General features: G+C 37.7%; 7 protein-coding genes across 11 annotated transcripts in view; 4 read left to right on the forward strand and 3 right to left on the reverse strand.

Annotated features, from left to right (window-relative positions):
• The first annotated feature begins 4,515 nt into the window (after positions 1-4,515).
• Positions 4,516-66,318, forward strand: EIF2AK2 (eukaryotic translation initiation factor 2 alpha kinase 2). Its single transcript, XM_070932510.1, has 17 exons — positions 4,516-4,835; positions 5,133-5,266; positions 7,066-7,195; positions 8,271-8,391; positions 18,009-18,193; positions 19,496-19,622; positions 22,201-22,286; positions 38,764-38,863; positions 40,841-40,875; positions 41,001-41,072; positions 44,136-44,255; positions 45,384-45,530; positions 48,200-48,398; positions 58,791-58,916; positions 64,347-64,445; positions 65,469-65,531; positions 65,633-66,318. The coding sequence occupies exons 3-17, from the start codon at positions 7,074-7,076 to the stop codon at positions 65,738-65,740; spliced, it is 1,710 nt and encodes a 569-aa protein (XP_070788611.1). The 5' UTR covers positions 4,516-4,835; positions 5,133-5,266; positions 7,066-7,073; the 3' UTR covers positions 65,741-66,318.
• Positions 66,319-68,919: 2,601 nt separating this feature from the next.
• GPATCH11 (G-patch domain containing 11) lies at positions 68,920-77,088 on the reverse strand. 2 transcript variants are annotated; one of them, XM_070932508.1, is made up of 9 exons: positions 77,009-77,088; positions 76,308-76,392; positions 74,690-74,916; positions 73,814-73,855; positions 73,609-73,729; positions 73,091-73,181; positions 70,926-71,033; positions 69,724-69,805; positions 68,920-69,233 (listed from the first exon to the last, which is right to left on the reverse strand). In XM_070932508.1, exons 2-9 carry the CDS (start codon positions 76,355-76,357, stop codon positions 69,178-69,180), a joined length of 777 nt encoding a protein of 258 aa, XP_070788609.1. In that variant the 5' UTR covers positions 76,358-76,392; positions 77,009-77,088; the 3' UTR covers positions 68,920-69,177. The 2 variants fall into 2 exon arrangements, with proteins under 2 accessions (XP_070788609.1, XP_070788610.1); XM_070932509.1 differs by lacking the exon at positions 77,009-77,088 and adding an exon at positions 76,899-77,002.
• Positions 77,089-79,883: 2,795 nt separating this feature from the next.
• HEATR5B (HEAT repeat containing 5B) lies at positions 79,884-124,679 on the forward strand. 2 transcript variants are annotated; one of them, XM_070932511.1, is made up of 35 exons: positions 79,884-80,009; positions 81,514-81,725; positions 82,334-82,442; positions 83,416-83,565; positions 84,103-84,274; positions 84,825-84,982; positions 85,854-86,103; positions 86,685-86,840; positions 87,769-88,019; positions 88,797-88,908; positions 89,451-89,603; positions 90,858-90,957; positions 91,412-91,521; positions 91,934-92,097; positions 94,572-94,747; positions 95,898-96,003; positions 96,395-96,585; positions 97,830-97,989; positions 98,959-99,148; positions 101,470-101,639; positions 102,682-102,826; positions 104,049-104,288; positions 105,671-105,922; positions 107,730-107,911; positions 109,094-109,162; positions 109,584-109,763; positions 113,927-114,167; positions 115,723-115,980; positions 116,669-116,796; positions 117,854-117,998; positions 119,027-119,296; positions 121,174-121,398; positions 121,979-122,130; positions 123,034-123,247; positions 124,202-124,679. In XM_070932511.1, the coding sequence occupies exons 1-35, from the start codon at positions 79,884-79,886 to the stop codon at positions 124,504-124,506; spliced, it is 6,222 nt and encodes a 2,073-aa protein (XP_070788612.1). In that variant the 3' UTR covers positions 124,507-124,679. The 2 variants fall into 2 exon arrangements, with proteins under 2 accessions (XP_070788612.1, XP_070788613.1); XM_070932512.1 differs by having other exon boundaries at positions 104,109-104,288; positions 121,174-121,384; positions 121,962-122,130.
• A 5,322-nt stretch (positions 124,680-130,001) lies between these two features.
• STRN (striatin) lies at positions 130,002-174,135 on the forward strand. Of its 3 annotated transcripts, XM_070932513.1 has the most exons (19): positions 130,002-130,401; positions 137,972-138,075; positions 141,009-141,082; positions 142,975-143,053; positions 143,689-143,856; positions 148,191-148,326; positions 149,870-150,005; positions 154,424-154,534; positions 158,323-158,409; positions 158,924-159,067; positions 164,608-164,744; positions 165,490-165,665; positions 166,672-166,719; positions 167,266-167,387; positions 167,867-168,034; positions 169,314-169,454; positions 170,973-171,080; positions 172,063-172,149; positions 172,231-174,135. In XM_070932513.1, exons 1-19 carry the CDS (start codon positions 130,114-130,116, stop codon positions 172,398-172,400), a joined length of 2,484 nt encoding a protein of 827 aa, XP_070788614.1. In that variant the 5' UTR covers positions 130,002-130,113; the 3' UTR covers positions 172,401-174,135. The 3 variants fall into 3 exon arrangements, with proteins under 3 accessions (XP_070788614.1, XP_070788615.1, XP_070788616.1); XM_070932514.1 differs by lacking the exon at positions 158,323-158,409; XM_070932515.1 differs by lacking the exons at positions 154,424-154,534; positions 158,323-158,409.
• Positions 174,136-180,395: 6,260 nt separating this feature from the next.
• Positions 180,396-212,996, reverse strand: VIT (vitrin). Its single transcript, XM_070950281.1, has 15 exons — positions 212,963-212,996; positions 212,273-212,338; positions 209,647-209,803; positions 208,370-208,503; positions 203,897-203,971; positions 199,000-199,221; positions 196,379-196,435; positions 195,850-195,888; positions 194,904-194,951; positions 189,304-189,366; positions 187,688-187,835; positions 186,113-186,216; positions 184,795-185,021; positions 181,269-181,782; positions 180,396-180,574 (listed from the first exon to the last, which is right to left on the reverse strand). The coding sequence occupies exons 1-15, from the start codon at positions 212,994-212,996 to the stop codon at positions 180,396-180,398; spliced, it is 2,067 nt and encodes a 688-aa protein (XP_070806382.1).
• A 32,130-nt stretch (positions 212,997-245,126) lies between these two features.
• On the reverse strand, positions 245,127-259,720 carry LOC139321549 (visual pigment-like receptor peropsin). Its single transcript, XM_070950294.1, has 6 exons — positions 259,600-259,720; positions 257,474-257,679; positions 250,713-250,812; positions 247,424-247,528; positions 246,694-246,917; positions 245,127-245,570 (listed from the first exon to the last, which is right to left on the reverse strand). Exons 1-6 carry the CDS (start codon positions 259,718-259,720, stop codon positions 245,127-245,129), a joined length of 1,200 nt encoding a protein of 399 aa, XP_070806395.1.
• An 8,159-nt stretch (positions 259,721-267,879) lies between these two features.
• The window catches only part of LOC139321559 (microtubule cross-linking factor 3-like), a 23,868-nt gene continuing 3,389 nt past the window's right edge, over positions 267,880-288,358 (forward strand). Inside the window, exons 1-5 of the mRNA XM_070950306.1 lie at positions 267,880-268,113; positions 269,290-269,514; positions 271,723-271,881; positions 287,238-287,306; positions 288,165-288,358. The exon at positions 288,165-288,358 is cut by the window's right edge and continues 982 nt beyond it. Coding sequence (XP_070806407.1) covers positions 267,880-268,113; positions 269,290-269,514; positions 271,723-271,881; positions 287,238-287,306; positions 288,165-288,358 — 881 coding nt within the window. The remainder of the gene's footprint in view (positions 268,114-269,289; positions 269,515-271,722; positions 271,882-287,237; positions 287,307-288,164) is intronic.

Raw genomic sequence — 288,358 nt, forward strand, 5'->3', positions numbered from 1 at the left:
TTGTCATATCTAATCCTGCTAAAAGTCAGAGATTCAACATCTTATCTTGCTGATATCTTCATTTGGCAGAAATATTGTAGAAGAAAGTAGTAAGTATTCTGCTATTCTAGGTCTAATCCTTACCAAGAGAGGATTGGTTGAAGAAGATACACCTTGGGAAGAAGTATTCATAATATCCTTTAATTCATTATATCCAGAAGAGAAACAGCTCAGAAGAGTCAACCCTGCATACAAGACTTCAGAAGAGAAGATCCGAATGAATTCCATTGAAGGATACACTGGATTTAATCCTTAATGGGAAAAGGATCTAGGAAGGATAGAAAAATCTATGATATGAAATATTGAAGGGACAGATGGTCATAATAAAATAAGCATGCCCAATTGAGCAGAGAGAAAGGATACTAATTTAACATCAGATGATTATATTTAAATACAGGTGACTAAATGATGAAAATGTTTCATGTTTTTAATTTGTAATGGCTTTTGTGGTTTTGTTTTTGGTAATTTTGGCTGTATTCATTTTTTAAAAATATTTTATGCTGCCTTTTTCATATACAGTTCAAAGCAGCAAATATTTCTTTCCTTCTCCTATTTTCCCCACAACAACAACCTTGTGAGGTGACTTGGACTGAGAGAGAGAGAGAGAGTGACTCAGTCACCCAGCTATTTTTTCATACCTAGGAACTCATTCTCCTGGTTGTTAGGCCATCACTTTAATCACCTCACCATACCATACCATACCATACCACACCACACCACACCAAACTTTCTCTCTGTCACCAAATAATAAATAAATAACACTATTCATTTTTTTGCTTCTGCTGTAAAGATATAAATATGTTCAGAACCAGCAAGTAACTTTTTTTGAGCTTCCCCTAGCAAATATACTAATATACTAATAATATTGACTTTCCATTCAAGATTTCTGCAAAGATTTCTGGGTAATATCTGCAGCATGTTTTGTATGCTTGAAATAATTATTATAACATCTCCTTTCACTAAGACAGTTATCAGTCCCAGACCGCTCATTCATTATCAGAAAATTGAATGAGAATTTCATTCACAGCAATGGGTGGAGTCATAGGCCATTTTTCAATCACAGATTTAAGCACTACGCAACCATCTTATCAGAATAAAGCCGTGCCAACCTAATATTGGCTTCCCATCACCAATCTCCTTCCTGCCTTCTTAGATTCCAAGCTAGGTCATGTTAACCTGATTTCAAGTATATTAGTTTTACTCGCTTCAGCACATCACCAACTGATGCAAAGCATCTCCCCATGTAAAATCGAGGTCAAGCAGCGCATATGGGGTGATTCCTAGCATTGTTATACAACTCTATCAATTTGAAAATTTCACTAGGACCACTCTAGGCAAGTTGCCTACACTTTAATTTATAATGGTTTTTCTGGTTTTGTTTTTAGTAATTTTGTGTCTTTTATTTTTACTCAAGAGACACGTATGGGAGATAGGTGGCTATATTCGTTTTTTAAAAAAGATTTTATCCTGGCTTCCCATCACCAATCTCCTTCCCGCCTTCTTAGATTCCAAGCTAAGTCATGTTAACCTGATTTCAGGTATATTCGTTTTAGGTCTCCAATGGCATTAATGCCAACTCCCTTCAGCAGATCACCAACTGATGCAAAGAATCTCCCCATATATAATCGAGGTCAAGCAGCGCATATGGGGTGATTCCTAGCATTGTTATACAACTCTATCAATTTGGAAATTTCACTAGGAGCACTCTAGGCAGGTTGCCTATACTTTTGTCCCACATGCCATTTGCACATCTCACCAAAAACAAAACAAAAAAATTCTAAAGTTTTAAAATAAAGTAAAATGAGGAAATAAATGGAAAGATGTTCCATAAAATTAAACATTACCTACAAAAATTGCTAAATTCAGCTAAGCAGTACCAACACTTCCTTTTCTAATTTGGGTAATTATAACAGGATACACAGAAAAATGACAGCAGAAATAGACTCCCATGACTGCGGAGTTACCTAGCTCTTATATGGATGGATGATTGAAAATGATTGAAATTGATTAGCAACCTTGACACTTCCTTCATTATTTCAGGAAGAAAGTGACCCAAATTGATACAGGGAAACAGAGAATCAACTGTGCCCAGTTCAACAGGTATAATTATTTTCATGATGTTACAATGAAAAAGCAGGAATGCTTTTGGTATTGAATAAAGATGGATAAAATATGGAATTCTGCTCTCCTATTCTGTACCTCATTGAAAACTCAATAATGAGTTAAAAAATAGGGACCAGCAACAGATATGAAAGGAACTCAAGAACTATTACATGGATGGAAGATCAAATACTGAAAAAGAAAGTGCTTCCTTCACCTTGATACATGAAGCATGTATACATCTTTTATACCTCACCCGTCACCATACCTTCAATAGGTCACTTGTCTTATTTTCCAGTATAACAGATGGCAAAGAATTATCCATTGATCTTTGTCTTCAGAGTAGATGAATTGTCTGATTGTTTTTTATTGTTGTTCAATCGCTAAATCATGTCTGACTCTTTGTGACCCATGGACCATTGCATTCCTCTCCCCTCTTCCACTGTCTCCCGGAGTTTGCCCAAACTCATGTTTGCTGTGTCAAAGACACTGTCTAACCATCTTGTTCTTATCCTTTTGTCTTCAATCTTTCCCAACATCAGGGTCTTTTACAATGAATTATCTCTTCTCATTAGGTGGCCAAAATACTTGAGCTTCAGCTTCACTATCTGTCTTTCAAAAGAACAGTCAGGGTTGATTTCCTTCAAGGATTGGCTGAATTGATCTCCTTGTAGTCTAAGGGACTTTCAAGAATTTTCTCCACCATCACAATTTGAAAGCATCAATTCTTGGCACTCAACTTTCCTTAGCATCCAACTCTCACAGCCATGCATTACTACTGGGAAAACCATAGTTTTGACTATATGGACCTCTGATGGAAAGGTGATGTCTTTGCTTCTTAATATGCTGTCTACGTTTGTCATAGCTTTCCACCCAAGAAGCAAGCGTCTTTTAATTTCATGGCTGCAGTCACCATTCACAGTGACCTTGGAGCCAAGAAAATAAAATCTATCTCAGTTTCCATTTCTTCCTCTTCTATTTGGCAGGAAGTGATGAGACCAGACACCATGATCTTAGCTTTTTTTTAAATGCTGAGTTTCAGCCGAACTTTTGCACTTTCCTCTTTCACCCTCATAAATAGGCTCTTTAATTCCTCCTCACTTTCTGCCAGAGTGATATCATCTGCTTAACTGAGGTTAATATTTCTCCCAGAAATCTTAATTCTGGCTTGTGATTCATCCATCCTGGTATTTTCTATGATGTATTCTGCACATACAGTAAGTTAAATAAACAGGGTAACAATATTCAGCTTTGCGTTGTCTGATTATGTGTCATCAAATCAATATCAACTCTTAGCGCCAGATAGATTTTCTCCATGATGATCTGTCCCTAACCTGATCTTTCAGGTACAAGCACTTTATTCTTCTATATTGTAAGTGAGGTGGGGTGGCTGTTAAACACTCAACTGAGTGGAAAGGTGGAGATGGGGACAAATGAAGCATTCAGGTAATTCTTTCACCAATAAGCACAGATGGGCTGTTTTCTGTGACTTGTAGACCTGCAAACATATCCCCATGCTCATGTTCTAGAGTCCTGATGTCAGAATAGAACTGAAAACAGATCCTTTTCAGGGCTGTTTTCAATTGGACTCAAGAGGGAAAGGGAGATATCTCGAAATGAGCATTTTCCATCAAATTATTTCTTTTCAAGACAGAAATAATTAACAGCATTCCTCTGTGATCCAGATGTGTGAATGAATTCTTCTAGCCTTTGCTTAACAGGGATTTCCAGACACTGGCCTTCTCCGGGATCTCTCCCAGCAAGAAGCCAACTACCTTGGAGCTGCTATTGAAGGAATTCCTCCTCAGCTCGGAAAGAATGTATTTTTCTATGTTGTTTCTCTGTGTCATATAATATATGTGGGTATATGCATAATTATGTATATATGTATGTATTCATTCATTCGTGTTTAGGTAGTGTATATTGGAGGTGGTGACCCTTTGAGAACTGTATGCAACGAAATTTCATTTTAAAGAATGCCGATTACTGTACATTCAATAGTTATTCTAAGTTCTCTTGTCCTCGGTTTTTTGTTTTTTTGTAATTTCGGGCCAGAGGCCAAACTGCTGCCCACGTGGTCATTCGGTTTACCCATCTCGCTGAATTTCATCCAAATTTAGGAAGCAGGAGTGTCTTTTTTTTCTTCCTCCTGCTGAAGTCCAAGCACATCCTTTATCTTATCTAGGGACCACAGCTTCCTACCGGCTCCTACCCTCTCACAACCATCTCTGCGTGATATCGTTCGCCGTCATATTATCAAAACTGGCAGGTTTTCCCAGCCTCTGGGGGTCGGACCCACCGCAGCGTCTCCCAAGCAGAGCCTTTCTCGTGGTCGAGCAGCTTCCTTTACTTCATTCCCGCGAAGAGCGGGAAACATTGGCATTTCAGACACGCTATTTCCTACCTCTTCCTACCCCCGGCCCCCGGGAGCCGGCAGCAGGGAGAGCCTTGACCTTGGCTACGAGCTGGGCGGTGCACTTTCCCTCATGGTACAATTTTACTTTCGATTTCCTCGGCGAGTTTGCCTGATTTCCCCGAGATTTCGGGTGGGGGCGGATTAGCCACGCGAGCCTCCGGAGAAACGAAAGTGGAAAGCGTAAGTGCTTCTCCTCAGCTCCGCTCTGCTGGAGGAGAAAGGTGACAGGGCTTATTCCCGGGGAAAAATTGTTAGTTCCACAGAGCTTCTGCTTGCTTCGGTGAGTATTCAAGCGGCGGGAGACGGGGGGCGGGAGAATAGGCTTCTCGCCATTGCTGGGGACCCGTAGGAGTCCTCAAATTCAGGAACGCCAAAGGGCCTCCTTGTCTTGAAGGTGCCGTCGGCTCTGTGTATATGGAAAGTAGGGGGAGGCGAAGGGCGCACTGACATAAATTAAGGCTTTTTCTAAATGAAATAGGTTTACTAAATGAAATCGGCTCAGTCGAGGTTCGGTTCAAGCGTTCTTGAGGAAGCACTCCCCGCACCCACCCAACAGGTTTTCCCTGCGAAATTCCAGGTTTCTTCCCGGAGCTGCGCTTGATTCCGTTCAAGCAAAGGCTTGGAAAATCATCGGGTAACTGGTTGGAGAATTCTGGGAGTTGAAGCCCACAAGTCTTAAAGCTGCCAAGTTTGGGGACCCCTGGATTAGAGGTATGGCACTTTCATTTGGATTCCTGCACCCCGTACAGCGGCCATCCTCCACCTGTTATGGACGTCGACTCCCAGCAGCCCAAGGGAGGCTAGGAATTGAAGTCCACACATTGAAAAGTTGCCAAGATTGAAAAACGGGGCTGTATGTAGAGGATTGGTCGATGCTGATTTCAATTCTAGGTTTGTGAGGCAGGTGAAGTATTATTTAGCAACTTATAAACGGCACATAATTGTGTAACTGAATTTTGCAGGATTTTTTTTTTTTTTTTTTTTTGCCTATATCCAAAATACAGTTGTGGTTAGAAACCAAGCCGCTTAAGCTATAGCAAATCTTGAGTGCAAAGTCTGATATTTGGATTTTGAAGATGGCCTTCATTTTGGGTCTGAACTATGTGATAATATAGTAAATTGCAGGTAGAAACCAGGCATGATGATGAATAAGAGTGGCAGGCTAACAAACAATTTAACTTGTTTTTTTTTTTTTTACTGTTTATTGTACTATGCACAGAGGGCCACTGTTGGTAGAGATGTTCCTGCTGTCCCTGGACATCCCAACTCTAATGTGTGGTCCTCTAGCTTAGTTTGACATGACAAATCAAAGTACATCATGCTGCAATCCTGTGCATGCTTTGGTATCATTTTTTACTGAATTTGCAACCTGTATTTGAGTGTCAAAATATAGATTTACAGTATATGTCATTGACTGTCAGTGGTTTTCCTTTCTTTGAGGAAGGTTCCAATTGGTCTTGGTAATAGGGCAAGAGATTAAATTACCTTTCCTTGTGAGGTTCTTGAGATTTCAATGAACATAATAAAAACCATGCTATGGTGGATCAGATTCCTTGCTTATCTAGTCTAGTCTGTTCTCACAATGGCCATCTGCACAAGGAATTCCATAGTCTTCTTGAAGATGGCCTTCAGAGACAATCACACTGCAATCAAGCAGGGTGGATTTGATTAAAATCGAGTTGATTTAAATCACAATTTAAATCATGATTTAAATCACTAGTAAAAAGGCTTGATTTAAATCAACTCGATTTAAATCATAATTTTTAAAGAGCAACTGTCATCTCTGCTACTCCTTTGACCCATTGTTGACTCACCGATAGTCCCAGTGTTGCAGAATATACAGCCTCATGCTACATAACTAAGCTCCATTTCATCCTGAATAAACTAAATTATTTATGTATCTTAAATAGAAAACTATCTTACGATAGATTTTTACCCCCAAAGTTTTTTATTAAAATAAATTCAATAAAAATAAAAAAAATCCAATTTAATTAAAAAAAATCCAATTTAAATAAAAAAAATCTGATTTTTTTGATTTTTTTAAAAAAATCATTGATTTTTATCCACCCTGCAGTCAAGGTAGCCACTGATTGCAATAAATTTCCTGAATTGGTTCAACAGTTTTTGAAGCCAACCAAGTTTGTAGCCAGGTCTCCCTAAACTTCTATGTGAGGCTACTGACTGATCTGTCTCTAGATTGGGAGGCTTTAGGTGTCTGGTTTGGGAAGAACAGGATCAGAATTAACCCTAGTGAAACTGAGTGAATGTAGATTTGTAGGTCATCAATTTATTGTATTGGGAAGTCCTATTTATTGTCACTGGAGTGTTAGATACCTCTTGCAACATAATATACATGGGGCTACTCTTAAAGAGTATTCAGAATCTGCAGGTGGTACAGAATATGGCTGTGTAGGTGATTATGAAAAGGTTGGGAAATATTAAGAACAGTGTCATTGCTATGTTTAGGGAGTTGCAAGTAAATATGCCTATTGTGATTTTTTTTCTTTTAGGTTATAACATGGCTGACAACCATCCTGACCCACATACATTCATGAACAAACTTAATCAACATTGTCAGAAGAAAGGTTTAAAATTGGAGTACAAAGACATTGCTATCACAGGCCCAGCTCATGATCGTGTGTAAGTTGATGAATATCCAGAGATCATAAAAGGGATAATAGAGCAGTCTGGGTTTTTTATGTGGGGATAATGGCATTATTGGGCCTGGGAAAAGGAGTAATTGTGTCAGTTTAGAAACCACTGTTACAGAAGTTGTATACCCTGTCCTTGTTTACTGGCTGCAGTCTGTTCCATCAATTTTGTCATTAAGCTAAATGATTACTAAGCAAACTGTGTGCCCCCCCCCCCAACAAAACCACAGAGAGTGAGTGAGAGAGAGTGTTGTTACGAAGATGATTGGTTGCTGCTGTCTGATTCAGATTAAGGTTATTTTAGACAGTGTCCTGGGTTGGACTTGTTTTCTCCCCTTCCTTTTTTGCATCTTTCCACGGCAGAGAGTGCTTAAAAAGCTATTTCTTCCTGGACTCCTTTTCTCCACAGAGCAGCATGTCCCTAAAAAGTGCTGACCATAAGTTAAGGAGCTGGGTTCTGTGACCTTAATGAGTTGATAAGAACCCTCTGGCAGGCTGGCCTCTCCTACCTGAAACTGACCAAATCTTAATCAGTTTCATACTGAAAGCTTTTGCTATCAGGCATTTAAAATTTGGTCCTAGATGTAGGTGTTGGTCAGAAAATGATGATGATGATATTATTATTATTATTATTATTATTATTATTATTATTATTATTATTATTATTATTGCTGTCTGTTTGCAAACGGTTGCTAACCGAGCTGGTGATTAAACGAGAAGTGGTTCTATCCCTGTTCTTTGTGCCCAGCATTTAGCTAGAAGGATGGTTTCAAGATAGAGACAGGAATGGAAATGTAGTTCAGAGAAAATAGTCTTCTCATATCAGAATCCCCTACTGGAATTTGGGAACCTGAGATTTCATTAAAACAGCCCTTCCCCACTTGGATGATTTGAGGGAAAAAAGGAAACAAATGATCTGGTCTTCCAAGACTATCCTGTTGTTAACTTTTTTTCCTGATGATGGAGAAAATGGGAGTTATAATTGTGCAATGGAGTGTATTTTGCAGACGATGCATCTCTCCTCCCACTTCACAATATTTTATAAATTACTTTCTTCACTGTAGATTCACTGTAGCAGTTGTCATTGGCAAGGTCCAATATGAATCTGCCATTGGTAAAACCAAGAAACAAGCAAAGGCTCAGGCAGCTGTATTAGCCTGGAATACCATACAAAAGCAAAAAGAGGTAAGTGGAGGAGTGCCTACAGACCAAGATTCCCCAACTTTTCTGGCTTTGCGGACTGGCAGGGAGGAATGGAATGGTTCATGCAAGTGGCCAGCAAGCACACACACGCAGCTCCATTTGCGCAAGCAGCATGCACAATCACCTGCTGCTCGCGTAAACGGAATGTGTGCCCATGCTCACCCACTGCGCGTGTGTGTGCTTGCCAGCCATTTCCACGGCCCAGTTGCAAACCCCTCATGGCCCACTAGTGGGCTGCGGCTCACAGCTTGAGGACCCCTGATCTAGACAGCAGGTTTGAGCAACCAGGCTCATATTTTCACTAAGAAAGGATAGTTTGGGGCTCCTCTCAGTAGAGAGCAGGATCAACTTGTGTTCTAATCTGCCCTCTGCATATATTTCTGTTTGTCATGGAAAAGGAAGCAAGCATAGCATTGCTTTGGCAGCATTCTTCACTTAACAAATTGTCAGGGCATTTATTAATCCCATGTTTGGCTCTGGGACTAATTACCCTGGTTTAGAGGAGGAGATGAATTGAGGCTTATTCCAAGTTGCAATATTCTGAAAAGAAACGCGAAGGAAGGTTCTAATAAAACTCATTTATTTGTTATACAGAAAATAAAACACCTCACTAACTAAGAAAAGTAAATTGTTACATTTTGGCAAGTAATTCGGGCCGGCTATCTCTTAGCCGGACCTTGCTGGAAAGAGAACAAAGGAAAGAGAAGTGAGAAGCAAGTGAAGGAATGTGGGTGGATACGGAAACACGTAGCTTACTGATAAGAAGTTGGCAAAGCTACGGAGAGTCTGACAGTCCAGAAATAATGAGCTCAGCTGGTAAATAAAATAACGCAGTGACATTCCCCTTCTTTGCCAGTTGAGCGAATATCAGTACATCATCAAATAAGGCACATCTTCTCACGCAGATACTCGTGTTGAGCTGCTGGAAGTGGTTTGTTGAGCATATCAGCAATTTGATCATGTGTAGATACATATTGCATTTTGACAAAACCTTTTTTCACTAAATGTTTTATGTTTTGATAACGGATGTCAATGTGTCTGGACCTAGAACCTGTAAAATGAGATTCAGAAATATAAACCACCGATTCATTGTCTTCCATCACGGTGATCGGTCGGATCGGGTGTGTCCAGATATCTGTGACTAAAGCATCAAACCAAGTTAGAGAATTACATGCATCTGAAACACAAGCATATTCAGCTTCAGTAGATGAACAAGAAACAAAATTCTGTTTACGTACTTGCCAATAAACAGGACATCCATTTAAGAACATCATATAACCTGAAGTACTTTTGCGTGATTTCTTATCACTTGCCCAATCAGAATCTGCATAACAACATAATTCTGCATAATCAGTATGTGTTGGTTCTAACAATAACTTCAAATGTTTGGTGTATTTTAGGTATCTCAATAATTTCTTAACACATGTCCAATGAAACTGTTTTGCCTTACCTACGTGTCGAGATAAGAGATTAACACTAAGTGCAATGTCAGGTCTGGTCCAACTACTAATGTATAACAGTGACCCAATGACTGAACGATAAAGTGTTTGATCCTGTTTGCATGGGTGTCTTTGTTGTGTTAGCATCTTTCATGTTGCAATGATGCAAAATTTGTTCAATTTTATCTTCTTGTGAAAGACTGAACCCCTTCTGTGTCTTTTCAATCTGAACACCTAAATAAGTGCTAATGTGACCTAATGATTTCAATGTGAAGTATCTCTGCAAAGCTTTGGCAAAAATTTCACTCATTTGCTTATTTGGACCAATATAAACAATATCATCAACATAAACAAGAACTATCTCATATGCATTGTTAGATCTTTTTGTGAACACGCACTCATCAGTTTCGGACTTAATAAAGCCCATTGAGTTTAGCTTGTCAGTAAGACATAAATACCACATTAAACCAGATTGTTTCAGACCATAGAGACTTTTGTTTAGGAACCAGGTATCCCTTTCTTGCTGTCGGAATCCTGGAGGACTTCTCACATAGATCTCTTCGTCTAGGTCTGCATGTAGATAAGCCGTGTCAACATCAAACTGGAAAACTTCTAAACCAAGGATAGTTGCAGTTGCTAAAGCAATTTTTACACTCTCAGTTCGAACTGTCGGTGAGTAAGTATTTGTGTAGTCCTCAGGATAATGTTGAGCGAAACCCTGAGCTACAAGTCTGGCCTTGTACAATGACTCACCATTTGGTTTCTTTTTGATTCTGTAGACCCATCGAGTGCCAATGACCTTTTTGTTTGCTGGAGATTTTGCAGGTGTAAATACTTTTAAGTTTCTTTAGACTGTCCATTTCAACCTGCATTGCATCATACCATTTGTCTTGCTCTGAATCAGGGAGCTGCTTGATTTGTGTGAAATTATCAGGTGGAAGTGTAACATTGCAAATCAAAGGCAAGGGTGCTTTTGTCAGTTGCCAAGAATATCGTTGTGGAGGGATCCCTTTTGTGACCCTCTTGGAACGTCTCGGAACAACTGTCCAGTCTTCTTCGTCCTCGTCCTCACTTTCGTCGCTAGCGTCAGCATCCGCGGCTTGCGAAGACGGAACATCGGGTTGAGAAGAATCAGTGGAATTTTGATCATCAATCTGCGTGGCATCAGCAGTATCATCTCTGGGAAAATAAACTCCAGGATCATTGGAATGAATCCTGGACCAGTCAATATCTTCCTCAAAATTAGCAGATTGGGAAATCACAATTACATGTTTAGAGTCAATAAATTTGCTCCATTTTGAATTATCATCAATACCCATAAATCTCAGTCTCTTTGCTGCTGGACTTCCTTTTCTTCTTTGAGCTAAGGGAATGTTCACCATAGCATATGAACCAAAAATATGGATGTTTTTAAGATCGGGCTTGTAGCCATACAACATGAAGAAAGGAGTCTGATTTGTTACACTGCTCCAAGTACGGTTGACAATGTAATTTGCGTACTTGATAGCTTCACCCCAGTATATCTTACCAAGGTTGGCGTCTTCTAGGAGACAACGCATCATGGTTTGCAGTACCCCTTGTCTTCGTTCTGTGACTCCATTGTGAGCCGGTGTGTAAGGGGCCGAAGTCTGATGAATAATTCCATTCTTACGCATCCAGTCCTGGAAACGCTGAGACATGAATTCGGCACCACGATCACTCTGGATTCTGGCGATGCGAACTTGGTGTTGGGTAGAAACAAGGGTTGCAAAGTCTTTAAAGATCTGAAAGGTCTCTGATTTTTCTTTCATAGGATATACATATCCATATCTAGAGTAATTATCAACAATTGTTAGAAAATATTTTCTACCACCAAATGATGGCAGGAATGGACCAACTATGTCAATGTGAACCAAATCAAAAATGCGTGTTGACAGGCGTGTAGCGCGTTTGGGAATGGCTGCTGCTTTGGATTTGGCCTTCTTGCATACAGCGCAATCCAAAAACACCTTACACCCCTTTAGATCCAAACCTTTTGCGAATTCCGGCATCTTCCTAAGAACACGGAAACTGGCATGCCCCAATCTTCTATGCCATTTGTGGATACACCTGGAATGCAAAGGTTTACCAGTTAGTGAATTCTCAACATTAACATTTTTATGAGGAACCTCAGGCTTGCTCTGAGCAACCTGTTTACCAATTCTATTTTTGTTGGCTTTAGGAGCCTTTGGAATAGCAACAGGATCTCTCTCTGGAGCATCTCTCTCTGGGCCTGTGCTCTGCCTTTTTGGAGTTTGCATACTTGCCTGTGTTTGTTTTTTAGGCTTTGGCTTTAAGTAATAAACACCACCAATTAATATGGTTTCAGCAACAATATCTCCATCTTTAACTATGTAACTTGCTTTTTCAAGGTGGTGAACTTGGAACTTTAACATTCTAGACAAGTGACACTGACTAAGCAAATTACTGGTTGCTGTTGGTATGTAATAAACATCAGGAATGAATGCATCGAGCTCTTCAACATAAACAGTTCCTTTTCCTTTGACCTGACAAGGATGATTGGAGAAAGAATAAAGTTCACGTAGTTCTGGTTCAGGCTCATGCATCTCTGTGAAGAGTTCCTTTCTGTAGGTAACATGCAATGCTGCACCACTGTCCAAAGTCCACAGGAGTCGTCTGTCATACTCTGGTTGAGGTTGTGGATCATTGGTTAAAGCCAATGTGGCGAGTGAAGTTTGTGGATCACGTCGGGGACCACGACGACCTTGTCTTCCGCCTCTGCCTCTGCCTCTGGAATCTGTTCCTCTGGGCTGGTATGTGACGGGAGCTGGAACTCATTGGGGACAATCCCGGGTGGCATGTCCCACACGATTGCAGGTGTTGCATCTTGGCATCCTTGGAGCGTAGGTCCTTCCTCGGAAGGGGCGTCTAGCTGGAGCTTTTGATGATGGTGGTCCTCTCAAGTGTGGCGTGGCCAACATGAATGCCTCTTCTTCAATTAAAAGTCTACAGACATTGTCCACTGTGCGTTGAGCAATTGGGACTTGGTTAATTTTTGTAACAGCATCTTTCCATTCATAATTCAAAGAGTTAATAATGATGCTGATCATTTGAATATCTTCAATGTTATGGCCTCTTTCTCTCAATTCTGTTCTCAGACCTTTCAGTTTGGTCAAATGTCCTCCAATTTGTTCACCAGGTTTCAATTTTGAACCGTGGAGTTCAGACATGAGTAAACATGAAGATTCAATTGAGATAGGCCTGTAGCAATTTTCCAATTCAGCCCAAATTTGTCGGGCTGTTGTATTTGGTGGAAAAGTGACCTGCAGTTCAGTATCCATGGACATCAATAATGTTGTGCGAGCCCTTATCTCTAAATCTCTTATTGCAAAGTCCCATGGTTGAGCAGGTGGGTTAAATACCATACAGTGACTGCCTTCTCTAAAAAGCAATAGTGTAATCTCACTGACCCAGGCTTTGTAATTGTGTCCTGACATTTTTAGTTTTGACTCACCAGTTAGTGGAGAGACAGAAAATGCCTGGTAAGGAGCCTGCACTTGGTATGCTGGCTGTGCTGGCAGGAATGCCTGTGGTATTTGCTGTGCTTGTTGTGGACCTAAAAAAGGTCTTGGTTGTGCCATTGGAGGTGGGCCAGGAGGTGGCCCTATTTGCACTTGTGGCTGGGGCACATATGCAGGCATTTGTAGCTGCTGTGGCTGATGCACTGGAATCTGCTGTATTCCAGTTGCCATTTGTGCTTGATCTGCAATATTGGCATGACCTGCTGGAGATGCAGTCATTTGCCTTTGCTTCATTAAGTTTAATTGTGTTCCATCTAAAAGGACACCAACACCACCAGGGGGTGTTTGAGTTTGGGCCTGTGGAAACACTTGTGGCATTTCAGCTTCCTGTAGTAAATTGCTTTTGCCAGCAGATGGTGCTGCACCTTTAGCTTCGGGCAGCTTTGCATACGAGGCATTGTATGCTTTAGAGTAGGAGTGGTTATGTAAGACATGTGTAACTTGATCAGGGAGACTTTCATGTGACGTATGCAGTGCTCTTTGCCTTAATTGGCCTGACACAGGATCCACCAGGGGGAGTGTCTTTGGCTCTGAGCAAGAAGACAATATGGCGCTTTTTGAAAAATTTAAGTTATCTCCCTTATCTTGCTCAAGCATAGATATAGCCATTTTTGCCTGGGATAGCTGCTGTTCATAGAGTTTTATACGGTCACGAAAAGCTTTCATGGCCAGCTCATCCAGGGTGAGCTTAGAGCTTCGAGGAGAATAATGAATTGTTTCTCTCTCTGCGTGGGAGGAATTTTGCTCAGCAGTGTGCTTTGGCCTTGCATCGAGCGTTACAAATTCAGAAGGTTCTGGGAAGACTTTTTCAGAGCTTGGAAGATCAGAAGAAAATGTTACTGACCTCAGTCGTAAATCATCATCTTCAAAAACAGCTTCTGTCTTATCTGTCTCCATTTCTGTTCCCACGGCTTTTTCTTGTTCCAGGCGTGTGGCTGTAGTAAGGGGCTGGAAATCTGGAAACCTCCTTTCTGCCACCTTCTCAGCAAAATACATTTTGTATTTGTTTTACTTCTGTTTCGGCATCTTAGCAATATAATTAGCGTACCTCAGTAGCTAAAAACTAATTGCCTATGCGCTCTTATCAGAAATAACAAAAACAAGGAAAAAGCCATAAATCAAACCATCCTCTGCTACCAGAATGTCAGGGCATTTATTAATCCCATGTTTGGCTCTGGGACTAATTACCCTGGTTTAGAGGAGGAGATGAATCGAGGCTTATTCCAAGTTGCAATATTCTGAAAAGAAACGCGAAGGAAGGTTCTAATAAAACTCATTTATTTGTTATAAAGAAAATAAAACACCTCACTAACTAAGAAAAGTAAATTGTTACATTTTGGCAAGTAATTCGGGCCGGCTATCTCTTAGCCGGACCTTGCTGGAAAGAGAACAAAGGAAAGAGAAGTGAGAAGCAAGTGAAGGAATGTGGGTGGATACGGAAACACGTAGCTTACTGATAAGAAGTTGGCAAAGCTACGGAGAGTCTGACAGTCCAGAAATAATGAGCTCAGCTGGTAAATAAATAACGCAGTGACACAAATAGCTTTTCCAAAATTGACTGGTCATAAGCCATTCAGTAAAATGTTTGTTAAATAAAAAAGTATGCCAGTATCATCATGTCACATTATGTTCGAACATCAAAAACAACAGCAGCAGCAACGACAACAAAATCATCAGTTACTTCCTTTCCTAACAACTGAGAGTTGCTGGAGTCAGGCAGCATATAAATTTAAAAAAATATTATTATGATTCATCGCACAGTCAGCCATATGTTCAGACTGGATTTGGCATTTTTGTCTTCCTATCGAGTCCTTTCAAAGGACCTGGGATAGTCAGATAAGGATGTTTGATGGTGTTACAGATATCATCACAGGATGTCAGCTGTTCCAAGTAAAGCTGCCTTTTGCAGTTGATTGATGGTGAATTTGTCAATGCCAGTGGTGTTCAAGTGATGCTCCAGTGGTTTTGGGATTGCACCCAAGGCTCCTGTTACTGTTGACACTACCTTTACTTTCTTTTTCCACAGTCCTTCTATTTCTATTTTCTGGTCTTTGTATTTTGTTATCTTCTCAAGTTCTTTCTCCTCTATTCTGCTGTACCCAGATACTGCCATGTCCACTATCCAGACTTTTTTTGTCTTTCAACAGTTGTTAAGTCTGGGGTGTTATGTGGTAGGTACCTTTCTGTTTGAATTCTAAAGTCCCAGAGCAATTTACTTTCTTCACTTTATATGACTTTCTCTATTTTACGGTCCCACCAGTTCTTGCTTGCAGGCAAATGATATTTCTTGTAGATCTTCAGATGCAACATTGTTCCTACTTTATAATGTCATTGTTTGTAGTCAGTCTATGTGATCTTCTTGCAGCATATAATATAACAATAAAATATTATTGTTGTTGTTGTTATAGTTATGGTTGTTTGCACACTCAGCCAGATGTTTAGACTAGAGCTGAGATAGGCAGATGTATTATTTGTACATTTCTGCTCTGTGTGACCAAGTGGGAAAATAAAATCCTCCCTTCATGTCAGCCTCATTAAGTAAACCAGACCAGGAAATAATTTTCTTGGGAAGGCTAAAACTACCTTTATTGAGTTTAGCTATAATAATGGAATATTGCAAGGCAAATTATACTGAACCTCCCCCCTCTCCCCCTTATACTCCAGTGAATCATGAGGTCGACTGTCTGAGTCACTCTTAAATGTTATTTCATTTTTGTAGATGTAATATTTCAACCCGTTTTGGCATTGGCATCCTTCAGTCTCAAGAGACTATGGTATCGTGCTCTGGAAAGAGGTCCTAAAACAGCATCTAGTGTGACTAAAAAGGCCAATTTGAGAGTGGCAATCCCTTCCACACTGAGGGCAGATACATTCTGTCCCCTGCCCAGCCCCCAGATTTCGCTGGTTCCGGGACTGCCTTTTTGCCTCAGCCTGCCGAACAAGTGTCTCTTCGAATTGGAGAAGGCCATGCTGCATCTTTAACCTCCAAGCTGAACGATCAGAAGTCAAGGTTTCCCAGTTGTTAATGTCCATTCCCAGGGCCTTTAGGTTCCTCTTGCAGATATCCTTATATCGCAGCTATGGTCTCCCTCTGAGGCGCTTTCCCTGCACTAATTCTTCATACTGGAGATCTTTCGGAATCCGACCATCAGCCATTCTCATGACATGCCCCAGCTAGTGTAGACGTCGCTGTTTCAATAGTATATACGTGCTAGAAATTCCAGCATGTTCCAAGACTGCGCTATTTGGAACTTTGTCCTGCCAGGTGATGGCAAGAATTCGTCGGAGACAGCGCATATGAAAGGTGTTCAACTTTCTCTCCTGCCGTGCGTAGAGGATCCAAGACTCACTGCAGTACAAGATTGTGCTCAGGACACAGGCGTTTTGCTTTGTTAACATTTCTTGCACATGTCTATCAAGGTCCTTTTCCTCACACTCTATTATGCTTTCAAATCTAGTCTAAAATCTAAAATTATGGCATAAGTTAGGTTTAAAGGGTATAGATTTTCAAACTCGGATTGATTAAAATAATTAAGATTAAGACAACATGGTGAGCTTTTTAAATATGTTCTTGCCTATCATGGCCATAAAGAGTGATTAGAATTATTTTTCCTTTACTGTAGAGGTTGCAGTCAAATTTGGAGAATGGCAACAGCCAAAGCGAGTAGGGTTTGTCTAGATTTGGGAGAGGATTATAAATTTTCCTTTTAAAATGCTGTTTAAACTTATTTTAGGAATTAATTTAGTTTTCATGTTTCCTACTTCAGATTGGAAGGCAATTGCCAATTCTCAGAGCTTTAGAACAGGTCTCCATGAGGGTTGAAGGCCATGAATTGACCATCTTTGCCGTAAAGTCAAATTAGGCATTCCCCAGTCAGTCTGTGCTGAGGAAAGGAATGTCCTTTCAGTGATTAACTCCAGGTAGCTGATTCTAGGAAGGGTACCTACAGGGGAAGAGGTGCTACCTTTTATGCCATATTTCCTCTGTAAACTCTTCCCCTCTTTTCACAGTGTGAGGGTTTTTCAACTTCTGCTAGGTGCTACTGTCAGGGGCACAGGACCTTATGTAGAAACTCTCTCAGCAAGTTGTTTTTTCTCTGTAAAGCAAGATTTTTCAAGGTTGCACAAAAACATCTTCGAGTTACTTCAAACTAACATATTTATTATGCCATAAGCTAACTTGATCACAATTCCATTTCCACCTTAGGCCTATGGGATATACGTGGAATTATTCCCCCCCCCTCCCAGTCCAAAGCTTTCTACAACCCACAAATATTTTACATAGTCTTGGGGTCATAAAGTAGATCTGCCCTTCTTTTCTCTCTCTCTCTCTCTCTCTCTCTCTCTCTCTCTCTCTCTCTCTCTCTCTCTCTCTCTCTCTCTCTCTCTCTCTCTTTTTGCTGTCAGTATATATTTGTGATCCATTGTACATTTTGCTAAATCAGAACAATACTTTTGCCAAAAATACTGCAATTTATGTTACTATCTCTCTTTATAAGAGATAATAGATGAAGTGCAAGTTATCTGTTCTTTGCGGAGGAATTCCAAGAACAATTTCACTCTCCTCAAGCAGATTTACTTACACTTATTTTTTTTGTAGGGAGAACCAGATTCATGTGAGCAGCACAAGGAGTCAACGTTATCCCTGCTTTCTCTAAGTGTTCCTGAATATACATCTTCAAATTCAATTAACTATGTTTCCTTGCTTAATGAGTATGCATTAAAGAACAAAGTGCATGTTCAGTATAACTTGGTATCTAAAACTGGATTGGAACATAAACCAATGTGAGTTACTGATAATATTTTATCTTGGGGAATAGGGTTGCATTTTTTTAAAAAAATATTCTCTTGAGATATGTAGGTGTTACTGAATTTTATTCATAGGAGACTGGTTCATGCATTGCAATGAGCCATAGTTTTATTTGACAGTGGTTTCTTGAATAATGATTGGATTTATGCACCATGCTTAATCATAAGTCATGGTTTATAAGTCACAGTAGCTTTATTTACATATCACACTAAACCCAAATTAAACCTCTTTGCACAGAGAATGTGTGAAACAGCAGATGATGATGTTGCAAACAAACAAATGCAAGTTTAGGCTGCAACCACAGGAATATAGCTATCAGATTTATGTAACAATATATATATAATATATTGTTACACATTTTAACAAGCATTGTTTAAGCTTACAAGATAAGCAGAATCATACCGTCATAGAATGTAAAGGTTAATTAATTCATTTTGCAATGACCTTGTAATTTTTAACTTTATAACTGTGATAAGAAAAAATTAAGGCATTCATGTATGAATCTCTTTTGAGACTTGTGAAAACTGTAATTTGCAGTGTAATGACAGTTAAAATATAGGTAAGCTGAACTACCAAAAAAGAAAAAGAAAAAAAAGAAAAGAATGTAAAGGTTGGAAGAGATTTAGTCCAATTCCTGCCTGGAATGGGGATCCACTGATAGGACATCCCTAGTAGAGAACAACCTGTACTCTGTTTAAATATTGCCTGTGAAAGAGAGTTCACTGTCTCCTGAAACAATATATTCTGTGGAAGGAAACCTTTTCTTGATGTCCACCTGAAATCTATTTCTTTATAAGTCAAATGGATTATTTCCTCTGTAACAATTTTGAACAATTCCCCTGTCTTATTTTACAGCCAATGCAGTCTAGCAAAAACAGAATAAAAAATAAAAAAAATAAAAAAGAAACAGTGATATTTTAAGGTTTTAAGATTGATATATGTGGTACTGAAAAGTTTGTGAACTTGCTCATTTATTTACATAGGAAATATATACTGCTATATAGCTATGTATAAATAAATTGTGTATTTTAAAAGGTTGATTACACAACTTTGAAGCACTTTAGGTACATAAGCTCAAAAGTAAATCTGACTGCCTTGAACTGGGCTTATTTTCAGATATATGTATAAAATTGCAGCTTTTATTTTCAGTATGCTTTTATATCAGCAGTAGGCTCCTTTGATTTACTGAAAGTTACTTCTAAATAGATAGGAACTGGTCAGCAGCCTTCTTTTACAACATTGAACATCATTTTTTTTTCTCCTTTTATATCTTCTAGCTTTTCTTATGAGTGTCGGATTGGTGATATAGTAGTTGGTGTTGGAAGAGGAAATAAAGCTCAAGCAGCCAAATTTGAAGCAGCCAAACTAGCATATGAAAAGTTGACTAGCTCATCAACTTTCAGAGTATGTAAACTGAAATGTACCATATAGTCCCTGTCATGTTTTGGATAAAAGAAATCAGGTTGCTCTCTTAAGTTTTGTTTTCCTGTTCCATGGAATGGAATTGTTAACATGTTGCATTATGGTACAGTCTTTTGATATACACAAAGAAAACCTTCAAAAGGTTTGACTGTTACTGTTTTCATTATAAAAGGTGATATAAAACTTGTAACTAAGCCAATGGTCCCTAAGCTATGCAGCTTGGTGGTCCAACTGAGGTGGAGAAGAACTGGTATGCTGAGTGGTGTGCTAGCATGTGTGCAGCCTGACTCATATGAGTAGCAGGCTGGCGTGCATGTGCACATAGCTCAACTTGTCACAAGTTGAGATGTATGCACTTGTGTGTGCGCGCACCAGCCAGCTATTCACGAGAGTAGAGTTGCACATGCACGCACCGGCCCACTGATCACACAGCCTGTTTGCAAATAAGCAATGGCCTGGTAGTGGGCTACGATCCAGAGGTTGGGGACCTCTGATCTAAGCAATTTATTATTGTTGCATTCATTGTAATTTCTCCAGAGTAGAATTTGTATGACCATAGTTACTCATGCCTGAATATCTTCTTGACAGATCATTAACATGGGTTGATTGGAAAACTATATGCAGTACTTGTTCATAATGTTTTATCAGATATTTCACTTGTTCTGAATCACAATCATGAAATCAGGGCACCATTTTGAATACTGTGATTCTGTGTCTACTTGGAATTCAGTCTCATTCTTTTTGATTGTGCTTGCTCTCAAACAAATATGAATAGCTTTATAGCCTGATATTGCTTCATTATGAAAGTGGTTGGAATACAGTTTTCCATTGTTTCCTATTAAATCCTCCTCCTCCTCCCCCCCCCCCCTTATTGGATGTTCCTAAGTGCAAACCTGGATGAATTTAGACTGCTTATTAACAGTTATTTAGTTATAGCTGTGATCTTGTAATTTCCCCTTTTCTTGGTACATCACACTGCATGTTACTATAGGTAGTCCTCTATGTAAAATCATAATTGAGTACAGCATTATGGTCATAAGTTGTTGCAATCATAAGTCGAAGAGTCATGTTTTTGACACTTTTTTTAGTGGTTGTTAAATGAATACTCCAATTGTCAAGCAAATCCATTTACCCAATGGGTGTTGTTGTTGTTTTTTGCTGGAAAAACTGAAATAATCAAAGGCAAACCTGGCAAAGATAATCCTCCCACTTGGAATGTTGCAGTGTACTGTAAATGGGGTTAATCTTAAGCAGCATTTGGAAGCTACAATTGGTCCAGACCCCTATGGTGGTGGCACATGTAACACCAATTTTACCTGAGTTGCACTGGCTGCTGCTTTGCTTCTAGATGCAAGTCAAGGTGTTGGTTATCACCTTTAAAGCCCTTTATGGCATGGGTCATAAGAATATCTGCTGAACCATCTTTCCCCAATGGGATTGACCTGTCCCATTTGTGCTGGTAGAAGGGCCCTACAGCGGATCCCATCAGCCAAAGAATTTCAGCTGGTGGGATCCAGGAGAAGAGCCTTTTCTACTATGACTCCTGCCCTTTGGAACATCTTGCCATAGGAGGTAAGAACTTCCCTCTTTCTTTTAGCCTTCAGGAAAGTCCTTAAAATTTGGCTATGCCGGCTGGCAAGGGGTCCTAATAGCAATAGCAATAGCAATAGCAATAGCAATAGCAATAGCAATAGCAATAGCAATAGACTTATATACCACTTTCCAGTGCTTTCCAGTACTCTCTAAGATGTTTACAGAGTTAGCACATTTCCCCCAACAATTTGGGTCCTCATTTTACTCACATTGGAAGGATGGAAGGCTGAGTCAACCTTGAGCCTGTTGAGATTTGAACTGCAAAATTGCAGGCAGCCGGCAGGCAGCAGAGGTAGCCTGCAGTACTGTAATCTAACCACTGCACCACCATGGCTCTTCTTCTAAAGACGTAGCTGCTTAATGGAGGTGGTTGATAGACTAACAGAGAAGACAATCCACTTCTCTTCTCCAAACCCTTGTTTTTCAGGTTGTTTTATTTTTTGTGATTTTAATACATTTTATATTTACAGTATAATAGTTATATGTTGTTTTATCTTGATGCTGCTGCTCAGAGTTGCCTGAACCACTACATGGGTGGCAAATAAATTAGATGATAGATAGATAGATAGATAGATAGATTAGATTAGATTAGATTAGATTAGATTAGATTAGATTGATTAGATTAGATTAGATTAGATTAGATTAGATTAGATTAGATAAAAATGGATGAGAATTGTACATGTGACCATGGGACACTGCAAATAGCCATGAACATGAACTGGATGCCAGCATTCAAAATGCGATTCCATGATTATGGGTATGTGCATATGTGGTCAAATTGGACCGTAAATAGTTTTGGTGGGGGGTGGGGGGTCTGTCATAATTTCAAATGGTTGTTAAGCAACCACTCATAAACCGAGGTTTACCCATATATGTTTAAAACTCCCAGGTATAAAATAAATGATTTTTCTTACATTGTTATCTTTTGCTGAATAAATCTTTTGTTTTGGAATTACTATTTTTCTAGGCAGAACAATCTGCTAACTCTGCCAGTGATTCTTCAGATACGACATTTAGTAGTAGCCAAGAACTATCGAGTGAAGCATCTGGAATGTAAGATTATACTGAATTATTTTTTTAAAAATACTGTTTAAATAAATTGATATAAAGAACATAATATCGCATAATGAACACCAATTAGGAGAGGTATAGTAATCAGTATGAAAGGCCTTTCCATAATTTTATTCTGATTGTGGAATTTATATGTAGCTCCTTTTATGTCTTTCAGGTTAATAGGCTGGATATCTTTAGCTGAATCGCTTACTGACAGAGTGTCTGTCTGGTTTATGTCTTCACCCTTTTGTATATACTTGTGGTGCGATGATTTATTTATTGGTTCGATTTATATGCCGCCCTTCTCTGGAGACTCAGGGCGGCTTACAATGCGTTAAGCAATAGCCTTCATACTTTTGTATATACCTGCTTAGTAGGGCTTTCGGCCCCCCCAAGCGGTGTTTTTTTTAATACAAAGTCATTTTATTGCCCCCACAATCTGGGTCCTCATTTTACCTACCTCGGAAGGATGGAAGGCTGAGTCAACCTTGAGCCTGGTGGGATTTGAACTCGCAGTAATTGCAGGCAGCTGGCAGCTAAGTACTACTTAACAGCACTTTAGTCTGCTGCACCACCAAGGCTCCTATGATGTGTGTTTGAGAGGAGTAGAGCTTATGACATTATGCTGCTTTCATCATTATTGCTTCCGTGATGCCCCTATTGGATTAGAGTTTAAGAGAATCTTGACAATATCTTCTTCCCATTCTAGCTGTTCTGTTTTCTTTTCTTTATCTTATCTGTGAGGAAATCAAAAAAATTAAGGGAAACCCCTCCCACCAACTTTAATTATGGGTAGTCCTCAATTTACAGTCACAACTGAGTCCAAAATTTCCATTGCTAAGAAAGACAGTTGCTAAGTGAGTTTTGCCCCATTTTACGACTTTTCTTGCTATAGTTGTTATGTGAATCACAACAGTTGTTAAGTTACTAACACGGTTGTTAAGTGAATCTGGCTTCCCCATTGACTTTGCTTATCAGAAGGTCACAAAAGTTGATCGCTTGACTTCCCAAGACACTGCAACCATTATAAATACATGTCAGTTGCCAAGGATCCAAGTTTTGATCATGTGACCATGGGGATGCTGCAATGGTCATAAGTGTGAAAAAGAGTCATAAGCCACGTTTTTCAGTGCTGTTGTAACTTTGACTACCTGTAATACAGCTAGGAGTCAATATTTTGGAATCAACTTATGTAGGTTAGAGAGAAGCAAGTTTAAGTGACTACTTGCATGCCCTGGCTGATCAGAAGTTCTTAATTAACTAGGCTTCTAAGACAATTGGAGAAACTAGAGTAAAAATATAGGATGAATGCATTGAAAAAGAACACAATACTACTTGACCTTTTAGTAAAGTTCATATAAATGAAAGTATCATTTACGGTGATGATAGAATGAGTGTCCAGTCATGGTGCTAACTGTTGCTTTCAGAGCAACATTCAGTGCAATATCAAGGAATATAGAGCCAAGGCCATAAAGTAATTCAGTGTGATTCTCCAAGGAAATAGACGAGAATTCCACAACCAGAGGGAAAAAACCCCCAAATTTTTGAGATTCCTGCAACATAAGACAAACTACTTTCATGAACTGCTGACCAAACATTATTTTTGCGTCCATGTGGTTACTAGTAGTCATTCTTGACTTAAATAAGTTTTAAATATAACTGTATAAGTAAAAGATGTAGATCATCTGGAAGATGTAGAGCTTCACAACACTCATTGGCAGGTATCTATTTATCTGAAATAAAAAATGTATCATATTAAAGTTACGTACATAAATATAAATACATACCTAGATTCTAGTTTTGTCCTAATGGAAGTATTCTCAAAGTGTTTCTGAGCCATTAAAGTAGATTTATAGTAGTTATGGACAAGACAAAAATAGAATAAAGTCTAGCAGCAAAGCAAAGTCAGTTTTTTAAGGTGCTAAGTTTTGCTTCAATGTTTCTTCAGACATTTGTTTCTGTCTTTGTTTATCCAGAAGGCCAGTTTGTTTTCTATTATTTTCTTCTACAATAAAAATTGTACAAATGGAATCTATCACTACCTACTCCACAATGAGTTAATTCCTGGATAGTAAGTTCTGGCTAAAAATGTAGTAATAATCTAAAGCTTCAGAGTGTAAAATTATATTTCAGTTACAAATCAATGGATATTAGTATCGGTGGATATTGATATCAATAAATCAGACTAGGATTTTTCAGCATTCCAGGCAATATGCAAAGTAAGCAATATTTCAATGGCAATTTAAAAATAGATAAATTCAGATGACTCTAGAAAAGTCTCCATTTATGTTACCCTGACTCTCATCAGTACCATCATTCCAGACATTCTTCTAACTAAACTAAACCAGTGGTACCTGAACACACTTGTAAGTGGATTATAAACTTCCTAACAGACAGGAAGCAGCAGGTGAAGCTAAGCAGAATCACATCGGATACCTATACAATTAGCACAGGGCCCCCCCAAGGAGGTGTGCTCTCTCCACTTCTCTCTATATACCAATGACTGCATCTCAACCATCCATCTGTTAAACTACTGAAGTTTGCAGATGATACAACAGTGATTGGTCTCATTTGAGACAATGATGAATCCTCATACAGACGGGAGGCTGAACAACTAACCTCGTGGTGCGACTGGAACATTCTCCATTGAGAGTGGAGACAGCAGCCAGCGTGGGTAGTGCCCATCCAATCAGCTTGAAGGACTGAGTCTGCCAATTATTCTTAGTCCCGCCCTTGTTGCCGGGCAGACCAGCTTTTGACTCAGTCCTTCAGCGCTGGCTGGTGTGTGGGACTTCTCTCTAGTTTAAACTCTCTTTTGTCTCTTTCGTGTTGGTTTTTTCTCGGATTTTTTGACTTGGACTGTTTCACTGTGCTCTAGTATTCCGATTTGGACATTGATTGATTTCTCCGGCTGACTTGGACCGTCCTTACGTCGAATTTGTGAGTTGCCATAGACCTCCATTTAACGCCGGTTTCCCCTGGCTTTGCCAGGGGCGTGGGGACTCCTTGCCCTCGTTTCTACCAAGGGAGGGCTTATGGTCGTGAGATCTTCGAGGGACATTCTCCCCTGTGGTTTTTCTTTTCTCCCTCTTAGTTTGGCCGCCCTCGCCCCTTTCATTCTCGGCAGTTTGGCGGGCGATCCGTAGCGGCCGCCATTTTGGACTCTGATTTCCCGCCGTTTGGGAGAGCGATAATTCAGCGGCCTGCAAACTTCTCTAGCAATTCTGCCGGCTGAGGCATTTTCCACCCCAGAACGCCTCTCTTGCGGCCGCTTTCCATGATTGATCTAATTTGAATTGAAGCGTGGCGGGCTGAGCAGTTCTCCTGAGGAGCCTCGCGCCCCCGCCCCTGCTCTACTGTGGCCGGCAACTGCGGCCTCTTAAACTGCCTCGTAATCGAGCTAACGCAGGTTAATTAGAACGCTAGCTGCTTGCTTGCAGCAGAGGAGCTTTGCGCCCCCCCTCCCTCCTTCAACGCTGCAAGGGCCCGGGTCAGGAGGATTATCTAGCTGTGCCAGTGGAGCTTCACGCCCCCTTCCTCTGTTGAAGCTATTATTTGGTTTTTACTCTGACTATCATTTAACGTTAGTGGAGCTTCGCGCCCCCACACTTGTTCTCGCTTTACAACGGTCACAAGATTGTGGCCTAAATTGCTTAACTGTTTGATTGATTGATTACCTTCTCCTCAGCACGTTTCAAAAGGTCTTCCCACCACGCCTTTCAGTTTGTGGAGTTGTTACCAGAGCTGTGGAGTCGGGAGATAAATGTTCCGACTCCGACTCCGACTCCTCAGTTTTTTGTACTTCCGACTCCGACTCCGACTCCGACTCCCCGACTCCGACTCCTCTGTATTAATATGCGAATGTATTTTATACATTCCTTGAAGGAAAGAAAGGCAACATACATGTCATTACCACAGGACTACTGGCTGGGAAGCCAACAGTCTACTGTATTGAACAGTTTAAGCAAAAGACAAACACAATGAAAACAACAAAGTTTTATTAATTTTTTTTTATTAATTTAATTAATCAAGTTGCTGGATAGTAGCAGCAGGCATAAACATCAGGAACAGGAACTTTACCAGTTCAAAAATACAAACCACATTATTTGGTTGTTTTAGAACAAAAACAAAGCTTTATCTATATGAACCAAAAACAAAATCTGTAAAACCTAGAAATGGTTTATATTAATCTTGAAATGTAGTTATAGGCTTAGCAAATGCAAATCAATTCAATGTAGAGTTCTAAGGAAGAGAATTGCCTCTGCCAGATCCTCTTTCATAGAGGCTCTTAAGTCAGACTTTATTATTTTTAGGGCTGAAAATAATCTTTCGACACTGACTTGGGTGGGTGGCATTGCAGTAACTATTCTGGCCACATCACTAACGATCTCTGGATAAACAAGGATGGCTTCTTCAACAGTAAGTTTTGATGAGCGATCATACTTTTCAACTTCTTTTAGTGCTTTATAAAACTCCTGTTGGAATTTTTTTATTTGGACATTTACTGGTTCTGTAACGCTTATGCGACGTCGCTTTCCTTTAGCAACTTCCATTTTGTCTAAGAAGGAATCAAAGTCTAATTCTTCGTTTGAAGAAGATGATTCTGAGTTACCACTATTGCTTAAAAGAACTCCATCCTCCTGTGGAGGTATTTCAGGTCGTAATCCCTTCATGCGAACTGCTACATCATAGAGGGCCTTTTTCCCAGTAGCAATCTGTTTACTGTTCAATAAAAGTCGGCTCATTGGGTCGACATAAATAGCCGCTAACAAGATTTCATTTTCCAGCAAAAGACTCTCTCTTTTCATCATTGAAGATGCAATGCCCTCAGCTATTAACCCTCCATTTTTGTTCAGGCGATATAACAGGCTCTTCCATTCCAAGAGGAATTTACCCGGGGTTAGATCATCACATTGCAACCTCTTGGTGACAGTGAAGGGGTGAGAAAGAAGGTTCTCCAGCTCTTTTGTTTGTGTCCACTGGCTTGCAGTTAATGCAAGATTTTCATTGTCCATTTCTTCTATGAAGTCTTTAAGTTCAAGCAAACGCTTCACCATTAAATAAGTGCTTCCCCAGCGAGTTGTTTGATCCAAAATGGCTCCTTTTCCTGCACGTCTTTTCAAAATTGCATCTGTTTTTGGGGCCCTGGCTGCAACAGTTACTTGCCGTAATTTGCCAATTAATGTAGCTGCATGGCGATCTTTTAATCCATCTCTTATGGCAAGTTGCAGTGTATGAACAGCACATCGCATATGATGAATAGTAGCAAGCTTCAATGCTTCTTCAACAAAGTTGTCTAAAAAAATGTCAGCATTCTCTTCAGTTTCTAAACTTTCTCTAATACTTGCAGAGCTGTCTTCCTCTAAGTCTAATATCTGTTTGATACCTTCTTCATCTGCCTTCATCTTCTCAATTGTGCTCAACATGTTAGAAGCGTTATCTGTCACAACACATAAAATCTGTTCCTTTTTAATTTCAAAATCTTCTAGAACACCCTCCACTAACTTCTGAAGGTAATCACTGGTGTGATGTGCCTGAGTGTCCTTTACTCCGAGGGTCCGTGTTATTGTTTTGTTATTTTCATCCACAAATCTAACATTAATAGCGAAATAATTGACTCTGTGACGTGTGCATGCATCCATTTTAAGGAAGACAAAACGTCCTTTCATAACTTTCTGTAGTTCTTCCTTTTTACATTTGGCCTCCTCAATTATAAGTTTCCTTATACTTTCTCTTTCCAGAGAAACACCAAGTTTTTTTGCCATTTCTCCATTTAGGCCTAAAAAGGCTGTCTGTGAAAAGAAGGATAGTGGTACACTATTCTTTACTACCATTTCAATAATGTGGTGTTTGAATTTTTCTGGTGTCATCCTTATGGTAACTTTGTCAGATATAAAGAATTTTCTTATTTGTGATTGTTCTCCAGTAGATTTCTGAACGTTTTTTGTCACAGAAGTAGATGCAATGTTTTCATTGCTATCTTTCTCATTCACGGCTTCTAACACTTTGGGATGAAAACGCTGTAAGTGTCTTTTCAAATTTGATGCTCTTGTAGGTGCATTTTTATCAGGCCCACTGAAACTGCTAATTTTTGCATCACATTGTTTTTCACCATCATCATCTTTTCTAATACATTGGCACACGTAATGTTTTCCATCACTTGATAATGCAAAGTGCTCATAAACAGTAGACTTTGTTGTGTTTGTTGTTAGCAGTCTTTTTGCCATTGTTTAGGATGCCTCTTTCCCTAAAATATAAAATATGTTATACTAACTGGCATATAATTAGATTTTTAATATCAACATACACAGTCTTGTAAGTTGTACGTACATGGCTTTATACAAACAAATAAGCTATATATCCCAGCACTAAACCTAGACATGATTTGTCCTATACAATATAAACACTTACAGTTGAATCCAAGAAGCTGTTCCACCAAGTTCTTCTAAGCCAGTGGTTCTCAACCTTCCTAATGCCGCGACCCTTTAATACAGTTCCTCATGTTGTGGTGACCCCCAACCAGGGGTGGGTTCTAAATTTTTTTACTACCGGTTCTGTGGGCGTGGCTTATTTTGTGAGCATGGCTTGGAGGTTATGTGACTGGGTGGGTGTGGCTAGCTGGTCATGTGACCGGGTGGCCATGGCTATGTGTATAGAGGGCTGAAAAAAGTCATTTCTGACAGGTCCTCGCACTTTTGACTGGTCCTCACACTTATGACCATCCTCACATTTATGCCCGTGCAGCATTTTTAACAACCATGTCACTCATTTCACAACTGCTTCTCTTCACCATGGTGACAAGATAGGGCAAAAACGTAAAATGTGAGGACAGTCGTAAGTTCGAGGACTGGTCAAAAGGGAGAGGACCAGTCAGAAATAACTTTTTCAGCCCTCTGAGTAGTCCATATACATAAAAGGATACAGCAATAGAGAGGGATGAAGGAAGGGAAGGGAAATTAGAGTAGGAGTGAGGGTAAGAGAGGGAGGAAGAGAGGAGGAGAAGGAGAAAGGAAGAGGAAGTAGGGAGGAGAAGAAGAGGGTGAGGAAGAGAAAGTAAGAAGGAAAGAAAAGAGAGAGGTGGTAGGTTTGAGGAGAAAGATTGCTGTACAATAAAAAAGATGAAAGGGAAGAAAGCCAACCCCAAACAAATATAAAGATATTAAGATAAAGAATGAATTGTTAAACTTTAAAGAATAAAAGAGAACAAATATGAATAAATAACAATAATTAGAAACACACATACAAACATACAATGTATTTTCTTTGAACAGAGTATTTGGCCGGTTCATAAATTTAAACAGTGTTTAGTCATTTCAATTAAATTTACAATTTCTATATTTCCTTTTTGCCATATTTATTCCTCATCTATTTTTGTAAAAAACCAATATTACCCTTCATCCTCATCTCTAATCTTAATCAAATTCAATTTTTCCCTTCTATTCTATATTATACCCCTTCCCATTGTCATCTATTTTTATATCCATCCTCACATTGGTTAATTATGTAATATTACAGTTGTTTAATATGAATTCAACATTTTAATATAAATCAATTAGTTATATAACTACCTTTTTTGTATATTAATCAATATGAACATGAATATTCCAATTATTTCCATGCAATCCAATTTCTTACAAATCAATTAATTATATTTACCAATAATAATAAACCAAATAATTTCCCCCATATATTCCTCCAAACCACAACTTAAACCATTTCTGCTTTCAACACAATATACAATTAATAGTATCTCAATTATTACAATTCCCTAGTTAAATAGAGCTTTTTTTCTTTTGTGTTTTAAAATCTCCTTTTTTCCCTAAATTTCCCGTTGTTTGCACCTACCTTTTTTGGTGAGGAAAAAGAAAAGAAATCTGCCTGCCTAATTTTCTAACATGCAAAACCAACAGCCTGCTTTACTTTCTCTTTCGTTTTTCAGTATAGCTAGGGGGGGCAAAATCTGCAGTCTTTCCAAGCAAGCAAAAGAGCACTGAGCAAAACAGCTCAGAGCAAATCAGCTGGGGGTCGGGAGCCGATCTAATCAAGGGCTAATTAGCCTATGCTGAAGCTCCGTGGGCCAATAAAATTACAAAAAAACCACCGAACCATTTGTTAAATTGCTGGGTCGCCCGCCCCTCGCCCACCACTATTTATTGGCAATAAATAGTGGTGCGGAGGGGCGGGGCAAGCCAGCAATTTAACAAACGGTTGGGCTGCACCACTGGCTCTAGGGCGGCCCTTTGAAGCCCCGTGGCAAGAATTTAAACAGTTTTTTTTCCTCTAGCCATCGGAGGCAGCAATAGATTGGGAGTGGGCGGGGTAAACGAACGGCCAGCGATCCAACAGAGCAGAGAGTGAGGGTGAGTGAAGGCATGGGGGGGGGCAGAGAGGGCTTTGGCGACTCCTGTGAAATGGCCGTTCGACCCCCAAAGGGGTCGCGACCCCCAGGTTGAGAACCGCTGTTCTAAGCTCTTCTAGCAGAGAGAGGTAGTTGGGCAGAAGCTGCTGCCTTCTCCTTTTTGTGTGCTGATCTGCTGCTGAAGATAGGGCAGTGGGAGGATCCAGGAAGGGGCATTTATTATAAAACATGATTTCCCTAGTAGAATCCCATAGTCATGTTTAAAGTTTAAGCTAACAATCAGAGTTTACAAGTTTTTATAGCCTTAGCTGAATGACAGCAGTTTTTCCAATGGTTTACAGCTTCAGTCTTGAACTATTGACCCTCCATTCCCTTCACTTATGCAAGTGTCTCTAGTCCTGCAAAAAACATATTTACTTAATCCCTTATCAGTGAGAGGCTAGGTTACCCATGGGCGCTGCGTTCCCTGTAACAGCAGAACACAACACTATGGAAAGTATAAGTATTGCCACTCCTAATTGTGCGTTGCGTGCCTTATAGTGAAGCACATGAAAAGCATGCTTCTTCACGGTCACTTAACGTGTTCATTTTGCGGTTACGTGAGGCACTGCATGCATTGGTCTTTATTCTTACAGTAGAGAAGTCATTAATTATAACTTTTTGTGAATTGGGACATTTAAACTTGCTTTTTTTAAAATTCCAATCTAAATTTAGTAGGAGTCGGAGTCGGAGTCGGTGCATTGTTTGCCGACTCCGACTCCGACTCCAGGTACCCAAAATTTCCTCCGACTCCGACTCCTCGACTCCGACTCCGACTCCACAGCACTGGTTGTTACGCTCCCATCTTAATTGGTTTGACCTTTAGTTTATAATTATTCAGTGACAGTTTATTCAAGGCTACTTCACGTGGAGTTCCTCTCGCTCCCCTTTATTTGCTCTGAGTCCATTCATTGAGGCACAGTCTGGTGTGTGTGGGGTTTTATATCTAACCTTGGCCCCATGCCTAAGGCCCTTGCAAAGTCTAAGCACGGCCGGAAGGCCAGTGCACGTGAAGTTGGCCAATCAGACTCCATGTCTGTTACCCAGCAATCTGTCATGGAAGATTCCAGGTCTTCTCAACCCTCACGTTCTCATCACAAGTCTTCCTCTCGGGACTTGACATCCTCCTCTTCCAAAGCGGAAAAACGTAGAGACAAAGTTTTGACCAGATTATGCGATTTTCATTTCATTTCATTTTCATTTTATTAAATTTATATACCGCCCTACTCCCGAAGGACTCAGGGCGGTGAACAGCCATAAAATAAAACATATAGATACAAAATTTAAAATAGAGATAAAACTAATTAAATAAATTTGGCTGAGACATTTTAAAACCCCAATAAATTAAAACCAAATTTAAAATTCCATTTAAAAAGAGGAAAAGTTTAGGTCAGGCCAGCTTGATGGAATAAAAACGTCTTAAGCGCGCGACGGAAGGTACGCAGATCCGGAATCCTCCGTATCTCCGGGGGGAGCTCGTTCCAGATCGTAGGTGCCCCCACAGAGAAGGCTCTCCCCCTGGGGGCCGCCAGTCGACATTGTTTGGCCGACGGCACCCGGAGGAGCCCCTCTCTATGGGAGCGTACTGGTCGGTGGGAGGCTATTGGTGGCAGCAGGCGGTCCCGTAAATAGCCAGGTCCTAAGCCATGGAGCGCTCTGAAGGTGATAACCAAGACCTTGAAGCGGACTCGGAAGACCACCGGGAGCCAGTGCAGCTCGCACAGGAGAGGCGTTACATGGGAGCGCCACGTCGCTCCCATCACCACCCGCGCGGCCGCACTCTGCGCCAGTTGGAGCCTCCGAGTGCTCCTCAAGGGGAGCCCCATGTAGAGAGCGTTACAATAGTCCAGACGGGAGGTGACGAGGGCATGAGTGACCGTGCGTAACGAGTCCCGATCCAGAAAGGGACGCAACTGGCGAATCAGGCGGACCTGATGAAAAATCCTCCCGGTCACGGCCGTCAAGTGCTCTTCTAAAGACAGCCGTGAATCCAGGAGGACACCCAAGTTGCGAACCCTCTCCGTGGGGGCCAATGCTTCGCCCCCAATAGTCAGCGATGGCACCAGCTGACTTTATCGGGACGTCGGAAACCTCAGCCACTCGGTCTTGGATGGGTTGAGCCTGAGCCTGTTTCTCCCCATCCAGATCCGTACGGCCTCCAGGCACCGGGACATCACTTCAAGGGCATCGTTGGGGTGGTCTGGGGTGGAGATGTACAGCTGGGTGTCGTCAGCGTACTGATGGTACTCCACCCCGAAACCACGGATGATCTCGCCCAGCGGCTTCACATAAATGTTGAACAGAAGGGGCGAGAGGACCGATCCTTGTGGCACCCCACATATAAGGGGCCTCGGGGTCGACCTCTGCCCCCCTGTCAACACAGACTGCGACCGGTCGGAGAGAAAGGAGGAGAACCACCGTAATACGGTGCCTCCCACCCCCAACTCTTCCAACCGGTGCAGCATGATACCATGGTCGATGGTATCAAAAGCCGCTGAGAGATCTAATAGGACCAGGACAGAGGAACAACCTCTGTCCCGAGCCCTCCAGAGATCATCCACCAACGCGACCAATGCCGTTTCCGTGCTGTACCCAGGCCTGAAACCCGACTGGAACGGATCTAGATGCGATAAGGCATGCGCTCAGTTAACTCCCTCCACTGTTCAACCACCTGATCCTTCTGATTCTCTCCCTGCTGCCGTACCCCATTCGCCTACTCCTGATCAGCTATCGTTGCAGGATTGTCCAGTAACTATTTCCGATGACAATTTGTGGGGTCCTAGCTCAGTTTCTCATCAACCGGCCCCTGATCCAGCACCAGTACAGGCGGCTCCTTCTACTGATCCTGTGCCTGCCCGCTCTTTGGACTCTATCGTGCCTCCAGATCAACTACAGTAGATGATCGAGATGGCGGTTCAAAGGTCCTTGGCCGTCCGTTCGGGCTATTCTAGTCGACATGGATCGGTGAGAGAGGCTTCTCCTTATTTAGTGGGCCGCAGCGATGAAGGATGCTCTCATTCAGTTCGGTCCGCCTCTCCTACTTCTTCTCACTACAGTCATCCTTCTGCCTTGATTGATGAGGAAGCTCCTGATTCTGACCTATCGGAGGATGAGAACCTTCCCCCTGACCAGCCGGCTTTCACAGGTCTTTTTCCTCAAGCCTTATTCAAATCATTGCTCTTCAAAGCTGTTAACACAGCCCGTTTATCCTCTCCAAACGCTGATCCGGCTCCCCCTTCGTCTTCCTCTGGATCTTTGGACCCAATGTTCGCGGAACCAGCTAGACCCATAACATCCGTTCCTACACCTCCCCTCTTCCTGGATGTAGTGAAACGACAGTGGGAATCCCCGGCTTCTGCTCCCCTCCCTTCCTCAAATGACAAAAGGAACTTTCAGGTATCCTCGGATCTGGAGGCTCTTCTTCAACTTCCTTCGGTGGATGCTCCAGTTGCAGCTCTTCTTCCTAACTCTAATGTTCCGGGCGATCCTGATGAGGGTCTTCAGCCCGATGAACGCAGATCAGATCAGGTTCTTCAAAAGGCCTTTCAGAGCTCTTCCTGGGCGATTAAAGCAACCACTACGGCTACCTTCTTCAATCGGACAACTTTGCTTTGGTTGCGTCAGTTACAAGAAAAGCTAACCCCCGGAGATGCTCGTATCAGACAAGACCTGAATAAAATTGTGGCTGCTGTCCAATTTTCAGCCGACTCTACTCTGAATGCTGCCAAGTTCTCTGCAAAATCCTTGGCTTCGGCAGTCACAGCTCGTCGTTTGCTGTATCTCCGTCACTGGCAGGCGGATGCCAGGCACAAGTGGCGATTGGCTTCGGTTCCCTTCAAGGGCACGAAGCTTTTCGGGGATGCTTTAGACCCTTTCCTCACAGAAACCAGGGACAAAAAGAAGGTGCTAGCAGCTGTTTTCCGGAGAGGAGCGCCCCGTTTCTCGCCTTACCCTCCTCGTTCCTTTTCCTGAGGTGCAGATGGGGGGTCCCCCTCCTTTTCTTCCTTTCCCTCATTCAGGAGAGATGGACCTTTCAGCAGACAGTGGGGTTCATCTGATAGGTCATTCAGAGGGCGTCCCTTTAACCTCAGGCGGCCCTTTCGAGGGGGAGGAGGTCGCTTCGCCCGTCGCCGTCGCTGATTGCCCTTTGGACCCTCCCATTGGCGGTAGATTGGGTCTCTTTGCCGCTGTTTGGGAGGAATCCACCTCGGACAAGTGGGTCCACGCCACATTAAAATCTGGGTTGGCCATTGAATTTATTGCCTCCCCTCACTCCTTTGTCTGCTGTCCGATATCTCGTAATCCCGTTAGGAGGTCCCTTATGGATTCATCGGTTCAGCACCTCCTGATTATTAGGGCAATTCAACCTGTGCCTCCTGGTCAGGAGGGTTTGGGATTCTATTCAAGAGTGTTTCTTGTTCCTAAGTCTTTGGGGGGGTAGCGTCCTATTCTGGACCTCAAACGTTTAAACAGATACGTTGTGTACCGAAGGTTTAAAATGCAGTCATTGAAGTCTATTCTCGACGGTGTTCGGAGGGGCGATCTCCTCTCTTCTATTGACCTTACTGAGGCCTACCTTCATATTCCTATCCTCCCGTCTCATAGACGGTTTTTGAGGTTTTGTTATAGCGGGGCTCACTACCAGTATAGGGCCCTCCCATTTGGCCTTTCTTCTGCCCCTCGCACCTTTACGAAGGTGCTGGCTGCTTTGGCGGCTCGGCTCCAGCTTCGTTCAGTCCGCCTCTTGTGTTATTTAGATGATATCCTGCTATTGTCCCCTTCTGTGCATCAGGCTGCCATAAATATTTGGCTGACGGTTGAGACGCTAGCGGCTCACAGCTTCTCCGTTAATTTGGAGAAGAGTCATCTCTCCCCCTCCACTAGATTAGTACACTTGGGTGCCCTGATTGACACCCTCCAAGGCAAAGTTTTTCTTTCTCCCGATAGGCAGACTAGTCTGAGAAGGTTAATTTCCCAGGTTGAGGGGAGTCGGGTTGTTTCCCCCTATGTCTTGTCTCAACTCTTGGGTAAGATGATATCTGCGATAGCTATTGTTCCCTGGGCTCAGCTTCATGCCAGGGAACTCCAATGGTTTCTCTTGCCCTTACAGAAGGCTGGCAGAGGCACCTCACTCAAGCTGATTCCGCTCCCTCCTGCGGTACGAAGATCCCTCCGGTGGTGGCGCTCCCCCGCTCTCTCGGCGGGTTGCTTCTTCCTCGAACCCTCAAGGGTAGTGGTGACGACAGATGCCAGTCTCCTGGGCTGGGGAGCTCATTGCCAAGGTCATCTGGCTCAAGGGACTTGGACACCCTCGGAAGCTCGACATCCCATCAATTGGCTGGAACTGAAGGCTGTCCTTCTAGCTCTAAAGTCATTCCGCCATCTGGTCTCCTGAGCCCACGTCCTTGTCCTCACGGACAACGTTGCCGCAAAGGCTCATTTGAACAAACTGGGAGGCACCAGATCGAAGTCTCTTCTGACCCTGGCAGTCGCGTTGGGCATCTGGGCGGAGCACCACCTGTGTTCCCTGCGGGCGGAGCACATCTCCGGGGTACAGAATGTTCAAGCGGACTGGTTGAGTCGCCGGCGGATAGACAATGCGGAATGGCGTCTCCTCCCGCTCCTCTTCCAGGAACTGTCTCTTCGCTTCGGCCGTCCTGTGATCGACCTGTTCGCGACTCACGAGAACTCTCAACTCCCGCTGTTCTTCTCGCGATACCCTCATCCTCGAGCGGCCGGCGTTGACGCTCTTCGAACTCCTTGGCCGTCGGGCCTTCTGTACGCATTTCCCCCGACGGCCCTCCTTCCCAAGGTCATCCGCAAGATTATATCCGAGCGAGCGGAAGTGATCCTTGTGGCACCGCATTGGCCTCGGAGGCCATGGTTTGCGGACCTCGTGTCCCTATCGGTGACCCCATCGTGGCGCATTCCTCTCTCGGACGATATCCTCTCACAAGGCGCCCTGAAACATCCAGACCCGGCCTGGCTCAATCTAACCGCCTGGAGATTGAGCGGTGCACTTTGAGGGAGGTTCAAATTCCAGCAGATGTTGTGCATACCTTACTATCATCCCGACGTCCTTCTACGGAACGCATCTACTCTGCCACCTGGCGGAGTTTCTGCAACTGGTGTAACCAAGTCGGTGTCATGCCTCTACAACCGTCTATTATTCATATTCTGATGTTTTTGCAGAAAGGCCTTTCCCAAGGTCTCTCTCCTAACACTCTCCGCCAGCACGTTGCAGCTTTATCTTCAGTACTTACCTGCGGCTCATTGTCTTCTCTAGCTCAACACCCTTTGATCCGCCGTTTCCTTCGGGGAGCTAAGAACTTGTGTCCTCCCGTTCTACATCGATATCCTACCTGGGATCTTCCTCTCGTCTTACAGTCTCTTACGGGTCCTCCATACGAGCCGCTTCGAACTACCAGTCTCAGACTTCTCACCTGCAAGGTTGCCTTCTTGGTGGCCATTACTTCGGCTCGTCGTATATCTGAACTCGCCGCCTTGTCCACCCGTCCGGACCTTTGTGTTTTCCACGCAGACCGAGTGGTACTCCGTTTGGATCCGACATTCGTGCCGAAGATTAACTCAGTTTTTCACCGTGCCCAGGAGCTTGTCCTGCCTAATTTCTGTCCCCGGCCTTCTCATCCTCGGGAACGTCATTGGCATGCCCTTGATGTCCGGCGGGCACTGCGGATCTACCTGAAGAGGACGGCCCCTTTCCGTCGCTCGGAGTCGCTCTTCGTCTCCTTCTTACCTACCTCTCAGGGCAGTAAGGTCTCGTCTTCAACCATTGGTTGATGGATTCGCCAGACTATTGCCACGGCCTATGATGTCAGAACCCTTCCGCGTCCTTCAGGATTGACAGCTCATTCCACCCGCAGCGCAGCTACGACGGCAGCTTGGGCAACGCAGGCGACTTTGCTGGAGATTTGCAGGGCGGCCACGTGGACTTCTCCTAGTCCTTTCATCCGACACTACAAACTCGACCAGTTTGCGTCGGCCGAAGCGTCGTTTGGTCGCCGAGTTCTGCAGAGAGTGATTGCCGGAGAGGACAATGTGGTCCAGCATGATCCCGCCCTGACATCGGGACAGTGAACTTGGGTATGTCCCACGCTGGCTGCTGTCTCCACTCTCAATGGAGAAGGATCGTTGGTCTTACCTGATACGTTCCTTCTCGTTGAGTGGAGACAGCAGCCAGACCCTCCCCTTTTTTCTTCATGCTGGACTCGTCATGATTTTCTGTCCTTTTCTGTCTTTGGCTTCTCCTCTGTCCCACACACCGAGTCTGTCTTCCAGTCTTCGCCAAAAGCTGGTCTGCCCGGCAACAAGGGCGGGACTAAGAATAATTGGCAGACTCAGTCCTTCAAGCTGATTGGATGGGCACTACCCACGCTGGCTGCTGTCTCCACTCAACGAGAAGGAACGTATCAGGTAAGACCAACGATCCATCTGGAACTGAACACACTCAACGCCATAGAAATGGTAGTAGACTTAAGGAGAAACCCTCCCATACTACCACTTCTTACAATACTAGACAACACAGTATCAACAGTAGAGACCTTCAAATTTCTAGGTTCTATCATATCTATCTATCAACCTATTTAGAAGAAGATGGGACAAGGAACACCAGTATTACTCTCTTAGCCCTTAAAGTCAATTTTCAGGAGTCAACATTTATTTGAAGGCACAAAAATAATGAATGAATGAACAAACGAATGAATGAATGAATGAATGAATGAACGAACGAATGATCTGGAACAGCCTACATAATCTGCATTTTAATTTGGATGGATCATAAACTATGTAGAATTGTACAACTAAATTTACAAGAAACATGAATCTTGTTTTTTATTTTGTGCATACTTTAGTAGTAATATAAAGATTTAGCTCAAGAATAGATGTCACTGTGAGTTGTTTGCTTGAGTTTCATCAAAATGTAGGTGTAGAAAAGCATATATGTGGCAAACTTAATGGCAATAAAATGCAATCATGGTAAACTGTGAAGACTGTTTTAGTTTTATGTAGATAGTTGTTAAGTCAGATTGTAATTAAGCTGTTTTTTTAAAAATTCTGTAGCAGTACAGATTTGGATTCCGAACTGAAGAAGACATCTGACACATTTACTCAACATACCGATGCCATTCAGCTAAATGAAACTTCGTCTACTCAGAACCCTGTAAATAGAACTTTAAAATATTTTTCAATTTATTCTTTTATTGCTTTTAAAATAATGGCTCAAAATGGGAAAGATTCCACAAAACTAAAAATGCATAGATTGTCAAAGGAAAAAAAAAACATATAGAAAGTGCTTTAAAAAGAAAAGATATAACAAAGGAAAAAGAAAAAATGTATCATTTTAGCAGTAAATAGTTACAGTTCTATATATAGTTATTTAATTCAATTATTACTCAAGTACATATTTGTTCTAATGCATTTATATAACTATCATTTTTAACCTGTTATATTTTGTTTAAATATCCCATATTTGTCCGTACAAGTCTACGTCTATAGGCTATCCATTTATGAGCGGCAAATTAATCTGACCCTCAATCTATTGAATGAAAAGGACTGTGCATTTTTCTTTCAAATGCTGCAATATCAGTCTTTTAGTCATAAAAAGAGAATAGAGCATAGAGAACTCATTTACATTATTTGTTTATCAAATTCCAAATATTAGGTATTTAGTCCAAAGAATCTTATCATTTAATAATTGTAGCTTTTTGTTGCACACTTATATTTATATAATCCAGTGCTTTCTGCCAAAACTTAATTTTAAGTGTAAGACATTCTAAAATCACATGTTTTAAAGAAGCATTATAGGTTGTCCTTGACCTTCAATCACAATGGGGACCAGAAAATTTGTTGTTAATCTGTGCAATCATTATACGAGACATCATGTGATCGTGATTTGCAGCCAGCTTCCCCGTTGACTTTGCTTGTTGGAAGCTGGCTGCAAGATCGCAAATTTCAATCATGTGACCATGGGATGCTGCAGCCATTATAAATGCAAGCCAGTTGCCAAGCATCTTGATTGTGATCACATGACTACAAGGATGGAGGGATGGTTGTAAGTGCAAGGACCAGTCATAAGTCACGTTTTGCAGTGTTGTCATAATTTCAAACAGTTGCTAAACAAATGGTCGTAAGTGGAGAACTACCTGTATCCTTATTGTATCTCTAACAAAATGGTGTTATTGACAGTTCTCTATGCAATGTAATGGAGTCCAATAACTTCTAAATATTATTTTTTATTGTATAAGTTGTAATTTGAGGTCCACTGATATTCTTTCTATAGATGAGAAAACATTTGTATGGAGGTTCATATACAGTATAGGCAATATATGAACCTCTAAAGCAGGGGTCACCAACCTTTCGGAACTCAAGGACCACTAAATTCATAATTTTAAATCCCATGGACCACTAATATGATTTTTTTAAAAAAAAGATAAATAGTATTTAGTACAATATACAAAATGCAAATAATTTTTCTGTGGACCACCAAAATTTTCTTGTGGACCACCAGTGGTCCATGGACCACCGGTTGGTGATTGCTGCTCTAAAGAGTATTTTTAAATTTATCTTTACTTTGTGTTTCATAAGCAGTGTATATTTGTTATGAAGTTTGATATGTTGATTTGGCTATAAGGTTATATTGTCTAGAATCATGAATAAACAGAAGCAACTACATTTAATTCATTATTTAATGTGTCTGTATACTTTAGCACTCACTTTCTAGGGCACTTCAAAATCAGCTGGCCACACAGAATGGAAGCAGCTAAAAGTAACTGGAAGTACAGTTGGGAAGTTTAGTTCTTGTCCTTATTGATGAGTTCTAGGGAGAAAACGTAGAAAATCTTGGAAGTCTTTCTTATCCTTCTCATCCCCTCTTTCTGTATTGGAGATTGAGGAACACTAAAAGAAGCTTCCTTTAAATTAGCCAATGTACTGATTGGTTAGTTTAAATATAGGCAATCAGATTCCAATTCAAGTTCCTGATTCAGAAATGGGAAATCGCTTGCAGAGCTCCTGATTTTAACCTTCACAGTGGTCTATCCTTCCATTGTAATTTTGTTCAAACCTTTAAACTTCATCATTTAGCTTCAAGGTAGAATAACTATATAATACTTGTTTCTTTACCTCCATTTTGCTTTAGGTCAGTCCACCCAGTCAATCTATGAAACCTAAAAGGTATGTGCTGTCTTTTGAAATGGAATTATTAACTGTACAATAAACATATTAAATCAATAGTATTTATATACAATTGTGTATACCATTCATGTATATCAATGTATTTCATTTCATTATTTTCTAAGAAAAGAAACACCCTTGGCTCCAATATTTTCAAAACTGTGTACAAGAACAAGTAAATTCACCAAAAATGACAGGTAACAAACTACTTCAATTCTTGGAATAAGAATTATCTTTCTTAATTTGATGTTGGGTTAATAGGAAATCTAATAATTGAATATAGATTGATATCTGATTCAGGTTTATTTGAAAAGCTATTTGTCACATATCCACAGTAGCTAAATAAAAGGATCTGGATCCTGGTGGTTAGAAAATAAGTGACAAACTATCTCTTGCTTTGTATGGCACAAGATAGTTTTTGCATGATTTTTTAAAAATAAATTTGCTATTTCCTTTCTTGAGTCCTTAAAACATTTGCTTATCCTTTTCTTGCATGTTTTGTTAGAATACTGTTGGGGATACTGATCACAAGAAATCTTTTTAATTTGGCTTCTTGACTTGTTTGGAATGAGGAAACTATTTTAGTTTTTGAGGTATTTGGGAAATAAAGAGGTTGGTTATTTGTTTTAATACAATCATATAATAATAATAATAATAATAATAATAATAATAATAATAATAATAATAATAATAATAATAATAATAATAGATTTAATACAACTCACTATGATATCCTGGATTATTTTCCTGTGGTGGGATTGTTTTACATACCCACTGATTCTCAGGTAGCCTTGGACAGTGATGTTAGAGGACTACTGTTCCTTCCATAAATCTTTGGTTTGCAAGACACCCTCATACTGTTGTATGGTAATGCATGCTTGATAGAGGTGATCATGCAAAGACTTATGCTGTCACAGTTTGGATGCTATGCACCCATCAAAGCTGAAATCACTCTCTATGGTCAGAAATTTGAGAAAGGGGCTTATATCAAATCAACATTTTTTAAAATTGGAATATAATTGCTTGAGTTCATTACATGCATGCAAATACACAGTCTCCAACTTCCATTATTAAGATGGCCAGGCAAAATATAAAATGATGAGAAGATGTGAGGTATTGACAGAAGAGAATATTTGTAGCTCAGCCAAACAAACAGTAAACAACAGCCCAATCAAAGAACCATCAAGACTACTCCTACTAGCACTGACAGGGCAAGCCACAAGCACATAAAATGAGAGCAAACCCCATTCCCTGCTAGCAGTGATGATGTTACATAGTTTGGTAATGAAACATCTGTAAGAAAACAGCCAAGCTTAAATAGCACCAAGGACCCCACAGATGTGAGGTATTTGGTCAACAACAGTAGATCTTCTAGATACTCTTTGTAGCACTTCTTGTTTTATACAATAAGAGCCGAGGTGGCGCAGTGGTTAGAGTGCAGTACTGCAGCTACTTCAGTTGACTGCTAGTTCAGCAGATCAGCGGATCAAATCTCACCGGCTCAAGGTTGACTCAGCCTTCCATCCTTCCAAGTGGGTAAAATGAGGACCCAGATTGTTGGGGGCAATATGCTATTTAGTATATTGTCTTTGGTGTAAGCTGCCCAGAGTCCTCAGAGAGTGGGCGGCATAGAAATATGACTAATAAATAAATAAATAAAATCTCTTTGTTCTCAAACATTCATTTTGATCTCATAAATGTCAGGATGACAGTAGCTATCTGGCTGTTTTCAATTTTCAAATGCTGGAATAGAAGTGATAAGATACCTGCTTATCAGAATCTCATCCAGACAAATACTTTTTGATAATGAACTGTTCAGCATCCCCCATTTTGTGCATTTCTAAGTGGTAGCTAAAAATGTATCTTTATCAAATATAGTCTTGGCACAGTTTTAAATAAATACCAAGTGATGTTGCCCTGCTCTTTCCTTTGGGAGATAATGAATTTTTGCTTGGGGTCAGCAATTGAATGAATAAAAATTGTAACTAATTCTTCCCTTTTCCTCAAATTGCTGACTTGTCCAAGGGAGGCAAAGTTTTCTGCTGAGCCTTCCACTTCACAGGTGGAATTTCAAGAGATGAGAATAAATATTTTGAAGGGGAAACGTTTATCATGCTGCCTCTTTTTATTTCTCAGGTGCACCAACTTGCAGATGATAGAAATACTAACACTGTTTAATGTTAATAGTGTTATTTCTGGAAAACAGATCTGATGGCAGCCCCCCAAATTTGTTTTTGTTCCAGTGATACTTTTAATGCGGCCACCATAGATTTCTGAAGAGTAGTTTTGAATTCAGTTGAGCTATGGCGAACAGAAGATCTGCAAATATATTCTATCTACACCAAATAGATTTGCTGTTTCCCTTAATTCTTAAGATAAATTCAGAGCTGCTGTCTGATTTGGAACTGCTTTGTGACAATAAAATGATATTAGTGGACAACATAAATTTAATCTGGTTGGGCTACTTCCACAGCTGTACCAGTTCAGGAAACCATCCATCATTGGGTGATGATCCTATACTTACATCCTTAGGAGTAGGCACCAATGAATTCTGAGTGTAGGCTTACTATGTTACTTAAGTGCAGATGGAACTACCAAAATACTAATAGATTAGATTCTCTTTGAAAAGCATCCAGAAGATACAAGTGATTGGCATATTTTTTAAAATGCTGACATTGTTCTAAAAGGATATAGCCAAAGCCCTGGCCCCTTTGAAAGACTTTTGTTGTTGTCGTTGTCCCTGCATGCCTGTTTAGGCACAGCCTTTTTGCCTATAAACACACCAGAAGTGTTTTTTGTCTAGGCACTTTGAAGTTGGCATGATGAGCCTTCCAGAGGACATTACTGTTTTAATGCTTCAAAGAAGGGTATTTTGCTCAACCCATTAAGCTCCCTTTCCCTTTGCATAGTTAATTATTTGTATTCTTTTTTTATATACATTCCTCAAAATTGAATTCTGGAATAGTCTAGTTGGGCACTTTCAAGATGGGAAGGCAGGGATATATGAATATTAGATGAGAAGTTTGGAAACAAGACATTGAAGTGTCTTGGTAAGGATGAAGGTGACCATTTTTTCTGCTTGGTTATTGATCTGTGCAGCAGGATTGTATATATTTATATTATAAAGATGTTAATGCTAATAAAATTTATTTAAAATTTATTTAAAATTTAATGCTATAAAAATGTTAATGCTTTTGGTATAAGTATTTTAAAACGTTTTGCTACATGGCTTTCTAAGATTTTAATTGTTTTAAAAACAGATTTCTTGCAGACTTTTATGATATAGACAGAATTGCTTCAGGTGGTTTTGGAAATGTTTTCAAGGCAAAGAATATAATTGATAAGAGAGTATGTGCTATCAAACGCGTCCGACTTTTAGGGTAAGTTATGCTGTGCTTCCTTTTATTTTTTATAAGTGCAAACTGGTAGTCAGGTGCTGGGATCGCAATATGTGACCATGGGAATGCTGCATTGATTGTGTGCTCAAGGACCCATTGTGAGTCAGTGCCATCATAACTTCTAACAGTTGTTAATGAATGGTTATTAAATAAGGACTATCTGAATATGTCATACTTGAGTTTCATCACACATGCAGGACTGCTCCTGAACAGAGAAGTTCTAACAGGTTTTGAAACACCTATTTTGGTGGAATCTGAATGACTTATGCAGCATTTTGAATAAGTCTCTCAAATCACTTATTCAAGAGACTTTCAGATTTATGTATAGAAGACTGAATTAATATGGTATTGAGAATCAGTTGTACAATAAGGACAGATGTTAGTCCTATATCATTTTCCTGTGCTTTGAAAATACTTAGGTATCTAAATCATGACCTGTCTGTCTACAGATAATGAAAAACTGCATTTGCCACCAATAAAGTTTAAAAATGGTAACAGAAATATTTTATTTTTCTTTCTTGTGCTTTGTCTATGAGGGACAAAGGTAAAAAGTAGAGTTACAGGGAGATTTCTGTGTGACTTGATTTTGTTATCTGAACTAGAAAAGCAGACAAGAATAGATTAGGGATGTCTTCTTTGTCTAATATATGAATTTTTATATGCTATTTTTATTAAGTCTAATTTTTACATTAGAACAGGGGTGTCAAACTCGCATCGTCACAGCGTCATCACATGACGTATCATGACTTTTTCCCCTTCGCTAAACTGGGCGTGAGTGTGGCCAGTGAGTGACGCATCCAGCCCACGGAATGGAGTTTGACACCTCTGCATTAGAACATTTCCTATGTTAATAGTAAAACCTAGGTGCATCGTTAATTTTTCAGATTTTCCTTTTTAATGATTTCATTATCTGTACTATAACTTCTGTCACATGTTTGCAGAATTCCAAATCAGGCTCCTGTTCCTTTTTATAGAAAAACTTGTATGTTAATTAGTCTTGTAAACAGCTGCTTTTGGAAATAATTCTGCAGTGTAGGCTTTTGGACCAATTGTTAGCAACAAGGAGTTTTATTGTTGCTGTTATTATGATTGTTGTTTTGACCCAACTAGCAAAAGCAAAAAAGATAATGGAGAAAGAGAAAAAAGAGAAGCAGAAGCACTGGCAAAATTGGATCACCTGCACCCGCATATTATTCGATATTATGGTTGTTGGAGTGGAAAAGACATTTTCCAGTGTCCTGATACCAGTGTGATCAGGTAATTTCATCATTACATAATGTTTAATTTTTTTTAATGAAAACATTTTGTGTATCTGTTTTGTTTGTGCTTAGGTATAGTGGTAGGATTCAGCCAGTTTGCACCACTTCGGGAAAACTGGTTATTAAATTTCTGAGCAGTTTGGTGAACTGGTTGTTGGAAGAAATCATTAGGGCAGAGAACTGGTTGTTAAATTAGTTGAATCCCACCACTGCTTAGGTAGCTTGAGTGGGCATATTCCACTCAATTTATTCCATTCAGACTTATATCTTACAGTCTTAAATGCATTCAACTTATATTGAACATAAATAGGCAGAAAGTGTCTTTCCTTTTATTACAAAGCAGGCTGAAATAAAAAACTTGGCATGGAGCAATATCACAGAGTCAAATTGTTAACATTTCCATATCAGGGTTTATGTTAAAGCACCTATTCTTTATTCTTTATTGGCCAAGTGTGATTGGACACACAAGGGATTTGTCTTTGGTGCATATGCTCAGTGTACATAAAGAAAAGAAAAAATAAAATATATTCATCAAGAATCATAAGGTACAACACTTAGTGATAGCCATAGGATACTAATAAGCAATCAAATCATACTAGGAAACAATAAAACAATATAAATTGTAAAGTTACAAGCAACATGATTATAGCCATAAGTGGGAAGAGATAGGTACTAGGAACGATGAGAATAATAATAATAGTAGTAATACAATCTTAGTAAATAATTTGACCGTGTTGTGGGAATTAGTTGTTTAGCAGAATGATGACATTCGGGGAAAAACTGTTCTTGTGTCTGGTATGTGTCTTGTTCTGGTATGCAGTGCTCTATAGCGTCGTTTTGAGGATGGGAGTTGAAACAATTTATGTCCAGGATGTGAGGGGTCTGTAAATATTTTCACAGCCCTCTTTTTGACTCATGCAGTATACAGGTCCTCAATGGAAGGGAGGTTGGTAGCAATTGTTTTTTTTTTTTTTTTTTTTGCAGTTCTAATTATCTGTTGAAGTCTGTGTCTGTCTTGTTGGGTTGCAGAGCCACACCAGACAGTTATAGAGGTGCAGATGATAGACTCAATAATTCCTCTATAGAACTGAATCAGTAGCTCTTTGGGCAATTTGAGCTTTCTGAGTTGGCGCAGAAAGAACATTCTTCGTTGTGCTTTTTTGATGATGTTTTTGATGTTAGGTGTACATTTTAAGTCTTGAGTTATGATAGAACTTAGAAACTTGAAGGACTCTATTGTTGATACTGTGTTGTCTATTATTGTAAGAGGTGGTAGTATAGGAGGTTTTCTCCTAAAATCTACCATCATTTCTACAGTTTTTAGTGTATTTAGTTCCAGATTGTTCTGGTTGCACCACAAAGCTAGTTGTTCAACTTCCCATCTGTATGGAGATTCATCATTGACTCAAAAGAGACCAATCACTGTTGTATCATCTGCAAACTTCAGTACTTTAACAGAGGGATCTTTTGAGATGCAGTCATTGGTATGTTTACGTTTGTTAAAGCACTTCAACTCAACAAGCCTGTAAGATTGATTGATTGATTGGTTGGTTGATTGATTTGTTTATTTATTTATGTTTATTTATTTATGTTTATTTATTTATGTTTATTTGTTTATTTTTGACAAGCATGTATTAGATAACAGATATTAGTATAAACATATGAATTATGAATACATGAGATGGATACAAATAAAAGGGAACATTTAGACAGAGACGGTAGGCCCACTGGTGCGCTTATGCATGCCCCTTAAAGATCTCTTAGGAATGGGGTGAGGTCAACAGTAGACAGTCTAAGGGTAAAGTTTTGGGGGTTTAGGGAAGAAACCACAGAGTCAGGCAGTGCATTCTAGGCATTAACAACTCTGTTACTGAAGTCGTATTTTCTGCAATCAAGTTTGGCGCGGTTTACCATAAGTTTGTATCTATTATGTGCTCGTGTATTGTTGTGGTTGAAGCTGAAGTATTCATTGACAGGTAGGACATTGTAGCAGATAATTTTATGTACTACGCTAAGGTCGGACTGAAGACGGTGAAGTTCTAAGCTGTCTAAGTGATTAAGTAACTAAGTTCTAATTATAATATAATTATAATGATTATATATATAATATAATACAATTAGTAACTAAGTAACTAAATAACTAAGTTTTAAGAGATGGTTATTCTTATAAGAATAGAGTAATAATACATTAGAGCATTAATACAAACAAACAATAACCATTTATTGACTAAATCCTCATATTCTGGCACCAGGCCCACTCAAATTATTATATCTCCTAGGACCTTGCCAAAGTTCTGGAAGGCTCCAAGAATAGGAACCATTTTGGCTTTGGAGGTGCAGCTGCCCCATCAGGAGTGCCTGCATTTATTTAGCCTTTAAGAGCAAATAATTTTATTGTATATTTTCTGTATGTGAGTCAGTAAATTTTGATCTAAATTAAATTGGGCTTTCTGTCATCCTTTGGCATTAGTATAGAAACTGGCTTTTCCTGATAGTTCAGAACTTTACTTGAAACATGGTTAGTTATATCATGGAGTTCTCAGCTGTATTTGAACCACATAAATAAACAAAATGGTTTGATCCATGCAAACAATGTCAGTAAAGCAATTGGGAGGGATATAGTTTTAATAGTCTTTAATAGTCTTTTTTGTCTTAAATTCTTAACAGCTCAGAGCAATATGACTGCCTCTTCATTCATATGGAATTATGTGAAAAAGGAAATCTATCGGATTGGATAGAAAGAAAAGGTCTTTCTGTCTACAATAAAAAAGATTCTTGTAAAGAAGATTCTATAATTCTATTTCAGCAAATAGTGGAAGGAGTGGAGTATATCCATTCTAAGGGTTTAATTCATAGAGATCTTAAGGTACGTAATGTCAACAATTCAAAATATCAGGTCTTGCCATGTGAACAATATTCTTATGGGAATTTTTGAAAATCCTTTTGTAAAATATTACAGTGTGTATTACAGAAATAAAACTAGGTATACAATATTAAGAATTTTGACTGAATTATATAGGCTCCTTATTTTCTGTAAAACACTCATTATCCAGAATGAAATGTGACTTTCTTCCTTTGTGTAAAATATCAGACCTGGCCATAAAACTACAGTATTTTCCCTGAAATTCAGTCCTGCATTCCGTCCTGGATAACAGCACAAGTCTCAGAACTTAATAGTCTAGAATTTAAACTCTAGATCGTTTGCTTTATTGCAGAGAGGAAAGAAGCCATGTGTACAGTATGTAGAAGATCTCAGTGATGTAAAATTTAGAAATTAAGCCCTAGATTTAGGTTTAGATTTTGGTGAGAGCTGGTGCAATGTAATTATTATAATATTGGAGTGTGACCTAGGGAGGGTCTAGTCCAGGGGTCGGCAATCTTAAAAACTCAAAGAGCCATTTGGACCCGTTTCCCACAGAAAAGAAAACACCGGGAGCCACAAAAACCTTTTGACATCTAAAATGAAGATAACACTGTATATATCATTTTTTACCTTTATGTTATGTATAAAAAAACTTATTTATCCATGGTTGGCCTATTGGGGGTCGAAAATCTCAATAAATTGTGTGCCGGCAGGTGTCACACATTGGTGGTTGTGACGCATATTTTGAGCGACAAGGGAGCCGCAGCAGAGGGATGAAGGAGCCACATGCAGCTCCAGAGCCATGGGTTGCTGACCCCTGGTCTAGTCTATCCCACAATTAGGGAAAACTGCCTTGGGTCAGATACTCTTTCTCAACCCAATCTACTTCATGGGTAGTTGAGGGGACAAAATAGGAACAGTGCTATATATGCTGCATTGAGTTTCTGAATGAAAGACAGGGATATCAGTCATCTCAGGATTTATATCTAGTTACATGTATTTTAGTTTTATAAATGAATATGTAGAAAAAAATGAGTGAATCATAACCCTTTCCTTCACCCTGTTTAATTTCTGCATTATATCAAGGTTTACTCAGATTGTTACTTGAACTAGAAAGTTCAGAGCCAGAGATTCAGAGTTCCTATAAGCAATTTTTGCACAGATATTAGACGAACCCTTAATGAAGAAGACACCAGCTAAATTTATTGTTTTATTTATTGTTTTAATTTTTTATATGGTATTTTCATTGAATGGTATTTTCTTTCTTTTTCTTTTTTATTTAATTTTATTGAATAGACAAAAATATTACAATTCAACCTTTTCGGTTTGGCAACGTGTAGTCATACTATATGCTTATAAATATGGTAGCTAATCGGTTATATAGATGATTTACAGTTAAGACGTAAGATATTTATGAAATTAATATATTGTAAGTTATAATATAATAGTACATAAGTTAAGTTAATAATTAAGCATTGTCCCCCTTAGTAGTTAGCTTTTGCATTTATTTCCCAACCACCTATACCACAAATCCCATACCGTATAAAACTCAGAATCTTCCTTCTCATTTAGTACATGTGTTAATCTACACATTTCTGAGCATTCCAATATTTTGTTAACTATGTGCTCCTCAGTTGGACAGTTCTCAGTTCTCCTTCCAATATTGTGCATAAGAGATTCTCGCAGCTGTGACGATGTGGACAATTAGATATTTCTTCTTCTTCCCATATGCTCGTTTCAGAACTCCCAGGAGATAGATTTCTGGTATAAAGGCAATATCCTCCTCTATTATTTCTTGGATCCATTTTTGTATCAATTTCGAGAATTTCCTCGCTTCAGGACACGTCCTCCACATATGGTAGAAAATACCTTGCCAATGACCGCATTTCCAACACTTAGGGTTTGCGTTTGGGTATATCTTTGCAATCCTAGATGGTGCTAGATGCCACCTATACAGCATTTTATACTGATTCTCCTTGTAAATTACCGCTCTTGTCAGCTTCAGATTATTATTCCACACTTCTTCCCAATCATCTAGGTTTATTTTTGATCCGATGTTTCTCCCCCAAGCAATCATCTGGTCCTTGAGTATTTCCCCCTCTCTATCATATTCAAGCAGGTATGAATATAATTTAGCTAATAATTTGTTCTCACCACCCATCCATATCTTATCGAAGCTATTTGTTCCCATTTCTATGCCATCTTCCTGCTTGTCCTTCCTATATCGGGATTGAATTTGTAAGTAAGGCCACCAATCGATATGAATCCCTTGCTCCTTTAAGGTCTCATTTGTTTTAAGATTGCTGCTACTGTCTAGAATATCTTGATAAGTATACATTTTTTCCTTGCTTAGCGTGTTTGGATGGATCATTGCCTCCATTATGGAGGTCCATTTTGGGATTTTTGTGTAATGTATACGCCTAATTTCTTTCCATGTCTTCATTAACACGTCTCTAATTTTATGTCGATGGAAATAAACCCCTGCCCCTTTTTCTTTATCCCAAAGATAGGCGTGCCAGCCTTTTTGCAAATCGTGCCCTTCCAATTGTAAGATTCTTTTATTTCCTAGTGTGGCCCAATCTCGTAGCCACACTAGGTTAGCTGGGTTAGCTAGGTTAGCTAGGTTAGCTCCCACACTGGGAGCCCGAATCCACCTCTATTCCTTTTTTCTTGCAGTGTTCGGAATGCAATCCTTGGCTTTTTCCCTCCCCAAATAAATTTCCTGACTATCTTGTTTAATTCTACAAAATATTTTTTCCCTACATTGACAGGCGTAGTTTGGAATAAATATATCAATTTGGGGAGAATACTCATTTTGACGGTGGTTATCCTGCCCAACAGTGAGATTTGTAACTTCCCCCATCATTCCAAATCTTGCTTAATTTTTGCCAATAGTGGTGTATAGTTGTCCTCTTTCAGGGTTGAGCATCTAGCCGTAATCCAAATCCCTAAATACTTTATCTTTTTAACTATTTGGATGCCCAAATTTTCTTCTAAGATTTTCTGATCTCCTACTGTAATATTTTTTGTTAACATTTTGGTTTTGGTCTTATTTAATTTAAATCTAGATAGCCTCCCATACTCATCTATCTCTTCCAATACTCTTTTCCCGGTTATTAGCGGCTCTTCCATAATCACTACCACATCATCGGCAAACGCTTGAATTTTGAATTTTTCTTTCCTTATTTCCAATCCTCGAATCTCATTATTCTGCCTAATTTTCCTTAACAACACCTCCAAAGCCAGTATGAATAAGAGTGGTGAGAGCGGGCAACCCTGTCTTACTCCTTTACCAATCTGGAGTGTTTTAGTCATATCTCCATTGAGTATAATATTTGCTCTCTGCTTGTCGTCAATTGTGCTTATCACATTCTCAAAGTGCTCCCCAAAGTTCATCCTTTTGATTTGCTGGGTCATGAATCTCCAATTTAAGTTGCCGAAGGCCTTCTGAGCATCAAGGAAGGCCAATGCCACTTGCTTCTCAGAGTGTATCTCATAATACTCCAAAACGTCTATCACCACCCTCGTATTACTTCTAATCTGTCGTCCTGGGAGGAATCCATTTTGATCGGGATGGATCCAATTACTCAATATTGTCTTCATCCTACCCGCAAGTATACCCATGAATATTTTATAATCTGTGTTAAGTAGGGAAATCGGTCTATAGTTTTTTATTTGTTTCGGGTCAGAACCTTCTTTTTCTACCAATGTGATGAATGCCTCCCTCCACGAGTCTGGAATCATAGAACTTCGCAAGGCCTCATTACATATTACCAATAGTTTCGATACAAGTATTTCTTCCAGTTCTTGGTTTTTGTATAATTCTCCTGGGAGACCGTCAGGGCCAGGTGATTTATTGTTTTTTAATTTTGATATTATGCCCTTTAATTCCTCCATTGTGATCTCTCTATTGAGCATTTCTCTTTCTTCCTCCATTATCTGTGGGAGGTTCTCGTTTGCCAGGTATTGCTTGATATTATCCATTGGGGTTTCCTCCTCTCTATACAGGGTCTCATAATATTGTCTGGCAAATTCGAGTTTCTCCTCCTCTTTATCTAACATCTTTCCTTCTGAATCCTCCAAACAATCTATAATCCCCTTTTCCTTCTCCTTTTTTAATTTATATGACAGCCACCTCCCTGTCTTGTTTGCATTCTCAAAATAATACTGTTTAGATTGTTTAATTTTATTTGCCAATTCTTCCTGTTCCAGTAGATTTAATTTATGTCTTATTATCATCCATTTTTCTTTTTTAGCCTCATCACTCGGATCTTGTTGTAGTCTCTTTTCTGCTTCTCCTAACTGAGCTGTCAAATCTTTCTGTGCCTTCCTTTTTTCCTTATTGCTGTAAATATTATACGATATTACTAGCCCTCTAAAGTAGGCTTTCATTGTATCCCAGACACATGCTTGAGAGATCTCTTGGCTCTCGTTTTCCAGGAAGAACGATTTTAGGTCTCCCTGGAGTTTTTTAGTAAATTCTTTATCTCTGAGAATATGGGTGTTTAATCTCCATCTCTTCTGTTTGGCCCTATTTAAACTCTTCCACCTTATCTCTAATGGGCTGTGGTCCGCCCATACATTTGGAGTAATTTCTACTGAATGAATATCCAACCCCAGACTCCTACTGACCCAGATCATGTCAATCCTTGACCAGGATTTCTGAGGATTGGAGTAACAGGTAAATTGCTTTTCATTTGGGTGTAATACTCGCCATATGTCTACTAGGTTGTGCTCGTCAACCAAATCAAAAAAAGTTTTTGGAAGCTTATCCCTCTTGTTTTTTTTCTCTATTCCACTCCTATAATCTTTTTCCGGATTTACTACCCCATTAAAATCCCCAACTATACAGACGTTCCTATAATCCATTTCGCTTATTTTGTGGCCCAATTTCTTATAAAATTCTCCTAGGTTTTTATTTGGCGCATAAAAAGCGACAACTAGGATTGGGGTACTTCCTCTCCTAATTTCAATCGCCAGCAACCTCCCTTTATTATCTGAATATTTGAATTCAGCAGTAATCCCTTTTTTTACATATAATGCTACACCCTTTTTTTTCTTCTCCACTAGGGAGGTAAAGGTCTTACCAAATCTCTCAAATTCTAAATATTTCTTCTCTTCTCTTTTTATATGCACTTCTTGGAGACATATTATTTCTGCATTATGTTTTATTAATTTTGAAAATATATGTTTCCTTTTCCTACCATTATTTAAACCATTAACATTAACAGACAGTAACTTCCAACCCTCCATCTCTCTATAAGACCTGTCTAGTTTTTATTTGCTCGAACGGCTCTTTGTGGTCTTTGTCTCTTTCCTTTGGTTTCTTTAATTTCCTTCTCTTCTATCTCCTGTTCCTCTGGTGTTCCTTCTTTGGATTTCCTTTGTTGCACGCTAACTGACTCCTGAGAGGCTACATCGAGTTCATCTTTACTGCTATAATCTTCCTCTGCATCCCTCAGCTGATCTAAAAGTTCTTGCACGGAGACTAGGCTGTCTATTTTAATTCTTTTCCCCTGCCAAGTGATCAGCATCCCCTCAAGATCCATCTGAAGGGGATATTCCTCTTATTTAACTGTATAGCCAGAAACCTGTAGTCTCTTCTCAGTTCTCAAACTCTCTTCGGGACTTGTTTCAGTACTATCACCTCTTTACCTTTATAAGTTACAGGGTCATCTCTTACTAAATTATATAGTAGATCTTTCACCTTCTTCTGGGCAAATCTAACATAGACTTCTCTAGGGAGCTTATTCCTCCTAGCGTAGTTAGTTTGGACCCTATAGACTTCGTCCAACTCTCTTATAACATCATCCTTGTCCTGTTGCAATATCCCAGCTATTAGATTTACCATGACCTGTACCAAATCCTCATCTTTGTCTTCCACTACGTTTTGAAAACGCAGAAAGAAGGCTGCCCAGTCCATCTCGAGCTGAATTATGAAGTCCTCCAGCTCTCTATTTTGTGCCGATAGCTTCTGGTCCATAGAATCAAGATTTCTTTCATTCTGCTTCACCCTAGTCTCAACCTTCTTTATCTTTTGCTCATTATTATAGATGGACTCTTGGATCTCACTCATTTTCTGATCAATAGAATGGATGTCTGATTTCAATTCTACATGGTTGTTTGTTATTTTTTCTTGCAGTAGGAGCATGGTTTCTTGTATCGTTGATAGGGTCGTTTGCATTGCTTGCATAGTTGGTAACATTGTTGATTTTTCTATTTTTGTTAACCCTTCAGCAGATTTTTGCAACACTGGAGAGGACATTGTCATTGCAGGGTTGGACGATGTTTTCTTTCCTGCCTTGAATATTGCCGATGAGATGCTTGTCATCTCTTTTAAAACTCTCTTCTGATTTCTCAAAATCTCCTCAATATTCCTCCAAATTATCATCCACTATTCTCTCTCTAACAGCAAAAAATTTCTAATTCATCCAATTATAAAACCACCTAATCTGTAAATCAACAGGTACAATTCATTCAGTTATTATATCAATATTAGTATATAAACTATTTTACGGTTCAATACAGTTCAAAAAATAGGTTAGGTATATATATATATATATATATATATATATATATATATATATATATATATATATATATACACATATACACATATACACATACACATACACATACACATACACATACACATACACATACATATACATATATATATATATATATATATATATATATATATATATATATGTATATGTATATATATATATGTAAATAGATCAAAAGCTATTAGACTATAGAGAAGGAATATATAAGTCCACTCAGAAAGGGTTGAAAAGGATTATTTAAAGTAGTTAATGTCTGTATAGATAGATAAATAGAGGGGTTCTTATGGATTAATTAATAAGTAATTGTTTAGATAGTAATCTAGAAGTTCATTATAATTACTAAGTTGTTGCCACAGTTAAACGTTCAAACCGCTTCTCTTGTATAGTGCAGCACTTCAATTCATTAGGAAGGGATCTCAAGCAGTTCCAAAATTTTCTGACAGCCAAGTCTTAATAATCGGAAATACAATTCCGAATTGCACAGTTCAAAATGTTACCACTCGATCCTTTCTGCTGTCAGTCATCCAAGTCTGGTTATGGCTGCGCTTCCGTTTTCTCTCCTCAAGAAGAAAGGAAAAACAGGAACAAAGTATCCATAGTTTGTTATCTAATACTTCCGTAAATTCCTGCACTCGCAATTCAATCCAGTTCAGTTATATCCACATTCGCTGCCAATTTCAGAAAAGGTGCCAACAACTTTTGGCTGCGCCGTCCCTTGCCTCAGCAATCTCAGCAGTCTCTGCTTCTCCTCGCAGCTTCGCCGGCAATCCACACTTTCCCAATCTGCTCTGTCACTTTCACTCGCCACCTTCCGTCTCACCGTGAGCTCTTTCACCCGGCTCCACTCGCTGCTTCTTTGAGATCAATCGTCACGGTTACCAGGGGTTGTAGCTGGGTCTTCTTTTCACGTTGGCCGCCCGATCTCCTCGCTTCCTCGTCGTTGCTGGCTAACACGGCTTCGGGTCCACCATTAAACAGCGGACGCACCTGTGCCAGTTTGACAGAGGCATCTGTTCGAGCGGAGAGCGCTTGCTCCTCGCTTTTCCGCTCTTCAGATCGCCTCTATTGTCCGAGACGCTCTCTGGGCCGTCTCGCCCCTTGGGGTTCCCAGGACACAGGAGAAAAGACAGTGCCGTGGAGCAGAGATCGCTCCTACAGCACCCTGCCGCTGCGATTCACCAGCCGGAAGTCCTGAATGGTATTTTCATTCAATGAATAAGTCCTCTAGAGTTACGTCGGCAAGATGGGTAGTATAGAAGTTAAACAACCAAACAAAGCTGTAGATTAGGAGTGACTAATCTTGGTACCTTTTAATACTTGTAGATTTCAACTGGAATTCTGGGAGTTGAAGTCCATAGTTCTTATTTGCCTTGTTGGCAAGAAACCATTTTGATCCTGATGTACAATGTCTCTAACTTTCCTTCTCACAAAACTTACATGTACCTCCCGGGGTAATTTGTTTTGTCGAGCATAATTAGTGTGGACTCTGTACACTTCGTCCAGCTCATTTATTATTTCATCCTTCTCTCTTTGGAGGGCCTCTGCTATCATCCACCATTACTAACGTTAGGTCCTCCTGTCTTCCGCCACATTTTGAAAGCGTAAAAAGAATGCAGCTCTTTCCATCTCCAATTGTGCCACATTGTTTTCTAATTCTTTATTTAGTCCCATCATTTTTAAATCTAAGGATTCTATTCTTTCTTCTGTCATTTCTGTTTTCTTTTCTATTGCTATTATCTTTTGGTCATTTCTTTTAATCATTTCTTGTATCGAGTTCATCTTTTCGTTTATCTTCTGGATGTCGCTTTTAACCTCTCTCTTGACCTCGTCCATGTCCCTCCTGGTTTCTTCATGGTTCCTAGTCATGCATTCTTGCATTTTAACCATAGTTTCTTGTATTGTCATAAGTGTGGCCTGCATTGTTGGCATACTTAATGCAGTGGGCTGTTTCTCTGATGAAAACATTCCCTCTAAAGTCTTTTGTGTCACTGGGGAAGCCGATGGTCCTGCTAGTATTGATGCGGTTTTCTTCCCTGTTTTCACCGTCGTTGTGGTGGTACTAGTCATCTCTTTGAGTATTTTGTATTGTTCCACCAAAATTTTATCTACCTTCTCCCAAATCACCATCCAATTTCTATATAGCTTCCTTCTTTTCCTTCCTTTCTTATCCTCCTACTATACCCTCCTACTATTTTACACTACTGAGTTAATTTCTAATTATTCTTTTAACCAATTCAATTCAATTCATTAATATCTTAATATCTTAAAAAATTCCTCCCAAAATCCACATTCCTATCTATTAATCAATCAATTAACTTATCTATTTACTTTAAACAATTAATTATTACTATATAATAATCAAATTATAAAAAAAGAGAGAAAGAGAAAAAACCACTTAGTTTAGGATGACAGATTAAACTCTTAGAAATAGTCAATACTTAATTATAAAACAGTTAATAATTACCACAGTTAATTATATGTATGGAGTTGAAATAGATTTAAATATTTCTAAAATATACTTTTAGGTTGTATATAAATGTTTATATAAATAATAGTTTACTTTATAATAAATAGATATAAATATAAATGTCTAGAACAATAAATATATAGGTATGTCCAAAAGGAAAGTGCAAAGGATGTATTATCAAAAGTTCTATAAGTCCCAATTTTATATACTTTTAAAAATGTCCAGTGTGTTCCACTGTAATCTTTTCCTTACGTTTCTACTTCTACTTTCCATTCCAAAATAGAGTCATTCAATATAGCGATCTCCAATCTGCACAGTCACTCGTCAGCATTTTCTTTTTGCCAATCCACCTCTTTTTTTCCGTTGGGGCTGCTAAATTGGGGATAAAGTTAATGTCCAATTCACTTCTCAGTCCAGCTATCTAGGTCCACCTCTCTGCACGTTCAATATTCTTGTATTTTAACATTTCAGTCCTTTACTATTTCTCCGCTGGTCTGAAGTTCGTCCTCTTCCATTTTACTCTTTTTATTTGCCGCCCATTTACGCTCTGAGCCTTTCTCTTACTCGCTGCCCCTCCGAAAATCACTTTCTCCCCTTCGGCTTTCCACTGAGATAAAAAGAAGTTTAAAGTGTTCTTACTCTGCTCACACCGCTTTTCTCCGCACTGTACTCACTCTTCTGCTTCCCGTTGGTCTCGCTCGGGCCTGAGTCAGCTGCACTGGCTGGCTTCTTCTAAGCTTGAACTGAGGGTCCTTCTTGGTGTGGCTGGAGATCGCACCTCTCCTCGCCTCCTCCGAAGATTCCCCTCCTTATTATCGGTTCCTCCAGGACTAATCTTCGCCCGAAAAGGCACCAAAAACTTAGAAATTCGGCACTGAGAACAGAGCGCTTCTTTTCCCGTGCCGCCTCAACCCTACATCACCGCCGGAAGTCGGGATAAATATCGAAGTCCATAGTTCTTAAAGTTCCTAAGGTTAGACACCCCTGTTCTAAAATTTAGTCTTTATATATAAAACACTCCCAAGACTCAAATCCTATGCCTCTTTCTCTCATTCTCCTATTTTAGGGAGTAAAAACTTCCATTTCTCAAAATAGGTTTTTACATGTATTTTCTTAAGAAAATAAATCTGGTCACATATCCTTTGTTTCTGACTTTGTCAGCTTTTCCTTTTCCTATCTGGTACAGGCAGTCCTGATTATTTGCAGGTTCAGTATTTGCCAATTCATTTATTTGCAAAAAATGTGTTTGTAATCCCAGAATCTGTGCACAAATTGACTTCTGCTGTCCTAGGGAAAAAAATTGTTCTTTGTATGTCTAAATATAACATGTTTTCTCACTGTAATTTTTTTCTTTTACAGCCTCTAAATATACTTTTTTATAGTGAAAAACACATAAAAATAGGTGATTTTGGGTTGGTAACAGATGTAAATGTCGGACAAAAGACAACGAACACGGGAACAGTGAATTACATGGCACCTGAGCAGGTAATTATTGTGAATAATTATTTTGGTGTATGCACTGAAAATCCTTTTGAAATGCATTTGCTTATTTCTGTTGGATATACAGGTAGTCCTTGATTTATGGCCACAACTGAGCCCAAAATTTCTGTTGCTAAGAAGGTAGTTAAGTAAGTTTTGCCCCACTTTATGACCTTTTGCCACAGTCATTAAGCAAATAACTGCAATTAACTGAATCATACAGTCATTAAGCGAACCTGGCTTCCCCCATTGACTTTGTTTGTTAGTGGCTGAATAGGAAGGTTACTAATGGTGATTTATTTATTTATTTATTTATTTATTTATTTATTTATTTATTTATTTTATTAAATTTCTATACCGCCCTACTCCCGAAGGACTCAGGGCGGTGCACAGCCATGAGATAAAACACATAGATATACAAAATTTAAAATAGAATAAAATGAATTAAATAAATTTGGCTGAATAAATACCCATAATTTAAGATACCCATATTTTAAAATACATTAAAAATTTAGAATTTACACTTAAAAGGGAGAAGATTTAGGCGAGGCCAGCTTGATGAAATAAAAGCGTCTTCAACTCGCGGCGGAAGGTGCGCAGATCCGGAATCCTCCGTATCTCTGGGGGGAGCTCATTCCAGATCGTCGGTGCCCCCACAGAGAAGGCTCTCCCCCTAGGGGCCGACAGCCGACATTGTTTGGCCGACGGCACCTGGAGGAGCCCCTCTCTGTGGGAGCGTACTGGTCGGTGGGAGGCTGTTGATGGTAGTAGGCGGTCCCGTAAGTAACCAGGTCCCAAGCCATGGAGCGCTTTAAAGGTGGTAACCAAAACCTTGAAGCGCACCCGGAAGACCACCGGGAGCCAGTGCAGCTCGCGCAGGAGAGGTGTTACATGGGAGCTCCATGTTGCTCCCATAACCACCCGCGCAGCCGCACTCTGCGCCAGTTGGAGCCTCCGGGTGCACCTCAAGGGGAGCCCCATGTAGAGAGCATTACAATAGTCCAGACGAGAGGTGACGAGGGCATGAGTGACTGTGCGTAACGAGTCCCGATCTAGAAAGGGAGGCAACTGGCGAATCAGGCGAACCTGATGAAAAATCCTCCCGGTCACGGCCGTCAAGTGCTCTTCTAAAGACAGCCGTGAGTCCAGGAGGACGCCCAAGTTACGAGCCCTTTCCGTGGGGGCCAATGATTCGCCCCCAATAGCCAGCAATGGCGCCAGCTGACTATATCGGGACGTCGGAAACCACAACCACTCGGTCTTGGATGGGTTGAGCCTGAGCCCGTTTCTCCCCATCCAGATCCGTACGGCCTCCAGGCACTGGGACATCACTTCAAGGGCATCGTTGGGGTGGTCCGGGGTGGAGATGTACAGCTGGGTGTCATCAGCGTACAGATGGTACTTCACCCCGAAACCATGGATGATCTCGCCCAGCGGCTTTACATAAATGTTGAACAGAAGGGGCGAGAGAACCGATCCCTGTGGCACCCCACATATAAGGGGCCTTGGGGTCGATCTCTGCCCCCCTGTCAACACAGACTGCGACCGGTCAGAGAGAAAGGAGGAGAACCACCGTAAAACGGTGCCTCCCACCCCCAACCCTTCCAGCCGGTGCAGCATGATACCATGGTCGATGGTATCAAAAGCCGCTGAGAGGTCTAACAGGACCAGGACAGAGGAACAACCCCTGTCCCGAGCCCTCCAGAGATCATCAACCAACGCGACCAATGCCGTTTCCGTGCTGTACCCAGGCCTGAAGCCCGACTGGAACGGATCTAGATATGACGCTTCCTCCAGGTACTGGAGTAGCTGTCGCGCAACCACACTCTCAACAACCTTCGCAACGAAGCAAAGGTTGGAGACTGGTCTGGATGATAATTAGCCAATACTGCCGGGTCCAGGGAAGGCTTCTTGAGGAGAGGCCTTACCACCGCCTCTTTCAAGGCAGCGGGAAAGACACCCTCACCCAACGAAGCATTTATAATCCCCTGGAGCCAGCCTCGCGTCACCTCCCGGGAAGCCAGCACTAACCAGGAGGGACATGGGTCCAACAAACATGTGGTCGCGTTCAATCTACCCAGAATCCTGTCCACGTCATCTGGGGTCACAGGATCAAACTCATCCCAGATAACAGTCTCAAGACCTGTCTCCGTCACCCTCGCTGGATCTATCCCGTCAGAGTCCAGACCTGCCCGAATCTGAGTGATTTTGTCATACAGATACTGAACAAAATCCTCGGCTCTTCCCTCCAAGGGGTCCTCCCGCGCTTCCTGGTGGAGCAGGGAACGGGTCACCCTAAACAGGGTGGCCGGGCGATTATCTGATGAGGCAATAAGAGCAGTAAAATGAGTACATTTTGCTGCTTTTATCACCACTAGGTAACTCCTAATATGAGATCTTACCAGTGTTCGGTCAGATTCAGAAAGACTAGCCCTCCAACAGCTCTCTAGGCGTCTTTTCCGGCGCTTCATCTCCCTCAGCTCCTCGGTGAACCAAGGAGCCAGGCGAGATCGGCGCCGGGTCAGAGGCCGCAAAGGCACGACTCGATCCAGGGCTCCAGCAGCCGCCCTATCCCAGACGGCCACTAGGTCCCCAGATGAGGCGTGAGCCAGAACCTCCGGGATTGGCCCAAGCTCCATCTGGAACCTATCAGGTTCCATCAGGCGCGTGGGGCGGTACCATCTTACCGGTTCCGCCTCCCTGCGGCGGGGTGCTGCGGTTCGAAGGTCAAGGCGAAGGAGCGAGTGATCTGACCATGACAAGGGCTCGATGACTATATCCCCTATCTCGAGATCACTCAACCACTGTCCAGAGACAAAAACCAAGTCCGGTGTGTTTCCCCCAGTGTGCGTAGGGCCATGAATTAGTTGGGTCAGGTCCATGGCCGTCATGGAAGCCATGAACTCCCGAGCCACCTCAGACGCCTCACCCACGGATGGCAGGTTGAAATCCCCCATGACCATAAGTCTGGGGGTATCAACCGCCACCGCGGCAATAACGTTGAGTAGCTCGGGCAGGGCTGCCGCCACGTGGCAGGGAGCCAGGTACGTGATCAGCAAACCCATCTGAACCCCGTGGCCCCACTTTACAAGGAGGGACTCACAACCAGCTGTCTGAGGTACAGTGGTCTCCCTCGGCTTAAGGCCTTCTTTAATAATAACCGCTACTCCCCCGCCCCTCCCCTGTGACCTTGGCTGATGGAATGCGTGGAAACCTGGTGGGCACATTTCTACCAGAGGGACCCCTCCCTCTGGGCCCAACCAGGTCTCCGTAATACCCGCCAGGTCCGCTCCCCCCTCGTAAACAAGATCACAGATGAGGGGGGCTTTATTTACTACAGACCTGGTGTTGCACAACATCAGACGAAGACTGATCACATGTCCCGGGATAGTGTAACTCTCATAAATACATGCCAGTTTCCAATTGCCTGAATTATTTTCTATTTTATTTTTTTCCAAAGATAAAATATTAAAAAAAATGACAAAAACAACAAAAGACCAAAATTACAAACACAAATAATAATAATAAAATAATAAAATAATAATAATAATAATAATAATAATAATAATAATAATAATAATAATGATGATGATGATGATGATGATGATGATGATGATGATGTACATAACATGCATAAATCCAACATTAAATATACTTCATCCACCGTGGTTGAAAGTTGACAGATATTTATAAATAAATCCCCTCCGCTCGATTTGTGGGTCTACAAATAATTGTAAAATTTCACATCTATAATTGCAATATTTATTATACTTGACATCACAATTCTTTGAAAGATACCTCAAATGTAGAAAGTTGAAGTCTATCAACCAAATAGACCTAATATCTGTTAACTTAAAAAAACAAACTAGTAACTAATAGCCCACAAAAAATAAGTTGATCTTAAAAGTCTCCATTAACAGACTGTTATTTTATTAAACTTGCAGAAACACCATGGGCTGTTTCCATGCTCTTATAAAGTCCAAAATATTGTCTGTAAACTGGGGTTCCCAACCTGTGTGGTGCGGCCAACTAGTGGGCCGTGAGCAGTTTGCAACTGGGCTGCAGAAACTGCCAGTGAGTGTGCTTATGTGCATGCACATCCTCACTTTCATATTAATAGGTTTTTGCACATTTTCTGATATGCCTCCATTTCTTAGGTAAAACTTTTTCTCCATCAAATCCGTTAGGTATTAATCTCATCTACATATTTAACTTCTCTCTTGTATGTGTACTCATGACATTTTTCCGTTGGTTTAATCCAATTGCAGATTCTTCAAATCTTTGATCAATTTTAATCCAAGTCCCTGAATTTTAACCATAAGGATACTACAATGGTTGTTAAGTGTGAAAAATGATCACAAATAATTTTTAGTGCCATTGTAACTTTGAACTGTCATTAAATTAATGGTTGTAAATTGAGGACTATTTGTATAGTTTTCCATTTGTAAATTTATTTATTTATTTTTATTTATTAGTCTCATTTCTATGCCGCCCAAATCCCTAGGGACTCTGGGCAGCTTACAGCAAAGAAAAACAATGCGAACACTATCCCGTAAATTAAAAAAAAAAACATTAAAAACTCATACACTCCATTTCATGGCTGGGTCTCGCAGATCACCACAGTGAGATCAACGGCCCCGGGCCTGCCAGAAAAGCCAGGTCTTCACTGCTTTCCGGAAGGCCAATAGGGTGGGGGTGGTCCGGACCTCAGGAGGTAATTCGTTCCAGAGAGCTGGGGCAGCGACAGAGAAGGCCCTCCCCCGTGGGCCTGCCAGCCGACATTGTTTAGCTGACAGGACCCGGAGGAGACCAACTCTGTGGGATCTTACCGGTCGCTGGGAGCTATGCGGTAGAAGGCGGTCTCGAAGATAACCTGGCTCTGAGCCATGTAGGCTTTAAAGGTAATAACCAACACCTTAAATTGAGTCCGGAGTCCAATAGGGAACCAGTGCAGCTTGCGGAGAATTGGTGTAATGTGGGTGTATCTAGGTGCACCCACAGTAGCTCACGCGGCTGCATTCTGGACCAACTGTAGTCTCCGAACACTTTTCAAGGGTAGCCCTATGTAGAGCGCGTTGCAATAATCCAGCTGTGAGGTGACAAGGGCCTCAATTCTCTCTACTGTGCCATAATTTGAAGTCAGACTCTTATAAATTGATAAACAAAGCATCTACATCCCCTCCCCCCTCAAAAAAGCACTAAATTGTTCCATTTCATCTAAGAGAAAATTGTCTGGAACTTTTCCAAATAAATAACCTTATGCTAAAAATTAACTTTTATTGTGTTATTATTTATTCTCATGCATTTTTCTTCAACAGCATAAGATTGCCTACAATTCTTTTGCTTCTAGGGACTCTAAAAAGCTGATGGAAGGTTGCATACATCTTGTTTTTACATTTGAAGTACCTAATATGCTTGTATTATGTTGTCCATTAGGAAGGAAGCAGTTATGGCAAGAAAGTAGATATCTTTCCATTAGGATTAATTTTGTATGAAATGCTTTCCCCATTTTTCACTCGTGCTGAGAAATATCAGGTAAATAATCCACTTCTTTTCTTACATCTGCCTGCATGTATTTCTGAATAAAGATAGGAAAAACGTGTTCGAGCTGCTTTTCAGACTGATTTATTGAATGTAATGTAATGTTAGAAAAACTAATTAAAATAGTTAACTCAAAAAAAGTATACATTAACAAGCTGAGCAAAAGGAGAAAAGCCATCTGTTCATTATATTCACTAATGGAACGCCTTGGTTTAAGTCTCACAGCAAATATATGGGGAGAAAGATTATTGTTGAAAGAAAAGTAATAAAGTTCTCAACTTTCACTTTCATCTGCTGATTAAAGGCCATAAGGGGTGGCTACTACTATTATTGGCTACTATGTACAGTACATATTGTAGATAATAAGAGTTCTGAAGTAGGCTTTTGGATTATTAACATTTTGTTATGAAATTAGGCAAAATTGTACATATCTGGCATCAAGTATTTGAGTTGGGAAGTTCCATGGGTGACTGTTAATTCATGTATCAATGAAGACTTTGTAACCTTTTACAGGCAGTATATAGGTCTATGGATTGGAACTAGGCCTACTTCATATATATATATTATTTGTAATATACATATTGCTGTTTTATATGCTTATGAATACAAGCATAAGTGTGCATTCCTATGCTACGGCACCAAATAGTCTTCCTGCATGCACACATTTTTAGTCTTATTTTCACTGGTTCTGAGGAGAGATGTTTTTTCGTGAACCGGAGGGGGTGGGGCGCGGTTTTGTTTGCTGACTGCATCCCGCAGATGGGGTTTTGGTTGTTTGTGCTATCCCGTTTCTGGCATGCCATGGACTGGTGCTGGTCCATGGACCAGCGGCTGGGGACCCGTTCTAGAAAGCATCTTATAAAAGCATATACTCCTAGCTGTTTTTTAATGTGGGATTTTTCTGTTGCTAGATTGGTAAGCTACTTTTGGGAGAGCTGGTAGATTTATGAAATTTAGCACACAAATCCTTTAAAGTAGAGCTGTGTACTTTAATTTAAATATACTCTGATTTTTCAGGAATGGCCCAATATTAAAGAAGGCAAATTTCCAACAAAATTCACCGAGGAGTTTTCAGAAGAGGTATACTGATGTAAAACATCTTTTTAAAATCTTTAATCTATTTTTCTTAATCCATGTTCATTTCTTAATTTTTATATTAATATCCTCCTCTTCATTTACAGACTCATCTAATTAAGAAACTGCTTTCCAAAGAGCCAGCTCAAAGACCATCAGCAGCTGTTATTTTAAACAACTTAAAAGGCCAGCCTCCTAGAGTACACACTCGTTAGTGGATTTGTCAAAGCACAGATTTTTGGTTCATGTTTCTTTTGCTTTTCCTGATGCCTGAAATCAGTGTGAATAGAGATTGGGTCATCATTTAAGTGTGAAGGATTGGGTTTGCTTCTTATTCCTTGCTATATTTGGGATCTCCTGAGAAGTCAAAGAATGTAAAGAACTTCAGTGAAATGGGAAGATCTAATGGAAATGGAAAAAGTGCCTTTTATGAACTTTGCAAGAACTTTGCAAGATCTCATCCTGTGTGCAAACACACAATAGCAATTTGATGTATCTGGATTTTTTTTTTTTTTACAAAGAGTTTTAATGTGCCATTCCAATACTGTTGTTATTCCATTAAGTTTAATATTGACTAGGGAAGTTAATACTATTCTTCTAACTCATGGAACTACTTGTAATCAAGTGTTAGTTGCTATCTTTTGCTTTGTGAAAAATAGTACTATGTGATTAATCTGCAGTTTTATGACAGAGTATTTACTTCCTTTACAGATTTTTTGAATCTTTGCAAATGAATGCTATTGGAGCTTCATATAGATACTACAGTACTGATTTATAAAAAGGTTATAGATGATATGGTTTGGTTTCTTTTGCAGAACTGTAGATATAAATCCATAAATCAACCGTTTAACTTGCAATGCATACATGGGCAACTGTTTTGGAAGTACAAGACAATGCATTTAATTACACTTAGCTTTCATTTACCTTAAAATCGAGAACTTCAGTATTGCAAGAGCAATGCATCTAACAGTGCTTATATTTATGTTGTTTCTATAAACAGATTTATAGAATATATTCTAATATGCTATCTTGCATTTGTGTTTTGATAGCTTAAGAGATGTGGTGGTGATGTGGTTAGAATGCAGTACTGCAGGCTACTTCTGTTGACTGCTGGCTGCCTGCAATTTGGCAGATCAAATCTTACCAGGCTCAAGGCTTACTCAGCCTTCCAACCTTCCGAGGTGGGTAAAATGAGGACCCAGATTGTTGGGGGCAATAGGCTGACTCTAAACGGCTTAGAGAGGGCTGTAAAAGCACTGTGAAGCGGTATATAAGTCTAAGTACTATTGCTATTAAACCAAGTATATCCAACCTGCAGGCACACGTAGACCTGGGTAGCTAGTACTGTAGCCCCAGAAGATAAATAATAAAACTTATAAAAAACAAATGACATTTGCTATTTATATACATTAATTATATTTTTATATGCAGCCCAAGACAATTTGTCTGCACTCAATATAGTCCCAGGCAAGTCAAGATTGCCATTCATGTTCTAAATCATTTAATGTATTAATCAATTAAACAAACCAATATAAAACACAACAGTGAGGATACAGTCAAAGGTTGAAAAAAATATGATGATAAAATGAAGTAAAACTTTAAAAAAAGGGGGGACAAACATTAATGGAATCCAGATATACAACTATCTCAGTCCTATCATATGTCATCTAGCGTATATATTGCTTTTGTCTTCTCATTTCTACAATATAAAGAAATGTTAAAAATGAACAATATACCGTATTTTCCGGCTTATAAAACAACTTTTTAACACATGAAAATCTTAAAAGTCGGGGGTCGTCTTATACGCTGGGTGTCGTTCTCCTGTAACCAGGCAGACCAGCCTGAAAGGCTCTGTTGAGCCTTAAATGGCTCTGACGAGCCAAGCTTTGACCATCAGGCAACTCAGCTGGGATCGCAGGAGCCATTTAAAAGGAAAAAACTTTTTTTCTTTTACATGGCTCTGGCGATCCAAGCTCTGGCGATCCCAGCTGAATTGCCTGCTAATCAGGCAACTCAGCTGGGATCGCCAGAGCCATGTCAAAGGAAAAAAGTTTTCCCCCTCCAGCTTGCTTACCTTAGCTGCTAGTCACAACACTTGCCTTGCTTCGCTTGCCTGAATCCATTCCATCAGCAAGCAACTCCCTGCCTGCAATCAAGCAGGCAGGGAGTTGTGGACTTCAACTCCCAGAATTCCTCAGCCAGCAAAGCAAAGCTGGCTGAGGAATTCTGGGAGTTGCAGTCTACAAGTCTTAAAGTTGCCAAGGTTGGAGACCTCTGTTCTATTGGGTAAGTTTTTTTCCCCTTTGGGAGCTTTAAAAAAAATAGTTAATTGGGTTTTTTTTTAGTTCTTTTTTAGACCTAGACATTTAAAGTTTAGGAAGTTTTAAATTGAGCTTTCATATAAAAATAAAAATAAAATAAAATAATATTTGTGCAGCTTTCTGAGATTTAGTGTGTTTCTGTAGTGTTTCACTCTAACTATACAAACACAAAATCTCACAAAGCTGTATGTGGAATTTTGTGTGTGTAAAGTGTGAAAGTTGGGTTTTTGTGGCTGTGTGAGGTTCCTGCTTGTTGCAGGGGCCATTTTGGATCTAGCACAGCTGCTTTTACATTGTGGGTGAGCCAGTTGTGTTGTGTGTGTGTAAAGTTTTTTTGGGGGGATTTTTGTGGCTGTGTGAGGTTCCTGCTTGTTGCAGGGGCCATTTTGGGTCTAGCACAGCTGCTTTTACATTGTGGGTGAGCCAGTTTTTATTTGGTGTGTGTTGGAAGAGGGGTAGTCTTATACGGCGAGTATAGCTCAAACCCTATATTTTAACAGGAAAAGTCGGGGGTCGTCTTATACGCCCGGTCGTCTTATACCCTGGAAAATACGGTATCTCCTGAATTCACTTCTTCAGTATTGTTTTTGGTCCAGTATAAATTGTGTAATTTATCTAGTGTGTGCAAATTCTTTGGAAAAAGAAAAGCTAGAGCATTTCTGAACTCAACCCCAGATTCTGCATGTGGTGGGTTAGAGGATCTTTGACAGATTGGTTGTAAAAAAAAAATAAAGCTTTTGGAAAATTTTGTTTCGAGCTTGGTTTTTTTTTATAGAAATTATATTTGCTATGAGTTTTTAAAATGTATGAAAGTGAATGAAGTATTAATTTTAAGAAAGATACGCTATCTGTTTTATTTTTAAGAACAGGGTGGAGGTATGCTAAAACATTAGTTTTAAATAGAAAAAAAACCAGACTTTTAGGCTTATACTTGGATAAGGTAAAGAAGAAATCCTATGTTCAAAGTGTTATTGTGAACTTAAAGAGAATGATCTTCGAACAGCTAAATTCATTGTTTTAGGGTTTCTTGAAACTTTTACTTTGCTGAAATCAAAGCATGCATTTATCCAATCTAGTCAATTATGTTAAATTTTAATTTTGTTTTTCAGAAGTAAACATAGGATTAAAAAATAATAATAAATAACTTGGAAAAATAACAAATTAGTTCCTATTCCAAAGAATTTTTAAATAAGAAAACCCATTTTATACCTAAACATAGAGTATTGAGAAACAACCAATTTGCTCAATGAAAATTATAGAACAGCATAGTTCACAGCTCTGCTCTTCATTGAAATTACAGAATTTTGCTATTGTTTTGAATTTTTATAGATTTATTCGTGATCTATATATGTGCTCCCAGGGCAATTTGAAGATAGATCTTCTTGATCTGCAAAATAAAAACAAAACAAAAACAAATTTGCAGAATTTATAAGCAAACATGCATCCAGTACTAGATTACAAGTTTGAAATGGAAAATTTTGTTTCAAACTCAAAGCAAATGGCGCATCTGAAATGTTGTGGGTTGCTGTATTCTGAATTTTATTTCAAGCACTGAATACTCTAAATGGGCAGTTCCGAGCTTGTTTCTTCTTTAAGTTGGCAAGTTTTATTCCAAGGTCAGAACAGCACACCTAGGTTTATTCTAACCTCAGAACAAAACTCTTAGGCGATTGTCAGTGTGACTGGCCATTTTTTGATATAAAAGATCCATGACTATAATAAAACAATCTGAACAACAAAACTTTCAAGGAAAACCCTATAAAATAAGTAATAAAAAAGCAATGCAATCAAAATAGATTATGAACAAATAAGCAAAATTCCACCGAATTTGAATTGTTGTTTGATATTTTTTAAAATAAAAAACGATTTAGGTTTACCTTGGTAGGCTGTTCCGCACCAGATGCAATAGAGATACTCCTCTCTTAAATAAGTTGTTAAACTGATTAACTTTTCTGATTCCTGAAAAAGCACCAATAAATGTATCTTTAAATGCCATTGAATAGATCAAACAATCTGTGAAAGACATGTGTAGTTATTGATTTGGCATTGAAAAAGAAGCTTCAGCTTCTTTTGCTGCTCCTATTAAATGACTGTTTTAGAACTCTTAAGGTCTCTTGTTACTTCCTCATTATTTCTTCTTACTACTAAAAGTAAAACTGAAGTGGCTTTTATGCATCTTATTTATTGGTACATAAAACCATGCATGAAAGAATTGATCAATGAGGTCACTAAAAGTCAATAGATTTGATGGCACTTCATCAAAACATACATCATATATAATTTATATGCTATCAAGTCATTTTTGACTCCTAGTGACCACATAGATTTTCCCTCATAATGATCTATCCCAAACCTGGTCTTTCAGGTTTCTCAATGTGCCCCCATTGCCTGTAACTAAATCCATCCACCTTGCTGTTGGCCTTCCTCTTCTTTCCTTCCACCTTTCCCAGCATTAGAGCCTTTTCCAGAGAAGTAGGCCTTCATATAATCCCTGAAATAGAATCATTTGAGCTTGGTTCTTTATGGCTTGAGTGAGAACGCCAGCCTGATTTGTTCCACGATCGATTTGTTTCTTTTCTTGGCTATTCATAGTATTCTCAGGAGTCTTCTCCAACACCAAAGTTTAAAAGCGTAAATACCCTATACTATTTCTGAAATACCAGAGCTTACACTATTGTGACTCAGGAAACAGGACTACCAGCAGCAAAATGGGACACAGTTATAGTGGCAAAGGGTACACTGTGGGAAAATCTGAAGAACCAGGTTAGGGATAAACCATTATGAAGAAAATCTATCTATGTGGTCTCTAAGAGCAGAAACTGGCTTCATGGCACATCATAGATCGATCAATGTATATTGTGCAGATGCACACATACATGGATGCACTCAAGCTAAACCAAAGTCGATCAAGTGTGATGAGAACGCATGCATTTTGTTCAATATTTATAATTACTGGCAGTAAATATTTATATTCATGTCTCACCTAGTTTGGGGATCACTATGAAGCATCGTAATATAAAGAATTACCAGCCAGTCCACCAAAGACAATTGCTAAAACAATATCTGAACATGTACTTACATTGAGTTCATCTTCCTTCTCCTCCTCATCCTCTTCTTCTTCCTCATCTTTGTTTTCTTCAGTCTTTGGATTTAACCAGTACCAAACCTCTTTGGGGACTTCAAGGCCCTTAAATAAAAACATGGCAATAATTCATACTCTACACTAGGGGTGTCAAACTGGCGGCCTGCAGGCCGGATGGTTCATGCATAGGCCATGCCCACCCAGCTCCGTGAATGGGAAAATCGTGAAACATCACGTGATGGCAACATAAGCCACAAGTTTGACACCCATGCTCTACATTAGATTTTTTTTAGCTGCTGTAACCTTTGCCCAAATGGCAAAAAACTTATATTAAACACAAAGAGAAATTTTAAGAGACACTGCATATTAATAAAGCTCTCGATTTCTTAGACGTCATGACCTATTTTATATTATCGATCAGATTATTCTTTTGAAATGGACTTTTTGGTAATGAGGTGAGTTCTGCTTACATAGTATCACTGTGGCAGGTCTGCTTAGCCCCACAGTGTTTAAACTGTAGGGGATGTAGAATTCCATCCACAATGCTTTTTCACATATATATGAAACTGCTGGGTAAAGTAATTCAGAGATCTGAGGCAAACCTAACCATGTGAGGTCTACCTTACATCTTCATATATCAATTTCAATTTTAGATTACTATATAGGCTTACAACCATTCATTTAGTAATTATTCAAAGCTTGGCACTGAAGAAAATGACTTATCCTTGCAGCCAGTCCTTACACTTACAACTGTTGCAGCATCTCCGTGGTCATGTGATCAAAATTCAATTGCTGGGAAATCTGCAGGTATTTACAATGGTTGCAGTGTCCTCAGATCATTGAATTGCCATTTGCGACCTTTCCAGTTGGCTTCTGACAAGCCAAGTCAATGGGGGAAATTGGATTTGCTTAATTTTTTTTTATTTTTATTTTTATTTATTTTTATATGCCGCCCTTCTCCAGAGACTCAGGGCGGCTTACAATGCGTTAAGCAATAGCCTTCATACTTTTGTATATTTTATACAAAGTCAGCTTATTGCCCACACAAACCGGGTCCTCATTTTACCCACCTTAGAAAGGATGGAAGGCTGAGTCGACCTTGAGCCTGGTGAGAATTGAACTCGCAGTAATTGCAGGCAGCTGGATGTTAAATGCTGCCTTAGTAGGAGGCATTAGCTTCCTATGCCACTCAGGCTTAATGACTGTGTGATTCACTTAATGGCCATGGCAAAAAAAAGTCATAAAATCAGGGGTATCTCATTTAATGACCACTTTGCTTAGCTACAAGAGTTCCAATCCCAATTAAGATTGCAAGTTGAGGACTACCTGTAAGTCCAATGAAGGCTGTTCTACAAGCTTCAGTTGCTGCAAGTTGTCACTTCTCCTTAAGTAATGTGTAAGGCTGGAGTCACGTTACATTCAGTCTCTACAATCTATACGAGCTGCCAGTTACTATTTATACTTCAAAAAGATTACTTGACACCCAAATATTTGCTGGAAAATTATTTCATATATGCAGTAGCCAGGACTATAAATCTTGCTTGCAGAGCCACTGATGCCTCTAGCACAATAGTTAATTTCAGCTTGAGTTTGGGGGTTAAGATGTCTTTCCTATGGAACCCCCTAATGTTTGCTTTTCATTTAGATGTTTGAATGACATACAGTATTGTTCCTAATATTCTGTATTGGATTCTCATTCTACAAACTGCTTCATTATTTTTATAGAAAGGGTTGTATATACACTCAATTAATAGTAATAAACAATAGAAATAAAAATGCAGTCCAAAGCACTACAACACAGGTTATAGATTTGATATTTTGAACATATTACATTGCAGTACTAAAAAAAACTTTCAAAAAGTTGGCCTTGTTGGTAGGAATCTTGTGAACAGCCTCCTGCTTGCTAACCTACAATTCTAGGCCAATCATTTGTATAAATCTAAAAGACTTTTTTTTAATTAAAAAAAACCCAACTCATGGATGTACCAAATGTATCTACACCGATACATATTTACAATAAGGTTGTAAAATGTTTCCATAGTTTGTTGAACTCCACTATCTATTTGGAAGGCTAAAGTAGATAGATCAAGGCAGGGCATAAACTCTGATTTCCTAAGCCTCTACCGGCCAAAATCATAAATAAAGGTTTTAATTAAACTTACTTTCTGTGTATCTAATTGTTGGCAGGCTTTCTGACTTTTCTCGAGGTCCCGTTTTACTTGCAGTTGCTCCTGCTTGGTCTTCAATCTCATTCTTAATAAGACAATGACAAAACCACAATCAGTAAAAGACTGTATTTTTATAAGAACATTTTTCCTGTTCCGGATATTAATAAACTCAATGTATGAGCTAAACAGAGTAGCTTCATCCTTAATATTGTGTTTTAAGACAGGAAAGAATCTGAGATCCTCCAGGAATAGCTGGAAGTCCCAGCATCTTTCCATAATGATCATGTTGGGTGGAGCTGCTGAGTGCTAAATTAGGCATACAGCAATCAGCATTAATTCTATAAAATTCCAGCGAGATTTTATCCAGCTTTATCTCATAGTGCCAGGATTTACACCAGGAACCTTCAACACACAAAATACATGCTGCCCAGGTGAAATACAGCTCTTGCCTAATTATGGCATTAGCAGTTAAGAGAAACTGTGAGAGGAATAACATAAATGGAGAACACTACTTGAAGAGGTCAGTTGTCTGCTTTTCCACTTGTTTTGTCACATGCATTTTTTTCCTGTAGTTTTCCAGCTTTTCCTCAGCTTTTCGTTTTTGTAATTCTTCATGGCCAAGCCCGCTTCTTCCTGTCCCAAACACAAGCAGTTGTTTGACAGATTGAGCAATGCCATGTTTAAATGAAAGAAAAAAAGGTCAGATATTTCACAAACCTGTGGTAATATTCAGAGGAATGGGCTCAACTATCCCCTTTCCTGCAGAAGGAAAAAAATATATTTGCTTTTAGTAAAATAACAAAATAACAAGCTTCATCGTGCTTGCTATCTTTTATCTTTACCTTTTACCTTTTTTATTTTATTGTAATATCTTTGATTGCTGTGAGTGCACAGTCATTGAGAACTGGCTGGTATACAAGTTTAAAATATTAATAAGAATAGTATTTACTGTATTCCCTCCTATATGTATATTTTTTAATTTCTTAGATTTATACCCCGTTTTGTCTTCTATGAGCTCAACAATCTGTTCAATTGAAGCAGGTTATTGTATTGTATTCCCTCCTATATGTATATTTTTTAATTTCTTAGATTTATACCCCGTTTTGTCTTCTATGAGCTCAACAATCTATTCAATTGAAGCAGGTTAGCCTGCAAGACCATACTGGTTCTCTGGTCTTAAGGAACTCAGAAAGATACTCCACTCCTTTGAAATATTCCCAAGTCAGTCGCTTCATGAATTCTATTTTTTTTCTCCAATGTATTAAAAGACAATGGCATAAATTAGAAGATTGGCTTAGAATTGGAAAGAACTCAAGGCTCAAATCCCAACTCAGACAAAAAATTAATCTAGCAACTTCTGGAGTAGTCTAATTTATTTCATTGGGTTGTTGAAAAAGTAAAATTGGGAGCAAAGAGAGAGAACAAATGTGTTATGTTGAAGAAATGTAATAAGTAAATTGCTAGATGTCTCTGGCTCCCTTTTCCATTATTGTGCCAGCTTCAGATTTTGTACCAGCACAACTAGTTATGGGGTAGTAAAACCTGATTCATTAGCATAGTCACAGTTCAAAAATTGGATGTGGAAAAACTCACCACTTTTGCCAAGAGGCTGGCCACTTTTGTACCCCATCTTCTGGAGCATAGCAAAGCCTTTATTTTCATTCCCCAAAGCAATATTTAAAACCATTTCACGTTGCTCTTTTTCTTGTTCCTTGATGCTCTTTTGCCTACTTTTCTGGTTAGCTTCCTTTACTTTTTCCTCTTTTTTAAAAGTTTCCTTCACACGTCTCAACATTGGCATTCCTGGCCTGATGTCCTGGCTAAACAAAACAAATTTTAAAAAGTTACCTAAGTACAAGATGCTGTCCCAAAAAATAATTATCCTGCTTTTAGTATGTTTATAGTTATTTAAAACTTTCGGGGAGTTAGGGTTAGGATTACATAGGGCTGGAAAAGACCTTACAAGTCTTCTAGTTCTATCCCCTGCCCAAGGCAGGGGATCTTTATTCCATTCTGGACAAATGGTTGTCCAGTCTTTTCTTAAAAACCCCCAGCAACAAACCACCCACAACTCCAGAAGGCAAGCTGTTCCATTGACTAATTGTTCTCACTGTTAAGAAATTTCTCCTTAGCTCCAGATTAGGTCTCCCTCTGACAAGCTTCCATTCATTTTAAATCGATCCATTCTTCCTGATGACAGCTCTTCAAATATTGGAAGATAGCTATCATGTCACCTCCTAAACTTTCTTTTCATTAGGCTACAAATGAAGAGTAGCCTTACTTAGTACCCTTAGCCGTTCCTCATTGGAAATCTATATCCCATTTCAAGAAAAAACAACAACCCTGAAGTATTCAGCTAATGGTTGGAGACTTCAAAATGGAGTATAGAGTTCATACAGTGATATAGCAGCTTCCCTGGATTTACAAATTATGTAGCCTATTTTGTTTTGGGAAATCTCTAACTTTTGTAGATGTTCATACTGAATAATAGATTAACATACTTTAAGGATTATTTAGTATACATACATGCTGAATAATGAATTATATTAAAGGTAAAGGTTTCCCTCGCACGTATGTGCTAGTTATTCCCGACTCTAGGGGGTGGTGATTCTAGGGGGTGGTGCTCAAAGCCGAAAGGCCAGCGCTGTCCGAAGACGTCTCCGTGGTCATGTGGCCGGCATGACTAAATGCCAAAGGCGCACAGAACACTATTACCTTTCCACCAAGGAGGTCCCTATTTTTCTATTTGCATTTTTTACGTGCTTTTCAACTGCTAGATGGCAGAAGCTGGGACAAGTAATGGGAGCTCACCCCATTACGCGGTACTAGGGATTCGAACCGTTGAACTGTCGACCTTTCGATCGACAAGCTGAGTGTCTTAGCCACTGAGCCGCCACGTCCTACTGAATTATATTAATAGTGATTAATAGTCTTACTGATTTTTCCTTCTTCCATTTTCTTTCGGAAAACAATAAAATATAAATATGCCATGGAAAATTACTGTAATTTGAGTGCTAATTTAACTCTGTAAATTACATTCCTCAAAGCTGTTCTATGTGGGCAGAATTTTAAAGCAAAATGTATATTTGTAAAATTGTACCCAAATTTTTAATTGGGTATTGGATATTTGAAATTTCATAAAGCGGTTTAAGGTTCAGCATCCTTACTAGGCAAAGGCAAGCAGGATATGCTTAGAAAAACATCCACTTACTTAACATTAATAAAGGAATCAGACATATAATCCTCTTCTGCGTCATCCATGATTCATATCACTCTTCCACCTCCAACCTTGCTACCTATAAATACAGTTCATGATTATTTTAAAATACATCAAAAACACCTTTCTTTCTAGAGGAAAATTCCATACTTATTAGATAGATAGATAGATAGATAGATAGATAGATAGATAGACAGACAGACAGACAGACAGACAGACAGACAGAAAGAAAGAAAGAAAGAAAGAAAGAAAGAAAGAAAGAAAGAAAGAAAGAAAGAAAGAAAAACTATTCTTTATTGGCTAAGTGTGATTGGACACACAAGGAATTTGTCTTGGTGCATACATTCTCAGTGTACATAAAAGAAAAGAAACGTAACATAAACAAACCCTGAATTTGATTTTTGTGTATGATTGTTCCCCAAAACCCTGATTTCTTAGCTAGCCAGAGCATCAGCATCAGCACAGGAGAAAGCCAAAGCAGGGCAATGATAGGATGTTGGTTTGTTGCTCTGTAAACTCCAAATTCAGGTCATACTCATTCGTGGAAACTCACTGGGTGAGGTTACTTTGCTTAATTCATCTTACCTTATCTAGATTGCTATTGTATGACAGATGTGATCTAGGACTGATCTGACCATCACGCAACCCCCGGCAGCAATACTCAACGTTTTCTCCTCTTACTGCTTATCCCTTACCGATAACAAAAACGCAGCGCGCCGAAATTCTTCATTCCCCAATTCCTACGCCGCTGCACCGTTGCGCCTGCGCCTCGGTGGTGGCCTCACTTCCTGGGTCTCGAGAGCGCATGCGCAGAGAGAGAGAGAGCGAGAGAGAGAGAGAGAGAGAGAGAGAGGAGCCGGCGCTGCTTCAGCTGGTGGTGGGGAAGGGCCGGACCGGGGGCGTAAACTGCGGCGACCTTCGGGGCTCCGCTGGGTCGGTGGCCGCCGTTGCCTCAGGTGGGACGATCGCTCGGGAAAGGTTGGGCAGGGAGACGCGGAGCTTGCACTCGGTGGGGAAGAGTCTCGGTGGGGAAAGGGGTGGGAGGGCTGAAAAGACCGCAAGAAGGAAGCGGGAGCCTCTCCGGGTGGGAGCAGCTCCACCTCGGGCTCCCCATTGAGGCACCGCTCGCCGTCGTCCCTGTGACTGGCTTTTCCCTGGATGGGTGGGTGACAGGTGTGACAATGGCCCGGGAAGCTCGGACCTTCACTGTCCAACTGACAGCGGCTTCTTAAAGGTCCCTTTCCATCAATTACACTTTGGACCGCCATCACGGGGTAATCTCCGATCTGGGTTGCAAAGCTCCGGAGACCGCTAGATGGCAGGGAAGAGGCGCAGTTTTTTCTGTGTGTCTCCTTACTCCCCTTCAGGTTTTTGGCAGTACAGAGCTGGTGACCCTAGGATGCAAAGGATATACCGGTAGATCTCGACTTATAATGGTTCGAATGGTTTAGCGACCATTCGAAGTTACAATGGCACTGAGAAAAAGTGACTTACGACCACGTTTCACACTTACGACCATTGCAGCCATCCCCACGGTTACGTGATTTACTTTCGGATGCTTGACAGCTGGTTCATAGGGATGACAAGTTGCAGTGTCCTGGGGGGGGGTGTCATGTGATGTCACCTTTTGTGACCTTCTGACAAAACAAAATCAGTGGGGAACCCAGATTGACTTAGCAACGGTATTACTAATTTGACAACGGCAGTGACTAGTTTAACAAATGTGGCAAGGAAAAGTCGTAAAAATTCATTTTTACGGGACAAAATTCATTTAACCAATTTCTCACTTAGCAACATAAATTTTGGGCTCAATTGTGGTCGTAAATTGAGGAGTACCTGTATTACATAGTTGCGTCCAGGGTGGGACCCTATTGTAATAAGCCATGTTTGCATAATATGGTTACCTGTCTATACATCAGTGTTTCTCAACCTTGGTAGCTTGAAGATGGGTGGACTTCAACTCCCAGAATCCCCTAGCCAGCAGCGCTGGCTGGGGGATTCTTGGAGTTGAAGTCCACCCATCTTCAAGCTACCAAGGTTGAGAAACACTGCTATACATCAGGGCTGCATTTTTTTCTGGGGGTGCATGATGCATTGAACCATAAACTATTGTGTGGTTAGATAGAATTGCATCTGCCTGCTTGGTGTTTCAGTATGTCATATCAGCCCAGCCACTGTGTGGGGTAAAGAGACTCCAATATGGAACTATTTCACACATTATGCAACATCAAATCTGGGTTTGTGAGGTGCCTCTACTGCCAATAAAAAGTCAGAGGAAATCCCAGCTCTTACCGTTGGCTGGTTGTGCAACAGTTTCAGAAGACTCTGGATGAAGCAAATTACCTGGACCTCTTTATTGTATGCTTCCCAGAGTCACATTTTGTGAGATGGATGGCTGTATGTATATTTATTAAATTTTTATGCCATCTATCGCCTCTCTAAGGTGACTCTGGGCGGTATAAGTATGATGAAATAAAATAATTATATCTGAATCTACAGCTTTCAGTGCAAAGTTTTAAATTGGTGCAAAGTTTTAAATTAAAAAGTTGTCTGAACAGATCCTATAGATTCAAAGGAAAAGTGTTCTTTGCCTGAATAATAATTCAATAATTCAGGCAAAATAATAACCCTGGCAATGAAAGCATATTTTATGATTCAACCATGAGTACCTCTATTCTCTATTAAATCTTAAAAAATATTCTATATCAAATTTGCATGTAATAAAGGAGTTCTTTCTTTAAGATATACTTGCTTGGTTTTTTTTCCTGTTTTTATTTCACACTGATTTTTTCTTGTTAGTTTACACTGGGAATTGTAATACTTGAGTGTACATTATTTTTAAAAATATACTCATTTATAGGATCTGAATCTTTAAACAATATGCATTTCTGTAATTAAATAAAATACTACAGATTTCTAAAATTCATAGATAGGCCTAAGTGAAAATACTTTGAATTGGATTTTACACTTCTGTCCATACTCTTATGCCCCAAACAATTAGTTGCAATCATAGTGTGTATTTGATGTGGTTATTGAATTATCCTTTTTGGGGCAAAGATTGCACAATACAAGGAATCATGAATGAGCTAAATGGAATGAGTTCACACAACATCTAAGCCACAAAAACCTTAACCAAGTTGTCACTTGGTTGTAAATCATACAAACAGCCTCAAAATCATTTTGGACTCAAACAGTACCAAAATTTAATCAAATAAATATTTCTAAGATTTTAACTGATTTAATGAAATTTATACGATAACCAAATTATTTATACAATAATTTGGTTACCATATATGTGTACACCAGCACACATGAGTGCATGCACACATATCAGTCACATTATCATTGTTCATCCACTTTTGATTGAGTTTTTTAAAAATGTGTTCGTCGTAGCAGATATGTAGGTGACTGAATTAATAAAAGATGTTCTATAAAAATAATAGATAAACCAGTTCAAATGCATTTTAAGACTGTTTTAGGTGGGATATTTTAAATCTGTTTTTTGTTTTTCTATTTACTTATATAACAGGAAATAAGGGTAGTCACTGTACAAAAAGAATTTCACCAGCTATGGAACTTGCTCATAGTTTGTTATTAAATGAAGAGGCTTTGGCTCAGATCACTGAAGCAAAGCGGCCAGTTTTTATCTTTGAGTGGCTACGGTTTCTTGAGAAGGTGCTTGTAGCTGCTAACAAGGTATAATTTATTTTTTATTATTAAATTTATTTGCTACCCATCTCACGATTTGACTTGACCTTTGATAATATATTTTTTCAGCCCTTATTTTTGTATTAATGACTCTTCTGTAATATGACCAAAGTGACATGCCTGAAATATTTTGAACTGCCTAAATATTTCATTCTATCCTATAAAATTATTGGGCTGATTTTGTTGTTTATGATTTTGATAATGCATATTTACACATAAACTCCATTTTCTATTCTGAAATTATTATGTTATGGGATTACTATACCGTGTGTGTGTGTGTGTGTGTGTGTGTGTGTGTGTGTGTGTAGGTATATATAAGGTGTTGTGGCCCGCCAGCTGCCAGCGGAGCTGATGACAAATTCAGACGATGACAAGGTTGGGGAGGAACTTGGGCCAGTTTTGGAGTCTAGAGAAGGCTCTGATGGATGCTCTGTGTTGGACGCAGAGATAGAGCCTGGGCCGCCTGACATTTTCCAGCTACCAGAGAGGCAACTGCCTTTGGAGGCTGAGATGAGTGAGGAGGAAGAACAGCTGGGGCCTGTTCCAGATGCATGTATGTGCAGAACAGTTAGGAGAGGAGAACAACGGAGGACAAGGAGTCGACTCAGGAAGCAAAGCACATGTGGACGCTGAATGGCCCCACCTGGCTGGGGAATAAATAGAAGGAAAGGGGAGTGGTTGTCGTAGGAGACAACAGTTCATATTTCTGAAGCTTTTGCTCATTGTGTTTCGTGCATCAAAGATTGCTTGCCGGATCTTAATTTGCAGCCTTTCGGTTAGGAGCTCACGGCCTTGCAGGAGGTTAAATGTAGGACTTGCTGCATTTAACTCCTTGCAGGACTCTTGCCTGGACTTTTCTGTGGGTGAATGCCATTAATTCACAAGAGGTAAATAAAGAGGGTTTTTTTGTGACGAGGAGTCTGTTTCTTGCTTCTGCTAAGGCTAGGTCAGAACATAAGGTTGACTTAGCCTTCCATCCTTCTGAGATGGGTAAAATTAGGACCCAGATTATTGGGGGCAATATCCTGACTCTATAAACCGCTTAGAGAGGTTTATAAAGCACTGTGAAGCAGTATATTAAGTGCTATTGCTATTATTGGTCTATGATCTTTCCTTTGAAAGAAAGCTGGGATTGATATTAAGTTCTTAATATAACCTGATAATTCAAGTTTTTAGTTGAATTAATTTGCAATGAAAGGCTTGTTAAATTATGCATTATAATTTCCTTTTTAACTGAATGGCATCAGTGTTTTGAAAAACGCAAAGGCATTTATGGAAATAAACGTGAGAATGAAGCAAGTATTTTTAGCTTTATTTAATGAATCCTCTAGACTAAATACATGATCATTGATTTTATGTTCATATTCAGACATTAAAAATAAACTTCCAGAAAACATCTGAAATAAACATTGATATGACATAACAAACTTATAATGAACTTCGTTAATTTCATATAAACACTGAACAAGATTTGCATTTGTTTCATTAACAGACAGATGTAAAAGAAAAACAAAAAAAGCTTGTTGAACAGCTAACGGGACTTATTAGCAGTTCTCCTGGACCACCAACAAGGAAATTGCTTGCTAAAAATCTTGCTGCTTTATACAGCATTGGGGATACTTTTACTATCTTCCAAACACTTGATAAGTGTAATGATATCATCAAGAGTAAAGATGATACTTCTGCCTATTTACCAACCAAACTGTAAGTAAATGTCACCTACGAGAAAAATTCTACAATCTCAGAAATATATTAGGGAATATATCCAATATGTAAAGTCAGATGAGACTATTTCATTTGATTATTTTGCGCATCCATATAAAATGTTTTAAATATGCCAAATTGTTGGTAGAAGCATTTTATTTGAAGAAAAAATTGTTTAAAACCACAAGGCCAAAGTTAGGAAACTTTATATCTGCTTCCTTGTTACCTCACTACTAATCTGTTCATCTGTAAAAACACTGCAGTATCCAGATTATACATTCAGATTATTTGAATTTTAAAATTTGCGAATTTTAAACTTTGCTTGAAAGTATATTGGCTTGATGCTCCCTTTTAAAAGACAGATGGTTTTGAGCTGAGTTTTATCTCCTGTGATTAAATGGACACATTTTAAGCAACAGTGGAGCAATGGTTTGCTATCATCATCTTCCAAATTATTTTTTTATTATTATTATTTCAAAGTTTATTCTGAAGACTTGGGATTTCCCGTTGGCCTCCCTTCCATGGTTTTACCTTAGGGTTTTTTGACATAATCTTTTAGTATAAAGTAATTAGAAATTATCTGATCAAAATTATTTTGATTTTTGTAGTACTGCAGTGGCATGTGTTGGAGCATTTTATGAGAAAATGGGAAGAATGCTGGGCAGTTCTTTTCCTGAAACAGTTAATAATCTCTTAAAATCTTTGAAAAGTGCTGAAGTAAGTAAAAGAAATGTTCACAGAATATTTGCATTTTTGCACTGTATTCATTTAATTAATTAAGAGTCTGATAATCCTAATGTACAACAAAAAATAATTTTGGACCATCTAGATAGAAACCAAATTCTTATGTCATAGATTTTTGTGGGCTTCAATGGGTTATGGTTCATGAAAGCTTATGGCATAATAAATTTGCCTGATGTTAAGATGTCACCAAAATCTTTGTACTTATCAGGGTTGTAGTGAGGTAAAAATAGAAATGTGATTTAACATAGTTACTGCTTGAAATAAATGCTGCATTGAATCTTAGTGCTTTCTTCGTATTTCCATATTCAACTAATACATTTTCATGTAAAGCTAATCCACATTATTAAAAGGCAACCAACTAAACCTGCAGCTGAAGCACTGTTTGGTTAGATTCATCTGTTATCCATACAATGTACTATACCAAATAATTTATACTCTACAACTACAGGAAAGGAGTGGTTCTCATATATGTTGGAGAAGTTGTGTTTCCATCAGATTTTAAACTTGTGAGGTGAATAGGGATTACCTCCTCTATCAATCACCCCTTATAGTTTCCTAGTTTAGTTTTGAAAAAAAAAAATTAGAAGCAATTTCTTATTTTTTTTAAAAAAAGAAATGGCTGAAGGAATGATCATCTCACTTTTTCAATAAGCGTGAAATATGTCAAGTACTAAATAAAATATTGTAATATAAGAATGAGTGTTGATTTATATGAGTTCCGTAAATTGTGATCTTGGAACATAATTTTTCAGCATCATATTTAGAAATAAGGATTATGATCTTCAAACTATATTAGAAAGAATATTTATTGTTGATGATGAGGAGTTCCATTTTTACATAGAGATGCAAGAATATTTTTTCATTACAACATATACTGTTTTTAAATAAATGAGAAGCATGGTTTTGGTAAAAATACAATATGTTTATGTCTTCTGGTGATTTGCAGTCACAAGGACGGAGTGAAATATTAATGAGTTTACAAAAAGTCTTAAGTGGCTTGGGTAGTGCAGCAGCTTCTTGCCACCGTGATATTTATAAGAATGCCCGGTCTCTCCTGACAGACAGAGCTATGGCTGTGCGCTGCGCAGTAGCAAAGGTAAGCTTGCTTAATTGTTTAAATGGTAGAAACATTACTGTATCATTCATAGTATTTTCTAGGTTATCTAATATTCTAAGTATGCTTTCTGTGTTGTACAGCTTGTTGTAGAAAGAGGCACTGCCCTTATAATTATACAGCTTTTTTTTTCCTCCTACAACCACTGTTATAGATTCTTCTGGAAAGATAAAGTGATACGCTTGCAGTTTAGTTTTTATCACTTTCTGAAGGTGTGTAGCTTGCTGCAGAGCAATATTCACATTCACAGTCTTATTTCTGACAATAGGTGTTAAAGTTGAGATGCAAATCAAATATCCCAAAGGTGCTTTTTCAAAAGTCAACTGGACTTTCTTGGGGTTTTTTTTAATTTTTTTTTTTTTGGAAGACATTTCGCTTCTCATTCAAGAAGTTGCTTCAGCAGTTACAATTTGTTTTTTAAAGGAAAAAGGATGGTAATTGTGATGGCTGAATTTAAAGAATCAATGGATAAAATTTCAAAAAGTGTTAACAGTTTTGGGATTTTTTTCCCCCCGGCAGTGTCTACTAGAACTGCAAAATGAAGCTGTGTTTATGTGGACAACAGAATTAGAAAATGTAGCAACTCTATGTTTTAAGGCACTGGAGAATTCAAATTACGGTGTACGAGTTGCAGTATCCAAACTTCTGGGGACAGTTATGGCTACAGCACTGATACCAAAGCAAGCAGCAGGTATAATCCATTGAGTTATTCATATCATTATTATTTTGTTTTTCAGCAATAGACATTGGATAAGCTTAATGTGTTTACTATTAACTGTAAACAATGATAAAAACCACATATTTTCACAGTTTTTAATTTTGTGAAAATTTTATATTAATTTCATGTCTGTAAAGACATCTTTACAGATGGTATCTTTAACATGACATAGTACTTAACCAAAATCTCAAAAGTACAATGAGAACTGGGCCTGGTGGCTCAGCAGACTGATAGCATTGTGATTAACACCAGCTGTCTGCAATTACTGTAAGTTCAAATCTCACCAGGCTCAAGGTTGACTCAGCCTTCCATCCTTTCTAAGGTAGGTAAATTGAGGACCCAGTTTGTGGGGGCAATAAGCTGACTTTGTATAAATATACAAAAGTATGAAGGCTATTGCTTAACGCATTGTAAGCTGCCCTGAGTCTCCGGAGAAGGGCGGCATATAAATCAAATTAAAATAAAAAAAAAAAACTGATTGAGAATATTCCGTTGAATAAAATTTTCTCTTTATTTGTTTAAGTGATGCGCCAGAATGTGAAGAAAGCAACATTAGAAGAGGTTTTAGAACTCATGGCCACTGGTTTTTTGCGAGGAGGATCTGGATTCTTAAAAAGTGGTGGAGAGATGTTAAAAGTAGGAGGATCTGTTAATCGAGAAGTACGAGTTGGGGTTACTCAGGTATGTTTATTTTAAAATGCTTTAAAAGTATTTTCACAATCAGGGAAACAAAAAAAAAAACCTCAGTTGCATAGAACTAGTTAGAAACTAGTTCTGTATATACTAATGAGCATATAATGATTGCTTTTCATTATTTTTCAATTATATTCTTACAGTTCCAGCCAAATAAGTATATAATGAGATTCGAAGAAGTGTGCAGGTATGCCCACTGGGCATTTGGCTGTTTCTTGAAAAGTGAAGTGATAGAGTTCTTTTGAAATGTGGAGCCTTTTCAACAGCAGTAACAAGTGGCAGTGAATAAAATTTATTTACTCATTTGTTTATGCTAAAGAATAAAAATCCTACATGGAATGCTGCAGGTATAGGCAAGAATAACATTCTTCGGGTCCTAATTATAATATGCTATACAATGGAGTAGATTAAATTCGGTAGATAAATGGAGATGCTTATTAAATTTCTAAGAGAAAAGCCTTTGCTCAAACTCTTGACAGTTCTCTTCAAGAAACTTGTAGCACTTTTGGGGGCTTCCAACAACCTTGAGACCATATATTATGAGATTGTCATATATAGCATCACAATATTATCATTATTATGACATTAAAGAGCTATAATTATGATGAGAACTGGTTATAGAGATTATAACCAGTTTTCATTATAGATGAGGTGTTACTGAGCTTGATAAACCTATGTGATTGTAATATTAGAGGGCGCCTGCTCTGGTATTTTCACTTCAGAAACAAAACTATATATAGTCTTAAGGGGCGGGATAGGGGATATTGGAGAATTGAAGGTAAAAGGTGTAAATAGAATTTTAAATTCAGAGTACAAATCCCACATACCTCAAGTAACTTAATAATTTTGAATTTTTCAGGCCTATGTTGTCTTTGTCACAACCCTAGGAGGTCAGTGGTTAGAACGTAATTTTGCAACTTTCCTGTCACATGTGCTGGATTTGGTTTCTCATCCTCGTGCAACTCAAACTCATGTAGAAGCTGTCTACTCTCGGAGATGTGTCTCTTTTATCCTCAGAGCAACAGTAGGAAGTTTATTGGGAGAGAAGGCACAGATTGCTGCTGCTAAAGATATTTGTCAGGCTATTGATAAACAGATGAAGGCAGTAGGTAAGAGGGAAAATATTAGTGCATGCCTATATTGTTTTTATTATCACTGTCCAATCTTTTCAATTCTAGGATAAGGAAGTGCTAGTTTTCAAATTTATTGAGTTAGGTCTGTATGACGCTGAATTATGTGGTTATGAATTAAATGAGATCCTTTGCAGCAGTTGTGTGAATAAAGAGTGTGAAAATATAATGCAGTACTGGTAGCCCTTGATTTATGACCAGTTACGGGGGAATCGTCCAAAAGCTACTTATGACTCAGTCCCAAAGTTAAGGCCATTACAGCATTCCCATGGTTGTTCACCCTTACAATTGACTGCAGGGACGTTGTAGCTCCCCACTACCTATGTCTTCCCCATCCCACACCACCGTGCCCCGCATCCTCTTCTTCACCCTGTGTCATCCATCTCATACTTACATTTTGAAGATCTCTGGAACTTGGGTTAGGGAAGGATAGGCCATCCACTTACTGGGTTTCTTTCTCATGCACTCTGAAATATGTTTTTGGAACCTACTCCAAAGCAGTATGTTTTAAGTGTAACAGAATGCTGGATTATTCACCATTTTCCAATTTACTTTGACAGAAACAGTTGTGAATGATGCTAATATTGAAAACAAATCAGGAGCAGCAGAAGTTGCCGCAAGTCAACATGTAATGGTTTGTGCTCTTCAAGAGCTAGGAAGTTTAGTTCAAAGCCTGAATGCCACTGCATCACCACTTATACAGGAACCTTCTATAGGTAAATCATTCAGATTGCCATGCTAGGCACTTTTAAGAATAATTAGTAAAGTTATTTATTTATTTTCACGGTTTCATTATGCGTGTAATGCAATACCAATTTAAATATAAACTTAAGTACCAGTGAAAAGAGATGTTTTTGGCTTCTCTAGTTTTCATCTCAGTGATTGGAAGTTTAGTTGATTCAATGGATAGAATGTATTTTTGTTTGTTTTGTTTACTTAAAGTTCAGTTTCCCACCTTTTTAAGGCATCAGGGAAGTTAATAATGTGAAAGTGAAATAATAGATACAGATTTAAGAATGTAATATACAGTCAAAATTATAAAATATTAAAATATTGATTTTATTGATGCTATTTGTTTTATCAGCATAATCAAAAACATGAAGCATAAGCATAAAGCATAAAGATGAAAATATAAATCATAAGAAAGACTTGGGATTTGGTGTGATTTTTTGGTTTTTACTCTCAGCCATTTAATTGGGGTTTTTTTTAAAGTATTGTATGTTCTATTTTCTGCTTTGTTCAATGTCCAGAGTTGCTGTGGTGGGAAGGGCGAAATAGAAATCTAGATAATACATAGTACATATATTGATTAGAAATCTGTGTGGTGTGTTAAAATCGTTTCCTACAGAAAAAGAAAAATTAACATGCTCGTGAATTGGCAAGGCAGATAAAGCCTATTTTCCAGAATAGACTATAGCCATTAAATTTGAATTTGGCTTTAAAAGAGTGCTTTGTGTTAGGAATACTTCTTGCTGTTTTTAAGACTTAAAAAAAAGTAAAACATCAAAAATAGATAGCCTTGTATCTTTTGCTACTCAATCTGAAAGAGTTACATCATTTCAACTCCTTTCTTTGACCAAATCTACTACAAATAAATGCATTGGTGGTTTCCTCAAAATATTTCCTTCTCTGGTTTGTTTTCAGGATTGCTTGAGACTGTTACTTCAGTTCTTCTCCATCCTAGTATGGCTGCTCGACTTGCTGCTGCATGGTGTTTACGCTGTGTGGCTGTCGCTTTGCCTTTTCAGTTGACTCCGTTATTGGACCGGTGCGCAGAAAGGCTTAACAACCTGAAGACTTCCCCAGAAGCTGTTAGTGGATACAGTTTCGCAATGGCTGCTTTGTTAGGTGGAGTTCATCAATGTTCTCTAGGCATCCCTCATGCAAAAGGAAAGGTGAGATTATTAATACTTGCATTTCTGGCATTGTTTTGTTTATGCTGGGGTAGAGAAGGAGGCTGTCACAAAATAATGTGAACTAATTAATGGTATATTCAAAAAAAAAAAAGCTGCATTCAAAGATTTGCCTTGCTGAATGTTCGTTTTCCAGTTATATTCAAGGTTTAAAGCAGGTGTGAAATTCAGCAGGTTCTGGAGAACCGGTAGCAGAAATTTTGAGTAGTTCAGAGAACTGGCAAATACCAGTTGTAAACACTGTTATGCTCCAAAACTAGGAAGCATCAGTTTTGAAATTATGATTGTTCCTTCCTATTTATAAGATACTAAAATGGTTCTTTTTAATCTGACTTCTTAAATTGCTCTAGGTGTTATATACACTCATGCTCATTTTTATTACATAATAGTGCTTATTCCTGGGTAAATATGTTTATCATCACAACAATAGAAGCAAATTTCATTTTATGTTGAAGCACTTCCTCCTTTTTGCTCTTCTTTTTAAGGCGTTTCTCTTATCGCCACATTCCACATCTTGGTTTTTTTCTTTAGTAATCTTTTTGTTTGCCTACCCCAAGTCTCAACCATCCACTACTAAGTTTTTCAACCCCTTCTTTTGTTTGACTTCTTCATTTTACTGTTTAAAGGAAAAATAACTTGGACAACAATGAACGTAATATTAAATAAAGTTTTTATTTACTATCCTGTGTTAATGTTAAGTTATGAGTTTATTAAGTTGCTTTCTAATTCACTTCTAAGTTAATTTCCCCTTTATTTTAGATGGTTGTTAGCATTGCTGAGGATCTCTTGCGGACTGCTGCGCAAAATAGCAGGCTGTCCTTACAGCGAACCCAGGCTGGGTGGCTTTTGCTGGGGGCTCTAATGACTTTAGGTGTGTATACACACATTCCTTTATTTTAGCTGTCTGACTTGCATTTAGCAGCAAGATTGTTGATATTTCCCTAATACTAGACCTTACCAAGTTCTGCTTTTGCTACCAAAATCCAGATTATTTTGAAAGTGCAATTGCCTTGCTAGAATACTTTTGTTATGAAGTAAAAGTCTAGGTAGAAATATACTCTGATCAGTAGTTAGGAATATTAAATTGTAATTAGCACATTGAATAGTAACAGAATATTAAAATTAGTTGATTTGAATCTTTCAATGTTACTAATAAGTAAGTTTATTTATAAAGGTACAAATATTTCTTAAACTTACAGTCAATTATAATTGATGTAAGATTACTAACCTTACTCAGCAAGTTATTTATTTTAATGGATAATTCTATTTTAATTAAAAATTTGTCGAAGTGGCATATAAAATATAAAGTCTATTTTTGAAAATCTACAGATAGCATTGATGCCTGTTTAGAATTCTTTGCTTTATCTTTCATGAAGACTTATTAAGCTCCAGTATAATTTGTGTTACTGGTAGGTCCTTCAGTTGTCCGTTACCATCTTCCTAAAATGTTGTTACTGTGGCGAAATGTGTTTCCCCGTTCGCTAAAGGAATTAGAAGCTGAAAAAGCTCGTGGAGATTCCTTTACATGGCAAGTAACCCTGGAAGGACGTGCAGGAGCTCTCTGTGGTATGAATCTCAAACATACAGTAACCTTGTCAATACTATTTCAGCCAGCCTAATTCCATATTTTATGAATAAAGTAATCGGCTAGAATCAAAAGGACTAAAACGTCTATTCTGAGTAATCTTTAGATGTTGATTCCTTGTGACAAAGTGGAGGAAAAACTGGTACATATGTTGTGAGCATTGAAATGAAAAATATTAAGACTATATTTGGAAAACATGCAGCCAGATTGTATTTCATCATATCCATATTTGGAATATGCTGGTATATGAGTATGGATAGAAGTAGGATAGGACAGTGGTGGCTAACCTTTTTGCCATCGCGTGCCAAAAGCTGGGGGAGTGCGGGGTGGTGGTGTGTGCGCATGCCCACACCCATAATTTTATGTGCCCTGCCCCCCCATGCATCGCATGCGACCCCCCCTGCTCCCCCCGCTTTTGGCATGTGATGGCCCGGTAGGCCTGTTTTTTTGCCCTCCCCAGGCTCCAGAGGCTTTCTAGTAGCCTGGGAAGGGCAAAAATAGCCTTCCCCACCCCCCTGGAGGCCCTCCAGAGGCCTGAAACAGCCCGTTTGCCAACTTCTGATGGGCCCAGAAGGCCCAAAAATCAGCTGGCCAGCACGCGCATGCATGCTGGAGCTCAGCTAGGGCAATACTTGCGTGCCTACCAATATGGCTCCGCGTGCCACCTGTGTCAAGCGTGCCATAGGTTCACCATCACGAGGATAGGATGTTCTTAATTTTTTAAACAGGATGCAAATATTATTGAATTAAACACTATATTTGTTAGATCACTATATTATATATGTGTGTTTGTGGATAGCCAGTTTATCTTTTCTTTTTTTAATGGAAAGTTGTAGTTTGAGGAGAGAGCCCTGTATCTGAGAGAGAGAGAAAGAGAGAATGGCATAGCAATAGCATTTATATACTGCTTTATAGTGCTTTACTGCCCTCTAAGTGGTTTACAGAATCAGCATATTGCCTCAAACTATCTAGGTCCTCATTTTACTGACCTCGGAAGGATGAGTCAACATTGAACCGCTCAGAATCAAACTCTTGGCAGTGGAATGCAGAGTTAGCCTGCAACACTGCATTCTAACCACTGTGCTACCATGGCTCCATATGTCCTTTCTTGTCCTCAGTAATTTTATTTTGAACATATGTCAGTTCAACTGTTAATTGTGTTATGTATTTGATAGATACTTAAATTATACTGATTTTTTAAAGCTAGCATTTCTACTATTTTTTGTTGTTGCTAGCTATGAGGAGTTTTGTTGCCCATTGTCCTGAACTTCTAACAGAAGATGTAATTCGAAAATTGATGACACCTATTGAATGTGCTATGACAATGATGTCTCAGTAAGTATGTTTCTTAGAAATTGAAATGAGCTTTCTTTTAAAATTGGTTTGTCTGCCTAATCACTAATGGAACACAATCTGTGATCTGTGCTCTTATTGCAACTGCTAATCAACCTCTCTCCTCCTCTGTTAATCTTTTTTATATTTTCCCTCCCCAGATGGATATGTGTATGTGGATGGCTAAATTGTAATAAATTCATGTGAAAGAGAGTTCAGATGTGTATGGGTGATGAACTTAGAGTAAGTTCATTAATACCCTACATTCTCTCTCCAACTTTCCCTTCCTCTGTAATTTCAAAGAGCAAAATAACATGTTCCCCTTTTGGCACCCCATCTTCCAAAATTTATAGGGGAAAAGGTGGTTTTATTCCCAGTATTCTGTATCTACAGTATAAATTAAATAGCTTTTTAATGTAATAGTAACTTTCATGGTTTGTTTTTGTTAACACGATAGCATTCCTTCTGTAATTAAAACCCATGGAGCACATCTGAAGGCAAGCGCAGCAATGGTTCGATTAAGGCTTTATGACATTTTGGCTTTGTTACCACCAAAAACATATGAAGGTAAAATTAATTTCTTTTCACTATTTCTCCTATTCTTAAAAAATACCACTTTAATATGAAGTCGAAACTTTGTAAAGATGTTATTTCTCTATTTTTTAAATGACAGAAAGTTCAGCAGGAGAACTCTGTGCTCCCATATACTCACTTTCATACATAATAGCACTGCCATCAAATAACATTTCCTGCAACTATCCAGGAGCTGTGTTTAAATAATGACCTTGTAATCATACAAATATTATGGGGGAATTGCTCATCATACAAAGCTTCTGTAATACAGTATTTTGCCATGGGATTTAACATGATCAGAATATTATTATCTCTGGTTTTCCAGTTTTAAAACTAGGCTGAATCATATGGTGTGTGTTGTTTAACAGCCTATGTAAAAAACCTGTATTTTATTGTTTTGCTCTAGGTTCTTTTAATCCACTTCTTCGGGAGCTGGTGGCGGAATTTACTCTGACAGACAATTCTGCTAATACAACGACCTCCCTGCTTAGATCACTTTGCCACTATGATGATAGCGTCCTTCTTGGCTCCTGGCTGCAAGAAACAGACCATAAATCAATTGAAGATCAGGTATCAAGTCTTGTTTTACAATTTTTCCCAAGTGTCAATTGTTTTTTAATTACACACTTGTTATGTATGTAACAAATAAATTACACATTTCAGTTATTTGACACCGAAATGGAGCCACCCCAAAATAAAACAGGTTCTGCATTTGATCCTTCCAGACTTGACCCATCAGTATAGTTAAGAATATGAAAGAAATGAAAGATCTTTTGAGACCCCTGATGCTACTGAGCACAGTTCTCCATAGCTCTGGCTAATATGGGAATATGCAATAAAGCAATATTTGGAGAGCCATAGGCCCCCGTGGCTGATATAGACATATTTACCCCAATTAATGTAATTAATAGTTTCATAGCAGATATACAACTTCCCTAAATCTTGGGTTTCCCCATTTATTTCACCATGCAGCTTTCACTTCTGCTTTGCGGAATAAAGACTAGTATATTAGAGGATGTCTTGGAGAAAATTATATTGTTATTAATGTTTGAGAAAAATCCATGCTTTTGAAGTGTTGGCAGCTCCTCATTCTTTTGATGTTGCCTGCAAAAATACCTTCTTATAAAGTATAGAGATTGCCATTGAGAGAGGTCCTTAGAGAGGCAGCAATTGGACATAGCATATACAATATAATTCTCAATATCACTAAAGGCTACTGCTTCAGGTTCCTTACCACAGTATTTTTAGTAGGAGCTGAAATACAGTGCAACACTGGGTTTGCAATCTATTAACGCAACATATAAGAAATTGGAAATTATTTCCAGCAAGTTGTCTTGGAATGTATAGGAATATTTGTCTGACCCTAATGCATATTGTATATTGGACAGAAGTGGAGAAGGTTGTAGTAAGAATACAAAGTTGCACCTTCTATAGTTATTAGATGCTGTGCTGCTTTAGTTTTTACATATTCTTTTGTGACGTATACTTCCATTTCATATTCTCGAAAGCCAGTTTGGTCTAGTGGTTAAGACACCAGGCTAGAAAGCAGAAGGCCATGAGTTCTAATCCCATTTTAGGCATGAAAGCCAGGTGAGTGACCTTAGGCCAGTCACTCTCTCAGCCAACCCACCTCACAGGTTGTTGTTGAGGGGAAAATAGGAGGAGGATGGTGGGTTGGATATGTTCACTACCTTACATTATTTTTTTAATTTGATTTATATGCCGCCCTTCTCCGGAGAGTCAGGGCGGCTTACAATTTGTAAAAATAATCAAGGCAGGATACAAACAAACAAATAAATATTCCAGATAGAAACTTTGGATGAAAATGTATATTATGTAGTTATCTTTTCATACTACCTTTTCATAGTAGTAACTCAGGAATTTCATGCAATATTGATAATTATCTGATTTGAATCCATTTCACTGAATAATGCAGCTTATGAGAAGGTCTTCACTTTGCTTGAGTTGAAGAGCCTACCAATAACATAGACTTTCTCTATTACATGGAAGGAAACCCCAGATGCGCATGTGCAAGATAAATGGTACTTGGCTGAGCAATAGTATTTGCAAGAGAGAGGTGGAGTCTTTCTTGGTAGGCCATAGATTAAGGATGAGGCAGGAATATGCTACAGCTGCCAAAATAGACAATGCAGTTTACGGCTGTATCAACAGAGGCATAATGGGAATTTATAGTACTGCTCTTTGGTGCACTGATCAGACAACATCTGACATTCTCTGCCCTATTCTGGTCACCACAGTACAAAAAGGATGCTGAGGAATTGGAAAGAGTGCAGAGAAGAACAACAAAGATGGTAAGGAACTTGTAGGCTAAATCCTATGAAGAAACTTGGTCTGTTTATCTTAAACAAGAGAAGGATAATGTGAGACAGGATAGCAATCTTCCAATACATGAAGGGATGTCACAGGGAAGAGGCAGTAGATTTATTCTTCCCATTACTTAAGCATAAGACAAGAACTGGTGGATAGAAGCTTTACAATGAGATATCTAAACTTGAACTAAGAAGGAATTCCCTGACTGTGAGAGCCATTAAACAATGGAACCGCCTGACTCCTGAAGTTGTGGATGCTCCATCACTGGAGGTTTTCAAGAAAAGGCTAGACATCTATTTGTTCAGAATTGGTATCAAGATTCCTGTATTGGGTAGGGAAGGGGTGGGCAACTGTGGCCCTTTTACAATCTGTGGACTTCAACTCCCAGAATTCCTGAGACAGCCAAGCTCTCGGGAATTCTGGGAGTTGAAGTCCACAGGTTGTAAAAGAGCCACAGTTGCCCACCCCTGGGGTAGGGGATTGGATTAAAAGAACTCCAAGGTCCCTATCAACACTTTGATTCTTTGATAATGAAAAATGATAATGAACAGTAGATAGACTTATCTGGGGATATAATTGTTCTGTAAAAACTGAAGATACATTACATAGGCCCCATAGAGTACTCTTTTAACCAGGACATTTTTTAGCTGAGATAAAATATTATGGGATAAAAGATACGTGTCTCTGATTTCAAATGTTCTGATGCTTTACAGCTGCAGCCCAACAGTGCCTCAGGTAGTGGTGCCCTAGAACATGATCCCTCCTCCATTTACTTGCGCATCCCAGCTGGAGAAGCAGTGCCAGGCCCTCTTCCTTTGGGAGTATCAGTCATTGATGCCTCAGTGGCTCTCTTTGGAGTTGTTTTCCCTCATGTGTCCTTCAAACACAGGTTTGTTACACTTCTAATGCTTACATATCTAACACTTCTATACCTCATTAAGGTGTTATTTTATGCAGCGATGTCAAAATGAGGATCATTAAGTTATCCTTTTTCCATTTTTGTAATTTTTCAAATGTTACAACTTATCTTTTGGAAAAAGCTAGTTCCTTGAACATTATTTTCAAGACTTTTTGATTAGCATACTAGTTAACTATTTAAATGTGATAAAATGGCTATAGTTAGCAGGAGTAGGATCCTATTTGACATTCAAAGATAATTTTTATCTAGAAGTTCTCTGATGTTATCTTCTAATGTAGCTGTTGGTTCCAACATGTTATCAGTGTGTCTATTTCCTCAAAAGCGGCTAAAGCACTTCTTCCTAACCTGATGCCCTCCAGATGTATTAGGACTGTAATATCCAGAACTGCTAGCCAGCATGACTTAAAGATCATACTGATGAAGAATAATTTGGATGCTTCTAATTATGGAAGGCAACTAGAAATCTAAGAGAATTTGGGGAACTGTAGGGGATGGTGATGGAGTTGGGTGAGGAGAAAGACAGCTAAAGTTAGATAGAAGAAGAAGAGATCACTAGTATAGTTAAAAGACAAGAGAAACACTGGTATCCTTTATGAGGATGATAATGAAGCACTATAATGAAGCACTCAGGAGACATTTATTGGTAAAACTAAGGAGAAACAACTTTTTTCCCTATCCTTGTTGTACAATGGATGCGCTTTTAGTGACTCATAAGATTGCTCTGAATAAATGAAAGACAAAATATTCTCACCACCACCCACACACTTAAGATACCACGCTACGGGGGAAACTAATTAATTAAATGATAATTTCAGTGCAAGAACTACTTTAAGTTGTTCAAGAATAAGTTTAAGTATATTCATTTATTTCCAAGAAACTTAAAAGTGATTATGCCATTTTGGATTAAATAAAACAAGTTTCATCACAGCTGCAGTGAATCTGAGCAGCACAAGGCTAGATTTTTAAAAGTAAAAATAGACTTCATAGTCAATTCTAATCGCATTAACTCATATCTGACAAAAGCTGCTTTACTGGGTCAAGATATCTAGCAGCCATTATTATTGGAATGTGAATGTTTGCTATTTGAATGCTAGTTTTCTCATTGCACTTATATTTTCAGGCTACAAATGTTGGATCATTTTGCAGAATGCATCAAGCAGGCCAAAGGTGTTCGTCAACAAGCAGTGCAGCTTAATATTTTTACTGCTGTTCTCAGTGCATTAAAGGTAAATCTGCTTCAAAAGATGAAATTATAGTGTTCCTCTCAAGCAATGGGAATGCACCCTTAGGAGCTTTGCCTGCTCTCTTGGTTTTTAGTAAGAGACTTGTTGTTTCAGCTTGGCCTTTAATTAGCAAATAATGATTTTTTATTTTTTTTTATCACATGTTAAACAGTGATTTTATTTTTATCCTTACTTGCCTTGAGTGCCCTTTGGGTAGAAAGGTGGATTGTAAAGTAAACACATAACAATAATTTTGTAATTAAAATGTGATTATTTGTAAGATGCTGAAAAGCAAGCATATAAGGGCACATTCATAATGTATTTTCTTAAAGTAATCTGTGACTGCTTTAAAGACGTTCTAGATCATGTTTTAAAGTATTATCTGTCGTAAAAGGGCTTGGCTGAGAACAAAAGTACCTTAGGACCAGAAGAAGTCCGCAAGTCTGCTTTGACTCTTGTAATGGGAGCACTTGACAATCCTAATCCTATTTTGAGATGCGCTGCAGGAGAAGCTCTGGGCAGAATGGCTCAGGTGGTTGGGGAAGCCACTTTCATTGCCAGGATGGCTCAATACAGCTTTGATAAGTATGTTGTAATTTTACTTTGAGTCAAACAAGAACTGTGCTAAATACTACTTCTGTTTGGGCTTGTTTGTTTATTGTTTAAATCGTTTTCTTTTGTACAACATATGAAAAATATATAAATTATATAAGTAGCTCCTGTTATTTGTAGTGGTTCTGTTCCAACATGAAACCACCAATAGTGAAACCATGAATAATTAATAATTAATTTAATTTAATTAATTAAATTTATATGCCGCCCCTCTCTGAAGACTCAGGGCGGCATAATAGTTAGATTCTGGAGCCTGTGCTCATTTTCTTCAGCCAAGAGAGGTTGTTTTCTTCCTGCTTGCAAGAGCAGTACCGGCCTCTATCATTAATACCTTATTCTAAGTCTTCAAAGAAAAGAGGACTACCTCAGGCCAAACCCATTGGACCAAGCCATGGGCACTCTAGCTGCCATATTAAGCCCAATTAAGAGGTTCTTATCACGGTGAAAGTCATGTAGAGTGAAGAAGCTCGCATGAGACATTTGGCATGAAGAAGGTAACATCTTTCATCATCAGCCAACTAATCTGCTCCAGAAAAGAAAGCAGTCAGGTACCACAAGATAGCCACTTGGAGCCTTGCAGCCAGGTTGATCCCAACGAGATCTGTTATAACCAAGTGAGGAAAAAGTAACCAATGTACTCTGCAGACAATCTAACTCTATTCTGACATGCTTTACTGATATGGTTATAACATTTGTTAGGTTTAATACTACAATATGGAATATTTTTTATATATGTGAAAAAACTGAGGGAAGAAATGAGAGCAAGAAGGAAAGGAAAAATTCAGAACATTTTTCTGATTCAGTTTTTCTCTCAAGTTTGTTTATTTAGTGAATTATTTATAAATGCTTTGTATTACAAATATCACGAAGACAACCCTGTCTCCTAAAGACAAAAGCTGAGACCCAATTGCTATTATCTTACAATAATTTTCTATTATCATTGGAATTAAAAAGTGAGTTTTTAATGGGGAAATTGAGTTATTTTGAAGTATAGGCAGGTTTTAACAATTTGATTATACATTTTTGTTTAAAATAAAATTGAAATCATTTATGTAGTTCTATTCATTTTATGAATATCCACAATGATGCTTTGGGGAATTCTATGAGTTTATGAAGTTGCCTAGCACTGCTTTTTGTCATTTAAAAAATAGTTTCATGCTAGAGTTTTTCTATCTTGACTGTGGATTTAATGACTTTTTTAAAACAAATATTGGCAGGTTAAAATCTGCTAGAGATGTTGTATCAAGAACTGGCCACTCTTTGGCCCTTGGGTGTCTACATCGCTATGTTGGTGGAATAGGTTCTGGGCAGCATTTGAAAACCAGTGTCAGCATTCTGTTAGCGCTAGCACAAGATGGAACCTCTCCTGAAGTTCAGGTAAAATTAATACATTATATGAACATACATTATAGGAATATAATATTCATGCTTTGAAAAATATACAGATATGCTTTGGACTTGACACAAGTGTGTAATTTTTCTGTTATTCATTTAAGAAGCATGACTTTTTTGGTTTTCTGCAAATCTGCTTCAAAGAATCTACTTATTAAAGTTAGTGTGACTCTTATTGCGATAAAATATTTTTAACATACATGGCAAACTTCTTGCTTTAAAAACTTTATTCATTATCCTTTTTGTAAACAGCTGAATTAAAAAAAACTATTACGTGTATATTAGGGAACTGTTGGCTAGAAATCATACATTACATTTGTTAGTCTAGGTGGCTCTGCTTCCTCTTGTTTTGTGAGGCATAGGAACATTTAATGTTTCTTTAATTATCATTATAGTAGGTAGTTCCTGTACAGTTCCCAATCCTGAGAGACATGTCCATGATGTCAGTATATAATTTGAGAATCCATTTTTTATACAGATATCCTCAATTTAGGAGCCCAACATTTCTGTTGCTAAGCGAGGCAGTTGTTAAATGAATTATGCCTCATTTTACAACCTTTTTGCCACAGTTGCTAAGCAAATCACTGCAGTTATTGAGTGAACCAAGCAGTCATTAAGCGAATCTGGATTTCCCCATTGACTTTGCTTGTCAGAAGCCAGCTGGGAAGATTATAAATGGTGATCACATGACCCCAGGACAGTACAACCGTCATAAATACATGCCAGTTGCCAAGTGCCTGAATTTTGATCACATGACTACGGGGATGCTGCAATGATCATGAGTGAGAAAAAAGGTCATAAGTCACTTTTTTCAGTGCTGTTGTAACTTTGAATGGTCACTAAACGGAGTGGCTGTAAGTAGAGAAGTACCTATCATTGTAGCCTTTTAGGGATGTACGTAAGTAGCCTAATTAAGATGAAAACATATGATTAAATTATTCATTCTTCTTCTAGACATGGTCTCTCCATTCACTTGCTCTAATAGTGGATTCCAGCGGACCAATGTATCGTGGATATGTGGAGCCCACCCTATCTTTGGTCCTTACTTTACTTCTGACAGTGCCTCCATCCCATACAGAAGTTCACCAATGTTTGGGTCGATGTCTGGGAGCTATAATAACTACTGTTGGTCCTGAGTTGCAAGGTTAGTATGACAACAATGAAAGCTTTGGGACTTTCCCTACAGTTTTTTGCATATTACATTGCATGCGATCTAATACAAAATGTTCAGCGCTTGTTCAAAGCTAAAAAGGTTCTTCACAGCAGACATGAGCATGCATGCTGCTCTTCTTGGCACATCCTTAACAAAGCTACTACTTTTCCTGAGATTGCAAGATAGAAGCACAATCCCTGGAAAAATAGGTGTTTAAGTTAAAAAGGTACTGACAGTGCACCTACAACCTTTCCCAAATATATGTTTCCACACTACCTTCTTAAACTCCAACATGTAGTTGGAGAGCCTTGGTACTACAGTGGTTTAAAGCACCCTGTTATTAACACAGCTGCCTGCAATTTCTGCTGGTTCGAATCTCTCCAAGGCTCAAGGTTGACTCAGCCTTCCATCCTTTCTAAGGTAGGTTAAATGAGGACCCAGTTTGTGGGGGCAATAAGCTGACTTTGTATAAAATATACAAAAGTATGAAGGCTATTGCTGAGCACATTGTAAGCCGCCCTGAGTCTCCGGAGAAGGGCGGCATATAAATCAAATTAAAAAAAAAAAAAAAATGTACCTTTTTGACCCCAGGTGGTTATTGTAATTCCAGGAGTGACATTGTTTTTGTTAAGGAGGTGCCAACAAATGTCTGTTCCAAGACACTTTTTTGACTTTAAATCCAAAGGGCTGCACATCCCTAGGTTTTAGTGAGAGGCAAGTTTACAATTTTTATTCTATTTTTATTCTTTTTACTTTCCAGACGCAACTTTAGTCTTATTCTGTGTTATGTGTTTTGTATACTTTACATTATATCTAAGAACATTTTCTTATAATTATGTAACTCACATTGTCAAGATTTTATTGACTAAAGAAAACTGATGGTTCTTCTTGGGCACAGATGCCTGACTGGTAAAATTTATGGGTAAAATTTGTGGATTATACTTTAACCACATTGTAATCAACTGAATTATAACCACCAAAGTTCAGTCGAGGTGACTTTTTTTTCTTCCATTCAATTGTGTCTGATTCTCAGAGACTGCCTGGACACGTCCTTGCAGTTTTCTTGGCCAGGTTTTTCAGAAGTGGTTTGATAGTGCCTTTTTCCTAGGTTTGGAGAAAGTGCCTAGTACAAGATCACCCAGCTGCTTTGTGCCTATGGTGGAACTATAACTCACTGTCTCCTGATTTCTAGCCTGATACTTTAACCACTACACCAAACTGGCTCTTCAATCTAGATTATCTAACTGTAATTGTATGTAGATCCATTTGTTTCTAGGCTGGTTTTATGACATACTCTACTAGTGATTCTTGAACTGACTGGGGTCCTGGTCGTTTTCTGAGCAAAATTCTGAGAATTTATCTTGATCTTTCAATAATTCTTATGAGAAATTTTTCTTTAAGGTTTCCTACCACCTGAAATCTGTCTTAAGGAGAATACCCCTCAGAAATTATACTATCGAGTTCAGTTCCTTTCTTTTGCAGCTCAATTTATTATTTAAGATAGTTTATATTCTTTTACATAAGCTGCATCTTAATATGGTGTACAATGAAATGATTAAAACATTACATTGGAAATAAAACTGTGTAAACATATTTATACAGCCTAAAACTCTTGTATTTGATTGTAACCTTCAGTTGGATGAAATGGTGCCTCAGGGCAATAATTTTGGAATTAACTTACCTCAGATGGGATAACTAACAGAATGCATCCAAAATCCAGGATCACGACTCTCATGAGATTGAAATTTGATTAAATTTGAGGCTGCTTCATTAAAAGCTGCTATGGTGCTTTATCACTGTAGTTAGTCAAGTCACTTGATTGTGATTTCCAATGCTCCCTGCCAGCTTCCTACAAGGAAAGTCAACAGGGAACCTGGCAAAAAGTCAGAAGCTACTCCTACTCTCACTGCTTTTCCTCCTTTCCTGTGGTCATTCTATTTCTCTTTAGGTAAGCAAATATCTTTGAAGTAATAACCCAAAAGGTCACAAGTTCTCTAGTATTCATTAAAAAAGTGGAGAGGTTGGCAGGAAAAGGAACAAAATAAAATCTATCCATAATATACAGAGAAAACCCAAAAGAATAGATAGATCTTCAACACTACAAGAACTTAAACATATAATAATAGACATCTGATGGTGGGAGAAAATATTCAAAAATGTATTATTTAGTATATGGTGAATATCCCAAACTGAATCTTTATATTTCCTTAGAGCATTGTACTTTTCTTGGGTATTACATTGCAAGATTCTCATTTGGCTGTCTTTCATTTCTCAATTTATAAAAGTTGATTTAAAAATGTTAATTTTGATAGGTAATGGAGCTACTATTTCTACCATCCGTTCCTCATGTCTGGTGGGATGTGCAATTACACAAGATCATTCTGACTCTCTTGTTCAAGCAGCTGCCATTTCCTGTCTCCAGCAACTTCACATGTTTGCACCACGACATGTTAACCTTTCCAGTCTTGTTCCCAGTCTTTGCGTAAGTATGTTTTGTCCTTCCTATATGTAGCAATGTAGCACTTTTTCGTGTGGCTGTTGATAAAAATACGATCGCCAACATCTGATGACAGATATGGCACAAGAAGAATAATATATAGCAACAGCAATAGCACTTAGACTTATATACCGGTTCACAGTGCTTTCCAGCCCTCTCTAAGTGGTTTACAGAGTCAGCATATTGCTCCCAACAATCTGGGTCCTCATTTTACCCACCTCAGAAGGATGGGAGTCTGAGTCAGCCTTGAGCTGGTGAGAATCGAACTGCTGAATTGCTGGCAACTCGCAGTCAGCAGAATTAGCCTGCAATACTGCATTCTAACCACTGCGCCATCACAGCTCTTATATCCCAAAATAGTGTCCCACAAATGCTCATGATGACACAAACATTGTCAGATCGCTGCTTGTCGCAAGCATGTATAAAATGTACTTTCTATCTATGTATACAAATTATATACAAATTATATTGAATACAGATCTTTCTGTTAATCTATATGTTTTGGAGTGCATTAAAAAAGTCTGAGGTTGGCATTTAGATTTTTCAGATTCTTAAAATGCTTTTATCCTCTGAATGAAGATGAGACACAGTGTTGTATACTTACGAACCTTTCACGAAACTAATTCTTTTGTTACACTTTGCTGAAATGGCAAAAACACTAAGATTTTCAATACAATTGTTAATAAATTAATAATTGATTCAAAAAGTGTTCCTTGCAGAATAATTAGACATCCTGCATATTGTTTCTTTCTGTGAATAAAGATCAGGCAGTTGCTATGTTATGTAAAAGTAGAAGATTTAAATGTATTTTATTGGAAGAAAAATATTTAACATCTCTGTTTAAAAATTGTATTTGGCTTTGTCATAAACTGAGTTGAAGTTCATGCATCTCAAAATTGCCAAGGTTGAGAAACACAGATTGAAATGGTTTTACATAATATGTAGGCAGCAAGCGATTGCCATTAATCTGTAGAAGCTACATTTTGAAGTAACCAAGCCCTTTTCGGCTGCTTTTTGATGGTTATAGGTTCACCTATGCAGCTCCCACTTGCTTCTACGTAGGGCTGCAGTAGCATGTTTGAGGCAGCTTGCCCAAAGAGAAGCAGCAGAAGTATGTGAATATGCCATGAGTTTAGCAAAAAATACTGGAGATAAAGAGAATAACGGGACAAGTAAGTATCGGACCAAACAGTGGAACTTCTTAAACGTATTTTCTGGGATTTTTTGTTTGTTTTTCAGCTACATTTTTCTCTCTCAAAATTCTGCAAATAATACAAATATTCTTTCTTTTCACAGGTTGATAGATTGTTAGTAGTTTTCTCTTGATTGACTGGGGAAAGGCATTCGCTGAGCCTAGGCCTGCAGAGATGAATAGCAGTTTTATCCTCTGCATTTTTAATTAATTGTTTTGTATAACATGGAAGGGTGCTTCCTAAGATATGGAAAGATGAATCGAAGAGATCTTATTAATTCAGTCTGACTGTGGAAATCTAGATGAAATCTTGCTGTAAAATCTTGTTTAACAGGTTTTTGTTCACATGAAGATCTATGGTACTGCAATGTAACAATTATTCTTGTTTCTTTAATGGATTGTAGCCATTGTATCAGTGGTGAAATCTAAAATTTGTTACTACCAGTTCTGTGGGCATGGCTTCGGTGAAGAGGTTGTTAAAAAATGCTTTCAAAAGGTTCTGACAATCCCAGCGAGTTGCCTGATTAGCAGAGACTTTTTTTCTTTTAAATGCCTCTGCTGATCAGGCAACTCATCTTGGATCGTCAGAGGCATTTAAAAGAAAAAAAGGGTTTTTTTCTTTTAAATGCCTCTGACGATCCAAGTTGAGTTGCCTGATCAGCAGTGGCTTTTTTTCTTTTAAAAGCCTTTGACGATCCCAACTGAGCCGCACAATCATCAGAGGCTTTTTTTTTTTTCACTTTTAAAAGCATTTTTTCGGCAGAAGAGGTTGTAGAAATGCTTTTAAAAGTAAAAAAAAAGCCACATGATTGTGCGGCTCAGCTGGGCATGTGGGGGGGGGGAGGGCAGGGATTTTTGCTACCGGTTCTCTGAACCACCCGCCTCCATCCAGGGCCGGATTTTCCTATAGGCTAACTAGGCTTCAGCCTAGGGCCTCAATATCAAGAGGGGGCCTCAAGATCAAGAGGGGCCTACATTCAAATTGTTAGCAAAATTAAAATTACACTTTCACTATAGGTGAAAGGGCCTCATAAGTGGAATAGCCTAGGGCCTCTTTTCATCTAAATCCGGCCCTGCCTCCATCGCTACCGGATCAGGAGCATTTCACCCTTGCATTGTATTAACTATTACAATTGCACATGAAGTTAAATAATTCAGTAGAAAAATCTCAGATGTTGTACTACCTAATATATGTTTTGCAGATATTAATCCTTTTGCCCTAGGATTTGGCTCTCGAAGAGATAGTCATGGCCGACATCGAGGAATTAATATAACAGAGACAGGACTGGAAGGAGTTCTTTTTGGAATGTTAGATCGTGAGACTGATCGGAAATTGTGTTCTGATATTCATGATACTTTGGGCCATATGCTTTCATCTCTGGCGGTGGAAAAGCTCTCTCACTGGCTAATGTTATGTAAGGATGTCCTCGCAGCATCCAGCGGTAAGAATCTGAAAATGACTTGGTAAAGGAGTGAAGAAAATATTATTTGTTGTCTCCTCTTTCAGTAGAGGTTCTTTTGTTTACTGTAAAAGAACTGTGCAGTTTGCAATCTGTTATGTTTCAGCAAATCTTTTTTATAAATTATTAAACCAAAACCTTTTTATTTATTTATTTGAATGTATGAGCCACCTAATTCCAATGAACTCTGAACAGCTGATAAATACTTCCTGATTTACCTCAGACAACAGTGGAAAAAGCTTTGAATGATTTTTATGCTTTGGCTTGTGCAATGGGACTTAATAAATACCTTCATAAATGTGGCTTTTTAAAGAATTTTTAAAATTAATGTTTTGAATGAGATAAAGGAGAAGAGCATTTGGAGAGATGGCCCTCTAAAAGTTGAGCGATTCTTAACTTTTGTGCTACAACTGCCTAAATGTTAAAAATCATAGTATTTGAAATTTATCTGTAAAATTAGGTTGTAAGCAAGTGAACCCAATAAGTCATTCATTCATATATTTTCCTGACATTTAATGGTACATCTATGAAATGTATTTAAATGTTAATTGTGTTTTACATAAATAGATAATTGACCTCATAATTTCAGTGATTTAGGCATATTTTAAAACATTTCATTGCAACATAATACAAGTAGCTAAGATTTGTAAAACATTAACATGCTTCATTATCTTTGTTGAATTAAAAAGCTGCTAGTTTAACAAATTGGCCATATACTTTCTTTTCTTTAATTTCTTTCCCTTAAAGACTTATTTCCTAATTTTTAAAAATGTTATTTTGTTCTGTATTACTTTCATTTGTAACTGAGATATACAGTAGTTGCACGAATTTTCTTTTTATACATTGTGTACAGCATTGCAAATGTAATGTTTGAAAGGTTCAGATGGCTTAAATGGATCAAAACACAAGACAGTTTTTTTTAAGTGACAATATCTGGGAAGTGAAATTCAATCTTCTTTTTTTCTCCTTTATGTGTTTTCTTGGTAGAAATGTTAACATGTTGCCTACATTCTTGACAACTTTATCATGGTTTTCGGAGAAACCAGGCTATTTAAAGGCAAAATTGCAATTGTGAAATTGCAATACCTGAGATTGTTTGCATTTCACATGAAGGTTTATATGAGCTATTAGTTTTATTTGGGACCACTAGGTTGGTAATGATCAGAAATAAAGCTGCCTTTGTGATAGCAATCCAATTGCGAATGCTGTCATCTCTTGTCTTTTCACCAGATGAAAACGATGCTGTTCTTCCACCCTTTTATCCTTTTATAGGTTATGATTTTAATAACTAATCTTGGATGTTTTATTTAAGCCTCAGTCCTCAATATTTTGCATAAATATATGCTGTATCTTATTATATACAGATATGACAACTACAGCTCCATTAGGAGGTGAAAAAGATGAAGATTTGGAGAAGAAGGATGAAATGGATGACGATACAATGTTTACTACTCTGGGTGAAGATGACAAATCAAAGCCCTCTGTGGCTCCTCGCTGGGCTACTCGAGTATTTGCCGCAGATTGTCTGTGTCGAATTATCATGCTCTGTGAACATGCAAATAAAGCTCACTTCGATCTAGCTCTGGCCCGCTCTGCCAAACTTAGAGACCCTAAAAGTAAGGAATAGTCTGTTTTTTCTCTTCTTTTTTTCTTGAATTTGTTTATCAGCCACTTTAAGGTAATTTGAATGAGTAATCAGGGATTATTTTTGCCTTGATGAAAGATGGATTGCTGTAGCCATATTATACTTCAAAATACCTTACATGGTTTACAAGTATGTTTTCCTGCAGTTTTTTTCTGTCTATTTACATTTTAAATTGCTCATCAAAGTACAGGTAGTCCTCGACTTACCACAGTTCATTTAGTGACCATTCGAAGTTACAATGGCACTGAAAAAAGTGACTTATGACCATTTTTCACACTTATGACCTTTTGCAGCATCCCCATGGTTATGTGAGTAAAATTCAGATGCTTGGCAACTGATTCATATTTATGATAGTTGCAGTGTGCCAAAGACATGTGATCCCATTTTGCGACCTTCCGACAAGCAGAGTCAATGGGCAAAACAGATTCACTTAACAACCATATTACTAATTTAACAATTGCAGTGATTCATTTAACAAATGTGGTAAGAAAATTCGTAAAATGGGGCAAAGCTCACTTAACAAATTTCTCACTTAACAACATAAATTTTGAGCTCAATTGTAGTTGTAAGTTGAGGACTACCTATATGTTCTGCCTATTTAGATTTGTTTTTCTACAACTGAAATTTAGATAAAAGAAGATATTTTAAATTATTGTTTTGCTCTTTAATATTCTCACGTTCACTTTTGAATTTTGTTCTTATATCATTCCTTCCTGCTTTTGTTCACATTTTAAGTATATCCCAGACCATGGTTTATTGTAAAGCTGTTAATCATAGTTTCCTTAGTTGGGTATAATGCAAAATATGGTTAATTCGACTGGGAAATCTTAAATGTAAGGAAGATGAAAGTGGTGGTACAAAGATCAAACAAATCATTTTCTGCAGGCTATCATTGTGAGCTTTTCAGAATCATCTGAATGACCTGTGTGCTTAAAAGTTGGGACACCATACTTAAAATTTTCAGATATTTCCATTGATATACGTATTTATCTTATAAAACAAGACACTGGATGTCATTTTTGTTAGAGATTTTAGAGACTGAGTGTTAAATGGGGCAAGTTATTTATATCCAGTGGTGATTTTTCCTTAACAGAAGACACCTTATGTTTTCATAATTCATGCCATATGGTTTTTGCTGATGTTCCCTATATTTTTCTGTATCTCATCAGAAAACTGCCCCAGGGAAGCAGTTTCCAATAAAATAAAATAAATCATCATCATGATAATATATGAATTCTGTATATGGATTTAATCTTTTGAAACTCAATAAAAATGCATTTAATCTCTAACAGTTCTTTCAATTTAATATTGAAATAAGATAAAAAATTTAAAGATGCTAAATGCAATGAAAGCCACGATTGTAAGCTGTTTCTCATCTTTGTAGTTTTTGAATAATTCTGTTTTATAGTCTGAATTAAGCTTTTGTTTCAGAAATACTGTGTATTGTTCCCTTAACCAAATTAACCAATGGCTTGAATCTTAGAAGTGATCACATGTTCTTCTGTGAATAATAGGTACTATGAGCTCACTGACTATGGTTTAGATTTTTGCAGAACACGAGATGAACTCTGTGTCATTATTTCTTAAAATTCTTGTCTTGAGAAGAACAGTGCCTACAAGAGAGGTCCTGGCATTTGAAACAATATTTTTGCTCAGGTTTTAGGGGGGCTTTGCTTTTCTGAAACTGGAGTAAATGCACAACTTAGATTTTTCTGAATCAAAGCTGGCCAATTGTGGGTGACTTTTGAGATAAATCCTTTTCTTGTTTTTATTTTCAGATGACCTTCTAGTGCTTCATCTCTCGGATCTTATTCGCATGGCATTTATGGCTGCAACTGACCACAGCAATCAGCTGCGAATGGCTGGTCTCCAAACACTTGAAGACATTATCAAGAAATTTGCAGCAGTTCCTGAACCAGAGTTTCCAGGCCATGTAATTCTAGAACAGTATCAAGCTAATGTAAGATAATCTTTGGGTTTTATGCCAGTTTAAAATCATATGGGGAAAGCTATGTATCTCATCCCAGTATTGTTTATGTTGGAGTTTTGAACTGCATACACTGATGCTTTTTGACAATGGACAATGGTATACATACATGGAATTCAGTCAGAGCTTTACTCTTGATCTCATTTTATGAAGATTGACTCTAAAATCAAGGTGAGACATTTCTTCATAAAAGTTTGGATTATTCCAAGAAAAAGTGTTCCCTAATTTATTTTATCAGTTAAAATGAATGTGATTTTGCTTGTTTTGTTTTGCTCTGGGAGGGTACTACATGAGGACTACATTGTGTGTCTCAGAAAAACACCATTAATTAATTCATCCATTTGAAGAAATATATAAAAATCTCATGATGTTTTCAGTTAGAACTGAAAAATTCTATGAGGTTTGGCAATCCAAATCTATGAAGTTTGGAGATTTTGACCATATTAAGAGTTGTGATATTATATTGCATTATAATATGCCACATATTCAAAAGTAATGTAATTAATTTTTTTACTTGGCTGTGCACCGCCCTGAGTCCACTAGGAGAAGGGCGGTATACAAATTTAAATAAAATAAATAAAAAATTGTATTGTATGGGTCCATTAATACCTTCAGGGGGCATATAGTGATTCCTGCTTTCCATTGTACACAGAAGCTTTCAGTTACGAAGTAGTACTTCATATGAAGGTTGCGAGCTGATGGTCTAGACTCCTACAAATTTAAAATAATTACATTTTAAAATATATAGTGTGGATTATTCATTCATATCTTTTGTTTCCTGTGAATACTTTTTAGAACTTAAAAGAACCTATAAAAGAATAGGTTATAGAAATAAGGTTCTTTAGAAATAGCCATCTTGCTCTTTCCATCCTGTCCTAACAGTAGCTCTTTAATCACCTAACATGTTATAAACCTGACTAGAATCCATTCAAATCACATGCTCATTTCCTTTTTGACTGACATTAACACCATTGCTTATTACAGAAATGTTGGTATAAAGCAATAAATAACAGTACTTTATGGATCTCTGTGCTTCTAAAATTGGATGTTGTTTCTCCATGAAAATGACACTAATAGATGAAACAATTAACAGAGTATAGGAATTCCAATTTCGGTTGCTGAGATATGAGATATTTTGCTTTCTTTCTTCTTTAGGTTGGGGCTGCATTAAGACCGGCTTTCTCCCAGGATACCCCTTCAGATATAACCGCAAAAGCTTGCCAGGTACAAAGAAAAGCATTAATGCAATTTCAAAAATTCAAAACACAATACATGGAAATGAGAGAGAAATGAACAGCAAATTTGACACATACCTCTAAAAATATATAGTATAAATATTGTTTCAGTACAGTAGTTCTTAGAACATTATACTGAGAAAGCAACTTGTCTCTTTAAATTTTCTGATCATCTGTATCATTGTGCTATTTAATTATCTTTGAAGGTTTTTCAGATATGTACATAGGGATTTTCCCATTTTGGTGTGAGAGGTATTCTTTCTGATTTTTCAAAAGGCAAGGGATAATCATTTGTATTAATCTCTCCCAGAAAATTTATTCTCTTTTCTTTTGTTTCAGCCTTTCTGTCTTTTGCTGAGATGAGATTCGAATTAATATGTTATTGGATCCATGCTTTCATTGACTTTTAGGTATGCAGTGCTTGGATTGGAAGTGGTGTAGTAAGTGACCTTAATGACCTCCGTCGTGTTCACAACCTTCTTGTCTCTTCTTTGGACAAAGTACAAACAGGAAAAGGGTCTTCCAGCCAGCTGTATAGGGAGAGTGCCACTACGATGGAAAAACTGGCAGTCCTCAAAGCCTGGGCAGAGGTAAATGTTTAGCAATTACCATCTAGCAATTAGTTATTCTAGGTTTCCTGTGGAACGAAGGATGCATTCAGTTCAAATACTCTGTAGTTCCCTGCTGTACCTCTCTTGATTTCATAGCATAGAAATGCAGCCAAAATTAGCTAATTAACAAAATCACACTTGCTTGCTCCTATTACAAGCAACATTTTTTTTTTAGGTTTTAAGCATAAACCAATTACTTGAGTGATACTTGGAGGAAATTCAGCTTAGTTGAGAACTTCCACTGGCAGAATGGGGGAGGAAGAAATCACCATTAGTTCTCTTCTTGCTAGCAGTATTCAATTCCAGTTCTGAGCCTGTTCCATAGGATTGGGTAACACTCTGAAATAGTGGTAGTGGTATTTGAGGTTGCAGAGAAAGAACAATTATTGTTTACAGTTGTGGCTATTGTGATTCACACATAGGTTCTGTGTCAGCTCCCTCAATTTAAAAGCTTCTGCTTCTTTTTTATGATTTGCTTCAACGAGAGGTACCAGCTTCATCTTCTATTTCTCCAGATGTCAGCTGGTGAATGATTAGTCTCATTACATTAGGAGTCAATATTTCTCAAGGCAGAAGTGTCAGTTATGTCAACAATCAACAAGCAGCCTAGCTGCACGGCTCAAAACTGCAAGGCAAAAACACCATTAAACATAGGAAATGTGGTGAAAATAACTTTCAGATTTAAACTGCATAAACTGTTATATTGACAGAGCAAAACAAGCTACTATAACGTCAACATGTTTCACATTGTTAGAATTGATATGGCTCCTATTTTTCCAGCTTGTCTATCAACCAGAGTAGGTTTGAGCCTTCTAGCTATCTGGCATGTACTTCCAGGAACAGCAGATATTTTGAAATAGCTCAGTCTTTTTTTTTTTTTTTAATTTGATTTATATGCCGTCCTTCTCCGGAGACTCAGGGCGGCTTACAGTGCGTTTTCTCAAGATATGGTCATTCATGCAAAGTTTGCTCTCATTACTGGAATTATGATAGGCACTACAGATAGGTTTCATCCAGACAACAGTAAGATCACTCTAATTGATAACTTGCATGTTGGTGCAGTTCCCTAGAACCTGGTGACCATATGTCATTTTGTGCCTTCTTTTATAGCAGCTATGCACACTTTTATGGTAGAATAAGGCAATGTATTGGCTGGCTTCCTGAGGCACTGGCAGTGACAATGCACAAATGGAAACATCATGCTTTAGTCCTAGCCATCTGCTTCTCTTACTAATAATACGACACATAATAGTACATAATCAATAATAAGCTCTGTCAACAATTATTCTCCCCTGTTTCAGCAGAAGTGGCCTTGGTTATTAATCTTTAGAAAATAAGTCCTAGTTCCAGTGTCTCCAAAATTTCTTGTATTTATTTCCTCTGATTTTATGGATTCTGTGGATGCCACCAGAATCATTCAGGGCAGATCTCATGCTATTCTATAGATGCTGCAAGATCATCTTAATCAGGAGGCCATCAACTCTTTTCATTACCAGCTTGGTCTAGTGGTTAAGGCACCAGGTTAGAAAACGGGGAACCATGGATTCTAGTCCCATCTTAGCCATGAAAGCCTTAGGTCGATCTTAGGTCAGTCACTCTCTCTCTCTTAGCCCAACTCACCTCGCAGGGTTCTTGTTGTGGGGAAAAAGGAAGGAGGAAGATATGTTGGATATGTTCACCTCCTTGAGTTATTTGTAAAAAGAGTAAAGGTTGGATACAAATAAATTTAGAACAAATTACTCCCCAGAAAAATATTTGTCTCTCAACTAGACCAGATCTGAATACTACAATTTGACTGACGATTTAGACGTGACTACTTTCAAATTTATGAATGGAGTTATGATCTTTCAGCTGAGGATCAATTCTGTGGCAATTTCAATAGCCCTAATGGATGGCTTTACTGTTTTTTCTTCACCCAATTATAAAACAGTTTTGAAAAAGTTTTATCAAATTTGTTTCGCCATATAGTGTATCTTCTCTGCCTAAAAATTCTGTCCAGTATTATCCAAGTTGGTGTTGCTCGTTAGTCTCCAGAATATGCCTTTTTCATTTTCTGACATGGCATGGCAGAGCTTAGCATAACATTTTGTCTATGTCCTTCATTCAGATTGGCCCTATTTGATTTTTTCATAAGGACAAGATTGTTGTTTATGTAGAGATTTTTTTTGGTCCAAAGACAAATCTGAATTTATGTCACGTTTCTATGACATAAAATTTGGGACTGCTATTGAGCAGTCCCAAATTCTTGATCCTGAGTGGACTACATGGCATTGTGTGTTTCTTAGAATTTATAGCCTCTATAAGGTGGTCACTTTCATAATTTAGTCACAGGAAAAGTATTTCATTTTATTTCTAACATTTTGCTAAATGACTCACAGCCATTGCTAGACTTCATTATGATCATTATGGCTCAGGGCCAGGCTATCTTCGAGACCGCCTTCTACCACATAGCTCCCAGCGACCGGTAAAATCCCACAGAGTCAGTCTCCTCCGGGTCCTGTCAGCTAAACAATGTCGGCTGGCGGGCCCGCGGGGGAGGGCCTTCTCTGTGGCTGCCCCGATTCTCTGGAACCAATTACCTCCTGAAGTCCGGCCCGCGCCCACCCTATTGGCCTTCCGCAAAGCAGTGAAAACCTGACTCTTCCGGCAGGCCTGGGGCCATTGATCTGGTTATAATGATCTTGCAAGACCCGGCCAAGAATTGGAGTGCATGTGTTTTAACGTTTTTAAAGTTTTTAAAGTTTTTAATGTTTTAATGTTTTTCTTTTTAACATTTTTTATGGAATTGTTCACATTGTTTTATTCTTTGTTGTAAGCCGCCCAGAGTCCCTTGGGAGTTGGGCAGCATAGAAATGCGACAAAATAATAAAATAAATAAAATAAAATAATAAAATAAAATAAAATAAAATAAAATAAAATAAAATAAAATAAAATAAAATAAAATAAAATAATAAAATAAAATAAAATAAAATAAAATAATAAATAAAATAAAATAAAATAATAAATAAAATAAAATAAAATAAAATAAATCTAACTAATATCCATATTCTGCTTTTCAGAGTTGTTTGATGAGGATAGTGGATCTTAAACTGTTTTGGAAAAGTATAATGTTGCCTGAGATGTATGTTTCCCCTTCTGATTGAAATCATCCATATTTATCAGGCACTATCCATTGGATACACAGCTTCTGAAAGCTAGCCTATGTCCTGTATTGCACACTTCACTTCCCCCAGATTATATTAACATGCTAATCACCTGTACTGTATGTGTGATAGAGACTGAAATGAAGAATTGGTTACTAATTTTTTCAGTTAACTCTGGTTCTGTAAATTTCCAGACTGCTGTCCTCTACACTTAGGTTTGAACTTAGTTTATCTTCATGCTGATCCTTTAAAATTTGATCTCCCACTGGAGGTCTTGAGAATTAAGAAAAAAGACAACGGTGGCAGGGAAGACTCCTGCTTTTCTGTAAAGTGTGTTATGGTATAATGTAGAGATCCCACCAAAATCCTAAGCTCTTTTAGGATTTTCTCTTATACATTTTCATTTAAAATTTCTAATACAGCTATTTTGAAAGTTTTTTTTTTTAACTTCATGGTTGCGGAGCCTTTAAATTAAATTTTAAAATTCTTTCATAATGGTTTAAGCCCATGTAAATTTTCTAAGAAATGTTAAAGTTGTTCATTTCTTGTACAGAATTTAATGTACACATTAAACACAATAATTGTGAGCTAGCATGATATGGTATGCAAAGTTTTTAAATGAAGTACATTGCAGGTACAGACTTGCTGGCTGATCTTAGGTAACATTCTTATCTGAGCCTCTCTTCTCTGAATGCAAAACAGTCAAAATAATGACCTATTTTCCTGGATTGTGGTGAGAGTGAATATCGGAGGACTTTTAATTTGTCTGATGAAAAATGTGATTACTAAAATTTTCCTGTTATTCAATTGTATTTGGACACTTTCTTTACAGTATATATAATGGTACTAGTAAAACTAATTCAGGTCACTACCTAAATTCTCTTTTTAAAGTCTTTTTAAAGTAAGCAGAGTTCAGCATGTACTCTATTTAATGATATGTAAGTCATATTTTATATTCTCTACACACTTGGTAATATGTTGCATGCACTTTACCTAAAGGTATATGTTGTAGCTATGAAGATTAAAAAAGAAGCAGAGACCAAACCAAAGAAAGCAACAAAAAATGGAGGAGATGATGATGATGACGATTATGGTGCAGCAGATGAGCTGCCACCAGATAGTCTGATAACCCTTGTTCAACCAGAGCTGCCAACTCTTAGCCGTCTCTGGTTAGCTGCCCTCAAAGACTATGCCCTTTTGACATTACCAGCTGAATTTGCAAGTCAGCTTCCTCCAGATGGTAAGGCATGCATTTTATTCATAATCCAGTTGCAAAGGTAGAAAGCAGAAAGCTCCACATTATCCATTCATTTGCTCTGCTGTCCTTTCTGACATGAGAGAACATTGCAAAAATGCAAAGGTGCAATTACTTTTGGTCAAAAGCATTTGGGTGGAGAAGGAAGGTGCAGCAAAAATATCATTCCTAATTCCTTATAAACTGCCATTTACAAGTTAGTAAACTTAGTGCTTGCATGTATCAGCAGTATTTTTATACCATCTCCCTTTTAAATACATTGCTTTGAAATTCATTTTAATGATGCCTTAATCTTCAAGTCCTCATGCATGAAGCAGCTTGGTAAACATAAGTGATACCAATAGTTCAACTTTTTTGTTAATTTGACAATCGGTATGATATACTGGAATCATATTAAGCAGTTATGTTATGAATTATGTCTTTATATAAGCTACAGATACTTGTGTTATATCACTAATGTGGCTAGATGTATTAGTAGCTATCATTTGATCATCCACTTCTTGCCTTAAGACTTCTCACAGCACTTGCTTTTGTAATGTACTTGTATTTTCTTCTCCCCTCCAGTCCCCCACCCCCACCCCGTGCTTAGTCACAGTGGAACTTGCTAGGTTATGGAGCTTTGTATGGCTTTTTCGTGGTGCTTAGCCTTTTTCTTTGGGATAGCTCATTGAGCCTCATTTGTGCTCATCCCAGCTTCTTCATTCCAAATCGGTCTCTCACAATCTTAGTAAAGGGACTGCTTGATTTTTCTGCTGGCTGTTTGCAAACCACTTAGTAGTCAGAGCAAGCTTGAGAGGTCTGTAAACAGCCTTCCACTGTTGCAATTGAAAATTTGGCACCATCAGCCTGCAGGCAACAGTTGCAGCCATTGGCACAATGCAGGCTCCACTGGATGCTAGCACTGTTTGTAGATGGCTCACAGTTAACACTTTTGGACTCTGGTGCTGTCCTCGGTCATCTTGAGGAAACTGGATAGCCAGCTTTCAATAATGGATTGAAATTGTGACAGAGCTACACAAGCCAGCATGAGTCATGTGGTGTGAAATGGCAAATAAGTCCATTACCAATCAAGCAAGATACTTTTGAGAAGAAAGCTGCTACACAAAAGCTATTTGGTACTTTGTGACTGGACTGATTCAGTGAAAATATTTACATATATGCTGAAATCTCTGATTATCTAAAGTGGGTGTGTGAACCACGCAGGAGGTGGAACCCACCTGTATTGTAAAATTCCCTTGACTTTGGCATGAGTCAACAGAACTGTGTAGATTTCTTGAGAACATCATGATATTGTAGTGATTTCCCACTGCTGCCTTCCGGGGTGTTTTTTGATAGCTCGTATTAGCTTATAAGCCTGATATTCATAGCTATCTCCCATCCAAGAACCAAGGCGGTCCAGCTCTGTTTGTCTTCTGAATCCAGACAAGAGGGATCAGATGTCTCTGTGTCTTGAGGGATATATTACAAACATGTATTAAAATGATACTATAATTGTTATTGTCTCTATCCCTTATTAAAATGCATTATGATTCTTTAACAGGTGGAGCATTTTACACTCCTGAGACTATTGATACAGCTAGACTGCATTATCGGAATTCATGGACCCCAATTTTACATGCAGTTGCACTATGGCTAAACAGTACAGGGTTTAATGCCTGTGAAACAACAGAAGATGCTTCAGCAGCCACACCTCTACAAAAGCATGCCACGCCCATTATGTTAAACCCGGCGTCAGAAACTCCACCTTCCACCAAAACTTTGCAAGAAATAAATAAAGACAGAATGCATTTGATTTTAGGTAATGCTTTTCAGTCCATTACAGAAGTCTGTACAACTTACGATCACAATTGAGCCCAAAATTTATGTTGCTAAAAGAGAAATTTGTTAAGTGAATTTTACCCCATTTTATGACTTATCTTACCACATTTGTTAAGTAAATTACTGCAGTTGATGAATTAGTAACACAGTTGTTAAGTGAATCTGGTTTCCCCTTTGATTTTACTTGTCAGAAAGTTGCAAAAGGTGACCCCATGACCCTGGGACTCTGCAACTGTCATAAATGTGAGTCAGTTGTCAGGCATCCAAATGTAAATCATGTGACCATGGAGATGCTGCAACGGTCATAAATGTGAACAATGATCATAAGTCACTTCGTTGTAACTTTGAACAGTCACTAAGTGAACTGTTGTAAGTTGAGGACTGCCTGTAGTGTATTAGTTGTTTTATCACACATTACCAAATAACAGGATTATTATTTTTAGGTTTATGGCAGTACTACAAGAAACTAGAGAACCACTCTAGTTTCAAGAATACCCAGATCTTTCTTTGTAGTGTGTGAAAACACTGTTTTACTGAAACTAAAAACTCAAGATTTAATATACAGCTTTTGCATGTAAAGACTATTAGGACCTGTACTTCCTCTATGCCTTAAAATCTGCAAAAATACTACTTTACTACTTATAAACTTAAAGTAATTTGCTCCCCAGGTGTTAGCATACAGTTTCTATGTTCTCCTCGACCAGAAGAGCCTGTCGAACACGTTATGTCCTGTTTGCAAGCAGTGCACACTTTACTTGATTCCTCTTGTGCTAGAACCCATATTGCAGAAGATCAGGTATGTTGCAGACAAATTATTGTTGCAGTCCATTAAGCATGTAAAAAATTGAACAGATTATTTGAAAATGAAATTAAAGGAAAATGGTCTGGAAACACTTATGAAATATTAGTGGATGTCTTCCCTTACTGTTCTTATTAATAGCTATTAAGAAAAAAATGTAATCAAATAACAAGTCATTATTTTGGACCTCTAACAACAAAATGCTAACCAAGACATTTAAAAAAAAAAAGCCCAATGAAAATTAATAGTTAAAGACGAATGAGTAAATAGAAGCATATATTATTCCCCACAGCAAGGAGAAGCAGAGATAGTTAAATTGATTCTTTTATCTAAAGAAGAGAATATATTTAATGTTGTTTCTGTTTGAAAATTGCATCCGGATTTTTAGCTTGCAATGGGGGAAAAAATGAGACTTTGATTTTGTTTTTGCTGATTAGATAGGTTTGTTGCTACAGAAATGGATAGTATATTTGTTGTCGTTAGTTGCGAAGTCGTGTCCGACCCATCACAACCCCATGGACAATGTTCCTCCAGGCCTTCCTGTCCTCTATCATCCCCCAGAGTCCATTTAATTTCACGCCAACTGCTTCAGTGACTCCATCTAGCTACCTCATTCTCTGCTGTACCCTTCTTTGTTTGCCCTCGATCGTTCCCAGCATTAGGCTCTTCTCCAGTGAGTCCTTCCTTCTCATTAGGTGGCCAAAGTATTTGAGTTTCATCTTCAGGATCTGGCCTTCTAAAGAGCAGTCAGGGTTGATCTCCTCTAGGACTGATAGTATAGGACTGATAGTATATACTGTTGTATAAAAGTAAAAAGTTGAAGTTGTAATATTGTTATCTTCTACTGTGCTAAAGAGAGTTGGAAGCCGGTGCCTTTTTATTTCTTTTTTCCTATTTACTCCATATTTTTTCCCTCCCCCCTCAGTTTTCTATTTTTAAAATTTCTCTTTGTATTTTATACTTTGATAAACTAATAAAAATGTATTTTAAAAAATGGGATAAAATATTGCAAATGTCATTTTTTGAAACTCTGCTTACAATTAATTGTTTTAAGCTACTTGGTGTCGAACTTCTGAGCGTGCTTCATCGACTCTTGTTGACCTGCAATCCTCCGTCAGTTCAACTCTTAGTTACAGAAGTTGTGCAACAGATTATAAGAGCTGCTCAGGATCATTTACAAGAAAAAAGAAATACATTGAGTAAGAAATACCTGTTGTTTTTCATGCTACAGATGTCCAGATTAGAGAAATAATGAAACAGGCTATGTAAAACTGTCTTCTTGATTCATGCATTGGCTTAACTGACCAATGTTTGCCCTGGCCCTGGATGTTCATTTTTGAATTTACAAAATATTTAAAATACGTCAAGATATATTAGCAGGATTAAAAAGAAATATCTTTAATAAAATATTTTTTGCTCTGAAAAGCTGCAATATGCTTTTATATATAACATTTTAAATTTATTTGGGCTTGTGTATCTCAGCTAATTAAAATATAGATTTAATAGCAGCTATACATAAGTTCAAATGTAAAATCAATTAAAAGAGCAGAAAGTAAGAAAGTTGAAAAAAAAAAACAGATCAGGGCCAAGTTATAAGCCTGACTGTTTATTTGGAATTCTAAGGGAAGTTGTTTATGAGAAGATTTGACATTCTCTCATGATTTTTGTATCCTGTATGTTTTTAACTTCTTCGGTATGAGGTGAATTACCATGTAAAGTATAAGAAAAACAGTTTAAAATGTTGAAAACATTTTTATTGTCCTTTTTGTCAGAAAATAAAATAAATCTGTCACATTTAATTTTTTATGTGCAGGTTTGCGTATATTTTTTCTTTATTTGCTTGTTTTTTTAATTTGTAGAGGAAATAAGAATAAAAAGCTTTTCTTAATGGAATAATTTGATATGCATTGATGCAATTTATGATAGAAGCAAAGCAAAAAAATGGGTGGGTCACACGGGTGTTTATCTCTTATTGATTTAAAAGGGACTGTATTGATACCATCTCATTTTTTAATTTCAATAGCAGCATATACTTCTCTGATATCTCATCCGTTTTTAGTAGTTTCTATAAAAAAATAGAAAACAAATGCAATCTGTAAGCTTTTGACTACTAATGAGTTTCAGCTGATTGCTTCATTTTAACTTAAGGCTTTTGGTAGCATTTTCTAAAATGTCTGCCATGAATTTCATATTATTATATTATTACTCCATTTTTTGTCTTTGTTAGATGAAGAAGATGCAAAAGAAAAAGACAGTAGCTGCGGGCTGGGTGAAGGAGGAGATAGCGGTGGTCTTGTGCCAGGAAAATCTCTTGTATTTGCTGCTATGGAACTGCTAATGTTTATCCTTGTGCGACACATGCCACATCTGAGCACAAAAATGTCAGATTCTCCAAGTCATTCCTTCAGCAGAATCCAGCTCCCAGAAGAAAGTGCTCGCCTCGTGGCTGCCACCGTTGCCATCCTGTCTGATCTACCCACTCTTTGTTCCCCAGCTGGTAGTATAATAGATCTTTCTCAAAATTTAATCAGTGGCTTCCATAAAATGTTAATTCTTTTCAGTGAATTTTTTTTAAAAAAACCCAAATTTAAACAAAACAAAGTGCATGGAGAATATTTAAGGAGGCAGCAGGAGTTCAGAAAGTGGTGCGTGTGACACTTAATAATGGACAGAACGTTGCTTGGTGATAGAGTGAACCAAAACAAGCATAAAAAATAAATAAATTGATTTTAGTGTTTTATTCTTCTTCCATGGGCCTTTGAGACATTTGAGTAGGCTTAAGTTTGTCTTTTTTTTTTTAAGAGTCCCTAAATTCATTAATTTCAGTTTCTGACATTTCCTTTTCTTTAGGACAATCTTTGTTACACCTTAAAAAGGGGGCATTAACCATATTCACCTGCTACCACTACTTCTCTATGGCATATCTTTTATGTGCACTTTTTGCCATGTGTCTACTTTCCTGTATTTCTTCATTGGTTAATATTTAATATTTAATAGAATATTAATCAATATTCTCAATTGGTCTGTGTAAGTGCATGCATAATCTCATTAGTTAGCATCTCCCTAAATCAAACACATCTTTCCAGCATTCTTGCATAATCTCAGACAAAAGATGTAATTTCTTTAAGGAGTTGCTGACAAGTGCATCAGTGCACCTTTGAAATCATAGGATGGCACTGCCTCAAACAGACTCAGTGCACAGGATGAAGGGTCTTCTGGACCCACATCTCCTGCTTGAAGACAGCAGATGGCAGCTATGGCCAGAGCCTTTATACAATTCCATATTATATGCCACTTGCTCCTATTCCTGGACCTTTACAGTCACTCATGCCCTGGTCACTTCTTGAATGGATTACTGTAATGCGATTTACATGGGGCTGCCCTTGAAGAGCATTTGGAAGCTGCAGCTGGTACAAAATGCATCAACGTGAAGTTATATGTGCTTCTCAATCAGTGCATGTTATATCTCTGCTCTCCAAGCCACATTGGTTGCCAGTATGCTTCCAGCTACAGTTCAATTCAAGAAGATGGTTGTGACCTGTAAAGACCTATATGGCAGCGGTCTCCAACTTTTTCTTGCTTTGCGGACTGAGGGAGGAGAGGGGATGGTTCTATGCAAGTGGCGGGCAAGCGCACACACAGCTCCATTTATACAAGTGGTGGGTATGTGCACCGCCACGCGCCAAATGGAGCAGCACGCATGTGTTCCTGCACTTGCTTGCTGTGCACACAAATGGAGCTGCATGCGCAAATGGAGCTGCAGTTTTGAACAGGCCATGGCCCAGGGGTTGGGAACCTCTGCTATATGGCATTGGACCAGGTAATTTGAGAGGCTGCCTCTCCCCAGTAACATCTACCCGCTGTCAGGAGAGGCATGTTACAGGTCCCCTTGACAAAAAAAAGTTTCATTTGACAGGATCCAGGGAGAAAGCTTATTATGCCATGATAAAAAGGACCTATGGAACATCATTGATCTCAGGCAATGGGCCCTAATTCCCCCACCCCGAGCCTTTAGGAATACCCTGAAGATATGGCTCTGTTGCCATGTCTGGGCACATGGCAATAGTGGCAAGTATTTGCAATGGCTGTGTAGAGATGATGACAATGAATTCTGCCTCTGATCATGATTTTGATTGATTATGGGTTTTATATGTTTGTATATTGATTTTGTTAACTTGTTTTATTGGATTGTTATTTACCTGTTGTGATCTGCCCAGAGTCACTTAGATGAGATGGGTAATCAGACGAATGAATGAATGAACGAAAATTTTTACCAAAAGAGCCCAGGATGGGTTATTCATGAATACTTTGCTTCTGGCATTGATCATGCCTCTTGTGCATTCTGAAAGTATCTAATTTATGTTTATGTTTTAGGATCTATGACTATATTACCCACTATCCTCTTTCTAATAATACAAGTGTTGAAAGATACTGCGGTAAAAACTGTGGGAAATCAGGTCCTACCGCCAGTCAGTGCAGCACTTCAGGGACTAAAAAACATAGTAACCCTTCCAATGACCATGAATGAGAATATTCATAAACAGTGGACAAATCTTATCCGCAGCACCCTAGCCTCAATCTTGGAATACTCTCAGCCAGGTAATTTTCATGCTATCACTGGAGCTCTTTTATAAAAAGAAGCAAAGATTAGGAAAGATTAGGTTTGCATTAGGAAATGAAACTGGTACAATTATGTCACTATATTGCATGTTTTAGATTTATAGAAAGAGGTATGGAAATCAAGGAAAATAGAATTATATTAACATTTTTGTTAGTTCAGAATCTTCCTTAATGCTTAATCTTCATTTTTCCATACATGCTGAAGGAATTCACATGTATGTAAAATTCTGCTTTTTATTAAGCAAGAGTAATTAATTGGACAAATGAATCAAATTCTGCAAGTATTCAATTAATGCAAAGCTGATTTTTCACAAAGTTAACAAAATATTGTTCTTAATGTTTTAGGACCACTTTCATTTCCATTATATGATTATTATTTAATCACAAAAATATATTTGGATAGATTTTAAGGATAGAATCCTTAAAAGATTGTTATTTTTGAAATCAGGAACATTGCATATGTATCAGCATCTTCATTCTTGAAAATAGCAGTTATATTTTCCTGTCCCAAACTCTATTTGGTATAAGTTTTCAGCATCTTTTTGTTTTTTCCCCCCAGAAGCCTCCAAGCCTACTTTAGATGAAGTAAGTATGCTTACTGCCATTACACTCTTCCTTTGGTCTGCAAGCACTGAAATAATTGGAGTGCAAGCATTGCAAAATGGCTGCATTAACAGATTTAAAACAGCATTGAATTCATCTGATCCTTGGGTGAGTAAGTCATTTAGCTTTTATCCATTTATCCATTATTTTACAAGTATGTTATTGTCAGTACCATATCATGATCAGATTGTTCTCTGTTGGCCTTGAGTTCTTTGCAGCTGCTTCCCAAAGGATCTACAGGATTTGATCAGTCTTCAAAAACAAACACAGGTTCCTTCTGGAACTAACAGGTTCTAATGGATGCTAATATTGGACCCTGTTAGTTCCAGAAGGAACCCGTATTTGTTTTTGAAGCTCTGGTGCATGGTTTGATTGAGACCTTAGCTGCTGCCTAGAATGATTTTATTTTAGAATAAAATAAAATAATAAAACAAAGCAAACTAAAAAAATAAGATTTCTGATGTATGCTTCATTAGCTTGACATACTTACCCTAAAAATTAAAACTGAATTTTATTTTTTATAATTTAATAAAATTAAGTATGGGAGGACAGATTATAATTTTTTAAAAAATGACAATCCAGTTTATTTGATAAACACTTCTGTCTCCTTGAGGCATTAATATTTATCTTGAAAAAGAATCCTATTGGATAGAATGCTTTAGATGAGAATAGGTACCATATTTATATTATTTATAGACTGTATTTATAGGCTGAATACTATTGACCTCTCCAAAAATCCTTTTTACTATGACTAGTTAGGCTTTTAAAAGAAGTATTTGATTGAATCCAATGAGATTAGACTTGTATGTGTCATGAATGAAGTATGCAATTTTTGACCAACAGAAAGATAAGCTAAAGAAAAGCCTTCATAATCGAAAAGTTTGCAAGTTAGATAATAAATGTGACTCTATTGTTACAATTGTATTTGCCTTTTTTCTTTTAACATTACCTGGCTGTTACATTTTATGGCAAATTCTTACTAACACAGCTATATTTATATATTCCGCTCAGGTTCAAGCCAAATGTTACCATCTTCTACTTTCTATATTTCAACACACAAACCGTGCTCTCTCTACCCCATATATACATTCCCTGGCACCAATAATGGTTGAGAAACTGAAAGGTGTGGAGAAAAACCGTCCAAACAACAAAACAGAGCTCTTAGCAATCCAGGAGGGAATTAAAGTTCTTGAAACACTGGTTGCTCTTGGTGAGGAGCAGAATAGTAAGTACCTTGATTGAGAATCACCATACTTGTCTTGTTGGAGCACATTAGCATGCAGTAAAAGCTGAAGCGTTCTTGGAAACAATGGATTAAATATATTTTTCACATTGTATCACACATTTTGGCTAAGTGCAGCACTTAACCTCTCTTTCCTAAATTCGAGGCAGTGATATTCCAAAGATATTGTGCAATATTCTGACTGAAGCCATCTAGAGCAATTAAAATTCTGGGAAACAAAGTTAACTGGAGCTAGCATCTGCTCCCTGAGCTATTTGAGGAAAAACTATGTCCTTTGGGTTTTAAGGATGCCTATTAGTTTAATCAGCAAAAGATATATTCTAGTTTGCAGTGTACTGCCCTAAAACCTACAGTTTCTAATAAATAATTTCTATGTAAAAGTTACCATGTTTACAAATTATCATCCTCCAATGGACATGTAGTTAGATGGGTATATTTGTCTTCAAATGCATGAGAAAAACAAGGGATATATGTTTTTATTAAAAGGAATAAGGCAACATGCGTAGACAGAGCCTCTTCACAGAGAAAGCATCTATCTGTGGCAACCAATCTGAGATATGAGGTTATGATATTCTAATTCTCTTATCCATGTGACAAATTCAAATAGCATATCTATAAAAGTCACCTCCTCTTCAGTATATTGCTAAATGTAGTTTTATTCTATAGCTGTCCCCATAGTAACCAAGCACTTTAGAGAATTATTTTCTAGCCTAGAACTGAGCACATTGCTGAATGATGTGAAGGCCCTAAAAATAGTTGTTCTATTCTTTACTGCTGGGCATTTTTAAATATTATCAAGAAGAAATGTATTGCCATTATTTGGGAGGTATTTATTTTCTAACAGTAATATAACAACAGTTACATATGCTGAAGATATCCTACATTGTCATTCTTGAATTTCAATTATTTTAACTGATTTCTTTTTTTTCCCCTCAGGAGTACAATTGCTTGCTCTTCTTGTCCCTACACTCATATCTTATTTACTGAATGAAAATGCATTCTCTTCTGCATCCCTGGTATCAAAAGAACTTCATGAATTTGCTCTCCAGGATCTCACCCGCATTGGACCCCTTTATCCTCTTGCATTTAAGACAGTAATGGGAGCAGCTCCTGAACTGAAAGCACGACTGGAAACTGCAGTACGAGCAAGTCAGGCAAGCAAAGCAAAGGCAGCTGCCAGGCAACCACCACCCACAGTACATTCCACGCCAACAATTAAACTTAAAACTAGCTTTTTCTGATTCTTGTTGGAACAATCATAAAACACTCATCAACGAGTACATCATTCCTTCTGTGCTGCTGTATCTCATTCTCCATTTCTGATTGTTTGTCAACAGGTTCTACATTAGTAATGTATGTTTGCTAGGGGATTATTGCATTACGGTTTGAAATCTGTGCATTGCAAGAAAGGTGATATCTGGATATATATAGATTTTTATGAAATGGAGTAAGTTGACCATCTGAGGTTGTGTTAAACTATCTCCTTTAACGATCTGTTTTATGTAGTCTTTGTCTTTCTTTTTAGAATGTTGAGTTCTTGTTAATTCTGAAAGTTGGGTATATATTTTCCATAGGTAATGTCTGTGGAATCTTGTGAACTACACTGCTTCCCTGTACAGCATTTTAAAAAGGAGCAATAGCTGTGATCACATTGCAGTATATCGGTTGTTTCAGTGAAAGCAATTTGAGGTGGAATTTAAAAATGGTAAAACATACAGTCTTGCAAATGGTTCTCCAGTAGCTTCTACTAGCTCTTATCCAGCTATAAATGAAGCACCTGAATGTATTCCCTTAGTGAATCTAGTTATTAAAGATACAAATCTCCAAAGTACAGGATCATTTACTAAAACATTGCTTACATTTGAAGGAGAGGGGACAATCCAGTTCTCCTAGTGTACAAACATTTTCTCTCAGAGTTGGAAATAATTTGTAGGGCAGTGGCATCAAATTATGGCTAAATCCTTCTCATTTGTTCCCTCCCCCCTCGGTTAAATTTTCTGTTATAACAGAATGGCATTCAATTTCTTTTTGAATTGTTGTATCTTCTTCATAAAGTATGGAGTGGGTACTAGTTTGTAATAAACCAACAGATACTTGTTGAAAATCATATAGGCATAAACAAAATAGCCTGCACTGAATGATAAAGAATATATCTACTCTACTTATTTTGTAGATGCACTTGGACTGTGAAACATATTTCTGTCTAAAAACAATTCAGCAAATAGCAATGCCTTTATTGGGGAGCATGATCTGATGGTTCATTTTACTCTGATATTAGAGCATGATCTTTAAGTTAAAGAATGTACATATTCAGTCTTTATCAACACAATGCTCATAGTCTGAGCATTCTGCAATTTAATTTGCTCCTTAACAGACTTTTCATGCAGGGGTTAAGAACAGTCTGGTTTGTGAGGCTCTGCTATGTGAGGTCAGGCCTCTAAGTGACAAGTTTTTCTGAAGGGCAGGATTGTTCTCTTCTCACAGATTGCTATCTGTTTGCAAAAATTGTGTTTGGGTTCTCAGAATGATTTTCATGAGAAAACCTGGCTGACCAGGATTTTATTTCATTTTTATGGCAAAAGTCAACTCAAAGCTAAACTCCCTAAAACATTTCGTGACCTACAATGGAAAGACTACAAAGTGAGGTACAAACAGGACATTGGTTAGACTTGCTGAATGTATATGAATTTTGAAGTATAGACCAACATATCTAAAGATCACGGAAGAGGGAAAGGCTGTTGGTCTAGAATTATGTTTAACAGTAGCCATCATTAAGCTCCTTAAAGCCATTTTCATGACATATATGAATATCCCACTCTAATTCTTTTCCACCCGTTGTAAGATTCAAATTGCAACAGAAAACATATATATTGCAAAATAACAAAATTGCTTTTGTCTATAAAAGAAAACAGTGGCTGCTTAATGAAAAAAAAATTCCATTTTCCTGTTATCTTATACCTTAAATTTTTCATTTAATATTTCTTAATTTTTTGGTGCTTATATAACTTTGCTTACTCTAAAAGGGAGCAGTGGAATAGGTATATATTTATGGTCACTATGATTTTTTCAACCGCTAGAAATTAATATTGGTAACTATTTATTACATTTTAAGAAATGTAAGTTGTAATAAATGAAACACTGGAGTTATTCAAGTTTTTATTACAATAAACTAATGCAACTGTAAGCAAAATTTAGACGCTCTTGATCAAACTATAAGTTTCAGAAGAAGCTGAAACAATCTTTCTGTAAATTTGAATGCATCCTTAACATTCAAGTGCTGCTGTTTATATTTTCAAAGTAAGAAGACAATGAATATAGTAGGTTCAAAAGGTTGACTGCCCTTTCTGTCACTATTCTGTAATGTCTCCTTTGGGAGAAATAATAGTTAACATTTTTTGTGTGTGTAGTCAACCACGTCTTTCTAGTCTTGTGTTGCTATTTTTTCCCTACTCTTCTTCTTTCTTAGGTCCTACACATTTGAGATTTCCCCAGATTTTCAATTATATTCCAAAGTATGTCTTTATTGATACAAAAAATTAGTTGAGGTTACCCTGATTGAGCTTCAGTATGCAAAATATGTATCAGCATACTCTTCAATTAATTTTAGAATCCAAATTCACAACTCTGGCAAGTTTGTTGCAACAGTATATGAAGCTGGAATGACCCAATTGTAAAACAAAAGAGATGAATGTGCAGGGTTTTATTTATTTTGCCTTCTTTTTCTTTACCGAACTCCAATATGAAGTGTTCCTGGAAGAAAAAACTCAGAGAGGCTAAGAAATGGAGAACAATGACAAGAACTCATAAATGCTTCAGTTCTTTATAAGCTGTAAAACCTATAACATTTTGTAATAAACATGATCAGTTTTATTTTTATACTTTTGCTGAATTTGGGAATCAATATGCCTGAAGGGAATAAATTGGGGGAAGCATCATAGAAAAGATATAATATGGTATAGTCAATGGTGGGATTCAGCCAGTTCGCACCTCTTCAGAAGAACTGGTTGTTAACTTTCTGAGCAGTTTGGCAAACTGTTGGAAGAAATCATTAGGCAGAGAACTGATTGTTAAATTATTTGAATCCCATCACTGGGTATAGTCATATCATTTTTCAAAAGTGTAAAGCAAAAGTGGTTAAAACTGAGAGTCCTATTTTTTTTTAATTTTTTATTTTCTTCGTTTACCTTTTCTCACTAATCAGAATTGCAGTATTTGCTAAAGATAAGTAAACTAATAGTTGTGGTTAGCTTCTTTGCTGCTGCCAATCTCTATGCCTCATTTTATTTTTTTAGATTCTTCTAACTAGAATAAATAGGATTTTTATGTTGCAAAGCCTTTATGAATGCTATGACATTATTTTCAAGAATGCAGTGAGGCCACTTAATCATTTTTAGATAACTGGGTATACTTAGCCTAACAAATATGCCCACCTGTTAGAGGGCAGGACAGGGAGTAGCCACATTGGCTTCTAGCTAGCTATGCCCATAATTGCACTCATATATTTTTTTTAGAATTTTATGTCAAGCCCTGTGAGGCTGGCAAAGTTAGGAAACAAAGATCACTTGGGCTTATAGAAAGATCTTCATGGTTAGTAGGAAAATGTAACAGGAGTTTTAAAGCCTATCAAAGTAATACTCATGTACAACTTACACTTAGTGTAATTAAGGTGCAGTTCTTTTAATTTCTTTCTGGCACGCTCCCCATCACTTGGACTCAGAAATCTCTTATGTATGGCCCTTCTTCCTTAATTGTCTTGTTGCCCCTCTTATGTTCTTGAAATCTGGTAGGTCATATCATACTATCTCCCCCTTTAGACTCACTCTTCCCATCATTAAGGAATAGACTGGCAGCAATGACAACACTGCCAAAGATGGACTAGGCCTATTCTCAGAGTCATCTGACAAGTATGAAATTACAGAGTGAAGACAGAAAGGCCTTGAGGGACAGGAGGAAAAGCTACTACCAAGTCAATTGTGAAATAAAAGGCTTTAGTAAGTTACCCTACTAAACATCTCAGATAAACTCCTTCCTAATTCTCATAAAGAGGGAGGGAGGGAGAGAGGGAGAGCATTCAGACTTGCAAGGTTCTTTAACTATAACTTTACAATAAAAGTAGTATAGTATTGCTCTACATGGCATTGAATTCCTAATCTTGAAAGCTGGAAGAATCCAAAAAGGCTGGAATATATTCCATTTTCTCTATTCAAAGTAAGTCTAAAATAGCAGCTTACAAGGCAGGCATGAAAGAACACAGTGCCTCTTTGGCGATCAAAGTCTGGTGGGACACTAGGTAGTTCAGGATGATATGGCTCATATGGAAATTTCAGATGGCAGAAGCTGCAGAAAAAAGACAGTGAGGCCCCTTCATCATAAAGATTATTGTGAAACATTGGGTGTACTTTCATAGCAGTGGGCAATTGCAAATAAAAGACTACAGGGCTGATCTAAATTGTCCCAGGGAAGGAGCCAGTAAATATCGAGACCAGTTTCTTGGATAGAAGGAAGGTAGAAAACTAAAAGTTACATCAAACGCCCCACAACAATTCTGGCACTGTTCTCCCTTTGAACATCAACTACCCATTAATATAGCCTGGCTTAGCCAAATCCTACTAGGATCAGCTGTGCTACTTGTTTCCCTTGCAGCAAATGAGAGGCTTGAGAAACCATAGAGGCTGGAATTGTATGGTGCAAATAGCCCCCGTTGATACCTTAATTTGCTTGAAGAGAAACAAGCCAATAAAAACATATTGTTATATTCAAATTCTTCAGATAGCAACAGGTCAGGCAATTGATAGCAATACAAATATGGTTCTGTCACTACATTTTTTCTCCTTTCTGCCCCATCAAATCTGGGCAATGTGCCAATGAAAGATAAGTATAAGTGCCCAGTAATTACAAGGCTTTCTATAAACCAGATTTAAATTGAGAGCCATAATGCAAGATCAATGATTAACTGATCACCAAAAAAAGCAATCTAGAAATAGTTGCATAGCCAGTAAGTCCAGTGTTGTTTGTCTCATGATTTCTAAGGATATCATCTGTTTCTGTTGCATGAAGTGTGTTTTGGCAACATTACTCCAGCCCTTTGATCATCTTAATTTCCCTTCTCTGAACCCTTCTCTATTTTCAGTATACCTTCGGAGATGCAGTGACATTCTTGGTTTATATAAAGGGATTATAATCTTGCCTTCTTTGTTGTCAATTCCATTTCTTATTCTAATATACTTTTGGCCTTTTAAAAATATTAGAGGCACATTGTGTCAATGCCATCATTGAACTGTTTACCATTGTTCCAAGATTTTTTTTACCCTCAGTGGTTACTGTCACCTGTGACCCCATTAATTTGTTGGGATTCTTGACACCAACGTACATCACTTTAACCAATCGATTCAGCCATAAATTGAATTCACTAACTTCTAGTCGCTTTCACAGGCGACTAGTTTCTTTTCTCAACTTAAAAAAAAAAAAAACCAGTTTGCAAATCAAATGTGAGATTTTCGTAACCTGTGAGCAACAAATTATTATTTTTGTTAATGATAATAATAATTCGCAGCTACTCCACTCTTTCCGATAGGGAACTGCATTTCCCAAGGTGCCCCGGGTCCGCAAAGCGCTGAACGCGCTTTTGGAATTGACTCCAGCGAGGCCCTGTAGCCGCCGGCGGGGGTGGCTGTCAGGCGCTGACGGCGGAGGGGACGCGCCCAGTTTGTTACTGCTTCCAGTGAGCGAGGCGGACGGGGGAGCGGCGCTGGCGGACCGCGGACGTCGGCAGCGACTGTAACGACCGCTCGGCTGTGGTGCGGAGGAAGAGCGGAAGGTCTCTCCCGCCCGCGACGACGGCTCCAGCCATGGACGAGCAGGCTGGCCCCGGCGTCTTCTTCAACAACAACAACAACAACGCGCTGCTTTTGCCGCCACCTCCGGGCGGGGCCGGGCCGGGGTTGGAGTCGGGAGAAGCGGCGGCTGCGGCGGCGGCTGCGGCGGCCGCCGCTGGCAGCGCTTCGGCAGGGCCGGCTCCGGCCTCTGCAGCGCGGGCTCAATACAGCGTCCCCGGCATCCTGCATTTCCTGCAGCACGAGTGGGGCCGCTTCGAGGCCGAGAGAGCCGAGTGGGAGGCGGAGCGAGCCGAACTGCAGGTAGCCTCCCTCCCACCCTTCCCGTTGCCTTCTTCTTCTTCTGCTGCTGCTGCTGCTGCTGCTCCCGGCAGGTTTGCCAGCTCAGGAGCCGCCGCCTCCGCCGCCTCCAGTCCCAACCTGCCGTGCTCGTCTCCTTCCCCCCCCCCCACGCACCTGTCAAGGAGGCTTTGTTGTCCGCCTCCGCCGTGCCTTCCCAACTGCTGGACCGCGGGGCGGCGATGGCCTGGGGGCATTTCGGAGTTTTTTTGGGAGGGGAGAGCCCCGGCTGCTCGTAGGGAGCTTTGTCTTCCCCTCGCCAACCTTTCCTCGCCAACTTGGGAGGATGGTTGTTGGACGCCTCTACCTTGCAACCACTGGTGGGTTTCAGGCAGTTCGCACCACTTCAGGAGAACCAGTTGTTAACTTTCTGAACAGTTTGGCCAAGTGGTTGTTGGAAGAAATCATTAGGGCAGAGAACTGGTTGTTAAATTACTTGAATCCCACCACTGCTTGCATCCCTTCCCCTGTACTTTCTCTCCCACCACCACCCACCATCCCCAGCCCTCCCGGCTTGGTCCTGCGGTGGATGAACATTAGCTGCAAAAGTTGAGTATGGGCACCCAGGTGTTGCCTCCGAGGTCTGTCTAGTTCGCCGTAAATCCAGTGTGTGCTGTGTTTGCCCTACTTACCGTACAAAAAAAATGTGTAGTTAAATCATTTCAGAGATTAAATGGGGGGGGGGGGAATTGCTACCGTTTCTTGCTGCAGAATAAATGAGCCGTGCGATAAGATACCCCTACAGGTAATTCTCGACTCATGACCGTAATTGAGCCCAGGATTTATGTTGCTAAGTGCACAATTTATTAAGTGAGCTTGGTCCCATTTTACAACTTTTCTTAAGGGAATCTCTGCAATTTGGTCTGGTCACACGGTCAAGATAACCAGACTGGAAAGCTTTGAGACTGTGAATTCTACTCCCGCCTTAAGTCATGAAAGCTGACTGGCTGACTTTGGGCCAATCACTTGCTCTCAGGCCGCGCCCCACCTCACAGGGTTGATGTGGGGAAAATAGGTGGAGGAAAGTGTTCAATATATTTGCTGCCCTGAGTTAGTTGTAAAAATAATAAAAGCAGGATAGAAATAAAATAATCTTGTGGGATGGTCTCTCCTTTTCTTCCATGAGAGAATCCATGAAAGAATGGTCATTTCTCCACTAACTTTGTCTAGTAGGAACTCAGAGATGCCCATTAAATATATTTAAAAATCAATAGTAAAAAAAATGTTAGCTTCAATATGTCTCAGTGCTGATTACAGGGTTTTTTTTCTACGTAAAGCCCTATATGTTTTCCCTAATATAACTAAGCCTGCCCAATTATAACATCAGAAGAGAGCCTGTTCTATATGTCTCCCTAAATTGGAAGACAAGGGAGTTTAACCTAGGAGACAGGCCTACTTGGTAGTGGCTTCTGCCATATGGAACGTGCTACTCCCAAATAGTTCCCATCTGCTGACATTTCAGAACAAAATTGTTGAAACAATTTTATTTCAGTAGGCTTCTAAGTCAAGGATATTTTACTGGTGTAAACCTAATATTTTCTGGTTTTGTTGTTGTTATTCTCACTTTGTATTGTTGATTATTTTATGGCTAAAGATTGGCATTGGGGTGGCTTACATGCTGCCTAGAATTATATGGATTGGGGAAGTTTAAATAATGTTAAATAACTTAATATTGTCTATTGTTATTGCCTGTGCCATTTGATTTTTGAATATAAATTTGAACATTGCTGTGTATTTACTTTGGAGTAAGCCAGATCTTTGCTAAGATAGTATAGACAAGTAATAATGGTGGAAAATATATTCCTTGGCATTTTATTCAATTTTCGTAAATTGCAGTTTACAAAAATACTAATTAATATAATTGTATTGGAATTAAAATTGCTGAATTTATGTTATTAATTCCATATTTTAAAGTTACCACTCTATAATTTACCGTACAAGCAGAAAAGTAGAAATATTAATTGTTATGATAGGATCAGGAATTTTGAAAAAGTTTAGGCCTTTTAGATGTAAAGAACAAATGAACATGCAGTAGGTGACTAGCTGCTAACATGCTAGATACACAAAGTTTGGTTTAGTAGATCACTCACACATCACTTGCCTTTAGACGTATATATCCAATAGCAGTTAAGATTTTTTTCCTTTGCTAATGCGCAAATGTTTTTAAGAATGTTTGAGAAGAGAACAATAACTCTTCTTAGGCAATATTAAAGTGGTATTATTCACTAGAATGTATACTTTATTAAAATATTCACACATTCTGAAATTCTGACTGCAAGTTTGGATACCCTTCACTTTTTTAACAGCTGGTTATCTTCATTTGCCTAGATTCTGTCATTTTGCCATTTTTAATATTTCATTTTCTACCCAGAAGACTGGGAGGTATTTCATTAAAGGACCTTAGGCATTTCTCTAGAGATCCAAGGTTTTTCTTAATATAAACTTCTCGATACCCAAAGATCAGCAGAAAGTCCCCTGTTAAAGATATTTTCAGTTTCCAAGGGCTGTTCTGTCCGGCACACAAAAGAAAGACTTCTTCAATGCTGATTGCATGCTGTGGGTTATATTTCTCAGGAGTTGGGCAAACTCTGCAAGTAGGCAGATGGTGTACTAATGCAAAAAACCGTTTGTCCCATTGTCTGCAGGAGTGGGAAATGTGATAAAACTACTTTTGAAAATGCTAACAGGTTTAACAGTCTGGCCACAAATAAATAGCAATTTTTGTCTAACTCCACTTCTCCAGATTCTTAATAACTTATCTTTTTCAGTTCTTGAAGAATGATGTTAGTCCAATTTGTGCCACAGAAGCTCATTTACAGAGCAAAACTTATTCCTCTTTAGGGTATTCCTATGTTGAATCAAGCAATCATTATTTATTCAAGAGAGCACAGACTAACCTGTGCAAGGAATTATACCCCACTCCTGAAATAAACATTTCAAGGACAACCTATGAATAATAAACATGATACTAAATAATGCTTTAAATATTGTTGAGGTGTGGCTTAAAGTAAGCCTAAAAAATTAATTGTAACTAAAAAAAATTGTAACATCAAAAAAACAGTGTCAGGAAGATATTTTTCCAGTGAAGCACCATAATTGAGAGGGGCCTTTCCAGTGCCACTAATTGTTTTTGCATATTTAAAGATTATATTTAAAGGGAGGCTGGCACTCTTCTATTCTCTATCAGCAAGAGATTTCAATGCCATTATTGAAGTAATGATAAATTACTTTTTTACTTCAGGAAAAGCTAATTGGAGAAGGAACTTAAGATGGACAAGATTCCCTATAGGAGGCAAAACTAAAAGTATAGTTGCAAATGATTGCAGTGAGGAAAAAAGCAAAATAAATGAGTATGTCTATACAAAAAAACTAGTGAATATTTGAAAACATAGAAGGACACATAAAGGGAATGGAAAGAGGGCCAGGTAACAAAGGAAGAGTACAGGCATATAACTTTGAAGTGTAGAGCTGGTGTCAGGAAAGTAAAAGCACAGAGCATTAGGCTGAGAACAAAAATGGTTTCAGTAATTAGGCTCAAAGTACAAAGAAAATAGCAGCAGCATACAGCTGCTCAAAGAAGGAGGCAATACTGGTAAGAGACACAGAAAAACAGATCTTTCAACTAATGGCTTTGGGCAGTCTTCTTAAAAAGCAACTTTTATGTGTTGTACTAGGAAATTGTGAACGACTATATGAAAAGGTAGGATTGAAGTTTGAGTTTGATCAGAACATAGTAAGTGCTTCATTACTTTGAATTCTTTATCTCTAGGAGGTGATGGATTACATCTATGGATAGTAAAAGACATAAGAGTCTTGCCATATCTATGCATTGTATTTGAGGCATGTAAGAGAGTGAACTATCACATGACTAGAGGAGAGCAAAAGTCTCTATCTTCAAAAAGGAAAAGAGCGAAGTTTTATGAACCATAAACCAGTCATTCTGATATTAATACCTGGAAAGATTCTAGAGCAGATAATTGATTTGTAGGCATTTTGAAAACAATGTGATTGCTAGGGTAATTTATCAGGTGTACATTCATCAAGAACAAATCTTCCCTCTTATCTCACTTTTTGATTAGGCAACTTATTTAATTGATATCAGTCTTCAGCAAAGCATTTGGCAACATGCCTTACCTTTATAATATACAGATTAGCAAGCACTCTGAGCTGGATGGTATGACAATAGGCGCATAGCTGGTCTCCACTAAACTCAAAAGTGTTATCCGAAGTAGTTCTTCATAAGTTGAAGGTTTCAAGTGAGATACCACAGATTAAACATTATCAGTTTTTCATTATTTTCATGAATGGATTGGATGTAGTAATGCAAATGTTTATCAGATTTCCAGATGCTAGAAATTTGGGTGGGATAGCTAATGTCTTAGTTTCACATTCTTTTGCTGTCTTCTGTTTTAGAAAAATGGGCTGAAAATAATAGAGTGAAATTTTAAAGAGACAAGTGCAAAATTGTTCTTTGGAAACAAAAATAAAAAAAAATACATGTAAAAATGGGAGATTAACTTCCATGGTAACAGTACCTGTGAAAAAAGATGTTGGAATAATAGCTGTAGTGAACCTACAGTAGATTTCTGCTCCACGCTACTAAGTTCAAGTTTGTTTCCAAGTTCAATTCGAAGTGCTAGTAATGACCTGTAAAGTCTCATGCTTGAGGATGGTTATTTGAGGGGCCACTTCTTCCTAATTGCCTCTATGTACAGTGAGATGGAACAGTAGAGAGCATGTTGCATCTGATGGGACTTAGGAGATCTTTTTCTTTAGTGGTGACCATATTCACAATTCCAAGAACCTGCCTTTTAGAACATCATTTCCCCTGAGGTCAGATTGGCCCCGATCTTGGTCACCTTCTGGAAGGGCCTGAGAACATAGCTTTGCAATCTGGCCTGGCATGGATCTAGTAACATGGTATGAAACCAACAAAGTGGGTGTACATGGACTCCTCGCTAACCATGTTTTCAGTGACCATTGGAAATTATGACAGTGCTCAGCAAAGGGGCTTGCAATCTGTGCCTGAAGTTATGGTTGCTCCAGCACCCCTGTGATTTCATAATGAAAATTCAAGTGCTTGGCAGTCTGCTCACACTTATGACTGCAGGGGTATTGCAACTATCTCCACCTGCCTATCTCTCCTCCCACCTCAGCTGCCCATCCAGCCCACCAGCATGCTCAACGCTACTGTGGCCCAGACACTTCAGCCTATTTACTGCCCAACTAGACTTGGGAGGCATCAGCTTACCACCATTCCATAAGGCCTGGGAGGCCTCGTCTGATTACAGAGCCCAGCAGCATGTGCATAGTACTTATTTTTAGGGTTTTTCTGCAGCTACTGAGAGGCATACTCACCTTACTAAATCTGCCTGTCACCATTCTCCAAGTGGGCACCATTCTCACAATTGCACGATTTGGAAAATGAGGTTTCTGAACACCACGAGAGCTGGCTCCATTCTCACAATCATTTGGAAGGTTACAGGGTCACTTTCTCCCAATTACGTTAGCTCAACCTAATATAATTTGAAAGGAACAATTGCTAGTGATTCCACATTTTCAGAATGTGATGAGATCCAAGGTTCCAATTGGAGATCAGTCTCCTCCCCCACCAGCCTTTAAGAAGCTATTAGAATCTTATTCTGTACAGCATTGTTGCAATTTTCTTAATTTATTGCACTATTTTTTATTTCATTCTGTTAAATAAATAAATAAATTGTCATTTATGTTAGTAGATTCAACCTAGATTTTTAATCATTTTGTTGTATTTACTGCAAGATCCTGAGAGTCTGTTTATTATGGCATGATATAAATAAACTTTGCAGTAAAGGCAGGTACTGGCTACAGATGTCAGATTTTTTTTTTTTTGCATGTGGAACAAAGTGAGGTTCAGCAAAGATTTCGAAGTCACCAATTTCTTCCAGTTATACCCCCTTTACTATACTGGAGAGTCCCCTCAGTCTTTTGAGGGACTCACTCAAAGGAGCCACAAAAGATGCTGAAACCTTAGATGAGTGCAGAGAACAACAAAAATGCAACTAATGCACGAGTGACCATATTCACAATTCCAAGAACACTGTCCACTTTGGTGGACACAATGGGATCAAAGTCTTCCCAAATGAAGTCCACCTTATGGGTTGTTCCTGGCCTTGGTTATCTAGCTTAGTGAACTCCATGAGACCTGAATTGAAGCAACTTTATTTGATTGATGCTGAACATATTCCCCTCAGTAGTTCTCTAAGTGAATATCCAGCTCTATCTTTCCCAGGAGAGATAGGCTCACTGTAAACTGGCCCACTGGGTAGCTATATGCAGGTACAATAAAGATAGAGAAATGTTGATGTTTTGTCATCCTTATCACCGTGAATTAGATCCGAATAATATATCTAGATCAATGCTCAATTGGTTTTATTCCCTGTTCCCCTTCAGTGGTGCTGGAGACATCTCTTCTCATGCTTTCTCTCACTAAACTGCTCTCAAAGAAAACACTGGGATCCATGTGAGAAAAGTTGCATAGGTATGATCCAATCCTGAGCCCCAGTTGTCCCCTCATTCCAGCAGTGATTATGGTTTTGCTTGGATAGCACACTAGCTCATCAAGAATTATCAGTGAGGTGATTTCGTTTTTTGGGACTGTTGAATTCAATTGGGCTAGAGGAACTGTAGAGAATGTGCTTTTATCAAGCACAAAACCATATTATCTACGGTTCCTCTAGCTGTAATCTTTTTCCTTTTTGAAATTCTTTGAAGCATTGAAATCATCACAGTTGTATTCATTGTTGTTTTTTAGCTAAACTATACCTTTTTATTAGATTACTTTTGTTCTATTGCTGAGTATTATACTATTGTCTTTGTGATAAATAAATCTACAGTATACGCTTAGATTTGTTATTCTTCATTAATGTATTGAATAGTTTAGAAAATACACTAGTATGATGCATTCGTGTATGTATATTAATATTAATTTTCTTATTGTTTCATTGAATAGCAGTTCATTTCTTTTTTATTAAAATAATACATCCTACTATGCCAGAGGTATTAATCTTCTCTTTACAATATTTTCCTGTTCCCACAGGGGGATAATATGTGCCCTCCCTACTGCTCCTTTCACATTTATTGCTGATATTCAATGTCAGGTTGCTCAAGCTGACATGTTATAGGATGTTTGAAATTGCAAGTTAACAACTTCTGGTGGCCCAAACATATCCCTTCCCTAATATATCTTGATGTAATGATAAGTCCCTAATATACCATGAAAAAATGATGTGTTTAGAGAATGTCATATTAGTATGAGTAGGTGTATGCTACAGTCAGATGGGCAAATCAATTATTTTTGTCAGAATACTGTTACTTGATGGGTTTACAAATGAACAAACCAGGATGTTGAATAAGCAATACTTTGCCTCAAAATTTTTTGCCTGGGGATTTAGTTCTTTATTAAGAATAATACTTTTCAAATATTTTGTAATGGAACTGATGTAAGAAAACATCTTGATTTTCTATTAATCTTTCTATTTTAAATTATTTATTTTAGGCTCAAATTGCTTTCCTTCAAGGAGAAAGAAAAGGTCAAGAGAATTTGAAGAAGGATTTAGTGCGAAGAATAAAAATGTTAGAATATGCTCTTAAACAAGAACGGTATGGTGCTTAAGTTGTAAATATCTTATGAGCTGTTAATTGTTAAATGCAAGAACTATTTACTATTTTATATCAAAGCCAATATTATCTTTTGCCTATTCTTCTCTCCAGTACAAAATAAAATGTTATGAAATAATTTATAACTAGGTGCAAGACATCTAAGTATAACAGAAAGTTTGTAAAAAAAACTAGCCACTCTTAATTCATGTTTTTATAATTTTATTAAAAATTTAAAAAGTAAAGTTTAAAATTAATACAAACTAGTATAAAGAAAAAGGAAAGAGAGCTAAAAGGGGAACATGTAAGAAATCTGAATTTCTTACCTGTCCACCAAGGATGATAAAATGTTCCTTCTTGATGTTCACATTTCCAATATGAATTTGAAGTACCTTTATATATTCTAGACAATTTCTTTGATGTCATATACCAATGACTACATCATTTTATAAAATTCTCTAAGTTTATAACATAGTATACATTTCAGTCATTTAAGGCATATATTTTCCCACTATTCCTTCTGTATATTATAATCAAAAATTTTAGCCCACTTTATCATACATTCTTTTATTTTTTTCTTCTGTTTCAAATTTCAACTGATTTATGTTTAGCAAATTACATGTTCATCATTTGTACATAATTTCATTTCAAACTAACCCTAAGAGTGTTCAAAACTATAAACTTGTGTATTTTAAATTTTTCTAATAATTGTAAATACGAAAACTTTGGCAACTATACCACTAGTTTTTCTCTTGATTTTATTTTGTATTTTCCTTGACATAATTCTAATATCTCATGATAAGTTAGCCATTTGTGTTTTCCTATTATTTATTGTCTGTAAAATGCTACTTATACTGAGAGCCACAAAGGTGTTTTTGGGCACAATCTGAGTTTGTATCTAGTCCATAGTCTCAGTATGGCATGCCTAACATAATGATTTTTTAAATCCTGCCACAGATACTCATGCCACCCAAATCTCAAGTCATGTCCTAAAAGCCTTCACTTAGCAATACGCATTCTTTCATTTAAACCAAACAGTAAACAGCAATATACAATTTCAAATCAAATAAACTCAATCCTCCTCTTTCCTTTGCATCCCGTGACATCTTATATTTAACTTGCCACACAAAAGATATATCCTTTTGCCACTGTTTAAATGATGCATCAGTTGTCAAAACAATCGTTTCAGACAAAACAGATATTGTCTGAAACAAAAACTTTCAAATACATATCATTAGAAAGATAAGCAGCTCGTAATATTTTCTATCACTGAAGTTTGATTTATTAGTTTTCTTAATTTGAGATAAACTTGGTGATTTATTGCATTTCGAAAACTCTGATCAAGTGAGATAAGAGATGATGAGATAAGAGAGATGAGCAATCAATTTGTAAATACAGAGTGCAAATGAAAATAAAGCACCATTCTAATTTTAATTTCTGCCACATCAGGTGGACTGAATGTGTTCTCTTAAGCTCTATACTATATACTCTCTGAATTTCTAGATTCTGACCAATCAAAATCAGCATGCCCAATCAAAATCAGTATGCCCATCCTAAAGACATCATATTGCCTACACCTATTTTAAATGCTCGAGATTACTTAGTATAATTTTGGTTTTATATATACTGTATTTATACATCAATATTTAAAATGGTTATGTTTATTTTTTTATTCATATCAATTGTTCATGTAAAGCATTTGATAAATATCTTGAAATGGAAATGACATAAATGATTTCCAACTTTTTCATCAGTAGGAACCTTGCAAAGATCTCATTTTCTGTCCCAAACGCTATTCGTAGAATTGACATTACTGGGACACTGGAAATGTGATATTATTCCAGATATTAAAGAAAGGTGGTTGAATTTGTTTGATCTATCTGTTTTGGAAAAAGCAATATTTTCCATCAATCAAGGGGTGCAGCAATATCTGTTACTATGGCAGAGATCTTTACAATAATATTTTGTACTGATTATATTACAGTTATATATTTTATTAGTAAACCAATGACATAAGTATAAAATATACAATAGATTTTTTCCCCTTCTTAGTTGCATTTTTGGTTTGTTTGCCATTGTTTAAAGATTGCTTTGTTAATTGTATATGTTAAGAATGCTAAATAAAACCCAAAAGTGTTTTCAAAATATTTTTTTAGTTCTAATTTAGTGTTATAAATTAATCTGATCACATATAGAAAAAAGCCAAGGACAAGAATGTTTGAGTAAAAATCTTAATGTAGTTGGTTCTACATTTATTTTAAAATCCATCAAACTGTATCTGTTTTGTTTTTATGCTAATATCAAGGAGTTTTTCCTACGAAATAAAAGTATCCTAATAAACTTAATTGACATTTTTCTCTTTTAAACATAATCCTCAGCAATCTGATTTATCTAAGGATTTTTTTTATTAAACCCTTGATTTCCACAAAAAGTACATGATAATAAATTTCTAATGGTTAAGATATCTCAAAATTCCATCGTTTTTATTTGTATGAGATTCTTTTGAGTTATAATCTGTTTTATTATCCATAACATCAGCAAAAGTTAAACTCAAACCTCAAACTGATTCTAATGTGGTTATTTTAAGATTAGAGTTTTCTTGTTTTCGTGTTGTGATATTTTTCTTAGCAGCTTTATGTTTATGTCTCTCAGTTTAGCAGCAATTCTTGGTTTTTCTGTACATAAGAGTATTTGCAGACTTGTTAAGCATAGCTGAATTGGGTATGTGATTGTAACTTATCAAACTTTTTAAACAAAAACTGCATGAAATTACCCACATTTTTAATTTATATACTTTAAGTATGTATAAAACATTGATATTTTTTAAAAATAGAGAACATTTTGAATACATCTATGCTTGTGGGAATATGTAGATATGAAAGAGAAAGAGGACAGTGACACTTTTCTACCCTAATTGATTCCTCTTTTCTTTATAGAGCTAAATATCACAAATTAAAATATGGTACAGAGCTGAACCAGGGAGATATTAAGCCACCAAATTATGATTCTGGTAAGAATTAATTTTACAGAGGAAGACAGTTAAGACTGAAGAAAAGACAAAGCTGTCATTTTGTAAAGAATGAGGGTCTGGAATAGTTTAGCATGAAACAGTGTTTAGGGCTCATAAGAGAATACGGGATGCTCCTTTTCACGTGTGGTTCTTCCCAGGGGTGAAATGCTCCCAGTTTGGACTGGATCGCCCGATCTGGTAGTGATGGAGGCGGGTGGTTCGGAAAACCGGTAGCAACAATCCCTCCCCCCCCATGCCCAGCTGAGCTGCACAATCATCAGAGGCTTTTTTTTTTACTTTTAAAAGCATTTTTTCTACAACCTCTTCGGCTGAAAAAATGCTTTTAAAAGTAAAAAAAAAAAGCCTCTGATGATCACTCAGCTCAGCTGGGATTGTCAAAGGCTTTTAAAAGAAAAAAAACCCTTTTTTTCTTTCAAATGCCTCTGACGATCAAGCTGAGTTGCCTGATCGGCAGAGACTTTTTTTCTTTTATATGCCTCTGCCGATCAGGCAACTCAGCTTGGATCATCAGAGGCATTTAAAAGAAAAAAAGGGGTTTTTTCTTTTAAATGCCTCTGACGATCCAAGCTAAATTGCCTGATTGGCAGAGACTTTTTTTCTTTTAGATGCCTCTGCCAATCAGGCAACTCACCTTGGATTGTGAGAGGCATTTTTTTCTTTTAAATGCCTCTGACGATCCAAGCTGAGTTGCCTGATCGGCAGAGACTTTTTTTCTTTTAAATGCCTCTGCCGATCAGGCAACTCAGCTTGGATCGTCAGAGGCATTTAAAAGAAAAAAAAACCTTTTTTTCTTTTAAATGCCTCTCATGATCCAAGCTGAGTTGCCTGATCGTCAGAGGCATTTAAAAGAAAAAAAGTCTCTGCCGATCAGGCAACTCAGCTGGGATCGTCAGAGCCTTTTGAAAGCATTTTTTTACAACCTCTTTGCTGAAGAGGTTGTAGAAAAAATGGTTTTAAAAGTAAAAAAAAAAAAAAATTGGCCACGCCCACCCAGTCATATTACCCCCCCCCCCACCAAGCCACGCCCACAGAACCGGTAGTAACAAATTTTAGATTTCACCACTGGTTCTTCCTCCTAAACTTGTTTAAAGTTAAGATTAATCTGCCACACAGACAGTCCTATAAGTTAAGTTTTTAAACTTTGATACTAATTTTGTCTCAACTGTGCCTGAGTGATCATATGGTTAAATTACTTGATAGGCCTCTTTTCACTTTTTGTTGTGGTTAGTCAGAAAACTAATTTAGTTACAATTAAAAACTGGACAAAAATCTATGCATGAACCTTTTGCATAGAATTTGTAAAATAAATGTTGGCTAATTAACATTTAATAACTGGGAAAGCAGATAATAAAAGCAATATAAACAATATGGGATTCAGATTAATTGCATTGGTGATTGGATAATTGAAATGGATGGATTTCTTGGGTTCAAACTGAAATTGGCACTGACTTCACTTCTTATATAGTTATTTTAGAATAGAAAACCACTGTAGGTAATGATAATACATTGTCCTTTCAGTGCTATTAATCTAAAGTCTTATTTTCTGTTTGAAGCTGTAGGAATTTAGTGTATATTCTATGTATATAATTAGGTTGGTGTAATTGTTTTCATTGCCATTAAACATGCCTTTAAACATGCTGTATAGTGGATTAAATTTTCTGCAGAAATATATTTTTTGGGGTAACCATAGAATAATATCCAATGTATATTATATTTATTTAAAATTTCATACCACATCTTTTTATTTTGTTTTTCTGTTATTTAAATAGGCTGGGAATATTTAATCAGTGCTAGAAGATAAATTTGCATAAAAGTGACTCTTCTTCTAACATTGTTGCTTTACTAATTTTAGTCTTGTCTCTGTTTTTCAGATGAAGGAAATGAAACTGAAGTTCAGTCACAACCCAATAGTCAATTAATATGGAAACAAGGGCGACAGTTACTCAGACAGTAAGTTGTCTAAGAATAATAAGCATAATAATGACCTAAAACCTACTTTAATTTAATATATTTTTATTTTGTTAATGATGGGAATAAGCAAAATGTTAGTATCTCTTTTTTTCAGCTCTGGTAGCTATGATGATTAAAAGTAATGGGGTGCCATTAGTTCATCTTTTCCTTAACTTGCAAAGGCTATTTCATTGTGGTAAAATCGACAGTTTTTATAGCTTTATTTTGATGTTTGGCTGATAAAACTCACTGCTCTGGATTCAGTCACTCCTCCCAAATTTTTACTGGGGGAAAGATGAAAAGAGGAGCCAATTATTGCTGGTTTCCTTGGTTTCCCCTTTATAAAAAAATATAGCTGAAGATCTGTGAGGAATTTTCTTCTTGACTAACATAATGAATAATTGTGAATGCATGGATAGAAAAGCTCTCTACTTTTCATGGGAGTTGTAGAGGCTGGTACTGCAGGAGACATCCCCTCTGCAGCTGGTACAAGTTGATTTGTAAGCCTGTTGTGTCAGGCAAAGCTACATTATTCCTCTTACTACTTAAATTGTTGATCAGTTCTGGGTAGAGTGTATCAAATGTTCAACGCATTTGATTGCTCCTGAATAACTGCCATGTAATTGTTCATACAGATACCTGCAAGAGGTGGGATATACTGACACAATCCTGGATGTGAAATCAAAACGAGTACGAACGTTGCTGGGTCTCTCAGGTGATGGTCCAGAAAGGGAAACTGACAAAAACCAAGAATCAATGGTGAACGGCACTGATGTTGAGATTAAACAAAAAGTGATGATTGGGTAAGTGTTCTTAATAATGAGAAATTGTAGAAATTGTACTTTGAAAATCTCTGTGTTAAAAATGAAGTTATTATATGTTACACCTATGTGGTGTAATGCTGTTTTTAAAGGAAGGAGCAGTCTCTCTCTTTCTCTCTCCTCATTTCTGTTTTTGTAAACTATGCAGTTATTATATTGAATGGAAGAAAAAGCCCACTGCATGATTTTTTACTTCTTTCTCTAACCAATACTATGCTTGTCTTGAAAGACATACCATGGTATGTCAGGTTTTCAACACTAGCATAGTCTCTGTGAGAGAAAAATCAAAAGACCCAGTGATGATCATTGTTTACTTTCCCGATGGCATTCTAGTAATTTAGCATATTGGTATAGTGTAAGGTAGTAATTAGCTGCTGTTGAATAATTTAGAACTTGTCATGGATGTAATTGGAAGAAAATAAAATATAAATTGTTTGTAGGAAGATTTAATTCGTGGACTCTGCATTTTTGGAGGTCTTCACTCCTCTAGGAAATGTAATTGGTGGGAATGTATTTTTATTTAATGTTACCAGAATAATTATAAATCAATAAATGAAGCAGACTCAGGACAAGGAAACTTTTAAGAGCAAATTTTGTATTTATTGTTCCTCAAAGTAATTTAAAGTTGACCTAGTGCTTCCTTAAGGAAAAAATAATTATTCTGTCCATAGTGTTTTTATGCAAGCCAATATATTTGCTAATGTACAGATCCCAGTGAAACTTATATACTCAAGAGCATCATATGAATTCGAATGCAACCTGGAAGATTTCAAGCCCATCCATGGAAACATTATTTTGATAGTTTGACAGATATAATACTACTCACACATGTTTCATAATGTTTAATGAAAGAAATGTTGCACTTCTTCAGATCAGCAGACTTCTTTTATGAAAGATAAGTACCATATGTCAGCATGAAGCCCACAGGGATACTAAACAATTAACTGATATTAATATCTAGCATTTCCAGGGTTTGCTGTGAATATGAAGGGTGCATCTTGCCATTAACATTTTTTGATAAAAGAAGAACAAATCAATAAAATGCCATATTTTTTGGTATAGCCTTGCATGGTATACCAGATAGTTTTCATTTAATCTCTGCTTCTTTATTTTAATGTTGTTGGTTTTTTTTTTTTTTTTTTTTGTAAATCGAGTAACCAATATTTAGATATGCATTATTTTAATACTGGATATATAATATATAATAAAATCCAAAACTTGTCAAACATTCTGATTTTTAAGATTGACTTACAAGGCGTATCATTGTAAATCTGTTTTTTGCTAGGCAATATTGACCTAAAACCTACTTTAATTTAATATATTTTTATTTTGTTAAAATTCAGAAATAGAAATATGTCTTATATTGATAGACTGTAAAATATTAATAGTTTCGCAATTCATTGACTTAACTTCAGTTTGAAATATCATCCCTACAAAAGTTTTCATGTACAGATGAGCTGATATAAAGACTTGGGAAGAACTTAGAAATGTTTTTTTAAAACGTGCGTTTGCTATGCTAGATGGAACTTTGCTTCTGAATAACAGGCCAGTTCAACCCAACATGTCTTCTTTCTTGTTAGTTCTTACTGTTCGCAGCCTGTGGCTTGCCTGAACAGAATAAACTTGCACTAACCCAAAGAAGACACTTGGATTTTCACTGATCATCTTTCTACATCTTCAGCCTCCTGCATTGCATCAAATGTTATAAAAGATCACTTCATGCTCACGAACAGATACAGAGGCTTTACAGGAAGGAGAAAGTAGAAATGTGCTTTCTTCAATCAAAACACTATTAGTGTTCTTAAAATTCAAATCTTTCTTCCATATTTCCAATATGTTTTGTTCCTGGGATTATAATTTCCACCATTCTTTGCCTCAGGCTGGTTGGCCTTTTATGATAGCACGTTTGATAGCATTATGAAACCAGTTTCAGAAATATATTAAAACATGTTACACCATTGAAACAAATGCTCTAAATTTGGTTCAACACAGTTTAAATGTATAAGAAACTTTTTTAAAACCTTGAATTAGAAATCTATAGGAATATGTTTAAGCATTTGTACTGAAGTACTAGCTGTAACAATTTAAGTTGATTTTCATTATGGTAAACAAAAATATTTAATCCCCCGTTATGTGTTTCCTAAAGGTTTAGAGCAGTCATCATAAAATCAAGGTTGGCTCAACTATGAGAAGAATCATTTAACACATCTGGAAAGGTTAATTTAGGATTAGGTTCTTGTGCTTCTGCTCTTCCTTCCATCTTCAAAACTTCATACAACCAATGATTCATAGAGAATATATATCATAGAGCTGAAATCTAACTTTTAGCTGAAATTATTCCACAAAAGCTTTACTGAAAATAGGCAATAAATCTTTGTTTTGTGAAAGATATAAGTAGTTATTCTTCCCAAAATAACTGTTAAATTTGTGTATTAAATGGTTATTTATTTTAAATTTGATATGTTCTTTGATTTTACTGCTGCCGTTCCCAAACTTGTTGCCATAGCACCGTGGTGTGCCAAGTGAACTCACAGGGTGACACAAGATATTTTAAATTTTTGAGGCAAATAAAGCATCTGTCTCTCAGACACCATGGAAAGTACTGTCTCAAGGTAGATCACAACTTGGGCTAGGGGATGCCATAAAAAAAAAATACAGAGATGTTATGAGTGCCATCAATTAAGAAAGTTTGGAAATCCCTGTTGTACTGTATTGATTTTTTTATTGCTTCATTCAGTATATGTTATGATACTTATGATTACTTTGGCTGGCAACTGCATTTAAAAATAATTATGCAAATATTTTCAATATTTCCCTGGGCTACTTGTACTGTATAAAATAATTTAGAATCTGTTCATCATGGCTGTGAGTTTTGGGAACTGTAGTCTCAAGGTATTGGGAGGGAATCAGATTGGAAAAAGTGGGATTGGCCTACATTTCCTGATGTTTGTACAACATGATACTATTTAATCATTTTTCATAACTGTGTTATGAAATGGTGTTAACATAAACCATTATATATTTTGTAATATACAATATTTACTTAGGAGTAAGTTACCCTGAATCTGCTGAGACCTACTTATGAGTAAACATGTTCTGTTTTTAGGTCTTGTTCCTATCTTGATATTGTCATTTACAAATGTAAAATGTTTAGAAATGGTAGCTTTACTTATGTTTTGAAGAAGTTCTTCAAAGTGACTTTTCTTTGATGTAACAGAATAACAGAATTAGAAGGGATCTTGGAGGTCTTTTATTCCAACCCCCTGCTTAAGCAGGAGATGCTATACCATTTCAGACAAATGGCTCTTCAATCTCTTCTTTAAAAACTCTTATTTCAATTAATTATGTAGTATGTGCTTTTTTAAAACAAGAACTAATTGTGACATACAGGTTATAGTACTAGTAGGTTTGAAAATAAAGCATGGTAGGAGAGATTTATTTTAGTAATTGTTTTAAATTTATTGTCTTATTTTTTTAAAATAATGACAAAAATTGAAATTTAATTTTTTCAGTAAATTTAAGTATTGGGACAATTGTTGCAGCTTTAGTTAGTTTCTTCTTGTCCCCAATTGCTCATCATTGTGTCAACATAAGAAGTTGCACAGTTATTTCTATCTTTAAACAATATTAAATAGTCTAGAAATATCTATAGCTTTAAACAGCAATCATAATTATTATGATTAATCTTAAAATTAAAAGATGTAAAGTACAAAAATGAACATTTTGAGATTCTTGTTTAATGATAGAAGCACTGTTACAATTTCATATATGTTCATTTTCAAAACTGCTGTCATTAGCAACCATGAGTCTGTGTATTTTCTTTTTCATGCTATCTTCAGTTTCACAATTTTTATCAGATTATTGCCTTTATTTGATTATTAGGTGCCTAAAATTGCCTCTTGGCTTAATGGGCAACATATAAATTTTATAAAATAAATCAATAAGTACCGGTTTTAAAAAAAGGATCTAAATATGAATGGCGGGACCTAGGGTTGGGGAGAAAATAATAATGGTTTCTCCTAGTCCTTCTGGCTGCTTGTACTGTATTTTAAGGTAAAGGAGAAAATGAGCAAAAATAGTCTTAGTTCCTTGGTTTCAGTTTCACTTGGTAATGAAATCTTAAAATCCAAAATATTTGGATGCTACCAAAAATAAGTTCTAAACTTATATGACATCTTGCTTTATGTTTTCTACTTTCAGATATGTAGATCTAATAAAAATGAAATTTTTGATTTATGTTGTGCGACTTTATAAAGCTTAATGAAAAGAAGCATTCAGGTAGATTGATTTGTGTTGCTATTTTAATTTTTATCTAGAAAACCAGATTTGACAGATTCTGCCTCTCTGCTAGAAACATTTAAATTCCTTGAAAATGCTGCTGCAGAATTTAGCGATGAAGAGGAAGATGATGATATTGATGGAAGAGAGCGAACAATCATGGATACATCAACGGTGGGCTGAAAACAAATTAGTATAATAAAGATTGAACCAAAAGGGCAGTTGATCATTCAAAACACACATATTAAAAACTTTAATTGTAAAACACTTGGAAACTGATCAGTGAAAACGCTTGCATATAGCAGTCCAAATATCCCTTCAATAATTTACTTTTTAATCTAAAAAGGTTGTTTAATGAGTGTTCAGCGGATAGACATGCACAGAAACCTCCCAAGAGGGGGGGGGGGGAATCTATGCAGTTATATTGAATTTTATATGAGAGTTAGAAGACTATCTGGTTTTATAAGTTTTGAAGTCTACATTTATATTAGGGGTTCCAACAAAAGAATTCTTTTTAAGAGTCTGTTTTGTGTACTGACACAAAATAGTTGTTAAGAGAGGCTTAACTGTTCGCTAAATCTGAATGAGATGACCAGTCTCCAAGTTTGATAAATAAATGGATATTTAGTAAAATGGCCAGTTAGAAGAAACACTAGTGAGTTTATTCTTCACCAACTACCCAAGATCCTAGGATGATCATGGCAATTCTTAGATGATCTTTGTCTTTGTTCTAGGCAATTGGACTTATTTCCAAATATAGGTAGGAATTTTGGTTAGCTGTTCTTTATATTTTATAAGAATGCCTCTGGCACCTATAAGTTTTCTAATGAAGAGAAATTATGTTAGAGGTTGGCAATTTGTTTTGCCATTCTAGATAACTCATCTGATGGGTATTATGGAAATTACTCTTGAGCTCATTGATGTCCACAGATTTATATGAGACAAATACAGATTATAATATTGAAGAACCTATTCAAAGCATGGTATAAAGTTACCACCTTTAAAGGTTACCACCTTTAAAGCGCTCCATGGCTCAGGACCTGGGTACTTGCGGGACTGCCTACTACCACCAATAGCCTCCCACCGGCCGGTACGCTCCCATAGAGAGGGGCTCCTCCGGGTGCCGTCGGCCAAACAATGCCGACTGGCATCTCCCAGGGGGAGAGCCTTCTCTGTGGGGGCACCTACTACGAGCTCCCCCCGGAGATACGGAGGATCCTGGATCTGCGCACCTTCCGCCGCGCTTTAAAGACCTTATTATTTCACCAGGCGCGCCTGGCCTAATCTTCTCCCTCTTTTATAAAAGATTTTTAATTTTTAAATATCTTTTAGTATTTTATATATTCAATTTTAAAATTGGTTTTAAATAGTTTGGGGTTTTAATTTGTCTGGGCCAAAATATTTAATTTGATTTTAATTCTACTTTTAAATTTTGTATGTATGTGTTTTACTGTTTGGCTGTGCACCGCCCTGAGTCCTTCGGGAGTAGGGCGGTATAGAAATCAAATAAAATGAAATGAAAAAAAAATGAAATAAACGATAGATCAAGTATTGTCTAATTAATTTATATTTTACTAGCTGGTACCAAAATACATTATCTTTCTGCTTATATGTAAGATTATGTGTCTAAAGGGTACATAATCATAAGACAGTTATAAAGGGTACATAAACTTAAGAAAAACAGCCCATAATGAGAGAGAAAAATTGTCTCCCATAGATTATGAGAAAAAGAGTTCTGCCTGAAAATAATGAAGACAGAGATACCGAAGAGGCCCTGAAGGAATTTGATTTCCTAGCTACATCTGATGAAGGAGAAGGGGAATCCAGAAGTTCAGGAGACGGTACAGACTGGGGTAAGAAAAGAAAGAAAATTGCCTAAATGCAGTCATTTACTTGGATCTGGAGAAGGATCATAGGGGAAATGTTAATTCTGGAGAGTAAACTTTTGAGCTGTTTCTTAATTTTACAGAATATCTAAAAATATTGAAGTTATTATTTCCTATTTTTTATAGTTTGAATTCATTGCAGTCTGTATGGCAATTGCCAATGGGGTTTATGCAAGCAAAACAAGTAAACAAAGTCCAGGCAAGTTTTAACAGTCCTTTCACTTTGCCTTTTCAAGTTTAAACTTCCCCTTTAAGTTGATCATTTCCAGAAGGGGGTGTCCAAACCCATAGTTTTAGACCCCTGGACTAGCCCTAAATCTATTCATCTTATTAGACAAGTATATTGGCAAATCCTGCTTTTTCTCAGGTTTAAAGCCTTTGCAGTAGAGTCCATTTCTTAATTTTTTTTTTATTTTTTTTTTAATTTGATTTATATGCCACCCTTCTCCGAAGACTCAGGGCGGCTTACAATGTGCTCAGCAATAGCCTTCATCCTTTTTGTATATATTTATACAAAGTCAGCTTATTGCCCCCACAACTGGGTCCTCATTTCACCTACCTTAGAAAGGATGGAAGGCTGAATCAACCTTGAGCCTTGGCAAGATTCGAACCCTGCAGTAATTACAGGCAGCTGGTCTTAATAAGCTTAATAACAGGGTGCCTTAAACCCCTGTACTACCAAGGCTCTTTTCTTGTAGATAGTTTTGAGTGAAGAAATCGAGAAAATTAATTTTGAAGATTAGCCTGTGTAAGAGCAAAGGAATCAGATGAGATTATGACTTTAAAACTGAACATGTCAGACACCCTGCCTAAAGCCAGTTTTGTGAAGTCTTCCTGTTTATTTTCCTTTCCCTTGTTGATAGAGAGCTCTGAATTCTTCTGTGTTTTGCTTAATAGTACTTTAAGCAGATCTATATTACAATTGTGCTAGGTTGTATTAAACTGTATAATTCCCTAAAATTGGTTCTTAATTCTGGTTTTGGTGGTTGGGAGGTTACTGTGCAACGTTCAGTGCTGATTTGAGCTTAGAACATTTCTGGAGTGGTGAATTGTTCAAATTTGGTTCCCCAGTGATCATAAGTTAAGAATCTATACCATAATTTCAGATCCCAACAATATCCACCAGCAGGCAGAAAAGGAAATCCAATGCATGTTCCAGGAAAGTATAATCGAGACTTTTGATTGTGAATGGTCAATCTCCTTCTTGCTCATAGATATCTGCTTATTGTGGAATTTGTTGCCTATTTACTTCTCCAAACTGAGTTTTTTTGGCAACTGAAAAATCTGACAAGGTCCATTATATCACCACCCTTGATTTAACCAACACTACTTACATGGGAGTGATAATAAAAACATAGCAATCATGTTAACCCAGATTCAGGTTTAAGTGTGTTTTGTGAACCCAATCTTTAATGTACATTATCTTGATACAAGATCTCCTCTACAATATTTTGTGCTTTTCTTTTTGCTCTTTCAGGGGAGAAAATTTGAAATGGAATTTTTAAAAAATGTGGCTACCCTATTAATATCTAGTGTTCATCATTACTAACCCATTTGCTGCAGATTTTATAGCCCTCCAAGTACCGGCCTTTTCTTTGGCATACTTCTCCATTGTATCCTTCATACATATAATAGGAATTGACCATTTTCTTTAAGTTGCTATATAGACATGCTTGGTTAATTCTTGTAGTTTCTCTTACGCTGTTATATAGAAAGCTACTTCTGTTTATCTATCTACCTTGTCCCTTCCTAATCCTCACCTTTTTACTATTTTTCTGCATTTGGATTTGTTGCCATCACCTTGGTAAATTTCCCATATGCCATCTATGGTTTTTATTCCCCAGTGTGTCATTTAAGTACCTATAGTTTAAAGGTGTGGCTAACAGAACCATTACACAATACTTTCTTTAAGGTAAATCTCACTGAATCCGCTTTGACTGACTATTAGGTAAGATTGCAATGGACAAATTAGAGAGAAATATATAACTATCCAGTGAAAGAGTTCTTACATGTATGGGTTAATGGAGCACCTTCTTTTCATACAACAGTTTCCTTTTAAAACATTAGAATGAGTTTATTTTTCAAAAGGGTGTTTAAGTTCATATCTCTATGTGATGTACAAAGATGAAAATGAGTTAAGAACACAAATCAAGAGTACCACGTCCCTCATCTCCTATCCTTCCCCAATTTATGTGGAGGTTTGGCAATTTCCTTCTTACTCAGATTCTCCCCAAAACTGTCACTGGGAAGTAAACCATACATAGTATCTGGCCAATGTAGTAGCGGTACTGTTCACCAAATATACCTAATCAGCTTGTTGGTTTTAGGAATATAGAACCCCTTAAATCTGTATCATTTTCTTATTAGAAAATCCTTCACACTAGGAGTAAAGATTGCTGTAATTCACCTCAATCTGGTTTCCTTGTTACTATGTCAAGCTTGTATAAGCAGGTCAAATGTCACAAAATAGCCAAAAATCCCTACTGAAGTTGAAAAACAGTTTCAAGAAACTTGCTTTACAGGTAGCCTTCACTAGGGATTGCCTCAAATAGCAACTGTTCACAGTTATGACAATGATTAAAAAGTAACATTGCTATAATGTTAAAAATTAACATTGTGACCAATACTTACATTTACAATCTTCACAACTCTGTAAAACAAAGGAAAACTGAAGTAAGATTGTAAGCACTATTGTGGTCACATTTCCCATGTAGTGATGACTTCACTTAATAACCAAGTTGCTAGACCTATTCTGGTCACTAAGTGAGGATTGCCTGTATCCCTTGAGATTATTAAATATGTTTGCAGAAACATATTTTAGCAAATCTCCAGGCCTTGTGGCTTTAGTTCAAGTATTCAAATGTATTTCTTACCACTATGTAATACAGTTCTTAGTTAAAGTTCTTTCAGGCAATTCGTTTTAGCAATGTAACTGTTCAAAGAAATTACTATTACATACAAACTTAAGCTTAGGTATACCATATACTGTGGAAAGATATAATGCAATAATTTTACCTTGGACTATAAATAAATAAATAGAAAAATTGGAAGGAAAAATCCTCTCTAGGACTCATTAATGTATAATTGAGAGCAATTTCAGAAAGTAGTTGTGTGGCATGTTTCTTGTGTTGTATCTTACAAAATGTAAATTAAATATGAAATATATTTCTTAATTGCATACAAGAAAAAAATGCTTAGATTTTCTGTTAATATTGTTGATGCAACCGTGCACCTTTTTTTCCACTTTAAATTTTAGCTTTCTTTTGAGAAGACTTGTACAGTAGAAGAACTTAAAATACATGCTTGAAATTATTACACTTGAAATATTTTCTATTCTGACCAGAATAAAAATTAGCACCAACTACAGATCTTTTGTTCTAAAAATGTCTTAAGAATAATGTGGATTAAATCAAAGATGATATTATATCTGTAATTCTTAGAAACAGAAGAGATGGTTAGAGATTAGGTTTGAGGTAGAACACTTTCTTGGTGAACAAGATTGAATATGAGAAGAAAAGAACTACAAGAGCATCACATTTAATTTAACCTTTAGTGGCAGCATATTATGTGCCAGTTGCCCTGTTCCTGAATTGTGAGGCCCTACTCATGGTCACTCATGCCTTGGTTGCTTCCTGATTGAACTGCTAGAATGTGCTCTACATGTGGCTATACCTTAGGAGAATTTGGAAACTTCTGCTGGTGCCAAATGTATGGGCAACTATGGATGCCTGTTATTCAAAATATGTGAAGCCTCTAGTCTGTGAGTTGCATTGGTTGCCAGCATGCTTCCAGATTTAAATTGAAGGTACTGGTAGATACCTTTAAAGTCCTTCATGGCTTGAGGCCAGTGGTCGCTTGTAAGGTCATTTCTTCTTGATGGTATCAACCCATTCAGTAAGAACTGGCAGGACAAGCATGCTCCAGGTTCTGCCTGTAATGGAGTGTCATCTGAGGGGATCCAAGAAGAGAGTCTTTATGTTGTGGTGCCTGCCCTCTGGAACATCATTCCCCTCAAGCTCAGGTTCATCCTCTCTGCTGACCTTTCGTAAAGCTTTAAAACTTGGTTTTGTCATTGAGCCTAGGGCTCTGGATGTGTAGCTGAGCCTGTATCACAATTATGTTAATTGTTTTATTGTTTTTCTCATGAACTGCTATTCATGTTGTTTATAATGTTATTATACACTTTTAGAATATTGATTTGTACCGTTAACCATGCAGAGCCATGTATTTGAGATGAGCAGCCACATAAATTGAGTGGATAAATACAACATCATTGGTGTCAAAATTTCACTGATCACCAGCTGCTGCCAATACTCCAAAAATAAAGCACTTTTAAGAAACCAAATAACACAAAAAGGATGTTTCATTTGTTTTAATTTGTCTAGAAAAGGAAGACCAGTGTCTCATGCCTGAAGCCTGGAATGTGGACCAGGGAGTAATAACCAAACTGAAGGAACAATACAAAAAGGAGCGCAAGGGGAAAAAGGGGGTGAAGAGTAAGTGGAAAACATTGCACCATAGATTCACAAATCCTGCCTCTTTCACTTCACCAGTGCTATCTTTATTTCAATGTTTTCCTCAAACTACTTACTCTTTTTCTTTGCTGCTCCTGACTGCTTTCCAGTTTACAGTTACCAGGGGTGGAAATTAATGCTACTTAAAATCTAAATGTGTTGGTAATACTAATATTGTGTACATTGACAAAATAATGTACAAAATATGTTGAAGAGGATTTTCGACAACTCTGAAACATGTCTTGCTAAGTTTTGTCCAAACCAGGCAATATTTATGTGAGAGAACTTTTTGTAGTATAAATAGCATCGTGTCTTCTCTCCTCTGCATTTCTGGGATTTTGATGTCAAATATAATACTGCAATAAGTGGGAATTAATCTTTTCTCTCTGTATATTACCTGATTTATATTTGCTTACGACTAAGTCCCAAAGAGCCATTCCGTGTTTCTGTATGTTACAGATGACTTGGACTTCCCATTTTTCTGTAGAGCAGTTTTTAATACACAGGTTGTTGATTAACCTGAAGGCAGCCTTTTGACTTTCAGTGCAGATTTTTTTCCACAGTTTTATTATCTTTATGATAGCCTAGGGGTAATTCTCTTTACATAAAGTCAATATGTTTAATGGATGTTATAAAAAGGCATTTCTTGCTTTCCCTGTTTTTCTTGCCTTTTGTGCATACTAGTATTTTAAGTATGTATACATAGTTGGGTGTAGAGTGTCTGAATTTAATGGCATGTTTCAAAACAGAAACTTCTATAGTGCTGGGAATATTGCAGTAATAAAAGGAATGACTCAAATAATGAACTTAGTAAATAAATAATAAAATCAGTATATAAAGAATTAGAGTAGAGAATTTTGGTCTGGACATATCCTTAACAAGAATGAAAGTTAATAAATTAATTTCTACCCTTGTTTATATTTTAATGTTTGCTTCATGTAGGTCATGCTGTTCTCATAACTTGAATGCAGGGCTCGAAATGGAAAAATATATTATTTATTAAAATTAGTGTTGATATAATAACTGAATTAAGTTCAGTTTGTTTATATATATAAACCAGACAAACAATTGGATCAGTTTTCAAAATTTAATTTCTAGCCCTGTGTATCATTATGTTTTCCATTTTTCAAAATATAAATCATGCAGACATTTTTCAAATATACAAGTCATAAATTTAAATTCTATATACAGATATTGTATTTGTAAATAAATATAGAATAATACAAAAGCTTACATAATAATTGAAGGGTACCATTGAGGTTGACATTTACCAGATGGTTAATTTAAATTATTGAGATGTTTGCAACACTGATTTAATGAATTAGCTTATTGCAAATTGATAGGTACATTATTTTGTACTAATTGCTAATTTTTAGCATTTTTTTCTAAAGTGGTTTGTAGTGTTCACTCTCTTACTATCATGGAATTAAAAAGAATAGCTAATATTTTAATTGGAGTACTGTCAATATGAGGCAGTACAAAAATATTTGGTGTTAAAAATAACATAAATATAATGGCAAAAGGCACACCGGACACTGGAATTTGATGAAAAATATTTGTAGTATGCTGTGCATACTTGTTCATATCCACAAACCAATGAATAAGATGATTTATGAAGGGTGAATGAAGTCTCTCAGTTATGATGAATAGCAAGTTGCATATATTTGCCTCAAGTCATTGGGAGGCATTTGTTAAAAGGAGAAACATGTATCTCATGGAGTCTTTTGAGAGAACATGCTCATCACCTAGTCAATTCCTTGTATTTAATGGGAAAGATAAATAAGGCCTGTTCTCTAATTTGAGATTGCACATAACTAACTTGTAGCATCTGACGCAGTCCTACCCCTACCATGTCATTCTGTCAAAACATTGTATACACAACATTATTAGCAGAAATTGGAAGTCTGCCCAACTTCTCAAACTTTCATTTTTGATTTAAGTATGGAGGCTTAAAGCAACTGAGCTGCTCTGAGCCAATCAACTTAAAATCTAAGCAGTACCTACTTTGAAATGTGTGGTCAGTTCTTATTCCATTATTAGCTACGTTAAAATTGTTTTCTAGCTCCCTTCATATTAGATTTTGGAACTTTTGCCACTTTGAGTCTATCTATTCTTGTACAGTATTCCATAATTTGGAATCGGATGACTACATCAGCTTCAACCACAATAATACACGAGCACACAATAGATACAAACTTAAGGTAAACCGCTCCAAACTCGATTGCAGAAAATATGACTTCAGCAACAAGAGTGATCAATGCCTGGAATGCACTACCTGACTTTGTGGTTACTTCCCCAAACATCCATAACTTTAACTTTAGACTGTCTACTGTTGACCACACCCCATTCCTAAGCAGTTTGTAAGGGACGTGCATAAGTGCACCAATGTGCCTACCATCCCTGTCCTGTCCCCATTTATTCGTATCCATATTCTATATTCATAATCATGTTTATACCTATATCTGTTACCTTATACATGTATGACAAACAAACAAAGAAACAAATAAATAAAGTAATGTGAATTGAAAATACACACAATACGAGTATCAGGCTTTTAAATACCATATTTCAAGTAGCATAGACTGCCGGAGTTCCATCAGTTTTCAAATATAACATGGCTTATCATGCTGATAGTTAACATATATTGTAGCTTCCTAAAAGTTTACTTTTCAAGATTAATTTCCAATACTGGAAGGCAGCACCTGCAACTTACATTTCTTTTCCCATCCTTATTTTTGTGAAAACTCTCTCGTCAGAGTTTTAGAGAACACTTCTTGAGCAGTGTGAGTTATATCCCTTAAATGCAGGATAGGCCTCTTAGTTGACAAAATGACTTTCCAAATACATAAACATGCTCTTTATACTGGCTTCTGCTATTCAGTCATAGATGCAGATATCTAGTTTTATGCTCTGTCACCTCACCAGTATTACAGCCTCTGTCACCTAGCCGATGAATCATGTTAAGCTTGATAAATAGGAAGCTATTTTGTAGGTTTTATTGTTTGGCACACTTGACAAAAAGATTGGGCGTGTAAATTAATATGCAAATTAATAATATGTAGTCCATGTGTGAGGTGAAGAGTTGGGGGGGATTTGGCTAGAAATTATTTGGTAAACTATGTGGAACCCAATCATTTATGAAACTCACAGCATCTCTCTTTTGAAACCTTAGAGGTAACGATGGGCAAAATTGATGGCTCCTTCCATCTCCTCCAAACAAAATTTGGCTGATAAAAAAGATGTGAAGTCAAATAGCTTTTTGCCATTACAGAAATTGTACAGCATCTGTTCAGGATAAAAGGTTACTGAAAAGGAAATTAATTTTTTATAAGCTATATTAACTTAAAACTAATGAAGTTCTTTTATCAGACCAATGAAAATTTAAATGTAGAAATCTGAGTTGGAGGGACCTGAGCGTTCAAGTATAAAGCTAGATCTAATTTTGATCTGGCCAATGATAATTGTCAAATTTTATATACTATGTATTTGCAGTTTTTAAACTTGAATTAAATTTATGTACAGTCAAAGCAAATATTCATAGTGCTATTACCATTTAAGAGTTTCATCAATAATAATGGGTCAAATAACTGGTTTGAGAATATTTCTAAGATTGGCAAGGCTATTGTAGCAAGGACTTGTGAGCAACATTACATTCAGATTTGTGTTGGAATGCTTTTAGCTACTAACAATAGCTGTATTTACTAGAATAGGAAAAACAGTTATGGACTGTGGGTAAGATATTTTCCCATTCTTAATTAAACTTACAACAGGAAAAACTACCGAAGATATGTTTCAGCCTCAGTCCTTTATAAAACAATCAAAACAGGGATGTGGGAAAATGATGGAGCAAAACACAGGTAAGTGTTGAGAAAGGCATGGGGTCTTCACCACATGTAGTTTGAGGAAGAGCAAAAACAGTTATCCTTGCTTGATTTTGTTTGGTTTTTTCCCCTCTTTTTTTTTTAAAAGCAAATCACTTTTTTTAAAGATTGTGGCACAACTGATAAAGCTGCAACCCTACCCATTTGGGGAAATTTTCAAAACTTGTGCAAAAAAATATAATTCACAAGTATTTTAATATTCAGAAAACTTTGTGTTTTATCATTTGCTTTCACTTGGTTTTATTTTACATTTTGCAAGTTCATAAAGTGAATAAAAGTGTGAATGTACGTATGCACACCTTTGTTTTCATTATTATCTCTTCTCAGCACCTCATTCCATGCTTTTAACTTAGTTGTTGCTGAAGCTAGTCCTCTCTATTTGAATCACATTCATGTTTTTCTTTGCTCAAGGTAGCACCCATTGCCGTTAGTGCCAGAACAACTTTGACAGTGTTAATGCTAATCCAACCTTTGCACTTTTTTTGGCCAGGACCCAACAGGTCAAAACTGCAAGATATGCTTGCTAATTTGAGAGATGTTGACGATCTCCCTGCATTACAGCCTTCTGTTGTGCCACCCACGCGACCCAGTACTTCGCGGCTTATTGAGCAAGAGATAAATCGAACAGATGAAGGTAAGAAGTATGGGGATACAGTAGACATAAAATATAGGTTTAGGCTTAGATTAGGTTTAACTTCTAAAACAGTCATAATATTTGTAAGTGTTAACATTTTATCTTAGTAAAACTATTGTTTTAAAACTTAATGTTGTATTAAGTAATAAAAGTTGTTTTAAGTAGCCTTAGTATAAGCTTGCAATTTTTATTTATTTATTATTTTTTTTATTGAAAAAGTTTTCAAATACAAATTTTTCCCCTTTTTTTCCCTTCCCCCCCTCCTCCCTAACCCCCCCTCGCCACCCATCCCCCCCGTGACTTCTTCACACCAAAAACCTAATTCATAACAGATTACATAATATTTTACCATCGCCTTACTCTCTCCTCTATATACTGACCCTTACTTACTAAAAATATTATTAATATTGTTACTTTCCCCTTTTACCATACATTTCAAAAAAAAAAAAAAGCAGTCTGCTATAACATTGTATGATAACTTCTAGTTTAGCATAATATTATTATAACTCCCAATTTAGCAATAATCTACCCTTTTTGTCCTCCCCAAAACTTATATCTATATATTGTTACAACATTTCAAAGCAACCTTCCACTTTAAGACTGTATAATAAATCCTACTTTAACATTTATTCTTTGTGTATATTAATATAACATTTCAAAGCAGCCTTCCACATAAGTCCTAATTTAACATTTATTCAACTCTGTCCATTTCCTCCACTACCCTAAATATATCACTTAAACATCCCTTTTCTTAAGCTAATCCATCAGTAGACTAACATATTTCCACCCACTTTCCTACAAAATTACCATACACAACAATTCTTAATATCTTCAATCCACTGCCCACTCTGCTAATATATATATATATATATACATATATTCCGTTATTTAAAAAAAAAAAGACAATAACTTTAAATTTATAATCCATATAATATCTTCTTTGATGTCTTTCCACTAGATTGTTGAGTCCCCTATCCATAATTGGGTAACGTAGCATCCTGGTGCAACAGTTTGTTCAAAGTCTTCAGTCTTCATCTGCCCCCATCAGTAATGAGTATCCTCATATATATATAAAAATAAAAACAACCACCCGAGTGACATTATAATTGTATTCCATATAGTTGTAATTGTGGCTTTCATCAGGATTATTAATTCCCATCATCGTAATGGGTAACAACCAGATCTTCTGCATGCCCCAACGTAACTCTCTTGCCTTGTAGCTCAGAATAATTATAATATATTTATCAGTACAAGAAAAGAAATCCAAAATAGATAATTCAAATCCAACAGATTAAGGCTCTTTTCACATCCCAAAATTACGGCATTGCAGAGGTCTGTCACTGTCCTCAGGATGATATTAACCAATACTTCGCCTCCACTATCTTTTCACATATTCATTCATTTTTTTAAAATCACTGGCTTCACCGTTGCTTAGTTTAGAAATTTCTGTTTTTATGAGACCTATTTCTTTTTTTCTTTTCTTTTTGTGGATTTAATTTCCATCCTGTTTTCCTTTCTACAAGTTGTATATCAACTGATCGGTTTTCATTCTGCTTTATAAACTGATCTTGTTGGATCATCACGTTGAAATCAGATGCCGCTTCTCTCATATTTGTAGATAATCCAGCTGGAGTATCAAGAGAATCCAAAGACAGTTTGTCTACCGCAACCTCTGTAATTCGATGTTTTCCCTTTATTTCCAACTCCTTCTGCTTATCCTGTATTGTGCCTATAGATGTTAAGTTCATTTTCAAAATTTTTTGATAAAATTCTTCCGCTTTTTCAACAGTATCTAATTGGTATCTTTCTCCTTGATATCTCAATATTATGCCAACTGGGGCATTCCACCTAAATGGAATATTTCTGTATTTTAACTCAGTCAGTAGAAAACCAAATTTCTTCCTTTCCATTAACATCTTGGGGGGAAGCTCTTTGTAGATCCATATCTTTCTTCCATACAATTGCAAAGTAGAATTGAAGGAATTTTGCACAATTTTATTCCTAATTTCCTTATCTGTAAAATAAATCACCACATCTCTAGGCAATTGCCTTTGCTTTGCAATCCAGGAGTTTATTCTGTACACTCTATCAATCCTACAAAACACTTCCTCAGGTTGAACCTTTAAAATCCCAGCCAGAATTTCAGAAGATATTTTCCTTAAATCATCTCTGTTATTTTCCTGTAAACCTCTGAGTCTGATCGCATATTCTGTAAAATTATAATGCACCATTAAGACCTCTCTTTCAATCCGTTGTTGTAAGTTTTCTGCATTACAAGACTTTTGTTCAACCTCCATTTTAGATTTTTCTTCTGAGCTATTGTCTTGAGTGTTTGTCAAATCATTTTCAATTTTTTGTATTTTATTATCCAAATTGTCCTCAATTTCTTCCACTTTAGACTCTAATAAGTTAGTATTTTCATCCAACTTAGTCATAAATCCTACAAGATCATTAGCCATTTTTATAATCTTTCGATTCAAAATATCAAACTTTAATTGCACTAATTCTTTAATTTCCTGCTTAAATTTTTCAAAGTTCTGATTCACAATCTCATCCCTTCTTACAATCTCCTCCAAAAGAAATTCAATTATATTAAAATCGGTTTTCTGAGACTGGAGCTTTAAAACTTGGTCACGTAATTTGTTAATGGGGGAATCCCCCCCCATTGCTTGTTTGTCCGACTTTAATGCCATGTTTCAACACAGACAAACTATTTTTTTTTTTTAAAAAAAAAAAAAAAGAAAAGAGAGGCAGCAGAGAAAAAAAAAAAAAACCTCTTTCCAACCAAGATCAATATCAAATCTCCAGGAAGAGAAAAAACACAAAAGTAGAGCTTTATTTTAAAGTGTAGCCAAAAATATTTATTCAGCTACTTTGTATCTCAATAAGAAACGGAAGGACTCTCCCTTTCAGCCCCTTCTCAAGCCTCGGCAGTCGCCCTTTTTAAAGATTCTTTTTTCCCTTTTCCTTTTCCTTCTTCAATAATTGTTATAAAATAAGTGAGATACTTGCAATTCGAGGTCACAGGTCCAGCTCAAATCCCTTCAAATGTAACCAGGAGCATTTATTCTGCTATTTTGTAACTTAATAAGAAACGGAAGGACTTTCTCTTTTCAGCTTCCCTGCTCCAGTTTCGGCAATCGCCATTTTAAAAGGTCTTTTTTACTTTGTTGAATATCCTTTGTAAAATAAGTATTAATACTTGCAATTTAGGGTCACAGATCCAAATCCAAATCTCATCATCTTTAGTAAATCTGTTAAATATCTTAAAAGGCTTGTCTTCGTAGCCTTGTTCTGCAAAAAGGCAGAAGTCTCCCAACGCCCGGAGCGGGCGGCGAGTGCTATAGGGAGCTTCCTCCGCCCGCCCCCAAGAGTAAAAAAAAAAACTCCTGGGGGCTACGGAGAGCTCTACCTACACTCACCTGCTCTATCCCACATTTCCTCCTGGAAATGGGGTTTTTCGAGCCGCCTTTGCGCTGTACAGGCGGCTCTTTACAGGCGAAGGGGCTGGCGGTCCCAAGAGACCGTCTGGTGGCTACGAAGAGCAAACCGGAAGCCGCAATTTTTATTTATTAAAGTAAATAGAATAAATAAATATATGCTTGAGCCCCCCCCATTTTAATGTATCTCAGTATTAACTAATACTCAAAAGATTAATTTTAGCTAATTAAATCAATTTTTTAAAATCTAACCAAGTAATTCATCAAAATTTACAACCTAGGTTTATAAAAACTTTAATATCATTGATAGTACTTTTAAAAGTGGACTGCCATTTGTCAGAAATGATGTAGGGTGACCTGCTTGGGCAGGGGGGGTTGGATGAGATGACCTACAGTACAAGGTCCCTCCCAACTCCAACTCTATTTAATTTTATTTATTTGGTTCGATTTATATGCCGCCCTTCTCCGGAGACTCAGGGCGGCTTACAATGCGTTAAGCAATAGCCTTCATACTTTTGTATATACCTGCTTAGTAGGGCTTTCGCCCCCCCCCCCCACAAGTGGTGTTCTTTTTTATACAAAGTCAGCTTATTGCCCCCACAAACTGGGCTCTCATTTTACCTACCTCGAAAGGATGGAAGGCTGAGTCAACCTTGAGCCTGGTGAGATTTGAACTCGCAGTAATTGCAGGCAGCTGGTATTACTTAACAGTGCTTTAGTCTGCTGCGCCACCAAGACTCAACTCTGTTAAGTATTTTCTGTCTACCTTACATTATTAATTTTGAGAGGGGAACTCACAACATAGTTGTTCCGTAGTAAAATGGTCCTGTGACAGCTCTGTATCTAATACAGACAGACACCTATTGCATCCTTTAAAAAAATATTTTTCTAGCAGTTCTTGGTAATTGGTGATGTCAGTTGTTAAATTAGTCCTGAGTTCAGTGAAACTAGAATTGATACTAGGTTTTTTAATGTTTATGGTTTTATAAATTAAATATTAATTATTGATTGGGGCCCGTCCAATGTTTGATGTAAGATGGGTGGCTATATAACTATTTTAAATAAAATAAAGCTGGATTTTCAAAAACAAGTCATTAATTTGGTAGCACTTTATATCCCATTTTTCAATTTAACAGACATTACCAAAATGGCTTTTAAATTTAAACTGGACAGATGTCATGGAAACCTACAAACAAATGGAAAGCTACAAAAAAAGGATTAAACAGGAATTTTGTAAATATTTTGAAGCAGCAGTAGAAACATATTGATAATATTATGCTAAAACTCATCAGACTAAGAATTAAAAGATAGTGTAAAAATAATGCAAGCTAGTAAACCTTGGTCATTTTGGTGTCCTCTATTAATCTAAAAATCTATGGTTACTAGACTAAAATAATGAATTAGGGAAAGTTGAGCAATTCCATAATTTGAATAGAAAGATTTGCATAGACTTATGTAGGATTCTTGAAATGTTTTTGCTAATGAGAGCTGCTTATAATTTATGAAAAATATTCTGAGGCGCTAGAAAAATACTGAACATAAATGGCTTGATAAGAATTATTAAAACAAAAATCTCCAATACTAGATTTATTAGACATCAATATATCGTTAAAAATCTTTCTGGGCCAATATTAACTGTGATAAAATTTAAAAAATGAGAAATTAAGAAAATTATGGAATGAAGTGTATCTTGCCAGTTAATCTTGTGGTAATGTACATGAAAGAATCAAATGAAAGAAAAGGCATAAAGGTGTAGTTCAAAGTGCTGGTGACTGTAGTTTGAGCAGGATGGTTATTCCCTTGTGTTCCAGAGTTCTAAGCCTGACAGAGATTATTGGTTTGCAGTCTCTTCAGCAGGAACAACTGTAGGGAGCACTTGTGGATGATCTCAATCCTTTCCTTCTCTGGAGAGGAATTACAAAAACATGGTCTGCTCACCAGCTCTTTATTTCACTGTGGTCTTGTAGCAGAGCTGTCTTCAGTTTGCCATTTCTTCCTCAGAAGTCCCCCTTTTTTTGTTTTTGAAATGGTATTAGTAATTGAAGTTGTCTTCATGCAGTGCGTTACATGTTGTGGATTCATATGTGTTCTATCTTTCAGTAGAAGCTTTAACATTCCCTCCTTCTTCTGGGAAATCTTTCATTATGGGAGCAGATGAGGCCCTTGAGAGTGAGCTTGGCCTTGGGGAATTGGCAGGCCTTACAGTAGCCAATGAAGCAGATTCACTGACATATGATGTAAGTGCTAATCTCTTAATGTTACACTTATTTTGGTTTTGAATAGTGGTAAAATCTTTAATGACACCGAGAAGCTTTTAATTAGAAAAGAAGAATGGTTGCACCCTTTCCAAATGTTATTAAAAGGTATATTTCTTGAGCTGCAACTCAATTCATCAGATGAATAAATGACTAGACCAGCATAGTTTTTAAATTAAGGTGAGACAGATAGGGGAAAAATAGATTGCTTATGCAGATATAGGTTGCATGTGAGACAGATTACAAATGGTTAACAGTACTCAGGTGTTAAAAACCCATTGTGTTTGTTGAGACCTGCTGAAATCGCCTGCAAACTCAATGGTGGTAATAAATTCTGATTTTCCAAAACATTTATTGTAAGGTCTGCCATAGTGTGAGAATTCCGTACGTGAATTTAAAACTAAGAAATGGCTGTCAAGGAAGAGTCAATGAAAAGATGAGAATTAGATAGAGAGAAAACATTTCTTTGCAAGTTATATCCAGTGCTGTTTTGTAGATTACAGTATACATTTCTGATTGGCTATTGAAATTTGTTTAATGTATTACTTTAATACAGAGATTCATACCTGATTTGAAAAAACAGTAACATTTTAACTTCGAACATTTTGCTAGTCTTTACTGAGATTTGATAACATTATAATGAAGTACATCCTCTGTCAAGTGATTAATATAATTTGTATTAGTATATTCTGATTGGCTTGCCTAGTTTTTGTTCTTGTTACAATAGATAGCAAACAATAAAGATGCTCTGAGGAAGACTTGGAATCCCAAATTTACTTTAAGGAGCCATTTTGATGGAATAAGGAGCCTGGCTTTCCATCCAATTGAACCAGTGTTAATTACTGCTTCAGAAGACCATACATTAAAAATGTGGAATTTGCAAAAAACGTCTCCAGCAAAAAAGTAAGTTGATGGTTGAAATAGATACATTCCTGTAGGGCAGTGATGGCTAACCTTTTCCGGACCGAGTGCCCAAAGCGCGCTGATGTAATTACTATTACTATTTGAGAAAGAGGATAGAATAGTACTATTTTACAGTTTCTCTTGCAGCCATCTTTGTAGTGGTTGTATCATATAAATTTAAATAAGTGTACAATCAAGCTCATTTGGGCAAAAAATCCTAGGTTCATTTATATACTGATGGGGTCTGACCATGACTAACCAGAAATAAAAAATCTGGAGAAGACATTAATTTGGCATTGCAGCAAAAGTGAAGAATGCAGATTCCATGCTATGCAAATCACTAGGAGAAGAACTGAAAATAAAAATGCCAACATCATAACTTTATGGTATGTCTGCATCTGAAGCACTGTACACAGTCCTGGTTCTTGCATTTATAAAAGCATATAATAGAACTAAACAAAGTTCAGAAGAGGAAAACTAAAATGAAGATGCTCAAATGCCTTCTCTATGAGAAAAGGCTCAAATATTTGGGACCATAGCCTGGAGAAAGGACAACCAATTGGAGGCATGATCAAGATGTATAAATCATGCATGACATGTAAAAGTGGACACATAGATAGTTTTATCTCTTGGTGAAAGTCAGGGCCATCCAATGAAAATGTAAATCTAAAACCATTCCAGGCAGCACATTTTTAACTTGAGGAATTATTACTTCATAAAATGATGATAGCTATTAACTTGAGTGGCTTTAAAAAGGAAATGGATGAACTCATGGAGAACAGTATCTTAAGGGTTACTGTTCTTGAAAACTCATTATATCTGCCAACAGCACAAAAACAATTGTGGGGGAGGAGCATCTCTCTGTCTCTTGCTTGCAAACACTCCAGTTGCATCAGGTTGGTTATTGTGAGAAACAAAATGCCAAGCTAAGAGGATTATTGACCTAATTTTGCAAGGTTGTTCTTGCAATAACTTAAATAATAACTTACTTATTATTTTTGTTTAGGAGCACCTCACTTGATGTTGAACCTATCTATACTTTCAGGGCACATAAGTAAGTAAATGTGGACAAAAAGATAGAATGTAATTTGGTTGCTGCAGATGTAACACTGCAGCTTCTCTTAAAAGAGAACTGAGGGATTATGTAAAGCATGAAATAGTGGTGAGCATTTGCTTCATTTTGTGGTTGAAGCTGAACTCACCACACATTGAATGTTTCTAAACATATCTTGTATGCTTGTGGTAACTAAGAAACTCTTACAGTTGACTGGTGGTACAGTTGGCTGAATGATTGCATTGGTTTCTCTTGCTGCTATTGCTGTTATATCTGTGGACTATGCGGAATACAGAGGTAATTCTTAGGAGGTCTTAAAGCTTTCTCCCACAACTGATAGACAAATAGATTTGGGGAGCATACTTAGGAGATTTATTTGTGTTTAATGTGATGTGCTGTACACTAGCTCTTCATTTCCAAGACAAAAAAAATACCTGGACATCTATGATTTCTACTGTAAATTAGAGTCATTAGTGTTGGATGACAATCTGTTGTTAGGGGGGAAAATCACTAATCAGTGCTGTCATAATATGCTTTCTCTTACAGCAGTCCAGTGCTTTGCGTAGTGATGAGTAACAATGGTGAGCAGTGTTACAGTGGAGGCACTGATGGCCTCATCCAGAGTTGGAATACTACAAATCCGAATATTGATCCTTATGATTCATATGGTTAGTGATTCTTCTTTTGTTGCCTTTTATTTTTGGATGTTTTTGGATATTTTGCAAACATATTCCATGCACTAGATTTCAACATGAAATCAAGAAAAAATACTCTATTTTATATATAGTGCTACACACACACATACACACACACACACACACACACACACACAGTATAGCAGTAGTTTAATAATAATATATTAATTTATTAATCGTATGTATTTATAAGAACCTGATGATATGAAAACCTAGGAAATGGGTTGTGTGATAGAGGACTTCTCAAGAGAAACCCTCAAATAGTTATAAAATAATCCTATATAAATTTTAGAATAAACTCTCAATCTCTTGATTATCAGGACCAATTGGTGTCATAAAAAATAAGGTAGTTCTTTTTAAAGGATAGTGATATTTTAGTTTAATGAAGCCTCCAAACTCTATGAAAATATTTTTAGGAACTAACATCTTAAAATATATGGTTTTGTTCTCAGATCCTTCCATCTTAAGAGGTGCACTTGTAGGCCACTCAGATGCAGTCTGGGGTTTGGTTTATAGTGGAACACACCAGCGTTTGCTCTCCTGTTCAGCAGATGGCACCATACGTTTATGGAAGGCTTTGGAGATCTCTCCTGCTTTAAATATATTTAATGATAATCAAGGTACTGTACAATCTTCTGTTTCTTAGAATGCATTGCATTTGCTTTACATACATACATACATACATACATACATACATACATACATACCATTATAGTTTTATTATATTTCATTACTTCTTTATACTTGTTAATTATCAGAATAAAAGCTGTTGGCTTGTTTTCAATGTGTGTTTGTATAAGATTGGTTATTTTTAAAAGGAACTACTATTAGAGAACATTCACTCATTTTTTAAAAAAATTACATCTTAAGATGGTTTTTAATTTTCTACATACAGCTGGAGATTGAACTGTAACAGTAATTGGTAGATTATATTCAATTATATATTCTGCCAGTCATAGGAATGAGTACCACCAGTGGATAGAATACTCCCTCTGCCATTCATTCAATCAATACTCCATGTCTCTGCCATAGGATTTGGATGCATGGTTTAAGGTGGGTGGACTTTGTGAAGAAAGAAAAAGAAAAAGAAACTCTTTCTGCACAGGTTTGCTCACAGGAAAACAAGAGGAAGCCTTGTATTTGATGATAAGATTATATTCCTATCAAATATGGTATAAGACTCCATACTGGAGAAAGTGTATGCTCTTATATTGTATGGCAGTGTAGTCATTGCTGGAGAAATACATTATTGTTACTTTCTAAATGAGCAGTATTCAAATGCTTTCCTTAAAATAGTTCTATCATTCTCTGGAATAAATATTATAATTTGAGACTCTCGTGGATGGCTTCATCATTGGAATATTCATATCAAATACTAATGAAAGCAACATTACAGGGTTTATTCATTGTAAAGAAATATTACTTTGGTTATTCCAAATTTTCCAATAATATTTTTTTATCCAATTTTGTGCAACATGTGTTCTCTTCCCTATAACCATGTTATCATTTTAGCTGTTGGTGGGATTCTTCTTATAGATGAATGGCATAGCTAGATTCATTTTTATGCTGATTCCACCTAACTTTTCATTGTGTATTTTTTATGCTTTTTTGTTCTGAAGTTACTCTGGTTGGGTAAATCTTGAATTAAAGATATATATAAATATTTAATTAAGATTTTGGTGGTTTCACTGTTGAGATAGATTTCTCCTGTTCTAACACCTCAAAAATTGTTTATTATGCAATTAAAAAACCCATATTTCTTGTGTATGTCATCCTCTCAAGTAATATTTACATTATTGTTACTTGAATACTCATGCTAAAATAAATATAGCTATTTCAGGTTATAACTTCACAGTAACTGTTTAAACTTGTTTTGTACTCTGGGCATTCTTTTTGTAGAAATGGGAATTCCATCATCTGTGGATCTAGTGAGCAGTGACCCAAGCCTTATGGTAGCATCATTTAACACTGGATATACAAGCATTTTTAACATGGAAACAAAACAACACATTCTTACCTTGGAGTCCAACATAGATACTAGTATGTATTAAATACTGCAACAAGGGTTGGTGGGGAATTATTTTTATGATAGTCTAATTTGTTGAAAATCTTCAAAAAAAAAAAAGTTGATGCAGTGTGTCTATATGTCTGTCTACTCTGTTTCTCCGAAAATAAGACATCCCCTGATAATAAGCCCAGTCAGGCTTTTGAGCGCATGTGCTACAGTAAGCCTCCTCCTGAAAATAAGCCCTCCCTGAAAATACTTAAACGCAGAGCTGGAAATCAGGTAAAATGGCAAGAGGAGCCCTATCTTGTTCTACGCGCCCCAAAATAATAAGACCTCCCTGAAAATAAGGCCAAGTGCTTATTTCAGGGTTCAAAAAAATATATGACAGGGTCTTATTTTTGGGGAAATAATGATAATTATCTAAGCATAATGGAGAAAATGGTAGTGAAGTGTTAAAAATCAAATGGAATGAATGAAGAAGAGAATTTGTTTTGAGAAGGAAGGGCTGTAGAATTGATTAAGCCCCCCCAAAAAAACATTTAAAGGGAACTTCTTGAAGAGCCCTTAACAAAAATTGCCCCCAAGAAATAGAAAAAAAAACAAAGAAAATTAGTAAAGAAGCAGCTTCCGATCTTTTTTTGATAGCAGTTATAAATGCATTTATATTTTATCCTTTCTGTCTAAGATTACACCATAAATTCCTTTTTTCTACAAGCTGCCCTTTCTAATCTTCAAATCCATAAATCACAGTTTATTTTTCTAATTTTTAAGCAAAAATTCTATAAAGGGATTCCAGTTACTGACAAATGTACTTGTTGAACTTTCGCTAATCAAACAAGTTAATTTTGCTATCTCTGCTAGTTCTGTCATTTTCATTAAGCATTCCTCTGTTGTGGATATTTTAGAAACTTTCCATTTTTGTGCAAATAATAATCTGGCAGCAGTAACCATACATAAAAATAATCATCCATAGGTCTTTGTTACTTGACTGCGCATTAATCCTAGCAAGAAAATTTCTAGTTTCAGATGAATGTTGATCTTTAAAATTGTTTGTATTATTATATGTTTTTAAACCCAGAAATTTCTGGCTTTTTTACAAAATGATGTTATAAAATGACCCTTCATGTTGTCCACATTTTCAATATATATTTGAAGTATCTTTATATTTTCTTGACAATTTTTCTATAGTCATATATCAATGCTACATAATTTTATCAAATTTTATCTTTTAGGTTATAACATAGTGTAAATTGGAATCTTTTTAACCACATACGTTTCTATTGTTCTATCATTATATTGTGTCAAAAGTTCTTAGTCCATTTAATCATATGATATTTAATTTGTTCTTCTTTTGTGTGCTTTATATAGGAATCCACTATGTTTAGAGAGCCTAATAATTTAAATAATGTGAACATAATTGTTTGGGTCCCGAAAATGTTCTTTCATCAGAATTGCCTACTAGATAAGGCCATTAGTGTTTCAGAATTTTATGTGACTTAAACATTTTTTTTGGAGTTGATTTTGTTTGCATGTGTGTTTTCTGTCAACAGCAGTTAACACTTCTTGCCAAATAAACAAAGTAATCAGTCACCCAACTCTTCCAATAAGCATCACAGCCCATGAGGACAGGCACATTAAATTCTATGACAATAACACAGGTAAGTAGCCTGTTTCTCTGTGTAATATACCGTAAACCCCAAGATGATATGGGATCACTGACAATTTGAAAATAACTTCATTAAGAGGTGAATTTTTAAGTTCAGTATCCAGTTATAACCACTGACAGACAAAAACAATTGTAAGAATAAAGGCTTGTTGGCTGAGCAATGCAGCCTATAGAATTAAGTGGGTAGTGCATTGTATTTATGGTAGAAATCTTGGATACTTGTCATTGGTATGATCTGTCCACAGCTTTTTAAGAGACCTGAAGAAACCATTTATATTAATGTGTTTTCTACATAGTGCAAAATGAGATTGCTGTTAAAATCTGTGGAGATTTTTTGTTCTTTGTATAAACTTGTAAAAATCTTCCAGAAAAGATTTTTAGACTGTTTTTGCTCATAACACAATGAAAGTAAATTTGTAAATCATATCCCTTAAAATATTTGTAGTTGTTTATAATTCTTAGGGTATATGCCCAAAGGAAGAAATGTGTGGTGCAATCAGGACTCAGTTTTACTGAATACATTTCTGTTCAAGAATTTTAACTATTTAGCTTGGCAAAGAAGCTGATTAAGAGTTTGTGCGAGCAACATAGCAATGTATTGCAAATGTGTTTACAGATTCTTTCTTCAAAGCTATGTAAGAGTAAAGGCCTTTGGGAAGTGCAGGGGAGAACTGTAAAGGCGATGCTGATCTATTCCTTTAGAAACTAATAAAGATATGGTGTACTGTGACCCAAGTATCAGTTTTGAGAAGCATAATATACAGTGAAGGTGATATTGACAAGAACAGTGCATAATTAGGTGATTATTCAGCAAAGAGACTAGAGTTCGTTAAGAATAAGATATTCTGCTTTGTGCTAATACATGGTACAGTATAGATGTTTAGTATGAGTACATGTCATTTTACATTTCCAACTTTCTTTAATATCTTAAACTGATTGCAAGTTCTAATATATTTGTATATTCAACTGCAAAGGGAAACTGATCCACTCTATGGTAGCCCACTTGGATGCAGTCACAAGTTTAGCTGTTGATCCAAATGGCTTGTATTTGATGTCCGGCAGTAAGTACATTTTGTCTTTTTAAAAGTGTCTTGCTAACAATAGGATTGGTCACAAAAGTAAGAACTTCTTTTCTCCTTTAGGCCACGATTGTTCTATACGCTTATGGAACCTTGAAAGCAAAACCTGCATCCAGGAATTTACAGCTCATCGCAAAAAGCACGATGAATCCATTCATGATGTGGCATTCCATCCCACCAAATGTTACATTGCCAGTGCAGGAGCAGACGCACTTGCCAAAGTCTTTGTATGATGCAACACTTTCCTGTCCTTCTAGCTGCCTTGTACATATCTATAAATATATATGTCTATATCTATAAAATAAGCTGTACAAAAGATAAGAGCAAGAATCTTCTTGTAATCTTTAATTCCGTGAATGTTAGCAATTACTTCTGATTATATGATCTCAGTCCTGAGAGCTTGGAAGCTCCCTATTTCAAGCGATCTATGGAAGAACCGTTTAATTTTGAAAGTGTCCTTTTTTGTCTAGGCTGGCCTTGGGCAAAATGAGATGCTGTCTCAATTTATGCAACACAAAGGCTAACAGCTTGCTTGGGTATTAATGGATAAGCTTCTCCCAACCTGGTGTACTGTAAATGTGTTGAGGCTGCAACTCTTAAGAGCTTCCGGACAGCACTTCTACAGGACAACAAGTTGGAGGAGGTAGCAAACAGATCTTAAGTTATAATGTTCCCCTTATTGGAAATTCATGCAATTCAGATCCTTGAATTGTCTCGTCTCCTTTTCTAGCACTGAATGGTTAAATGAGTCACAGAATCTCAGCCTGAACAGTCTTATAATAGATAGGTTGGATTTAAAGTATTGACTATTTAAAAATACGAATGCGATAACATTTTCTAAAATTATGTTAAAAGAAGATAGGTAAAAGGCTTATAAATGTAAATTCTATTGAAACTGTTGGAAATGAATGTTAACGGGTGGCTGGAACCACAGTATAGCCTTTAATGTAACTTCTTCTAAGATGATGGGGCATATGTTTACAATAAGGATCTGATTAGTTTCAGATGCTAATGACTATTCATTGTAGAGCTAAGGAATATTACGTATCTTTCCAACTACCCAACAAATGCAATTTCTAAATTTTCCTCACGGGGGTGATTATTGGTTTGGAAAACATATGTATGCTTTTTTTCCTGCTTTCTAAACTATACTGCATCAGAACGTAATAAACCATACAAGAGCAGTACTGTTTGGGATATGTGAGGTGATTGACTTCTATTTACCATGGACAAAACCCATATGAAATAACAATGGTTTCCTGCCCTCTTCCAGTGATTCCATAATGTTTGCCAAAACTGGGAGGGTTTATGCCAATGTAAGCTGCAAGTGTCCTAAGGTAGATGGTGTTCTTCTATATCTGGGGTGTCAAACTCAAGGCCCGCGGACTGGACTGGAAATATCAAGGACCCCCCAACGGTGCCTCTGGAGGCTACAACGGGCTGTGTGCAGCCCCCCCGCACCTTGTTTTCACCCTCCATGGCCTCCTGCAGCATTCTGCTGGCTGAAAATGGGCCAAAAATGGCCCCGAAAACCGGCCCAAAATCACCCCCCCAAAAACAGCTCAAGAAACAAGCTGAAAACGGGCCCAAAAATGGGCCATGGAGGGTGAAAAAGAAGTGCAGGAGCCCCCCGTGTTCCGTTTTGGCCAGCAGGGTGCTGCAGGAGGCATCCATCCCACCCCCCACCCCCGCCGGCCCGTGGTGGAGAACTACAATGCTGATCCAGCCCTCAAAGAAATCCAGTTTGACATCCCTGTTCTATATGCATTATTCTCTTCCCTTGCCTGCTGCCCACAATCGTCATGGTTTTATATAACAGGCCTTGAAGTGTTGGGAATATTTGACTGGATTTGGTTTTTGAAAGTACTTGAAACTTAAAAAGATTGGCCATCTTTGGCTATTATGTTATGGTACTATTAACGGTTATTTTTTTGTAGGTTTGTTACAAAAAACCCAAACCTGTTATAATTGTTTCCTCTCCTACAAAAACTGATTAAATAGGAATAGCTGTTACACATTCATTATTTTTGTGATTTTGTGTCAAAGCAGAAAATCCAACTACACAAAACACATTAATCTATGTGTGACTGTTGTGTATTTCCCTTTACTAGCTTGATATCCTTATTTTTTAAAAGGATATTACAGATGTTAAGCTGTGTATATTTTGTGTATGTGTGTATATGTATATATATATATATCTTTATATATATATATAAATATATGACAGAGATTGTAAACAGTATATATTATAAGTAAGGGAGATTCTATGGATAATTTCAATGTTTTAGTACTGAAAGTTCTTGAGACTTAATACAAAGGATAAAACATAAATAGTACTGTGCTTTTTGCTTAAAACAACATAATACAAAATTGCTGATGTTTAAATTGCTGTACATATCACTAATAGGTCAGCATGTTTGATTAAATTATGAATGTAACAAATGTTCCTGTTCAAATATTGATAGAAGGATGTGCCATCCTGCTTAGTGATTTTTTGATCCAAGAGAAGTGACTTTTAAAACAGGTGAATAGCCAGAGTTTTGAGGTGCCATTGAGCAAACAAAATGTAGCCTTATGAGATTGCGGGCTCTGTTGCAGATTTTGTGTTTGTCTTTCAGATTGCATATTAAAATCTGCATTGTACTAAATACAAATATATTCTGTTGCAGTTGAAAAATATCCTTTTTAATTGATAAGCTGTTTCATTTATCTTGCAATCTTGGATTGCACTTCTGTTATGCATTCATACTCATTTTTAGATCAGTTTGATTAATGTTCAATGTGTATCTTTTCTTTATGTTATTCAAATTAAGTTCATCACATCAACTGCCTTCACTTAAATTACTGTAGTTGAAATCATGTCTAATTATTTAAATATTTTGCCTATGCAGCTAACCAGGGAGAAAATGCTGAGCATATGCTTGTCATCTGAAGATGTAGCTATTGATTTGTGAAGAACAGGAAGAAATGTGTGAACTAGTGCTGCCCTTAGACCCTCCATAATTTATTTCAAGAGCACATTCTTTTCCCCTTGTTATCTTTCCTTTTCAAATAAGGAGGAGAAAATTTAAGCCTCCAGTTGTTGTTTGAAGCAAAAAAAAAAAAAAAAAAGATATCTTAACTGCATGCTAACTGAAACCCTGTACTGTAAATCAACAAACTGAAAACACACAATGGTAACCATGTTTCATAGTAATATATGTGATTTACAGGTACCAGTATATATTTATCCTGTTGGTCTTCTTATTAAACAATCGTTTAAAGTGCTTGAAAAGTACAAAAGTGTAGCTTGGTTGTAGTTGGATGGATATATTTTATTTCTTCTAGTATATTACTTGGCATTTCACTAACTGCCCTCCTGGACAATAGACACATTTGGATTTTGCATGTACAGAACAATTTTTGTGCATACATGAAGTTATATTTTAGTACATGACTTTTCGTTAAGCATTAACAGAAGGGCAATAGCTTATGTTCTTTTTGCCATATTTTATTTCAGAGAATCTAGAGAAATCTCTTAATTTGAATTCTTTTGAGTATTTGGATTTAAATCTATTACTTTGAGATAATTCGTAGTAGTTTTGGTAGTACTAGAAGTGATTTTCATTCTTCATCAGAAAACTGTGGTTCGTTTCTTGTGTTTTATACTACAGCTAAACTGAAATGAAATCCCTCCCCAAAATATAAATGAAATTCCTGAAAAAGAATAGAAATCCTTCTGCATTTAGCATGGTAACAGTAGCTGTCATAGACTGCTTCAATAAATATGTACGCGGATCTACATCGTTCATGTGATGATCACTGTATTTCATGGATACAAACCTTAATATTGGCTTGGATCAATAGAAAGAAGTAATGAAGTATGGGTGATACTGATCATGAACCCCTCAAACTACTCTTCGATTTGACATAATGTGAGGGTTTTTTTTTTTCTTTATAAAAATGGCTTTTATAATTCCCTCTATTTTCTTATATATGTTTACTTAGAAGTACATCCTCTATGATCAACAGGACTTACTCCAACAGAAACATACATAGAATTTGCAATATTTTTATTATACTGGAAATAGTTTTAATAATGCTTTGTAATGCCAGTTTGCCTAAATTTTGATTAAAATCATTTAGGCTTCTGTTTCATCATATTAGGAGATTTTGCATCAACAAAGAAAACGGTGATGATGCTAGATTTTAGGAATATTTATAACAAAGAATTCTTCACTGAATATTACTCAATATCTGTCAGTTTTAGTCCAGGAGTTATTCATAATTGTTATAAATATGCACTTTAAAGTTGTCAATATAGTTTGTCATTTGGTTAACATCAACTAAAGATGCAAAAAGTGGAACATGCCAATTGAGAATTAGTATAGCAATTTAAAAAATAAACTTTTTAAAAGCAAATGGCACAAACTTTGTGAAGCATCTTGAGTAAATCTGTCTACCAAGAAAATTTTCTTGTAATTGTTTTTGCAATTAAATATGAGGTAAAAGTGATGTGGTAATGAAGGTAGTAACTCTGGGTAGTTGCTAATAAAGTGTGAATGTTTTGTACAGTACTTGCATTCTCTGTTGAATAAAATCTAATGGACCTTTCTGTAGTAACACTATACAGAGCAGCTTTACTAAACATTGCAGCAACAAATAAATGTCCTTTGTAATATATATTTATGTAAATTGGGTGCTAATAAATACTATTTTTCAACACCTTCGTATCTTTGCATTTGATACCGGTGCACGAATGTATGGATCAGGGGTGGGTTCTACTTACATTTACTACCGGCTTGCAACGGGGCCGCGCGCTCGCTTCGCTTGCGCACGCCCTTCTGTGCATGCGCAGAAGCTTCCTGATGACATCAGGGTCGGTGGGCGGAGCCTCCCTTCGGTTTTACTACCGGTTCTATAGAACCGGTCCAAACCGGGGGCAACCCCCACTGGTATGGATGTTACAGGTTGGAGAAAACACTGAAAATGTAAGGCTTAGAATAGAAAGAAAAGGTTCTTTATAAACTGGTTTTTGCTCCATAGAAATATAGTGTGTTTTGCTTATAATGATCTTTGATTGCTGCTACTGAATTAAAATAAAACCTCAATAGGGGTCAGTCTTAGAATTAAGCTGTTGGATTCTCCCAAATTTATTATTTTAGATTATTTATTAAGCAAAACAAGGACTGGGGAGATAGATATATGATTTAATTTAAGCCCAGCCAATTCTGGGAGTTGAAGTCCACACATCTTAAACTTGCTAAGGTTGAAAAATGGTACACTGCCACACTGGTCCAGTGTAGATTATTATATAGATATTTTTGAGTTTTCCAATCATGGACTGGGAATGACTGATCTATTAGTCTGTGAGAGAGCTCCTGCATAGTATTTCTATGTGTAATATGTAGGTGATGGCTTGTACTAATGAAAACTGTTAAGTTCCTATACAGAAAGAGCCTTGGTAGTACAGTGGTCTAAGGCACCCTGTTATTAAGCTAGTTATTAAGACCAGCTGCCTGCAATTACTGCAGGTTCGAATCTCGCCAAGGCTCAAGGTTGACTCAGCCTTCCATCCTTTCTAAGGTAGGTAAATTGAGGACCCAGTTGTGGGGGAAATAAGCTGACTTTGTATAAATATACAAAAGGATGAAGGCTATTGCTTAGCGTATTGTAAGCCGCCCTGAATCTCCGGAGAAGGGCGGCATATAAATCAAATTTAAAAAAAAAATGCTGTTTCTGTCTGCAATGATGTATGTCCAAGTTAGCTGGAGTCTATAATTTCAAGAATATATAGTACATGATATCTAGGAAAAGCAACATGATGATCAATACACATGTACACTGAGCGCTCTGTACTGGAGACAGATTTCTTGTGTGTCAAATCAAACTTGACCAAATAAAGTTTGGTTCAACTCAATTCAATTCAATAATATACTGATGTATATTTTCATGGCCGATATGTGCTGGGCAGTGTTGTGTTTCAGGGTTTAGTGACCGCAACAGATTTCCTGACTTTTCACCAACAGCTATGACTGGCATTTATTTTAAAATACATTTTGGACTGCTATACAGGGCATAGGCAGGGCCCGATTAGGTACCTGCTGACTTCTGATTGGCGAAGCTTTTTAAAATGAACCCTTTGATGTAGAAGCATTTCTTCTAATCTATTGTGTGGTGGACCCATGAATGATATAATTCGATAATGACTGGTTAGAGCCACTTAAGATATGTTTGAGATGTTCTAATATTCACCTGTTATACTTAAAAGGATAATCTTAGAAATATGTTCCAATGAATTGTAGCATTCTTGAGAATATGTAGTTTTCATACAGCATAGTATTAATTTGTTTTATTACTAATCTCATCCCACATTTGGATTGTTAGGCTGAAACAGAATTCTGATTATTCAGAATTCATCAGAACAATAGTAATATCCATTTAAGAATTAGCCACTAAAATGTTTATTTGTAGGGCATGCATAATTCATAATGATTTCCATGCTGAAAACTTCATGGACTTCATGGACTTCATGGACCAATAATCCCATGTAATATAAGAGTATTTGTTTGTCTCCTCTTGGAAAAAAAAATGTGAACAAGGCAGTGTGTGCATATGACAGCATCTTCTGAATACTCCTGAAGTTTCTTACATATTAAAACACTAAACATTTTGCTTTTTCATTAAAAAAAAAGTAACACAATTTTTGTAACTTTTATTGGAAAAAGTACCACAGCTTACAAAAAGCTATTATAAAACAGAAGATGGAGCTTTGCTCCCTTTTGGATATACAAGTGCATAGGGGGAAGGCATGAAATTGAGATTCACAAATTCATGTTTCATTACTCATCAATACTTAGCTGAATTCTTTGCACCTGCCTTCACTAAGGGAAGCAAAGCAACGATAATCAGCTAAAACAACATTTCAGAAGACAAATGAAGTAAAGAAAGCTGACATAACAATTACTGACCATTAAACATGAAGAAGTGCTCAAGTAACCCTCCACTGTATACTTGTGAAATCGTTGGTTTACTCACCAAAACTATCTAATGTAGCACAGTAATTCATCTTTGTATGGGTTTCTAGAAAGTGGCCAGTTTTCTTTAAAAAAACAAAACAAAAGCCTTCGGAAATACTTATAAAATTACAATTGATGTCTGTTTTTGTAAATTGGAAAAAATAAATATGAATATAAGTATATAGAATCTTTCCTGAAATAGAATCAATCTAGTTTTGTATTTCTCACTATTTGCAATGTCAAGAAACGTCGATTAGAAGGGTTCAGCCGAAATACTCTATATATGTAGAGTATTTTCACTTTCAAACTACTTTTGGAGACTTCTTTCTCTATATGGAAATCCTAGATAAGCAACAGGAAACCGTTATTAGGGCTCAACCTCTACTATTTAGTCTACTAAGGATGAAAAAGCTATTATAAATATTATTGTGTTTTAGAATTCAAATGCTAATAGTAATTTACTAGGGGTTTTTATTTTTTTAAAGGAAAACATTCCCAATGAGACCTATGATTGATTGGATGTACCATGTTTGTAACAGTTGTCAAGATTAATCAGCAGGCTACTCTCCTTACTTATATGACAATGAGTGGAAAATTCTGGCTATGCTGTCTTCATGAATGTAATAAGGAGAACAATGATGAACTTATCTATATATCTAGCTGCCCCACAATTTGGGCTCATGTTACAGACTGGTATACAGTTGAAGCACATAAAATGGAAGTAAAGGCAAAATATACAATGTGCTGAAAACTTCCTCCAGTGCTTGGTAAGCAGGTCACAGATAACATGCTTTTTTGATTACACTGTCTATATTTAATCATTGTCTTGTTTGCTTCTTATCATTTACATGACTGCCAACATCTGTAATTAAAGGTTAGGATCCAAACTATTTTACGATATTCGAAAGTGATAAGTCAAGCCTGTTTCTTGCCTTCACCACCACTCTTGGAGACAAATGCTAAAGGTTGAAATCTTCAGAAATATTCCATGCCTGTTAAACTGAAAAGTTAAATTCATTGAGTCCAACTGATAATTTTAAACAAGTCAAAAGCTATTGGCCAAATTGTTAACAGATCAGTTCAGAAATCAGTAAAGGGAGGTGTGGAAAGCATCACTTCCATTATGGTTATGCTTGGAGAACAGATCTGAAATTATCCTTTAGGTAAAATTTCTCATCAGGCATTTATAGGATGCAATTTCAGCAATGCAACCATTGTAGCTGGATACAATCAGTTCCGTGGCTGTGAATTGAACTCTGTACAAATATTCTGAACGATCTTAGGAACAAATCTATAGAGTCTGTCAAATTCATCCACAAAGAATGAATGTTCCTTATCAGGGTCAGTTGCCACAGCTTCCAGTTCATCTTGGGCAGCCCATGCAATTCCTATTGAGTAGGCTATTACACCTGTAGGGGGGAAAATAGGCCATAATGGATCAATGCTTTTTAAAAAATTTATGCAGCATTCATATACATCTTCATAATACTCCAGATAGAATATGAAAAAAAGAAGAGACTTGTGCCTCTTCAAAAGGAGTAATGCAGGTCCCTATTACTTTACAATTGGGGTATTTTTTTAATGGTTTTCAAGTACCCAGGACCCCATGCTGAATTTTCTGTCAATTGAGAAAACAGTGAAAGCCCGAAGAGCAATTTCCCACCACTGTAACTTATGCTAAGTAAAATTGTGCTACGCTTTCGATCCAGAATTGAACTGCTCCCAGTTCAGCACTTTCCAAAAGAAGTGTCTTTTCTTAGACACTTCCTCCATTTAAATGTTTTTGCCCCTACAATTGTCCAGCTACTATGTCAGCAGTTTCTTTAAGGAGGTGACAATACACGTTCTATACACAACACAAGATATTCCAGGCCAGCCATGCCTAAAGGACCTAAGTCTTCAACAATTCCACCTAACTCAATTAAATTTGGTCCTCACACAATCTAAGAATAGTCTGTCAATTGTGGCTGTGGGGAATTGGGAATACTAAACTTAATCTTAACTTGGATTTCTGGGTGGCCTAATTTAAACGCCCTCTTCAGATCAATAGCCCTACACCTGGCTAAACCTTTCTGAAAGAAAAATACAACAACAGGCGATTACCATTTTGGTGTGCTGCTAAAGCTGGTCCCCTGACATCATCGTACGATCTGCCATCTGTAATCAAAATCATGATTTTCCGCTTGTTAGGTTTGGATTTGCTGAAGAGCTGCTCAAAGGCGAAGTTGATGGCTGCTCCGGTGCTGGTTCCTCCACTCCAGTAGTTGATTCTTTTGATAGCGTTCAGCAGCTCCTGCTTAGTGCTGTGCTTGTTAAAGTCAAATTCCAACCTTTGTTCATAAGTGTACTGCACAGCTCCGATCCGGGTATCTGTATCAGAAATCTCAAACTCTTTGCTAATATTGGCTACAAATTGCAGAATGGTGCGGAAGTTACCTGTGCCAACGCTGCTAGATCCATCAATGACAAACCCAATGTCGGCTGAATTTAGACAGGTTTTGCTGCAAGCCAGACGGTCAACATCACAGATTCGTTTTACTAAAGGCTGCACTACTTTGTACAAGGTAAACCAACTGGTGACATGAATGGAATAGTATCCATTGGTCCTGCATACAGCCTAAATGATAGAATATTTTTATTAAAAAAAATTCAAAAAAGCTTTATATCATAATAAAATCACATAAAATATTCAAAAATTACTGTAGTAGACACCCTGATTTCCCTCTGTTTACATGGTTTTGCTCATGAGTATAATTGCCAGAAAATACATTTATACATTTATAGATTTAATCTTGTAATATCACTGATCTGGAGTTATTCCTGTTTGCAGCTGGTCTCCATCAGTGTTCTAAGATCTGAAAACTTAATATTGCAGTTTTGTAATATTGCAAGCAAGACGACCCAGATTTGGGGGGCAATATGCTGACATTTGTAAACCACTCAGAGAGTGCTGTAAAGTACTATGCACGTGATGGTGAACCTATGGCACGTGTGGCACAGGTGGCACATGGAGCCCACTCTGCAGGCACGTGAGCCGTCACCCAGCTCAGCTCCACTGCGCATGAGCGCGCGCTTCCCACTGGCCAGCTGATTTTCGGGTCTGCCCTGCAACTGGGAGACGCGCATGCAGAGGACCTACCTTTCTCCTCACTTTTTGCTGCCTGTGCCTTCCCAGACCTCTGGAGATTCCGCTCCCAGCACTGTTTTGGGAGGTGAAGCTTTTTTTCCCCCTCCTAGCCGTTTTGGGAGGTGAGGTTTTTTCCCCTCTCAGCTGTTTTGGGAGGTGACGTTTTTTTCCCCTCTCAGCCATTTTGGGAGGCAAGGCTTTTTTCCCCGGCCCAGCCATTTTGGGAGGTGAGGCTTTTTCCCCTCTCAGCTGTTTTGGGAGGTGAGGCTTTTTCCCCTCTCAGCCGTTTTGGAAGGCAAGGCTTCCCCCCCCCCCGTGCTGTTTTGGGATGTGAGGCCAAATGGGAGGGGGTTGCACACGCATGTGCGGGGGGGAGCAGTGGTCACTTGTGCATGTGCAGGGGGTCGCGCACGCATGTGCAGGGGAGCGAGGTGTGCGGGAGGGGCATTGCATTATGAGTGTGGGCACGTGCGCGCGCACAATAGCGCACACACACGCTTTTGGCACCCGAGGAAAAAAAGGTTAGCCATCACTGTACTATGGAGTGGTGTATAAATGTAAGTGCTATTCCTCCTATCTTAACTCTATTGGAATTCTTTCACACAGTTTCCAGCCAGCATGGCCAGCGTACATATCAGGTGGGAAATTATTAGGAATGAAGTCCAATACACCTGAAGGTCCTTGGTTTTCTTTTATACAAGACTGGTTTTAGTACTGCAAAATCAGAATTTTGTCACTCGTTGAGATGGGTGACTTTATAACTTAATTAAACAAATAGATAAATAACTTTGTTCTATCACATGAATGGATTGCACATTTGTGTAGTTCTTTACTTTGTAAAATGCAGCTACCATAAATTAGTGTATACAAATATGTGCTTAATTCATGTCTCAGAAGGGCTCATTGTAGCTCTGTCCTAGCAAACTTAAATAAAATCAAAATTAGTCAATAGGCTGGAGCCTGCCCAGCTTTAAGGGATGAAGCACTTCAGAGTTTAGAAGAAATGTGTTTCATGGCAAACCTATGGAAAAGTGCACAAAATATCCAGAAGGTGTGACCAGAAAAGAAAAAGTTATTTTTGCATTTCCCAAAGACAGCTTTGCTTTTTGAAGGAGACTTCATTTGCCAAGCCTTCAGGAAGAATTCCAGCTCATAAGAATGCTCCTTAATTAAAAAGGCATTCTGTAAAATGCATCCAGTCTAAACTCTAGAGCTTATGAGGACAAGTTCTAACTAAGGTGCATCCAGAACTGTCATGTGTATTGTAACAAATTCATAAATAAATCCACCTGGAGGCAATAGCCCACAGTGTCCACAAAGCAAAATCTGAAACTCCAGATTTTCAATTGCAAAGTGTGTTGCTGCTGGAATTGTATAATTTCTCTCTGTTGCTCTCTGGACTGTTGTATTCTTCATTTTGTTATACTCAAGTTGATAGTCAAAATGAGCATGATACTAGAACTTCACCATATCTAGAGGAAAAAAACCTTTGGATTCCAATGGAAACTTTCCTTTGTTGTGAATAATAGGTATATATAGTATGGGGATAGTGAATCCAGTTAGAACTGTTTCAGAAGCAAAAGATAAAAGCCCCTTAACTCAGGGGTGGGTTCTACTTACCTATACTACCAGTTTGCAATGGGACCGCTCTCTCGTGCATGCACAGAAGCTTCTGTGCATGCACTGAAACTTCCTGATGACATCCGGGTCAGTGGGCGGAGCCTCCTGCTGGTTTTACTACCGGTTGTGAACTGGTCCGAACCAGGAACAATCCACCACTGCCTTAACTTCATAATATTGAGTTGTCCACAATTGTCCACTTCTTAATCAAATACAGTAGTTCTGTATTTCTTTTAAATACAGATAGTCCTTGACTTACAACCATTCATTAGTGACCATTACAACAGCACTGAAAAAAGTGACGTATGACCATTTGTCACACTTATGACTGTTGCAGCATTCCCTGGTCACATGATTAAAATGTGGATGCTTGGCAACTGGCATTTATTTATGGTGGTTGCAGTGTCCTGGTGTCACGTGATCACTTTTTGTGACCTTCTGACAAGCAAAGTCAATGGGGAAGCCAGATTCACTTAACAACCCTTGTTACTAACTTAACAACTGCAGTGATTCACTTAACAGCTGTGGCAAGAAAGGGTCTAAAATGGGGCAAAATTCACTTAACAATGAAAGCAACAATCTTGCTTAGCAATGGAAATTTTGAGCCCAATTGTAGTTGTAAGTCAAGGACTATCTGTATCCACTATCCAAGAACAGTTTTCATTGGCTTTGTTTTTAAATTTAAAAAAGTATGGTAACTTAATGCACATTGCATTATCACAATGCTTGGCAAAACTGAGCCCAGGACTGTAAAGTAATGACTTTGGCAAAACAACTATAATCTGTTCTTGTCTGATTATGCCATATGTGGTAAAGTGATCAGACTTTGTATTTTCCCAGAATAATACATGCACACTCCAAAATCTGCCACTTTCTTCTTACCTTGTCCACAAAGTTTGTCTCAATGACATTTTTCTTTTCATTTTCATCGGGTCCTTCAATGGTGACAAAGAAAATGTTAATGCCAGACTCCCGTGCCAACCTGGAGGCTTCTTCTACCTTATCAGTGGGCCATCCATCCACTAACACGACAGCCACATTGGGGGCACCTCCTCGATTGCCGTTGGCATCTTCAAAGTAGTTTTTGTTAACAAAGGACAAAGCTTTTCCTGTGTGAGAAAGTGGCAGAGGGGAAAGAGTTGTTCCTTTGTTTAGTAAATCTTTAAAAAGTTAGTTCCTATTTATTTATTTGGCATTGTATTACACATTATTAAGACTAAAAATGATAAAATAGAGGACAGAAGCAAACCCCAATCAAAAGAAACCCAAAGCCAATGTCAAGATGCAGCGGATCAGTAGGAAGCTCCTTATTGTCAGGCTCAATTCGACGTAAAGCAATTATCTGCACTGTGATTTTGATAGGAATACATGCTCCGGTTGAAATGTGAATAGAAATAGCATTCATCCTGAAACAACAGCTGAAATAAACCTTCTGCCCACATTATGATGGAAATATTCATAGCCATTAAAACCATATGATGGAAATAATTTTCTCAACCAAATGTGTCTGAGACTGCAGATGTATATCAACTTCACATACATATCTAATAATCTTAATCTGTGCTGTTCCTACAGAAACTACTCAGATTTGTGGTAAAATGAAGGGCTCTACAATATCTGCATGATAAATTTTAGAAGCTGGAAAATACACTGCTCAAAAAAATAAAGGGAACACAAGCAGAAGACATCCGAGATCTGAATGAATGAAATAGCCTTATTAAATACTTTGTTCGTTACATACAGTAGTTTTGTGTTCCCTTTAGTTGTTTGAGCAGTATATAAACTATTGTATGTAAAGAACAAAGTATTTAATAAGGCTATTTCATTCATTCAGATCTCGGATGTCATTCATTCAGATCTCGGATGTCTTCTGCTTGTGTTCCCTTTATTTTTTTGAGCAGTGTTGTACAGTTCTTGCATCTTATTGTTTGAAATCCTAGGGCAATAAATGGTGATGCCAAAACATTCTATTCCACTGTATGAGTTTCCTCATACAGTGGAATAGAATGTATCTTTACATTGACTCCCTCTTTCAGAATTCAACACTGGGGGAACATGTTTCCACTCCCAAAATCAGAAAAGACAGTCTAGAATAAAGGAAGCAAGTGATAATCTTGAGCCGAATCTATTAAGAAACAATAACTTCAAATCTTGGCATCTGATTGTTAAGCAGATTTGGTATGACATATCAGCTACCTACCAACATTTGATAAGCCTCCTTTTTGGGATATTTTCTCAATGGCATTTTTTAAGTCCTTGGTATTTACATAGGCCTTCAAGTTAAATTCAGTAGAAGGGTTATCGCTGTTTGTAAAACGAAGAGAAAAAAACATGTAAAACCCAGTATTATCGGCAGCCCATTAATGAAAGTAAAGAAAGTCAATTTTCAGGTATTTTTTTCCAAGCAAAGAATTATATGCACAAATAGTTCCTGAATGCTGAGGTTTATGCTTTTACTTGTCACAATTGTTACTTGTAAGCAATTAGATTTCCATGGGTAATTTGTAGAGATGATTTTTTTAAAAGCAGAAAATAGAACTTCCTGTATAATAATTAATTAACAATTAAAAACAATTTATTATTAATTATTACTAATAATTTGCTATGCATTATTAATAGTAATAATTAATAGTAATAGTAAATTATTAATAGTAAATTGTTTGAATTGTTTAATAATTCATATTGAATTATTAATTTACTATTTGCTTCCATCTGCTAATTCCATCTTGTTCTGCCTTTCAAATAACTGGAGATCAGCTCTTTGGTTTAATAAAGGCATACCTACTTAATTTTACATAAGTTTATTAGTAGTCTATTGTTTTGTTTTGTTTTTCATGTTGGAACTTGAGATGGTCCTTCCTCAAGGCATCTAATTAAACTTTCTGAACCCATTATCACCTGAGATTAAAAACATAGCATGACCCATATTTCATCCCTAAGAGGTTGGTAGCTTTTCTTCTCTTCCCCAATACTTAGAATCCTTATATCTCTGAAATGTATCCAGAAAAATATAACATTATATATAAAGATCAAATATAAGATAAATTTTGGATAGCTAGAATAGGGGACTGAACTGTTTAATTTTTTATCATTTTTTTTTTCATCTATTCTGATACACCAACTATTTTGAAATTGGGTTGTATATATACATACACACAAATACCCCGATGCATATTTATTATTCCAATACACTCGTAATATAAATAAAGTTAAAAAGAAATAAAATGAAATAAAATAAAATGAACAAATTGAAAATAAGCTATCCCAAATAGGCAATATTCAAAGGAAAAAAAATACTGAGTATGTATAAATTGCCCTTTCTGCATATCTTTTTTGCTATTCTACTAGAACTCTTGAATATATTTGGTTACTGCCAAAGACAGAACATTAATTTATGACACCTTTTTTCAAACTTTGGCCTTCCTGAAGGGTTACATCTACTTTTAGAGTATAATATTTAATACACAATAGAAGAAATGAGTGCCCACCTCGTCCCGTTATTGACCAATGCTCTATTATGATCTGTTAGCAAATCTAAAGTCAGATACTCGCCTAAATCCATAAAAATTCATGAAATAGGAGTTAGAAAAGGAGTTAACATATCTTTCAATTTTATTGATATTTATTTTTGTAGGTGCTTGTGTGTATGTGTGTGTGTGTGTGTATGATTATCTGTGTCTATGTGTATGTATGTTTATGTGTGTGTATGATACACATTCTAAAATCTATATTACCTTCTTAAATAATGGTTTTTATAAAAACAATGCACTATTACCCATACTGAACAATGCCCATGAAAGGCCCTATTGGGCCAACATTCAAGGCTTGAGATACATCTTTGAGGAATTGTTTCTGGATCTGAAAACGGCGCCTGCCAATGCTCCAGCTCCCGTCTATCAAGAAGGCTAAGTCAACTTTGCAATCTAGGAAAATAAATTAGATGAAATACATTACAAATATATTAGAAGAGTTGGGGACCGTTTCTATTGTATGTTCTACGTTAAGATCATAACACCTCATTTATTTCTCAAGTGCTCTGCCTATCACTATTTGTGGTTATAGTCATGTTTGCAAGTGTTCTCAGGAGACAAAAGTGCAAGACAACCAAGATTGTCCAAAGCAGTGCTTGCAGTCCCTAATTTCTCAGGTCATGTTACAGCTGTGAACAGCCATCCAAATAACTTTTTCACGGCATTTGTTCTAATCTGGAGTACTCTGGTATTTTTTTTTCTTTAACCAACAGCCAAATTGCAGGGGCATACAAGAGCTTCTAGATCTTTTGAGACATTTAAGTAATTAATGCTTATTCAGAAACAAATGATTGAAGAACTATTGGTATGACTTTTTTCCAGAGGGGGGACAAAGGGGAAGCTAATTTCTTCATCCTTGTGGTCCTATAATGGACCCTGAAGGTTCTTCTGAATTTTCACACAACATAGGAAGTAAAACAAAGATTGCAGGGGAAAGGAGAAACTGATCAATATTGCCTTTGTTGGATTGAGCTCCTTCTACAAAGTAAGTTTTTCTAGTCATTGAACAATTAATCTGCATCCAGCCCCATAGAGTTGTGGGTGTGAGATTTTAAACTATGCTTTATACCTAATAATTTATCACAATAGGAAGAATGCTATGATTTTTTTTCTTACTTTCTTCTGACTTTCTAAAGATGGAGATTACTTGTTCATGCCATTCAGTTCACTCACAAACCGAATGAAGTTTAGTCCAGGAATAGCTTAGCTATGTAAAACAGTTTTATTGCTGTATACATCACTCAAACCCCTTCTCAGAGAGAGATGGGAAATTAAGGTATGAAATATGAGAAGAGAGGACTCATTGGAAAAGACCCTGATGTTGGGAAAAATTGAAGGGAAAAGGAGAAGGGGACGACAGAGGATAAAATGGTTAGATAATGTCATTGATGCAATGAACATGAATTGGCAAACTCTGGGAGACAGTGGAGGACAAGGGTACCCTGGTGTGCTATGGTCCATGGGGTCATGACTTAGTGACTGAACAACAAACAAACAAACAAATAACTTTAATACAAGCATTTACACTCATCTTATTGTATTGGGTAATATAACTCTGGATTAAAAAGTCATCCCTTCTCTCTCTCTTCTTACAGTAACCAAATTGATTATTATAATTTGTTGTTATCGCTGCAAGCTAGTGAAAAAAATATGCATTTATTAACAATTGATCAACATTTGAGTAAACCTGAATGGAAATTAATTTGTTCCCACTAGTAGTTCTGCTAGATTTCTCTTTGATCCCATTCCCCCCACCCCAAGAAGCAGATTTCATTCATGAAATGCCAAGCCTGTAAAATGTTCTCTTTGTCTGCTAAAAACAGATTATGAAAGGATCTAAATACATTTCTGATTCACATACTTGGATTTCCCTGGGAAACTGGCTTCAGAGGCTTTGGGACTATGTCTTCTTTGGAGCTGAAACCTAGAATGATCAATGTTATATATTATTAAATTTGAAGGTCAGGAAAGAGGAGACATTCACATCAAATATCAGTCTGCTAATTGAATGATGAACAAGGAAATCATGGAGATGCTTTCAGATGCTTGAAAGCACAGAAAGGGAAAATGTTTTAGACAAGAGGGAACTTCTGTCAGTGTCCAGATAAGATGGAAGAATCTGAAGAAAGCATAGGTCCAGTTGTGCCCTGGTACAACTTCCTTGGAGAGCTCCGAAAGCTTTACAGTCCAGTGTTTTCAACCTATTTTATATTCAATCCCACTTCAAAGAAACTGGGTCTCCACATGATAGAAATAAAAAGTTATGTGTGCAGGTAGTCCTTGCCTTCCAATCACAATTGGGATCGGACTTTCAGTTGCTAAGTAATGTGGTTGTTAAGTGAATTATCACATGACTGGACCTAATTTTACAACCATTTTACCACAGTTGTTAAGTGAGTACCTGCAGTTCTTAAGTGATTCATGCGGTTGTTAAGGGAAACCAACTTCTCCTCTTGACTTTGCTTGTTGGAAGCCAGCTGGGCAGGTTGCAAATCAGGATCCCATGACCATAAGACACTACAACCATTGTAACATGCAATCACATGACCATGGAGATGATGTGATGGTTGTAACTTTGAGGACAGGTCATAAGTCACTTTTTCTGAGGGTGTTGTTACTTCAAATTGTTGTTACACAAATAAATCACAAGTTGAGGGCTAGCTGCAATATATTTTTCCCTATAAGTGAAATGTTAGAAACGTAAGCTAAAATATCAGTGAGGTCAGATGTGTCCTAACTACACCGCTTCTGAATGCACCTCTGGCATGTTTACCACTAGTTGAGAACCAGTTCTACAGTACATGTATTGCAGTGGTGGGTTTCAATTTTTTTTACTACCGGTTCTGTGGGCGTGGCTTGGTGGGTGTGGTGTGGCTTGGTGGGTGTGGCTTGGTGGGCATGGCAGGGGAAGGATACTGTAAAATCTTCATTCCCTCCCCACTCCAGGGGAAGGATACTGTAAAATCTCCATTTCCTCCCGATCAGCTGGGATTTGGGAGGCAGAGAATAGATGGGGGTGGGGCCAGTCAAAATTTTTACTACCAGTTCTCCGAACTACTCAAAATTTCTGCTACCGGTTCTCCAGACCTGGTCAAACCTGCTGAAACCCACCTCTGATGTATTGCTGGATGTACAGGGCTACATTCTACATTCTTCACCTGCTGAATGAGGCTATCCCTGGAGATGCACTGGCAACACAAGTGGACAGAGAACCCTACCACCAATTAAGTGGGTCAGCCTGATGGTATCTCACAATAAGGTAAAGGTTCCCCTCGCACATACATGCTAGTTGTTCCCGACTCTACGGGGTGGTGCTCATCTCTGCTTCAAAGCCGAAGAGGCCAGTGCTATCCGAAGATGTCTCCATGGTCATGTGGCCGGCATGAATAAATGCCAAAGGCGCATGGAACGCTGTTACCTTCCCACCAAAGGTGGTCCCTATTTTTCTACTTGCATTTTTTATGTGCTTTCGAACTGCTAGGTTGGCAGAAGCTGGGACAAGTAACGGGAGCTCAACCCATGACACGGCACTAGGGATTTGAACTGCTGAACTGCTGACCTTTCGATCAACAAGCTCAGCATCTTAGCCACTGAGCCACCGTGTCCCACTATCTCACAGTACCAATCCTTAAATGCTGCACCACTTGCCTGTCCATTTGCAAACTCTTGGGTCCCCTTTAAAGTGCTGACTTTACCCCTAAAAGCCTGAAGACCCCCAGAGCTTAAAAGACCATCATGGGGGAGGGAGATACACACTTTGCTACTGCAAGTTGGGAAACACAATTCTTTTTTTGAACCCCAGATAACACAGAGCATCTAATGTTCACAGGTTATTGATGCAGTTCTTATGCAGAGTTGAGATTTTAAAAATTTAACCTAGCCAGGCTGGCTTGATCCCACTGTTTCGGTTAAATTGAATTGATTTTAATTGGGTTGTTTTAAATTGTGGCCAAAAATATTTAATTATTTTTAAATTGTTTTTAAATTTTGTATGTTCTGTTTTTATTCTGGCTGTTCACTGCCCTGAGTCCTGCTGGAGAAGGGCGGTATACAAATTAAAACAAATAAATAAAATAAATAAATAAAATAAAAAAAATATTTTCACCAACTCTGCTTGCATTATCATAGACACAGCTCTCTTTTTAAAAATGTAATTTTATGGAAAATGTTAAAAGCAAGAGCAAAAATTCATTCAAACTAAAATAGAGTAAGAAGGGGAAAAAGAAGGAAATAAAAGAGAAAACTAAAATGCCAAAAAAAAAAGGAAAGAAAAAAGGTAGAAGAAAAATAGAAAAGAAAGAAAAAATATATAAAGAAATGACTTCTTATCTTCTTTACAGCAGTTATGACTAAAATTACAGATCCCTTTCTTTAAAGCTACAACATGACTTTCTTCTTTCTATTATCTATCCTGTCTAATTGTCAAAATAATCAGTTTATTTTTTTCTGTTTTATTTTTTAAAAAGTCCACAAGTCAGCACTAAATACAGACATTGTCTTTTCTCTAATCAAAAGGTCGATCTGGCCACCTAGCAAACTTCTATCATCTTCACCGAAATCACAGACAGGGCTTCCAATGTTGTCTTGAAAGCTGGCTATGTCACCTAAGTGCCAGCAACCTCAGAAGAGGAAGGCCACCCAACGTGCATCTCTCAGAGCTGATTGAAAAGGTTGCTGTTTCCAGGGAGGCCTGCAAGTTCCCAGGCTTGCTTTAAAATGGCATTGTCAAGTCCTGAGAATCTCAGCTCATTGACGTGGGACTTTGCGGCAAGCTAATTAAGCTTTTTTCACCACCAGATCGTCACAGCTGTCTGGGCTCATTAAATCTCTATTCAGGCAGCAGTTGTCTCATACCAACTAAAAATAATTCTCTTTGAAATGATAATTGGCATGCATCAAACAATCACAGGGCCAACTTTATATTGCATTCTGGTCTCTTGGAAATCCTCCATCCTGGTAGCTCCCTCTATCTAAGATGTGAAATTCTTTTGCAATGAATCACTTTCTACCCACCATGATCGACTTCTACAGTTTATTTCCTAATTCTGACAATCTTCTAAAATGATCTGAACATCAATGGATGCTTTGGCCAAAATAAAGGAACAAAACCAACAACAACCAAACACAAACACCAATTCAAGATTTTTGTTTGCTTGCATACTCTCTTTGTGTATTTCCAGCATCAGGCAGTAATTTGTAACGTGAAACTATCTCTGAAAGAAAAAAGCCTAGAATGATCTCATTTTATCTTATACACTGGATGAATTCAGCCTGTGTACCAAATGAACCCTGAAAGTATTTTTCCAGTGGGGATCCATAAATGAAAATTGATCAGCTGATCAAGAGTGTGTAGTATAAATCTAATTCAAAGCACTTCAATTTATTATTTCAAATTATCTGACATATTTATTATTATTATTTATTAATCAAATTTCTAACCCGCCCTACTCCTGAAGGACTCAGGGCGGTGAACAGCCAAGATAAAATACAGATAATACAAATATTAAAAATCCCTTAAAATTATTAAATATTTTGGCCGAAACACAGATTAAAACACCCAATTTATAAAATCACGAATTAAAAATTTAAAAGAGGAGAGTTAGGCCAGCCCAGCCTGAAATAAAAAAGTTTTGAGAGCACGACGAAATGTGCACAGGTCCGGGATCCTCCGTATCTCTGCGGGGAGCTTGTTCCAGATGGTAGGTGCCCCCACAGAGAAGGCTCTCCCCCTGGGGGCCGCCAGTCGACACTGTTTGGCCGACGGCACCCTGAGGAGCCCCTCTCTATGGGAGTGTACTGGTCGGTGAGAGGCTATTGGTAGCAGAAGGCGGTCTCGTAAATACCCCGGTCCGATGCCATGGAGCGCTCTAAAGGTGGTAACCAAAACCTTGAAGCGCACCCGGAAGACCACCGGGAGCCAATGTAGCTCGCGCAGGAGGGGGGTCACATGGGAGCGCCATGTCGCTCCCATAACCACCCGCGTGGCTGCATTCTGGACCAGCTGGAGCCTCCATGTGTTCCTCAAGGGGAGCCCCATGTAGAGAGCATTGCAGTAGTCCAGGCGGGAAGTAACGAGAGCATGAGTGACTGTATTTAACGAGTCCCGATCCAGAAAGGGACGCAACTGGCGAATCAGGCGGACCTGATAAAAAGTCCCCCTGGCCACGGCCGTCATGTGCTCTTCTAAAGACAGCCGTGAGTCCAGAGGACACCCAAGTTGCGAACCCTCTCCGTGGGGGCCAATGACTCGCCCCCAATAGTCAGTGATGGCACCAACTGACTATATTGGGATGTCGGAAACCACAGCCACTCGGTCTTGGTTGGGTTGAGCCTGAGTCTGTTTCTTGCCATCCAGATCTGCACGGCCTCCAGGCACTGGGACATCACTTCAAGGGCATTATTGGGGTGGTCCGGGGTGGAGATGTACAGCTGAGTGTCGTCAGCGTACTGATGGTACTTCACCCCAAAACCATGGATGATCTCACCCAGCGGCTTCACATAAATGTTGAACAGAAGGGGCGAGAGGACCGACCCTTGTGGCACCCCACATACAAGGGGCCTCGGGGTCGACCTCTGCCCCCCTGTCAACACAGACTGCAACCAGTCAGAGAGAAAGGAGGAGAACCACCGTAGGATGGTGCCCCCCACCCTTAACTCCTCTAGCCGGTGCAGCATGATACCATGGTCGATGGTATCAAAAGCCGCTGAGAGGTCTAATAGGACCAGGACAGAGGAACACCCCTGACCTGAGCCCTCCAGAGATCATCCACCAACGCGACCAATGCCGTTTCCGTGCTGTACCCAGGCCTGAAGCCCGACTGGAATGGATCCAGATACGACTATTCATCCAGGTACTGGGGTAGCTGTCACGCTACCACACTCTCAACAACCTTCGCAACGAAGCGAAGGTTGGAGACTGGACGATAATTTGCCAACACTGCCGGGTCCAGGGAAGGCTTCTTGAGGAGAGGCCTCACCACCGCCTCTTTCAAGGCGGCAGGAAAGACACCCTCACTCAAAGAAGCATTTATAATCCCCTGGAGCCAGCCTCGTGTAACCTCCCGAGAGGCCAGCACCAACCAGGAGGGACACGGGTCCAGTAAACATGTGGCTGCGCTCAGTCTGCCCAGTATCCTGTCCACGTCTTCGGGCGTCACAGAATCAAACTCTTCCCAGATAATACTCACAAGACCTGCCTCTGTCCTCCCCCCTGAATCTACCCAGTCAGAGTCCAGGTGTTCCCGAATCTGAGCGATGCTTATGATTTGCTTATATGCCTTAATTTGCATATATTTTTATGAACTGAGCGAGACACAAGACTCAAAAGAATCTTATCTCATCATCCTATGTAAGGAACTTCACCATAACAAAAAATAAATGCTTGTGTTTCCTGCACATGTGAAATATGCACGCTTGTTGTACATTCTTGCTGCTTAATAGACTTCGTGGAAAGATTTTTACCTGGGTCCAAAAGGCTTGATCCAGACTTCCACGCATCTGTTTCGGTAGCTGTTATGGACAAAAGACGAACATAATTATTATTCAAACAACCAATTTAATCTTAAAATAATGGAAAAAATATTACATCTTAAGAAGTACATGAGATTAACTTTGTTGAAATAATGAAAATAGCAGAGCATGCACAGAGTAAAACAAACCCTGCCTTAAGTTTATTTTGAGAGGCATTTCTGGCTGTCACAAAAATCCTTGGAATTGTAACATGAACTTGGAGAAACAGTTTGTGGCTTTCCTGTACTAGAGGATCTTCTTCTCTTTTGCAAGTATCAAATTTTAATACTAAGATATTTGCCAAAAAAATCTTTGGAAAATTTGAAGCAGTAGATTAAAATTGTAGAGAGAAACTGAGGGATGGCCTTATTTATTTTCAATGCTTGTTTGCTAAATTTTGTGGTTTTGTTCTTTTGGCTGTTCTACTTTTGCTTTCCTATGGAGTTGATTTCCTGACTTATCAACCTACTAGGGTTGACATAATTTATTATAGGTAAACTAAGGTTTAATTACTGTAAGGTTTTCAATTATTACTTCAGAGGATACTTAGTGGACAACTATAAAATTGCCTCTATATTAATATAGAGCAACTAAGATAAAGCTATTTAAATTTGGCTCAATCATATTAAACAATTTTGAAAATTTACTAGGAAGTAATAACAAGGTACTTATTCAAAAGCAAGTACTGTATATTGAGATAGTTTTACTTTTAGGAATATGAGCTCTTTCTAAGAAAAACTGTAAAATAATAAAAACTTTATCTATTTTAGAATGAAGAATAATAGTTCTGTTACTTGTGTAGCCACAAGCCTTAAAATATTTTACTGTTAATTAATGTCAGTTAATTAATAACCTTTAACATTCTCTTAATTAGAAAATCCATTGAATTAGGACATACCTTGATTCTGAGTTCTTCCTTGTGCAGCTTGAACTTGCCCTAAAATAGGAGATGGAATATTTTATTTGAAATTTTGCAAACTTTGTAAAAAGTGTGTTTTTTTAAAAAAAGGATTGATTTTACCATTTTGAAAGTTGAAAATGCTTGTGTTAATCCTTTAAACTAGAGCTGTGATGGTGCAGCGGTTACAATGCAGTATTGCAGCTAATTCTGCCGACTGTCAGGAGTTTGATCCTGACCCGTTCAAGATTAACTCAGTTTTCCATCCTTCTGAGGTCATTAAACTGAAGATCCAGATTGTTGGGGGCATTAAGTTGACTCTGTAAGCCGCTTAGAGAGGGTTGTAAAGCACTATAAAGCGGTATATAAGTTTAAGTGCTATTGCTATATTATAGATATAATTGAAATTTCAGTACTTTCTTCTCTACTGAATGAAATCAATTTAAAATAGATAGTTGGTTTTATTAATATTTGCTTTCAGGCACACCTGAGAGGGCTGTGGTTTCAGTAAAGCTGTCCTGGTACTTACTTGATGCTGATGCTGCCGCCGCCATCGCTGAATAAACTGGATGGACATTGCTAGAGCCTAAGAACGAACAAGAAAATATCTTACTACTGAGAACAAAAGCACAAGAATGGTAGTGTGTGAAACAAGCTGATGGGAGCAGCAGGGGGAAAGAGTTAAAGCATAAATATAAGCCTAGATGTCTTAGTTTTGGATATACTTTTCACTTCTTGGTGACTTCATGAACACAATCATGCAATCGTCTTAGAAACAATACAGAAGGGATGGTTGATCCCTACAGGGAAAGAAATTGTGAAGTGAAATAAGACATTGTGTTGCTAAGGGAGGTCCCCAATCAACTCTTGCTCTTGGGGTAGTCTTCTGATGAGTCCATGGATAGCACATTGTTTGGGAGTGAGCTTGATGCCAATGGCATCCATGTGAAATTCCAAATGAAAACTAAGCAAGAGAGATGGAAAAAAGAAGGAAAGTAATCTGGAAAGATGAAATGGAAGGTTGAGACTGAAGAAGTCCTGGTCTCAGGTGGTTGACAGAGCCTGCATGTTCTCCAGCACAGGGCAAGGTCACAGCTGGGAAAAGATTGATCTACTCTCACAGGAAGCTGTGCCAGAACTTTTTTCAGCTCTGTTTTCAGAAGGAGTCCTACCTCAGAATGTTCTGGCTCTGGCTCTGTTGTCCTACCTCAGAAAGTTCTGGCTCTGAAAAATTTTTTTCCAAAGCAGAGCCAGAACATTTTGAGGTATGCGCATTCAGGTAAAAAATTGAGAGCAAAAGTACGTGCTGCATTTTATTTTGTGAAACCAACTCTCTCTCTATTGAATGCATATAAACAAAGCATTAAGAATGTTAGCCTCTAGATGTTAGAGGACTGCAGTCACGATTATTCAAATCTCAATAACATCTGAAAGGCCACACATTGTCAATACTTAGGAAAAATTGTTAATTCGTGTTTATGAAAAATTAAAAGGACTATTTTATGAGGCTGATATTCTAAAGTGGGAAAAAAGGCTGGGCTGTGGAAAGCATTGATTTGCTAGTAGAGAAAGATTTGTGAAAAAGGCTAAAAGACTGCCTCTGGAAGTCCTACCATCATATTCATGAAAGTCTCAGTTGCTGAATAGGTAGTCCTCGACTTACAATCACAATTGAGCCCAAAATTTATGTTGCTAAGCAAGACAATTGTAAAGTGAAGTTTACCACCATTCTAACCACAATTGTTAAGTGATTCACTGCAGTTATTAAGTTAGTAACATGGTTGCTAAGTGAATCTGGCTTCTCCATTGTCTTTGCTTGTCAGAAGGTCACAAAAGGTCCCATGACTCTGGGATACTGCAACCATCATAAAGATGAGTCAGTTACCAAGCATCTGAATTTTGATGTAACCAGGGAGATATTGCAACACTGTAAGTGCGGGAAATGGTCATAAATCACTTTTTTCAGTGCTGTTGTAATTTCAATGGTCACTAAATGAACTTTTGTAAGTTGAGGACTACCTTGTGCCACAGTGTACTTCTCATTAATATTGTTTCACTAGAATAAATGGAATAAAAAAAAATCAAAACAGAATTTAAAAAGAAAAAAGTGTTATGAATTCTATGAAAATTAACTTGATTGCTTTATACCTTGTTTTGTTTGAACTTGGCTTATGACTACATGTAATAAACCAGGACTACATGCAAACTATTCACATCCCTGGCAGGGCTTTTTCAGATAGAACATGTAGAGCCTAGATCAGGGGTAGGCAACCTTCAACACTCAAAGAGCCACAAAGGCCCTAACCGGAAGACCCCCATTTAATTCTGGAGTCAACCGGAAGTCCGGTTCCCCCCACCATAGTGTCTCCTCCTAGCATGGCGTCCTTTTTCCTCTACCTATCCTAACTGAAAGCCTTATCTATTGTGGAGCTGATGGGCAACAGGGAGCCGCAGTACAGGGATGAAAGAGTCACATGCGGCTCCAGAGCCGCAGGTTGCTGACCGCTCGCCTAGATTATGAAATTTTGGGCAGAGTGCAGAAAAGCACTGGATACGAATGAAGGAGCTGAGACTGAAATTAAAAAAGACAAAGACTATTAGGCATCCTAATCAAGAGATGGAAGCACAGTTGTATCTAAAAAGTTTAAGCCCTCTGATCAAATAGTACATTTCGGTGTGTCCCAAAGTTTAGAAAATGAGCAAACAATGGGGCTGAAAAGAAATGGTTATATCAACCATGAAGTATCTGTATAAAAGAAGGATAGAAGTTTTGGAATGATCTTCATAGTCTCTGTTTGGAGGTCTGAAACATGCGATGTGTGCATGGAGAGCTATGAATATTTCTGAATGAAAAGAATTGTGTAGAGTTGAAACATTTTTTAAATCCACAGTGAGGTAACATTTGGAAGAGACTCAGACATTTCTCTACTTCACTGAACTATAAGAAGTAGGAGGAGATAGAGCACCATCAGACTTGCATGGTTCTGAACAATCTTCTCTGGAGTCATCAGAAGACCACTGCTTTAAATTTGAGATGAGATGATGAGATGAGAATGGTGATGAGGAGGCAGATCTAACAAATTTGTTCCATTGCCCTATCGAACTGGATTATTAAAAGCTAGATTGTGAAGCTCTTCTCGTTCCACTCACCCAGATCCCTGACCTTGTGGACTGCAATGAGAGGCTTTGCCACTGTAACAGTTGTCACTTTGGTGAAGGTCGTTGGTGCAATGGTGGTTGAAGTGACGGTTGTCTTTGGAGTTGGGCTGACAAATTCGGTTGTGGTGGTAAAGGGTTTGAATGTGTGAGCGGCACCATGTGTGGCTGGTAATGGAGCAGCAGTTGTCTGAGATCCTTTCCGTAATGAATTTCCTATATCAAGGTTGAAATATAGCATCTCACTGAAAAAAAGCACTTTCTTTAATAGCTTTGCCCTCCATATGTACCAGCTAAAATAATTAGGTTGGGTTTCAGCTGTAGTTTGGGGATGGCTGTAAATGAAGATACAATGTGATCTACATGAAAACAGCTAGAACTAAGAGCATGCCCATAAGCATGCCAAACCCATGAGAAAGATGGTGTGCTCAGCAGTCCAGCAGTGAACCAGCAGATGGTTTATGCTTTCAAAGTGTTTTGTATCAAGATTTATTATTTATTTATTTATTTTATTTTATTTTATTTTATTTTATTTTATTTTATTTTATTTTATTTTATTTTATTTTATTTTATTTTATTTTATTTTATTTTATTTTATTTTATTTTATTTTATTTTATTTTATTTTATTTGTATACCGCCCTTCTCCAACAGGACTCAGGGCGGTGAACAGCCATGGTAAAACACAACATATAAAATTTAAAAGCAGTTTAAAAGACATTAAATAATTTTGGCCATCAATTTAAAACAACCCAGTTAAAACCAATTACAAATTAAAACCGCAAGGATGGGATCAAGCCAGCCCGGCTAGATGAAATAGATGTGTTTTCAGGGCCCGACGAAAAGTCCAGAGATCTGGTATCATGCGTATCTCTGGGGGGTAGGTCATTCCAGAGGGCAGGTGCCGCCACAGAGAAAGCTCTCCCCCTGGGGGTCGCCAGCCGACATTGTCTGGCCGACGGCACCCTGAGGAGGCCCTCTCTGTACGAGCGAACTGGCCGGTGGGAGGCTATTGGCGGCAGAAGGCGGTCTCGTAGATTGCCCTTTTTAGTAAAAACAATATAATAAACAAATGTACTAGGTGTGCATATATGTAGTCAAACTGGGGCTTGAATATAAATAAGTAAAATTTAAAATAATTTAGAAAAAAAAATAATGTAATGAAAGTAATTTTGAGGGTAAAGGTTTATTCTCCAACCTTGTGGGTTGGTTTCTGAACATTTCGTTACCAGGCTAGGTAACATCTTCAGCGGAGTTTAGGGGATGTCAGAATCAGGGTTCTGTTTATAAGGGCTTAGGTGTGGATGTTTATAAGGGCTTATAAGGGCTTAGGTGTGGATGTGTCAATTGAGGGTCTTGTGACAGGTCTTGTGATGAGTCATCTGTGAATCATCTGTGAGTCATGACTCACAGCTGACTCATCACAAGATCTGCCTCAATTGACACACCCACACCTAAGCCCTTATAAACAGAACTCTGATTCTGACATCCCCTAAAGATGTTAAAGAGGCTGAAGATGTTACCTAGCTTGGTAATGAAACATTTGGAAACCAACCCACAAGCTCGGAGAACGAAGTTTTGCCCTCATCCTTCATCTGAGCTATAGATATTTGCCACTATAGCGAAGGTAATTTTACGTATTTCTAGGTATTTGAGTTGGTAGGTCACTTGTCTTGTCATATCATTGTTCATGATATGTATCAACAAAGCCAGAAAGACCCAAGAGAAGCCAAAATTTGCCTACTCGACATGACAAGTAGATCCTTTGTGGAATATGGGATATGATTTCCAGCTGTTTGATTAAAGAAAAAATGCTACCATGGAGTGAGATATGTAGATCCCCACTTCAACCCCTGATGTTCTCCCCCAAACTCCTCTTCAGTGTCAGTGACATACTGGAAAGTGCTGCAGCTGGGGAGAACATTTGAGGAGTCTGATGTAGCAGCCTTACAGGGATTCACTTGTACTAGGAAAAGTCATATTGATCCAGGCAAATGTAAAATACCTGAGTTAGTTAAAATACTAGATACATCAGACTTTTTAAAATTCTTTTGAATCATATTCAATTCTTAGAGATTGCCTGGACAAGTGCCTCCAGTTTTCATGGCAAGGTTTTTCAGAAGTGATTTGCCATTGCCTCTTTCCTAGGGCTGAGATAATGTGACTGGCCCAAGGTCACCCAGTTGGCTTTGTGCCTAGAGTGGGAGTAAAACTCAGAGTCTCCTGGTTTCTAGCCTGGTTTTCTTAGTCACTTTGTTAAACTGTTTATCTCCCTCTGACAAAAACATACTTATTTCTTTTAAAATACATTCTCAAGGCTGGAAATGTATTTTTAATTTTATACCCAAACCCTTCATTTAAAAGTTAAGTTATGATATTGAACGAATTACATGTTAGCCTCTGGCAAAAAAGGAAATGGGGTAACATTATTCTACAGTACCACAGAAGGGCAGACTGTCTGAAATGAACTGAAATTCTCAGCCCAGTGATAAAATCAATTTTTGATTAGCAGCATAGAATCTTGCAGTTTCACAAAGATGCAGTCATTTAATGCATGTTTTTGTGGAAGAAGCTTTAAGTTTATTATCTGGCAGACTGAAAGAAGAATTAGAACATAATAATAATAATAATAGAAGTAGTAGTAAGTAGAATGACTATGGCAAAAGTATCAATATTATTTATTTATTTATTTATTTATTTATTTATTTATTTATTTATTTATTTATTTATTTATTTATTTAGCTTATATGCTGCCCTCTCTCTGGAAAGGACTCAGAGTGGCTCACAGCAATAAAAACAGATAAAATCAATATTAAGTGTTAAAAACCATTAAAACTCCCCTTAAAAACCTTAAAAACCCCTTCAGCCCAATCCGGCCTGGCAAAATAACCATGTCTTAAGGTCACGATGGAAAGAGCGCAGGTCAGGGGCCACCTGGAGCTCCAGGGGGAGTTGATTCAATAAGGTAGGTGCGCTCACAGAAAAAGCCCGTTCCCTAGGAGTCACCAGATGACACTGCCTGGCCGATGGCACTCCAAGGAGGCCCTCCCTATGGGAACGCACCTTTGTAGTAGTAAGCACCTTAGATCAGTGGTGAAATTCAATTTCTTTTACTACCAGTTCTGTGGACTTAGCTTGGTGGGCGTGGCAGGGGAAGGATACTGCAAAATCTCCCTTCCCACCCCACTCCAGGGGAAGGATACTGCAAAATCCCCATTCCCTTCCCACTCCTAGGGAAAGGATGTTGCAAAATCTCCATTCCCACCCCACTCTGGGGCCAGTCAGAGGTGGCATTTGCCAGTTCTCCAAACTACTCAACATTTCTGCTACCAGTTCTCCAAACTACTCAAAATTTCCACTACCAGTTCTCCAGAACCTGTCAGAACTTGCTGGATTTCACCCCTGCCTTAGATGCAATTCCAAAACATCTGGAGCATCATTTGAATACCATTGGCATTGACAAAATCACTGCCAGTCAATTGCAAGAAGCAGTTTTACTTAGAACAGCTTAAATCATTGATACCCTTAACACACTCAAAGAAGTACGTCTGCCTATCTCAGGTCCTTGGGAAGACTTCATAGTGGATAAACATGCCAAATCCAGTCTAAACATCTGATTGATTGCAACTAATCATAATGTCAGAAGGGGCACATTTTCCCAGTGCAATTATTAGGAGCTTGACGTTGCTTTTAATAAAAGTGAATTCTGCAATTATTGGCCAAGCTTGGTGGGGTTTCAAAGAAATGCTGAACTGTATGTTTTTAATACAAAATTTAAAATGCTTCATTTTTTATTTATACCAAGCCTTGATCTTTGTCAGTTGTCAAATTGTCAAAACACTTCTTTTAAAAAAAATATTCATTAGGATGAAAAAAAGGCAGCCCAGAAAAGTTGTACAATAGAGTCAAAAATAGCTCAAACACTTGCATGGCAGATATAAATGAGAACAGAATCATCACAGTGAAGATTGTTTGTGCCTGAAGATCATGCATTAAATGTTACTTCAAAACATGGTGGAAAACTCACCTCAAAAGCAGAAACCATTGGAAAGGAACCGAACAATAATTTTACAGTATTAGTTCCAAAGCTAGAAAGATATAACAAACCTCTGGTCTCTAGTATTCCAAGCAAAGATCAAGAACCACAAAATTACATGTATAACAGTGGTGGGTTGCCCCTGGTTCACACCGGTTCTATAGAACCGGTAGTAAAACTGGTGGAAGGCTCCGCCCACTGACCCCAATGTCATCAGAACGCTTCTGCAGATGCACAGAAGAGTGCGTGCGCGCGTCCCCATTGCGAACTGGTAGTAAAGGTAAGTAGAACCCTCCCCTGATGTATAAAATATTGATCACAAACAGCTGGAACATACAGATATGCTAGCAGAAGATTCCAAATATGAAATGGATTGCTTTATATTCAATAAGGAAAAAAATAAACCAAAAAGGCTAACAGGGTATCCTTGAAGCCGCAAAGTTATTAAAAGCACATTCCTAGAAATGAGATCTTGTTTCTTTGCTACATGAATTGGTTCAAGGCTTTGATGATGAGAGTAAGAGGCTGGCCCTACATTTGCAGCTGTAAGGTATGAGGAGAGGCAGAGCAACATAAATCCTTGAATTTTATTTCTCAAGGCATAAACTCTAGTCAGTTAATCATTACCAGGCACTGATTTGCACAATAATTTAAAAAAAAAAAACTTCTTAAGCCTTGTTAAGTGATGAATACAGAAAAGGGCATTAAAGAAACATTTATAGTATTATACTTGTATAAATTATCATAAATATGGTTACAAATCGATCCTGCTCAAGTTCTTAATCTAAGTAACCACAACATGGATACATATGCGGGGAAACAATAATACACCCTCTAGCAGAAAATCCATCACTTGCCTTTAGTGACTGTGCTTTCAGAAGACGAATAAGTCAGAGTTGATGGGTACTGCACACCTCTTTTGGGCTTGCCTTCTAAAGGAAACAAAACAGAAATCTTCGGTCAGTGAATAGATGATCATAAAAGCGCCTATAATTATAAGCCAGCAGGTAAGGAGTTGAGGGTTGCATCAGCTGTGCCTGATATATCAAGAACTGGGCACTCGTATTCAATGATGATGATTATGTCATACACAAAAGATATGAGCCACGGTGGCGCAGTGGTTAGAGTGCAGTACTTCTGTTGACTGCTGGCTGCCTGCAATTTGGCAGTTCAAATCTCACCAGGCTTAAGGTTGACTCAGCCTTCCATCCTTCCGAGGTGGGTAAAATGAGGACCCAAATTGTTGGGGGCAATATGCTGACTCTGCAAACAGCTTAGAAAGGGCTGTAAAGAGGTATATAAATAAATGCTATTGCTATTGCTATATCAATTATGGGCTTACAATCTGGTTGACACAAATTACATCACTGACACCATTTACACAAGAGGGCAGTTATTCCACCTTGCTTTCTTCATGATTCATGAGATCATAACTCTAAGGAATTGAAGCAAGCAGGGTCAAGGAGAAGAGCCTTTTCCGCTGTGGCCCCATCCCTGTAGAACATTCTACCACTGGAGGTGAGAATTTCTCCCTCTCTTTTGGCCTTCCAGAAGGGTATAAAAACCTGGTTTTGCCAGCTGGCCTGGGGCCTCAAGAGGAGCGCTCATGACTGGACATGACTTTATCCCCCTTCCATCCAACTCTTAGCTCTCTTAGTTCAGTTTTAATATAAATCTTAATAATATATATTTAACTTTGTGTTCTTTTAATATTTTAACTATTTTTAACATGTTTTATAATCTCTAAGTTGCCCAGAGTCATCTTGAAGGAGAAATGGGCAGCATAACATTTTAATAAATAAATAAATTTAATAACCTTTATATGGTTGGGTTCATTTACTATCCTAAACCAAAAACGTACAACTGCATTCTAGAACTGTGTCAGAGGTGGCATTCAGTAGGTTCTGCCAGTTCTGGAGAACCGGTAGCGGAAATTTTGAGTAGTTCTGAGAACCGGTATATACCACCTCTGATTGGCCCTGCCCCCATCTATTCTCTGCTTCCCGACTCTCAGCTGATTGGGAGGAAATGGGGATTTTGCAGTAACCTTCCCCTGGAGTGGGGAGGGAATGGAGATTTTACAGTATCCTTCCCCTGCCATGCCCACTAAGCCATGCCCACCAAGCCATGCCACGCCCACCAAGCCACGTCCACAGAACTGATAGTAAAATTTTTTGAATCCCACCACTGAACTGTGTGATATCTCAATCTACCCAAGGCATCTCTAACTACAGAAGAATATTGTTGTATTTGTAGTTAGAGTATTGTGATATTTGTTATTGGACTATATATTTTTATTTTTTTATTTTAAAAGACCTATAAAGCAGTCCATATTGTAACACAAACCTGGGATTCACACAAAACATTAACCCCTCCCCCAATCAGAATAAAAACTATAAAAACATATAGTCCTCTGGGGCAATACTCTCCCATATTTCCACAAATTAATAACTTGATATTAATAATTTAAATAACAAGGGGGAAACCGTTTTAGGAATGTTAATGTGACTTTTCTTGTGCATTTTTACTTAGTTTTCTGGTTCTCCCTCAATAAATGTAGCTTTATGGAGTTTAATGACTAAAAGCAAGGGCTTTAACATCCTACTTTTTCAGCTGTTTCAATTGGTTTCTTCGCATTATTTTCTTTAATCCTCTGTATATCTGGAACCAGAAATATTTCATTTTGATCATATATATTATGTATACCTATAGATCTTAATGGATATTAATTAAATGTGGTCTGTATATATATACACACACACATCATCATCATATATCATCAACATCATCATCATATATAATATAGATTTATGGGCCTACTAAATATTCATCAGCCACACTGATTTGCTGCTCCCTACCTCTTGACCAGATCCTATCTGTACATTTGAATGGAAGCTGTTTTATTGACCCTCTTATTTTCCAAAGTGGTGGTTACGTAATGTTTTTATATTCTTTTAGCCATCTGTTATTATCACGAGAGAGCCAAAAATAAAAGTCAATTTGCTGGAGTCCGTTTACTGAAGAAGCTGCTAAGAAAAGTAAATGTGCCTATTGCACTAGGTTTTTTTTTTTAATGGAAACTAAAAATAGTCACATGCTTGTTTCAATTTTCTAAACTCATCTGGAAGGCACTCATCATCTCCAAAGTTAGGTTTAATATTTGGAAATGTTTTGTCTTGAATACTGAGCTCATACAGTCTTAATTTAACTCCCAATTTATGTGTTTAAGAAAAGTCATCTCCAGATTTATATCGATGATACGCTATGCCAATGCTATGATTTCTTATAATAGCTTATTATAAGCTATCTTATTTTCACTGTGATCTGGCATATCATTCAAACCCAAATCCAGGGCCTAATGTAAGGTTAAATGGTTTAGTCCTCAATAAAAAAATAATAATAAAAGGAGCTGGTGATACAAGAGCAGCCGGGAAGTGTACAGATCTTCACTGGCAGGTTTAAAGCTTGGGTAGATAATGGAACAACCATCTTGCTCAAACCATGGTTGCCACCTTTGAAGGGACATTAACTTCGCATACTTCCTTTTCTAATCACTTTCAGGAATTGCTTGTTAACTGCTTTGCAGCTATTAGGAATCTTCAGATCAAAAAGTTTTACAACACTAGGTGAGTTTTCCTTCAATCCTTAGTGGAATATGTTTCTACTACAAATTTATTTTTTTTTCCAAATAAAAGGAAAATCGTCCAAGTAAAAGTGTGACTCAAACTCTGATTTTAGAAAGATACAAATGAACTAAGATAAATTAGAGATAAGATTTTGGAATTAATTACAAAGATCTTTTTCTGTGGGAAAATGATTTTTTTTTGATTTTTTTTTTGATTTTTAGAAAACAGATTTTAAAAATTGGACACTAGTGGTGTTAGAAGAAACTAAAGATTTCAATTAAAGGAGAAGTATATTTAAACTAGATTTACAATTATGAAACAAAATATAATAACATTGGACATATTGATGGATGTTTTCAATAATATACTCAGAAGTTAGTTATAATAGTGTCTGCCTATTATATTGCCAATATGTCTTCTGATTAAAATTCTGCACTGGTATTCCTGGCTGGAGAGTAGTAAACAAAAAATTTAAGGGATGTTTTTGTCATGAGATCGAATTGTAAAAAGAAATCAAGATAATTTAAGACAGACATATTTAGAAGTAGAATTTGTGTAAAGAGGTTAAATAATGTAGAATGCTGATGCAGAAAAGTTGTTATTAGTATTGAAATTTTGATATGTTTGTTTTTGGTTGTTTATATTTTTTGTTTTTTGTTTGTGTGTGTGTGGTTTTTATTCTTGCTTTTTTTGTGTATTATGTTTCTTTTTGTACTGTGTATTTTAATCTTTGGAAATTTAATAAATATTATTTTTTTAAAAAAATCTGCACTCTTTTTAAGTCATGTTTAGTAATTCAATAACAGATATTGCAGAAGGAATTAAATTGTTTGAGCTTTTTTATTGCCATTTTTTCTATTACCTTTTTTCTTCCTTTACATTTCTTTCTGTCTTATAGCTTTTCTATTTGGAAATGCAGTGATGTAATTTTGCAGTGGAAGTTTTACTGTATTAAAACTGGAGGTTTCCCCGCACCCTTCTGCTTCTTAATAATGAAGCAGACTTATTTGAAACCAATCTTATTGACCTTTGGAGAGATCCAGGATTTGTTGATTTAAATTTCATTTACTTTTTCACATCAAAATCTCTACACACAACAAAATGTTTACCTTGCTGTTCTTACATTAGATATAAATATATCTTACATCTGGAAAAAGTCTACTTTTCTTTAGCCCTTAAGTATCATCCTTCTTTGCTAAATTCACTTAAAATAAATGTTATGTAGTAAAAACAGCTGCTAATGTCATATAAACCATATGCAATTTATTCATGGTGAAGTTTTGCTTGAAAGATCCAAAACAAAATGCTGAACTTTTGCTATTTATATGAATAAATGCTAATAGTGAATATAAATATCATCACATTTCTTATTGCTTTGATGAGCAGTAAAAATAGAACTCTATATTTGAAAACAACCCTAAAAGAAAATATTGGTAGTTGTCAAAATAATATCCTAATATTCCATATATAACATGCTTTATGCTTTGTTGTATCAACTTCTGGCTTTTACTAATTTTATAATTTCAACAAGAGCAAAACTGTCTCTGATTTCCAACTAAAAACAATTACATCCATTCTTGAGTGATTACTGTATAGCATTTAATTGCTACCTTTCACATCAGAGTTTCTCAGAGTTTCTTAGGTTTTTAAATAATGAGAAATGACATATAGGAAGGGGAAAGGGAAAGAAAGGAAGAAATTTACCTGAAAGTATGAAGGATTCCCTCCATCGTGGTAATGAAAGTGAGCGGATTCCATTGGAAAAACTACCCTTGTACCCAGACTGACCAGCAACTTTTTGAACTAAGACTTTTCCTCCAGAGTTGTCAATAATTCCACTGTAAAAGTAACACATTAATGTCATAAGCACATTGTTAACTTACCAGAGCTCTAAGTGATCGTTGAATTACAAGCTCAATACATATAAATTCAGTCCACTTGGAAGAACTGTTTCCAGCCCTTTCCTTTATGTGGAACATTATTACATCATCTTCTGGAGGTCTTCATTGAAACCAGGCAGTGACAGCATGGTGCTCTAGATGCTATGGCATATATGATTTTTTTCAGACGGCCTCCACATGATTCTAATATTAATTGTTTTTTGAACTGGGTTTGTCCTTCTTTCAAGTGCACTGAATTGTATATTAACTCCCCTATGCAATCCTGAATCCATTTGACAAAGTACTTGATAGTACTTGCCAGGCTCAAGGTTGACTCAGCCTTCCATCCTTTCTAAGGTAGGTAAATTGAGGACCCAGTTTGTGGGGGCAATAAGCTGACTTTGTAAAAATATACAAAAGTATGAAGGCTATTGCTTAACGCATTGTAAGCCGCCCTGAGTTTCCGGAGAAGGGCGGCATATAAATCAAATTAAAAAAAAATAATTCTAAGCCTAAGAATCATTCTATAGTCAGACTATATCAAAATGAAACTCTCTGTTCTAAGTATTAGTAGACATTTAGATAAGTTAAGCCTAATGTGTAAGAAGATGGTTCTGTGATTCCCTGAAAGATATCTTCTACCCTGGCATTTCCAAAAAGTTATCATTGATCATATCCCAGAGGGAAGGGTCTATTGCCATTTCCCAGTATAAATTTATGGAAATATCATCGATCGATTTTTATCTGTGTAATTTTGTCAGATCTACAGTTATTTCCCTCATAAATCCATACCCAAATCATTTTGTAAAGTTGCCCTTTTGCTCACTAAGCGGAATTAAAGAAGACCTATTTTCCATCCCCTAAATATACATTAAGATACACTAACCTGAATTCTACTCACGATCATAGTTTTTACAGACTTGACTATAGGCTACCTTTTATTTCCTAATCTTATTTTTCCTATCTTTTGAGAGTTATACAAAATTTTTGGTGAGGAAAAAAGAAACACACCCCATTATGACTCTTACATTTATTGAGCATGCTGATACCTTTCTTTTTTATTTTGGATGCTATTTTGAATTAAACATCAGTTCTGCTGACCTGTGAATAGCAGCAGCACAAACACTGGAAAAAGAGGCATAGATATCAGTGCCATAAACTCGATATTTAACATCCTGACATCCCAAGGGACACTTAGCAATAAATTCTGGGTTGATGATCTTTGCAGCTTTGATGGCACACTCAATCTGTGGAACAGCTGTGGAAGATAAAAGTTGAATGTTATGCTTTAATATAATCTGACACAAAAGCTTTGCAGAAAACAAAGAAATTGTAGGAATTGGCTCTACACTTCATGTGCTTTTATGCCAGTTTTAAAATACTCAGATATTCAACACTGAACCCTTAATCCTTAAAAATTAAAAATAATAAAACTCCCAACTGCAGGGTATCTCCAATGAGTTTACTCTTTCACACCCCAGTTCCAAATGGCCTAATATGCAGTGGAATAAGGTAATAATCACATCCATATTATTGATTTCACATCAAAACAATAATATTTGAATTATGCATTTAATTCCATATATAATTGCTATAATCCAGCAATTTGGTATAAATTCTTCAGATCTGCTCTTTTAGCTTTTCAGATAACATTGGGATTTCAACTCCCAAAATTGCATACCATTAGCTTAGGAATTCAAAGAGTTGTCATCCAACTCTTCCAGATAGATTCTAGGATCCAGGTTATTACAGAAATATGACCAAAGTCTTCATATAAACAATTTCATAAAGAGAGAAATAATCTGATTTGACTTTGCATTAGAGATCACTATGCAGTTTCTTATTCTGCAGTTATTATGTTGAAGAGTGGAAATATAGCTAATGCTATAATTATTAGCTTCCAAGAAAAACAATATTTTATAAGCATATTAGTTTAGCTAAGTCATTGTCTTAGCTATTCAGTTAGCTGAAGAGAAACTTGGGTTGGATCTATGTGGGCTTTATATCAGTTTCTTGTGGAATGTACATAGTCATCTTAATCTTCCTGACTTTGATTTCCTTCCAAATGAAAATGTTGGGTTAATGTTTGTTTGTTTTTTGTCTTAATCCCCTGAAAAACATTTCACTGTCATTTGAGAGAGAGAATGTCAAGTTTTCAAGTGAAAATACGAATGGACAAAAGTTATTCAGGATCCAATCTGAATCGGTCACTGGGACCAGAGGTTTAGTTTTTCAAGCTTTTGGACTCATGTTGGAGCCCATCTGCATGGAACTTCTCTCAAGCAGTTCTCTGTAACTTCTCTAAGTTCTCTCTAGCAAAGATGCTCAAGATACTATTGATGAAATTTTGAAAGATTTAGCAAACATGTGAGAATTCAGGAATGTTGCTGTTGATGATGATTTTAAGCCTATACCACTGCACAATGCAGCACCTGAAAATATTAAGCCCTGTTTAATTCAGATTGCTAGCTTTCCATGGTTTCTGGCAATGGTTTTTCCAATCTAGCTAGGGATGCTGAGATTGAACATGAGATCTTTGACATACAAATCGTATGTCCTGCCATTGCATTATGACTGCATCACTACATGCAGAAGATGGTAAGTTCTGTCTTTATCTTTCCAAATATAATGTTGAGTAACTGCCTGTAGACTAGTTAGAGACATTTGACATATAGATTAGGGCCTATCTGATTTATAGTCTTTCTAATGTTGATATTTATATAGATAAGAAAAGTTTAGGTGATTTTTATCCTTTCCTCTTTCAGATGTGTTGACAGTTTAGGAGTTGCCAGAAATAACATTCCATTTCCTACATTTGGCATTACTTCCAGCCTAACATTGCTTCATAATTAAACCATCAGTTCCATGCATATATTTATCGACTCTACTATACAGGATCAGGCCACTTTGTATTACATCCTTCTTTCTTCTCTCAGCAGCCATTTTTCTTTCTTCTTTCATTTTATTCATTAATTCATGCTCTTTGCCATGTACAACTTTCACATGCAAACTGAAATTATACAACTGTCATAATTGTTAATAGATGGGGCCTTGAATATTCACTGCATCAGTAATGGCTTTATTCTACAAAGGATAAGAAAAGCCTTTGTGGTTCCAATACATTTTCTAACAAGGAAACTCAATTTGGGAAGTTGGATATGTTTAAAAACCATGTGACCACAGCATTTGCTTAACAACTGCAATAAAAGTGGTTGTAAAATTGATGACTAGCTTAACAAATGAATTGCTTAGTGACCAAGATTCTGGTCCCAATTGTCATCATAGGCTGAGGATTACCTGTAGTGAATTTGCTGTAAATTAAATTTGATTAGTTTTCTTCCCCCATCCCTTGCCCAGACTCATCTTGTCATGTGTCTTTATTTTGCTCGCAATTATTACATCTTTCCTGAACATTAAATAATATTATTTGCTCTGAAGGAAGCAACAAGGAGCATCTGGCACACAAAAAGAATTTCAGAATAAATTATGCATAGAAACAAAAGCAGCATGCAGCAGTCTGGACAGGGGTGGGAAACAGTTTAAGTAGGAATAGTTTAGCTGAGAATTATGATTACTGTTAATGGAAGATATTGGAGGCTACATCATTTGTACAGAATGTACAAATATTCTCCAAGTATTCTTGGAGCCAGTTTTCCAATATCTTTCACAAAAGACATGAAAGAGAGTCTAAACTGAGATTACACTTTTACATCATTTGTTTACTTACATTGTTTGGATTTCCTGTTCCTCTTTGTAGTTTCTTTAGTAGCATATACACAAGTCAGCAGTAAAACTAAGGCAAAATAGATAAGTGTAAAAAAAATGTACAATACTGTTTCCCATGAAATTAAAAATTCTTGGGCTGAATGATTTTCTGGAATTATTTATAGTTTTCTTTCAATTCTATAAGTGAAATGATAAGATTTTCTTTCTTTTTTTTTTAAAAAAAAAAGATTTTTATTAATTTTTCAATAAACATGAAACCAAAAATGTACATACAAAAATACATACAAAAACAGAAAAAAAGAATACAAAGAATACAAAAAGAGAAAAAAGAAAGAGAGATAGAGAGAGAGAAAGAGAAAGAGAAGAAAAAGAGAGAAAAGGAGAGGGAAAAAAGGGGGGGAAAGGGATTTTTTTTTTTGCAGAACTGTGTCCATTTGCAAACCTTATTCTTATAGAATACTTATAGTCTATATATTTTACTTCATCAAATTTTGTTATATCTGAAATAATAAGATTTTCTATTAATGTTGTCATTGCCTCAGGTTTTTTTATGTTTGATTTTCAAATTTCCTGATGTTACTACTTTAATTACAGATTTTCAGAGACTCTTTGATTTATCTGCCTGACTTAATATTATCTAAAACTATGGGATAACAAATAAAGCAGAGATTAAAAAATAGGATGCACCTACCAAAGACCACTGCCACTGCTGTTATTCTCTTCATCCTGAGAGAAACTGGACCTTAGAATTCTAACAGAATTCACTGTAAAACAGAAATCCTGATTATTATAAATTATAAAATTATTTTTATAATTTTATTTATTTATTTATTCGCTTCAGTTTTGAAGTTACCCAACTGCATATCAAATCGGAGGGGTTTATAGATTAAACAAACTATTGAGGAGAAAAAGAAGCCAGTTGATTAGAAAACAAAGCCAAGCAGCCAATGCCTATCCTAATTCAGAACTTAGAAGAACAATGAGATCTTAGTTTGCAAAAAGTCAAAAGATGGAAACACTTCAAATCATTCCACAGACATGAACCATCATTAAGAAGGCACACTTCCTAGGTCCTATAAAATGACACTGTTTAATAGATGGCACCCAGAACCACTAATCCCATACTGAATCCCAGTCTCAACCATGACTGAAACACGTTTAGATAATCTGCTACTGCCAGGGTCCTCAGGAATTTTGGCCAATTTTATCCCACCTTTCCTGTACAACCAAAGCCAATATACTGTATATTATGTCCTCAAGCCAGTGTACACAATGTTCTGTCCTTCAATTTCCCTCAACAACTAATTGATCTGAGGATTACTCAGTGGCTTTCAGGGCTAAGAATGGGCTCTTTCAGGTCTTGATCCACTACTTTCATAATTATACTTTTTTTTTAAAAAAAGCAGTTTGCCTTTTAATTCCTATAATTGCCTGACCCAGCTAATGTCATTTAAATAAATTGGACCTCGTTTCCACACCATTTTCAGCCAGGCTTGTTCATATGTACTTACTTATCACACAATGCAATGAGATTTTGGAAACACCATGTCACCCATTGGCCCCAATAATCCAATGAAGTAGACAAGTTTCAAGCAAATATTTAAATTTACTTTTTGCTAGTCTCTGTATTGCAAGCAAGTCTTTGGATCAGAATACTTTTCAATGGAACCGACTGTACTTACCCAGTGCGCTGTAGGATACAGAAGTAAGAAGTGAGAGAAAGACAAGGAAACAGCATACATTTAATGTCAAAAGTCAGATAATGATGTGGAAACGTTTTTCTGAAGTTTACATTTTCCAAAAAGGAGGTTAAGAGACCAGAAAATAAAGGAAGGATAAGAAGACAACTGAGGGAAAGCTGTTAAAAAGAAAGGCAGGAGAAAAAATAGAGGTAGAAGAGAAAAGGGGGAGGGAAATTTAATAAAAACCAGGGCAAGGAAGAAGAAACAGATATGAGTGTAGAATAAAGTCAGCTGAATATTTTATAGGCTGGGAAAAAACGCCTGGAATGTTAATCAGCTGACTGGTCTCTACCTAGATCCCATGCCTGCTTTGAACAGAATTTCTCCCCATCTCTTTGGCTTTGCTCTTTCCTTTACTTATTTTTCACTTTGTTTTTGAAAACATGACATTCCTTTAAGATATCAGGGACCAGATAAGCATGCCAGATGATGGGATTTGGAAAAGACAGCATCTGGGTTAGCAGAGCAATTTACAACTGATGGGATGTGTACAAACACTAAGCCAAAATCAAACAAATCAGATTATATTAAGACTACCGTATATGACCCAATGAAACCTTTCATTTCAAGATGTTGGCCAAGAGTGTTTTCAGCAACAGGTGCTTGTCTGACTTTTGCCATGTAGTGGTTGGTCTGACTTTTGCAGTCTAGATTATGACTATGTGATATGCAAGCATAGCCAATAGTTATGCCATGTTGGGGTGAAGAGAGATGCTGATATTTTTACAGTGTTGATGCTTTATTAATTAAGTCTGCTTGAATAACTCGAGGCTAAATCATACAATGAAGAACGAAGAGAAGTAGTTATGCTTAGCCTAATGAAGAGAAGGCTTGGGGGTGAACTAGAAGACCTCCAAGATTCCTTCCAGCCCTATGATTCTATAAATTTGCATATATTGATCTAGATTCTGGTGGACTTATTTGGTTAGTGGATGAATATAAGTTTTATTAGGGCCTCAATATTGCTTATTGTTTATTATTTTAAATAGCCTTTTTATTGTATTGTGTTTTTATTTCGTTTGCCATCAAGAGTTCATTCTGATAGATGGGCAGCAATGAAATTTGTTTAAGAAATAAGTAAAGAAATAAACAAATAAATAGATTTCAATTCTATCTTACATATGTTGGTCTAGATTTTATCTTCAAATTATAACTAAATGCATTTTATTCATTAATATTGTGTCTAAATAATTTTTATTTATTTATTTTATTTATTTTATTTTTGCGATTTATATGCCGCCATTCTCCCGAAGGACTCAGGGCGGCTTACAACAACAATCAATAATACAAATCACAAAATAACAAAAAAAGTTAAAAACTCCTTAAAAACCATATTTAAAATTATTACAGTTTGTGCAACCCCTAGCAGATCAAGTTATTTGACGGAAGAGCCACGTCTTCAGTTTGCGGCGAAAGGAGAGGAGTTCCGGGGCTATCCTGAGCTCGGTGGGCAAATCATTCCAGAGGGTCAGCACTCCAACAGAGAATGCTCTCCCCCTGGGGGCCGCCAGTCGACATTGTTTGGCCGATGGCACCCTTAGGAGGCCTGCTCTGTGGGAGTGCACGGAGTGGTGGGAGGAAGGCAGAAAATGGTCCTGCAAGTACCCCGGGCCTAAGCCATGTAGGGCTTTATAGGTAAGCACCAGCACCTTGAAACGGACCCAGAGAGCAACCGGCAGCCAGTGCAGTTCGCGCAGGAGAGGTGTTGCACAGGAGTAACAAGGAACTCCCATAACTACCCGCGCGACTGCATTCTGGACCAGCTGGAGCCTCCAGATGCATCCCAAGGGCAACCCCATGTAGAGGGCATTGCAGTAAAGCAACCGAGAAGTAACAAGGGCGTGGGTGACCGTGGCGAGGGCATCTTGGTCTAGGAAAGGGCGCAACTGGCGCACAAGATGTACTTGTGCGAAGGCCCCCCTGGTTACGGCTGTCAGATGGGCGTCCATGGACAGCCGAGAATCCAGGAGGACACCCAGATTGCGAACCCTAGCAGAGTGGGTAAGGGTCTCCCCTCCTATCACTAAAGATGGTACCTCTAGATCCCGAAATGCTGGCATCCACAGCCCCTCAGTCTTGGATGGGTTGAGTCTGAGTCTGTTCCTACCCATCCAAGCCCGCACCGCCTCCAGGCAACAATTTTAAAAGTTATAAGGATATAAATAATGTTAATTAGCATTCATCTTTCTGCTTTATACATGATTATGTCTGCCAGTTCTTTGAGATGTCAATATATTATAACTATAATATATGTTTAGAGCTGGTCATGAATGTTTTTTCAAAAGAGGGTGGTGGGAATTAAACATCTGTGGAAGAAAGAATGCCAGCTAGGACTCTATTTTCTATTTTGTTTTCTCTTATGCAATAAATATTGAAATCCAATAAAATGTTATGTTCTTAGTTGCTATTCATGTCTCACGTTCCAAGTAAAATAGACACTTCTAGAATTTCAAAGATCATAGCACCTCTGTGCAGATTACTTTAACTATTTCAGCAATCCCTAAATTTTGGAATGACCTTCCCCAAACAGGTACCCTTAAAATGGACTTAAATCCTCAATTTACCAAGCAGCTTGACCAATGAGATACTAGGAGTTGTAGTTCTAGTCCTAAAAATAACTGGAGGGCATAAATGAAGGCAGATGTAGATTGTGTGAGACCATAGAGATTCAAACAATGGGTGACCCATAAATCCTCTCATGTGCAATTCCCTTAAAACCTAGAATGGTTGTCATTTTAAATAGAAGCTATTTACCTTCCATTGTGGCACCACATATACAGACTCATTTTTTTTTCTTTCCTAAAATAAGATGGGGAAATGTCTTTTGAAGAACATTTGAAGAAAGTAACTCTTTCAAGCTACACCAAATAACCATCCATTTAAAGCATAGTATTATTTGCAGACTGACTTTTGTTATTCCCTTTGATGAAGGTGCAGAATTAAAGAGCTTCTATCAATAACTTGCTTAATCATAGTCCTCATGAACATTTGAGAAGTGCAGGTTCTCAATGCTTGATTCTGCTTGTGGATTACATGGGCAAACAGAAATTCTTCATGTGCCATTATGGGATTAACCTGGCCAATCTAAGTGGTTTCTTACCACTAATCTTCTGTAGAAATCAGCTCACACACAGTTTCTTTTTTCTTAACAGGTTGTTGGCATATTTACTGCAGTAAAAGCATAGCAAACATTAAGGGGTTTATGATGTTTTAAAAATAAATTGAGGAGTGGTTAATGGCAAACACTGTTATATACAGCATTTCACTGATGAACTAGAGATAAAGTAGTCTACCTTTTGACCCAGTGATCTGCCCAGGAAACAAAGGCAACCACCCATTTATCATGCCCGCCAGGGCTTGAAAATATTTTTAGAAGTTGTGCAACATATATAGATGATACGGAAATGATCCTGGGAATTCCAAGATGTCAGGCCTGTCTTAAATCCTGTCATGGACAAGTTTAAATAAACATTGGCACTTTATATACATAGAATAAAGGAGGAGTTTCCTCAAATCCTTGTGGACCTTGTATGTTGAGTTCAGCAAGACCGCCATGGTGCAGAAAAAACCCTATGTAGAAAATAGCATTTTAATTGTTCCACTTTATCCCTTCTGTTCCACTGAAATGTATACGCTAGGAGTGCCTGCTCTTTGAAAGATCATAACTGCCTCATTTCCCCTCCAGTTAATTCAATCTTAATTTGAATACCTATATTACTGTTAGAGGCCTCTCTAAAAGCATTTTTCTCCAGGCAATGAAGATTTAGTGAAGTTCTCTCCCTCTCTCTCTCCCTCCTCCTCTCCCCCCCCCGTCTTAATTTAATAAAACAGAACAAAGAAATGCATTGCTTTGATTTACCATACTCTTTGCCATTTTACTTTGGCAAGACCTCAAGAATATCTAACAAAGTTTAGAAACAAAGCAGATTATAACAATAAAACAGGGAGCAAATGATGGGGAAAGAGATGTGTGTTTATAAAGATTATTCAAACACTGAACGGATAAGGGGGCAATCCAATTTCACCAAACTTCAGGGACTACCTTATTCAGAAAGATTCTTTTCTCTCCATCCTATGTGACTTTCTAGGATGGGTCCTCACTCAGTATCCCACACACCCATGGGAAGTTAGATCAGAACCCAAAGATAGCCCTTTTCCCTGGTGGCCCCACCCCTATGGAAAACCTTGCCCCAGTGATACACACAGTCCTACACTTCTTGCATTTCTGAAGAGAGTAAAAACCATACTTTTCAAAAAGCATTTATTTCCATGTATTTCTCATTGGATGTCTTCTAGCAATATTCCATGAGTTATGCATGCCATGGGGTTTTAAATTGCAGGATTGATGATCTATTGATGATGTATTGTATACCACCCTGAAGTTTACAAGAAAGCAGTATAAAAACCTAATGAATAAATTCTAAGGGAGTGTGTTCCATAGCTTGGAGCAATGTAGCAGAAAGTTATTTCCCATAAGCCAGAAAACAGACCTCTGATTGAAGGGGCATAATCAAAAGGACTTCTCTGCAGATTTAGCCAGCCAGATGGTTTAGTAATAAAAAAGGTGATCCATATGATTCTCAGGCCTTAAGACTGTTAGGCCTGAATTCCAATGCATAATAATAATATAGGCAATATATTATTCTGGTACTTTGTACTGGCTAGCAGTTTAAGTTCCCTGTTTTTTGAATCCATAGTATAGTTCATATATCAAGATGAAACATGGTTTATTTGTACAGACATCTTGTTATCCTTTGCATGACCTGATTCACTCCTCCATTTCCTAGATCATAATAAATATAGCCCATCATTATGTCCAAATTAGGTAAGCTATGGTTATATAAGTCATCAGTTTGTCTCTGAGCCACAACCTGAAACCTATTTTAACCTGTGGTTTCCAATTCTGGGTGCATGGCAAACAATACCTTATAGAAATTGCTCTTTGTGATTCAGATTGAGTGGCAAGCTATATTTATCATGAACCATGAAATGAGGGATGAGTGTAGAATACACAATGAATGAGCGGCCTGAGTGGCTTTAAAAACCAAGCTGTAGATTGGCCATGATAATAAACTTAATAATTAAGTTACAACTGCACCCAATTCATCACTAGCAAATTAAGTCAGCTCCTGTTCCCCTGGACCAATCACTTCTTACATTTACTACTGATTCTTACTTCAGTATAAATCCGTTTACTAAAAAGTAATTTTCACTTATTTCAGTGGGTTTTTTTTAAATTGTCTGAGTAGATAAATAAGCATAAAGAAAAAGCTCTTGTTAAGAGATCATTGTTGAAGCAATCTTTCCCCACCTGATCTCTCTGGACTCTCTTTTGGTGAACCTCCTTTAAATATCGCTTATAGTTCCTGCCACAGCATAATAGCAGTGGAGAAAAATTATTATGCATTCTCTGAGGAGCTTTTAGAGAGCTGCTGACCAGTTCCTAGAGGATTGTCACCATGAAGCTGTGACCTATGGAAAATTTGCATTACCATTTTGTTTGAGAGCTTAGTTAGGGACCCAGATATAGTGGCCTGTTTTTACAATTGTAGTAGAGATGATCCTGCAGTTCCTGCTCAGCTTTTCAAAGTCTATTAAATTTTCAACCCAAAATGTATCATAGCAATGCACAGTTTACTATCTTGCTCCCATCATTTCACATAAGGGTCAGTAGTAAAAGGTAAGGTGATGCAAGCATCATGCTTGATGGAATTAAATGTAAAATTCAAATAATCTCACATTGGGTGGCAAGTATCCCCAGACTTTATAATTTAAAGAATTAATGATGCGTTTTATAGAGCTCTTCTCTGATACCTTGATGGCTTTTGTTTCTTTTGTCTCATCAAATCTTTTACAAAAGGATGCATGGATAGCAAATTCTATCCCACTTTCCTGTTTCAGTAATGCATCTGGGATTGGATTTTTGGAACTGAATCCCAGGAACATCAGTTTAAGCAGGTGGTAATGTGCTTATGAACCAGAATGGGCCTCCCAAGGTGTGTTAGGGCTGTTTCTTCTAGTATACTATCTTATCTTTAAGGATATTTAAAAGTAAGGGGGCAGCAGCCAACCAGATAAGGGCTTGATTAAAAAACCTCATTTGTAATGTTTTACATTTAAAAACTCTGCTTGCTTTTTTTTTTTTTTTAATTTGATTTATATGCCGCCCTTCTCCGGAGACTCAGTGCGGCTTACAATGTGCTAAGCAATAGCCTTCATTCTTTTGTATATTTATACAAAGTCAGCTTATTGCCCCCACAACTGGGTCCTCAATTTACCTACCTTAGAAAGGATGGAAGGCTGAGTCAACCTTGAGCCTTGGCGAGATTCGAACCTGCAGTAATTGCAGGCATCTAGTCTTAATAACCAGCTTAATAACAGGGTGCCTTAGACCACTGTACTACCAAGGCTCTTTTAAGAATTTAAGTGAGGTTACAATGAGAAAATGCACATATTCAGAGTGGATTTTTTTGCATTAAAATTAATGCTTGACAAGCATTTGCTGTTGTGTTTAAATTATCGTGAATGTAGAAGAGAATTATAGAGGAAAGGAGAAGAGCAGAATTTATTATGTGCTTTACAAGATAATTGCCATGTTATAAATAGATCCCCAGTTAGAGCATTAAATCCAACTTCTAAAACTAAAATTGGTCCATTTTGTTGTTGTTATTCAACTTTATTGATAGTCCACCTTTCCAAACAATAGATTCCAACTGGGGAAATGAAGCCATGGCAATACATACCCTTGTTCTCTATGCAAAGTTTCTGCATTTTATTATTTTGATAAAAGTTGTCATAGTCTTTCTCCTAAGTAGCCAAAGTTTCTTAGTTTTATAGCCATCTTATGAAATGTTGAACCAAGGAGGATAAAGTCTGTTATTGTTTCAGTTAGGTTGGCATTACCTGTGGACATAACCTTAAATGTTTTGTTTAAAAAAGATGTCAGGCAATAGATATTTCTTCTTTCTCCTACAACAGGATTCCTTAAATGTTCTCCTGTCATCTATCCAAGGTGTCACTAGCTTATCTGAGATTCATGATATTTCAACAACTTTAATTCCAATACCTATTTCTTCCAATCTAGAATTTCTCCTCATGTATTCTGCATAAAAGTAAATAAGGTGAAAATATTCAGCTTTTCCCCACTTGTGAACCATCCAGTTATTCATATTCCAGGAAGCAACAAATGATTTCTGGTCATCTTAGAAATTCTTCAATAGGCAGATGGGGCACAATGTTCTTAAGAGCTACCAACACTTAGTCGTGGCTTATACAACTATAATTAATAAAACAAAGTAACATATTTTAACTGCCTTACCTAAAAGCATAAATATATCAAAGTAAGTGTGATTGAATTTTGCCTTGCATCAGTAAGTCCTGGATAATATTGTGAACTATTTATTTGGAAGTACAGCATATATTTATTTAAACATTTCCCTGTAATTTCTACATATGGATGAGACCAAACTAAATTTCTCAAGTCTAAGGGCAAATACTTCCAAGAGGCCACATATATATATATATATACAACTTTCCCCTGAAGGCGTATATTTAGTCTGGGAGCAAGGAATGCATGTGAAAATTTCTGGTTCTCTTAAAAAATTCATCCTGAGGCTGATTTCATGAATTGTTCTTACATGTCCACGCAAAGCTTAACTTTCATTTTTTTGAGAGAAGAACTTTCCTCAGTATCACAGACTGACATTCTGTTTATCTTCAAATCTATATGGAAGAAGATTATCTGTTCAAATATTTGGTGCTAAATTCAAACTGATAGTTTATCACCTTCCCTGATGATTAATGAACAAGGACGATGTAGGCATTACTGAGTCTTGTTTTACATGGAGAGTTACACAAGAGTCCAGTTCTAGAGTAACTCACATTCAGGACCTGCCTTGGGCTTTATGATCCTTCAGAACAGCAAATGGATAAGCTACAGGTTGCACCAATGGTGAGAAAAACATCTTGCTTGACTGGAAGGGTTCTGCCATTTCCAAATGAGAAGGGGTTGGGGTAGCACAAGCTTTCATGCTTTCAGACATTATAGAAAAAGCAAAGCAACGAAATCCCCAGCACCATTTTACTGAGAGTGTATTTATTTGTTTATTTATTTATATTTAAGCTTTTGCTTCTGTTTTCTGACCAAAGCATGACCCACAAAGAAAGGCCAAATGTGAAGATGAGGGGACATAACACAGCCCCTGAAGGGTTGCAAGGTCCTTTAAAATTCTGAGTGGCCTAGTGATGGAAGTGTTATGAGACCTACCATTAGAACGATTCCCATCCCCTAAAATATGAACTATAATTTAATGGGCCCTAACTGATATGTCAAATATCTCTGGATAACCAGTATATAGGAAGTTAATTAGCATTTTGGTCTGTGGTCAGCCACAGAGCTAGGGAACTTCATAACCCAACTGTTGGAACTTGGGCAGGGAAGCCAAAATGGTCTCACATCTAGCTATGTGTAGTACAGTACTTCAAAAAGTAACTGGAGATTCCTGGATGACAACAGCTACACCTCCATTCCTGCCCTACAATCATGGCTGGTTCTACATCCAAAACCTAGAGGGTACATTTCTGAAAAAGGATCCTGCCCAACCAATTTGGTAATATATACCAGGGTAGTCCTCATATCCAAGATTAAATCATGGATAAAATGAAATGTATTACAAGCTGACCTTGCATTAGTATGAAAAGATGGGGACCAGGGCCACCTAAACTCTGAAGACTAGGCCTCAGGCTGAGCACAAGGGACTGAATCATAGCACTGATATTAAATACAAACATAATATACACAACATGGGTGATGAGTGAGCTCATTGAATCAAAAACTTCATTCAGCATAGCATTTATATGTTTCTACCTTACAAGACGACACAAAAGAGGTATTTTTGAAAAGGGACAATCACTTTATCTTTGGTAACCTTCAAGTTTGAAAAAGGATCCTTTAGGAACTGGGAGGAATCAAAGTTAGGGAATGTACCAAGGCAAAGCTGTTGGATTTAACCTTTGTTTGTTGCCAGCATCTCTCTACTTTAAAGACACCATTTGCTGAGTGACACTCATCCAGATGTTTGTGGCATACTGGCTGAAATATGACCTGCCAGCTAGCTAAGTTTAAAAAACCAGCTCAGCAGCTTCCACAAAAGTTCACCTCCTAAATGCCTTGGCTCTTTTCAAATGGAAACCATGGTCCCAGAAGACAAAGGGACATAATACAGTTAGAAGGATTGCAGGCCCTGTCAAGATAGTGTCAAAAATATTGTGTGTATATATACATAACCATAGTAACTCATTAAACAAACTGATGCTTGGATGCAAATCAGCCAGAGCAGTGGAATGCATGAGTTTGCTTTTGCCAATATGTGAACAACAACAAAAAAAGCACAATGCTCCAACAACAGCTCCCACAAATCCTGCATTCTTTTCCAATGGAATCTGTGTGGGATACAAGCCGCATTGTGGGTTGTATCCAATACACACAACACCTTGTAAACATGTTATGCATGTCTTACCAAAGAGGAAAGCAACAATGGCCAGTGAAAATAAAGATGTGAAAACAGCCTAAAAACACAGTTTAATATACTTTAAAGGTTTAAAATAAAACCCAGTGTCTCATCCTCCTCTATTCCTCTCCTTATTCTATTTTTTTTTAGGGTTAGTGGTACTTTTGTGGGGGTGAGAACTGAACTTTCTCCTGGAAGATAAAGTCAATTGGTCTGAGAAACAAGTCTGTTCAAAGGTGCTTTTCAAAAGGCTTTCTTGGTTTGTTCCTAGAAAACATTTCACTTCTCATCCAAGAAACTTCTTCAGTTGATACCATCATTTCTTCAGAATTATACTTATGAACTTCTTGTATCTTGTCAGCACCTGTGATTCACAAATCTTCCCTTAATTGAGATAAGATCTCCAACTAACTCCAGACAGCTGGAGATCTTTAGAGCTGAAATGGTCATTGCTGGTTCCTGCCACATTTTGTCACATAGGGACAGTCTTAGGAAATAAAGGTGATGAGATAGAGATGGCTAGCACAGAACTCTGGAGTTTCAAATTTCTGAGAAGGAAGGAAGGAATAGGGATGGGGAATAGCATTTATACTCTTTGCAGTCATCTGGTCATTAGCATTCTGAAGGTCAGTCATTGAGACCACTTGGGGATTTAGCTGTACTCTCAAGGTCACCTGAATCCAAGTACAAATGGGTGTGGAACAGGGGTGAAATGTAAAATTTGTTACTATCGATTCTGTGGGCGTGGCTTGGTAGGTGGGCGGGTGGGCATGGCCAACTTTTTTTTTTTAAAACTTTTCAAATCATTTTTTCTACAACCTCTTCGGCCGATTATCAGAGGCTTTTTTTTTTAACTTTTAAAAGCATTTTTTCATTGGAAGAGATTGTAGAAAAAATGCTTTTAAAAGTAAAAAAAAAAGCTTCTGATGATCATGCGGCTCAGCTGGGCATGGGGGCGGGCAGGGATTTTTGCTACCAGTTCTCCGAACCACCCGCCGCCATCGCTACTGGATTGGGCGATCCGGTCCGAACCGGGAGCATTTCACCCCTGGTGTGGAACCTTGCAATAGCCTTCTATTCCTCACCATTCAGTCAGAACTGAAGAAGATTTTTGGATAAGAAGTGAAATGTTTTCAAGGAAAAAATCTACGAAAGACCAGTTGCCTTTTGAAAACATCCTTGGGATAACCAGTACCTGGATGATTGAGCATCTCCATAAGACAAGAACTTTTAGAGCATTTGGAAATATTTATCTCATTTCCTTTTGGTTCCTCAACTTTATCCAATTTCTGTTCCCACCTGTGACAACATCCAAAGGAAGATCTCCTCACTTAACTGTCTGTGAATGAGGTTACGAAGCTGAATAGGGTTTAGCCAACTTATTGCTGTGATGAAATCCTATTTGTTTAAATAAGAAACAAAACCTTTTTATCTGGAATATGGAGTGATGACAGAAGGCTGGTTAAATTCTGGATGGGGGATTTGATGAAACTTGCATTGTGTTATTTAGCAGGACATCAGGGTTATGGTACTGATTAAAATTGCAAGTAGGGAAAAGACCTATGGTTAACCATCAGTATCTTATTTTTATGTATAGTACTTATGGCTTTCAAGAAATATGCCATAGACTAGCACATGGTAAAGCAGCAATGAAACCCTCAGGAAAAAAAATCATTCAGATGCTATGTTGTGTCTCTACTTTCAAAGATCAAAATCTTGTAGGCAATGACTTTCCCTATGGAAACAAAAGTTGGACTTTGAAGAAATAATACAGAAAGAATATTGATGCTTTTAAAGTTTAGTGATGAAGGAGATTCCTGGGAATACCATGGGAAGCCAAGAAAACAAACAAATCATAAAACAAATCAACCCAGAGGTCTCACTTGAAGTACTAATGACCAGGCTGAAATGTTTATAGTTTGGGTGAATTATGCCAGACTTCCCAGTTCACCTGGATCTCTGTTAGTCAATAACTCCTGCTTCTTCCTAATGTCTCTTTTGCTGAGACTAAACATAGGATTCCTTCCTTCCTTCTCAGAAACTTGAAAGTCTACTGAGTACCATGCTAATTATTATACTCTCATTACCTTTATTTCCTAAGACTGTCCCTATGCAACAAAGCCAATCAGTGGCAGGGAACCAGCAACAAATATTTCAGCTCTAAATCTTTCCTGCTACCTGGGCATTAGTTGAATTAAATGAAGATTTGTCAATTACTGATAAGATACAAGGTAAAGCATTTGTAGGTATGATACCTCAGGCATCGTATTTTCTATTAGAATGTCTGCATAGAGAATGTGAAATAGAGAAAGTGACATAAACATTTTATTATGGAATATATTTCACCCTCAAACAAAGGCTAAACTTAATTAGATGTGGAATTAATTTAAAATAATTTATTCGAATACATTGATTTTATGTGATGTTTTAATAAGCAAACAGATGTGAATTTTGAACATGTATAAAATACGCTTCTGAATAATAAGTAACAATTCATACACAATTAGGGCCAAATAGGAATGTAACTTGACATGAGTTCATCTTTGGTGTAGATTGTAATCTGAGTTGTTTGAAATAGCTTTCAGAAAGGTCTGTGTTTTTCTTTTGGGGGGGGTGCCTTTGAGTCAGACTTTGATGGGGGGACAGAGGTCGACCTCTGGGGTTCCGCAAGGGTCAGTCCTCTTGCCCCTCCTGTTCAACATTTATGTGAAGCTGCTGGGTGAGATCATCCGTGGCTTTGGGGTGAAGTGTCAACTGTATGCCGATGACACGCAGTTGTACATTTCAACCCCAGGCCACCCCAATGATGCCCTTGACGTGATGTCCCATTGCCTGGAGGCCGTGCGGATCTGGATGGGGAGGAACAGGCTCAGACTCAACCCCTCCAAGACTGAGTGGCTGTGGTTTCCGACGTCCCGATACAGCCAGCTAGAACTGGCTATTGGGGATGAGATCTTACCCCCCTCAGAGAGGGCTCGCAACTTGGGCATCCTCCTGGACTCATGGCTGTCATATGATCATATGACGGCCATAGCCAGGGGGGCTTTTTATCAAGTTCGCCTGATCTCCCAGTTGCGTCCCTTTCTGGATCGGGACACCTTGTGCACAGTCACCCACACCCTCGTCACTTCCCGTCTGGACTATTGCCATGCTCTCTACATGGGGCTCCCCTTGAGAAGCACCCGGGGGCTCCAACTGGTCCAGAATGCGGCCGCGCGAGTGTTGCTCCCATGTAACACCTCTCTTGCGCGAGCTGCACTGGCTCCCAGTGGTCTTCCGGGTGCATTTCAAGGTGTTGGCCTAAGGCAGGAATAGAACTCAGAGTTTCCCAGTTTCTAGCCTGATGCTTTCATCACTACAACAAACTGGTTCTCTTTCAGAAAGTTACTTAACCCTACTAAGATTGCTTTGAACTTTCTACAAAGGAAATATATTCCTTTTCATCATATAATAGTAACAAACTTTCAACTCACAGCATGATAAAAATAAACTGCACACATAAATTAGAACAACAAAAAGAGGGTGAAAACAACTGAAGAATGTTAACACAATACCAGGATAAATATTGGCTAAATATTTATTGAGACTCTGGACTGAATTTAAGTCCAGGTGACATGGTTCTCTACTTCAGGTCAACCAAAATCCTGGTTATTCAGTGAGGGCTAGTTTTTTGTGTTATCACAACTGTGCAATCTCTCCTAATATTGTCATTTTGATAACAGTAAGAGAAAATGCAGTTCCTTTTTATTCCAGCATTCTTGGGTTTCCCAAACAATTTGTCCAATTAAAATGAGAAACAAGTCTGTTTAAAGTTTAGTAACAGGTTAGAGTAGATTCAGAAAAATGATAAAGGGAAAAGAAATTGAGTCATTCTTTGCAACTTGAGTAATCAGACTTCACTATCTTTTGTTTCATCTAATTGGGATGTAATTGTAAATGCTGAGCTATGCTCTGGGTTGCCTTAACAAGGATGGCAACAACTCACTTTGCCTTCCATAGACAAACACGTGTGTCATGCACACTAATGATCTTTGATTAATCTTCAAGGGAAAATATTGTGACTTAGCTTCAGTTAGCCATGTTAACAAATGATGACATTTATCACTTTCTGATCTAGCATTTGTGGAAGGAAGGAAGGAAGGAAAGAAGGAAGGAAGGAAGGAAGGAAGGAAGGAAGGAAGGAAGGAAGGAAGGAAGGAAGGAAGGAAGGAAGGAAGATAGATAGGACCATCCTAAAGGCATTTTCCCAATTTCTTTTTCAAATTTGAAATGGCTTCATTGCAGCTCCAGGGATGCAGCTAATAGCAGCTAACCATCTTCAGGCAGGTTATTTCTTTCTTTTTTCTTTTTTGAAATTTTGCTTGGAGCACTCTGTACATGTTGCTACTAGCCTGACACAAACCACATTTTAGAAATTTATTAGGAATCTAATCGCTCAGGGAGAAGGTGAGCTGCTGTGACAGGCTGGAAATGCTACTGCTCTTCAAAGTGTTAAAGACCCTGCAGCCTTCAGCACAAAAGCTTTTGGGGAGGGGAGCGGGGGGGGAAAGGGAAAGAAAGAGAGATAGTAGCAGTTCATATACGCATACTGGTTTCTCAGGAGGGTTTTCCTACATAAAATTCTTTCTGGACTCCCAAATAAGGATCGTGCATCAGCTGTCACAATAGTTGTGCAATTTTGAGTTACACATCTAGTTATTGGAGAAAATGCAAGTAGGACTGAAAAATTCGTATCTAAGAAAAAACACAAGTACTTATAGAACTACTCTAGAGGCCATCAGGTAATATTTATCAAAACTTTGATCTGTGTTTGCAAACTCTGAATACATCAATTAGGCAAGGAATTGGTGGAGCATTTTCTTCCCTTTGAGCATCTCCCCATTGGCATAACCTCCACCACCAAATTATCCAAACTATACATTTCTCTTTCCCTCCAACTCCTTCCCACTACCCTTTCCCAAAAGTGATCTCAAATGGCATTAGAGAGAAACAATCAGCATTACCTTGATGGAAGTGTAGAATTGTTTTAATTCTTTTTCTTCAACCAGAAGGACTGGTTACTTTTCCTGAGTTTTTCTGCACCACAATCTTCAGGCAGACTTAGTCTAAAGAGTCAGGTACAAGCAAGAAACAAAGTCCAATGTTGCACCTTTTACATCAAATGTTCCCAGCAAAGTCCCAGCAGCAAGAAAGCCACATTATATTCTCTCTCTGATGACGAACACAGACTCCTTACAGTGATGTTGTTGCTGACTTCGGCACTGCTCTTTGGAGTTTCTTTTCCCTCCCACTTTTTTCCCCCTAGTGGGAATTTTTTTTAAAAAAATATATACGTGTGTTTGTGTGTGTATTATGAGATCATACTGTTTTGTCAGGGGGATTGCATTGTGAGTAATGTCACAACAGACTTGATATCGGTTTGGGTAGTGGATTTTTTTTTTTTTTTTAAAAAAGAAAAGGACAGTTATTTTAATACTACCGAAACTTTCATTTAGGAATGTCATTGAGAGAAATGAACTAAATTGCCTCTGACACTTGTGCTTTCATCCTTCACAGACTGCTACTTTGGTGTTTTTACTCTGAGAAGCTACAGGAACTTTGTATTTTCTTTGTTATTCAATGTGCCAAATTGGTCTGAAGACTTTTACATTAATTTTATTCTATCAGACAAGAAAACTTTTGTTACTCACATTATTGCAACATGTTGCATACCAGCAGTCAACAATTGGAAATAACTGCCCTTATATTTATTTATTTATTTATTTATTTATTTATTTATTTATTTATTCATTCATTCATTTATTTATTCATTTATTTATTCATTTATTTAATTTGTATACCGCCCTTCTCCCAAAAGGGACTCAGGGCGGTGGACAGCCAAAATTAAAATACATACAATACAAAAGTTAAGATAGCTAAAATAAATTAAATCAATCGGCCTCCCAATTTAAAACCCCAAATCTATAAAATTTTAAAACTCCCATTAAAAAACCATTTAGGCTAGGCTGGCTTGTTGGAATAAATAAGTCTTCAGGGCCTTACAGAAAGTACGGAGGTCTGGGATCAGTCGTATTCCAGGAGGTAGCTCATTCCACAGGGCGGGTGCCCCCACAGAGAAGGCTCTCCCCCTGGGGGCCGCCAGCCAACATTGCTTTTATTTATTTATTTATTTATTTATTTATTTATTTATTTATTTATTTATTTATTTATTTATTTATTTATTTATATTGAGTGAAATGCTCACAAAAGCCTCTTTAGACAATGATTAATTTTTTGGTATATACATTTATTTATTTTTATGCACTTATTTTAAAACACAAAGTGTGTAGCTGCTTATATTGTATACTGGGCAACACACAAAACAGTAAAAACACCACCACAACAAAAATGCATGGTCATATCATTTTATTGGGAGGAACTGTTTAATTGTTTCTGACCTTCAGTCAAAAGAAACTGAGTTTATTGACTTGTGTATTGCTTGGAATTTAATAATTATAAAATAAAAGACAAAGCAAAGAGAGAAGATGCAAAGAACATTTGTTTCTCAAAGACTTCTCAAATGTATGTGTGTACCATAGGTATACTGCCACTTCTTCTGACTCTTGGAAGTTAAAATATTATATATTTCATTCTACATTATAAAACAAAACAATGTTCACTGTAAAATAAAGTTAAAATTAAGTTAATTTTAAATCATGTAACAGAACTCTGTTGAGGTAATAATACATCCCAAAACTCTCAGAGTAACCTGGTATGTCCATATTGTTAAAGATGGAGACAGTATTGCATTTGAGTGAAGATGTTTCCAGAGGTTGAGAGCTATCATGAGAAACATTGCCTCCAAGCCTTAACTCCTCCCCTTATTTCCAAGAAGTGGGACCTTACTAAAAGTTCTCCCCAGGAGAGACGCTCTGGATGGGTCAAATTTGAGGAGATGGTCCCTGATGCCAATCCATATAGGGTTTTATCAATGAAACCAGCACTTTGGACTGCCTCCAGAAACCTACTGACAATCAGGTTTCTGAGCAATCTTCCAAGGCAGTCACACAGAACACATTCGAGTAATCCAGATGTGTGGTGATCAAGACATGAGTCACCATAGCAAGGTCATAAACTGGCTTTTTTAGTTCTTGGAATATACAAGAATCAGCCAACTCAATTCAATATTCTGAGGTTGGAAATATTATTAGAATTACCTTGCTATAACTTTTTAATAGTCTTTGTCATATATTTGATGCTTCCATGGACTTTTTTTTAAATAACAGTGCAAACCAATCAAACCAATATATAAAAATAGAACAGCAGGTATATTAAATCTGTGGATTTCTAGATGTTTCTCAATTTCAGCTTTCAGCATCCCTGACTACTGGCATTATTGCTTAAAGCTATATTCAACAACATCTAGATGGCTGTATAAAGTCTCACATCTTTGGGTATCCATAACAAGGGTCAAACACAAAATGTATTCATTATTGTCAAGTTTTTATTTGTTAGAAGATCATGTTTCCAAAAAATTCCCCCAGATAGAATCAAGTTAATTATGATCATTATTTATGCAAGCACCTGTACCAAAAGAGATCATAGATTCATTGTTACCTTGGAGCAATTATTAACAAGTTTTCCGGTACCCTTATATCGTGTTCCTTTCAAGTTACCTGTATCTAAGGAAATGGCAATGAATCCATTCAGGGTGTGGGGGAGGGAAAAGCAATTGTTTTTCATCTGAGCTAGGAAACAAAATAAGAACTGCCTAGAGCTACTATCTGAAGCCAAATAATATCCATTTCAGATATTATGGCACACAAGGAAGAAGACAAAATATGTTGAAATGGATATAAATCAGGGAAAGTTTCTATAAGGGAATATTTATGTGACTTGTATGGTTTTTGTTGTGTGTAAATACTGACTGGATATCAAATGTGGTTTCTGAGTCACGGAGAGCTATGCCATCAATCAAAATGGGTTAACTTGATGCTCTTTATTATATTGTTATGGGGTAATTTTAAGGAAGGCAGGGGACATTTCTTTGTTCTCTCTTTTCAGAGTTCTCCGTTACTCTGGTTTTTAAATTGTAACCATAGCAAATGTGTTTAAAATTTAATCTTTAATATTAGTTTACTGCTGCCATTTCAGATTTTGAGAATGAAGGGAAATCTCTGTGGCGACAGGATTCCTAGTAATGTTTCCATTCCTTTCTTTGTCCAACTTGAAATACATGGCATTTGTAATTGAATGTGAGTATACATTCTGCCGTAGCGCAGACAGTTGGGATACCATCCTTTAAACTTCCCCAGTTTTACCATTAACAGTAGTCTAACAGCAGCATAAACCAAGATTATATTACAATGATACGTGTGCTTTGATGGCATCATGCAAAAAACATGTTTAGATATTTGCATCAGACATTGGGATGCAAGTTTGTCATGGAGTTTGCATTTTGAATGCATGATGTATGTTTTATGATTCCCTTCCTCCCCCTCCCCCTTCTCTAGGGAATATTGCCGTTTCCTTTCTAGTGGAAAATTTTTCTTGGCACACCGAGAAATGCCAAATTTCTTAATCTGAATGCCAAATGATAGAAACAATCATTTTATTAGTCCAAAGCTAGGAGTTATACCAAGTCACTGGTCTCTTGCTCAAGTTCCATGAACAAGAAAAGGAATGAAAAAGAATAAAACTTTGATTTTGGGTTTTACCAATTAGATTGATAGATCATTATAGAAATGGCTTGTTCATTTATTATGGAAAAACAAAAAGTTGTGATTTGATGTTAATGCCTTATTTTACTGCAACAGAGACAGTCGGCAGTCAATGTTTCTTTTTCTTTTTTTTCTTATCCTTCCTCACTTCTTTTCCTCCCCACCATTGTCCTATTTACTTTTGTATTTTGTATCTTATTTTATCTTATAATTCAATAAAATGTTTTTTTTTAAAAAAAGGATCCATGAACAAGAGCTGCATTATCTTATATAGAAGATTAACCAAGGGCACTCAATACAAGTAGTCCTCACTTAATGATCACTTGTTAGTGACTGAAGTTACAACAGTGCTGAATGAGGAGGAATTATGACAGGTCCTTATAGTTGTGACGATTACAGTGTCCCCATGGTCATATGATCATGGTTCAGGCAGTTGGTAACCAGCTTGCAATTGCAGCATGGCAATGTCCTACAGTCACCACCAGTTGTGACCTGCCCTGCTGCTTCCAATGGGCAAAATCCATAGGGAAGTCAGCAGGAGGTCACAAATGTTGACCACATGCTGTCTTAATGCATGGGCTTGATGGGTACTTGCCCGTGGGCCCCACAAGCATAGGGGCCCCATATGAATCTGTGTATGTTAACCTTTCAAGGCACCTTGCATCATATAAATACAGCAACATATTTATTACATTTTACTGCATTTTTTTATTAATAGTAACATGCAAATATATGTTTAATTTTATCGACCATTTACATTTTTATTCCTGTGAGTAGTTGTCATAGGAGCCCCAGTACACTGCTTTGCCCGGGGCTCATTATGCTGTTAAGATAGCTCTGCATGCCATTGTGCTTAAGTGACCATTCTGGAGTCACTTAATAACAGCAATCAGAACTGGAACTGCTATAAGACAGCACAATCACATACATCATGCTTTATGACTCTGGCCCTTAGTGATGGAGTCACAAATCCTAATTAACATAATTAACCAAGAACTACCTGTACAGCTGATAAGAAGACATGGTAATTAAAGGATACCCAAGTATCCTTCATAGTGCAGGACCAGACACATTCCTTAGTTGCTTTGATACACAAGTTGTAATCAAATTGTTCTAACAAGCTGTACTGTACTTAATTGCTACTTAATTGCTACTGTACTTAACTAACAGAGAGAAAAGGAATCTATAACAAATTTTCATGAAATCTTATGTTTCTGAGGCATGATCTTTATAACCAATTAGTTGCTACCATGTAGTCATGGACATATGTACTTATTCCAGATCCTCCCATCTTGCAACTTTAGAGTGATCCTCCCATCTTGCAACTTTAGCCCCGTTGCAAACCGGTAGTAAATGTAAGTAGAACCCACTCCTGCATGACATATATGGAACACACATATGTGTGTGTGTGTGTGTGTGTATGTGTATGTATGTATGTATGTATCTAAGGTAAGGAAACAATTTTCTTATCAAAATCACCACAAATCATTTATCAAAATGACCAATATTCCAGTCAAAGATCAACATGTTAAGGTAATATAATCATAAAATCATTGAATTGGAAAGAATGTGATAAATCATCTATTCCAGCCCATTGCTCAGTGCAGGGTTCATTAGGGCAATGAAGAATATGTCTGCACCCTCTTCTGTATGAACTACTTTAAATCCAATAATTTCATTTTACATTTCTCAAACTTAAACCAGTGAGACTTCAAAGTTTTTCTGGACCACCTGTCCAATCAGAGTATTTTCATTATCATACAAAGTGGCCACTTCTTCAGCAGCTGGTTCTTTCCACCAATTCTTGGTTTTCTTTTTGGAGGGTTTTTTGGGAGGCTAAAATCATGCATAGAAGCCATTTCCTTTAGATTTTCGAACAACAACAAGAAGTTAAATTTGCCTGTTTTGGTCGATTTCACTGGAAATGCTGTAAGGCAAATATCCTGAGCAGGGCACTGGAATCTTGTAAATGTTGAAGAAGACATGAATGCATTTTGCAGTGTTCTGGGAAAGATTTTGCCTAGGCTGTGTACTCTTATTTAGAACATAAAATACCCACAAAATTCCAGGTTACAGCTTAAGTACCATGAATAGCCAAAACCCAAATTTGAATGGTACCCATTAAATTTGGAATCAGGAAATGCCACTGGGTGAGGTTTGGGAGCTGGTGCTTTTCATGTAAGGAGGCTTATGTTCATTATATACCACAAGCATCTTGTTAAAAGACTTTGGGGCTTAAATTGAGGGTGCCAACTTCAGAGACCATGGGGGTGGGCAATCTGGCTGGGCGTTGGCTACATCTTTAATTAAAGCCTTGCTAATTTGCTATCTTGACAGTAAGTGTCCTACTTGACCGAATCTTTGCAAATTGTTGTTCTGATGAGGGACATTCTTCACTGCTGCAAAATGCTACCAGATTGCATTTGATTGCAATACATAGCCATTGAATCTATCAGGAAAGCTGGGATGCTAGACCTATGATGGCGAACCTATGGCACGCGTGCCACAGGTGACACACGGAGCCATATCGGTGGGCACGCGAGCTCAGCTCTGACGTGCTGATTTTCAAGCCTTCTGGGCCCACCAGTTGGCAAATGGGCCATTTCCAGCCTCTGGAGGGCCTCAGGGGAGTGAGGAAGGCTGTTTTCGCCCTCCCCAGGCTCCTAGAAAGGCTCTGGAGCCTGGGGAAGAGTGAAAAACGGGTCTACCAGGCCCACTGTACCATCACGTGCCAAAAGCGGGGGAAGCATGGGGGGGGTCACACACGCATACGCGGGGGGCAGGGCGCATAGAATTATGGGTGTGGGTATGCATGTGTGTGACCCCCCCCCTGTGCTCCACCTGCTTTTGGCACGCGATGGCAAAAAGGTTAGCCATCACTGTGCTAGACAATGATCTGGCAGATCCATTTCCTATGTAGCTTACTGGATGGATAAAAGCCTCTGTGGTAAATATTTAAGCTGATCTGAGACCATGTAAAATAGCTTTGTCTGGAAACTAACGTTTTTTTAAACTGCCCAAATTAAATGCAATTCATCTTATTCTAAAAATGCGACAATAAGAGGCAGGAGGAAATACAAACTGAATTCAGGCTGCAATACTTCAATTCCATCCAAGAGATCATCATATGATGCTATGGGACCTGAGCAATTTGGGATTTGGGTGGGAAAGAGTAATCTTCAAACCCAGTCCTTCGGAACACTGATTTTTAAAAGTGGTTTGATAAATGCAAATCCAAGGGCTGCAGACAGACAGGTTACAAGAAGCAAGTAGTTTTCTGACCAGCAGAGGGAGGAGTTCTATTAGAGAAATGGATGTTCAAGTTGAAACTTAGAAAGATTTCATGCTATTGTATATATAATTTCCCATTGGGTATTACAAGGAGTCCAGAAATATAATTTATACCACCCTGTACTTTCAGTTTCTTTTAGGTTTTGAGAGCTCCCATTTATGGTCTTTGGCCTTGGTCCCAGTACATGTTAAAATGGATTAATGAGAGGGTAATAAATTCATTCCCCAGGGATCACTTAGTATAATGGTGTGTAGGCCCAGCCATGTACAAGGTTAAGCTAACTCCATTTGATCAATTCTGTCATTGTCATACCTAAAACTGAGTTGCTTTGCATACTTACTGCTCAGTAGTGGGTTTCAAAAATTTTCACTACCGGTTCGGTGGGCGTGGCTAGGTGGTGGAGGCATGTGACTGAGTGGGCATGGCAAACTTGACGTCACTCATGCCCACGCCCACTCAGTCACATGATCCCCCCACCTAGCCATGCCCACAGGAAAAGGTAAGAAAATATTTGGAATTTCCACCTATCTACCCCCACCCTCCCTTTGCCAGTCGCCCCCCGTTTCCCCTCCTTTAGCAGTCCCAGCCCTCACCCCGCTTCCTCCCCCACCACCACCTCTTTGTTCGGGCTGCTTACCTTCAGCAGCGGCTGGTCCAGAGTCTGGAAGGCAAACTGACTGGAGTTTTCGGCGGCCCCTAGCCAGCTGCCGCTGCTGGAAAGTGGCTGGCAAAGAAGCTTCCCAGCAGCCACCTCTCTGAGAGCCACTTTGTGGCTGCGGTGGCTGGCTACAGGCTACCAAAAAGTACTGGGCGTCACGGAAAAAGCAGCTGCTGTCAACACCATATTCTTCACGCATGCGCATCCCATTGGACTTGCAAGGCAATGGGATGCGCGTGCATGAAGAACATGGCGACAACGAACATGGCAGCCGGGATGAGCAAGCAGTGACTGGGGGACCGGTTCGGGGGTGTGGACAGCTGGCCATCGTTATGGGTTCGGTGACCTTGGCCAAATTTCCACCAACGGTTCGCGTGAACCGGTGCAAACCGGCTGAATACCACCTCTGTTACTGCTCTATTAAAAGATGCTGGAAGAACAGAAGAGTTGAAAAAGCAAGCCTTTCCATCACAAAACTCACTGCTGAGATGGGCTGATAGAATACCAGGCTGTTTGATGGAGAATGTGGGAGGCAGCTCTGTATGCCGCGAAGTTAGTTTTTCACTCAGTGTGGTTATGTGTTGCCAGAATCAACAGTAAGGAGATTTGATTGGTGAATGATGGACTGGATTAAGTGCGCTGTAAGAACACAGCCCATGTGTTTGTGGACATATTTGGCATCTAAATACAGCTCGCCAATAGTTAAATAAATGTTGCCAATCCAATTGTTGTGCAAAGAGTTTTTCGTTCAGATCCTATAAAATACCCGGCTTGTTTGCCTTGGCAATTAATGAAAGGTTGACTCTTCCATAGGATTAAACTGAATTTGAATACACAGTAAACCAAGGGTTTGTTGGTTTACAGTTGAATCTGAATGACTTCCCAGTGGTTTTATCCACTGCTGTAAGTCAGGCCTACAAACAGATTCCAATAATAGCCTCTTTGTGTTGGACCCTCAAACTTTTCCTATGGGGCTTCTGCCGAGAAGCTGCATGGCAGTGGGCGGTCAAAATGCATAGGCAATGCCAGCAACAGCTCTGTAGTATTTGCTTCCATGAAGCTGAACAAATCCTCTCTGTAGCGCACACTTTGGAAACTGAACAAATGCAGATTTTTCTGGATGGAACCTGCTGGAACTGTAGCAGAGAGTTGGCACGATTACCCTTCCAAATAGTCTGTGCAGCCAGAATCTCTAGTATGATCTATTGGGAGATTAGTAGAAGGCTGCTTCCTCCTCATTTCAAGATAGCTACAGCAGCTTATAAGAAGGCCCTTGTACCTATCCTGTCTTGTTCCCTTATACTTCCCAGGAGCCAGCACATCTAACTATCTGGCTTTTTTTCTGACCAAGATGGAAAAAGGATTGATTTTTCTTAAAATATTATAAATATTGAAAGTATTTACCATAGTTTTATGAGTACAGATCTATGATTTGGCTCTCCTAGGGAAAATACTGCTTAAGACAATCATATACAACTGCTACAAATTTGGGTTGTTTCCAGCAGAGACTGTACATTAATATCTGATGGACTGGCTGAGAATGTTCAGAACAATTCTAACTTGATGGGTCATTCCTTATCCAATTTCGGGCAAGCAGACACCTTGAATTTAGGAGATCTTCCTGGGTTTTTGGAAAACTTCAATATTTAGGAACTGAACAGTCCGTGGATAAGCCAAATCCAATTTTGGGGGTGTACTTTGGCACTTAAAACTCGTGGCTTACTTGTAAGTAAATATGAATATCTAACATTCCCTGCAAATAATTTCAGCAATGAGGAATCTTCTGCATAAGAAATTATATGCATATTTATGTCTTCAATCAATGTATCACTAATATCACCGCAAGTATTATCTATAAATACACTAAACAAATAAGGGCCATTGCACAATTCTTACTTGTTCCAATGTCAAACCATTCACTAAGCATTATGCATATTCATATGCATGCTTTATTTCTATTAAATTCCAAGGGGGCACATTTTTAGATAATCTGTCAATGGTAAAAGAGTGCAATACTTTTCCAGTGAAGATCTAAAGAAGTGGGAAGATCTTGGAGGAGTGAGCTGAAGAGAGGGAGGGAAGAGAGTTTTGGGAATTCGTGCTCAAAAGCAGTAAATGTAACTTTCTTTCTCATTCTTAAACATTTCCCAAGAATTTGCTGCAGAGCAAAAGTCTGGTCTTCACATTCTTTTTGGCAAAGCCTCACTGGATTTCCCAGATGTTGGTGTAATGATGCTGTTTTAAAATGTATTTTATATTTTTATTTTGATAAACCATCTTGGGGATATTATGCACTAAAAATCCAGCCTATAAATAATCGTGAAACTATGCATTCAAAAATGATCCAGAAATACTAGACATGTTTTAACAGGTTAATCCATTTGCAAATCTAACAAAAAATATTGACACAGGTTATTAGTTTAAAATATTTGCAGTAATTCCATAATTGCCTTCCAAGTCTGCAATAATAATAATAATAATAAACTAATGATGTGGAAAAGATACACCAATAGAAGAAAGTAGCTATACTCAGGCTTGAGGATGTTTATACACACACATACATAAAATATTCCACAGGTTCAAATTCACTTTAAGATACTTAAAGAAATTGTAATGAGCAAAAGTCTTCTTTGAAAGCTTACTTTAAAAATATGTATGTTGTTTTAAATCTAACAAGCTGAATATAGTTCTCCAAATTTTGTTAAGCAGATAAAGTAAAATGTCTGTCAAGTAGAGCTTGTATATTGGTAATTATGTTGATATAGTCCTGCTGTTTTCTTGGTAACATTATGGGAATAATTTCCATTCTCTTCCACTGATCTTTTACATCCCTGTCTGGTCTACAATCCTGATGTTTCCTGATTATCTGTCATCAAGAGATTAACCAAATCCGACCCTGTTCTACTTATTCAAGATCAGAAGGTCAGTTTGCTGTGATGTTAAGACACAAAGCCTTCTTAATATGTCCTATTTATGCTGTCTTGGCACCAGTCTCTGGGCAGTGCTTCACCAGATTCTCTGATAGGTCATTCTGATAAAAACATAGTTTAAGTATGAGGGAAACCTTGGAAGAGCAGGGCAGGACCAGCCCTATCATTAAGAAAAGTGAAGCGGTGCCTCAGGAAGGGGATTTGGGTTATCAATGGCTCTACAATTTTAGTCATTTCTTCTTATTATTATGTTTTTACTTCTATGTGGTGGAAGAACACTAGCAGGATTTTGTCAATCTACATAATATTGCTTATATCCTAATATTGTCTTAATAATAAACTGTTCCTTTTTGTACTAGCTTTTCTGATAATGAATTATGGAATGCTGGAAAAAATGACACACTATTTGTGTCTTTAAAAGAAGGAACCATGAATGGCCATTTTATTATTGACTATAAAGCATTTATTATTGGCATGCGGTGGCTCAGTGGTTAAGATGCTGAGCTTGTCGATTGAAAGGTCGGCAGTTCAGCGGTTCAAATCCCTAGTGTTGCATAACGAGGTGAGCTCCCGTTACTTGTTCCAGCTTCTGCCAACCTAGCAGTTCGAAAGCACGTAAAAAATGCAAGTAGAAAAATAGGGAACACCTTTGGTGAGAAGGTAACAGCGTTCCGTGCACCTTTGGCATTTAGTCATGCCATCCACATGACCACGGAGACGTCCTCAGACAGTGCTGGCTCTTCAGCTTTGAAACGGAGATGAGTACCGCCCCCTAAAGTCAGGAACGACTAGCACATATGTGCGAGGGGAACCTTTACCTTTACCTTATAAAGCAATATGGTAAAAAAATGGAATTGTAAAGATACTTGAATGAAACATAGATAAAATCTCCTTCTAGTTATGCTTGACACTTGATTACTTCAAGGATACATCTCTGTTTTGGGCAGCAGTATGTAAGTGGTTTGCAATCATCTTTTTTCAGAACATTAGTAGGTGACTTTTGTCTAAGCCTGGAAACTAAGCAGGGTTGCAGAAAGACCTCTGGAGAAACCTCCAGAAAGTATTAGGGCTATTGACTAAACTGAAAAGTTGGGGAAAAAATCCCAAAGGATAGCTACTATATATAGGAATATTCACAAAGTTTGCAACTTTGCAAACTTTGCAAAGCAAATCTGTGAGCAGAAAACATTCTTGAATTTGTCAGGGATTTAATAGAAAAAGTTGCAGAAATATTAATCAAAATAAGTAATGAACTAATACTCAGATTGTTAGAAAACATTTTAAAGGAAGTTGATGCAAACTTAAGACATTTTCCTGGTTAATATGTGCCAAATATGTGCTAAATAAGCAATCAAAAACAAACAAAAAAAACCCCAAAAAAACCCCAACACAAAACACAAATCCTCTAAAGCTCTGAGTCAGCATTCCCTTTTCCTTATTTTCTACTTCAAACAAAAGTTATATTTTTAAAAACCTGACCTTTCTTCATTATTTTCTAATAGCAGTTGGCTTGAGCTGCCAGGAGAATTTTATATAACCAATTTCTGTGATTACATTGTTGAAGTTGAAGGAATGTCACCATAGGATTTAGTTTAATTAAAGCCCCGCACATCGACTCTCTGACTGTCTTTGTCTTCCTTGTTTGTTGACTACTGTGAAATGCCATGGCTTAATATGCAGAGGTCAAACAGCAGCCATGCTGTTAAGTTCAAGAAGATCTTTTCAAGAAGTAATTGTTCCAACAATTATTTCCACCAGGAAATTGATGCTGACTACTTCTCTACTTCATTCCCAAATATTTGTACACTCTGTTTGTTTTATTAATTGGTTGTTTTTCATTATTTTTCTGGGAAAGCCAAACTATCCCACACCTGATTAGTAAAAGCCTCATGTAATTGTGATAGGTTCAAGGTGATTTTGAGGATAGGAAAAAGTATGAGTGTAGAAATCTGTTCTTCATCCTGAAGCCATCTGGAGTTTTCCCAGATCCTAAGACATCTAGTCCAACAATCCAATGGTTCATAGATTGTCTATGATGAATATTGACCCACTTTGAAAGAAAGAGTGTGTTCAGTCAAACATCTTCCAGGAGTTCCAGAATCAACCACATTAGTTCTGTGGACCTGAGAAAAACCAGCGTCATCCTTCTCTTTCATCAGTAAAAAGAACAAAATTATCAACTTAGTCTTGAAGCTAGAGTAGCTATAATACAGTATTAAGCAGAAGATTTTCTCTCACAAGTACGAGTTGTGTTGATCCACATAACTGCACTGATAAAAGAAACCCCCAGCAAATATACAGCTTGTAGTAACTAATCCATCCTGCTTTGGTTTCCAAGCAAAGGAAAAGCTATAAAGTTAGTGCCCTTGACTCATATAAAATTCCACATAAGAAGAAACATGTTATTAACTTTTTAAGAGTGATGGTAATTAAATGCAGGAAAAAAAAGAGAGAATTATCCCATTCTCTTCTAAAAATGAATATACCTTCAGTTTGTCTGTGGTTCTTTCTTATTGCTTATATTGTTTATTTGTTCTGAAATAGAAATTACAGATGACAATCTTAAAACAAATATACTACGGAAGGAAAGGAAGGTGGGCTTTTTTTGTAATCATCCCAAAGCTCACAAGTAGAAAAATGTAGTCAAAACACATGAGGCACCTATCCTTTCCCTACTGAACTGTGTACAGTTCCACCGGCTTGCAAACTGCTAGTAGTTTCTCTCTTCTGCCCACTCATTTAATAGTTAAAGGAACAATATTATGTCTTGGACGCAAACAAATGCACAAAAAGAAAAAAGAGTTAAGAACATATAGACCAATGTCAGATGTTTTCCATTTGCTGATTGACTGGGTTTACATACCATTTTTATGTTATGTGAATCTAGCTGTGGATTTTATAAAACATTATAATGGTTGACAGAGATCCATTAGCCCAGGGGTGTCAAACTGGCGGCCTGCTGGCCGGATGCATCACATGCAGGCCACGCCCACCCCAGCTCCACACATGAGAAAAACGTCATGAAACATCACGTGACAGCAACGTGACATAGCGAGTTTGACACCCATGCATTAGCCCAATAATTAATGCTACATTAATGGTGTCACAATATTATTTTGTATGAAATTCCTACTAACTGAAGTTAATTTTGTATCTATGCTGGGAGTGCAATATCCCAAATTTTAGTTCTTCCACCAAAAAGTGATACATGTACAATTCTGCTTTAATATTATTCATATTATTAGAACATGCTGCATTCAACTTAAGGTTTTCTTGTGATTGCTTTTTTCTTTTTGTAGCATAAACAACATCACCATCTATGCAGATGGGTGCTTGAATTAAATGAACCCAAACATTTCATTATATAGAAGTATCATGTTCTTGGACTGTTTATTGGAGGAAGGTTAAATTAAAGATTTTAAACTGTCAGTCGGGATTTTTATGTAAGATTTATTTATTTATTTATTTATTTATTTATTTATTAAATTTTTATACCGCCCCCTCTCCCGAAGGACTCGGGGCGGTGAACAGCCAAAATTAAAAACACACAATACAAATATTAAAATACATTAAAACAGAATTAAATTATCTTAGGCTTCTCCAATTTAAAACCCCATTACCCATAAAATTCACCAATTAAAAAATTTTTTTAACCCAGCCCGGCTTGCTGAAATAAAAACGTCTTCAGGGCCCGGCGGAAGGTCCGGAGATCCGGGATTAGTCGTATCCCTGGGGGCAGTTCATTCCAGAGGGCGGGTGCCCCCACAGAGAAGGCTCTTCCCCGGGGGGTCGCCAGCCGACATTGATGGGATGGGATTCTCACATTGTCTTGAACTGCTGTGTTAGCAAAAGTAGGACAGAATGTACAATATCATCATCTTTACTTCTCAATTCAGCTTCCAAAATAGTCTCAAAGGTGCTTTTTTCAAGAGGCAACTGGAATTTCTGGTTTTTCTTTGAAGACGTTTCACTTCTCATTCGCTTCTCATTCAAAGAAAAACCAGAAAGTCCAGTTGTCTCTTGAAAAAAGCACCTTTGGGACAACCATGACCTGGATGACTGAGAATCTCCATAGACGTTCCAAAATAGTGTTAGCATCAATAGTCCAAGATACATGTCATTATTAAAACTACATAGCTAGAATTTTTCACTCTTTTTATTTCCTGCTTTCCTTCCTCCCCCCCCTTTTTAGGTATTTCCTAGTATAATGAAAAATTTTGGCAAAGTTTTCATCCCTACCTTGTTGGTATTTTGATTGGTCCTATTAAAACACAGGTGTCAAAGTCGCTGCGTCAAGTTGCCGTCATGTGACGTTTCATGATGTTTTTCCCATTCACGAAGCTGGGGCGGGCATGGCCTGTGTGCAACGCATCCAGCCCGCGGGCCGCCAGTTTGGCACCCCTGTATTAAAGGCAAGGGTATATACCCAGATCTCTTAAAGACCTTGCAACATATTTTATTACAAAATATTCCTGAATATGATCTCTGCTTCTGGACTAGTCTCTCTCTCTCTCTCTCTCTCTCTCTCTCTCTCTCTCTCTCTCTCTCTCTCTCTCTCTCTCTCTCTCTCTCTCTCTCTCTCTCTCTCTCTCTCTGTCAAATCCATCTCACAGAGTTGCTGTTATTGTGGGGAAATAGGTGGCAAGAATATTAGGTATATAGATAAAATAGATAATCCAGTGACCTATTAGGTCATTCTTTGAGAGAAAGGTAGCACAGTCTGATGTGACCAAATAAATAGAATAACCATGAGCAAAAAAGCAGTTGGAGCAGGAGTGACTTCCAATTTCTTGCCAACTTTGCTTTCCCATTGATTTGCTTGTGGAAGCTCGCAGGGAGTACCAGAAATGGGACTGTTGCAACAGCCATAGTTTTGCAAATAAAACTGGTTGGAACATCTTCAGAAACTTCGATTCCACTGGAGTAATGGGTCCTAGATTTGTATGCCTTCTTTAATGGATTTTAGGTGCCTTGGTTCAAAAATTATTGCCTCATTTGGGCTAACATGGTACAGACAGACAAACACAATGAAAATTTTAATAGTATATAGATATATATTAAAAAGGCAGTATAATAATAACAACAATAATATGGAATAATAGTTGTATTTCTAGAATATTTAGAAAAAGAAGTTTTATCCTTTCCTTAAATTGGCTAATTTAGCTGTTTTCTTAAACATTACCTAAAATGTATAAACTAGCTTTTGCTTGTAATCTATATTTAGCTATGATTAAGGAATCAAGACTGCAACCCCCAGAGCTGGCTAATAATGGTTTGATTTTCACAACACTCTCTGTAGCAGTTAGTATATTTAGTAAGAATATTAATTATTGTCCACCCTCTGGTGGCTGAATGTGGAGCCACATTCAAATGCTGTTGTTGGCAAAGGTTTCCCTAATTATCAAAGCAATATTGCGCTTTGGTAAAGCAAAAAACAACAACACAGAATTCCAAGCAAGGAATAAAAAGGCAGAAAAATATAACTTCTAATTTCTAAGGCTTATGGGGGGGGGAGGTTGTCATTTTTGTTAAACCTGCCAGAGAATAAGAATTGTGCAAGAATATCTTTCGCCTGCAATCTTCGAGCACTAGAAGGAAAATAAATACCATTCATGTTATGTCTGTGCTGTTTTACTTTATATGTAGTCACTTACCAAGAAATGTTATCAGTCTTGTCCCAAAGGTGCTTTTTCAAGAGGCAACTGGACTATCTTGTTTTCTTTGAAGACGTTTTGCTTATCCAAGAAGCTTCTTCAGCTTCTTGTATGAGAAGCAAAATGTCTTCAAAGAAAACCAGAAATTCCAGTTGCCTCTTGAAAAAGCACCTTTGGGACAACCATGACCTGTATGACTGAGAATCTCCATAGACATTATCAGTCTTATGATTTCATTCTTACTTTCATATCTCTTAACTTTGTTTAAAATCAAATGGACTTTCATATGACATGGTGGAGACAGAGAAAGGGCACTCAAAGTAATCCATATTCTGTTCTTGTGTTAATTAGATGTCCATCACTGCTCATGTTCACAGTCGATCACATTCAATGTCAGGATTTGAGGGCAAGTCATCAAAAACAACCAAACCCTCTTTTCTATTTACTGGGGGAGGCGTATTAGAATGACTCCCCTTCTCTGAATCAGAATGCAGGGCAGGCTGTGCATTTATTGTCTTCTTCTCTTCTCCACGAGATAGAGAATTGTCCACTTTCTGCTTGAGGATCTTGAACTGTTTGAGCTTTACGGGGTCCTTGATTTCCTTGGCAAAGTGGAAGAAGATGGAGATATCTTTTCGGAATTTGGAGCTCATCCCAAAATAGATGATAGGGTTATAAAAGCTAGCGGATTTTGCAAAAAGGCTGGCAAAGATGCTGGTTAAGTTGGGGACGGTGTAACCACAGGCAGACCACATGGAAATGACAGCATATGGGGACCAGGCAGCAATGAAACATGTGCAGACAACAAGGGAGATCTAGATGAGAGAAGACGGAAGAATGAGACTCGTTGGTTTCCGTTTCCATGCCCAACAGCTTAGTCAATTTAGATTTACTGAATGTTATGTTAGAAATCAACAATTTGGAAGAAGGGGCAGCATTGCTGCCTGCTAAGTTTTGGGGTCCTAAGCCAGAGCTTACTTGGCTTTAACCTAAAGTTGGCTCTCCCAGAAGCCATGGTCTGCATAGTTTGTCTTGTCATTTTTCTTGTGCACTTGCACACCAGAAGAGTCAAAGAAAAGTCAAGTTGGTTCTTGCTCCTTTTTCAAAAGCATTGCACACACAACACATTAAAAAAGGAACAAGGCTTGATTCATGCAGTTGTAGCTGCCCTCTTGACTTTCTTGACCCACATGATTGACTCTGTTATTCACAATAAATATCAGAACATGTAATTTAGGAAGTCTTTTATAACCTACTCTTGAGCTACATTTAAGCATAATGAATTTTATTTGGGGGGATTTGGCTTTCAAATTGGTTGGGATAAGAGAAAGAGATCTTTTTGTAATGGTTCCATGCATTTATCCTAAAAGCCTCTTCGGCTTGGTTTCTTATCCTAAGTGTCAGTCTAAATATAACCGTAAATCAATTAATAAATCGATGTCATGATTCTCTATTTATAGGTGTCTTATTGCCTTATGCTGCATTGCTGTGGATTACCAAGAGAGAAAGAAAATAACATATGGGAAAAGTACCAGGGGTGAAATTCAACAGGTTCTGACAGGTTCTGGAGAACCAGTAGCGGAAATTTTGAACAGTTCGGAGAACCGGTAGTAGAAATTTTGAGTAGTTTGGAGAACTGGCAAATACCACCTTTGGCTGGCCCCAAAGTGGGGAGGGAATGGAGATTTTGCAGTATTCTTCCCCTGCCATGGCCACCAAGCCACGCCACGCCCACCAAGCCACGCCCACAGAACCGGTAGTAAAAAAAAATTGGATTTCACCACTGAAAAGTACCATATCTGGGCTGCAAAGATCCCGACTGACCATTGAATGGCAGCAGAGATTTGTCCACCATATCTTTGCTGACCAGATATGATAGCTATGACAATGGAGTTTTTGCAATTTTGTTTCAGCAAGAGAAAAATGGCCAGACCTTACCCTGGTAACGCTTTGTTCCATCCTCCGCTGCCTATCCGTTGGGTCACCCATTCCACTTAATGCATGGCTTGACTTAACTGTATTGATGATGGACGTGTATGAGAAAACCATGACTATCACAGGCACAAAGAAACAGCAGATGAACACTGACACAATGTAGGACTTATATGTGGTTGAGAAATTGGCCTTTGTCCAGTCGATTTCACATGTTCCGTACATCCGGTCTAGGAAGCAGGAAAACTTGGTTCATTGTACAGTTTTTAAACCAGGTCATTTTTAATTTTTGCATTTTAAAAAACTACTCTGCTGGGGGGATTTTTACTAGAGGGAAAGGTTAGAATGTCTTACTTAAGGTATGTCAAAGAGTACAGTGAAATGTATATTGGAAAGTCAAAGAACTTTCTATTGGGAAGACTATGACATTTTTACCATAGAGACTTCCTTCCTTCCTTCCTTCCTTCCTTCCTTCCTTCCTTCCTTCCTTCCTTCCTCCCTCCCTCCCTCCCTCCCTCCCTCCCTCCCTCCTTCCACCTTCCTTCCTTCCTTCCTTCCTTCCTTCTTTCCTTCTTTCCTTCCTTCCTTCCTTCCTTCCTTCCTCCCTCCCTCCCTCCCTCCCTCCTTCCCTTCTTTCAATACAGAAGTGATAACTGATTTGGTGGCAGCATTAACAAAGATATACACCAAGACATACTTGGACATGCAAAATAATTTGGAAAAAAAAAAGAATTACCTGTATAGCTCCCCCATCCCAAGAGTGGAGCAAGTGACCAGAAGAAAGCTGTTGTCCAGATAAGAAAAATAGCAAAGGAGACACTGCTCAGGCTGATACAATATACTGAAATAAACACCAGAAATGGGGTTTTAATACTTTCACAATGATATAATAAATAAATAAATATTATTATTATGATATAATAATAAAGAATGTTCCATCAAGAAATTAGGAGAGCCAGTTTGATATAGTGGTTAAGGGTACTGGCCTAGAAACCAGGAGACTGTGAGTTCTAGTACCATTTTAGGTACTAGGTACCTAGGTATAAAAAGCTGGCTGGGAAGCTTTGGGCCAGTTATTCTCTCATCCCATCTCTCTCTCTCTCTCTCTCTTTTTAAGACAAGCTTTATTAAATTTTTCTTTTACATACATATTTTATGAACAGAGTATTGACCAGGTCACATTTTTTACAATTTATAACATAATTATATATTGATTTTTATAATCTATTCCAATCTTCTTTTTTATTTTTTCCAGATAAAATTTACATATTTCATTTTCTATCATAATATTCTTTTTTCTCTATTTTTTATCTTATCTTAATTTCTTCTTAATACTTAATATATAAACAGTATCACTATCCGCCCTTCAAATCCTAATTTTTTTAGCATTGCTTCAATTATTTATCTTATTTCTCCATTTATAAAATATATTTCTTATAATCCCCATCACATTTTTTGGTTATAAACAATAAACTTCACTTTATTCAATTCTTACATTGAAACCCTTTAACTTAATTGATCTTCCACATCTTATCTGATCTCCTCTTAATATATAATAAGCAATATCACTCTCCGCCCTTAATTCCTGACTTCTATTACAGCATCCATTAATTATTTTATTTCCTAATTTGCAACATATTATGTCAAAATCCCATCACACTTTTTTTTACATTTCAATTTTGTATCTTAATTTCAATTATTTTCATAATTAAACCTAATTACTACTTCATATTTCATCTGCTGTTCCAGTTTACAATACACAATAAATATCGTTATATTTACTTTTTACATTCACAATTACTATTATTAATACAGTTCCCTTAGATCTACTAATATATATCTTAATTCCTTTCCACTATTCTTCCCCTTTTAGCCATTTTCTCCTGGTCTCACCAGAATTCCACTTCTTAATGATTTTCTCCTTTCATCCTATTTTCTTAGCTTCTTCTTTTTTTATTTTTATATTTATTATATCTTTTATCCTGAATCCTTTCTCTAACTTTTGAGTCAATCACTCGCATAATTCGCCCCCCTGCTGTTACCTAATCTTTTCCCATTTCCTTCTCTTCCCTTACATTGCTTTTTTGGGGGGAAATATTCCCTCCTGTCCATTCTTTTTTTGCCACTGTAAATCCCAGTGTAATCATTTCCTTTCTTGGGCTTTAATATGTTAACCTCCTCTTTGTTCTTCCCTCATATTTCAAAACTGTTAAAATTCTTTCAAATCTTCATTAAAAAATACTTTCCCTCAGGTTTCCTTTTCTTATATTGGTTTTAATTTGTCCAAGTCCAATTTTAAATCCAAATATAAAGTTTTCTTTTCTGGGCTTTAATACTTTGACTTCTTCTTTGTTCTTTTCCCTCCATTAAAATTCCCAAGTGCCAATTAGACTGTTGTTTCCTTGCCGGGATCTTTTAAAGTTTTTTTTAAAAAAGAGAAATTTCCTTTTTTTACCTGTGAGTTGGCCAATCACTCACCCGGTACCAGTACTCCACCCAAACACTGCTCCTGCACAAAATCTTATTCCGATTTTCCCAGCTTCAAAGCGGTCATTTTTAACGGCTGCTGCCCTTCTATCAGATTGAAGAGCTGCCTCTGACCTTCTGAGGAACTTGCCTGTTCCTCTTGGTCATCCGAGGCGCCTTTCCTTCTTCACCGTCCCTACAAGATGGTTCTGGTCTGAAGACCTCCCAAACAGCAGTTTGTCTGGCTGGATTTTCGCTGGGCTCTTTGGAACCCGCTAATTTCCAGCCAGTCTCACTGCGATGCTTTTGGTTTTCTCTCTCATCCCATCTCATAGGGTTGTTGTAGGGAAAATAGAAGGAAGAAGGTGTATTATGTATGTTTGCTGCCTTGAGCTACCTATAAAGTAATAAATGCGGGATTTAAAAAAAAATCCAAATTATCATTTAGAATTCCAAGACAATTAGACTTCTCAATTATGAATATTTTGAAGGACAAAATAATGTTCATACAAAAATATTTGAATTGTAACTCTGCTTATTTGTCCATATCATGTCTTCCAATTTAACTTTGAAGAAAAGTTATTTCATCGAAACCTCTACTGAACTAAAGAATATGACTTAGAATAGCCACTCATCCAGTATTAAAAGTAATGTGGAAGGACACAGAATATTCTTTTTATGCCTTTTATGTTCTCTAAGTCCAATATCGACAAAGAAATTGTAATGTAATAAATAAAATTAAATAACAACCATGGTCCATAAAACAAAGAGATTTGGATACTGATAGAAGAGAATATTTGTAGCACAGGGCTGAATTGTGGGGTCCTTGGTGCTCTCTGAGCTTGCTGGATTTTTTTGTATATGTCATGATGATGTTACCAAGTTTGTAATGAAACATCTGCTAGAAAACCACTAAGCTCTGAGAATATCAGGACCCCACAGATTTGGGTATACCTATCATTGGAATGAACAAGCTGTGCATTAGGATTACTGAATTCTTACACCCACTTTCCTGAGAGTAATCCCCACTGATTTTTATAATAAGGCCAACCACATAAGCAATGTACACAATTACTGATGTGCACTGATAGATTTATGACCACAACTGAGTCCAAAATTTCTGTTGCTAAGTGAAACATTTGTTAGTTCTGCCCCATTTTACGGCTTTTCTTGCAACAGTTGTTAAGGAAATCTCTCCATCTATTAAGTTAGTAACATGGTGGTTAAGTGAATCTGGCTTCCTCATTGGCTTGAAGGTTGCAAAAAGTGATCACATGACCCCAAGATACTGCAACCATCATAAAGATGAGTTAGTTGTCAAGCATCTGAATTTCGATTATGTGACTATGGGGAAGCTGGAATAGTTGTAGGTGTGAAAAATGGTCACAAGTGACTTTTTTCAGTGCCATTGTAACTTCAAATGGTCACTAAACAAAGCCCTTGGACCAAAGTATTTGAACAATAGTCTATTAAAAAATTCTGATTTTTTAAAAGTCTTAAAAACTTTTTTAATAGTGCAAATTTAGTTGAGTGAACTTTATATTTCCTAAATCTCTTACCTCTGTCGGGATGGCACCCTTTAATATAGCGAGTTACGCTAATCACCGTGAGTGTATTAATACTGGCAAGGCCAAACAGCAATGTCAGAAATCCATCAATCTAAATAAATACATAAATGTATAGATTAGAGCAATGCTTTCACTTCAGCAACTTTAAGACATATAGATTTGAACTCCCAAGATTCTCCAGCCAGAGAATTCTGGAAGTTGAAGTACATACTGTATGTCTTAAAAAGTTGATGAGGCTGAGAAATGCCGGATTAGAGAGAAGTGACACCTCTTGGTTTTAGAATACCAAGCGAAATAGCAAATATTCCAGGCTGTATCAATGTAATGATGTATCATCAAGGAAAGTCTTCACGTTTAAATCATTGAACATGCAGATATTCTAAGCAACAATAATAAAACAAAATCAGGCATACAGTGTGGATGAAATATATGTTAAATGAACAAGTAAACCCACTCTCTGAGTTATACAAAAGGGGAAAAACAGAGTTTTTTTTACACAGATACAGAAAAAGACCATGAAACTGCCGAAGTTAAGCATTTATAATTGCTGTTGTGTAGAAGAACAACAACCAGAGCCAAGGGGCGGAGATAAGTGAATCATCAACTAGAGTTGTTACATTCCTACAAAATAAGTTCAGGAATAAGTTTAGGAAGCCTAAAAGGCCATTGACTTGGTTTAAACAAGGTCCCAATTGCCCCCATTAAAAATCAAATTGCCCGCCTGTGGGGTGTGAGCCCCACATTGGGAACCACTGCTATAGACAAAAGTTACTAACAGGAACTTTGAAATGCAAATTCTGGATGGAGCACAGTCAGAAGACTTAGAAACTAAGAAAAAAATAGTCATACTGCATATTTTCATGGCAAATCACATGCTATGAAAAATATATGATATGCCAGGCAGAGGCAACTAGGGAGGTGAGGACGTAGGGAAAAAAAGTCAAGAAAAGCTTTGATTTTGTTTTTGTGGCCACCATCTTGGCTTCTCTGACATCTCTCATGGATGCCACTGGGTACTGTCAACCCAGAATGCAAAATATAACCATTCTTCAAAATGTGTTGTTTTCTATACCTGAAAGAAGCAGCTACTTATTCTTCTATAAAATGTTCTAATTCTTTAAAGAGAGTTCTTTAAAATGTGCAGAGCTTCTTGAACTTGAATGGAAGTGGCATATGAACTATATGTTAATTTGAACTGTAATATGGAATTATATATAGAGGAAGTACTAATAAGATTATTGATTCAGTGAGGAATAATTAATTATGAGATAGTTTATTAGACAAATTGGATGGTTGAAGATTAATTGACTAAGAATTGATCTAACCTTTGTGGCTTGGTGGCCTGGCTGCGGAGGGAGGGGATTTGGGTCGTGCAAGTGGTGAGCCCTTGCACAAGTGATGGGCCAGCGTACATATGCATAGTTTAATTTACACAAGCTGCGGGTCAATTCCGAATAGCCCAGAGGTTGTGGGCCCCTGATCTAAGCAATCTGGAGTAGTGTCCAACTTCATTATGAATGTTTGCCTTGCCTTCTTGGAAATGTTCATTCCAGAAATTAATTTAAAATGATTATATAAATAAATATTAAGAAATGCAGATTTCTATTTGAATTATTGTCCTTTTTATATTTATTTTCCCCATAGTTCACATCTGTTTTGGGGCAATGCATAAATATTTCCCTTTTAGAACTTATGTTATCTGATTCAAAATCTTAATTCATGTTTCTACCTTAGAATACAGTGAATGAATTAACTTCAGGTAAAAAAAACCACAAGAGGTTGACTTTGAGCCAACTTCTAACTTTTTGCATGGTTATTGTCACCTGGCAACATGGTTGTCTTAATCAATGTTTACTGGGATCATACTGCATTCACTGAGCCTTAAAGCATGCCTTACAAACCACAGGGTTGGCCCAATGCTTGAGATCATACAACTTGTAGACTCAAAACCAAAGAATCCAAACAAACTTAGGTTAGTTAATACAATTACTGATTGGGAGGAAAAAATGCAGTCAGCGGGCAGAAGGAATTTGATGTTCTTGAATTTGTTCCAAGAACAAATCTTACTCTTCAAATATCAAGCAGCATTGTTGGATTTAACATCTCCAAGTTTGTGGTTGGAATAGTTTTTCTATTTAATGAAGTTTTCTATTCAATGAAGAAAGGATGGAAGTAATGATTGACTTTTGTGTACAAGAATGTACATCAAGAATGTTTAGCTAATTTCATTATTGACTCCCTTGGCTTTTCATTTTTGTGATTAGAAAATATGAACAGATTGCCAGTTTTACACTAAGACTGCTCTTTCTATAATATAGGGATTCATTAATTTTTACCTATGAATTGCCTACATGTTAAGCAAAACAACCCATATAATCATCATACTGTATTTATGTAATTTTCTTTTTGTGCTATATGCAGTGATGGGATTCAGCCAGTTCGCACCCCTTCTGGAGAACCAGTTGTTAACTTGTTTGGTGAACTGGTTGTTGGAAGAAATCATTAGGGCAGAGAACCGGTTGTTAAATTACTTGAATCCTACCACTGGCTATATGCATTAGTACCAGAATTCTCAGAACTCAAGTCCAGTGTGTTTCCTCTCAGGATAAAGTGAACAAGATTACATCCAAAACCAGAATTATGTTTTCTTGGAAGATTGTCAAATAATTAACAAGAAAAGTTCATAAGAATTCTTTATGAAAGTTGATCTTTTAGTCTGTCTCTCCATCATAGTTCTGCTCCTGTGCTTTTAACAGTGCCCTAAAACATAAGACTTGTGTGTACTTTTGCAGGATGCAATCTAATCTGTTTCAGATAAGAAGAGATAATAATGTTATATAAACTGGGCCTTTAAAGTCCTGGGTTTAACGTGAACCTTTAACCTTTGGCGTGGTGGGTGAAGGCATGAAGTCAGAAATTTCCTTAGGCACAAAGTCTGCCTTGGGATGAATTTGGGCCAGTCCCAAAGTTTTTCGTCAAAAAACTTTGACAAAATAAATAAATGCAGGGACCTGTCCAAAGAATCAAAGATGACTGATTGAAATTAAAAAAAAAATATGGAAGATGGTCAGACTGAGTTTCAGCCAGTTACTTCGCATTTGACTTTATATTCCATATTGGCAGAGCAAACTGTGTTTTGTTGAAAATATCACACCAATAAATGAACTGTTGTTTGAGTTGATCAAAGCCAGTTTTGCTGCACTGGCAACAGTACCTTAGAGCTATTCCTGGCCATGAAAAAAGATTTGAAGTTATTGGTAAGAAGGAACATACTTTATGATCAAATTCAATGAATTAGATATCAACATAATATGATAATGTGTAGCCCTCAGAATCTGGCCCTCCCAACTTGTCTTTTTAGGAGATCACGAACCACTAGGTCACATATTCCTAGTGATTCAACTACAGAATTTACCCTCCAGGTCTTCGACATTTTCCCTGTCAATTTGATAAGTGTTATTGCTTCATTTAGATATATGTCTATATAATCTCCCATAACTGTTCCTTTTAAGAGAAATATATTACAGGTATTCACTTTATTCTGAGACAAGATTTTAATCTTTTCAGTTGCTCTTTTGAACTATTGTCATGGAATAAAGAAAGTACATTTGCCATGTTATAGCTAAAAGATTTATTCTTTAGCATAGGAAGGACAACTTTTGGTCTCAATTACTTTATGGTCTATAGACTTAATGTTATTAGCATATGGCCATATTAATGGATTATTTAATTAGATGGTAGATGTGGATTATTATAATGATACGTGGTAATAAAATGTGTCTAGAAGACGAAATTATGGTGTCATTCAATGTTACAGGTCTCTTTATGTCCAGAACTCATGAAAGAATCCATGGTAGCAGTACTACACAACACAACTGATCCAGCCAAATATAGTAAGATTGAAATACCTGGAGTCATGAGCCTCATCAACATATGTTTCACCACCTAATTTCAGTTTGATGGACAACTATTCCAACAAATCAGAGAAATAATCACCTAACACAAGCTATGAAAATGATAACACTGTTATACATCAAAAACATCTCAGAAACAACCAATAGGCCATTACAACCACACGCCATCATTGCAGCAAAAAAACCAACTAAAGCCCTCCAAAATATCTTAAGTAAACCAAATGACCCAGTAGTCCAAGATAAAAAAAAATGGTATCATCTGCAACAGACAGTAAAAGGATTGTAGCAACCAGTCTGTAGGACAGACACACAGGAGACTAGCAGAGCACATCCATGAGTGAGCACTAGCAGATGGCAAAAAAAACCTCCTTAATCTCACAAGAGACTTCTGAGACAGACTTAATCATAGTTTCAACTGAGAAACTATGAGCATACTAAACCAAGCTAAATCCAAAACAGCTAGAGAATTCCTAGAAGCTTATATTTCAGACAAATCTACCATCAATCTATACATAGACATAAACCCGTGTTTTCCCGCCATTCAAAAGAGACAACACAAAACTTAAGAAGGAAACAAAAGAACACATCCTCTCCATCAACCAAATAACCAGGAATTAACACCACAAAAACAATAAAGCAGAAAAGGCTATCCTAATCAAGGAACTACCAAGGAGAAAACCACATACCCACTAAAACTGGAAAGGCATACTATTGTATATAATCAGGGAACAAAACCAGCTCTCACTAGCACTGATGATGTTACCTGATCTCTCTCCCTCTCTCTTTCTTTCCCTACATGTTTGTTTCTTTTTTCTTTTGTACATCAAACACTTTCAGGGAGACAGTTCACAAGCACAATGGGTCTTTAACACATTATAATTGTTAATTGAAATGGTACGTGATCTATCTCCCATGTAACCTGCATCTGCATAACTAACTTCCTCTCCCTTCCTCTCCTCCACCTCACCTCCATTTAAATCCTATATCAGTTTAGCCATTATAAAACTCCACCAAGATTCCAGATTTTTTGTTACTTTAGATTAACATGGCTCCCCTCCTACAATGTTCAACATTGACCACAGGCAAAATATTTAAGGTCATCCTATGCATGCTATGCTGTGCTATGCTGTGCTGTGCGGTGCATATGCACGTATGTATGTTTTTCTGCCATATATTTTTCTTGCTTTCTATATTGGACTTCCCAAGAAAATCTGATAGCATACTATAACTACAGTTTATAAAGGGTGCTAACTCATGCTTTCAATTTTCTTGCTTCAGGTTTAAAACATTTAAAAATAGAATGTTATGTGCTGGCAAAGGTTTGATTTATAAAGTCAAATGTTCCAGACAAAATAATAACGAAGGAAACATTGACAGGAGAAGGATTTGACAATTCCATGCCCCAGATTAAGTGATAGGCAACATACCCTTCTGCATTAAGAAATGTCTGCAAAATGGCTTTTCAACTACAAAATGGGGAGAAGTCTCCATATGTTCTACTTAACTATAATAATTATTATAATTATTATAATTATAATTATTATAATTAAATATAATTATTATAATTATATTATAATATATATTATTATTATATTATAATTAATTATAATAATCAGTGTGATCATTTTACACAGCCTTAAATCCATTTTAATTCAATATTTATGTAATCTGAGTAACAGTTTTTTAAAAAATGAAATATTTGTTTTAGCATCTTAAGATAAATAGGATGTAAGAATGATATTTATTACTTAATGATGTGTATGATATATGTGTGTGTGTGTGTGTGTGTGTGTGTGTTTGTGTGCAGATGTGGGCAGTGGTGGGATTTAGTCAGTTCGCACCACTTCGGGAGAACCAGTTGTTAACTTTCTGAGCAGCTTGGTGAACTGGTTGTTGGAAGAACCTGTCATTAGGGCAAAGAACCTGTTGTTAAATTATTTGAATCCCACCACTGGATGTGGGCTTCCCTTGCTTTATTCTAGAGTTACATTTCTTGAAAACTTCACATAAAGCAAAATTTAAAGTTGTGATCGTGTGAGGTCCTTGCTGAATGATCTGCACAGTCCTCATTTAATAATGGCTACGGATAGTGCTGGAATTGCCGTTGCTAAATAGCACTCATGTGGTTTTTGTCCTATGGCCATGTCACTCAACAACAGTTTCTGGTCCCAGTTAGCATAATTAAATAAGAACCACCTGCATTTTAGAAGTAGATAGTAGATATATAGACAATATAACTGGAAAAATATGAAAATAAAGTTATAGTTGCTTAGGCAATGGATCTGTGACTTGTCTAACTTGTGTCTAAACCAGGGGTCAGCAACCCACGGCTCTGGAGCCACATGTGGCTCTTTCATCCCTCTGCTGCGGCTCCCTGTTGCTGGTCAGCTCCACAATTAATAGGGCTTTCGGTTAGGACAGGTAGAGGAAAAAGGATGCCGCGCTAGCAGGAGACTCTATTGTGGGGGAACTGGACTTCCAGTCAGCAGAGGTAAAAGGACGCCACACTAGGAGGAGACTACAATAGGGGAACCAGATTTCCGGTTGGCTCCAGAATTGAACGGGGGCTTCCAGTTAGGACCTTTGTGGCTTTCTGAGTGTTTAAGGTTGCCAACCCCTGGTTTAAAAACTTAATAGTTGAAATAATGTTATTATTATGCCTATATATGTTGCAAAAAAGGGACAAGAGACTATAAAAAAGAGGCAGGGATTTGATTTCATAAGCTCTGCCACCCTTTTAAATTCTGACAATCCCTGGTTGATGCTCTTGACAGTACGTTTCACATTGTGTGATGTTTATCTTCCACAATTGCACATTTGATCAAATGGACTGCTTACCTGACAAGTCCATATTGATGTAACAATGAAGCCATCATCTCGAAACACATTGAAAATGTCAATGATTCCACGGGAATAACCAAAGATAGCAATGCTGCCATCAGACACAGCCAGATTAAATGTCAAATAATCAGTGGGTTGAAGAACAGCTCGTTGTTTATATAATACAAAAATTACAATGCTATTCCCAATCCAAGACATCCAACCTGGAATATAAAGTTAAATAAAATATGTGAAACTGCATTCATCTAAACCAAGGCAAATTCTGCTGAGGGATTCTTCAGGGATTACATAAAGAATTTCCTATTTGGGGGCTACTTGTGAAATTACTTCTCCGCAAAATGTATATTGCACTTGCTCTAAAGGAAAGTTTAAATTCATATCAAAAGAATATGAAGGTAGGAACAGAATAACAGAGTTGGAAAGGAATCCAGTCCAACCCCCTGATCAAGCAGGAGACCTTATGCCATTTCAGACAATTAGCTGTTCAGTCTCTTCTTAAAAGTTTCTAGTGTAAAAGATTGTAAAAGACTATAAAAGACAATCCGTTATATGCCTCCTCTTCTTGAACATCTTGTAATATTTTAAAAGGAACATCAATCAAAATACCTCTTTTAGATTATTAGGCCTTCTCACATCTGGGAGCAGAAGACATTTCAGAAATATTGGGCTCACCAAAGTTAACTGGGGGATTTTGTACTATTATGATTTTCGTTATGGAAGTGCTAACTAGAATTTCAAACTGCTGAATAGCAAAAGCTACATAACCCAAGAAAAGAATAAAAGGAAATAAATACCCAATTTATGCAACAATTTGAATAAAATGATCAAAATACAAGGCAAACTTATTTACTAGAATAATAAAAAATAAATGTAAAATATAAAATATGTTTTTTAAGTAGAAATGGCTAAAATAGAAAATTATAGACATGTTAAAACTCTAAATGATTAAAATGCTGAAATACTCAAGTATTGAAATGCAAAATTATTCTACTAGATACAACAATGTAAGGCAGCATTTCAGATTGTAATTCAAAAGGCAATTTGGGGTAATTTGTGCAGAAATATAGCATCTGTGTTCAACCCATTGAAATAGCCACATCTAGCAGAGCCCTACCTGAATATATAAATTCTCAAATGCTACAATAGTTATCCTTAAAATATCCTTTACTGTTTCTTCCAATCAGACCTTCTCTTCTTTGTAGTATTGCTTTATCACACAAAATTAATTTTCACAAAGTCAGAAAGAAACACCACAATGGCAGAGGTGGAACCAACGAAAACCAAGAAAAACCAAGGAACAGACAGAAAGTGGACCTCTTGCCCATTATGAAGGCCGAGGAAGAGGATCAAAATAATTATTATAATCATATAATTAATAATTATATGATTCTGTAAATATCCAGAATGAGACAATTGAGCCTGGCTGCTTCATCTGACCACCACTTCTGCCCCAGCCAACCCACTGTGGCCATCCCTCTCCCACCAATTCTCCCCTGTCACTCCAAAACAGCAGTCATTAAAACTCTTAAAACACACCAGTCATTGGAACTCTTTGGTAACAGTAGCCTAGATTTTCTTCAATGGATACTTCTTTATAGGAGTTTTCTGAGCTTGCCTGATTAGTTCCAGTTCTGTCTGGCAGTTGAAGCCAGGCAAAATTAATTCCTCTAGGAAACTTACCACCTGCTTCTGTCTCTGCAACACAGCAAAAACAGCTGGAATTTTGAATACATAGCCCAGCAGTCAACTTGACTCTTTTGATATCACTCTCAGATAACCTTGAGAAGGTTACAAGTAAGAATGCTTGAATAACAATGGACTAGAACTAGTAAATGGCTTGCATCAAGCAACTTAGTTTTGGAAAGAAAACTATTTGCAACTCAAGCTTCATCAATTTCAAGTCCAATTTACCTGAAGAGCATACTGGATTGATAATCCTGTCTTCCTCTCCCACCTTTTCAAATTCTTGTTTACTTTAAGATAAACATATATTATTGTTCTGCTCTCCTAACAAATGCATAAGAAAAGAGAATGGACTCTCATTCTTTAATGTAGTGGTCTATTTTAAACTTTTCCTATATATTTCATTTCATTAAGTGGAGAGACACCATAACCATACATACCCAAAGCGAGCAGATAAAAGCCAATAATAGTTTCTCCTTGTTCTGAGATTGGGTGGTCTTTGTTTAAAAAAGTAAGATTGTTGTTTCTCCAGGGTGCCTGACCAGAAATCTGAAAAGACATCTTCAGGTTTCCCAGAACCCAGAACTTGCTGTTTCCCTTCACTCCAGGATAAGCCACACAGAAGGAAGCTGAGCTTTATCTATTTCAAACCTCTGCTCTATATTGTTCAGAGATGAGACTGGAGACTGGTAGCAAAGGGGAAGCTAAGGCAAAGAGTAGGAGCTTTGCTGTCTGCTGCATTTGCTAATCCTGTCTATTAATACCCAGCAATCGCCAAGCTGTGCTAGACAAAGACATAAGAGTTTTTATTCATTACCTGAGGCTATTACATGTCAACACCCTTTTAGTGTGCAAACAGTGTGCCTATACTTTACAAAATGACCATGTCAGAGAAAACCTCAATACCCCCAAATTTGGCCTGATAGCACAACATTCTTCTTCCTTCACTGAAAAAGAAAACTTTAATTTAATGGCTAATAAATCATATATGCAAGGTTATCTAGGCTACAAACCTCCAGACAATCACCAGATTTCACCAGAGAAGTACAGACAATTCTTAAGTTTTGCTGCCATCAGGTGTTCATCTAGATGTTTGAAGACAAGCTGTGGTAGTCCTGCATGTGTTTGGAATCCATTACTGCCAATCACTATAGATTTCTCCCTCTAATGTTGTATGGTGATTCTCTTGGCTATCACTTGTGTGTGAAACATCTACAGCTGTTGTTTTTATAGATTCCACATCTTACAGATATAATCAAGCAGGATACTATATGTCCTTCACTATCAATAATCAAAATGAAGTTAACATTTCTATGGCTTCCAGTATTTTATTTTACAGAAATCCTGAAAAGGGAACAAAACTATGCCTAAAGTTTCCATAGAAGCACAAGCCTTTTAATAATTATAACAGTTCAGATACCAAATTCCTCTTAATCATGAAATTATATTGTATGCCTTTGGTTAAACCACTTTGGCTGTTTAAAATAAGAAACATCTGCAAAACGATGCAAAATTTAAAACTACTCTGTGCCTTCTATTTCAGTACTTCTACTCTTTGTGATGGTTTGTTTTGTTGAAAATTCTTCACTGATACAGTGATTAAAATATGAAGGGATAATAATATTGAGCACTAAATATAAGCATGTATAATACACCACAAAGTAGTTTTACTTAGATTCAGGACAATAAACCTGAATATCCATTTTTCTAGATGTAGCTTATTATTAATGATAATTCTATGAATTGAATATTGCTAAGAATTCACATTATTTTGTCTCTTGCAATAATATTATACTTGGAAGAGGGTATTTAGTCTTTAGGCTACTGGCAGCAGAGCCATTTTTCCACTTTATCCTGGCAGAAGCACAATCTATCCACCATTTCTGAAAGGTAGGAATTTATGACATTTCCTATTCCTACCCTCAGTAAGCAGCTAAAACAGTCTCTGCCTTGGTTTTTGGGCTGCAGATTGAAAGTAGATTTTTCCATCTTGTGCTACCTACAAGCCATGCTGGCTGGTTACTATCTTTTACTATATCAGGAACTTCTTGAGTCCTTATTTCCAATTGGCTAATAGCCCCCTGGTAGGAATATCCCCTTTTTTGGTTCAGGAAAAAGAGTAAAATTGGGTAGGTTTCTTTCTTTTTCTATTGATCCAGGAAGGGGAAAGAAGTGGAAAAATTCACCAATTAGCATTACAAAAATGGTCAGGACAGAAATCCATCCATCCCAGCAGCTAAAACAAAGGAAAGGGTTGAAATCTGGAAAGAGATGTCCTAAAGTAGACTTGTCTCCAGCCACATTATCCACCAGAGATAAGCAACTGCAATATAGAGATGCTGCTACTCTAGCTACTTACTCAGTGAACAACTAAAGCATCCCTCAGATTATTTGAATATAGTCTGTGAAAGGAACGCATCATATCCTTGATAAATATTCATTACTCACATTATTAGGAATTTTTGATAAATGTTCAATCTGAAACTTAATTCCTATAATGTTAGATTATTAATTTATATCTTTCATCCTGGGGCAATAGAAAATTGTTATTGGCATTCTGTGTAATAACCCCTAGGGTACCTGAACGGTACCATCTCAGTCATTTTTCTCAAGGTTAAAAATTGAGGTTCTCCTTTACTCTTTTCAATATATGGAATGAAACTCTTTCTTTGTAAGACTTAAGTTCAAGTCATTTTTCCTTCTTTCTCTGAATTTATAACAGTTTCTTTGAATTTTTTTTTTTTTTTTTTGAAAATATAGTGCCCAAAACACAACAGAACACAATACTCAAAATGGGATCAAATGACTGGCACTATTATTTCCAGTGATTTGGAACTATTTTTATTGAGTCTAAAATTATATTTGTCCTTTTAGAAATCATGTAACTAGAGTTCTAGAATCTTTCATACATTCATACATTAGCTATCTCACCTGAACTGCAACTTCTGTGACTTAGGTAAACTCTTTCTCCCACCTCTTTACCCTAAATAAAAATGTTGAAAGTAAAAAGTCTAGAACCCTAAGGCACTGGAATTAATACTAGTTAATATGAACTGATGATCAACATTTGTCGAGTGCAGATTTTGAGCCTACTGTGTATCCACCTAATAGATATTTGTAATAAAGGAAGAGAGATTACATCTCCAAAAAGTTCACACATGAAAGAAACACAGAAAAATAAAAAGCAAACCATGTAACATTAAAATATATACAGAGTGTATAAGATACAAAATATAAAATGGTGACCAAGCATTGTAACAAAACAACCAGAAAGGGATTCCCTTCAACTGAACCTTAATGTATGGGGGTGAAACTAGCATTTTATACCTCTTACAAGCAATAATTGCTTCTCTTTACATTTTATCCTTCATTTAACACAATTGCTATCTCTGAAAAGAAGAAAAGTGAATGAGGGAGATATAGTTGGTTAGTTTAGACTGGTCCTTGATATTCATAGACAGTATTTTGCATTAAATAACTGCTCAAGATGTAAAATAAAAATACCTTTACTTGGTTATTCATAGAAAATTTATACTAGTTTTTTTTAGCTGCAATATATGTGGCACTTGTTCATTTGGTGAGACACCTGATATCAGTCATTGCCACACTATATCTACATTTATGATCTGGAACTTGTAAAAATAATGTTATGACTTAAGAAACCTGTCATGATATTCCAATATTAACTTTGCAATATTGTAAACCATACGCAAAAGAGTGGTTTAAAAACGTTGCACCATTCCTATATCACTCAGAAGTCAATTACATACCAGAATGCAAGTTCAGAAAATAAGACATGGAAATAAATCTTTAAAACTCTCCAAGCTTATCTAATGGATCTGTGGACTAGCTGGCTAAAGTAATGGGAACTGAAATACAATATATCTAGAGTACACCAGGTTTGAGAAATCTTAATATTTACAATTCTGAACGCTAGGGAGGATTGATGTTCATGACATCCACTTTCTCTTCAGGTGAACAGAATAGATATCAGATGGCAATTTCTGAGAAATTGAATTGATGGTAATCCTGGGTTTTTTTTATGACACTATTAAAAGAATGGCTGATAAAAAGTTGGCATTTGGGCCAGGAAAAAAGAAAGAAAGATGAAAGAAAGAAAGAAAGAAAGAAAGAAAGAAAGAAAGAAAGAAAGAAAGAAAGAAAGAACTGCATTGTATATAATCTCATCCCATGAACAGTTCCGAAGAAATATAAAAAAGAAATATTTTGTGCAGAATCTGCCTTCTGACATATTACTCCAACTCATACTTTTATAGCAACTGTTTTTCTGCCAATATAGGATAACTTTTTCTAATCAAACTAATAAACTTCTAATCAAACTTCTTTATATGAGAAAGCAAATACTTCTGCTGATAATGGCATTTCACTAAGAAACATAGAAGCAGGCAGTAATTAGTGGATGCTAATGGTTCCTTTAAGAAGGAAAAACTATGCATTCAGATTTGGATGTATATTGCTGGCAATCATGCAATCCTCTAAGGAAAATAGCTCTCCTCTTTGACTTTAGTAGGTTATTGAAGGTTGAAGGCAATGTATATGAACAGTTTTCCACATGCCTGTAGGAAGAAACACTGCTGACAAGTTTGTGTGTGGTAAGAAGAGATTATGGAAATGTTGTATTTCAGACTTCTGTGAGCTCACTATTTGTATATATTTCTGCATCACCTGTCACTTGCTGTATAAATATAAAATATGTATTTGCCTCTTTGTAGATAAACATTAGTAAATTGAAATGCAAGTAACTGGGTCAGGACAAAAAAGATAAGACAGCAGCCACAAACACATGATTAAAGTTCCACTCCCTTTTTACATGCATCCTATGTGCTATGCATGCAAAAAATGTATACATAGCACACATTTTGAGTGGTTTTGAGTGAATAGTGTGATTATCTCTTTGTGACATTTTTGACCCTTCCCATCCCATTTTCTGGATTTTTGTTTTATCTGAAACATGGTTTCCTTTTAGGAAGCCCTTTCTCTCTGTATAGGGGGACTTCACCCTATATTATGAGATCTCTAATTTATTTTCAGGAGATATTTTCATTCTTATATTTTTTTTAAAAAAATATTATTATTAAATTATATATATATATATATCTGTGTACTTTTCTGAGTTAAACATAAAAAATTAAATGACATAGAAAGTATGATACATAAACTAGTTTTTTTGGAATGCTGAGAAAATGGGATTTAAAAATAAAATGAAATAGCTCGCAAAATATTGTTTTACTAAAGCAGAAATTGACAAATAATTTGTGACCAAGTGTTAATTTAAGGACAAAAACTATTACCATTACCTTCCATGAATAGATTTGTCAATACTTCCCATGGATGTTCTTGTATCTGAGCTCCATTTCTATCATTTCATTATGAATGGCTGAAAATAATTTGTGGTCAAGTGGGCATACATCTGGTCACTGTGAATCAACTAAAGTTTGAGATTTCTCCTTCTGAGCAGATTAAGTTTAGCACGTGCCACAGACATATATTGTATCTGGTATCGAAAATTTAATACAAAATAAGACATTGTAGATGGCTTTGGTTTTATATGTGTAGATAGAATTCTTTATTGGCCAAATGTGATTGGACACACAAGGAATTTGTCTTGGTGCATACGCTCTCAGTGTACAGATCTGATGTCATGTTTTACAATTGTGTCACTTAGTGATGGCAATTCTGGTCCCAATTGCCATTGTAAGCCAAGGATTAGTTGCAATTTCCCAGAATGGCTTTGGATTCTGTGAACATCTTACCCCATTATTAGATAATCGTCTGTATGAATCCCGGTACTTTGTGAATCTGCCCATATGTCTAAAAAGAGACATGACAGGTGTCAAGATGTCTCTAGAGACAAAGGATATTAGATAAGAATTATTTATTGTACTTAGCCATATCAAAAAGTTTGAGTGCGAAATGGTACAGGCTATACTTATTTTTATTTCAACTCTTCCTCTCTTAGGCTTCCTTTTCTCACTTACCTTCTGCTTGTCTATTGAAGATGTTCTCTGAGCTCAACTCTCCTGTCTAGATCAATGTTTCTCAACTTTGTTGATTCTAAGATGTATAGAGTACTACTTCCAGAATTCCCTAGCCAGAATGCTGTGTTCTTAGACTTTTATTATCAGAGCTTGTAGATATTTTTATTTTTGGCTATCAATGTAGGGCCATCAGAGTAGTATCATCAACACAGCAGAAGCCCAGTTTTAAAAGGATGTTCCTCTTCCTTTAATATATATTCAATATATGGGATGAATAAATAAGAGGAGAGTAAACAGCTTTGTCTTATTCCTTAGCCAATCTAGAGTCAGTGTGTTACTCCATGTTCTGTCCTTGCTGTGGTTTCTTGACCTGTATATACATTTTGCAAGTAAATTTGGCATTATCCCATCACATTCGGTGATATGCACATCTTTCAACCTGGTATATTCACTAGAAAGCAGGGGTGAAATGCTCCCGGTTCGGACCGGATCACCCGATCCGGTAGAGATGGGGGCGGGTGGTTCGGAGAACCGGTAGCAAAAATCCCTCCCCCCCCCACCATGCCCAGCTGAGCCGCAGGATCATCAGAGGCTTTTTTTTTTTACTTTTAAAAGCATTTTTCTACAACCTCTTCCAACAAAAAAATGCTTTTTAAAAGTTAAAAAAAAAGCCTCTGATGATCGCATGGCTCAGCTGGGATAGTCAGAAGCTTTTCAAAGCATTTTTTTCTTCAACCTCTTGGCCGAAGAGGTGGTAAAAAAAATGCTTTGAAAAGTCTCTGATGATCCCAGCTGAGTTTCCTGATCGGCAGAGGCTTTTCAAAGCATTAGAAAAAATGCTTTGAAAAGTTAAAAAAAAAAAAGTTGACCACGCCCACCCAGTCACATTACCACCACTCCCCACCAAGCCACGCCCACAGAACCGGTAGTAACAAATTTTACATTTCACCCCTGCTAAAAAGTAATATAATACTTTTCTTAAAATTTGTTGCCACAGCATTGATTTTGAAAATTATGTATTTTATGCAACATTAGTGGTATGTTTCAGTATTTCCTTTAATTTTTTTATTAATGGTTTTTAGAAAAGGCTAACTTCACAATACCACATAATCTTTACATGTTGATCTTTCTGACAAGATGAATTTAAATCTTCTACAAAGCTTCATCATTTTAAGAAAATATTATTAGGCTTCCAAGCTGAAAACATATTCCACTCAGAAGAAAATTGTGAAACCAAAATAAATAAATAAAACCCCAAATGTGTTTCATCTAAGTAAAAGTGTTGATCTTGTAAACATGATACAAAGTTCAGTTCCCCACTTTACATAGTCCTCTCAAACCCAAATAAATTATTCCTGCCCATAAACAAAACCCCTAATCATTTTCTTCCTGAAAAGGAAGTATTGCTAAGAAAGGGAGAAAGAAATTGAGAGATCCAGTCCACACACAGTGGTGCCAATCATTTGGTTTTGAGAGCACATTTGCTGTTCTCAAACATGTTGGCCACCTTCAAAGAGCTGTTGCCTTGATGGACAAAGCTAAGCAACATTTCCATTCTACAATGCAAAGTCCTGTATCACTCTTGCTTTCTCTTTTTTATTAAATAGATGGATTCCAAAACAAAACAATGGAATGCAGTCCCCTTTCACTTTTATTTATCCAAATTGCCTCCAGCATGCATGTGAGCTCTGGATTTTTTTTTTTTTTTTTTTTTTTGGGGAAAGACAGTTGATGCTTGAGGCAGGTGCTCTCTAGCAGACTAGCTTCACTCTTTTTAAATTGAAAGAATTTGAAGATAAAAAGAACGGGTTTTATCGGTTCCTTCAGCACCACAGACCTTCCGTTCAAAAATAAATCAATAAGAAAGAAATCCTGCAAAAAAAAAAAAAAAGATTTGAGTCCTAAAACTCAGCGGAGGAGCCGACTCTGAAGAGCCACGGACTTTGTCCAAACAATGTTGTTTTTAACAGGGGATTAAATACGAGGGATTCAAACTTCGCTTTAAGCTTCAGCAGTTTCTCTCTAAAACGGTTTTGGCCCCGACAACTGCAGTGATTTCCACGCAAGCCCTCAGACAACGCGCAGGACTTTCCGGGCCTTTCCGACAGGGAAACGGCAACAGCCAGCATCTCGGGGGCGGGGAAGAGACGTAGCTTTGGCTGGACCTGCTTGCCATCCTTCCAGCCGCCGAAAGGAGAAGCCGCGAGGGCATCCCTTCCACCGCGCGAAGCCTTCCTCTCCCCAGCTGCTAATCACCCACCACCCCGCCCCCTCGGGCACAGACGCCTCAGCAGCTGTGTTGTTGTTGTGGCGGCAGCGGCGGCGGCTGCTGCCTCCAGAACTCCCATTGCCCGGCACCCTCTACCGCATCCCGGCTGGGCTGAGGGTGGGGGAGGAGGAGTGGGAGGGGACAGGCCGCCGCCAAGCGGCAAAGACCTCCCAGAGACGTCGAGCTCGCAGCGCCCGCAGCCGCCACCCGGGACCGGCGGACCTGGGCAAAGCCGGAGGGTGTGTGTGTGGTGTGTGTGCTGTCTTTCTGCTGTGTCGCCCAGCAACTGCAAGCGGCTTCTTGCAACGGGCGAGGGAGGCGGCCCGGCTTCTCCATCTTCTCTCTGGGCAGGGCTGGGCTGGGCTGGGTGGGGGAGCGGGCGGGCAGCAAAGCACGAGGATGCTTGCAAAGTGAACATCTCTCGTGGGAGAAAAAGGTGGCGCGGCAACCCGATGCAAAGCCCAGGCGGCGACGTGGACGGCGGTGCCCCCTCCGCGGCCACCGCCGCCGCCGCCGCCGCCTCCTCCTCCTCCTCTTCCACCCCCTCGCCAATGGCGCCGGGAGGAGTCGGAGAGGGCAATGGCCGTGGCCGGGCCCCGGATGGCGTCTCCAGCATGAACCCACGGCGGCCCCAGGAACTGCTGGAGGAGGTGGAGAAACTGCGGGAGGAGAACGACACCCTCAAGGTGAGCGGGGGTGGCAGGTGCCGGTGGGTGGGGGGGGGGAGAGGGAGAGAAAGGTGTGGCCCAGCCGGAATTGAGGATGGGGGATCTTTTATTCCCCAAACAAGGACCCACATTACATTACAGGCGAGCAATTGAGCAAATAGGCCCCTTCCTCCATCTATTTTCCTAGCTGCGTTGGGAGGGGGGGGAGTATTAATATTGCTTGCCCTGCCCCCCATCACGTATTGCCCAGGAATATCGATCGATCAAAACGCTCCTTTCTGTTTTCTAGAGATGAGGTTTCTGCCCTTCTCCTTCCCCCGCCCCCCCCAACTTGTTAACAGATGTTGAAGTGAGGCCTGCACCATTTCAGATATGATAGATTTTAAAAAAAAATTAAGCTATGGGTTTTTCCCTGGGCCTTATCCATTTGCACGGAACCATTGTGGTCCCCTTTATATGGCAAGCCACAATGGCTAGGCCCAGATGGCATTCCAAACCAACTGAAACAAAGCATTTTAAGGTTTACTAGAGTGTGTGAGCCCAGTCTGTGATTTTCTGTAGGCAATTTTTATGATAGAAAAAGACACACGTGGTTTGTGCAGCGGTGCTTCTCTGGTCCATGCTTCTCAATTACTGCGTACGTGTTTTTAAATGATTAATGATTGATTTGTTGAGAAGTGATCTTGTTCTAGTGTGTTAAGAAGAATACTGAATAAAATGTAATTTTATTTTATTTTTCAGAACATAATACTTTTTTACACCACAGTTTATTTCTACTGCAGAGAAAAGGAGTAGGTTTAAAAGATCTGTTTAAAAATCAAACTATTGCTTACCATCATTCATTTTTAAGTATTATTGTGTTGTGGATTTGAGATATCTATAGGATCCTCATATAGATTTGATAAACTGTGATAAACTGTGACACATACTTTGGACTTCTGATGCCAAGATTGGATAATTAATACCTACTATGATTTTATCGTAGATTAATGATACGGGTGTCAAAGCATGGGAATACTCATTCAGTATGCATAAGAGATTAACTGATATATCTGTGTGATCATAAATCTCAATTTCTTTGAAAAAATGCATATAATGCATATAAATTATCTTAAATCTCATTTTTCTTTAAAAAAAAACCTATACGAAGTACAATTGTATAATGTGTTTCTACCTCTTCTCATTGGATGCCAGAATGAGATAGATGAGATGAGAACTGAGATGGATGAGATGAGGGACAGCTTTTTTGAAGAGGATGCATGCCAGCTACAGGAAATGCGTCATGAATTGGAGAGGGCTAACAAAAATTGTAGGATTCTACAGTATCGTCTTCGGAAGGCAGAGCGCAAAAGGCTTCGTTATGCACAAACTGGAGAGATTGACGGAGAACTTCTTCGTAGTTTGGAGCAGGACTTGAAGGTACTTCTGGGTTTGAAGTTGGCAAAGTGATAGGACATTCATGGGATCTTTCATAAAAAAACTAAATGCAAAATGTCCATTTTTAGATTATTCTTGCTTGTATGTTTACCCTTTTCAAGTAATTGGAGAGTGAGTCCCCAGGTATTCTGAGATCCATTGCTTTTACAGTTGTTCTCAAGATCCTTTGTATGATATGACCCATGATCCTTATTTAAAGGAGTGACTTTATAAAGAAATCAAATCTTTTTGAACTTTTGGGGACACATATATATTCCTTTTAATCTAAATATATGAAAAGATAGATAATATACCACAAATGCTCTAGCACAATAGAAAAATATAAATGTGGTCAATTGATCAAAATGTCAAGGACATAGATCTCTTTATTACTTGATACAAAGTGATTTTTTCTGTTTACTTAAGCCAGATTTGCATCCAAACTTAATATCTTTAAGATACTTGTAAAAATGAGGTGTATGGTTATAATTTTATGATCTTTTTGTAGTAAGTCTGTCAGACAATTAAATGATTTTTATGTTGATTGCTAGCATTTTATTGACAGCTCTTTGAAAAGCAAATGAATCACAGTTGCATTTTTCTGGCAAATATTCACGATGGCTTCCAACGCTTCCGTTTTCACATTTGATGTAGAAGAACTAGATCAAAAAAACATTCTCATGCATACCTATGTAGAAATCAGTGCTCTTGTAAATGATGCTTATGACTGACAAGATGGGCATTCGACCAGATTGTAAAGCCTCATAGTTTTTAAAGCTTAAATTTGCTATCTGGATGCTAAATAACTAATACAGAGTCAATAACACAGAGTCACTCTGAGAGTAAGATGAGCAGCATCTTACAAATAAATTTGACAAATAGCATATAGAAATGTGATGATAATTGGATTCCAATAGAAGAGAATTATCTATAGTACAGGGTTGAAATGTGCTCTTTGAGCTGGGTTGTTTTCTTGAAGTTTTATTCTCAACTAGGTAACATCAATGCCTTGCATAAATTAGTTCTACAGAATACAACATTGATCTTTGTGGTAGAGAGAGAAGGCCTAGATAAATAAAATAGTTTACCTAGATACTTTCACTTTACAAAATGGCATATTTCTTTGTTTATACTTGAATATAGTTGAATCTGAGCTATGTTGTATTATTTTGAAAAAAAATGATATTAGAATAAAATAAGGACTGTGTATATTTTTTAAAAAATGAATTGTAATTGGTATAGTCCTAAATCAGGAAACAGCCTGTTAAATTTTGAAGAGAGTGTCAAGCTGTACAGTTACAAATAGCAATAGCACTCAGACTTATATACCACTTCACAGTGCTTTACAGCCCTCTCTAAGTGGTTTACAGAGTCAGCATATTGCCCCCAACAATCTGGGTCCTCATTTTACCAACCTCAGAAGGATGGAAGGCTGAATCAACCTTGAGCCTGGTGAGATTCGAACTGCCAAATTGCAGGCAGCCGGCAGTCAGCAGAAGTAGCCTGCAGTACTGCATTCTAACCACTGTGACACCATGGCTCTAGTTGTCTTTTAATTAAATTGTTTAAGGTATAGATCAATGTGTAAGGTGCAAAAGCATTAAATCTGATAAATATACATTGACACTTTAAACAATATATTCTAATTTAGTAAACAAATTGACAACTCATTTTCATATACTTCATAAGTATTCCATCTTATAGTGGCATACAAGAAACAAAGCATTTTTAAAAATAAATACATATGAGAGCTTCCTAAATCTATCAATAAAATGATTCTCATCTGTAAAGGGTAGTACTTATCCAGATGCTTGCTCAATTTGTTACTGAGAATATTTTACTGATAAGAATTTCAAATTTAAATTTTGGTTAGATTATATTCACTGATAATAATGAACAGACGGGTTGGTCCTTGATTTGGGAATTCCAAGTGGAGTGCCATCTCAATTGTATAATCATCATTCAGATTCTAATTTTGTAGAAATTATCAAATTCCTGCATGTTCAAACTGAACCTCTGTCATATTTCCATTTTTTTAATCATTCGGAAAATAATATATTGATATTATAGCAGAATTGAATTGAAATATAACTGAAATATAATACTTAGTTCTATAATACAATATCTATGCCATTTCAATTTTTTTGCTAAATATGTTTTTATAATTGTATTACTGTAATTATTGTAAGTTTCTAATCATGTTCCACTTAGGTTGCAAAAGATGTTTCTGTGAGACTTCATCACGAGCTGGAAAATGTGGAAGAAAAACGCACCACCACAGAAGATGAAAATGAAAAGTTACGACAGCAATTAATAGAAGTAGAAATTACAAAACAAGCTCTGCAAAATGAACTTGACAAAATGAAAGAGGTTAGTTCTCTCTATTATCAATTTGTATTCTCTGAATTTCATAAGCACTCTTTTAATGATTAATGAAGCTGCATGGCCAAGGTTCATAACAAGACTAACCAAAACTGTATAGAAATGGATGAAATTTGAAAAAATAGATATTTTCCTACAACAAGGATGAGCCATTTCAGCCTTTGTATATTTATTTGTTAAAAAATTCATTGTATCTGTTTTTGAAATGAGAATCACTGAGTCTTGATGTGAGAAATGGCTTTTGGTTTAATTAAAGGCAAAAAAATGCTGCTCAAAAAATATAAAATTGTGGTCTTTAACCCAGGATGGTCTTTTAAGTACAACTAAAGAATTGCATGAATGTCATAGGATTAGTGATACTGAACGATTTATTGGGTCTATTGCTATTGTAAAACCCTCCATGCTGCATTCAGCCTACCTGCCTGAAGTCCTTGATTCTATTTTCCAGGAGAACTTTAATCTGCATTCCTTGAGAGTAGAATCTGAGATGGCCTGGGAATTCATGGTTATTGTAACAGCTGTGGACCTATCCCAGGTTATCTAGGGCCCAATACCTCATCTGGTTTTCTTCTTTGAGTAGTGGCAATATGCTCTGGAAATTTGGGGAACTCTAATGTAGCTCCCCTGTCCTGATTAGGTCATGCCCTGATACTCATTACAGTGGGGTGGCACTGAATCCAATGGTCCACCCCAGGAGGATGGGGTAATGGACCTTGAAGGGGTTACAAAAAGAGCTGGGAGTTATTCCTGAGGGCCTGCTGCATGGTCCTCTTGAGGCTCTGATTGTCATCTGGAAAAGGAAAGTGCAAGAGGCCTTATATTAGATTGTGCCCATGTGGCCTCTCTCCTTTTGTGGATCTGATCACTCTCTAGATTTATGGAAGAGTTGAGGAAGAGAAGTGGATTAAGAGATTCCAAGAATCCCATTGGTGGAGAAAAAAGAACGAACTTGTGTGAATAGGGCTGAGAGCTTCTATTAATGCATACCTTGTGTCAGTAAGGATGGCAAAGCATCACTACTTCCCTGCCCTTAATGCATCCACAGATGGCTGACCACAGGTGGCCCTGTTTAGGGTGCCCAGCCCTCTTGAATGGAAGGAACTCTGAGATACACTTTCAGGGCCATCCAGAAGAGAGCAGACAAAATTGCTGAGATTCATTCCTAGCTGCATGCCCATCTTGGTACAGGTCCTTTGGAGTTGCCTGGGACAGTCTTGCCATGTTATTTGGGTGGAGTTCAAACTTATTTGATCCAAGGAAGCAGGCAGAGTCCTTATGATTATGAGCATAACCACCTCCTTATTATATCCATGCTCTTCTTGGTTGGCAAAAGCTTCCAGGAAGGTATTGTGGTTGGGTTTCAGTGATGACAAATTCTTCTTTAAAAGAGGGGATGAGGCCCTTAGGGAAGCATTGGCCTGTCCTTTTTTCAAGAAGCCAATCCTGAAATGAACTATTCTGGACAATTTTTATCCAGTATTCAATCTTCTATTTTTAGGGAAAATTGTTGACAAGTGTCAGGTTTCGGTGCTATCTTGAATAAACTTCATTCTCAAGCGCAAGCTGTCTAATGAAACATTTTATTTTTAAGCATAGCAGAATCCGACATTTCTGACTCAAATTGCAGCCAAACTGGCCCCTCCTTCCAACCCCCTCCTCTTCCGCTCTCCAGCCCCAACGTCCCATTGGCCATCATACAGATCCATCTCTACATCCCGGCACGTTCTTTTCACAGGAATGCAGCCCCCACCCTCGTCTCCCAGGAAACCCTATCTGTATATACAAAACTAGGTAAAAGTTCATCTCAGCAATAAATCAAGCTTCCGCTCTTTCTGCTTCAACTTGTTATGTCAGCGCTGGAAGAAAGCCTAATTTGGAACGCTGACATCCGGCCCCTCTCCCTTCACTTCTGCGACATCACCTATCCCATAGGGAAAACACAACAAGATTAGTCTCATCAGCCCCTCCCTGGCTGTGCACCCCCCCCCCCTCCCGGCTTTCCCGGGTGGTCTGCATGGAATTTTGCTATAAGGCGATCAGCTTGGATGTTTGCGCTCTTCACCCAGGAAGCCTCTGACAATGGGTAACCCTTCCATTTAATTAAGTACTGAAGGCGCCCCCTGTGCCATCTTGAATCAAGAATCCGCTGCACTTCGTAGTGCGTTTGGCCCCCAACAACCAGGGGCCCAGGGGGTTCACGTGGCGTTGGCCTTAAAGTAGACCCCACTACAGGTTATAGAAGGCTACTGTGAAAAACGGGGTGAATTTTCCCCAAAAGCCGTGGCAACTGCAATTGCACTGTAATGGGGTTGATTATTTTTATTATAGGAAATGGTCCTATAAATTTTGGGCCCAATTTCCTGCTCGGGAGTCTAAGTCTCAAGTACTTGGTGGAGAGGTAAACTTTCTCTCCTAGCTGAAATGGTCTTTGGGGAGTTCGGTGCTTGTCTGCTTGTTCCTTATAAGATTGAGCCGCCTTTGCCAGCGCCCTCTTAACATTTTCCCACGTTTGTCTCAACATTGCCATCCAGTCGGTCAAACTGACTGAGGAAGGGGGCTCCCTCGGGTATTCTGGCATGGGAACAAAATCCATGCCACTCACTATTTTGAACGGGGTTAGCCCCGTGCTGCTGTGGACAGCATTATTATATGCAACCTCCGCAAAAGATAGGAGGTCTGCCCAATTGGACTGCTGGTAGTCGACGTAGCATCTTAAATACTGTTCTATCATAGCGTTCAGTCTTTCTGCCCCCCCATTGGTGCTCGGGTGAAATGCTGAGCTGAGCCCTTGGGATGAACCTATGGACCGTAGAAACTCCCTCCAGAACTTTGCTGTGAACTGGACCCCTCTGTCGGAAATGATTCTCCTGGGGACTCCATGTAGGCGGTAAATGTGTTTCAGGAACAGTTTGGATAACTGACGGGCTGAAGGCAGTCCACTACAAGGAATGAAGTGTGCCTGTTTGGAGAATAAGTCTATTACAGTCCAGATCACTGTATTTCCACTGCTCCTCGGTAGGTCTACTATAAAGTCCATTGCAATCTCCTCCCATGGTCTTGTTGGCTCAGCTACTGGTTGCAACAATCCAGGCGGGCACCCTGGCCTTGTCTTCATCGTGGCACAAATGGTGCAGCTTTTTACATAACTGTCTACGTCCTTTCTCATATGTGGCCACCAGAACTGCCTTCGTACTAGGTGCAGAGTCTTTAGGAACCCGAAGTGTCCTGCTGGTTTAACATCGTGGCTCCTCTTGAGAATCAGGATGCGTAAACTCTGTGGGACATAGAGCTTTGTCCCCCTCCATGCTAGTTCATCTCTTTTTGTCAAGAGATGTTGATTGTCCCGATACCAGGGGTCTGTCAGCATTTCATTTTTTAATTTCGCAGTTAAGTCACTTGCAAGTTGGCCTTGCTGGTCACGTCGTTGCCGTCTGGTTACCACTTGGGCCGCAGCTTGGGTGGAGGGGATGATGGCATTCACTACCTGCTCCCGCTCACTGTTGTATTGGGGCATCCGGGAGAGGGCATCAGCCAGGAAATTTCTCCCACCTGGGATGTGCTTAAGCTCGAAATTGAAACGATTGAAGTATTGTGCCCACCGCACTTGCCTGGGCGACAGTTTTCGTGGGGTTTTTAGGGCCTCTAGGTTTTTATGATCAGTCCAGACTTCAAATGGTTTCTGGCCTCCCTCTAGAAGGTGCCGCCAGGTCAACAAGGCCCACCTTACTGCAAACGCTTCCTTCTCCCACGCCGCCCATCGCCTCTCCGTATCGGTGAGTTTGCGGGAGGTGTAGGCGCAGGGTTGTAGATCACCTTGGTTGTTCTTTTGGAGTAACACGGCTCCTACTGCCACATCACTTGCATCTGCTTGGATGACAAAAGGCTGTTCTGGATCCGGGTGTCTTAAGACAGGTTCTTTCGCGAACAGTCCTTTTAGCGTCTCAAATGCCTGTTGGCAGGTCAGGTCCCACTGTAGGGGTTGTCCCGGGCGAGGTTTCATCGCTGGGCTTCCTGTCTTTAGGAGATCTGTCAAAGGTTTGGCAATCTTCGCGAACGAGGGGATGAATTGTCTGTAGAAATTCGCAAAGCCTAGAAAACTTTGCAGTTGTCTGCGGGTGCGAGGGGGCTGCCATTGTAGAACTGATTGGACCTTGGCTGGGTCCATCTCTATCCCCTCATTTGATACTCGGTAGCCCAGGTAGTCTAGCCGTGATTGGTGGAAATCGCATTTTGGCAGTTTGACATATAGGTTTGCCCGTAACAGTTTTTTCAGCACTTGGCGGACGAGGGGTATATGTTCGTCTATGGTCTCCGTGTAGATAAGAATATCGTCCAGGTAGACGAGGACCCCTTTGTAAAGGTGTTCATGTAAGACTTCGTTTATTAACTGCATGAATACTGCTGGGGCTCCTTGCAATCCAAAAGGCATTACTTTAAACTGGAAACTACCCAGGGGGCAGTTGAATGCTGTTTTCCATTCATCTCCTGCCTTTATGCGTACTCGGTAATAAGCTTCTCGAAGGTCTAATTTGGTGAAAACCTTCCCTTTAGCTAGGTGGGCTAACATGTCTTTCATGAGGGGGAGGGGGTACAAGTTGTGTACGCAAACAGCGTTGATACTTCGAAAGTCGACTACCAGTCTCATGGAGCCGTCCTTTTTCTCTTTAAACATGACCGGCGCCGCTACCCTTGGTTTCACTGGCTCAATAAATCCCCTTTGTAAGTTTTTGTCTATGTAGTCCCGCATTTCCTGCATTTCTCGGGGCGTCATGGCATACATTTTAGGTTTGGGTAGTTTCGCTCCTGGGATAATCTTGATGGCACAATCGGTCTCGCGGTGGGGGGGCAGAATGTCACACTCGGCTTCGCTGAATACCCCCGCAAGGTCTTGGTACTCCCTTGGGATCTGGTTTGCGTTACAAGCGGTGGTGGGTGCGGCTGCCAATTGCTTTGCTGCACCTTCTGGGAGGGACCCTTGTGTTGGTGGTGTTTTATTCTGTAGTGGAGGGCTGCTTTGGGGTTTCAGCGTGGGAGGGAATTCTTCTGGTCGGGGCGGCAGGGGTTGGGGCCCCTTTGCTATTCTCAGCCTGCGGGTTCCCTCTTGCCACCAAATGATTGGGCCCCATTTGTCGAGCCATGAGAGTCCCAATATGACTGGTTCTGTCATCTTGGGGGCTATTATGAAGCGGATCGTCTCCCAGTGATCTGCGAGTTCTAGTCTCACGGGTTCAGTCAAGTGTGTGGCGTACGTTCCTCCCACTAGGGACCCATCAACTTGCTCGAAGCGAATTGGTTGTTTGAGCTGTTTAGCTCGGATTCCCAATTTTAGAACTGTGGGTAGGTTGATTAGGCACCGTGTGCTACCCGAGTCTATTAGGGCTTGGAAAGTCTCTTGGGCCCCTGTTTTGGGGGCTGTTAGGCGTATGGGGAAAAGAAAAGGATGGACGGGTCCACTCACCATTGGGTCATCCTCGCCTTCGTCTTCCATGTCATAGGGTTCGGGGGACTGATCTCCCTCCACTGGGATTCCTCTGGTTTCGGTCAGATGAGCGAAAAACTCAGGGATTTGGGGAGCTTCCCGTGGTACGTGGGTGACGCGCTTGGGCCCTCGTTCCGGTCGTGCTTTGGGCGGTGGAGCTGGTCCCGGTCTAGGCGTTCCACATCTTGCTGCTATGTGGCCGCTTCCTCCACATCTGTAGCATTTCAGTGGGCTCCGTGGGGCAGTTGGTCTGTAGGAGGGCTGTGATGTTGGGGTTTCTCGTCGGTTGAGTGGCCCCTGGTCTGGTCGGCCTCTCTCCTTTTCCTCTGGTGGTTTTGACGTGTCACTCGCCCGCAGCCCTCTGTCGACTTTTATCGCTACCCGGAACCATTCAGTGAGTCGGTTTGGGATGTCACGATAGGCAGTCACTTGGGAAATTCTTTTATCTAGGCTTGTTCTAAAAAAATACACCAGCAATCGCTCTGGTAGGGGAGGCAGTGTCCCAATGACTCTCCTGAATTCACGGATATGCTCTCTGATAGGCTTCCCCCTCTGCATTAGGTTTCTGAGCTCGTCTTCCACATAGGGGTCCTCCTCCTCCTCCTCATAACGGGCTCTCAATAGTTGCAAGAACCCATCCGCATTTTGTAGCTGGGGGGCCCTGTATTTGTAGAGTGATGCTGACCACCTCTTTGCTTCTCCCTCCAGCCCTTCCGAGATAGCATTCACTAGGGCTCTGGGGAAAGGGTAGAGGTGTCCGAACCGCTCTATGTATATCTCAGCTGAATCGAGGAATTGGGCGAGGTTGTCTGGGTCACCATCGAATTTCCCTCTGAACTGGGGTGGTTCCTCCCTCTCTGCCCTCTCCTCTCTGTGCTGAGCTCTGGAGGGCCAGCCTTGGTGTTGGTAGTCCTCTGCCTCGTCTCTCATCCTGGGGTGGGGAGGTGCTGCCTTGTCTGGGCTTCGCTGCCATTCCCATCGCCAGCTCGCCCATCCCAATTAACTTAGGGGTTTTTCTTTATCTTTTACCTTTGTATTTTCCAAGTTGGCTGGAATCACGGCCGCTTCTGCTCCTCCCGTTTCTTGAAGCAGGCTTTCCTCCGAGAGCTTGGCTTCAGCCATAGTCCGTCCGACCAGATGTCTGGGAGGGAACGGGATGATTTAAACTCAGCCAGCCTGGATTTGGAGGAGAGTTTGGCTGTCTGTCAGGTTTCGGTGCTATCTTGAATAAACTTCATTCTCAAGCGCAAGCTGTCTAATGAAACATTTTATTTTTAAGCATAGCAGAATCCGACATTTCTGACTCAAATTGCAGCCAAACTGGCCCCTCCTTCCAACCCCCTCCTCTTCCGCTCTCCAGCCCCAACGTCCCATTGGCCATCATACAGATCCATCTCTACATCCCGGCACGTTCTTTTCACAGGAATGCAGCCCCCACCCTCGTCTCCCAGGAAACCCTATCTGTATATACAAAACTAGGTAAAAGTTCATCTCAGCAATAAATCAAGCTTCCGCTCTTTCTGCTTCAACTTGTTATGTCAGCGCTGGAAGAAAGCCTAATTTGGAACGCTGACAACAAGATGATTGACAAGTCTGGTTTCTGGTTGGATAGGGGACTGAGGCAACTTTGATAGTACTTTCTGATAACCTCTAGCGAGAGCAGGATACAATAACGCATCCATCCTTGCTCTTTTTGACCTCTCAGCAGCCTTCAATACCATTGACCATGCTTTCTTTCTGGGCCAGCTATGGGGGATTAGGCAGCACTGTATTAAACTGGATCAGGCAGTTTACAGTGGTATTAAGATGGTTCTCTTCCTTCTTCAGTGGCCAGTTTCAGTTGATGTTGATTAGATGCTTAGATATTTAGGGCCCGCCCTCAGCCCCTAAATTGTGAGGTATTGGACAGGGCGGATTTGATTTAAATCGAGTTGATTTAAATCACAATTTAAATCATGATTTAAATCACTAGTAAAAAGGCTTGATTTAAATCAACTCGATTTAAATAATAATTTTTAAAGAGCAACTGTCATCTCTGCTACTCCTTTGACCCACTGTTGACTCACCAATAGTCCCAGTGTTGCAGAATATACAGCCTCATGCTACATAACTAAGCTCCATTTCATGCTGAATAAACTAAATTATTTATGTATCTTAAATAGAAAACTATCTTACAATAGATTTTTACCCCCAAAGTTTTTTATTAAAATAAATTCGATAAAAATAAAAAAAATCCAATTTAAATTAAAAAAAATCTGATTTTTTAAAAAAAAATTTAAAAAATCATTGATTTTTATCCACCCTGGTATTGGAGAGAGAGTACTCTCTCCACTCCAATTTAATGTTAACATGAAGCCACATGAAGTCATCTATAGCCATTGGGTGAGGTATGGTCACTATGCTGATGATACCTAACTATGTATCTCCATCTCTGATGAAGTAAGTGATGCCGCCAACATCCTGTCTTGATGTCTATAGACTGTAGGGATTTGGATAGGGAGTGACAGAGTTTAGCTCAACTCTGTCAAGACTGAATGGTTTTGGGTTTTGTATGCACCTGGATGTAGGAATTTACCATTTTTTATTCTGGATGGGGTTGCATTTCTGCAGACAGATCTGGTGTCCATTCTGGTCATCCTTCTGGATTTGTGACTCCTGCTTGAAGAGTAGGTGGCAGTCATGGCTAAGAAGTCCTTTGTACAGGTTCAAGTTGTATGCCAAGCAAATAAGGCATGAAAGAAGGAGAAGAGGAAGGAAAGTTATTTTCAGTCCCATGAGTCTGTATTAGTTGATGTCTTAATGGGATGAAGGGATAGGATACTATCAAGTGCTGAGAAACAATAACCAGTATTCTACATTTTGGGAATAGTTGTGCTAGCGTAGTATTTTATTTTTATTTTGTTTTAAGATACTATCCCTGTACTGCATGTGAGTTCTGCCAGTTGTTGTGATTGTTGATTTATTGAATTTATTAGATCAGAGGTGAAATGTCTGTGAGATTTGCAACATGAAGTGGCTGTCAGAGATTGACATTGTCTCATTCTTTACGTACATGAAATCTAGCCTTTAAAAAGCAGTTTGCCTCCAGTTATGAATCATAAGCCAATGATGGTTTGTTGGCTTCCATTATTTGCTGTTAATATGACAAAAACTAAATCTTTTATTTCAATTCTTATGACTAACAACAAAAAGAAAGAGCTGTAAAAATGATCTATCTCTAGCTGCATTGCATATGTTTTCCTTCGTCATTTGCTCTGACACTTCTGCAAAGATTTATATTCTTCAAGATCGTTTATTTCATGTTCATCTTTGGGAATTATCTACACGTGGTGATGTATGACAGAGGCCAGTTTTTGGGATTTTTCAAATTATGTAGACAGTATACACAATTTGAATAAGAAAACATGTTTCTATCCTCATTATATAGATGGATTTACCATATGTTGCACCTATCAATCGAATTCTTAAAACACAGGTATTGGATTTTGAGAACACCAATGAAATGATGAAGGATTGAGGGTTTTTTTGCTTCTTTAGTCATATTTCATACTTCAGTTGTTTTACAGACTTACTGAATTGTGAATAGAAATTTGTAACATAATTCAGAAACCAGTGACAAATAGGATGATACTGGGAAGATTAACATATAGAACTTGTTAAACATTTCTGTTTATTGAAATTGTGCAAAAACCAAGTTTGTGCATCAAAAAGCACAAATAGTTTTCTACTTTGTCTTGTCTGCTCACCCAGCCCCCTTTTAATAATTGAATGATAGATCTATTCTGCCTACTTCCTGAAGGTATTTTGTATTTATTGCCAGCAGTCAATGCACTGGCTATTGACAGGACAGCATTTGGAAAACAAAACTAATTAAAGGATATTCAGGCACATTCATGTGCTGATTCCAGGATCATGACATCATATCACACTATATTTTAACATTCAGAATTTCATAGTGTGTGCTAACTTCTGTTTGCCTTGATCTTATTTGCTTGGGAAAATTAAATATCAACCTCTTTTTTAATATATGACTATTGGATTAGATAGTACAACTAATTAAATATCAGAGTTTGGAATTTTCATTTTGTCAGCCTTTATATCTTCTGTCCTTTCTGATTTATGATTCTTGGTAGAAGGGTGAGCAAGATAATAATTGCTAATTAAATATCTAATTTTATTTTGATTGACATGATTTATTAGTTATATTATGACAAGTCCATATGGATTCTGCAAGATAAATTTATAAAACCTTTCTTCTATATGATATTTAGAGAATGACCCAAGATTTCATTTGGAGAAATTATGCCATTTAGTTTCTTAAAGTGAAATATAGAGACAGAATAAAAACGGATTCCACTAATAATACAGATCTAGCAAAGCTTGGTAAAAAATAAGCAGTTGATGATAGCATTTTATATCTTAATGAATATCTTATTTTCAAGAGTTGGGGATGTTTGATGGAATATCTAGGTGTCTTAATACTTTAGTATAGATTTTCCCCAATTGTTTGGTTAGATTGCAGTTATAGGTAGTCCTCAATTTATGGCTGGTTGCTTAACAATTGTTTGAAGTTACAAATAACATCCCCAATCTACTTACAACCCATTTTCAGTTACAATGGCCACACTCGCCCTGTGGCTACATGGTTGTGTTTTGGGCTCTTAGCAACCAGCTCACCTTAAAAGCTGTTTGCAGCCACATGTGATTGTGATTTGCAATGTTTTTTGCCTGTTTCTAGCAAAAAGTACCCATTGGGGTAAATGAACTCACTTAATGAACACTGTGTTTGCTTAATGATCATCGTTAAAACAACTGTAACTTTGAATCTGAATGCAACAAATTATGACGGTAATTCCAGGCTCAATTATAATCATAACTCAAGGAATACCTTACCTTCAATATCAGCTGTCATAATATCAGCAGTACATGAAGGAATCTGTACCATATCTTGAGGATATGGGACATTAGCAATAGCAGTAGCACTTAGGTTTATATACCGCTTCATAGGGCTTTACAGCTCTCTCTAAGTGGTTTACAGAGTCAGCATATTGCTCCCAACAATCTAGGTCCTCATTTTACCGACCTCAAAAGGATGGAAGGCTGAATCAACCTTGAGCAGGTGAGAATCGAACTGTTGGCAGCTGGCAGTCAGCAGAAGTAGCCTGCTAACTGCGCCACCACTGGCTTTATATTTGTTCCTTTTGTGATCACAATAGAATAAGTACAACAGAAAGTCACCCTAAAATCGTTAAAATGTTAATTATTCAAGCGGAGTGCAGGACTCTGTTCTTAGAGGGAAAATGTGGGTGAAATATGTTCAGGATTAAAGCTTTGGTACTGCAAAATGAATATTTCATGACCTCTCTATAATTGCTTCTAGTATAGTTAATAAAATTATTAGAAGAGTAGTTGAATTTTTCATCATTTCCATGAAATGATTGATGGCAAAGCATTGATCTACAAAAAGATCCTGTGTGCCTCCATGGGCACAAGTAGCTTAATGGACAACTTAGCAGAATTTTGCATTCTTTGGAAGTATGAGGCTAGCTGTGTAACTCTTCAGTGTAAGGTATTAGAATATGCTGATACTGAACTCTTCTGTTTTTAGGGTGGACAGCCAGGGGAAGAGAGCAGGGGGTTGAACTAAAAGATGTCCAAGGTCTCTTCCAGTTCTGTTATTCCGCAGCCCTGTTTTGGGGTGCAAAAATATGTTAAATAGACACATAGTTATTTTCATACTAAGTGTTATTCTGTTATAAATAATCATTTCCAAATTATTGCAAGCATTATTTGCAAAGGATCCAAATATAGGAGGAGGTGGTTGCTCATTCTCCACAAGAATATAGGCTGGGCTGAAAAGTACTGATTGGTCCGAAATCACCTAGTGAATGGCAGACTTGAGTTGGCTGTTCCAGTTCTGTACCAAATCTTTTATATCAGACTGACTTTTCAGCATCTTGAATAATAGCGATACTAAATTCCCCACATTTATCCAATTGAGAATCTTGAAAAACAATTTTAATTGAACTTAAGACTCTGTTTCACTTTTTGGATAATCCACCACTATTTTGAAGGATGCATATATTATTTGTTTCCTCTCTCCCAAACATATGAAGGCAAATTTAATATTAATTTAAAATATGATTGATAGTGAGTGTCCTAATTCCGCCCTGTGCACTGCCCTGAGTCCACCAGGAGAAGGGCGGTATACAAATTTAAATAAAATAAAATAAATAAATAAATAAATTATTAGAAACATGTGATGCAAGAATTTTAATCATCCCTTAATTTGAAAAGATACCAACAGCTTGGATTTATGTTAACTTGATTTAGAATAATTGTAATTGTGATTCTATATTAGGGTCTTATTCTGCCCTGAAAATATTACAGCACAACAATATTGGGAGATTTATTCCATTGGAAAATAGGACTTTGGGGAATTGTGGGAACAGTTGTATCTAATATCTTTTAAGGGATTTTACAGATACAGGGATTGATAGGAAGAGATTTCAGTGGTACTTAATAAAGATTTTTAATTGTTGGTTTCACAACTTGAAATAATATTAGGTTATTATTGAAGCAAAATAAAAAATAAAAGCAACGTACCTTGATTGGTTTTACTTTGATAATGGTTCAAAAATGTATTTATCCTGAATAGTATTTCAGGGAGGGGGAATTTTATATGGAGAGATATCCACAGGGAAATAATAAAAGCAGTGTTATGTTGTACACTTCGCCTCTTCAATGTGTGTATCATGCTGCATGTATACAAAAGATAGAATAATGCATAATGTTATGCAAAAGGTTGAAAGCACTGAATCCCCTCCCTCCCTCTTTCGTGTGTGTGTGTGTGTGTGTGTGTGTGTCTGTGTCTGTGTCTGTGTCTGTGTCTCTGTGTGTGTGTGTGTGTGTGTGTGTGTAGAACTGGTAGTTTAAGACACTGGCAGTTTAAGATAAATCAAGGATAAGTAAGGGATGGAGAACAGCAAAAGGCAAGAAAAAAAGTGTAGGTGTGAAGGTTGATTCTGTGGAGTGCCATAGCTGAGATGTGAAGTAAGTATTCCGGAAATTGGAAATTAACATTTAATCCATCTAATCCAGTATCCTGCTAAGTATAGGGATCCAATTTAAAACAGCCCTGATGAATACCTACCTAGTTTCTCCTTGAACACATTCAGCCAAGGAGAGCTTATCACTTGTCTATGAAATTGATTCCACTGTGAAATTGTTCTTATTATTAGGAAATCTTTCCTAATATTCAGTTGGAATCTGGCTTCCTGTAACCAATACAACTTGCCTGGACTAAACAATTACTCTCCGTAATCTTTTTCAGATTCAATGGTCTTTATTTGAAGTTCTCATTTCAAATAATCTGGATATTAAGTTTAGGCTCTGCTTTTGTTTTGGCCATCTTTTGAATTAGCATAATCACTGAGCTGTATCACTTTGCCTTTGAAATCCTTTCTTCAGAATAGTTCTGAAATAAATGAGAGGTCAGGGGCCATCAGCTAAGGAGTGTCAGATGATGTGGCCCAGGAAGAGAACCTTTTAAGCCATGATATTTCACCCTGTGGAATATTTTTCCTCTGGAGATCAGATGGACCCTGTCCATAAAGACCTTCTGTAAGTTTGAAGACTTGGGTCTGTGCTTGTCCCGAGTGAAGTTTCTTGGTTATGTTTAGTGTTCTATTGTGGCTTTGCATTTTTTTCCTGGCTGCTAGGGGTTTCATATTTTTTGTATTTTTAAAATCATTTTAATATTGTTAGTCACCCAGAGTCACATATATGGGATTGGTAGTTATATGCAGTAAATCCAGTAAATAAATAAATACAGTTTCACTATTCACTTGGCAACCATTGCTTTTACTGTCCCAGTTTTCGGTGCAGAGAACTGGAGCACTATCTAGTTGATACTCATTACTGAATGCATGCAGAAATTGTGGTTCATGAAAATAGGTCACTGTGATTTTAATAGGCTAGCACTTGAATATCCATTGACTTTTGCTAACTCCCACAAAATAGGATAGGATAGGATAGGATAGGATAGGATAGGATAGGATAGGATAGGATAGGATAGGATAGAATAGAATAGAATAGAATAGAATAGAATAGAATAGAATAGAATAGAATAGAATAGAATAGAATAATAGAATAGAATAGAATAGAATAGATTTTTTTATTGGCCAAGTGTGATTGGACACACAAGGAATTTGTCTTGGTACAAAAAGCATCTGTACTAATCTGCAAAATTGTAGCCAGTTTAGAACTGTTTCATATGTAAGAAAAAAAAATTGCATTATGGTATTTGAGATAAACATATAATGCCTAATTTGACTGACTGACAATCTGAGGGCCATATTTAGCTCTTTATTTATCAGGAAATGGTTGTGACAGTGGGACTGGAAATTTTCTTTTTCAGATCTTGGTGCTAAACCTGTCAGTCAGGCAGGACAGTATGCTTTTTAGTTTCTAGTTGTTTAAATAATAAATGGACCAAGAGGCTGCATATCAAAGGAATTTTGGTTAAAATTGTAAAGAAACATAAATCTTGAAGTCCCTGCATTGATTACCAGTAGGTTTTCAGACCCAATTCAAAATGCTGGGAGTAACACAGGGAAGATTGGACACATCATGTGCTGAAGTAGCAGTGAAAGAGGGGGGAAGGAAGGCGCTGGGGAGTTCTAGCCAATGTCCAGGTTCACCAGTAGATATATGATGGGGAGTGGTAGCTGTTATTTTGATTCCCTCTGAGTCTAACTCCAACCAAAGATTTACTTGTTCACTTGTTGACAATGGAATTAGAAAAAAAGGGCCCTTCAACAAAGATTGACCCAAGAATGACATGCCTTCAAGGCCTATAGCCGTGATGGCGAACCTATGGCACATGTGCCACAGGTGGCACACGTAACCATATCAGTGGGCATGCCAGCTCAGCTCTGGCGCGCATTTGTGCGCCGGCCAGCTGATTTTCGGGCCTTCTGGGCCCACCGGAAGCAGGGAAACAGGCTGTTTCCTGCCTCTGGAAGGCCCGTTTTTCTTTCTTACCTGGCTCCAGATTCTCTCTATGCATCTGGGAAGGGCGAAAACAGCCTTTCCTACTCCTTCGGAGGCCCTCTGGAGGCCTGAAAGGGCCCATTTCCCAATTCCCGGTGGGACAGGAAGTGACGTTTTTTGCTGTCCCCAGCCTCCAGAGACTCCTAGAGAGGCTATAGAATTATGGGTGTGAGCATGTGCACGTGCGAACCTCCCCCACCCACCCCTCTCCTGGCACGTGATGGCAAAAAGGTTAGCCATCACTGGCCTATAGTCTACTGAAAGAGAAAGAAAGAAAGGAGTGAACTTTCAAGTTTAAAAGACATTTGGGTTTAACTGATATCTCTTTTTACATGGTCTTCCTGGAACTTGAGCTTATTATTTTGGAAAAGTTTCCTTAGGCCGTTGGTCATTCTGTCTTTTTACATTATTTTTGTTTTACTATTTGCACATATTTTGATTATTCAAAATGTATCCAGACCAGTGGTTCTCAATCTGTGGTCTGCGGACCCATGGGGGGGCTGAGATGTCATCACAGGGAGTCCACGAAGACTTGAAGAAATGTTATGATATAAAAATAAGTTTGAGGGCCCGTGGCCATGGTTTTTGACCACAAAAGGTATTTAAAGAGGCTCCGTGCTGAAGAAAAGGTTGAGAACCACTGGTCTAGACAAGCAACGTGATTTTATTTCACATTATGTATTCAATGTAAATCTAATATGTAAGGTAAAGGTGATATTTTTCTGACTTGTGAATCAGCTGCAAAAAATTATGTGCACATTGGATTTGCATTGCATCAGATTTAGTAAAACGTTAATTTCAACTTTTACAGCAGTCCATGAAAAGAAGAGGAAGCAAAGATTTGCAGAAATCAGAAAAAAAACAGCAGACTCCCACTGAGGTGAGGTGACTTCAAATATTTAATTTTCTCCCTAGTACATTGCAGTAAACTATGTGTTTCTAACTGACAGCTAAGGAAAGATTCAGGTTTTCAACAGGGGGAAATGTCTTTGTGACATTTGTGGTCTAAATTGACTTCATTAATTCTGTTTATCATACCTACATTTATTTCATTCTCTGTAGATACAACTGAATTTGCTATTTAAATTATAGAGATTGTATCTTCTTGCATTTAAAATGAATAATTTTAGTCTCTCTGAAATAGGCACCATGGTAAGGAGAAAAACGACATGATTTTATCTTCTTGAAAAAAATATCCTACTTGTTTATTTGATAATAGTGTCTTTTTCTCAAGAACCATAATTAAGATGTCAAAAAAATTGGTTACTTCACACGACTGCTTTCCTGATCCTATATATTAGGAAAATTAGGAAACATCTAAATCATAATATATAAGTAACAAACATGATTTCTATATCAAAAAAATCCCCCCCTCTCTCTGTGTATATTCATATTCCTTTGTGTTAAAGTATAAAATCTGTTATATGTTTTCAGTATTGTTTAGCATTATTAAATGCTGTTGAATTGGTTTTGGGATTTTTAACTGAGAATATATTGTGAAGCTGTTCCTAAATGCCTGATCTTTAGGCAGATTTGTTGGACTATCTTGCTTTTGCAAAATGCTGAGTATTGAAAATATGAATCAGATAAATTTTGCCTCTGCTAAATCCATGGAAAAACTCAGAAAGGGTTTTTGGAAACTTTGTTATTGTAAATATCAATGGTTTTCTTTTTTAATTGCCAAGTAAGGTTCTTATTTATATATAAAGTAACTGCTTATTTTCTCCCCTTTTATAAGGAGGATAATGAAGATCTGAAATGCCAGTTGCAATTTGTCAAAGAAGAAGCAGCTTTAATGAGGAAAAAGTTGGCCAAAATAGACAAGGAAAAGGATAGATTTGAACATGACCTACAAAAGTACAGATCATTATATGGTGACTTAGATAGTCCCTTACCAAAGGGCGAAGCTGGAGGCCCACCTACCACAAGAGA

The sequence above is a fragment of the Pituophis catenifer genome, unplaced genomic scaffold, assembly GCF_029215685.1.
Source record: "Pituophis catenifer annectens isolate HBS135680 unplaced genomic scaffold, rPitCat1.0.hap2 SCAF_1, whole genome shotgun sequence".
Taxonomy (NCBI): domain Eukaryota; kingdom Metazoa; phylum Chordata; class Lepidosauria; order Squamata; family Colubridae; genus Pituophis; species Pituophis catenifer.

Excerpts from the sequence above, each read along its gene's own strand:
- GPATCH11 (XM_070932508.1), bottom strand. The coding sequence starts at position 76,357 with ATGGATGACGCAGAAGAGGATTATATGTCTGATTCCTTTATTAATGTT. Across the intron at positions 73,182-73,608 it reads CAGACAACTGACCTCTTCAA|AATGAGATTGAAGACCAAGC; the intron begins GTAGTGTTCTCC and ends TGTCTTATTAAG. Across the intron at positions 69,806-70,925 it reads AGAAGGAAGATGAACTCAAT|GAATCAGAAAAGTTAATCAG; the intron begins GTAAGTACATGT and ends GTGCTTTTTCAG.
- EIF2AK2 (XM_070932510.1), top strand. The coding sequence starts at position 7,074 with ATGGCTGACAACCATCCTGACCCACATACATTCATGAACAAACTTAAT. Across the intron at positions 19,623-22,200 it reads CTAGCTCATCAACTTTCAGA|GCAGAACAATCTGCTAACTC; the intron begins GTATGTAAACTG and ends CTATTTTTCTAG. Across the intron at positions 65,532-65,632 it reads CCGAGGAGTTTTCAGAAGAG|ACTCATCTAATTAAGAAACT; the intron begins GTATACTGATGT and ends CTTCATTTACAG.
- LOC139321549 (XM_070950294.1), bottom strand. The coding sequence starts at position 259,720 with ATGTCTTTTCAGATTTCTGGTCAGGCACCCTGGAGAAACAACAATCTT. Across the intron at positions 257,680-259,599 it reads CTTTTATCTGCTCGCTTTGG|GTTGGATGTCTTGGATTGGG; the intron begins GTATGTATGGTT and ends TTTATATTCCAG. Across the intron at positions 250,813-257,473 it reads CATCAATATGGACTTGTCAG|ATTGATGGATTTCTGACATT; the intron begins GTAAGCAGTCCA and ends GTATTTATTTAG.
- STRN (XM_070932513.1), top strand. The coding sequence starts at position 130,114 with ATGGACGAGCAGGCTGGCCCCGGCGTCTTCTTCAACAACAACAACAAC. Across the intron at positions 141,083-142,974 it reads GCCACCAAATTATGATTCTG|ATGAAGGAAATGAAACTGAA; the intron begins GTAAGAATTAAT and ends TCTGTTTTTCAG. Across the intron at positions 172,150-172,230 it reads CTTGTATTTGATGTCCGGCA|GCCACGATTGTTCTATACGC; the intron begins GTAAGTACATTT and ends TTTCTCCTTTAG.
- VIT (XM_070950281.1), bottom strand. The coding sequence starts at position 212,996 with ATGAAGAGAATAACAGCAGTGGCAGTGGTCTTTG. Across the intron at positions 203,972-208,369 it reads GGAATCCTTCATACTTTCAG|AAGGCAAGCCCAAAAGAGGT; the intron begins GTAAATTTCTTC and ends TGTTTCCTTTAG. Across the intron at positions 181,783-184,794 it reads AGACAAACTTTGTGGACAAG|GCTGTATGCAGGACCAATGG; the intron begins GTAAGAAGAAAG and ends TCTATCATTTAG.
- HEATR5B (XM_070932511.1), top strand. The coding sequence starts at position 79,884 with ATGGAACTTGCTCATAGTTTGTTATTAAATGAAGAGGCTTTGGCTCAG. Across the intron at positions 80,010-81,513 it reads TGCTTGTAGCTGCTAACAAG|ACAGATGTAAAAGAAAAACA; the intron begins GTATAATTTATT and ends TTTCATTAACAG. Across the intron at positions 96,004-96,394 it reads CTGTTCTCAGTGCATTAAAG|GGCTTGGCTGAGAACAAAAG; the intron begins GTAAATCTGCTT and ends CTGTCGTAAAAG.